The sequence below is a fragment of the Calonectris borealis genome, chromosome 5, assembly GCF_964195595.1.
Source record: "Calonectris borealis chromosome 5, bCalBor7.hap1.2, whole genome shotgun sequence".
NCBI classification, from domain to species: domain Eukaryota; kingdom Metazoa; phylum Chordata; class Aves; order Procellariiformes; family Procellariidae; genus Calonectris; species Calonectris borealis.
In genome coordinates, this window is record NC_134316.1 from 13,750,174 (window position 1) to 13,994,485 (window position 244,312).

Consider the following 244,312-nt stretch of genomic DNA (forward strand, 5'->3'; position numbering starts at 1 on the left):
AAATTTCATGCTTATGCTAATTTTTTTCAGAACAATGACTTATAACAATATGACTATAACGTAGCTCTACCGATTTAATATAAAAATATACTGTTTGTAGGACCCTCCCCGCCACATGGCAGACATGGGAACTTCTGTGATGCATGAGACAGGGGATTCCAGCCAGAGTCAGGACTATTTCAAGATTAAGGGGTTTGAATACTGCCTTGGAGAAACATCTGCTTCTATTACATTATGTGGTGGAATACATGTCCTGTACACTGAGAGTGCCAAAAGTGGGCACTAGCTGTGTGTCTCTGTTTATGGATATTTAACATATATATTTATAGGAAAGCTAGCTAGTCCTCATTGCTTCTGGAATCAATGGGAACTGTGTTTTCAGCATATCAACGTGTTAATTTTCTGAAAATCCAGATTGTGGTCATTCACAAATAAATAGCTATTCTTGATTTCACAGTCAATAAAAATAATTAAGGTTTGTCATGTGCTCAGATACTACAATGGGCAAGATTTGAAAAAGAAATAAAAAAATAAATCCATGAGGAAGCAATTGTGTTGCCAAAGAGTTTGAACACCGTGCAGTAAATGAATACAAGCTGCTCACTGAGCGGGGCAAGCATGGCCCCTCCACCCAGCTGGTCTGCCTGTCCTGGGGCAGGGATAAGGGGATCAGCGGGCAGAGGCACCTGGCTCTCAGAAAAACTCTGTTCCTGCACTGAACAGCAGAGGAATAAATAAAATAATGAGCAGTTTCTCCTGAACTAAGCACTGTCCGTTCTGCTCACTGAATCCAGCCTACGTTACTGCCTCTGGAGTTTTGTGCAGGCAGAGAAGGTGCCGAAAGAAAGATGCTCAAGAAACTTTCATGCTGGAGTTTCTAACAAGAGTATATGTGCATTTTCCATCTTCAGCAAAGTCATTCCAAGTTCATCTTTTCAGTGTCACTCCCTGGCCTTTGAAAGCAGAGCCCCAGATGCCATCATCTAGGATTGTACTGACACCAGCGTGATTCAACAAAAGGGCTCGAGCCTTTGGCTCTGCTAAGGAGATTGCAGTCATTTTAGCTAATGGAATAATGGATAGCAATCTTAGGTTGTCATTCACAGTCTGAATCAGTGCTAGAGAGGAATGGACACTATACTACCCTTTTTTCACAGATATTTGTGACAGCAGAGAAATGATGATTCCCAGTTCATTTCCATGCACTTGATTGAAGCGTGCTCGCTTAAAAGCCTCAATTCTCCCTGCCAGTTTCCCGTTCTCCCCTCTTCTCTCCAAACTGTCTTTTTTCACAGCTCTGTGTCTTAGCTATCTCATGGTCCTCATTTCATGCTCCTCTCCTCTCAGTCCTGATCTTTGCTCTGTAAACCCCAGTTCAAATCATCTATAGATTACATCTGAACTGTGGTTTTTCAAAGTCCTAATAAGCAAACCCAGTTTGGACAGACTTTCAGAAGAACAAGCATAAAAAAACCACCATACCAAATTTCAGGTAGTTTGTAGACAAGAAGTAACTTTTTTTTTCTCCATAGGGGCCAAACTTGGTATTTTTCTTAGCCTTACAATTTCTTAGCTGAAATATTTCCAAGCCATTTAAACTATCCAGAATCATTGAAACATCATTTAGAATTATCAGTGCAAACAGCTGAATGCCAGCAAAGCTTGAGGCAAGTGAAAAAATTTTCTTACTACAAAGAATAATTAGCACGGCTTCTTGAAATTTGTCACCTATTTCTGTGTTAACAGCAAATGCAAAAAGGCATCAAGACAAAAATAAATACGTATGAGAAAGTATTTATCCATCTAGAAAATTCTGGAGCTGTCTTAGTAAAGAATTTTTGTAAAATTTGCTTGGACCAAATTTATTTCCATTCATCCGTGAAGGGCCAAGTCCTATAAATTTCTTTTTTTTTGACAGTTTACAGAAAAAAAAATATTATGTTGATTAGGTCAATGGTATTTGTGCCATTTTTATCAAAAGTTAGTAATCATAAGATGCAATACACTCAGTAAGTTATAAAAGTTAATATTCTAAGTTACTTCTATAAATTATATAGCTATCAATTCTAAGATCCAGAAAGATGCTCTCCACGCCTCCTTCCTAACTCTACCTATATCTCTGTTTGATTTTGATTAAACCTATTTAATTTATCTTTTTTTTTTTTTTTTTAAATTTTTTTTCTTGTTATCACACATCTGCTTTCTGGATTGTAAACTTTCTTGGACAGAAACTGTATCTTATTGCTTTGAGCAGTACCTATGCAACTTTCAGATGAGTGTGTTCATGTTCTACTGCAAATCTGCACTTCACTAATAAAGCTTATAATTAGACAAATAATAATAGAAAGACAGATTGCAGATCCCTTACTCACAGTGCTGAGCTATTCCTCATGTGAGCTGCTCCATGAAATCAGTCACCAACTGCACGACTGGTATGAAAAACTGAGCAGTTAGGACTCCAATCTGGTCCATTATCATTGTGTAATGTTGCACATTTGTGTAAATTGTTCTAATTCAGAGGTTTTTTCAGTGCAAATGTCTCTTTGAATACACTCTGCTGCAGTAATAGATTAACTTCCAAACTGAAACACCAGCAGGAGACAACGCAACAGCTAGTATGAGGGGATGTATACAGTATCTAATTAATTCTAATGTTTTTCTAAGTTTAATCATGCAGGTCATCAACATCCAAATATTTAAGTATAAGCTTCAGCCTTTCCAAGGGATCTGCAAACATGTGACAAATAGCAACGTGACTGTTCTAGTCTTCCCAAATCACACATGGTATGTCTTCAAGTTATACTGACATCCTTTTCCAAGCCATGTTCCCACGTTCCTGGGAGAGAAGCTGGCATGCTGGATGGAAACACGTAGGCTGGTTTAGGACACGAGTTGAACAACAATAGCTTAGACTATCCATATAAATATTGTCACTTAGTCATACAGACAGATATGAACACTTTATCTCTCCTATCCTGTTTGAGCTTCTGCTGACTCTGGTACTTCTACATCCATGGTGGCACCCCTTCCTGTCCCGCTCCAAGAGATCTACAGCCAGGCTGCCAGCTATGGCCATCATCCTCACTCTTTGCTGTGTTTTTTCCTGGTCATAAATACTCTTCCTCAAATGTTGCTGATGGATCAATATTTTTATGAGTTTGAAAATGGCAAGAACGTGTTTAAAAAGCAATTTATTTTCAGACAGGAAATAGCAGAGCTAATTAATCCAACAGGATGAATTAATCAATTGGCATTAAAAAGGATGCTTTTCACGTTAGAAACTGGTCATCAGCCATTTTATTTCATTTTATTTTTCGTAATTGTTTGCTTGAAAATAAATGTTTTGTCTGTCACAGGCTTTTTTGGAAAGAAGCAGTGAGTCAGACTATGGAGGGATTTTTCAAGAGGAGCTTAATCTGCTGGATGGCTTTTTGGGCAGTGATTCATCCTTGCCCACATAGCGCAGAACAAGAGCATCTCATCATTTTTGACTTTCAATTTCTACTACAGCTAACAGGTTTCCAAATCTCGGCTTTCTTATAATGGTGGCTATTCTCACAGAAATTGCACCGTTGTGCTATCAATACAGTGCAAATGCCCATGTGTATCTGATTGAGAAATAGTGAAAAATGGACAGGGAGGAGGAATCAGTGTGTAAATAGTGAATTTGCTTTTCATTTTTAGGTAATGAAATTTTTTTTTTCCTGAAATCGGTCACTAAAATGGGTTTCTTTTTTGATTGTGTTCTTTGGGATTTTCTCTGTTTCCCTTTCTTTTTCACTTGCACTAGTGAGTACAATCAGCTAAATGACTTCCAAGGTATTTTCCCTAAACCATCCCCTTTTTCCTCATTTTGATAGCTTTGAACTTTATCGACTTTAATTTTTTGAAATGTACAGAGTACAGAATCAAATAAATTAAAAGTACCCCTCGATCTGCTGAATACTTCAAGTGCTGCTGATGATTTGGAAAATAAGAGTACAGAAGAAAAAACACACTCCCCCAAACACCAACTCTTAATTTCAGATGTTTGAGAAAATTCAGGAGCAAAGGAAGAATAAGGAAAATAGAAGGCAAAGTACACCAACGCTGAAAAGGCACGAACTGGCAAATTTGATGATTCAGGATTTCAAAATGAAAAAAATATTGGAACAGATCATTAAGTACTTGATTCATGCTCACAGAGCTTGCTCTCAGCACATCTCACAGATAATTAAATTGATTTTATGGTGAGCTAACAGTGATTTGACGGTGGCCTGACACGAAAAAAGGGCAGTACCTGTTATTCCTATTGCCTGCCTTGTGTTAGTTTGGAGTCACCTTGCAGCTGGGAGGAGAATCTAATCACTTTGCTTATGCAGGTGACAACTGGGTCACTATGGCAATTTGTAGTTACACTGGCATAAGACAGTAATGAAATTTTTGGTGAGATTTGGAAAACAGATGGAAGACTTAGTAACACAGAGACTAAAAGTGCACTCTGAATGGGCCCTTACCTAACGCAAAGGGATATCAGGGAAAAGACTCCATTGATTCCCAATGAACAATGAGAGCGATAGAGAATGAGACAGCTCCAATTTAGAAACTCAGAAGATTGCCAAGTGTCCGGGAACACATCTAGAAGAAAGAACAGAGGATAACTATCTCATACAAGAACATTAAATATAAGACAACAACAACTACATTTTCAGAAGTAACATTGCCAGTAATTTATAAAATGGGCACCCTGGAAGACCAACCAATGCAACTCAGCAGACTTTCAAAAGGCAATCAAATATCTGAACACATGCACACAGATACATTTAACTTAGACTGGTGACAATTTAAAAATCTCAGTCTTTGCTGTCTGTTAATCAACCCAGGATTTGTTAAATGAACGTCTGTTGTCTGATTTCATTTCCCAAAGGACATAACTTTACAGAAATACTAACCCAATTGTCAAAAGTTATAATTCTTTACATGCAGAAAGGCCCACATAAACAAAGTAATGACCCCAGTCTGGCCAGCTTTAGACTGGTGACAGGTTTTGCACTAACACTGGTTATTAAAGACAAACTTGGTCTCCCAAGCCACTTTTCAAAAGCAGAATAATTTCAGAGAAATACACGTGTTGAATGCATTGTCCAAATGACCACTTGAGCTGCAGGGGGACCTTAATCAGGATTTACAACCATGGATCAGAGAGAGAATCTAGTCTATGACCTCCATCTCCATTCAGATGTTGGTACAATATGGAAGCAAAATTAGATTATGCTCTGGAAATGGAGATGGAACCACTTCTCATGGTAAACCAGACTGGAAAGCTCCCAGTGTACGTGGGGACTTAGAACGGTGTGGAAAAAATGCCAGTTTCTTTACTTCTCTTTTTTTTAAGTCACCTACAACTTTCTTTTGTTCAATAAAAGACAAAGGACAAAAAAACTATAGGAATTTATTTTAACAGCCATTTTTGAGAACATTGAGAATTTTAATTAAGAAGCCTTGTAAAAAAATTTTCTAAGAGTGGCCAAATATATTCTATATTGGTCTGTGCTTGGTGGCTTATTTGAAAATTAATTAAATTTAAAATGAACTGTGATGGCAAGAAATGTGTCAGGTGTCAGTTGGCTATTTTGGGCAGAATAATCCATGCCCAGCACTCTGTTCTTCTGCAGAAGAATATCCTTCCCAAACAACCAGGAGGCAAACCACCACTATCGGGTAGGGAAACTTTATTGTCTTTGCTCTACATACATCTTTGCCACCGGTTTCCAGCATTGTCAAATCTACCATTCATAAACATTAATCTCATTTTCTATAACATAAAAAAGCAGAACTTCAGCAGACAGTTTCTTCTGGCCATGCAATTTCTTTTTGCAAGTTTATGGAGGAACCTGTTAGTTTCCTGAAAAAAATAATGCCCTTATCTTCCCAAGGATTGAGACAATACCAAATGTGACACACCTATAGAAGTGATCTAGTATTTTCTTGCTGCACATGGTTAGCAGTGCAACTTTTTCCACTGAGCACAATATTGGTATGCTGCACTCAGCAGTGTCAGTTTTATAAAGATAAAATACACCTTACAGATTTCTAAAGCTTAGTTGCCCGTAATTGCTGTTTCCATGTTCCTTGTGGCCGACAACATTTAGTCAGAACATATATAGTTAAACTAATATGCTCTAGTGTGTATACATTATTAAAGACTTCTTTTATATTTAACTAATTTTTTTTTCTTTTTTTTTGTAAATACCCTTATAATTCCTCTGATTTTTTTTCATATCAGAGATATGAGAATGAGCACCGACTACACAACAAATCCCTTTGCCCTCAGAACAATATAATAAAAAAGTCTACTGGCTAGTTTAAAAAAGCTGGATAAATGAACAATGTAGTTGGATTTACTGAAAAAGAGGAGTGGGATATGTGACTGGAAATCTGTTTAATGCTTTTTATCAGCCAGAACACATACATGCAGGCTACATTGCACGTGCACAGCAAGTACGCTATGAACAGGTAATTAATGATCTGTAGCACAGAGGCCTGCAATGCAGAAGAAAAGGAGGCTTCTGGTTCTCTGTTGCATTGATTGGCAGAGAAACAAAGAGTTAAGATTTAGGGTGAAACATGTCCTGTTCTTGAGCTTTCTCAAGCAGGCATACAGAAGGCAGTGAAAGGAGGACAAAAGCCCAATCCCCTTTCCTTTTCAGCTCTACATAAAAGGTGGCAATCACAACAGCAGAGAACACTTGCAGCTGATTCAGCTCATTCATCAGCCCTTGTTTGGGCTTAGACCCAACTCTCATTGAAGTCAAGGGGAGTATTTCCTTTGCCTTCTGTGCCGAAATGGATTGAGTCTTTCAAAGTCCTCTGGGAAAGCAAAGAGCTCTCCTTTAGCAAAAGCTGAAAATGCTCTTTCCTCAAGCAGCAGAAATGCTAAAGCAGTTGCATGTCAGACATCTCAAAGTGGTCTGGCTAGAGCCCCTATTACCTTCCCACAGTACGCTGCACCTGGAGGGGAGCCACAGTAGAATGGGAAGCGCTTATCCTTCCCAAACATACAGCTCCATCTATTAAACTTCATACAAAATGAGCAATTCTTTCTTGTCTATCTGTATAAGAGCAGTGAGGCAGAGCTCTCTGGTGGCTCCCATGAGCAGAAACTGAGGGGGTACTTTTTTTAAAAAAAATACAGTAGTCTTTATTTAAGACAATTATTTGCAAAGCTCTGTTTCTTTGAATAAATCCAAGCAGCAGCAGTTTCTCTTGCACAATATTCCTTTCACACGTGACTCAAAATAGTATTTGTTTTTCCATTGGAGCACACAAAATGTTCCTTGCTGTCACAGAGTACTCACAAAATCCCTTTCACTGCTCTGTTCAGCTGCTATCTGACTTTAGACAGGCACAGGCAATAACTTTTCTCAGCCATCTTACTTGCTACTGAAATGCATGAGGGGGGTCCTACTTTCCCCACCAAATCCAGTCCACGTAGCAACAATAAAAAAAGCAGTTAAGACTTCCACAGATGTGGAGATCTCGGTTTTGTTTTTTTTCTGCGAAGTTAACATCCTGTATGTGGAATTACTTATTCCCACTAACAAAAAAATCCCTTTTTCTGAAACAAGGCTTCTATTTTTTTCCCATCCGTGCAGCAATACTAAAGCTCTCACAGGGCATTTGTAAACATATCTGTTCCTGTTCAAGGGCTTTCATGTGCACCAGTATCATCTAGGTATAATCAACATGCCAACAGAGACTTGCAGAAAGTACCCTTTCCATTAACATTTTAAATGTGACAGTCACATTGTGCAAATTGAAATCCATCACTTTAAATTGCCGGAGGATTGTTTCTAACTGAGACAAAAGTCTCGTCTCTACTCTTTGGCTCCACTTCTGACAATGTGCTCTTTAAGATCCCCTTCTGGAAACCAGCTATATTTACAAGTACCTTGACCTTATTCATTCCTCTCATTTTCTGTAGTTTATACCAAATCTGGTGTTGCTATTTTTCTTAGCTCACACTTAGGTCATCTCCAATCTCATCTGTGACTTAAGGAGCTTTTCTCCATGGCCCTTCCCTCGCCACTCCTGCTGACAGGGGAGATGGCTTTCAAGGGGTGGGTTCCTCATGCTGTTACCTTTTGGTACACCAGCAAAATGCAAACATCATCTTGGATAGGTTAGCAAGAAATTTTTCTATTTTCTACTCCATTTCTAACCTGAAGAGGTCCAGGGAAGAGAGAATGGTTTGTCTCAGATAATGTAGTATTTCTGAAAAAAATATTTCATTGGGTTTACATGATTCAATTCAATAGCATAATTTTACTGATTTGCAGGGAGGACAATCTCAAAGGTGAGTTTGTCACTGTTATCTCAGGTGGTCAAGACAATAATGCTACAGAAGCTAACTCGGAAATTGAATTAGAAATTATACAGAACTGACTAATGTTTGATAAGCACCAAAATAACATGGTTCAGAGCCTGTCATCATTGTGTTTTGGCTAACTAGGAGCTGGGGGGCGGGGGGGAGCGGGAAAGCAGCTACATAAACTGGCAGAGGACCTCTGAAGATTTGTACATTGCTGAGAACTTCAGGATGAAAGTGGCCAATGAACTGGTTTATGCTGACTTGAGCTTGTAGATATGGATGTACTGATGGAAGTCAAAGACATTCAAATGCCTGCGGAAGAGGCTGAAGAAACCGAGACTTGCAATTGCATGTCAGTCTTGAAGTACACACAGATGGAGGGCTTGGGGAAATGCACGACACTCCTGAGTGGCACTACCAAGGTCAGAAAAGGAATTGGTAATGGCAGAAAGGATTAGCAGGATGACCACAAGTTCTCCAGAAATAGAAGACACTACAGAAATCCTCACCACATCAGAACTTGTGAGAACAAGCCATAACTGTGCCACTAAAATGAGTCACAGCTCTACTTCCATGCACAAGTAGCACCTTTTCTGCTGTGGGGCATGGAGTCTCTTTTCCCATGTTGAATCTTCCTGATGAGTTCTGGCAGAACAGAATGACCCAGAGGACAAGGAAAAGGCTGCTCCCACAGCAGGACAAGGCCTCTGACAAGCTGAAGAACTGCTTTCCAGTTGATACAATGCACCGCCGAGTTTCTACAAAGGCTGCTGGGTCTTGCATGCCAGTCAGATGGCTGGATGTCTCAAGAGGAGACCCAAATACATGGTGAAGCCTTTCAACAAGAATTCATATTTATAAGCAGCCTTCATGATAAGCTCACGATCCTCGCCCAAACAAATGTGATTTTTTTTCAGAAGAAAGAGAATTTTACCTTGAGGACATGACCTCGGATGGGGAGAACACCTAATGGTCCCCATGGAGTCTCCCTTTCCCCAAATGAAGTTGAGCCAGAAGAACTGGCTACACAAAACAAGTGGTGAGGTCTTGCCTCTCTTCTTGAATAACTACTGTTTCCAAACCACTGTCACTGGTCAGGTAAACAGGAAAAAATCCTCACAGCCTTTCTGGAGTACACAATAACTGAATCCTTTCAGGGCTGAAAAGAAATCTGAAGCACTGCTTCTGAATTTCTTCCCTTTCACATTAAGAGCAGGGTTAATGCTTTGTACTTTGGAGGGAATGGAAAGCCTGAGGGTGGTGATAGCCTGTGACAGCAACAGCTTCGGTTCTTCAGAAAAAAAAACCAATAAAAATTCTCTGCCCCAAAGGAATTGTTACATTGTTATACTTTGAAATGGGCAGTGATTAACTCTCTGAAACTTGTTTGATGTTACTTGAGTGAGAGCGGCATTGTTTTGGGATGATAATGTGTAAAAATCCTTTAACACAGATGCTATCTGTATAGCTCCTTAGTTGAACCTCACGGATTGTATTTGCTATTCTATTTTATTTGGGATGTGTTGCTCAGAGTGTCATTATTTTAACCTCTTTAATCTCAATCAAGATATTGGGCCGTACAGTGATATAGTGAATTGAGCAATTCCTGTTGAAACTGCTGGATGGGTACAGCTACTTCTGAGGTTGGCAAAGATATGAAACAGTTAACAATTAACAGTGAATTATCTATAGAATCTGAACACTGTTATGATGACACTGTTGTGCTGAACACTCACATCACAAGCTGTCACCATTAACACAGAAAATACACATTCAGAAGCAATATGAAGGACTACACTGAATTTTGTTTTCCTAAGGGGTATGTGCAAGAAATTAAATAAGAAAAACCCAAAGTGAGATGAAAAGCAAGTTGTCAAGGGAACATCAAGGAACATGGTCCTCAGAAAAGCCTTGTGATAATGGTGGGGCAGGTGAGGGACACTTTCCTGTTTGAAACCTCCTCTGTTTAGGAAAAAGGTATACATAAAAACAATTGATTGAAGATGACCGGCAAACGACACATGAATTCACTATAACTGCAAGCAAGTTAATTTCTCTATGATGGTTAAATAATCCCAGTCGCTAGTGACATGAAACATAGATTCATGTGATACTGAGTTGCGCTATACAGTCCCTATGTATAAATAACCAAAACCATCACAACCTTGGTGTGGACAAGTCGACATCATCCATGAGATTAATGGGTGAAGTCTCAAGCAGTGAATGTGGAGAGAGAAACTCAAGTTGTTTTCATATCCTCACTCTTTACAAGAGTGCATGTCCTGCAATGACAGGCCCTGCCTCCCAGCATCCGGGGTGTACATCTGAAAACATAGACTCAAACTACAGCAAATGGTCCCAGCCGAATGAAATATTTTCATTCAACTTTAAATATGTTCCTTAAGCATTTTACTAAGTGTGGATAGACTTAACATGTGCTAGGTATTTTTCTGAATCCAACTAAGGTGCCTGACTCCTCTTTTGTGTCTACGAGTCAACTTGACCCCAGGGGCTCTGTGTATTTCAGCCCCCTCTGAATGCAATGGGGAAAGGGGCTCCTCATCTGTAAACAATTTCCAAGACAGCGATTCAAAAATTGCATCTTGCACTACAATACTTAGTCTTTTTTATACTGTGGCAGAATTAATTTACTGGATGTGAAAAATTGAACTGCCACCCCAGTTAGCATTTCCAATCTCTCACACTGTTCCACATTCATGACTTAGCCCCATGAAGAGAGCAAAATTCTTGTTTCAAGGAGGGCCTGAAGATTTCTGAAATCTGTTTTGAAATAGAAATGAAAGTCCACCATTCCAAAATTCTCCACAAAAGATAGAGAAGGCATTTTGTTTTGAGTTGATCAGAAATGTTTCAATGAAGTTGGCTTCTTTATTTCACTTTTAACATTGTAAAATCACATCTTACAAAGCAACGAAATTGAACAAAGTAAAATGAAATATAAACATTTTAACAATTTTTTCTTATACTCTTGAAATACTTTTTTTGACTTACCTGAACTACACCCTGAGATTTTTTTTTCAAAATAATATCTAGTCAAGTGCGATAAACTAAGCAGATTTGGATAGAAACACTTACTAGCCAGCTCTGTTTCTGTGAATAATCACAGAACCTTATGACAGGATTAAAAATAAGGGAATTAAATGTCTTCAAATCTGTAACAATAGAAAAAATACCAGAACAGTCTTTCATTTAATCAAATAATATCAAATCTACCACGTTTCTATTTTAAGTCAGACAGCAGGAGCTATTTTAAAAAACTTCTTTTAGCAACTGTGCTCCTATGTAGTGTGTGAACCTTTGTTTTGCAGGCATCGCTCAGTTGTCATAAGTGACAGAGATGCTCACGTGCAATGAGATCACTGGGACGGCACTTTTCCAAGCGTTGTTCTCACCAGGTGAGGGCAGTCATATTCCTTAATGAAAAGCAAGCAGCTGTCACCTTGGGAGAAAACCAGATTGGCTGCCCACACATATAGCCAGAGGGAGCCTGCTTGGCCTGAGCTTTGTGTATAGCAGAGGAAAAGAAAAATCAGAAACAAGGAAAGGGAAGAGAATATTTCGTGAGCATAATTCATTTGTGGCTTTCGTCTCGCATAGTCTATCCTATTTGAACATCAATTGCTATCATTTTGGGGGAAGCGGGGGCACTGGGATAATATACATATTTATGTGCAAAACAGACATGGAAATGCAGTCATCTTTGTCCCAATGCAGTGAAAGACTGTAACATCTGCATATCAATAGCCACAAATTTGATGCAGTTCTCAGTAGTATCATTTCAGAGAAACTCAAGGCGGGGGGGGGGGGGGGGGGGGCAGTTCTTACGTCTTTCCTATGGTGCTGGCTTGCTTTTTGCCTATTTGCAATCAAGGGGCCAAATTCAGTAGAGCAAATGAGGATGGTGCAGAGCACACCCACCTGGGCCAGAAAACCTCACTGTGCTCTGAATGAGGGAGGAGAAACTCACCTTTGCCTCTGCTGGAGGAAAGAATGACTTGTCATGGTGCCTCCATGGGAATGTAAAGGCAGCTGCTGCAGCCTGTTAGCTAGATTAGCTTCTCTGGAGTCAGTGCTGAGCTCTTCTGGATCCCTGGGGAATAGAAGGAATGAGATCAATGAGTGCAGTAGCTGCTTCCTACAGACTGCGTGTGCTGACCCTGGAGATCTCCAGTTCTACAAACCCTGCAATCGCTTGGGCTCCTGAAGAAAATGCACAACTGTTGAATATCCCTGTCCTTACCTTCATCAGAATGAATTTGTCATTTATTTTGAAAGAAACCTAGTATTTAAGAGTTATACATTTTGCACTTTTCTAAACATCAGCTATTAGTAACTGTTGGAGACAGGGCATGGAAGAGGGCCAGACGGTCAATAGTAGCTCTTTCTTCCTTCAGGTTTCTTCAGCAAACCTGCAAAAGGAAAATGTACCAGGAAACTGGCATCAGGCTGACAAAGGCACATTGGATGATATATTAAAACGTCTGCTTCCAGAGCTGCTAGTAAAATGCCTACTATGAATGCACAGGGAAGAAAAGAAGTACCACAGGTGCTGCAATGCTCAAAGCATTAAAAATATATTTAATGGGTGGGAAATAGGTCAACAGAACTGACAGTTTTTATTATCACTCTTACACTTCCCATGTAGGAATACTTTTAAAAGTCTACTGGGCCAAAAATTAAGCTTTTACAAAAATATCAGGCCCATTTACTCAGTCAGATGTTCAAAGGATTTCCCCCCCTAAGTGTTATTACTATTTCCTTCAGTCCTGAAATTACAGGAAATTATCTGATACAAGCCCAGTGTATGCATGAGAATGAGAGAAATTCATCCTGCAATGCAGAGGTTACTGTTAGTAATTTATAATACAATTAATAACTATTTATCATTGCAAGTAATTATGTTTCACCTAATAGGGTAAGTTTAAAATTCAATACACCTTCCACAGAATAATGATTACTTATGTTGATGAAACAAACAACAAAACAGTTGGAAAAGGGAGTTCCCAGCCAAGTCAACAACATAATCCTTTCACATCGTTGTTTTTCAGTAAAATAAAGAACTACATAAATCCCTTTTGAAAGCTGAACCAAACAAATGGCATATGAGCTGCTTTTAAATGGGAAAAAAAAAGTTAAGAGGAGTTGTTTTGAGTCAGTTTGCTTCCACAGCTCTTTGTTTCTCAGTGGGATAACTGAAAAGGCATCTCCTCTTCCTGTGTATGTGTCTGTATTCCTCAGGATATTTCATAGTGCAGTCATATGTGATTCTTGTTTGTGTGTTTTTATTTTTTTTAAAGTCTTATAAGCAGATTTCCATGAAATAGCTTTTTCTTACTGACACTGTATTCATAAAGGCATCTATCAGCCATAGGCATGATGCACCTATATCAAGGGTAAGCAAACATTATCCTCAGTATATTTCATTTCCAACTCCTTTAAATGGGATTGCATGATGACATGTTAACTGTTCAGATAAAACAGATACAATTTCTTTAACTTCCCTTTTATTTGACAGGAAACACATAACACTTATTACTTGATTTTCAAAGTTCTGCATTGCATGGCAGCTGCACATGACAAATTTTATTGAGTGGTAACATCTAAAAATACTTATATTTAAGAGACAAATTTTCTTATAAAGAATGCATTCTCTTTCACCTGATTTTATAACTGAATAGGGGAATTCTGGTGAAACTTTGCTATATTTGAGCTTTAAAGAAAATAGGATCCACAGAGCTAACTATTGTATTCCCATTTCCACATGCTCTAAATTGTTATGAAAGATGTTACACGTTTCATTTTTATCTTCTAAAATGTTTGCCACATCTCTAAGAGTGCAGAGGGAACCTAGCCGTTTGTGTTCCTTTCCAAGCAGATCATAGCAGCAAAAAAAAAGATAACATCCCTTGTTATCTGTAAAAAGACTCTTTGCGTTCTTGTGTTGATCTAGAGGTAAAATGTCTTTGACTGAAATACCCATCTTCTTCTTCGATATGAGACAATACCGTATGGTCTATGTTCTAACAGGTAGATGTGTTTACAAGAATAGCCAAGGATCTTTTCTGGAGAGCAGAGCCTAAGTTCCAGCTACCAGAACCGCTACATCTCAGAGAGGAATTTGAGGGAGATTTGCTACTGGTGCTTATTCTTCTGGTGACATAACACACCATCTGCAGCCTTACAATCACCTTTACAGCAACCAAATGTTACAAAAAGAGAACTCAGTTTAGGTGAGGAACAAGCAATGTGAACAAATCACTTCTGAGCATTAAAACTCCTGCTACCTTGCAAGTGTCCGTAGTGATAAAGAATAAGGAGGCAACTTCAGTTTTTACAGTACAGTTTTTGACGGAAAGGCTTTATAGACTTCTCCATAAGATGTTGGAAGGTCTCTAATATGCACTGTTGAACTTCTTTTTGAAATAATTTGTACACATTAGAAACAGTGCTATTGTAGTTGACGTCTTGAAAGATCATCTTCTATAGAACAGCAGAGGGTATGAATAACCTTATCTTTTCCTGTGGAGGCTGTCTCAATTGCTACAATTTCAATTGCTACAATTTCAATTGCAATTGCACATCAAGAGGTACTGTGACTCAGAGGCATTCCTCACTGCCCAGTTCCTATTTTCCTTGCTTGTACCTGAAGTGTTAGCAGTAAGTCAGGCCAGTTTGGGTGCTAGCTTCGTTATATTGACTTGGAAGGAAGAAAGACGAAGGGATATAAGAGCTAACTTGCTGCTATTAGAGGTCTGAAATCCATCGATGCTTTACTTTCCTTCTCCAGGAAGGAAAAGGAGATGCACAGACCCTGCTGCAGACACAACTATGGAGTGGTAGAAGAGAAGACTGAGGGAGAGAACTTCTTTGCTATTGCTACTTTGCATTAGTATACGCTTCAGGTTATGACCATGCCCTTTAGTTATGATCATGTCTTCTGAGTAGTGGGTGTGAGCAGAACCTCAGTAACTCCAGTCAATGTAGTCCCCTTCCCTCAGGTTGAGAAAACTGTATTTCCATGTTCTTACTCTGCGCTTCAGGGAGGTTCTGCAATTTCACTGCCTGGAGCCAAAGTCCTAATGCACAGCTGAGAAGCTTTCAGCACCTTGTTATTCATTCCAGAGAAACAGGCTGGATTTGCTGATGGTTTCGTCATGTCATGGTAAATATTTCACTGCCTGATCACCTGCAGGCCTAATTTGACTAGACCAAGCTACTAGTTTTTGCAGTGCCAGCTGCAGTATAACCTTATTGCTACGTGGGTTGTAATAAAATGCATCTCTTTTTGCCCAATGTAGCCTAATACTCCCCTAAAAACCAAATTAGACCCCCACCTTCTATCAGCTCCTGTAGCATTAACCTTCTCTCTCCCTCTCTGACTGGATTTTCTTCAGATGTTTTCAGGTATCTAAAATTCAATTAAATGGCCAGAGAAATGCAAAGACTTGGTGAAGAGGGGTTTCCAAGCAGGACTGGAAGGCACTTGGCAATCTTTAACAGAGCATAACTCTACCTTTTTTACTGCAACTTCACACTTCAGTTGCCTCTGTAGTTAAGTCACAAAAAGTGATTACGTCCATCATCAGACTAGTTGCTTAGTACACGCAGGTGTGATGCTTGTTACTGTGGAGTTAATCAGGTGTACAGGGGAGTCCTACTCAGTATCTGGAAGGAGAAAGTATCATCGCGCTCTACAACTACTTGAAGGGAGGTTGTAGCCAGGTGGGTGTTGGTCTGTTCTCCCAAGTAACAAGCGATAGGACGAGAGGAAATGGCCTCAAGTTGCACCAAGGGAGGTTTAGGCTGGACATTAGGAGAAATTTCTTTACTGAAAGAGTGGTCAGGCCTTGGAACAGGCTGCCCAGGGAAGTGGTTGAGTCACCGTCCCTGGAAGTATTTAAAAGCCGTGTAGATGAGGTGTTTAGGGACATGGTGTAGTGGGTGTGGTGGTGTTCAGTTGATAGTTGGACTCGATGATCTTAGAGGTCTTTTCCAACCTTAATAATTCTATGATTCTATGATTCTATGATTCTATGATCTGGCATTTTCTCTCAGTAAGATCTGAGCAACTCATGCACCAGTTGTTTATATAATCCCTGCTCTTTCTAACTGCGTATCTGTACTTAGCCACTACATCTCCAAATTGCAGCTTCACTGCACTAATGTACTTCACTTTGACAGAAGGAATTCCAGCCTTCATGCTAAAAAACAGTAACTCTCTTTGATCAGAGGATTTCTGGAAATGGCATCTTCCGCATCCTGAGAGCTTTGTCATACATCCAAAACCAAGGAACCGGGATATGCACTTTAACAGGGACCTAAATGTTTTTCAGTCATTTCACGTTTCTTCTGCCATGTATAATATGCTGATGGCATCTCACTCATCACTGGAGAGCAGCGTGGGAGAACTGAGTACATAACACACAGGTAAACCTCCTGCCTTTCTGTTTTGACCATAAAGGTTGAAATTCAGATGGGTGCAGGACAGCAGCTCCCAAAGAGCTGTTTCAACACAAAGCCACAGAGAAGTGACATGCACTTTGTGTGTTCACGCCTGGGGACAGATACCAGGCTGGAGAGTAGAAACTGCGAATCCTCCTCAAGGACAGATTTTTCAGTGACCTTTCAAAAGCAATATGCTGGTTTTCAGAAATGTTCTTACATCCACATTTTGTTCTCTTCAGTGCTTCCAGACTGAAAACACAGTGGCCAAGCAGAGGAAAGTTGCGGAGCAACAGAGGCTGCTCTTTTAAATCCCCACAGGGCTGCTGTTTGCCTCCAAACCAGCCTGCAAGGAAGGTCCATGCACATTATTGAGCACTTAAGTTTTTTTCTAAGAACACACCCATATCGGTAATAGCAAGATACATTCCCCTGTATAGTTTCCCATCAACAGTCTGATTCTGTCAGAAACCTGCCGGCTTGCAAAAGTCCTCAGTAATAACTTTGACAAAAGTCGGCAGTTCTGACAGCCAGCTTGTCTCCCTCAGTTCTCCCACACACCTGTATACATCAATATATACACACAGAGCAGGAGGGAGAGAAAATAAAATATCTCCTAGAATTGCTTGTCCACATCTCTTTGCCACTGGACAAATAGCTTTTTCCCACACAGTCTTTTACATATTACCTCCTTCTCGTCAAACTTACAGAGAAATGCTGGAGAAAAATGAATATTGAAGGGCTAATCCTTTATTTAAAAAGCCACCAGATATAAACGGTTGGCTCTGACAATTTATCACCAATTCTGGGAAGATTGGGAAAATAAATGTTTCACATCTCTTTGCAAGTGACAGATGAAAGGAGTAAAATACTCATCAGCTCTGGAGAGCTGCAACTTCACTTTCTGAAAGAAAATTTTTAAAAATATCAGAAATTCAGGTATTTCCTTGCTTAAAGATCACTGCTGATACTTTCCCAGAAGAACTTGTATCTATTCTTTCTGTGTTACACCATCAACAGAGCATTAGGATATTAGATTAGCTGTTAAGTGAAAAGGTCAGCATAATTACAGGTTTGTAGTCTCAGGTCAAAAGACAGTCTTCTGAAGGCACATAACACCTCATTTTTTTCTCTGCTTGTCCAAGTTCTTAAAAAAATTTTTGGGCCTTGAGCTACTCCTTAACCAGCTTTCCAGGACAGCAGCACCTTTTCTATACATATATATTTCTACCACTTTATCAGATATTTCCCTCACTGCAGCCACTCTTCCCCTCTCTTCCCTCTCCTTTTTTCAAACAAAACTACTAGTCATGCTTAGAGAAACAAATAACAAAATACTGTACATTTGGAGGACAATGTTCTAGCTGAACCCATGAAAAGGCATAAAAGACCCCCAAAGGAGTAAATTACACTCTTGAAAGACAGCATGATGAAGTGCCTCTGCTGTATCCAAGACCAGACCTGTAGCCATACTCTTCACATTAGAATCAGGCTAAGAGAAATAATTACCTGGTAGGGGGTATTTGGAGAAATTACTGCCGAGTGTCTGCTCTGTACAGCTGTTCCACACTTCCTCACTGCAGATGGGCATCTGAAGAATGGTTGAGGAAAACCATAATCTCAGTGTCAATCAACTGCCCTGCTTGCATGGCTTTGAGTGGCTCAGCATGCAACGGGCAAGGCAGAAAGTCCCCGCACAACATCTACACAGCAAGTCTGAATAGAAATAATATGTTGTTTCACATATTAACTACTCTATTGTCATTTCTAAGGAATACTTGATATAGGACTCTGTATTTTTTCAGAGTAGTAGTTAACTGATACCACAAATGGCATTCTGCAAAAATTATTTGTTTATATCTTAACCATCCATGGGTAAGATCGTGTGGCCACTTCCATTTTCTCTGCCTACCTGCCTAAATGCACATATAAAACCCAACGGTTTCTTAAAATCTATTATTCCTCCAGCAATGGGTTTTAATTTTAAGATGACTTGGTTTTTATGCCATCGTTGGTATACATCGGTTTGAACACAATCAACTGTGATGATCCTGCCTTGTGGCTTATGGTGCCTCTTTACAGTAAAGAGAAATAACATCCTTGTTCTGTTTTTACACTGCTTCCTTGTTCTGAGCCTCCTCCAGTGTTCAAATGCACATTCAAACCTGCTCAGATCTCAATGTCACTCTTTGGCAATCATACTGATTTTCGTAGACAAGCAAGCAGGTGTGTATGGGTCCATAGATACCACTTTTCTGCATCTACTCTCCCTGTGTTATCCCAGAAATAAAGTGACCTGGATTTGAACGGTGAGAAAAAAACACAGTTCTGTTAAGGAGAGCCTATACACTGGGTCCTGCATCCTTGAGAAGGGGAACCCTGAGCAGATTGACCTAATGATGCCAGTGAAGTCCCACAGAAAAGTGTTAACATCTTCCTCAAACCCCAGGGGCTTTACAAGAAATGGGGTAGGCTTTTGGAATTCTGTATGAGTAATAAGCTAATTTCAAGGCTAGGAAGACTAACCAGCCTTCACAGGCAGACTATTCTCAGCAATGCTCTTTTCACCATCCTCTTAGCAGCCGGAAAACCTCATCAGTAGGTTATATTTTACATAGAAATCAGTAGATGTTTGTCAAAGTAAATGAGCAATAAGGTGCCCTGGTCCTCAGTAAAGATGATGCAAAACAGAACTAGATCTCCTGTTGCAAAGATGTGACCCCCTTTCACTCCCTGAAGCCAGACAAGGCTTTTGCCTCAATAACTCTGCTAGAGACATGTTTATGAAGCTTGAAGGTGGAAGCCATCGTCCTTCACATGGAGGTGGTTACATTAGGCAGACTGACCTGTACTGGATGAGTTATACCTCAGATAGTCCCTACACGTCCTACTAAACAAAGCTGTCATCTAATTAAACTACATCTCTCTATCCAGGACAACACACGGTTGTTATGATGGCCCCTGCAGATGCTGCAGTGTGGGAATTCCACGGCTGCTCTGGTTTCCTCCTTTCCTCTCACAGTTCTAAAGGCTGTGAGAGTCTGACATGGAGGCTTGCAGAAGACACCGACTTAATTAAATGGAAGTTGTTCCTGTAGAGCAATAATAGATTATTTAATTTTTTCTAGTTATAGCTGAAAGGAGGTACAGCAGCCAAAAGAATACATAGGACATCAAGCTCTTTTCAGCTGAAGTTTTTAGATCATGAGTATTTGTGCACTTAATATAAGAAATGGTAAAAAACCATGGTTCTAGTCAAGTTACATCTAAATTGAATTCTCACTGTAACTGAAGTAAGGTGAAGTGTGTTGGAGTGATAATCTTGAAATAAGAAGATGAAAGCTAGCAGCATCCTCTTTGTACACACATATGCATTACAATTCCAGTGTAGATTTCTTGCTGTTCTGATCAAGCCCAAAAAGTTAGTTGCCTTAAAAAGATTTACAGTGTTGCTATGCTCTGAGTCCATCACAAATTGCTTTGCCCAGTCTGCTAGATGCTTCTTTCAGTTCTCAGCATCAGTATCTGGAGTCAGTCTATTCTCCACTGAATAATGCTAGCAGGATTTTAATTCCAAAATTCATTTCCAGTCAGCACTTGCTGGGATTTTAGTGTGGCTCACCAACAGTCAAACCCAGGGGCTCAAACTGTGATAGAAAAATAAATACAGAAAGTGTCATGAAAGCTGCCTAAAGAAAATTCAATCTCAAGTGAGTATTGGCAGAAATATAGCCTTCGTCATTATAAAGAGGTACTATGAAAGCTGTTTTTGTTATAGAAGTTTTCCAATGTAACAAAAATAAAACTCACGGCAAAGGCCCTTTAATTCATCCAACCAATGAGATACAACATGCCTCAAAAATACCAACCAAAGGCAAAAACCTGAACGAATTTCCAAATAAATTTTAAGTCCCTATTTTATTCAAAACCAAGAGAAGAGTCAGATAATCCAGGTAGAAAGGCTTTGTCAACTACTGAAATTATGTGGAAGGAATTAATATTCTCTGGAAATAAGCAAAGGTATAATTTATTAATTTTTACAAATATTAATTTTATAGAGCCCTATTGGTTTCACTGCTGTTAAAATAAACAGAAATAGGCTTATTGGAAAGCACTTACTAAAAATATGAAAAGGATGCAAAAAGATCTTTGTTTTTCTGCACAAACGTGGGTGTATTATGTGGTTTGTGCCATCAACCTGCTCAGAGTAGATAGATTAAATTTCTGGAAGATATTGGTAGCCTCCCTTCACCGGCATTTTCAGTGGCGGTAAAGTAATGGAAAGACAACTAGAAAGGGAGTTCAAGTACACAGGAGACCTCATAGACCTGGGATATTCATTATGTTTTCTTCTTCAACACCATGTGCCACACCAAATCAAACTTTTATTTTGAGGAAATGGACTTTCATTTGCATTGCTTTCTCTTTAGCGCTGTTTGCAGAGATGAACCTGTGGCTCTTCCGTTTTGAAGGGGGAAAGCCAAAATTTCAATTCTGAGTTTATCCCCTTGAGCGATTTGTGGGTGAACTCAACTTCCTGTTTCTACTTTTTGGCTTTAGTTTCTTGAGAACTAGAGTGTGACTAACTTCAGTGCCAGCACACCAGGCATAAAATCTCAATATGAACTTGCAACAGCAGCAGAAAACTAGCATAAATATCTTAGCACTTTTCTGTTCAATCCTGTGCATTTGTGGCGAAGATAATACAAACAAATACAAAAGAAAGGTGGGGAGGGTGGAAAAGGAGAGAATGATACCTGTATTCTGTATTAAAAATCCCATGAATTGTTTTGAGTTACTGATAACTCTGATCTATAGAAACTTGAGTATACATAAATCACTACTGAATCAAATCTGATAACAGGGTAAGCTGGTTCTTAAGCCCATGTTTATGTATCTGGAAAGAAATGAAACTGTACTAGCAAGGACTTAGACTGTGGAAGCAGACACAGGAGGCACTCTGCTGCCAAAGAGCAAAATATTACTCAAGTCTGTAGGGCAGTCTATAATTTCTTAACGCAAGAGTAATTTCACGTCACAAGATAACTCCTGATGAATTAATCACTGGATTGATGTTGAAGGATGCATTAGAAGCAATGTTAATAACTCATTGATCTTGACTGATATAAGTAGGATAATCTCAAAATACTTTGTTGCACACACACAAGCACAGTTCATCAGGAAGGTTAATTTTGCCAAGGCTCAAGAAAGTTAGTAAAAATTAGTGGGAGGAATATGAAAAGAAATTGGGATTTCTTAAGAAACAAATTTTATCAGAGACTATTAAAAAGCTATAACTCGGTGGATGAATGAAGGCATCAATTACCATTGATGGAAAATGACAGAAAGGGAAACAGGAGAAATAGATGTCAGTATAAATTAGAATTTATAAAATATAGAAAACTAATGAGAAAATCTAAGGACACAAGGGAAAAATCAACATCTGGCAAGAAAAATAATATTATGAATATTTATGGAAACATAACTTCCACACTTTTATGTACATGCATAAGATATATGATTTGGTAGCAATAAAACACACCCATTACTGATAGACATGATAAAATTTTAAGTGATACTGAGAAGGCAACAGTATTTGAAAATATTTATAATCTATACTTGGGAAAAAGCAGATGATATACATATCCAGAGACAACACTTTGTAGTACACTAGTAAATAAAGGATGTTAAATACCCTACATCAGTGCTTAACTCTTTTTTAAAAGCAAGTCTTTCTGGAGAACTTGCACCAAGAATCCTACAAATTCTCCATAGTGAGCTCTGGGCTCTAGCTTCCTATCTTAGGAAAAAATTGTGTAATAAGTAGGAAATACAACAGACAAGAAGAATCTTAATACTTGTGAGTACTTCAGAAGGATAAGCAAGATGACCTAGGCAACGATAGGCTAGTGAGTCTGATGTCAATCATGGCCAAAATAACGGAACAGTCATTTAGCTGATAAAGGACAGGAATGTAATTAGTGCCAATCAACATCTTTTAATAGAAAACAGTATTTGTAGAACAAGTCTGATTTCATTTTTTAGGAGAAAAGTCTGATGTACATAAGCAACTACAAAATACGCCTGATTGTTAAGCTGCTTTTCTACATTACTGCATTCTCTTGGGAAAAAAAAAAGCTCTCCACAGGGTTGCTAAAGTACACACTAAGAGAACAAAGACCATGGAACTGGCAAACTTCAAAAAGTAGCTCTCAATAAAGAAAGAAATTGAAATATCTTTAATGAGGTCCATCCCTATTAGGAGTTCCCCTAATTACAGATTTCCCCCATTAGTTTCTGAGCTTAGCAAACCTACATAAAAGAAATGTTCACAAAATATAAATAATGGCAAGTAGAGAGCACTCTGCGTGACCTTAACTGCATTTAAGTTCTACCCATTAAAACAAAAAAAAAATGTTTCCTCCAAATGAAAAGTTCCCTGCCAAAAAAGGGAAAGACAGGTCCTGCCTGCAGAAGGGGACCCCATGGCTGAACGCTGTGGCTGGAATGGGTAACAGGGCATACAGCAAGTGGACGACGTGGCTGAATACTCCATCTGGAGACATAAAAAAACCCCAGCTTTGCAAGGATGGAGCATATAATTAATTTAGAAAAAAAAAGTTGTTTTTCATTTCAATTTATAGAAGTGGGGAAATGGGACTGCCACAGTACTGAAGTGGACAATCACAAAACTCGTGGGAGCACCACAAGAGTTCTTCAGTACTAGAGGTCACAGTGACCATATAACTTCCAAGTCATGCTGGGGTAAAAAGTACTGGGAGAGGTTGAAGTGTTTTAACTGAATATCAGGAAAAAGAATGTGCCTTCTCCCTCCACGAAGAACTGGCAAGACTAATGCTTAGCCCTGATATGGTGCTCATGCTTGTTTAAGAGACCAACAAAAAAGGATTTAAACTAGAAAAAGGTAGTATCATAGGAAAATACAGAAGATATAGAAAGATAACTTGATTACAGAGTATGAAGTTCTCTACCAGGGAGAAAATACCATGTATGAAAATACTATTCCAGCTTCCCTCACCACCAAACAAAAGCGAGGGGGAGGGAAAGTTGGACAAATTTTGTTTGGTTTTTTTTTCAGTCAGACAAGCAGCTGTGTTTAGTATGGGGATAACCAAGTGATAGATAATTGCTTGTGTTATAAAGGAAAACAGGTGATATGGTCTAATGATATCTTTGTTCCCTAAACTTGAGGTCTATAAGTCTGCTTGCTTTTTCCTATTCCTCCCAACTACTGAATGATCCATTCTGAAGAGATAAGTTTTCCTCCCATGATTGCTTTTCTCAGTGCTTTTTTGCAAAATCTTGAAGAATTTCCCAAGGAATATGTCCCTTGTTCTCAGTGAAAAGTGATTTATACTGTGAATGCTGCTTCAAAATCAAAAGTAGTAGGGAGTCAAGTTCATTAAGCTGTTTTGTCTTCTTGTCAGTACATTAAGCAACAGGCATCCCTATAAACTAGAAAATAGCCATTGGAATGGACAAAGCTGTGGTTACAAATAGATGATTGGCAGGAGGCAAGGAGGCAAGGCAGAATAAAGGCCCCTTCGCTAAAATACTATACATTTGAATTTCCAGTGTTATTGGATCCGGGACAAGCAATCCCATTCTCTGCACAAACCTACAATCCCACCACAACAGTGAGCATTATTTCTTTCGTCTACATTTTTAATGTCATTTTTTGCAATCAGAGTCTGAAACAACTAGGCTGCATATCTGAAATGCATGTTGTACATTGTCCAGGGCCAACAGCTGGATTTTCAGAAATGGCAGTATATAAGTACAAATCCTCCCATTGTGAATAAACATGAAGGGCAGGTATTAGCAAGGGCCTAAGAGCCACTGAACATACAGCCAGTAATACATGCAAACATTTGAGAGGCACATTAATTTCTGAAGCTTGAATTCAATTATGCACTACTATTTTGACACTAAGACGTCAGTACAAAGTATCAATGCTATTATTTGCACTGATGCCTTTGTTACAGAAATAGTTCTGCCTAATAAATCTTCCTTTATTCTGGTCTTACCTCTCTTACTCCTAGATGGAGGTACAGTGCAGATCTAACTCCCCTCTACTTGATTGTTTACCCCTATTACTAGTCAAAGCACCTCACTATGCATGGTATCAAACTATATTATGAGTCATCTGCTTGAAATAAGAGAGGCTTGATAGGCCTGAGCGTACCACAGAATGCTTTCATATACTTCCTTTGCAAGCTTTCTGAGGAGCACACAAATTGCCATCTTTATTAGAGACCAGCAAACATGTTTGAATAAAACAAGAGTCAATGCACGTTAGCACTTGAATCACAAACCAAACTAAACACAAACCTTTATAATGATTATAAAAAAATCAAGGCATTGTTCCTTCTAAACAAAAATATTTACGTATCTGCAGTTCTTGTCTGGGAATAAACAGTATTTAAAAACTTGTACCAAATCAGGCAGCACTGGCAAGCTCCTAAGCTAAGCTCGGATAATTTACAAGCATCTCAAATCCAGTGAGACTTCTGATGTCTAAACAAATGGAAACATATCTCTATATGCTTTGCTGTGAATACTTCATCGGAAAGAATCCCGCATATTTGCAGAGCAAAGTTGTCTTCCTTGTTCCCTTTAACATTATTTCGTAGATAAATAAGGATGTGCTGCCACGTTGAAGAAGAAACATAGAACCTGAGCATGTATACTGCACATGTAAATAATGATCAAGAGCTCATGAGAACACACATACCTTGGAATTAATGACAACTGAAATAGGGAGTATGAGATCAAGCATCTTATCTAGATGCAGAATGACCATCAATATGAACCCAAGCTATACTCTCTTGAGGCTAAATAGTAGGTGCCTAAAAAACACTAGCTGAGCTGGCAAGTCTGAAAGTTACCTTACCGATCCCAAACAGGAACAGTCATGGTTCTATAGCGCTGCCCCAGTTGCAGAGCCTATTTCACAACAGAGACCTGGTCATGTACGGTGCTGGAATTTCCGCAGGAAAATACCATTGTTCCTGCAGCAAACTGAAATGTGATTGAAATGTGGCAGATATTTACCTGTCAGGCACCCAAGAAAAGCAATAGCAAGGCACAGGAAGGCTTTCTGTACAGTTACTGGATGAACTGGAAAATGAACTGCACATTAACTTCATTTTTTCATAGCTCTAATAAGTGTAGTTACACCAGGCCCTCTCCTTCTCACTCTATATTTCAACATGTCAGTCTTTTCTGTTTGGCTTCACAACCTTTTCCACCTCTTTAGAAAATAACTTTTACGCTTATTCTTTCATTACAGATGGAGACAGCTTCCCAGGCACCACTATGCTCTTTAATGTAAAAGTCACATCCTGGAAACATCAGTCAATATCGGCCTTTTCAAGAGCACCCAAATCTGCTGCTGTCAAACATGTGGGATGCTCACAATCAGCTCTTCTGTCCTTATCACCCACTCGTTCCAGTCCAGTGACCTTTCCGGCACAATAAAAGCTGCCAACATACTGCAGACATGGTAAAAGCATGCAAATGCCAAGTGCTATTAAATGTGCCCATTGTCTGTTGAAAGACAAGTTATTGCTTTCTCTCTGTCACAAGAAATCTCTTAGATCCTTGAGCAAATAAAGACAATTTGAGGTTATATTGATTTACATTCCTTAAATTCAACCAAGCCTTAGGAACATGTTTAAAGGCAGTATGACTTCTTTAGAAGCTTGCAGAAGATATTTGAAGTGAGTACATGCTTTGTAGATCACATGGATGTCATAGTCATTTCAAAATATTAAGGCAAGGGCTTCCAAAGGGAACTAGCTGTCCTACTCACTGTGACTTCTGACGACCGCTGGACACCTACTCCCCTTTCGGTCTCAGAAAATCATAAAGTCCTAACAAAGAGGCAATCAAAGTCTTTTAATGTGAATTTATAGTTTATTGCCTTCTTACCATACAGCTGGCATGAAAGAGTTTTAGAAAGAGAACAGTGACAATGTTTCATGCAACCGAAACTTGATCACAGTTGTATCAGAGCGCCGGGTAGCCTTTTAACAAGAGGAGAGGTGGAATTAAAAAAGTGATTAATGCCCACTGGTTTCACAGACAGTTTGGCACAACATATTTCGCTAGCAGGTCAGTCAAGTAAAATTAGTTTTAGCTCAGGGTTCTCTGTCTCTCCTTTTATGATAAGATTTATGAACTTATTAGGGTAAATGAAAATGTAGAGAAATAGATATTTCTAGTGTAAACTTTTAATAAAGTCCTACAAATATTGCCAACTGATTCTGAAGCCGACGTCAGTTTCTTCCATAGCCACGTAAGTTTCCAGAGTTTGAAAAATGACAGGCCACCAAGAACAAACACAATGATAAATTAAAAATTATAATAAATATAAAACGCTGCTTCCTACAGAAAACTGGAAGACTGTTGTGAGAAGCTGAGTCTTGAACACAAAGATTAATGTATATAATCCAGCTTTTAAAGCATCTAAACAGTATATTCCTGTCAATGTCACACAGCAACAAAGAGAAAACAAATCTTGGCTAAACTGCAATAACATAATAAGTGTAGAAATTGTACTTTCACTTACCCGTCAGGCTAACTAATTTACAACTACCACAGTTGTCCTGATAAATATGTAACCAAAACTCAGTGCTGAGACCTATACAGACTACAGTTTCTGCGATAATTTAAGTCTTTGGATCTCCAACCACACCCATTCTGGGTGAAGAGAACTGTGTGAAGGACCACAGATGTCAGTGAGAAGAGTTTTATTTTCTTTCCATTTCCTTTACTTTAGGCAGTGTTAATGGAGTCTAAAGGGAAAGTGACTTTTTCTGAGGGAGTCGAAGTCTCCACAAGGAAACATTTAGAGAACGAAGGTTAGAAGTCCTTAATTAATACCCTTAACAAGAGGACAGGAGATAGCCTTAGACAGATACCTGCTTGTAAAAATTGATTTACTTCATTTTACTATCTTCATTGTGTCAACAGAAGAGAATAGCAATGTTAAGTTATAAAACAAATCCACATTTTCTGCTTTTTGCAATCATCATTTCTATTGGTATTCATTATCCAAGCTGAATGCAATTCCTCCGTGGGCAACTAAGCTTAATTTAGGACCCCAGCACACAAAAAAAACCAAAGAAAAAAATGTACAAAATAGTACAACTTTGTTTTCTCTACTAGACAGAAGGTAGTTGGGCACCTAAACACACAGGTACATCTTTAGCAGGATTTTCAAAAGCCATGTAAATTCAATGGGAAGCAGGACTGAAAATTTGGCTAGAAACCTCTGAGAAGTAAAACGCTCATTGAGTTTAGTGTAGTCTGGTTTATGTATTCTGAGAAGGGCAAGTTCCTTTTCTGTGACAGGGAAAAGAAGATACACCAAAGCCTGAACTCTCTAGTGAAACTACCTCTGGAATTATTACTACATCAATTAAAAATCAAGCTTTAAATATTCTCTTTTAACCAGTGCTACAGATTTAATTTTTGTTTAACTTTTGTAAAGAGCTATGTAAGAGCAGAAATATCTTCTCATCTTACCTTTTCTGTCACATCAAGTGATTTCTTTTCTAAGCAATCTTTTCTTCTTTGGGTTTCATAAGGTAACACAGCTGTGCAAACAAATCTACAAATAATAATAATAACAACAACAACAACAATAACAATAACGAACTCAAGCAGCCTTCTTTCCTGTTCATTACATTTCAGAATTAGGCCTCAAAAGTTGCAGCTCATGCTAATGAGAATCATAATTGCTCAAATTTTTCCTGATTGTAAAAATAATGTCATAGTTTAATTATGGTTGTATATTTTAATGAAATTGTAATTTTCTGATTTTGCCCAATAATAAAAGATAAGGTAACAATGCCTTGCCAACACCCAACAGCATCTTTGCTCAGTTAAGAATAAATGTAGCAAATTTAGACAAATGTTGTAATAAAATGATCGATGGTGCATTGGGTTTTGTAATTGAAAATACAAAAATACCTGCCTGTATTTATTTCAGAATGTATTTCCTCCCATAAGCTTTAGATATAATCAAATTATTGAGCTATATGAAACTTCGTCTAATAAAAAGATTGTAACTGTAAATTGTAATCATAACATTCTTCGGAAATACAGAAGGTAATTAATACTAGAATGATATCAGTCTCTTGAAAAGCCCTAGAGGACAAAAGACAAGAAGAAACCTTTAATGTTATGCTGGTGCACACGGTGGGTTTTTCTTATCAAAATTTAAATTCATTCTCCTTTTTATAGTAAGCCAGACTGTTTAAACATTGTTTAATGCTCCTGCCAAAAGGACATGTAGCAATGAAAATGCAAATCTGAAATCTGAAATAAGTTGCTAGTCCCCTCACAGAGCTTCATGGCAGTGGAAAAAAAAATCAAGAGTCTTCGGTATAGGTAGAGCTGATCTTGTGGAGCACATAGCACATGGAGCACATAGCAGATAGCACATCAAGATGTGGAGCGCATCTTGATCTGATGTGAACCCAAATATCTTCTCATATTAAAGACTTTTGTGAACATTTCTTTGACAGTTTCTCATACTGCTACTATCTGCCATAGCCTGGTATTTAGCAGAAGGATTAACATCTGGCTCAGAAGTGTCTTTTCTTTGTCCCCTGAATTCTATTCAGATTTGACAAACATATAAAGTTAAAAATTGTTACTCCCTAAAGAGGAAAAGGCATAAGGACATAATGAAAACAGTTCACAGATAAATTCCTTCCCAAAAATTTTTACTTGAAGGTATAAAATATTTGAAGTTCTGTGGCCAATTTCATAGCTGAGTATGCAACACATATAATATATACACTTTCATTCACATTTTAAAGTGTATTATCTTTGGCAGCATTCAAATTTCTTCTGAATTCACTTTTCTAAATATTTCCAGTGATGGGAATATTTGGCAAAACAGTCAATGTTGCAGAATACTTAATTAATAGAAAACTTATTTGAAATATTGCATTAGAAAGTTAATTTTGAAAGTAATTTTCCTCTCTTCAGGGACAAAAAAAATCATATTTTTTGTTCACTGAAATCTACAGCAATGAAGACTTAGAATAGTTCTCCACTCTCGTTGCTGTCAAAGTGATAAGTTTCTGAACAGGAAGCCAGTAACCGTTGCCTAACTGCAAAGCTGGGTAGCAGAGACAAAATGTCTTGAACAAGGTCACAAATTAGTATTTGAACTGGGAATAGAATTCAGATCAAGTGTTCAGGTGTTCTCTCACATCTCTGCTCATGACTTCATAGCAGCTTGCTAATTAGTAGAACAGAAAATAAGAGCAGCATCTATATCAGTTCATATGGTGAATAATGGATTCCAGTATTGCTCTTCAAGCACTGTCGCAAAGAAGATGCCATACTCATTGGCTAAATACTCTCTGAAATTGTTCAAATACCTCTGCTTCCTAGCCCAATTCTTGTGACAGTAGAGGTCAACAAGGGATATGAAAAATCAGCCCACTTGGGAATTCTAAACTAGGCTTTAAATAGTGAATTAACAAAATATTATTTAGTACAGATGTGTCTTAAACTGTGATGGAAGCAATTAAGGAAGTCTACAAGTGTCCTTTATGTTCACAGACTATTTTGGATACAACAAATGTTCCCATTTATTTATTTTTTGAACTAGAAAGACTTGGTCTGCAGAAACGCCAGATCCTAATCAGAGGGCTAGAGGAGAAACTTCATACCCATATGTTTAAGTGATGTTTCCATGGATAAAACTGACTTGATTTGCAGTTTGCAAATTTACCTTCAGTAAGTTGGAGCGGGTCCAGAGGAGGGCCACAAAAATGATCAGGGGGATGGAACACCTCTCCTATGAAGAAAGGCTGAGAGAGTTGGCATTATTCAGCCCGGAGAAGAGAAGGCTTCAGGGAGACCTTATTGCAGCCTATCAGTACTTAAAGGGGACTTATAAGAAAGATGGGGACAGAATTTTTAGCAGGACCTGTTGTGACAGGACAAGGGGGAATGGTTTTAAACTAAAAGACGGTAGATTAGACTAAATATAAGGAGGAAATTTTTTACAATGAGGGTGGTGGAACACTGGCACAGGTTGCCCAGAGAGGTGGTAGATGCCTCATCTCTGGAAACATTCAAGGCTAGGTTGGTCGGGGCTCTGAGCAACCTGATCTAGTTGAAGATGTCCCTGCCCGCGGCAGGGGGGTTGGACTAGGGGACCTTTAAAGGTCCCTTCCAATCCAAACTATTCTATGATTCTATGATTCTAAGCGGCAAAACACATTCCACCTTCCCAAAGATCTGAGTGTCAGGATGCAGACATAGCCTGCCCATGCAATGAATGTGAAGCCAAGGACTAGAGTGCAGAACCAGGGAGAAATGCACTTAACTTGCATTGCTGCAGTGTGGGGAATCTTAATCATGATGGGTCATTTTGTTGGTGTAAGAGACATTTAAGCAGGAATAGTCAACCACACAAATAACGATCAGGAAAAAATTGGTTGCAAAGGAGTCCTGGAAAAAAGTATCACATGGATGCTGTGGGCCATCAACCGAACATGAGTCAACAATGCCATGCTGTTTCAATGAAAAGCGAATGCTGCATTAGGCTCTATTAATAGGAATAGCTCACCAGACATGTGATGCAACCCTCGCGTCCAAGTCCTGGCTGGAATACCAACTTCTATTCAGGCGCCCACACAGAGCTGTCTAGAGCCGTTTCACATGTCCATGGTGGGAAGAACAAGAAGCAATGGTCATGTATAGCTGCAAGGAATATTCAGGCTTGCTATTAGGAGAACTTTTTAACAGTCAGTACAGTGCAGGCATGTAATATGGTGTCAGGGGAAACTCTGAAATCTCCAAGACCATGAGCCATAAAGAGTAAGAGGGACAAGTCTATCAGGAATGATAGAAGCATAGATCATCATGACCTGGGGCTGGAACAAGGCCAAAATGGCCTCTTGAGATCCCTTAGCTTTTGATTCTATGTTTCATTAAAATAAATTGCACTAAAACACTAGGAATCACTAAATACTACAGGCATTCTGGATTTTCATCAGACTAACAGACTATCTCACTACATCAACTCCCAGAGTAAATTAAAATTAACAGTCTAAACAAAGAGATAAACAAAAGTGGCCCTTTTTCTAATTACTTTTTTTATTCATACTAGAACTACTTCAGTCTTTTTGACATACAGTTTTCAATTTTGGCAAAGCCCTCAGAATCCAGGAAATTGTTCAGGAAATTAATTTTTGACATGAGGAATATGCAGAGATGTATACTAAATACTTCGTTCTGCCCTCACTTCATTCTACACAGTCTATCCAATGTCAGCCAAGAAGTTCATTTGGATATGCAATGGTAAGGATGAGAAGCAGAGCCCAAGGAAGACATGATGATGACGCTTTAACAATAGAGATAGATTTACCTGTAAAGTTCCTATAACCAGTCAGAGATAAAAAGAACTTTACCTAATATTCAACATTTCCATTCATTACTCAGTTTTTTTGGAGGCGAGGCAGGGATACGATGAGTTACATCACAAGCTACAACAAGGAGCAACAGTGGGAACTAGAACATACAAATTTTTTTATAGTTAAGAGGAGGACATCAAGCAGAACATTGATTGTCTGAAAATATATCTACACTGTAGGAGGCAAAGTGTGAACTTCCCTTATTATCTATCACAAATTAAGCCTTGTTACAAAACAGGGGCATGTCACTGGGGCATTACCTGATGGGATTGGGCAGTAATGTGGGGCAGAAGCCAGGGAGAAGCTTAGGACTCTGCACAGTGCTACAGGTTCTCTCCACATTCCCCACTCTGTGCATCAAATATGGGGAGCTCAAAGAAAATTTGCAGTAGGCAGTGGAAGCTTACAAGCTCCTAGTCCCATGGCAGAGGAGCAGAAGCCTGGAACTAGTGGTAGGGTTTGTATTCTTTCCATTCTTCCCCAGTAAATCTGCATCTGAGTGCGTTTCTTCTGATGTGCTCACTGTAAATCTAGTAAACTTTCTTGCATTCACTAAGATGTTAAGTTAGCTCTTTCCACAAAGAAAGATTTAAAATCAAAGAAGTAGCTGGTCTAGTCATAACAACAGCAAATTTCTGCCAGTGTTATAGAGAGCTAATTTGCTGAGACAAGGTTTTATTGGTTGATGTGGTAGGTAGTATTTACCAGGTCACTTGAATAAAGCAATAGTTTCCCCTTATGCTGGCAGAAACTATTGTATATGTTAGACTGAATAATGAATTTCCTTCTGAAGATTTAGGGGTAATTTCTTTACTGTAATTGTCATACTGCACTGACAATCTGAATGCCATTATCACAGTAACAGCTGAAATTAAAAAGTGGAATAGTGTCATTTGAAGATGAATACAAAGAACGTGGAAAGTTGACTCACTTGAGCTATTCTTCCCTCTAGCTGTTGTTCTGTGTATTCATAGTTTTTCAGTGGAACTTATTCCAATAAGAGCAGTATTTCTTCATTTAAACATTTCCTACTGGATTTTATATCTCTAGACCAAACTCATCTCTGATATAGCATTCAAGCAATTAATGGACTCTGTTACAACAGATCTGGCTTGGACAGCAAACCTGAATTATTTAAAGGAAAAAATTATCATTAACACAGGATGTAAAGACATCCTGAACTGAACCAACAATTGAAAGCTGGAACAGCTGGGAAATGGACTTTAAAACCACACGAGTGCTCCAAACCAAAATGCTACTATGGACTCTGAAATTATCAGAAATCTTTATATTTCTCTCTACTTAGGGAGGATGCTCAGGCCATTAGGAATGGGTACCTGAATTAGCAGACTATTTTCCTTCAATTGGAGCCTCTTAGAAGCAGTTCAAGTCACCTAAATATTTAAAGGTTTGAATATTTAAAGGTGTTTAATGGGAGTTGACAGCATTTTTTTTTAATTCCACTTTAGTGCTGAGAGTAGACCAAGGTGATTCAGGCACTTGAATGTGCCACTTGTGACTTAGCCAAGCCAACTTAGTGTCTGGCTGCTGTGCACAGGGACAGTCCCATCAGTCTTCTGCAGCTCCAGGCCTGGCCATGTGCTTCTGACTTGTCTACTGGCATGACACGTTGGTTTATGGTGTTTAACTACCAGAGAACCAACCTTAAAAAGTGAAGTGATTCTCTTTCTTCTGGTTTAGCTTTCTTAAGATACTTCTTCTGAGATCAGATGATCACCAATGCCAGCAGAAAGGACAGTATTGAAAATCCCATCAGAAAGAGGTGGGCAAGGGTAAGGTCACACTTCTTGGTAGCAGCTAGCTATAAGATGGCTTTAGTGGTACTGTAAGGTCATGCATAAATGTAGATGAGATGATCCAATTACTCCCCGCAGTGTGCAAAAGTGGAAGGGCAGGGGAGCTCAGAAGCAATCACAAGTGCCATCACCAGAGAAGAATGGTTACGAAAACTCTGGCCAGCTTTCTCCCAGTGAAAGCCAACTGTCCTAGTAAAAGGTTTTTATTAATATGAATGGGAAGCAGAGGAGAGGAAAAAGGGGAAGTAAATTTAGCAAGGTTGCTGTCTGCATCACTGGCCTGCCTTGTGTGTCAGAAGTGACGGGTACGAGATGGTTACAGCTGCACTCAGGATCAGAAATGAGAAAGTGTAATAAAAAATTAATTTACAAATACATTTCACAGTTTCACGAACAGTTAGGTGCAACTTATTCTTTAAAATGCCTTTCTCTATTCAGGATTCACTTTACTTGACGTAATATGTGTTGTTTTATACTTATGGGAGTTGACTTATGAATAATACAATTAATGAGTTCGGGCTTTCAGGAAAGGTCTACACTTACTGGAATTTATTCAATTTAAGCAAGATGTACTTTGCATACTCTGCAGGCTAACTATGATGTGGGCATAACTCTGTTGAAATAATTGTTTGCCTCTCCTTACACTAAGACTGAATTAGACTCACCTCATTTAAATTCACGTTAGTGTCTGAGTATAACAGCACAATGGCATAAGAATCCTAGACTAGGATTCCTATGGCTCAAGCAAATACAACCTGCAGGCTGGTATGATAAGCTCTGTTTCTTTCACACCACCGTTAGGACACACATGGGGAGGACACCAGGCAGCCTCACCCTCTGTGTGCTGCTCCTTGAAGACCATCAGGGTTTTCCTATACATTCAGGCTGAAACACATGAATACAGAAAAGGCAATTGCGAAAGTTGTTCTGAGAGACTCAAAAGGTTAATATTACATGTGATTGATACAATGTTCAGTTTTTAAACTTGCATCAGACGCCTTGCTAGTGTAAATCAGCACGTCTACCAAAATCAAAGAATGAACATGCAAATGTATTTTGCAGATGCTATCACAAACCCATTGTCAGTCCATTGAAAGACTGAAATTACTAAGGTGATGTTCCTTAATGTTATTTAGCCTTTACACCAGCAGTGCAAATGTTAGCTCCCTTTTAACATTCACTGTTCTTCTACTGTAGTTTCCTTAGAGCAATACCAGTACCCACCAGCTAGTGATCTGCTGTCCTTGATTATAGACTAAAAACAACTGTTTGCTCCAAACCAAGATGTTGGAGCTGACCACACATTTTGTGGGTTAAGTGAAAAATTTTTAAATTTGCAATTGATCTGCAGTGAGCTCACTGATTTATATTATCAAAGAGGTTTCTTTGGATCTGATCAGAAGACTCACAGACTGAGTTGTACAAGAAACAGAAGCAAAAGGGATTTTTTTCAGCAAATTTTTTTACAATGCTCTCTGAGTGAAAACAAAGCACAAGTGAATATCTGTCTTTTCTGAGTCAGATTAGAAGTGGCAAGAGGACAGGACTCTTGGTCATCCCTAGATTTTTTTGAAAATTAGTCTTGGCAGAGGTTAAGGCCATGTTTATGATAGGACGGTAATCTTATAGCCCACTTTCTTTTCCAGCTCTCTTCCCAGCCCATTAGAGTCTATAGATTCCTAATAGTTAAAAACTTGTGTGCCTGATGATACACATATTCTGGCATGGCAAAATATAAGGGAAAGATTGCCACCATTGCATGTGTAAGCGAAGGACAGAATTCTGCTGTATCAATCGGGTATCTGAAAGAGTTCATTTTACTGTGGCGTTAAAGGACTCCTGAGTCATTATGACAAATTATCACCAACATAAACCACCAATGCAGAAGCTTAAATCTCTCCTTGTAAAGAGAAGGCCACAGCAAACATAACCAATTTGCTAATACATAAGTTTGTATGCTACCAGCTGCAACAATCCCAAAGAGAAGACAGCTTCAAATAAAGGCTAAGAATACTATGCATGTGAGCGTGGGTAGTTTGGTTTTGCGGCTCTGGAACTGAAGGTCAGAATGGTTTCAAAGAAATGCTGAAGAGCTGCTCACAAAAAGTCAGTTATGTTAGAGCCATCAATCTCAAGCTGGTCATCAAGGCTAGAGGTCTTCGACAATGTTAATTTCAGGCAATTTAGGAAAGAGAGCACAAATTTTTGTTTAAAGTATTTTGTTTGAGGTTTTTTTCCCAAATTTTACCATAGGCATCCGAATATATTAGTTATTATTTCTGAAGATCTACTACTCTTTCGAGTTAGAGACAAAACAGGACAAGAAACCTTTTAGGAGGGGCAGCTTGTGGCTTCAAGAGCAGAATTACCAGTCTGAACATCATATAAAGAAGGAGTTAAAAATAGACGGTCTCCATTCTTTGACCTGCTCCTGCACTTTGTGCACACATGGGCAGATGTGTTCATTTGTCAAGTGGTGGTTATTGGCAATACCGTTGCACTGGCACAGAGGGATAACGTGCCCTAGAAAAGATATCAGTTCAAAGCAGAGTTCATCGGCTAGCCTCAGTGAGTAGTTAGAAACATCTCCCCATATGTCAGCAGACATTATGTGCCTCTGTCCTGAGAGTGAATAGGGCAGAATGAGCTCGTCCCCAAATCAGCTCAGCAAAGCCTCCTGCCCTTGGCAATGCTCCCAGATCTGCTCTCAGGGCTTCCTTAGCAGCAAGCTACAGACTGACCTCTGGAAACAAAGAAAAAGCACTAGCTCTCACATCCCATCAGACTCCTCCCCACAATTTTCCCTGGTAAAAGAGAGGAAAAAACTGCATAATACTGCAGAAAATCACAACGAAAGGGATGGTTAAAAAGTCATTACCTGTCAGATCTGCTGCCTGAGCAAATCCATCGAACCTAAACATCTTTTTAGTTTTAATAGAGCAACTGAAGGAGATACTGTAACAGAGGAAAGCCTGTGGTGCTATCTAGGGCATATATGCCTTTAAACTTCCTAACTTAAAAATGATACAAAACTGAATTAGTTAATCACTTTACTCACATGTCAGTAAAACCCCTTGATCATGCAAAATCTCACATACCTGTCTGAATTCAGGTTTCAAGAACTCACTAAGAAAACAAACCAAAATAAAATAGCCTGCCATTTTTTTTCTTATTTTTTTTTTCCCATTGTAAAGTATTTACATTGCTTTAAACTGTTTTGCAACACTTCCAGCAAGTCATCTGTCTAGTATCTCTGTGTTGCATGCATGACCTCTCTTAATGCAGCCCTGCTGTTGCTTGGCTTTTCACTATATTCATTGTAGTACTGGCTAATCACATTAAAAACTGGACACGTTATGCACTTGTGCGTCTCTTATTTCTATGGTACCAGCACTAATAATTCTAGGCAATCCTTTTACAGTCATATAGCCATTAGGGATAGAGCAGGTCAACATTTTGATTTTATGCTAGATTCTACAGGATTCAGACACCCAAAATCTAAAGAAATTTAAAGGAATCATATGGCAAACCTTTGCCATATTTGACATGCTACCCAATACACAATTTAACTAGAAGGCACGTTAGCTGAAAAGTCATTCCTTCAACTTTGGTGCCAGAATACAGATTTTCAGAGAATTCTACAAAGAAACTGGTAATTAAATGTTCTGTGTATACTCTGGGCTAACAAATTTTCCTCTCCTTTTCTCCATGAAGATTTTAAGGGCTATAGAAGGTAGAAGGCTTAAAATATGGATTTCCATTTTCAATTAAAACAAAAAGAGAGATAGAGAGCAAAAGATTGTAAAAGTTTCCAGTTGCTTTAAACACATGAGCATCCTGATATAGAGAACTGTCTGAAGCCAACGCTGTTTATCTCATGCCTGAAGGGCAGACAGCAGAGAATTCACAGCAGGCACAGAGAATGCAAATCTTTGGCGAAATGCACCTTATAGGTCCCTTGATGTATCATTAAGATGATGGGCTAAACCTAGCCACACTGACAGATTACATCTTCTCCCTCAGGAGAAAAAAAAAAAAATACAGCCTTTGCAAAAACCCAAAATTCATATTTTTTGGTTTTAAACGACCCGTTTCTGATCATAAAAACAATTTAAACTTCGTGATCGCTTCATAATCTCTAAACTTGGAGTGAAAAAGGAGGAAAGACTGTTATCTCTGACTAATTTTGCTTGTTTGTGGAACCAGTCTGGATGTGGTTTAAGCTGCTGTGTAAAATGATTTTTAAAAACTTGTATGATCTCCCTGTGTCCCAAGCAAGTGTTCTTACTCTCTTCACGGTGGAAAAAGTAGGCCAACATCTTGCTTCTCCATTACTGTTAAATACCCTTCTGTCTCTTTTCTCTCCAACTCTTTTATAGCAGTGAACTAAGTCCTGTCTGGAAAAAGGCATATCATTAAGTAAAGATTGGATCTGCCAAGCTTTCTTCATTCTATGTCCCTGTTGTCCTAGAGCTTCAGTCTTTTCTTTTTGAAAACTTGGATATCTTAATGTCCATTAAAAAAAAAAAAATAATATCACATACTTGGTTCTCATGGTTGCAAGGAGAAAAAATTGAAGCAAGGCTTGAACTGAACAGATGCAACAGTGTGTCCCCCCATCCACAGAGAATGGGGAAAGAAAAATGCAGACAGCTGACCTGCTTCTTCCGCTGGCCACTGGATCCTTAGAGCTGAAAAGCCACTTCCAAAGGAGAGCAGGGGGGAACAGCCCAGCAAAGAGCCATATATGTTATGTGGCACTGCAGGCCTTGCTATTGCTGCCTCAGCACAAATCTGAGCTAGCTGTGGAGGCAATGTGCAAAGCCTTCTGCCCAAATAGCTGGGATTTTTTTCTCCCCCTCCAAAAACGCAGCAGGTTTCTCTGTGCTAGAGAACAGAGGGATGCCCAAGAGCAAAGAAGGAGAACAGGGAGGAGAACGGGAGCACTGAACCCTAATTCAGCCATTGCAAAGGCCTGGCCACGTTGAGTGGGGAGACTCCCTACTCAGGTGCAGTGGTCAAGAAGCATTTCTGGCTTTGAACGCTCCTCACAGCAGCAGTGTATCCACCTCAGGTGTGTGAGGAAGCAGTGGATGCTCAGACTGTTCTTGTCAGTAACAACAGCACCCGTTCATTATACAATACATCCAGCAGGCATCTTATAGCTTGCACCATAAAAACCTGGTGCATGCTTCTCCATGGAGGGACATACTCTGGAAAGACCTATGTTAATGAAGTAGGATGGGTACATGTGGTCAGGCTAGTATCGGCTGTCACTCCCACTCCCACACAGTCAGCCTCTGCATTGTAATAGTAGCCATGGATTGTCACTAGTTTTTTTGTTCTTCCCCTTGTGTTCATATAATTTATCTGAAATTTTAAAAAGTGGTTTCTGTAATAGTGCAACTACAAATCAGTACCTCTGAATGATGATGGGTACAATTTAACCAGCACTCAGCATTGGCTCCATGTCTGTAAATACTCAGGAAAGTATACTTTACTGTACTGAGGCTAATCTCTGTCCTCTGGTCAAAGGAGACAGAAAAGTGTGCTGGATTCACCCTCTTCAGGTTTGTAGGTGAACCTTCTGCTCTGAATTAGTCCCTCAAAGAACATCTGTCTCCAATGTCTACAGAAGTAATGTAGGAAGCTTTCTGAATAGCCATGAAACAGAAACCTGATTTCTTATTTATAAAAAAAAAAAAAAGGACAAGCAAAACCATCCAACCCTTTCAGCAAAATTGGAACAAAGAAAAAACTAAGGAAGGAATCTGCCCTCTTCTCCCAAATTTTTGCCTAAAACATTTATGATGAGGAAATAAACAAAATAAAGGCTGAGGAAACAAACAGGAAATAAAGGCTGAGAAAATAAGCAAAACCTGTGTTCTCCCTTCTATGCACCCTTTCTCCATGCTCCTTCTACTCAGAAATAAGCTAGAATTTCCCCAGACCAATTAAGGCTTTTATTGGCAGAACTACAGAGCAGTAACCTTGGTAAAGCTTTCCATTTAAAATCTTTAATCTGCATGTTATCTGATTCTGAGCAGCCTTCTTCTAAGTAGAATTTATGCACTCACTCTCCCCTTGAATGCCTCTTGGGACCAGAGACTATATATAGCACTAATTCACTTAAATTTCTCATTTATTAAAAAAAAAAAGCTCATAATGTTTTCCAAGCCGATTTAGGTTTCTTTGTAATGATTTTAATTGACTGCTTCAGAGCAGCATCAGAATAAGTGATCAAGAATGTCAAGAAAAGCATGCTCATACATGACATATTAGAAAAAAAAATATTGTATTTCCTTGTTTGAATAAGGAAGCAATAAAATGACCAGAGTGGGAAAAAGCCCCTGAGAAATCACAGCTGTATGATGTTCAAAATGGAAATCAATCAACTGGAAAAGAAAGACTTGCTTTCCCTGCGTAACAGAAGCTTCTTGCGACGTTTTTCTGCAATTTAGAGAACTAGTATTTGCTTGCTTGGGTCATTTTCAGATCATTTGGCTGGCAAACACATTTTTAGAGCTCTTTGTAAAAAAACCTGGGTTTTAAGGATATAGCTATTATTTTAAGAAAAGAAAGAAATTAATAAATAAAAAATCTTTTGAGAAATGCGGCCATGAATGTTGCAGCTGGAAGCCAGGGGCTGCTGAGCATATTACATCTGGCCACAGCTTTGAGTGCCGAGCACTGGAAATCTGAACCTGTGCCATTTTGGAGCTCTGGCTTTGCTGGAATGGAGCCTAGAACCTTGTCTGGGAATAATCTACATTGGATGACCTTCATAGCTCATCTTTCCTCCTCTTTTATCCACATCTGAAGCATTTGGCAGAAAGAGGAAAGATGGGAAAAACTGTCTGAATGAGTAGGTAGGGAATTTGTGACCGGTCAGCTTTGACAGCTGTATACAGATTTTACCACGTTAAGGGAACCTAAAGTTATTGAAGAAGAACCTTTTATATGCTGTACATCCAGTCATCTCTTTGGCTTTCCATCACCATTTCAAAAAATCCAGATGCAATCCATAATTTGTGCTGACTACGGAAACCAACTTACTGCACAGAGTGCCTCTGCCCTTTTCAGCACTGAGCACTATGAAAAAGATAATTGAATGTTTGATCAGATCCCTAGTGCTTTTTGAAAAAAACAAGAAACTCCACTCTGCTTTTGAGAAACAAAGCTGACACGCAGTGATGTATTTCCACAAGGTGCTAGAAGTTGTCAAAACCCGGAATTTCTCAAATTCTGTTGTAGAACAGTTCTCCTACAAAGCATTTACTTAGAAAACAACTATTCAGGGATTAAAAATAAGGTCTCTTTAAATTTAGTAAGAACCATCACAAAGACGGAGTATGGGAAAAGAATTTGTCAGCTGCAGCTTCAATCTTGCAGACTGAGCTTAGGTCTTCTGAAGTTGGCTGGCACTCAGATCTCATGTAAGGCTAAATTTCTGCGTGTGCACCTTCCACTGGGGTTGGAAATCACACCATTTACCAATGCCAGTGCCAAACCACCATTAGCTAGAGTGAACCAGCACTGTTTGACCATTTTAACAATTTCTTTCAGAGTAAGACTCAAAGTGAGAAGTTTTGAATGTCTGTTTCAAAGATTCTTTACCCTGGAAAACAGGGATGTATGCGTGAACATAAATACAAAAACCTGAAGATTGTGACTGAAAACATGGACTGAAAAGTTTAAAATTTTTAAAAACACATTTATAAATGTTTCTCTGTGTTTGATCTAGCAAGGAACATGTCTCTCATGCTGATACTAGAGTATTTCCAAACACAACGTGATCAAATTGTTTTGGCACTGCTCAGGCATCCAGCATGGCCATTGCACCCTAGTTACGATCAAGCCGAAAGCAGTTCCCTCGATAAGCTGTCCTGTGGGATAAGGAATCGCCTTGCTACAGGTGAGAGAGAAAGGGGTTAAAAGGAAGGCTCATGAAGAAAAAGACACCCTGGCTGGTCATGACCACATTTAGGTGAGTGATAAGCAGCTGCAACACCCAGCAGGATGTCCAAGAACCACAAGAGACTCATCGTCCCTCTGAATAACGTACATATTTGTTGGTGATTTGACTCCATCATACTGACTATAACAGTCCTAAATTAGGACTAAAATAACAATACCTTCAGCTGACCACTGTCACTTCATCTTCATGCTGCCTCATTCCCCCCTTTCACATCACACAGTACCTGCCAGTACTGCTGAGAAACTGCAGAGCGATTGTCCACATCTCTTTACAGATGGGCTACAAAGGATGCTTATTTAGCACGTTCACATAACTGCTTTTGACCTCATGCCATACGAACTGTCCTCTCATGGGTTTTGATTCTATAGATCCCTGATTATCTTCAGGGGGAAAAAGAATTTAAATGCTTTTCTTTGGTTCACAGCCAAATGCTTTTCATACAATCTAAAAAACATCTTGCAGCTTCCTTCACAGCCCTGCCCCTTCCTCCTCCCCTCTTACATCTGCTGCTATAAAAACCAGCCTGTTCCATATTTCTAAAAATTGAAAACTAGATTTCTGAATCACTTCACCTTTTGGTTGCCACTCAGATTATTAATCTTTATATCACAAATAGAGGCTCAGTTGGCTCTAAGCAACTGTTATTTTAGTGTCTGACAGGCACAGGCTTCCTTCTCAGTCTGGAGACTTATTTACATTCCTGTATCTTGGCCCTCTGTTGAAGCTTTCCTCAGCTCTCATTCAGGCAAAATTCCCACTGAGATTTTAAAGGCCCCCCTCCAATGAATCCTGAGCATCTTTCTCATGTGTAGTATTCAGGATAATGGAACCTGAATCCAAGCTGTTTGTGCTGGTCCCTTGCTCATGGCATTTTGCTACAGCTCCAATCAAGTGAAAATTTACCCTGATTGCTATAAGAAGGAAAGGATGCTGCCAAAGTGTTCTCAACACACTGCCTTTTTTTGCAATGCTCTGCATTTCCTCAGTCCAAAATAACCCAGATTTGCCTCCTGGCATACTCCAAAGCAGAGGCTTTCCAGGTGTCGCTGCAACAAGAATTCAATTTGACGTGAGGGGTTGGATGCTCCTGCCCCTAATCAATGTCCTTCTTTGTCTAACAAGATGAAAATGACAGCAATGGCCAGCAAATGAGTCACAGAGCGTGTCTAGCTCCTTAGCACCCAAGGCCAGCGCCTCTCTGATGGCACCGAGAGAAGGTGGCAGAACCGGCCTCGCAGAGCCGCAATCTCTGACCCCAGCACCCCGCGCTGCTTACTTTGGTGAAGCTGCTCTGGCACAGAGCGCGGCCACAGCCAAAGCCTGGCAGCCGCAAGAGCTCCTCTGACAGCAATTGGTCTCCTGGGCAGGTGCCACCAGAGTAGCACAACTCAGCGATGAAAGGTGCAACAAGGGGACAGATTGCCCCTGTCAAGCAGTACCTGATGAAAAGGCCATGCACAGACACCATCACACAGAGGCACCATGAGAGCTGTTCTCTTTCTGAAGCACTGCTCCCTGCACTTTGTGGCACTGGGTAACAGGTCCATCCTGATGGCAGGAACAGGCTAGCTTCATCTCTCTGAGTAACAAGCCATCCTTTCCCACCAGCAAGGCACTTGCTTTGGCAACCCCTTACCAGGATGATTTTGCTGACTTGATTTCCATGCAGAAGGCCAACATGCCTAACAAAAAATGTCCACACGCAGCTTCAGGGAAAAGAGCAATGGAGATGATACCTTTTATTCCTTCACAACCAAACCCAAGTCAGAGTCCCTCACATCTTGCCTTGGGGCACCAGCTTGAAAGTCCTTAACTATCCCACAGATATAAATGTGTAAATGTCATTTAGCGCTAGGCACTGGAGCTAATTTTCCTATTCAGTGATTCTGTCATTTTATAAAATGTGTACAATATGCAACACCATTTATTATAAAAAACAGAGAGTGCAAGAAGATTAAAATTCTGACAGAGGCATATTAGCTTTGCTTGGCAAAAGAAAAAACTTCATATGTTTGTCAATCATTCCTGAGATAATCATACTCCTTTAAATACCGTAAAGAAAACAATTTTCATGTTTGTTCTGGAAAGCATCATGAATATTAACACAAGACAAATACAATTTGTCCATTTTGGAGAGTTATGAACTTTTTTCCTTCAAACGATTTTGTAATGACAGCATATATATTTTGAAAGGCTAAAGACACTACTAATCTAAGACAGATTTGTGTGTGAACATTTGTACCATAAATCTGGTAGATATCACACTCAGTTTTAAAAATAAAGCCCAACTGGTAGCTGTTTGAGTCAGTTTGTACTCACCCTCCTATGTGAGAAAGGTGTGCAATTTTGGAGACATTTAAGCTCATAGCAGCATACTGCCAATGAATTCTTCGAGGAACTCTAAAGGTTTAGAAACTTATTTTGAAGGAGGGAAGAAGGAAGGGTAGAAGGAGCATCTTAATTTGTATTTAAAGTGTCTTTTTTAACAGTAAGTAGGAGTCTGAGTCACATATATGCAATAGATACTGTTTGAATAAAGACAGAACCTTTCAGCCTACAGCATTCTCCACCAGCTACCTACGGCATTGCTGAAGCTTAACGTAAAACCCCAGCACCTTTCCCACTTCATCTTTCATGATTCCCCTTACTTGTAGCTAACGCACAGGATTGTGGAAAGCAATGTTCAATTCTCAACTCCTCAGCAAAGTCTTATACAACTAGAGAATGTCTCATTTAATTTGTATTGCGGTTTTCTGACATCAACAGCAAGTATGTATTTACCGGCTTCACAAATGTACTGAGAGATCAAGTACTTTTTTAAGGATGGACAGAAAGTGTTTCTCTATATTTACAGCCATCTTTAACAGTTTAGTTGCTGAAGAGACCTATATAACAGGACAAAAGAATGCAAAGGTAATTCAGAGATCAGGAATTATTCCTATCATTCACCAGAGCAGATTTTTCAGAAAACTGCAGGGAAGGGTTGCAGAGACGTGGTCAGACAGAGGTAGTAAAGGCCCTAGTCAAGATGCAAGAACACCACAGTTATATATGACAAAAAAAGATTGATGCTTAAGACATGGTTTATACACTTAACACCTCTAAAAATGTCAAACTTGATCTGGGAAGAGTTGGAAACAAAGTTATGGATGCTTCCCTAGCGACACCAGAATATAAGTTTCTTCCCGTGTCAGCCAGCTTTGGTACAAAAATAAGTGATGTATCTTGCTAGTGGGAATCACTGTTCCTGTTGTTAGCGTAGAAAAAGCAAAATGAAAGTCACAAGAACTACCATTAGTTTATTGAGATAGTTGACAGAAAAACCCCACCCAAACCAAAACAAAAAACCAAAAACCCAAGCTCCTGTTTTCTTATTACCTTATATCATGCATAACCACTTCTGAGAAAAAAATATGTAAGGGAAAAATGTCATTCTGGCTATGGAAAGATTTCTAAACCGTTCTACTCTGGTGACTACACAGAAAAGGAGGAAAGAAGGAACATGGCTGATTTTCTGACAACTGGAATCGAATACCACAATAAAGAGCCAGGGTGTTTGTTGATAAACTCTGATAAAGCAAAATCCAAATCATGAACTAGAATTAATTATACAGCCCAAAATGCAAAGGAAGAAATTGAAATAAAAACTGTCCTCTCTCTTTTTTTTCCCTTTTTTTTTCCTTTAAATATAATCTATCACTTTGCCAAAAACACATTGAGCAAGTCTGAACCATTTTGAACTCATTCAGCATAGGGTATATTGATCAGCAGAGCCCAGAATAGAGAAACAAAGCTCAGACACAAACAAGTGAATTTAATCAATTGAAGCTGCCCAACAGCTAGCAAAAAAGAATGCAGATAATTTTGACCACAATATAGTTTTACGAAAGTCACGTGGGTTGTTTCTCGGGGCAGTGTAGGGAAGGAGAAGAACTGACATAAAACCAGCCATTTTTTCCGCTGCACTAATTGTAATGTTTAACTTGCTCACTGGGATTTTACACATCCAAATGATAATGCTGGAGAAAATATTGGGCAAAGAATCAGGATTTCCTTTAATTATAGGAGTTTCAAAACGATAAGAGAAAGCTCAGAAAAAAGCTACAGGTTAAAAAAATCAGTTTAATGTGACCCAGAAGTGTCAATGAGAAATCTGAGATACTGAGAAAGAAACAGCTAATGTTCTGAAGGATAAACTTGGTTAAAGCCTTTAGTGATTATTAGCTTCTGGAACTATGATGTTGTACTGTTCTCAGGGAAAAATAAAAATCTTATCTGTAAGAGTCTAGACAAAAAAAAGTTATTGCAAACCAAGTGGTTCAAGTGCCCTTTGGAAATGTTAAAGATTGAAGTTACAGACATGGAGAACTGCTACACAGGAGCAATAAGCGGATGTCTTTATCTTGGATCAAATAATGAAAAACTATTCAAGGAGTTATGCTGCTAGAACAGGAGGTTGTGACAATATAATCCATTTAGCTTCACAGGACCCTAGCTTTGTTTTGATTTAAGCTCAAGGACTGGAGTAAGCCTGTTTCAAAAATAGAAGCACTGGCATCAAGGTTTGATTAGAGAAAGTCTCTTATCTCCTCCTCCGTGCCTGCGAAAGGCTGTCAGGTATGCCTCACCTTTGCTCAGACAGAGGGAAAACGAGTCCCTTCTTGCTGGGGAGCTCTCTCATCCTGTGACTCCTGCTTACGCCAGGAAGCAATTGTGTATTTAAGAAAGAGCCTGGCCCCTTCTGTGGATATTACTGTAGAGGAGAGGCAGGCTTCCCCAAGAGGCAGCTTGTGACACGAGACCCAGGATTTACCTCTTTGGCTATATATTGTGGATATAGTCCTTTCCTATACATTTAGCAGGAAGCACAGTGGTGCTCATGTTTTAGTGGAGATCATAAGGCAGTCAAGTAAATAGGTGAGGTTAATTCAAGCACAGCTCAGGAACAATCACCTTTATAATAATTTATATTCACAGTGCAGCTATATTTCAAGGCAGATTAACTTAACCACACTAGTTGTTAAAAGGTTCTGATGCAAGAAATAAACATATTTGTACATGCCTACATGATCACCAAAACCGCAAAGTCCAGCAGAAAGTATCAGAAATTGCCTGTACTATCAGAACTGTGTTCCCTGGTATAAATATATGTGATCATGTCATTAAAGCCTGTGTCATAATACAGTTGTTTTGTAGGACCTCTGCCACACTACATGCCTCATTTTCTGAGTATCCAGCTGGACACCATTGGGTTGGATTTTCAGGTCTATTTGAGTGCTTGTAGATGTAGCTGAAATCAATGAAAGCCAAACCTAGAGGAGTATCTAATTCTAAGCATTCTTTAAGTTCTGATATCTCAGATGGGACATGGTAGAACAAGCAGGCACATTTTACTTAAATCTACCTTTGTTTCCTATTTTGACAAATTGTAAAATACTCGATTCTTCAAAATTCTCTTCCCTACATGAACCTTCTTTTGCAAGCAGTTTTACCACCCCCTACTAGCTCCATGTGTAAACTACACTTCTTTAGCTATCCTTAGCTATGTCTGTGTCCTTAATTTTTTGTCTATATGTAATCACTCCCTATCTGCTTCTCCATTTTCGGTTAATTTCTTTCCCACTTCAATTAACTCCCATTTACTTAATTTCTTCATCATCCCACTTTCATCAGACTCCTTGTCCCCATCTTTCCAATTTGCAGTGCAGCTTTTGTTCCCTCTGCTTTTGCATCAGGTATTCTTCCTCCTTCCCTTTCACCAGATGCGGGCACAGATGTCACAGAAGATGAGAAAAGACAGACAGCTTCCCTGCTCCGTGCTTTAATGGCCACGCTTATCCTGGTTCAGAACAGCTATTACAGATCAAGTTCACATTTTTTCTGTAGCCTGAGACTGACTGTGTTCAATCATGATGGAATATTTGGACATATCAGCCAGTAAAACTGAAGTCTCTCTTGAGCTTGTGCAAACTTCAATTACTTCAAGGCTTGTACCTTGGCTAAATTTCTGCAGTTTTTCAGGCACTGAAAAACACACATTCTGACACAAAAGGCACTGCTACCCAATTTAAAATCACAATTCAAGAGCTTGGAGGCACTATCGATATTTTGCAAGTTTTACCAGAATTAATTTTTAATTTAAGTTTGTTCTTAGGAATGTTTTCTTTCGTAAGATTGACTCTAATAAATAGCATTTAACATTTAGCCAAACTTTAATCTTATCTTCTCATTACAAACAACTGAAAGCTTGATTAACTTTCAGAAGAGCCAATGAACCAGCTCTGCCCATGAAGATTTCCAGCCAAAGAATTCCAGTTTTTAAGCAGATATTGTTTAGGCTACAGTACATCAGATTAAAAGCTATATTGGGCCATCATCATTTTTCTACCTTAAAATTATATATAAATAACCAGAATGTTTCTTCAAAATAAATGCCTGTATGAAACATCTTCTGTTTTTCATAATGCCTCTGCCACAGCACAGCACTGCAATTACAGTCAAGTTAATTCAGCTCAAAGATTCCAGACTATTAGGACTGAGGAAAGTACGTAGTGCAATTTATTCTCTAATGATATTGTGTAAAGGCAAACCTATCACTTGCTGATAGGGTTGAAATACATGGCCTTAAATGAATAAGGAAACATAAGTTAATTAAACACTAGAGTGTCAAGGTTTTAGTGACCCCCTCTACTGGGGAGGGTAGCTGATTATAACAACGCTCATATACCAGTGACATTGTTTTAATTTAGTAGTTGGAGAAATGCTATGTTGAAAACATAAGAATTCAGAGCAATGGCTCTTTTACTTTGCTAGCCATCAAAGAATAATTGCACATACAGGCTTTATAATTGATTGTGTATAAATTAATGTTTGCAGAAACTTCCAAAGAAGAGCAATGAAGCTGGTGAAGGGTCTGGAGAGCAAGTCTTATGAGGAGCAGCTGAGGGAACTGGGGTGGTTTAGCCTGGAGAAAGGAGGCTCAGGGGAGACCTGATTGCTCTCTACAACTACCTGAAAGGAGGTTGTAGTGAGGTGGGTGCCAGTCTCTTTTACCAGGTAACAAGTGATAGGACGAGAAGAAATGGCCTCAAGTTGCACCAGGGGAGGTTTAGATTTGATATTAGGAAAAATGTCTTCACTGCAAGTGTTGTCAAGCATCGGAACAGGCTGCCCAGGGAAGTGGTTGAGTCACCATCCCTGGAGGTATTTAAAAGACGTGTAGACATGGCGCTTAGGGACATGGGTTAGTGGGACTTGGCAGTGTTAGGTTTATGATTGCACTCAATGATCTTAAAGGTCTTTTCCAACCTAAATAATTCTATGATTCTATGATTCTATCCAGTCAGGTTACAGCACCAGCTGCCTCCTCCCAGTTCTGAGCCAAGGGAAAGCAGCAGTGGATTAACCAGCATGGAGCACTCCAGCTGTAAACAGCTCAATGCAGACTCCCTGTCCAGTTTGTAAGGAAGGCTGGCAGCTCTTCTCCTCAGCCACCTAAAATGGATGCACACCCAAGAATCCCTGGCTGGAACAGTTAGCTTACTCTGATTACCTGCAAGACAGCTTCTTCTTGCAGCCTGACCCACATGCTGCATCTCCAACTTCCAAATGAGTCTCTTCATGTCAAACATGCACTCTTGATAGGGGATAGCACTATTTTCAGTCTGAGGCAGTTAATGTATTTTTTTATGGAAAACACCATACTCAACTAACAATGCAGTTACCTTGGAAATATTCCAATTCAGTTTAAATTAGACACATCAGTTCTACTAGGAGGGCCAGCATCCCTGGAGGAAGTAAGAACAACTGTCCCCTTCCTTCGCAGCTCAGGTGGGGCGTGGGACAAACAATTTCCTTTGGTGATACGGGGAGATGCACCCACATCTCCTAACTACCAGCTTTATCTAAGTATGATGAAAATCAGTGGTTGGTTGGAGGTATGTCTGCAATCCTTCTTTTTGGTCTTTTTCCACTTCTAAAAATTGTTTGCTTACTTTTGCAATCAGCAACAAAAACCAAAATCTTTTGTTCCCTTGGTGAAAGTCCAAATCACTAGGCTAGAGACTCATTTTTGTTTTCTTAAGAAAATCTCAGCACTACGCTTTGCAACCATAGAGCTGTAGATCCACCTCAGAACTGTGACACTGTTAACTATCAGCCTACATACCATAAAAGGTGGGATTCATCCTCAACCTAGAGAACACGAGAAGAACAGCATTAACAGGAAAGATCAAGGGCAACCGAATTCTGAAGCTCTGCTAGTTTGGTTGTTAGGGCGCTTCTCTGAGAGAAGCGTGGATACCTCAGGTAAGAAGAAAGAATTGCCTCAAGCTCCCTCAAGCCTTAAAACCTAATTGCTAGGGCAGTTAATAGGGAAAATGATTGGTAGAGCACTCCTTTTTTTAGCATTCCTATAAAGCTCTTGCTTCCTTTCCATTCCTATGTGCCTGTAAACAAAACATTTCAATAAAACACTTGTGTTAAATAAAATAACATTATTTTACTTTTCATTTTGTAAGTCTTTTGACACAGCCTAAGAGGTCTCAGTGTTTTGAATTGGTAGTTATACCAACCTACCAGCAAGCTGCAGAGTCATTAGTGTCTGACTGGGATAAACACGGGCAGCTGTAACTCTTCTGACAAGTCTTGACTAGCAGCAACAAGGGCCAGGCTCAAATTTAAAGGGCTGCAATAAAACTTCGTCCTGAGCCTCTCAATGAATCTAAGAAAGTTAAGCCTGGTGTTTAATGAGCTAATTTTCATCATTTTCAAAGATGAATCAATTGCCTTCGCAACATCTTATTAAAGCAAGACAAGAAAGTCCCAGCATAGTAGATAACTAGCACTGCCTAGTTCTACAGTGTAACCAATGCTATTTTACAGTCTTTACCTCTGCTAAGGCCAGCTGGTTGCTGTTAATCTTGGGCAATGTCTACTTTCTGGTTGAGGGCTGTCAGGTCTTGCCTGTCAACAAAGCTTAACTGAGGCTGCCACAGATCTGGAGGTGAGCAGCCTCCATGCTGCTGGATGCCTCGTCCCTTCTTGAGTGCCTCTCCCTTCTGCACTACCTGCTCCTGGGAGGTGATCCTCCTCACTTTAGCTAGTAGCTGGCTCTCAGTGCTTTAGCTCTGAACTATGCATGGGAAATGCAGTCCTCCAGCACAGAGATCTGAATAGATGTCTCTTTGCAAGTCTCCTGTGGTCTGGAAAGGTCTCCTACCGTTCTCCTTCCCTATTGCAGGAAGAAATGTTTGCATTTCAACAGCTCCTAATCTTTTGCTTAACTTTAAGTTGATCATTCAGCCCAGGTACAATAAGGCATTAATTAGTTACCCTAGGCTTTCAGTGTTATTAGATTTATAATTTTTTTCCTCACTTGAAATGCTTTCTTTCCTCTTTAAACAGGATGGCCTCCCAAACCTAATAAAACAACAAAAGTGGAATTCAGGCCTGTGCATTGATCCTTCTCACTTATGTGTCCTTTCTCCCCTGTAATTTTTGAAGGAAGAGGTTTGGGGCGGAGGAGTGGGGAGGAGAAGAGTCTGCTGTTGCTGTAGGCTACAGCCACTGGCTTTATCCATGGAAGGCCTTTGCCATGAAAGTTAGAGCCTGAAGCTGCCTGTGGCCTCAGACATATCACTGCATAAAACATTCCCAGACAGTATTTTTGAAATTTTATTAGCAAGAATGAAGGATCAAAAGTTACCCCTGCAACACAATTTTAGCTTCTTTTACAATTCCATACCAAGGAACTGGAGACCAATGCCACAAATATACACTACCTTTGTCCAGTACAACTAAGGCCCAGTTAAGTCAAAGACATGTCTTTAAGGAGAACAGTAAATATAAGCCATTCACGGTAGTGACACAAAGCCCAACACAGAAAGAGTCTGTATCTTCAGCATATCATTGTTATTTCTGTAAGGGTGTTTTTCCAGTGCCAAGAGAGTTTCTAATGGAAAAACTCCTTCCTAAACCTTTCAGCTTCTAGTAGTCACTACAGCAAAGAGGTACTACAAATGCCATTCTTTGTCAATCCATGCAAAGTAGAGATAGTTCCACCCTCATGTGTACAGACTCAGTTTTTATGCTCAGGACAGAACACAGCTTCCTTTTTATCTCTGAGTCAACAATGTATTGCTCACAAGACAGAACTGCAAATATCTTAGTTTCAACATTGAATTTGATATCTGAGCAGCCAGATCCACTCTTACTCTGTGTAAGGTACCACTTGTATCTTGTGAACTTAGGGGTTATGTCAAAGCTCAGATTCCCACTCATCCATTTGTTTTGTGAAAGTAAAGCATGACAATTTCTAGATGCAAGTGGAGAGCATGTTGGACTGCTTTTGGCAAAATCTTGTAAAGAATTAGCAAAACCAGCCTCTGTCTAAATAATCTATTAAATTAGTGCTTCCCATGCTGTCATTTAATATATACAATCCAAACATAACATTTCAGTTTAGGTTACTCTGATGTTTAAGACCATAGCAAACAAGATCCTACTTTCAAATGCCTTCTGTACTAGTAAACAAGAAACCCCATGAAGTGTAGGGATAAAAGATACAGAAAATTATCTTTTCTTTTCATCTCCATAGTTATTTCTTATACTTTACTCCTGCTAGTCATCTTAAGAAGGAAGACATCCAGTAAAAAGACAAGCAGTCTTGTCATACATGCGTATAGGATGTATGCAGAACTGTTTTCTCTACTTTTTGATTAGTCAAGCTCCAATCCAAACAGGTAAGATTTTTAAATGCTGCCCTAATTCTGATGAATTCCAGTTCAGAAGTCAACTCCACTATACTGTAGTCTCTTATCTCCTGCTGTTGCTGTGTAGACATCAGCACCATGTCAGATTCCCTATCAGCATTTGTAGAAGCAGTTTAGTGGGTGTAAGAATTATCCATGTTTGAAGGTAGGTGTCAGTCATCTGTTTTTCAGTATATTGCCAGTCTTGCTCATCAATGAATAATCATATTCCCAAACACGCTGAAAATGTCTGCTGAATAAATACTGGGAGAAAGACAAGTTGTGTATTTGACAGTGATCTTAATCATGGCAGGCTCCTTTTTTTTATTCCAAAGCCACAAACCAAAGGAGTTTTACAATACACTAGTATTTCATTGTCATACAAGAAGTCATATGTAGGCCTTTCGTTCTGCACCTTTATTCTGCATTGTGTTTCAGAGAAAAATGACATGATTATGCAATTCATAGGGTACTCAAACTGTCTTACAGCAGCTTGCTTGGAGATCTGACACTGATAAAGGTGTTTATTGCTGAATAGTATTTTGGAGCAACAGATTACAAGGAACTCTATAAAGATGAGCCAGGGATTTTGCATCATCTGTAAAACAGAATTAATAATGATCACATGGACAGAAAGCTGACAGGCAAGGCTTTTTGTCTTAGTTTAATATGAATGAACAGTCACAATATCCTACATTTTAAAAGGAAAACTAGACTTCAGCCAAAACCTATGTCTTGCACTACGAATAATAACATTCAATAAAATGCATGAGTATATAATAATGCATTAGTGACTGAGTGTACATCTCCAAACAGTGATTAAACTATTCATTATACTGAGTCAACATGTTTGAAAGTCACTGGAAGACACCAGCTGATTGGCAGAGGTGCTTTGGGGAATGAAGCCTGTGCATGTTTTAGTATTTATGTAGTGAAGTTTTGTCTGCTGCAGTTTGTTCTGAGAATGCATTTGCACTCTTTCTACAGAATATATTATTGTCAGGTACCATACTGCCCAGGTACAAGGCTGAATAAATGGCCAACTGTTCAAAACAGTGCATTTTCTTCAAATTCTCTGGAATGTTTCTTTCTAATCTGCCCTCTTTAAAAAAGAAATTAAAAAACAGACAGCTCTGAAAATTGGCCATTTCAGATGATGGTTCAGCATTTTTAGCCCCTGATATTCCTGTTTTCTAATTTGTAAAAGAGAATCTGTTTCGCTGCATCATATCAACCAATTTGTGCAATGCAGTGGTGTATAAACTGCAGCAGAGTATATACATGTGTTTGGGTTTCATTCCTCTCATACTGAACAACATCTCTCAGCATCTTCCTGGTTGTCTGGTCTCAGTGTGTCATAACTCTTCCACCTCATCCCCCATGGGGTCTTACAACTCCTCTGTAGTTCCTGGGCATTCCACTACCTGGCATGATTTTGTCCTTGTGAGGTAATTACACTTTTGGAAATGGATAACCAAGGTACCCAAGACTGACTGGCTCTCCCAAGCTCACACAGTAAGTAGTGGAAGGTGCATACACACTCTAAAGACCATCTTAGCTACCAAGCCACCTTTAATTTACACAGTTGCATCTTTTATTTCTTTTTCACCCTATCTAATCTCTTCCTTCTCCATTCTGCCTTCTAAGCCTTGGAAGGGCATCTCAACCACATGGGAAATGCCTTTTCCCTCTTTCAAATCCCTTCAGTGCTTATCTTGTTGCCGAAAGCATCTCCACAATTGTGAGCTTGTATTAGGTCAATAATGAGCCTTAATTCTTCCCAGAATCAGGAAAGACTTTCTGCAAGAACAACACTGGAAATAAAGTAAGTAACCACAAAGAGAGACACTATTTTCAGATGTATCTTTGGTGGCAACAACAAAATGGGAGCTTTTGATCAGCTGTAATGCTTTTATTCACAGATCAGTTTGGTTTCATGTCAGCAGTAATGGAAGTGATGCTATTTTCTGTTTTCCAATAACACCTTTATGGCATTATGTTATTTTTCATTTTCAGATGATACTTGCAATGATAAGACATAAATCAAGCCAAAGCGGGGAGAGGACTTGATTGAAAGACAATTTCCCTTGCAGTGAGTGAGTGACCTTTCTTAAAAGTTCAGAAGCTGTGCTGGAAAACCTTTCATTTATTTGATCAAATGACAAATAAATACCTTCAACTTTGACTTGTTGCCAGCATCTCTGTTACTCTCGTTCAATTTCAGTATAATGCCTGAACTAACTATATTAACTGATTAGAACTGTTCTCTAAAAGTGGTCCAAAATCAAACCCCATACTTTGATGATGTCAGGATCTGGATATGAAAAAATTAATTTTGAGAAACTTCATTCTTTATCTGAATCTTGTCAACTTTCCTCTGCACCCTGGTTTATTGGTCACCAGCAGTAAAAGAGATTGAAACAGTTAGGAGTTTCCACAGTAAGTGAAACTACTCTTCCACATGTCAATACAGTAGATGTATGCAAACTCTACAAATTCCCCTTCTCCACCAACTTCTTGAAACCCATATGGATATACCCATCGCAGGATTTTGATCTTTGAGGAAGGAAGGCAAAACAGGAAATACCAAGGTATCTGAGCTAAGCAAGGGCAGCCTTAGAAGCACAGTAGGCAAAATTCCATTCTTCCCTTCCCTTTCCTTTACCCTTTCTACTCATGTTACCATGCACAAGTACATTGGTCCTCTCTTTCTTTAATAAAAGATAAGTCACTAGTGCTATACCTCAGGGCTGGATACCATGGCTAATATTGTTCAACATGTTCATTAATGACCTGGATGATTATACTGAGTGCATCCTCAGCAAGTCTGTAGATGATACAAAACTGGGAGGAGTGTTTGATACACCAAATGATTGTGCTGCCATTTGGGGAGACCTTGACAGGCTGGAGAAATGGGCAGAGAGGAATGAAGTTCAAAAAAAGGAAATGCAAAGGGATTCCTGCACCTGTGGAGGAATAACCCATGCTCTGGTACAGGCTGGGTGCCAACAAGCTGGAAAGCAGATTTTCCAAGAAGGACCTGAGGTTCCTGGTAGACAAGAAGTTGAACATGAGCCAGCAAGTGCCTCTGTGACAAGGAAGGCCAACAGCATCTTCAGCTGCTTTAGGACGAGCATTGCCAACAGGTCGAGGGAAGTGATTCTTCTGCTCTATTCAGCCCTGGTGAAACACAGGGATGGGGTACTGGGTCCAGTTCTGGGCTCCCCAATACAAGGGAAACTTACTGGAGTGAATTCAGTGAAGGGCAATGAGGATGATGAAAGGTTTGGAGTATCTGTCATATGAAGAGAATCTGCGTCAGCTGGGGTTGTTTAGCCTGGAGAACAGGCTCAGGGTGGGGATCTTATCCATGTGTATAAAAATCTGATGGAGGGGAGTAAAGAAGATGGAGCCAGACTCTTCTCCGTGGTATAGTGGCAGGATGAAAGGCAATGGGCACAGACTGAAATAAAGGAAATTCCTTTTAAACATAAGCAAAAATCTTCTTGTGAGAGCGGCTAAGCACTAGAACAACCTGTTCCTGACAAGATGTCGGGACGTGGCCTGAGCTCCACACAGGCTTTGTACTATTTTAAATATTTCAGGATTTTTAAAGAAATGTGAGGCCTCCCCTTGGAATACCTTATTCATTGATGTCAGTGTTTCATCACCCAGCTAAATTAGAGTATTTCTTCTGGCTTGACTGTATTTTAGCTTATACCCATTGGTGCAATGAATTTTTTTTTTTTTTTTTTAGTTTGCAAGCTTTAAACAGATTATGTCTTTTCTGACAATATCATCCCAAGACCCACAAAATTTTGCTTTTCTTGTAATGAATAAAAATTCATTTTCCACTTCAAAAGATCTGTAAAAATAAACCCAAATGGTTGAATAGAGAAAACTTAGAGCAATGACCACTGCATTCTTAAAAATAAAAAAAATCCAACTGTTTTCAGGTTACTTATGTGAAATTACTCTAGGCATGGTGATACTGGGGGTTTTCAAGATGTGATTGGACAGGGTGCTAGATAATCTCATCTAGGCTTCCTTTCCCATGAAAGGTTGGACTAGATGATCTTTCGAGTCCCTTCCAACCTGGGTGTTAGATTCTATAATACCACTTCCCCCTTCGCCTTTCAAAAGCAGAACCTCTTCCAGCAAACATTCTTTCCATTTCAATCCCCAAAATAATATTTTTGACGTGAAAATGAGAAACTGAGAAGAACTTGAAATACAATGTTCACTGTTGCCAAAAGGTTGTAACGAAGGCATATTTCCAGCTGAAACCAGTTTTAATTAACATAGTTGATGCTGTGTTTTTGAGATGTCCAAAATTCTTGAATGACGAATGCAATGACTGTAAATACACACAGAGCACCGAACTTGGTCCCTAATCTTCGTAAGTCTCCAGGCAATGAAAGGTATTATTGATGGGCTATTCAGTTGGTTATGTAAGGATTTGCAAGGTTACTATCACGCAGTACAGTGTAGCTCACAGCATACATTCTAGAGCTCCTTAATTCTTAAACTAAATTGTGTATAAAATAGAAGTCAAGAAAGCATTCCTGAAAGTTTCATAAAAAATAGCTTGATAAACAGTATGGCAAACATTCTTTGGAAAAGTAATCCTTCAGACTAAATTTTGGGAGATTTACTTATCACCAGCAATGACAAACTTATGAATCCTAGAGCTAGCCTATTCCTAGGCATGGATTATATTTATATATGGTGACACAGTATTCAAGCTTAGATATCTAAAGTTAGAATTCCTAATCCACGCACTAAGGAATAAGAGTGTGCTGATTTTAGACTGTACTTATTCTAAGCAATGAGCAGAACAGTTGAGTGTAAAAATACAGGTGGGGATGTGAGTAAAGGAGGAATGGAAATCATGAAAAATGAAATTAGTGCTATTTCTGGGAAATCAGCATCATAGAATTGATGAATGCTGGTTAGGTAAAAGAAGGAGATACCCAAGAGGACTTTCTGTATGGAACTCAGGAAAACACTGAGTTACATTGAAGCTAAGTGAAACCAGCTAGGCAAAAATAAAATAAAAACAGCCCCAAACCACAATTTGAATGTGACTCTTGAGTAGACAAAGAGCTCAATGGATTATTCAACACCCAGACATAATGAAAATAGGTACAACAGCATAGTTCTATGAAATAAAACAGCAGTAATATCAAGGCTGTTACTTTAGCTGAGTTTAGACAGCTGAAAATTGAAGAAGAAATAGAAATGTGACAGAATAGAGCTCCTGTGGCTTTTTGATAAACAGTTGCAAGAAATGACTTCCTGGTAGACCAGACCTATGTTAGTGAACAGTAAGAAGAAACATTCCTAGGCAATGAAACACAATTATCTATGCCATTATAAAGACATTATAGCCTGGCATAGCTTTGGCTCAATATAACTACCCCTTTCCTAAATAATTCCTGGGCACAGTCTAAGAATTAATATGAACAAAGGAACATTCCGAGTAGGAAATTTGCAAATAACTTTCCTATTTTGGAGGCTAAGAGAGATCAACCAAGTTATTTTGTGCCAGTTAGCCCCAATGCTAGAGATGTTAATTTACTAGTATATAGACACAGCCAGTCCAACTTGCAGAAGCAGTCTGCAGACCCAATCCCAGGAGTAGTTTTGCTTATCACTTTAATGGGACTTTTTACCAAATTGTTCAGCTGCAGTGGTCCAGAAAAAAATTGAAAAGAACGATTTTCTTTGGTTATGTATGAGGGATGTAAGTTATCTTATGCTAAGACTAATGTATAATGCACCTTTTCTATGTGTTGGAAAAAAAGACTCTGATTAGTTCAGTGAATTTCAAAATAGAGGTATTAATATAAAAAATGTGGTGATTAAACTATGCTTAACATGGGAGAGAAAAAGCTTGGCCTCAAAAGTGCTCCCCGAGGAACAGAACACTTTGCCTCATAAAGAGACATGACAAGCACAGAAGTGGAGGCTACGCTGCTCTGTAACTGTCAGCCAAATGTTTTGTCTGAGAAGCTACTGGGTAACCCATCTTGAGCAGAGCAGTGGAACAGGCATAAATGGCAAAAGGCATGACGCACGGCCAGTTGCTAGCTCAAGTAAGCATTTCACAGTTAAAGTTATAGCTCTCCTTTCTTTGAAACAAGAAACATATTTGCACCATGCTGAGCACAGTGATGGCATTCAAGTAATTAATGAGAATCCATGCCATTTTATAAACTGAAACACACCTCTTCTTTTACACAGAGATCATTTCATCCATCACTTGTAGGCACCTCAGGAAAGTGGGAACTGCTACATAGCACAGTACTACATAAAAGTTCTAGCTAAGCAACAGACAAAAATAATCTCCTTCTTAAACTGAAATTAAAGGGAAAGCCTTATGAAGGGAAAATGAAATTTCCCCAGCTGCAGCTTGACAGTAGGTCTAGTCTAAACAATTCTTGGTCAGAGTAAAACAGGGACCTGTCTTCCTGGCGTCATCTATGTAATGTATTAAATATAGTACATTGCTCTGATAAATAGTACTTTAGCATTTATAAGTAGTGTATTTCTGTCAAAACCTAATGAGAGCTTTTCACCTGCATAAAAATGCATTAACTAGATATTCTGTACTCTTGACAAATTCTGACTCTGGTGGTTCTGCATTTACTTATCCTGCATTAGACAGGTAACTGTAAATACATTATGACCGCAATCCAATCATAGCAAAATATTATGCAGCATTTGGGAAAATATTTCATCTCCTCGTTTGCAGAAATTGACTTGATAAGGTACCTCATATGTAGCCCTTACTTTATTGTAAGGTTTTTAGCACGATTGGTTACTAGGGTATAGGATGTTAATATTTTCAACAGGAAAAAATATGCTACAGGAAGGAAGGTACTTCGCCTTCCTCCAAAACAGCCTAATTTGATGTGGCACAAGTTTTCACGCGAGATATATAATTCCATTAATGTGGGAAATATAGTTTTCCCAAAAGTTTCCTGTGGGGGCTGTGTCTTTGAATAGCTCTTCATGGGCCCGCTAGAGCTGACTCTCTGTCATGCAGAGGCTCATGGAGTGTAACTCAGATCTACCAGACTTCAGGCATTCAGCAAATTTTCTCTTGTTTCTCCTCTCTGAGCAGTATTGTTCACATCTGGAAAAGATGGTAATAGATTTTATCAGAAAACTACTGGCCAAATTGCATATGCAAGCGAAGGAGTGAGATGAAGGGATCTGGGATGGTCACCGTGGCCCAGGAGCTCTCTGATAAGCAACCCCTCCTTGAAGGCTGAGAAGACCAAGTCCAAAGACGTTGCTAAAGCAAGGAGATCTACTGTCCCTTGAGAAAACTGGTGATGCCTCAGGACAGCAAACACAACCGGGAGACAACAGTCATCTTGTTCTGTGTATCAGTGGGTCTCAAAAAAATCCAGTGCTGGATGCTTGGGTACTACCACATTTAAATATCAGGGATTTGATTGCATTTTCAATGGCAGTAGCATTGAGCACTTCTGAAAATTATCATCTTTTAACGTCATATAACTGTCTGAAATACTTAAATTTGCATTCAGATCAGCAAAGCAACCTTACCCAAATTGCCCTGAAAACATCAGGATTTCTATATAGTAAGTATGCTAAATAGGATGAGAATTTTTCCATTCTCTTAATTCATTAGCTTCATGAATCCACTCTTCCTGTTTTCCTTTTTCTTTAATACAAAATTATATTCCACATATGTTAATCTCTCTAAAGAATTCCTTCTACCTGCTAGATTGCCTCTCTTACCTTGTGGTCTACTGTATTACTTAATGCAAGTTTTGAAGTTTTGAAGATAGGTCATTTACAACAGACAGCCATTTCTGTTCATTCTAGGATTTGATACAGTGCTAGTCCACATAGCTACCATGTGCTACAAGGCCTGCTATATCTCAAAAAACATGCTTAGCCATTCCTGGGAGCCCTGAAATGGCTGCTCTGAACTTCATAGACATGCTTTTGTTCCTCAGCTTCCTCCTTATCTCTCTTTTTCAAACTCAAGAATCACAAAATATTCTGCAGGACTAAAAGGCTCCAAAGGTGCATATCCCACAAATTTCATGTAAAAGATTATTTTATCCAACCTTGTAACAATAACAATAGAAGATTCAGTTTACTTTTCGTAGTAGGAATGCAGGTAGAAGATATTAGCTCTCAAAATCCTGGAGCAACATACTGTATCAAAGTGTAAATCCAACTTCCCTCATAAACAAACTTTCTCCTCTCAGAAACACTTTGATTCACAATTCTATTGAGCAAAATAAACATGGATACTCAAATACAAGCCTTACAATTCACAAGAGGGAAGGTAAGAGAAAGCATCCCATACAGCAAAAAATACAGATAATGCAATAATGACAGTTGCTGTTTTGTTGGTCCACTATCTATCACTACAATCCATCATCAGTATCTGAAAACTTTTGCCAGACTGACTGTGAATTTCTATTCTGTATCTTTTAATGCAGCCTACCTCATTATAATCCCCTTGACAGCACAGAAGTAAGAGATGGTCTTATTAGCTGCCAGAAATAAAAGATATTTTAGCAGAAGAAAGCCTCTTTAAACAATATATTTCTTCAGGGAAATTCATCAAGGATGAGAGCAGTAAGAGAGTAATTCTTCAGGAGTTAAGACATGAAATATAGACTATTGTGTAAAGCACAGCTTTGCTAAAATCCATATAGAAGACTGAAACACCACACTGTGTGGCAGACTTCTGATAAGACATCAGGGCTATCCAGCAGTGTTCTAATCCTAAATGGGATATCTATCAGTTCAATCACAAGTTCAGGCTAAATTTCTGAAGGTCCTTGATTTTTGGGAAGATCCAAAATTTATCAGAACATTACCATTCGGATGATGAAACTTTGAGCCTCCTCATTGCCACAAATTTATTAAAAGCTTATTAAAAGTATCTCTTGTATGTGTGCATCTACAGGGGATCACCTAAGACTTGCATTTTGGCATTTAATCATTACTGCAGTAGATACTATTATTTTTCCTCAGTAGAATCAAATATGTTGAAGAGTGATTGAGTTTAGTCTAGATCAGCACTTCCCAACACATTAGGTCTATTTGGAGCTGGATCGTGTCTTTTGAGGAGTTACAACCATGCTGTTTACAGAGTGCCCTGAAACATCTTTAAACTGGAAATTGCAATGTGAACAAACCATCATTTCCAGCTAATCAAAACTGTAGTTTTATGAGTCAGGCATGATACAAATTAATTACAGTTTAAAATAAATGTTGGATCTTTGTTTTGGGGTTTCTCACTTCTGTATCTTTGCAGATGCAACATTTAGCAGGTAACCCTGCTAAAGCACAGCTTCCTCTTTTTATAAATTAAATCCAAGAATCACATGATTCCATGATCTGAAATTTAAATAAATTATGGGGTATTTAAACTATAGTACATTTCATAAGACTGAGAGATGAAGAAAATGGGCTGTTTTACATGATAGGTCATATAAACTGTTGAAAAATTCTTTTCTGCATAAGAATTACCTTAAGAATGTTGATCCTGTGCTATTACGATTTAGCCAGTAAGTATGGTGTTCTTTGTTGACAGAAACCATCCATCAGTTCCTGAAGGAGAGACACTACATTTTAGCAAAGAAAATAGCCCACATTATTACCACCCTCCAACTGTCATGCTACCTGGTAGAATGGGATGTCATGTCCAATTATCAGTATGTTAATGACACCTGCCCTGAAATCAAATTTTCAATTTTCAGAGCTGATGGATATGCTTGGGTTCTGGACAAGATTAGGGTTACATGCAGATCTTGGTGAGTTACAGTCCCGACAAATATCTGTTTGTTCTTCATATTCCCTTCTAAGGGAAAAGCAGGCAAAGTAAGGCTCTAAAACAATAGCCATATTATGTCCTGGGCTGAAACATGCGCCCTAAAGCAATCAATATGTCCTCAGTCATTCAAGCAAGCAAACATTATTTTGGAACTAGTTGTTGATTAACTTTTTCATAGTGGGAATATTTTGTCTAAATCATAAGTAATCTTTCCTACCTGTAATGCATTATAATACTCTATACTATTTCATTTCTATTCCTACTTTGCTAAAGATTAGGAAAGACCAGTTAGAAAAATGGTTAAAAGTCAGTTCTAAGAAGTAGCTTACATTCTCTGTCTTTAGAAACAAGACAGACATTTATGGTTTGGGAGGCCTGTTTTCTCACATTAGCTAGCATGATATAAGGCTGTAAATGTCCCTTTTCTACCTTGAACGGTCTGAAAAAAAGACTCATTTTCAAGTGAGTCAAATTTAACAATGCACAACAAATATACTTAGCAAAAAGCTGGCTAAATAGAGCTTAACAGGCATATGCATTTCTGCAAATCAATTTGACATCTGGAGTCTGATTTTTCTATTTTGCTTTCGCTACATCTTCTTGAAGAAATTTTAGGAGAAATAACCAGAGAAGCAGCATTGGCAACATATTGGAAAAATGCTGGTTACAGATGGTATAAAGAACACTCTCTTGCTGAAAATCCATAAAGACTCAAAGCAACAGACAAAAAGAATGGGATACAAAAATAGTTCATAAATTCTAAAAGCATTCCAGCTTAGTAGCTTTATTTCCAGAGTTAACCAAATACACTTGAAATTTAAAGGTAGAGATTGTTAACAGGTCATGTTCTTAGCAGTGCTGACCCAAGGTTAAGTATTTTTTTTTCCAAGCTATCTTGGAGTCAATAGCTTCAACAGGGTGTGTAATATCCCCTACTTTTAATAATGTTCTCAGCTTGACATTATCAAAGTCCTATGTGTTTCTTTTGACAAAAGTAAAGTTTATGTTTCCCAAAAGTCATTGCATATGATATTTGTATGGGCTTTTTTTTTAAATAAAAGAGGCAGGGTTTACTGGAATACAAAATCTAACCTACAAGTGTCCAGAATGACAATCTCCCAGCAAAAGAGAGGTCTCCTCACAAACACACTCATTAACCACATTCATTTTCTTTGTATGGTATGGTTTCCGTAGAGGTGTTTAGATGCTGATACAAATGTGAAATGAATGAAGACTGTGGGAATCTGTGTGTAGGTGTGCAATAGCCAGGCTGCTGAAAGTTGAGCGTGACTGATGTGCAGATAGCAGGCTATGTGTGGAGAATGATAAACATGTTGGGAGAAAAGATTAGTGCACATGTGAAAGGGAACTTGCTATATACTGCCTGAATTTGTAGCACACCCCCGCTCTCAAGGTTATCTCCCCTCTCCTCTCCCCATATTTGATTACACTCAACAGAGTGATAAGTATACTGCAGCAAGATGAGATGCATTTATTTTGCTGAACAATCCCAGAGGACTTAGAAAGCCAGAATAATTCCCCATCCAAGGTACAACTTAGGTCTTCAGGATACAAGCTGGGCATTTTTTTTTTGTTTGTTTAGAAATGCAGGATCAGAGCAGTTGAAGTTATTTCTAGACTGAGGTCAAATCCAGCAAATAGCTTTAGCCAGATCTTCAATTTTTAAGGGATGATTTTATGTTTGTCCAAAAGTCCTGCTGCACCAATGTAAACCATTTGCATGCCTAATCCTTCCTAAGACTTCTGCTCCTAACGAGCCACTCCAGTCAACAAGAGCATATGACTTTCCCCAAAGCCATCCAAGAGATGTACCCCGGCACTGCAGGGCAAACACAAGGCCCTGGCTGTGAGGTTCCTGCCCTGCAAGCCCCAGGGAAGCCCCTGCGGTTCTTCGCCCTTGGGAGCCCCCAGCCCCAGCTGCACCCTGACAGTGTTCCTCTGTAGGTTTTGAGTTAGTAAAGGAACGTCAATGCCCTCTTTGTTTCTCTCTCCCTGTTAAAGACTGGGGGTTGTGAAGTTTTGCACAACTGCCATTGGACTGTCAGGGAAAGATTTTGAAGGCCATTATCAAGCCACTTCCATTATGTTGTGGCTTAGCAATAGAAAATACACCCCATACACAAGGGCTGAGTAAGCTTCCTTCTCCAAACTCCCTGCTTACATCACTCCATGACGGGAGGATGAGCAAGACCAATTAAAGACATTAAATTCACCATAATGGTTGGTCACTTTAATGAAAAAGCCTATATTCAAACACAAGTGGCCATTCCATTTTACTGTTTTCATGACATTTTTCCCATGGCATAGCAAAGAAAGATTTTAAAAAGACACATTTCCAAGCTCTGAACATGATAATGGGAAGCAAATAGTGCCTGAACACCACAAAGTAGGCTCCTTTTAAAACCATAAGATACCATTCAGACACGCTGTCAGTACTCTTACTGCAACCTTGCTCTTAACAATAACTTGGTCTGAGGAAAGTAAATGAAAAAAGGGAGTTTTTCATTTTTTCCCATGGAAGCATAAATTACTTTGCAAATCAAAATATGTACATATGTATGTACATTTATACATGTGTGTGCGTATACACTTACAAATATAGTAAAAATTCCAAATGCTCATGAATTTATCACACTCCGTAGCAGTTTGTTTCAGAAAAAACTACTGTCTTTGTTTAAGAATAATGCTTTATTTTGCATCGGATAGTTCTCTAGATGCTAACCTTTGGTTATTTTATATCTAGATTTGAGGTGATGAGAATATTTATGACAACAGGGATTTAAAACTTGACACTGAAAGAAGGTGACACTGAAAGAAGGTGGCAGTAATAGGCACTAAACACTTAGATAATGCTTGAAGTTACCCAACAGTATTTCTGTGGCAATCCCTGTTATTCACTCAAGTTGAGCTGGAACGTACTGGGGAATTTAATCCTTATTCTGTTTGGTGCAATAAAAATTGCATGCTGTTCTCATAAAGTTACCAACAAATTGAGTTATACCAATGACCAACTGAACAATGGTATGTCTTGCCCTAGACTTTTGCTTTTACCTTTTGAAGCACCAACTTTTAGAAATAACTGCTTCATTGCATTCATTCCCTCACCCTTCCAAGACCTGCTCCCCTCATATTGAATGAGTTTTAAAATATCCAGTTCAAATCCCATAAAAGGGGAAGACCAAAGATTCCAGTCATATTACCGCTGAAATTCAAAGTTGAGCCTTTACTGTACTTTCTTTTCCTACTGCTGCTGAGGTTATTGTTAGCAATTATTTTACTGAGAGAAGAGGGAGGTGGAGAAAAAAAAAAGATGAGAAAGAATGAGTGGTTAGATAGCAGTGTTCTGCAAGACATACTTAGAATCAATCATATTACTGTTTTCTCAGCCAGGCTAGTGATCATAAATTCTGTATCTTTCCCCAAGCTCAGTGGCTGTGCCAGCCATTCATTCTGAAATGTTTCATGTTTCCGGTACAGGAATTCACAATAGGATTATGGATTCAGGAGAAAGCTCTGCTCAAGGAGGGGCAGGGAATGAAAGGAGACTTGTTCGGTACAGAAATGCACAGTGTGCAAAAGAAAAAGCAAGCCAAGAAGATGGAGGAATGGAAAAGGAGGCAGAAAAAAAGAGAGTTTATTTGTAGTTCATGACAGAAATTTTGTTCAATGAGGAGTTTCTCTGCCTTGCCTTACTTTCATTTGGAAGCTGGAACTGGAATTTCATTGGGCCAATTTGGAATTGACCACTAACACCTGGAAAAATATTTTTACACCTGGAAGAGCCAAAGGAAAAAGGGGTATACACACATGGCTGAGTAATATTTTGTCTCTCTAACCTCCCAGCTGTAAGTATGGCAGTGGCTAAAGCAAAATCTGCAAATGAAGTCATGTTTCCTCTCCTCTCGTGTCACCCCACTGGAAAAAAATGCCATTTCTCATAAGAAATGCAATGTTCCTCCTCCCTTCCCCATACATGTCTTGGAGGTCCTGGCACATAACGACTGCCCATATGCGTTTGGCTTGAACTCACCAGTCTGTTCCTAAGATACAGTGGAGCCTGAGGGGAAGAATTTGCTAGTGAAGAGATCTTATCCTGGAAAAACTAGTTACAGAGCTATGCACTGGCCTTGCTGAAAAAAAAACAGAATAAAGAGCAGCCAAATATTTTCCATGCCACCAGTGGTTAAAGCAAATGGGAACACAAGCAGGGATGTGCTTGTGCTACAAGGTCCTATATCTACAGGAGCCATTCTACTACTGAAGCCACCGGGAGTCGTGAGCTAGAAACCTCTGCTCTACGTCTGTATCTTGCAGCTGTTAGAAGCAATGAGTGCTGGATTTCAGCAGCTTCTGCTGAGTTTTGAATCCAGTGTCAGTCCAGAGGCATTAACTGTTGTCTTTCAAGAGGCAAGGTCTGGTTTTTTTTCTGGTGAAAGGAAGGTGCTGCTATTAAAAGTTTGCCCCTAGAATGCTGGGAAGATCTGCCTCCTTGAACACCCAGGTCTTGCACATTGTTCAATGTTCAAAACTCAGTGGGAGCAATAAACCCAAATTTCCTGACACTTGATGAGGAGCAACTGTAAGGGAAAGCTCCTGAGCGTGCCCACACTTCTGGGATGCGTGTAGAAACTCAACAGCAACAGTGCAATAACTTAATATAACCAGTTACCCTTCCCTTTCCCCTGACACCTTTTTTTGTTTCAAATCAAGGCATGGAGGTGTGGCTAACCATTGGCTATCTCCCCACCTCAGGCTGGCAAGCTAATGATGCAGAGCACGGGTAATAACATAAGTTCACCTCTGTCTTCACATTAGAGATTAAAGGTCCAGTCTTTTAGACAAGCCAGATCAGGATAAGCCAAAACCTGACTACTCAGAGTAATTTCCAATTGATAAATACATCAGAGATCTCTCCCTATCCAAAAGCATCCTTGGGCAAAAGACAATTTAAAGTAGAATGTTTCAAAATGCAAGGCTAAATTTAAAGAATGGTTTCTTCTCTGCAGTGCAATACTGCAGATATAATTGACTACTGGACCATGATGTACATATTTGTGTTGGGCTTTACACAGGCAGAATTCTAACATTTAAATACTTTAAATGGTGCCATCACTAAAACTCCAAAAGCGTGTATGATTTTGTATATTAAATATATAGATACATGTGGATTATTTTATAACTGTAATTATATGCCTTTATAATTACAATGGTTTGTGTACACTGAAAAATGTGATGCTTAAAAATTTTTCTCCAAAAATACCAAAGCCAAAAAAAACGCCTTAGTTTTTCACATTTGTGTGATCCCTTTGGGGCAGTTCTTACACTCCTTTCTCAGGGCTGGAGCTCTAGAAGTAGCATACGACAACCAGAGCCAAGGAGAGTAGCAGGTACTGTGCTTTGAGTGTAATCAGAGCCTTGTCCCCTCTTAAGTGAATTCAGTGGGTGTTTCAATTGAAAGATATTGGCTCTACCCAGTTTTCTACTTATATTCACAAACAATACTGACTCAATCACTTTCAATCTCAAGTGTACATGACTAACAAGTAATTTCCTGCATTTGTGACATACCATGACCCTCCTTGATGCTGTTAAAGTTTGTGACTACACAGAAAAACACTGGCAAGTTGATAGCGAATGACCCTCGGTAAGTTGTTCTGCAATTGCTTGACTTTGCTCTGCAAGTTTATGCTCTCATAGCAACATGGACAGCATATCATTCTATGCTGGCTTCATTAAAAGAAAGCGATCCTGTCTTTCAGCTAAAAAAAAAGAAAAGCCGTAACTGTTGAAGCAGCATGCACCTAATAAGCTACTTCTAAATCTGGCTCCATCATTTCAGTCTGTGGACCAGCAGAACAGAGCTTGCAGAATCCTTCTCAAGTAAGTATTGCTTTCTCTTAACAGCATGTTTGTTTTTTCATTTAAAATGTATAACAGGTAGTAAAAAAGTCTTCAGCATTGAATTAGTGGTGCTGCAATATGACAACTGAATGCCTGCTTTAAACATGAATTAACATGCTCTGTTGTTTCATTTGGCAGACATTACTGTCTTAAAAAGGAAATACTTAACACATTAAGGTACAAGACAGCAAATTATATGGATGAAGCTTCCCAAAGCTGCAGTGCTAGAAAGCTAATGGAATGATTTATAACTGACTGTCATGATAGGGTTTTTTTAAAATTAGTTATGTATCTTTTATTTGCATAATACACATAATGGAACATGTCTATTTGATCTCATCAGAACTAGAATATGTATTCTGGATATGCTGCTGGCCATTAAGTATGAAATTAGCAAAATCATTTCTATCTTCAAGAAAGGAAAAAGTCAGACAGTGGCATTAATATTATTAATGAAGCTAATATGTACACATTAAACCTACCTCAGGTTTGTATTAAATGCTGAAGGAAAATATTTGTAATGGATGACTTTGTATCATTATACAAAGTATTAGTCAGTCATTGTTAAACCCAACAGTATACAGATGAAATAATTGTTTGTATGAGAAACAACATAAATGCATGCCATTTGCCAAAACAAACAGCACATACTGTAGCATGCTTTCTGCAAGAGTATTTAAACAGCCCTGATGAACAGGTCTAATATAATGAAACGGGGTGGGACTATGGGAGTTGAAGGAAAAAATAGCAATATTTTTCTTCATGTTTAAATTGCAACTGTTGTAGCAGAAAGAAGCGAGGAACAGGCAACCCACAGGGCTACCTTCACATATGGTGTTCAAACACACGCATATCCACATGCAAACAAACATGTTTTTTCTCATTTAGTCCTAGCTGCTTAGCACCAGTTCCCATGACATGCAGCTCTGATTGCAGACACACAGGTTTGCAGCACTCAGCAAAACTATATTGTAGCTGCATCTGAAACATTACAGCTCTGATACTAATATCCTGGAAACTTTTAACACAAACATGTCCTATACCTCCAAATAATATTATTTATCATAATTTTTTATGTAGGGAAAAATATGCTGCAAAAAGTCAGATTGTTTCATTAACTTTCACAGAAAGCTACATAAATATTTTCCTCCTGCTCAAGTTATCCATCCTCCAACACCCCATGACAACAGAAGTCAAGAAATTACCATGTATTTCTCCCAGTTATTTTCAAATTATTTGTAACAACCAATTTAAAGCATACCGCCAAGCCAACTCATTTATATGCACGCAAGCTTTTTTAAGCAAACTTTTCCAGGACATATTGAAGCATGGAACTGGAACAACCATTTCTTTATTTACTGTGTAATAGAAACAGAAAGTCTTTGCCAGATTATGCATATGCAGAGATAAAGAATGAAAGCAGAGATAACAAAATTACTGTGTCACAGTTATGGTGAACAATAATATATGCTTCCATTTGCAAGCAACACTAAGCTTCCTAGGGCCAGCTCTGAACATCCTAATAAATTAGAAGCTAATAAAGGAGAGGTTTAGCCTGACATCCCACAGCCCTTCCCAAAATCTCAGGAAAACACAAGATAGTTATAACAAGGCCAGTAATTAGTAAAACTTATGGTACCATTCCCACAAGACTAAAGGAGACATCAGTGAGTAGTAACACCACTAACAAGCTTTGATCATTTCCACAGCTATTACTATTCAGCAACAAGAGGAAGCAATCATTGGTAACTATTTCTGAGACAGACTAGGAGGGTGAGGAGGAGGAAGAGGGCTGCATTTGTGAGGCGTCCAAGGGGAAATGGTGACTTCATGATCAAGGAGATTGCATTGCCTAGATGAAAAGACTTGTTCCTTCCTTATCCTTTGTGATTTCCTAATCCTTCAAAAGAATGATCCTAATGAAATCCCACAAACCTAGTACAGGTCAATTGTTCTTATGAAAGTCAAGGCCCCCAGGGACTTGACTCACTACAAAGAACTGTGAATTTTTGTAATATGTTCTTGAACAACGCAATCTAACACAGAATTTACTAATTTGAATAAGCTCACCGGATGGGGGACGGGGGGAAAAGAGAATATCATAGCAACATCTTATTCCTTTGTGGTTTATGCATTTGGCAAAGACTTTCCTCCCAGTCTTAAACTTCCCTCTATGTTTAACATTTAATTAGAAGAATTACATATTCCTGCAGATGTAAAAAAGATGACAAGAAAAATGCTGCTGTACTGAAAGATCTCTTCAATACTCCTGGAAACATCACTGGGATGGACTTTGGGTAGCCTTAATTCACCAGTAAGGCGGTATCACATCAAAAAGGGACATTACATGGCTTCAGAGACAGCAAGGCCTTGCAGACTGTGGCATCCAGCATCAAACTAGGAATGGATTTAAGTAAAAGAAATTAAATTGGTATAGAAAATATAATGAATTTTAAAATAAAGCAGAATTCAGTGGGTGGGAAATATTTTCATTCCACCTGAAGAAAAAGGAAGTGTATTTTTATTCCAAGTCTGATTTTGCATAAGAAACTAATTCCATTCTTCCACTCACTTTTCCTCTCTAGTGTCTTAAATTTTCTTACGCCTTTTCCTCCTCTTTTGCCAAATAATGATAATAATAATAAAAGGATATAGAGGCTGGGAAATAGGAAGAGAGAAAAGGGAGAGTAAAATGAGGAAAACGGTATACCTAATTTGGAAAGCCATATGACACTGCCATCCTACCTCAAAGAAGGACAGGTTTAAGAATAGATTCAAAGGATTTGACACTTTCCTAAAAACACACATGTTCAAGGAGCAGTGGAAGAAACTAAGACTCCTCATCTGTATTCTCAGAAGGATCAATTATTTTGCTGTCTTTTCACCAAGCGACTACAAAGTGAACTGAAGATCAAATGCTAGTGTAATGCAGATGACCTACAGCCCTACCCATCCTACAGCACGGCTACAAAGAAGGTACAGAAGAAGAGCTCATGGAGCAGCTGGCTAAAGCAGAAGCTGAGCAAGAAAAACATGATGTTGACAGAGGACAGAAAGCATTTTGAGGACTCATTCACAGTCAAGGTATGCAGCCGCGGTTGATCACTAAACACTAATCTGATAAAGAAACAGTTATTCACAGATGTTATTATCTTCCATTAGCTAGGAAACTCCATCTCTCTTGGATGAGGACAACAATCTCTCAGGCAGGTGATATCACAAGCTTTTAGTGCTAAGAAGTTCCAACATGGAGAAAATTCTATAGCGTATATGCTCTGAAGCTCAGCCTAACTAGACTCTGTTCCCTATATTGTAGATCAGCCTCCATATAATTTTGCATTCCTCTCTTCAAAGCAGTCCATTGTCTGAACTGTGCATAAATAAAAGATCACTTAAAACCCTTGAAAAAAGATCAGACTCTGCAGCTTCCTTTCTCTGGCTTTTCTCAGCAAGAGTAAAATTTCTCTTTATGGGAGAATGAAAGGGGAAAAATACCTTGGGAATTAAGGGTAACCAAATGTCATTATCTAATGCCGCAAGTGCCTGGTACATTTCTTTGAGCAGCTTTAAAAATATACACAGCAACATGAGTCCACAGTGCAATTTTCTATTGCTAGGGAGCAGATGACACGACAGCCAACAGCTTACAACTGATACTAATTTGGCTGCTTGCACAGTAATGGAAGGCAATCTGACAGTATGATACTGAATGCAGTAAGGACCTGTGTCAAATGGAAAGACTCTTTTCTTCTGTTATACTGCCACAAAAATAATTTAAAAATTGGTATATTAAAATATTTTGTGCTCACATTTTTCTCTTCCTTAATTTTTAATTCATTTTTAAAGCTATAAATATAGCTTGCATGTTAAATGGGTTGCTGGCTCTAGTTTTACTGCAGCTGTAGCATTTGTCAGAGAACAGTGACTCTGTTTTCAGGGTGGTGCAGGATTTATTCTAAAAATCATCTCTCCTCTAATGCTCAACACTTCTTTCAAGCTTAGCACAGCTCTGTCTAGTATATAGCTATAGATCAAATGAATCAGACTTGTGACTGTTGGCAAGAAGGATGGCACAGCAATTTGTTGCATTGTGTTTGGTCACTCTGTAGTTGTAAGACAGATAAATGTTTTCCTCATCATGGTGGAGAGGTAAATTAATGAGAATTTAGAGGAATTTAGATTCAAGGTTGGATGCAGACACTGTCCACCATGCAGATTCCTGCATAGAAGCGTGAGTTTCTTAAATGTCTCTGGTCTGTAAGACACCACAGTACCTTTTCACGCCCTTTTCATGCCAATAAAACCTATCATTTGTTAAGAATTCAGACTGATTTAATGGTGGCAGCACTGGTCCAATTTTCTGTTTGTCATTCTCACTGAGCTACCAATAATTGATAGAGAAAGGAAAAGCTCATTTTAAGATTTTTAACTCGTTCCCATTAACAGTCACTCATTAAAGTAAACGAACTGGACTTTCCTTCTACTGGTCCTGAAGACAGCTGGATCTTACAGTTACAACAAATGTTTGCTGGAATTTTCCTTAGGACTGCAAGACTTTCAAGCAGAACCTAGTGAGGTAAAATGATTATAGGCAATGCTGGTTGTGTCTCCTGACCATTAGAAATTATTTGTTCTAAAAAGAAAAAAAAAGATGGTGAAGGTAATATTTAGTGAAATGGAATTTTTGCTGTGTGACACCTAGCATCCTAGAAATAGACATTATTCCCACTAATTTGGAAATGCGATACACTTTCTGGAAAATAACTAAATAAAACAATGCTGAGAAGACTTTAAACCAACACTGTGTTGGGAAAGAAACTGGGCTAGACAACCTTGTATTAAAAGCAAATTAGTATTTGGCCACCATTACAGAAAAAGAAGAAACAAGAAACCACTGCTAAAAGAAAACCAGAGAGGAACATCCGTATTATTTGAAGGGGTAAACTTAATTGTAAACCAGAAATGTCCCATAAAACACTTCAAAATGAACTGCATTAAGTGCAAAGATTAGTGGATAAGATGCGATAAAATTTTCGTTAAAGGAAGGAGGGAAGAGTATATCTGAACAAGAATGGGCACTGGAAGAGTTGGGATACAGCTATTTTGAGAGTGGACTGTATGCTGAAGGACTTACACATCTGTAGGGCAAACTGAGAACTTGGAAATGAATTGCAATTCCTACCAACTCCGGTCGTTTGGCTCTGGTGCTTACGCAGTATTTCCGAGCAACTGAAAGGCTGACTGAGAACTAGAAATAAAATTACTTTTAGGAAACACACTCCATTATAATGGAAAAAACCCTTTGCTGCAACAAGAACAGCACGGAGAACAGTGTAATTATTGATCCAAAATCCTGGAGTCTATTCACTTACTACAAAACGCTCTTGAACCAACCTTAATTAGAATTAAAATAAACCCCAATATTGTTTAAAATCAGATTTACACTTTTTTTTCATTAATAACCTAAAATTTTCTTATAAATCTCAAAATGTGGAAAACGTTTAGACTTGTTTATTTTTTTAATGCAGATAATCTGCTGAATATATTATTGTTAATGTATCAAAAGGCAGAATTTTAAATATACAAAAACTTTGCACACTTCTTTAGTACTAGAACTGTTGAATGTTGTCTGGTTTGACCCAAAAACGATCACATCTTCCAGAGCTCTACACAAACTTCCAGTTGTCATAACAACCTCCTGCAGTTTTTTTGCTACATAGATAGCTTGTATTTGCTTCTGATACTTCAGCAAACATTAAAATCTCCTGAAGTTTAAAAAACAGGGATATTTTTTAAAAGGGAGGGGGGAATTAATATAATTTTTTTTTAATTCCCACAAAACTCAGCTTTCAATTTTAAATCTTCAGTCAGTGGTAAAGACATGACATTGCATCAAGTCATGTTTAGAGGTAACTCTGTTATGCTCCACTTTTATACAAAATATGCAAGTTTCTAATAAGGTCTGTGTAAAATGACACTTAGAATATAAATAAGCCTAAATTAACCTTTAGAAAAATCTTCATGTGTTTTCCTAAGCAACAAGTTTACTAGACAAGTCCCTGAATGCTTCAATCTTGTCAAATGATATAATGAATCATTATGAAAGTCCCATTTAAGCTGTGATCTTAGCTATCATTCTGTTTCAGATTCAGCAGTCAATTTAGTATGAAAGGATCAGTATTGTTCTATTTATATTCTTATATTAATACTGAAATAGAATAGAACAGCTTAGCCATTGCACTACACAAAATTACAAACTGGATCCACTTGAGTCCCTAGAAATGGTTCACTTATGAATTATCACTACATGAGTCTTGTTGTTACCTAGAGATGTCACCTTGATCAGGGTCTCATTACACAAGATTGTGGAGCAATGCCTAGAAAAAGAATTAATTCATTCTCCTTAATTTTTAAAGAGAGTTAATGGTGGCTACAGAAGAAAGTGGAGGTGTTCACCAAAGATCAACTAACAAGGTAATGGCAGAGCTGCTAACAAAGGACATCTTATTTACAGTCAAGTCTGTCACTTAGGTCAGACAGTTTTCAATTAATTTGCACAGACATACTGTATTATTCCTTGAATTGTGCAACCATTTCTAAAATAGGGCAAAATTAATGCATACGTTTTTCTCTTAAGATTATTTTAATGTTAATATGACAGTTTTAGAAGAACTTAGAAATCAGGCAAACATCCACCTAGCAGAGGCATGTTGTAGCAAGAAATAACAGAAGAATTTGATCATTAATACAGCTCTCCGAAGATATTTGTTTCAAGAGTACAGCACAGACTACTGCAGCAATGCATTGCTACTCACAGACATACCTGTTTGCACTGGAACAAGAAATGCTCTTTATCAGCATGTCTTCAAAGAGATTTAAATATATAAGGCAAAATAATTTTAACACTTTAAAAAGTAAGTCACTTAACATATGGAAAATAAATCATGAACATTAAATTATTATAAAAGAATTCAAAGTCTCAAGCATCCAAATTTCTAAGCATATTTTGGTTTAAAATTCATCTTCTCTATTTGTACATGTGACTAGAGGAAATAATTTCTGTGATTCAGGTAGCCTCTAAAGAATATATTTGGTGAATTTATTTAAGACAGACCACTGAATAGTTATTGTTACTATAAACTTTAATAACATCTATTCCAATCAAGATTTAGAGGGATTCATGTGAAAAGATCTATATCATTCAGGTAAGAAGACTTATTTGTCATTTTGCAGCTGTGGGTTAATTTATTTTTCTTAATAATTTGACATGTCTATGTCATATGCCTAAAGTCGTTAGGCAGAAATCATCTGAAAAAAGAAGCAGCAGTATAAGCAACATAAAACCCCCACAAGTGTTATATATCTTACCTAGGTTACCTATAACCTACAACCTGATATTTTTCCTATTTAAAAAAAAAATTATATTTGACTGCTATACAGATGACATATTTCAGAACAAATAGGCTCATTCCTGACGATAGAAGAGAGTTATATGAGCCATTTTTGTTGGCTGTACCACAGACTTCTGTCAGATTCACACCTTAAAATTTGCACATATGCAATGGATAGCTGAATTTGTGCTTGTAGTTAACATAGATTTGTTCATGCACAAATGAGCCCAACCCCTCATGAATAAAAAAGCTCTTCTCCAAATATGTACAAGCCATTACAGATTCTCAAGAATGAGGCTCGCTCTGTTTCTGAAACAGACATATTAATAAAGTTCATTAAAATTGCAGAATTCACACTTTGCCAAGCTCTAATGGATCCTGGAAGGCAAAAGACCCGAGATGCATTAGTGTAGACCCTACCTTTTTGGGGAATCCTGTTTGCTTCAGTAACCTTAAGTTTGCGGAAGTCTGTATTAGGACATACTGAAAAAGCCCTGAATTCTGGCTTTACAAGAAGAGAGTAGTGCTGTATTGTTCCCTGACTGCATTGAAGAGGTCATGAAAATCTTTGTGTTGACAATAAAAAGCATTCGCCAGCCCATTAAACTGTCACCATTCACATTCAAGTGAGAGAGGAATAAATTCATCTAAAACAAGACAGTGTGAACAGGATTTATGCATTTTAAGCCACATTGTCTCTGTGATCAGGATAATGTTTGTAACATGCAATGGAATGGCACAGTCCCACAGAAAATACGGAAACATTTCAGAAAGTAATTCCAGTAAAAGCAATTGATTTCTGATGTGTTAAAAGGATCTTCTTGTACCCCTGTTATTTGCAGAATGAATGCACTTACTATGTTAATTTGAGAGATTTGCAACACTTCAGCAGCTTTTATGAACTATGATTTCAATGAGTCCTGGAATTACCAATGTGGAGACAATAAATTCTGTGCAGTGAGCAACGTGATTTGTAATGAGGGACCTAAATACATTGTCCACTTCAAAAGCTCATGGAACTACATTTCAACCCAAGCTGCCGCTGACCTGTCAGCTATGTATGATACTTTTAAATGTGCTTTTCACTGACTTTTTTCCCTTTCCCTGCCACCTTCTCCTACTCCTCAATCCCTTTCCGGGATCCTCCTCATGTCACCCTGCCCCTGTGTTTAAAGAAGGTCACTCAGGTTTCTGCTTGTGATTTGCTTATTTTTTCTTTCTTCACCTGTTGCATTTCATCAGTCAGAAAGCCATGGTGGTGGCAATGACAGTGATGTAAGCAGAGTCTGATCCCCCTCAGACAAAAAGGGTTAGATGACTTGCTTTCAACCTTATGCTAAAGTAAGGAGATGCAAAAAAACCCTTTTGAGTTTATCAGTGAGTCCATTCTCTAGTCAGTTCCTGTGGCAGCACATCATCGGGACACTCCAAACCTTCACGCTGATTATAAAATCAGACTATAGCCCTTAACTTCACTTAAACTAGGTGAACACTTTAGGTTCCCACATATACAAAGCAAAAAGAGAAATTCAGTTCAGACTTGCCCGTCTATAAAGACAATAAAGAACAAGAAGAGCTTCATATGCAAGGTAGTGGAAGAACCCATCATTATTACTCCAGATTCATTTACAATGCTGAAATATTGCACCTTGCTTTGGATTCCAACCTTTAAAAATTATTTTAGAATGAAAATTATGGTAAGAACAAGCAGGTAGAAAGTGAGAATTGCATTCTCTTGCTTTTCTGGGTCCAGCAGACCAGCTTTCTAATAGAATAGCAAACACTAGTAGTATCAGAACAATATAGCATGACCTTCTCTACTATTGGATTTTAAAAAGCCCTGAAACAGAATCACTCCAGACTTTACTTAGTGAGAATTGATCTACATCATGGTAGTTCAGTTTCCAGTTCAACAGACAGGAATATATCATATGCTGCTTTGGATCAATGAAAGCCCATGCTCGTCCACTAAGCACTCAATACCCTGGAAAATACGCATGTCCTATAGATTCTGTTCATTAGTATGGCTAATTAAAATGGTGAGAATGTGCTATTGATCTAATTATGAAACATATGCATAATTTGGGATGCATATGGGATAAAATGTGGTGGCTGCACTGTTATACCTTTCAAAGTCATGCCTGTTGTCTTACAAGATAGAGAAGGATTTATGGGAATGCCACTTTCACTGATGCCAGCTGACATCCAGACTCAAAAATAAATGGAGTCACTGTCAAAGGGCTCCATTTCCCCTGTTAAGCCAGAGGGTGCTGTGCCTGGAAGACCGGCCAAGCAAGAGGGGGTTGGCAGGGTGACTGAAGAAAGAGCATGCAGCACATCCACGGCTGCCTGTGTACCAGAAGTGGGAACTGATGCAGAGAGGAAACTCTCTGGAGATTTGACAATGAACAGTTACTCAAAACGCTGCAGCTCCAGTGAGGACAGCTTTGAGTTACAGGGTAGCACAAGGTCAGAAGCTAAAAGCTTTGTTAAAAGCAAAAATAAGGATGAAGGCTATCGACCCCATCGATCAAAGCACTGTCAGAAAGGGGGTGAAAAAATCCACGGACTGGAGCACTCTTCTCTATACCCAGCAACAGTGGGAAACGCAAGCCAAAAGCTCCAGAAGCAGAAGACGACTCACAAGAAAAGCAGTTCCTCCGCATCTGATTTGAGCCTGGTGAGTCAAGGATCATCAAGTTCATTGTCTGTTGTGGAAGAAAAAATAGAAGCTAAACTCAAATTCTCTCAATTTATTAATGAAGTTACTTTCAGAGTGCTTGATCCCATGAGCCTAAGGGCATACCGAGCTGCTAAACTGAAAAGTACCTTTCCGTCCAGTGTGAGAAGCCTAGATGATTTGCATATTAAGAGAAAGTCTCCTGAAAGCTGGAAAGAGAACATTCTAGATGGGAAAACCCATCACGAAGTAGACTTAGAGAGTCTGAGAAGTGATAGCATTGTGGTTGGAGCACGAACACGCAAATTAGAGAAATCCTTGTCCCTGGATACAACTCCTTCTCTCAAGTCATTTGATAATGGTGCCTCATGCAGAACAAGATCTGGCTTGCCTGTAGAAATTATGATTTCCCAAAGCAAAGAAATGCCAGCCACAAAATCTGCATCTCTGCCTAGAAGTACAAGCATGGTGAGCTCTCTCTCAAATCACTTCTTTGAGTGGTATGTGACAAGTACTTGTGCATTAACGTGACTATTTCAGCAGTGTTTCTGTCTTCCTGGGCGGGCTTTTAACATGTACACAAACTTTTCTCCAGGGTGGAACAAACATGGAGGGTTTATTTTTAGTAGCTGAAGAAACCAGCTCTAGGAGGTATGGAAGGAAGGAAAGACAGGATACAACTAGACAACAAGACAGGATACAACAGGACTCCTTTTAGTTTGGTGTCTTTACGAGATCAAACAAGAAAGGTATTCCTGCACTGCAATGAAGCATGTATATAACCAGGTCAGCTCAATACGAGCAGTCAAGGCACCCTCAGAAAAGGGTGAAGAGGATACTATGACAGACTACTCAGGTAGTCAAGCTCACTAGCTTAGAACTTTCTCAGGTATGTTTACACTAAACAGGCATGCTTACTTAGTGTTTTTAAGTACTAGTGAGAGCTCTGACATCCTGAAAATGTTGCTAAGGTTTGTGTGTCTGGATTTAATACATCTAGATTGATAATATCTTTCCTGATTTCTCTGAAAAAAAAAAAGATTAAAAATTGAAAAACAAAGAAAAAAAGGGTGACGCTTTCTTCTATGGTCCAGCCAAAAATATTTATGTTTTTAATTTTTTCTTATGAGATTCTTTGTTTGGTTGAGGAAGAGGTATTTACGCCTATGGACGGGGGCAAAGGGAAATTGTTGTTCTTTACTTGCATGGCATTTGCAGAAATCCTGAGGTGCCAAACCTTGAACTGATACATTATGCTATTATGTCTCCAGAGCAGTAGTTGTAATCCTGCTAAAACAATAAAAGTTTAAGGAACTATTGCTTAAGACTATACACATGTACACAGATGTTGCTAAAATGGGAGCTGCTACAGCTGCATTATTCTTTATAAAGTCTATTAAAATTTAAAATCAAAGAAACAAAAGGCTGTCTGTTTTCACAGAGGACTGTAGCAAGTGGGAGAACATCCCAGTCTTAAGAATTTCATGCAATCTTCAGCAACCCAAGCTTAGGATTTTATAGGATGTCCTTGGATATTTTAATTATTACCTACCAAAGATGGCCGGAGGGAGAAGAGAAGAGGTGAAAGATAATGAAACACAGAGAGAATGTGCACGCTGTTTTGTGTCACAGCTCCACAATGGGAGCTGTCCTGCAAAGGGGTCAGGAGGCTCCAGCCTGAGCCCATGGCAGAATACACTTTTTTCACATTTCAATTAGCCATCTGTCAGAGCATCTTTTCCAGTGGACTTGCTTGTACTGTACAGATTGGAACGTCCAACCGATCCAGTACTAACTGACTAAACACTCCTGAGTGCTCTGTAATTCCACTCAGTTAATGTAGGCATCAGTCTACTCCAATTTAAGCACCAGCCTGCTCTAAATCTAGTCATTTAAATTAAACAGTAGTTACCAAGCATTTTACCTCAACAAACAATGCCTCAGACTGTAGAGCTCAACATAAGAAAAGAGAGGAGTGGCAGGGCGAAAAACAAAAGCAAATCACATTCAGCCACATCTACAGATTCATGTCTCCTACATGCAAAAACTTTGACTTGAATGCAATTTATTTAGTGCAAGTCCTCACCTGAAGCATGCCTAGTAAGAAGCAAAAAGGTAACTGTACAGAAAGTCTTGGGTGCCATCATTGTAAAGATATTTTAAAAGTACTTGCTTATGTAATGTTCATTTGAATACGCATATAGAACATTGCCTAAAACTGTTTCATGTTTTAGTTGCCAAGTTATTATTCATATGCAGAAGATAATCTTCGAGAGAAAGAAATGGATCCGGTTACATTGACTTAAATATAAAAACAGGATAGTAGAGGTATAACAACACACATCCTGAAAAGCATGAAAGAACATGCTTGAAAGTTTGAGGTTAAGAAAGCTGCACCTAATAAAAAAAAATGTGACTTAGAAGAGGAATGCTGCGACATTGCCTCCTGTCTGTTATGTTTTCTGAAGACCCGTGAGGTGTCCACAACTGTGTCTGCACTATATGTGATGTGTCTATATTGGATCTAGACCCACTAAAGTGATTTTCAACTTTCGGACTTCTGAGAACTGGTCAAAATGTTCAGGGACATTTCTGCAGCAAGTATTTATCGGTTTGCAAACAGTTGCCACTGAAATGAAATCTCACAAAGAAATGACCTTCACTGTAGATCTATGCAGAGGAATTTTCAGACAGCTATCAGTATCAAAAAAGATACTGCATTTAGTGACTGAAGTTAAAGGGAATTCTGATAGGTAGAAAGCAATTACCAAATACGATGGACATGACATTGCTATGGTCTAAATATTTTAGTAACCTGGCCAGCAGAATGGAATTATTTCTCATTTCTATGTATCAATCTAAATTTGGACTCAGTGGATAAATAAGCAGGAAAGCAAAATGATTTAACTAGATGAAAGCAAGTTTCCGAATCCAATGCAGAGGAGGGTGCGCAATTCGAGACTAAGTCATACTTCCAGGCTGAAATGAAATGACCAGTTCAGTATGCTGAAAAAAGCATGAAAAGTCTGAAGAGGGTTGTACACAATGGAAAGTTTCTCAGAACTGGGAAGACATGCTTGTCGGAGTCAATCAAAGGGCAGATCAACAGAAAGAAATGTGGATAGTCCAAAAAATACGTATTTTTCTCAGATCCAGGGTATGTTTCAAAGAAAGCCAGGCATGAGAGGAGGCTGGTCTGTGTCTTTTAATACACATTTTATCTTAAATACATTTGTTCCAAGTAACCGATGCCTTCAGAAAAGCTTTGGATACCACTGCTATTGTTCCAGGTGGAAAAAATTTAGTTCTTAAATAATCATACAGGAGACTGACTTCATATCTGAGTAAGTCTGCAGCATTGTAAGATTTGAATCAACCTGAATATTATATTTCAGTTAACTTTAGTCATACAAGAATGAGGAACAACTTTCCAACTAGATCTCATCTTTATGTATCTACTTTTTCCTGCACAAGGGACCATATAACACAATATTAGACATTGATTTTTTCTTGATCACAGAAAAGCAGTCTTGTTTCTTTCTTAGAAGAGCTGTATCTTTCCATCTTATGAGAAACTATCAGTAGTACACATTCTGTGTACAAGAGGTCTTAGAAGCACTTAATTATTAACCTCATCATTGCAACTGTATGCATACATATCCTAAGGAATTGTGCACTTGTCACCTAAGGCCATGACATTATCTCATCACACAGAATAAGCAAGGTCAAGCCTGATCAATACAAATGACTTAGTAAGCTGCAATATCCCCTCTGAGTTGCTAGCAATGCAACGTTCCAATTTGATGCAGCAGATGTCTGAAAAAACAAGCTTGGGTTGGGATAATGGCACTTCTACAAAACATTTTGGAAGTTAAGAGTTCAGATGCTATAAAATATGCCTGAATCAGGCAGGTGGTAAGAGGGCAGAAACATGGCCTTGCTCTATAGGAACTAATCACGCCTATGGAGTCACGTCTGAGAATAATTTAGCCACATCCATGCAAAGCTGCACCAATGAAGGTAGAGCCAACAACAATTGCTTATTACCTAGACAGCATCATTGCATGAACACAGATTCTTTCTGAACCCAGAGTGATGTGCTTGTGTGGCAACACATTAGGTGGGCTTCTTTGTTTGGCACCAGCTTCAGGGTTTCTTCTATATTTTTCATACTGCAGCTACCAAGCTAACTGCATCCCTGTGTGTCTCACATCTCCGCCTGTCTTTCATCTCTCAAATGAATTGCACTGGTCTCATCACCCAGTTCAGGTTAATGCTACAGCCACCTGTCAGGACAAGGCCCCTGGAGAATCACTGATGCAGTCACACTGCCTCCTGTATGACTTAGTCTAAAGGGCCAAACTTTGGCTCCATAAGCAATTCAATTCCTTCCTGCAGCCTTAGCAAAAGTATCTGAAAACAAAGCATTCATTCTCGCTCTGATTTCAGTCAATGTATGCCCTAAAGTATTTAATTTCTATAGCCCTCGAGACAGAAGGGGACAAATGCCAGTTATAAATTGCAGATGAGTGAAGCACAAGCTAGAATAACACCCCTTTTCATTCCTCTCACAAGAAATTAATATTACAATATTACAATAATTATTGTAAAGAAGAAATATGACCAGTGTAGACATTTATAAAGGATACTGAGAAGATTCAAATCCTGATGATGTATATATCTAATCCAGGTAGGCTGTTTAATTCTTAAGGAACCCTGTGAGTAGCCTGCTGAAGTAAAGTGTCATAGACATTAACACAAATAAGGAAAGTTATACTAATTTCTGCTCTTTCTGCTATCTGTTTTGCGTGAGGATTCCTGCTGTTCATTACAGGTTCTCTTGCAAGAAGAATGCCTTAGCATGGGGATGGCTCTCTGAAGGTGCAAGAAGCATCTTTAGAAATTACAGCCTCACACACCTAACTTCCAGGCATGAAGAACCTGAGGTGCAGTAAGACTGTCCTGCAAATGCTGTGGTAGAATGCCATAACAGTAGAAAATGCAACTGATCTTTCATTTACAAAGAAACTCAGTTTCTAGGACACGCGAGTTCTAACAGAATCTCACTGAAAAGAGAAGACAACACAGTGATTTTTGTTGCTCTAGGCCAAAGCTCTTTTATACAAGAAGGCTTTCAGCTCTTTCAGCCCTTCCAACCTGCCACTATGCTGTAAAAAAGGCAATTGTTTTGTTCTTGGATGAATGCCACATCTTTCATTTCCATTTACAGTACAGTGATGTTTACAAGATTTGGGTTCAAATACATTATAATGGAAAGTATCTCTTATATCACTGACTCATGCATGCAATATGCTAAAAGAGAAATACTAAGAGGTGGCACCAGAAGCGCAGAGAGCTGAAGTGATTTGCCCAGGTCAGTGATCAAGCCAGCAGCTGGACACAGGTCTGAAAAGCCTTCCAGTGTTCTATTTTCCACAGGTCTGTTCCTGCTCTTTCAGGCAGGCAGGACAATATAGAAGTACCCTCAATAGCAGAAATAATGAAGCTCTGATCCACAGCTCTGGTAACTCAAGGTTACCAGAGGAAGGTAAGAAAGAGAACTATATCACATGCTTCAATTCTTTAGCATGTGACATCCACATGACAGATCATATCATTAAGGCCTCATATGAGTCTCATATGGCATGGAACATGCCACATGGCCACCTTTCCTGGCATCCTGGCCTCCCTCTTGCCATGCTATCTCGCATAACACTGCTTAGAAGTTTGCTCCCCTCTGCCTTGTAAATTGGAGGTGACCATCAGGCTGTCAGTAGTCTAAAAATGTTTTGTCAAAATAGGTATTAAAATACATGACTTAGTTTCTTTACCAAAAACTTGATTGAGAGAAGACATCGGTCACTTCTTTTCACCATTGAAGAGACATCAGACAAATACAGCAATTTATTGAATTTGTATTTGTTTAAGCTTACTAGCTTTAAACTCATTATCATACAAAGTGAGCATAGCCACTGAGCTGTTAGCAATATGAACCATAACAACTTCACTCTTATTTTTTCTTCATCTGCAGATCCCTGAAAACAGTCTCCGTGTCTGGTAATACTGTACAAAAATCACAGGTCAAAACAATTTAATTTGGGTGTGGAAAGCAGAGTACCACATCTTCAGTCAATTTGGGCTACAGTTTCTCGGTACATCCAAGGATTCCTATTGCATCATTATAACCTCTCCTTCTGACACCAACACTGACTGTTTTTCTAATTCTATACACCACTATTATGAAATTGTCACTCTGGGTGCAGTAGCAATGAGTAGTATTACAAATGTATGCAGATGTGTACACTTGGAGCTCCCAGGGTAGATAACTTAGCTTCATAACACCTCATAGGTGTTAGGCAGCCAAATACTCTAAGCTATAAAATCTGATTGCCAGAAGAAATGGTAGTGCCTTTTGATCCTCACTCCATCTGAAATCAAAGACAAACCTCATTTTCCACTGATCAAGTTATTATAAATATCTCCTCAATCTCTGAGTGGGCTTGGCCGTGTTAAGTTTGAAGTATGTAGTAATGCTTCACTTAGTAGTGCTTAGACATAGAGCAACAGCGAAGTTGAGGCAAGATGTTGCTCAGCAAAGACTAACAGTCCAAGTATTTACCCAGCTTCATCAGTTAAACATAGAGTGCTGAATCCTCTCCTTCATTTTGTTTGTGACATTTATGGTACAGTCACAAGATATGGGAAGCCAAGAAGGCTGTGTGCAATTTCATCTATAGTTAACACCTCTTGTCCCAGTAATGTGGCATTGACTCCTTTTCCCCTGCTAAGAGGAGTGCAGCAGCCATGTACTGTAGGAGAGATCAGCATAATGTTTTTAGAGCAGCAGATGTGACATCGTTTTACAAGCAACAGTATGAGCAGATGGTGTTTAGAGAGTTCTCCTTGCCTGCTCTAAAACACCTCCGTTGGGTCACTAATGGATCCTTCGTCTAGTCGAACACAGTGCATAAAGCTACAATGTTCCCAAGATGACGCATATGGTCATTTACAGCTTCTCAGCTCATCAAATACAAATTAGATCAAAATCTTCTTTACAGAGTATAGACATCTATAAGCCAGTACTCAAAAGAGTAAGCTATTTATTCAAGACAGGATAAAATATTGTCAGCTGCTTGACAATACAAACAATGTATTTTCAATGAGATTAAGTATCTCATCATAAATTTTGCAATTTTTGAAGTTAGGGTTTGTAATTGGGTTATCCTCCCTGCCCCTCACCCCCATTTTTAGAGAAGAAGGGGAGCAGCAAGTGAGTCAGAAGGGAGATGTTTGGATAAAGGAACAGACATTATTATAATGGTTAATTTCTGCACAGGATTCAGTGCTCCAACCAGTACACAAAACCATTTTCCAGCCAAATCTACTATTTGCCTTCAAAGGGGCACCTACTCAGCCAGAGAAAAAAGCTGAGTGCATGCAGTTCACCTTGATTTCGATATCTCTTGGCACCAGTCACAGGAAAGCAACATTGGCAAACAAAAATGTTTAGTGTTCCTTTTCCAGTGATTTTTGTTAACATGAATTTTCCCCTTCCTTTGAGTTTGAAAATCACTTCTCAATTGCACTCTCTATCTTTGTGTGCCTTTAGAAAGAAATGGTACTTTCAGAGTAATGGAAGCTACAACAGGCTTATAACAATTACCATCAGCAGAGATGCCTGAAAACTGCAGAGCCAGACAAGGGAAGGCAAAAGAGCAAGAGGTAGAAAAGACCAATAGATCTTTCTTCTCTGGCCCAGGTTTGGTCTAAAAGCCTTTCTGTGTAATTTATGACAAAAGATTTTAAAGGCATTTCAACCCATTTTTCATTTCTTCCTTCAGCCAGCAGCCTGCGTTTGTCATGTTTACAAAATGGTTTTTTTTGCCCTGCCATACCATGGCTTTGGTATATCACAGAAGACCGCAGCATGCAGTGACTCTCTCCCACAGACATACGCAATAATTAATACAACCATTTTGTCTGGTCAACATAGTGAAAATCTCTGAATTCTAACATGGGAAGATTCAGGTGCAAGGCACTGCCCAGAGCCAGAAGTCGCTCTGATTTATTTTTCACTTGTGAGTGACTGATACTTTTGCCCCACTCATTCTAAGGTTTTTGTCTGTATTAAAATCCTGCCCACTGACGTACTGCATGCAATTAATAGAAACACAGATGTAACCTTGCTCCTCTCCCCACTGTGCTCTAACATCTAACCTGAGTAAAATAAAAGTTCACTTCTTAATATGAACCTAGCACAGCATGCATTTTGGGGACAGAAAAGAGGGAATCAGTACTACACTACTCTGCCAAAGCTGCGCTTGAAATACTCTGTTTTCTCTGTAGGTCTTGGTGCTCTGTGGGTTTTAGTCTTACATCAGAAACTATAGCATTAAAACTTTGAGACCGACAGATTTCAAGGTCAGAAATTTTTATGAGTTACCGGATGGATTGGAGGGTTTTATGCTAAATGTGGGCCTCAGAAATGAAGCCTACCTGCCCCAACACCATCACTCATGTCTCAGAATACCAGGAACTGTTGGCTTTGACCTTAGGTCTGATAAGGAGAAGCAGGACCCCATTTGGGAAGCTGTTTTGTGTTTATAAAATACATATTTTTCCATAAAGCTCTAAAAAATGGCATTTTCAGAGACTAGCTCAGACATTTGTTTCAATGATTTCCTCTTTGCAAAGGGGCTTAAATTTGACCTTCCCAGATGAAACTCTTCAGTGCCAGGAGTTTTAGATGACAGGAAAACACATCTTGTGGATAAGAAAGAAGCAGCAGATGCCATAAATCTTGGCTTTAAAACAGTCACCCATGATATTCTCATAAGGAAGCCAGAAAAATATGGGGAAAAATATTAAAAGGTAGATGCAAAACTGATTGGAAAATCTCATTGAGAGGGTAGTTCATAATATTCAGTTGTGACTGGGGTCTCAGGGGGACCAATACTATTTGGTATTAGTAAGCAGACGCATTTGCTTTGAGATACCATTGCTATCTATCTACAGAGAGTAAATAAAACATGCAATTCTGCTCCTTTGTCTGATTTCGAAACTACAGTTGCACATTTATACCCCTGTGTAATACTCTTGAGGGCATGCTTGTGAAATTTCCAAAATGCTGACTTCCCAAGAATAAGCAGGCACTTACCAACTTTAAAGGAAGCTTTCCCATTTCTGAAAATCAGCCATGGTGGAAAAGCCCTCAAGTCTTTTTTTCTGTGTTGAAAGCTTATTTAGTACCTAGAATGGACAGAAGTTGTTTAAACATCCCACTGTGTCTCCCATCCCTCAAATCACCACTGTATCTACAACTGAATTTGTTTCCTTTTTTTGCTACCAAAAGGATATTCCAGAACTTGTTCGGAACTTAATGTTGAAAAAACTCAAGAGAGCTGGATACAACAACACTGGAGTACCTATTGCTGAACAGCTAGCTCATAGACTGTAGTCTGCAAAGCCTTCTGTTATGACACTGTTGGCCAACACGTCTCAATTTCTGACAGTAAATTCAATACCTGCAAAGATAAACTAAAATTATTCAAATGCACATCTGTATCTGTCGAGCTTATGAGCTGTTTGCATTAATATTTGATGTTAGTTGGGCAAGAATGATCAGTGATATGGCAGTCTCTGCCTCCTGCTGCTTGGATAGCAAGAGCATTTTAAACAAAAGAGAACAAGGAATAAATACTAGGTCTGTTCGTACAGCAACGCTTGTTCTCTTGAAAATAAAGAGACATTTCCCCCAAAGAACAGCTTTTCCCTCGATAACTGTAGTAACAAAAACCGGCTGTGTGAACACGGTTAAAATGAGCGGCTATTGAGGATTCAAAAACTGGTTCACAATCACTTATTTCTAGAGCAGCCAGCCAGACCTTCGCACCGCCTGCTACGCTGCGCCGTGCTGCGAGCTCACGGAAAGTAACAGACGCGTCCTATTTCTGGAGACTCAGAGCTGAATCATAGTCTTGCATCAAGAAAACCGGGACTGCCTGTAAGCCAGCGGGATGAAACAAAACAGCAACAGCCGCTGGTGAACAGTAAGGGGCTGGAGGGCACCAGTAGGCCTTAACGGTGCTGACTACCTGAGGTGTCCCCCACCCTGTCCACAGCCTAGGACCCCATGTCAGCCCCCCGGGGCTGTCATTCCCTGCCCCAGCGATGCCACAGCAGGGCGGGTCTCAGCTTCCCACGGCCCTGCCCTGCCTGGCCATGGGGCCCATCAAGCCAGGCCCACCCGCAGGCCCATGGCCCAGCCCGGCCCTGTCCCCAGAGAGGTGCCCAGTGCCCAGGGCTGGGGCTGCGCCCAGTGCCCCCTGCCTGCCCTGCTGCTGCTTGGCCCTGCCCTGCCCAAAGGAGCCACGGACCTTGTGGTTGCTGGACCCCAGGGAGTCCCCGGCCCTGCAGTGGGGCATGCAAACACAGGGTGGGTAGAGGCAGTGCTGTGCCAGACACTCACCTTCTGTCACTCCAGCAGAGCCCCAAACAGCAGTAGGAGATAAAATATTGCCCAGCACACAAAAGGTTATCGCAAGGAGGAAACATAATCACCACATTGCAAACCATACAAAGCCAGAATTACTCACTCAACATAAGGAATTCACATGGAGTAGTAAATTGGTTACAAAAGACTGCTAAAATTGTCTTCATGGGTGCCCATATTAAGCAGTAAAATGCAGAAAAGACCCTTCATTTGCCTTGGATATGCCCATCTTCTCCACTTTTCAGTATTTTGAGGTTTCCTCTTGCTTCTTTTTTTGATGTTGTAGTAAACCAAAATGGATGCCAAATCAGTCAGTGAAGTTACATGAGGGAAGCGTATAGTCCAGTACAATCAATGCAGTTAATTAAAAATACAATTAAAACAGAAACAGTAATGAGAATTGGAACACAATAAATAATTAAAACAAAATTAGTTGGGCTCTTTTGTTGAGCCACTCAGTCCCCAGTTAAAAGTAAATGGCTTTTTACTTCATTGATAGCTACAATACCAGACCTTATGCAGCTCTAAGTTCTCCTTCCAGTGTTAGGGTGTCAGTGCATAAGACCCCCCCTTCCCACCTTCCCCTTGCTCTACCCACCTTCCACAACCAGTCTGCCATTCAACTCCCAGTGCTGCAAAACTGGGAGCTGGAATGAGGAGTTGCAAATGCAGAGCAGGAAAGAAGCATATGGTGGTAGAAAATAACAAAAAGCCTGTTAATTATTCCAACAAAATATGAAACATTCCCCTACAGCAGGAGGGAAACTGTTGGCAAATTAATATTTATCTGTTTATTTATGTTGGAAATAGGCAAGGGCATAAAGAAGTAAGATCATTCCCTCACAAGCTACTCATAGCTTTTTTGTACCTTGCTGTCGTGGTTTAGCCCCAGCCGGCAACTAAGCCCCACACAGCCCCTCACTCACTCCCCTCCGGTGGGATGGGGGAGAGAAGCAGAAGAGTAAAAGTGAGAAAACTCGTGGGCTGAGATAAAGACAGTTTAATAGGTAAAGCAAAAGCTGCGTACGCAAGCAAAGCAAAACAAGGAATTCATTCACTGCTTCCCATCTGCAGGCAGGTGTTCAGCCATCTCCAGGAAAGCAGAGCTTCATCACACATAACGGTTACGTGGGAAGACAAAAGCCATCACTCCGAACGTCCCCCCCTTCCTTCTTTTTCTCCCAGCTTTATATGTTGAGCATGACGTCATATGGTATGGAATAGCCCTTTGGTCAGCTGGGGTCAGCTGTCCCAGCTGTGTCCCCTCCCAACTCCTTGTGCACCCCCAGCCTCCTCGCTGGTGGGGTGGTGTGAGAAACAGAAAAGTGCTTGACTCTGTGTAAGCACTGCTCAGCAATAATGAAAACATCTCTGTATTATCAACACTGTTTTCAGCAGAAATCCAAAACAGAGCCCCATACTAGCTACTGTGAAGAAAATTAACTCTATCCCAGCCAAAACCAGGACACTTGCTCATAACCATCTTGGAGTGTAGGAGCTCACGTTGTAGGAAGCAACCTGAGAAGGAAAGAGACTTTGTTCTTCAAACACCAGGCCTTCAGAAAAAATACTGGGTACTAACATATCTAACTGCTTCATTTCTGAGCTCAGGTCTGCAGGAATCATTTTTACAGGTTATTGTGTCTCTGTCTGATATTACCACAGCAGTGTTACACCTCTATAAATTGTGTATTGACAGGTCGGTTTCCTGCTTTTCTTGTATTCATTCACATCTTATGTGTTCCTTGAAGGAAATACATCTCTCCCCCATGTTGGGAAATGTTAGTGGCAAAGAGCAGGGTGCTGAGAAGAAAGTTTCAGCTTTTACTTTCTCATTGCATAACCTCTGCAGTTCTTTGAGAAGGAAGAAACAAATGAACCCTTCTGGCTGAATCAGTATTTAATAACACAATAATTAGCTAAACATCATGACAACTAGAGATTAAGTATTTTCCACTCTTATTGGACTTCTATCATCAGAAGAAAAACAACAGGTAGCTCTTCTAGTAACTCAGTTATTTTAGTACCACAGATCGATAGCTTGATTCTTGCATTTCTCAAAACTATGAAGCCTAATAGCTATAATAAATATTAACATGTATCCTCTAAGCTATAATGGAATTTATGAAGGTGTATGTGCACTGCTGTAATATGCCAGAAAGAGCTAGTCAACAAATATCTTTTAAATCCTTACTTTCTTTTGAACAACAATTGTTAACACCACAGCTGCTCCAGTGCCGATTGTTGTTTTGTGTACTGACAACTGTTTTCCAGAAAAGCATTGCTGCAAAATGTAGGTGAAATTGGACATAGTTTTATAGGGTTTACCACTACGTATGAGACCCTTCTATTAAATCTGGACAATAATGGAAGCTCCTGAGACAGATGAAAGCTTTCCTGAGATGCTCAAAGCAAGGGAGGGCATAATACTGGCTTTTCTTACAATTGCCTCAACTGGTCTATTGTGTAACTTTGGGTAAAGGCCCATCTTGGCATTGCCTCAGTTTCCCCAGTTGTAAAATCAGAATAACCCTTAAAGTAATCAGTTTTGTGTGGTGTTTCAAGATGGATGTGTTGCAAAAACATACCTTAGAAAGTTGAAGGAATTCACTCATAGAATGATCAATTAATTCCTTTATCTGCATAGTCTGAGGAATCCTTATGCTGATGTATAACAGAATTTTTTCCTATACCCCTGTAGTGCTTACCAAATATAAACCCAAAGTACATGATCTATGCTGCTTAGGAGCATTTCTGTTCTTTCTATTCTTAAGTGTTTATGCCTTGCTTTGGTTTTTGTTAAAAATTTTAACCTGTTACTGAAAACATGATATCTTTTCCTGAACTACAGAATAGAAAATTAAATTATGATGAGTGCTAGAATATCATATAATCTTTATATCTGAGAGGAAATAACTTTAAGAACACTGTGTGCAGTCTGGTCAGCAAGGTAAAGGTATAGCACTGAAAGGTGCTTATAGGTGAAGGTATTATTTTAGTTTGGTGGGAGCATGGGATAAACTTTCTTGAGGCACTGAGGGACAAACGAGGCTTGTGCTTACTGTCATAATACCTCAAGACATGGGCAACTGTTTATTTCACTCCTCAGTTTCCTAAAATTATTTAAAGTGAACAGTCTTTTTTCAGTGGGCAGTTTTGCATGCGTGTCACTCCCACGTCCTTTCAGCAACTAAATCAGACACACAGTCGTCAAAAGAATCACCTGTTTCCACAAACCTCTGTACACCTTTCTTTTTTTACCAGAGCAGACAGGTTGACACTGAATCATGACACTACCTTTTTGTTATTTCACACTTAATATAACTTATGAACTTCCTAGTCATAACAGAATTTTACAAAAGCATGGGTATGTCCCTATAGGATGACAGGAAGGAAAAACTAGGGAATGACTAGCTTCTAGATTGCTTTGGTTTGTTGAAAGGAAAACTTCTGTATCGCTGCAAACGGTTCTTAGCTCCAGATCACTAAGTCTGGTTCTTTCCAAAGTTACCTAAACCCTATTATCACATTGTCTCATTCTTTTTCTTCCAGATCAGGGCATCATCTCTGTAAGCCTTAGTAATGGCATGAGTGTTATATTTTCTAGGGAGATTTCTTGGGTATCAAATATAACTTAGCATTTTCCAACAAAGGTGTTGGATGTGCACAATATATCTGCAATGCTGTCTTCATTGGTCTTTTAAGGGCATCTAAATCTATGAACATATTAACCCCCATGTGTGCCATCTAAATTTCTCTCCCTGAAGAAATTATTCGTTTGTACTTATGTAATTCCAGTTGGACTGTAAGTAACCAAAAAAATTAAATCAAGTCCATCTATAATGTCAGTGCACTGTCAACCCCTGAAAACTTTGATCTACATGGAATGACTGCATGACAAATTTAACTGTCTTGTCTAATGTTTGTCCTGAGTCTTCCAGCAGTCAGTGAGGTTTTCGCCCACCACAGCGCAGGACTCGCAGCCTCTCTGCAAGGCTGATGCAGTTCAGACTTAGTTCAGTCACAGACTTTCTGTATTTGCACTTTCCTTTTATAGCTCAAAGTTAAAAATATCTTACGTTTCTATGTCAAGTACAGCACTCAAACACCTGTAATGCAGTTTTGCAGTTAAATTACTGTGTGTGGATTAACTGGAAACTATTAACTTCAGTAAAAGTGCAGCAGAACTTGCTACTGTCAGAAATAAATCTACCTTTTTATTATCTTGCTTTCCATTGTCATCCGTTACTTTCATAGATGATAGGTGGACCATTAAAATCTTTTTCAGTTGTCTTCGGTATTTCCAGAAATACCCAATCTAGCAGACCTTTGCACAGCTCTGCTTCTCTTTATACTTTCTGTATTTTTTTATTTACAACTGGTGCAATGGGGTGTGGCGTGTTCACTTTGGGCCTACAGTACTTCAAATAAATTCTCTTTATTCAGTGATGTATTTCCACCTGTCTCCACGTAACAGAACTCATTAAAACTTAAGTGACAGCCATGTTAATGTTTTATATTAACACTTTACCCCTCAAAATATCAAAAGCAGAAAACAAAAAAAAAAAAACTCAGGGAAAAAAAAAAACAAGTGGTAAAAGAGTTATAGCTTTTCATGCACTTCTGGCATAAAAGCCTGAAATTATCTATCACTGTGTTTTATTTATTTGTGGAAAAATATGATTTGAGGATTATGACAAATACTGTAAGTAGGAAAGTCTAATGATACTTGTGCTGTTATTATCAATGTATAATACATTATGGCCACTGTGGAACTGCTCATGACTGAGACGTGAAGTCAAAGGCAAAGCAGTAGGGTTTGGGAGCCTAATCTTGCAAACACTCACTGTGGGGCATTGTGTTGCTTTCTGATGTGTTAGGCAATGAAACAAATACAGGCAGACAAGTACTTGCATGTGCTTGGAGTCACCACTCTTTCTTATACTTTGGGTTGTATACCAGAACTGGATGAGATGCATGTGACAGGTACTGCTTAGAATTAAGAGGGGAGTAGCTTTGGGACTGATTCCCAGGACGTAAATGGTGGTGGTTTCCCTGGGATCTCATCACATACAAGCTGGTCAGCCTGGCAGCCTGGTAAGCTTGCAGCATCACCCACAAGCTTGTCTCTCCCATGGAGACAGATTCAGATCACCCCAAACTCCTGCTGCCAGACACCCTCCTGCTCATCTCACCAACATGGGTGCTGCACTTGAGCTGCTCCGTCCTGAAATGCCTTGAAAACTGTCCAGTTACAGCTCTTGTTGTGGATATGGAGAAAGTTTATATAGGAATCAGGGAGCAGGGCACATGCTGTGGAGGCTACATTTATCTGAGTCTTTAATTTCTTAATGGAAAAGGATGATGTAGCTTTTCCATTCTGGAGCCAGGGGAAAAAACCTGGCACTGCTAACAACGTTTGTAGACAACATGATTTGCATAATTTCACCAAGAATTAGATGCTTTAATTTCTGATGATAAAGAATGATACGAATTCTCTTTGGTTAAAAATAGCCTGCTCCTATGACTTTGGTTATTAATAGTTTACCCAGCATTGATTTGAAATATTTTGATAAATGTGCAGAACTTCACAGCCTCATATTTGATCATTCATTTAACTAAACTACTTAGTATAGAGGTAAGAATGTCTTCAAAACAACGGCTTGTTTAAAATTCTATCTACAGAAGTTATTAATTAGAAGTGACTTGTAATCTTTTGGTATAGCTGGTTTAAAAAATGTTCCAAAAAAAAATCTTGCTGCATCTTTTCTTTTTTTCTTTTTTTCTTTTTTTTTTTTTAAACAAGTCATGCTTCCATTCCTTTTGGTTCCTTTGGAAAAAGGTCTCTTTCTTTTGTGAACAGGCCTTTCTTTACCTTGTTTATACGTTTAAAATACCTTTTCATTTTAAGTTGACATAACTTTCTCAAGATTTCTGAACAGGAATTTCAGTAGTTCTTCCTTAATGGTGTTTTGCCTTCAGGTTCTTTATCTGATAACACATTTCCATTATTTATTTTTGCATTTCCTCCCCCAACTGGCTTTTCCTTCTGAATTAGCCACATATTTAAGTAGAAGAATTTATGTCTTCTTTTGCCTGATGTTAATTTCAGGCAACTCCCCATGCTTCTATGCTCACGTACAAGTCCCCAGTAATCCTGATTCTATGTCATGTGAGACTTCGAATTGTGCTCTCTCTCCTATGGCTGTCTTGTCATGCTTTTTATGGGAGGAAAACCCAGCTGCCCATTCCAGAATGAAGCAACAGTGTGCTTCAGTCAGGTCCCCAATCTGAACAGAGAGGGGCCAGGACAAAAGGACACCCTGAAAGGAGTGGTTGCATAGTCCTCACAGAGCCTCAATCTCAGTTTATGCTGCTAAATAATGGTAACAACCGATTTCTCTGAGTCTTGCATAATCACAGCAGGTTGGAAGGAAGGAATTAAACTGGTTTTTTTCAAAGTTCTATAAAACGTCATTACTCTGATAAGAAGTACTCTGCTGTTTCTAACCCTATCGACAATGTCAGCTTCACATTCTGGCCAACATTCCCCGAAGGACTGATGAGTTTAACAGAGCAGCTGTAACAGTCTTTTAAAGATATTTGATTTAATACGACATGATGCTTTTTTTAAAAAAATGTATGGAGCTATACAATAGCAATAAAACACTTTTTCAGTGAATACAGAACTGACTAAAGGGTTGTTTCAAAGGAAATCACCTTACAAGGATCTCAGAAATCAGACCTAACAATATTGAGCCTTTTCATTGGTGATTGCAAGAAAAACTTTTTAAATTATGATTAATTCATGGATAACACAAACATTCACAGTGTGGTAAATAATGGTAAAATCAGAGTAAACAAAGTGATCTTTTATTTTTTTGAAAAAACATTAATACAGTCAATGATAAAATTATACATCTAGGTGTAAGAAGGAAAGGTCGTACTTTTAGACTAGGACACTGTTAAACAGACTCTGTTGAGTGTCAAGGGGTTCTGACTACGTAGCTGAAAAGAAGCTAACACAACCTTGGATTTAAAACTAGAGGGATAGGAACGTTAAAGAGGTATCTTCACCTTTGCACACAGAATAGACAAGATCAGTGTTAGAAAGACTGACAAAAAATTCAAGGGTGGCATTGAAGAGAGACCCAAGAATTATCCTGTGCCAGAAGAAATTTATGTGCATGGAAATGGATTCAAAGAGGGTATGCTCCACGGTCATTCCAGGCACAGAGGCCAGGTTGACTGGTGTGTAATTCCCCAACACTTCCTTCTCAAATGTTTCTTAAAGTTAGTGTTTTCCAAGTCATTCCAGAAGATTGCATGTGTTATATTAGCTAGGTCCTGGGGAGCTCTGTAGAGAAGACGAGCTCCTATTAGCTGAATCAAGAAGTCAGAAAGGAGTGAGAAAAAGTAAAGTTTTGTTGTCATTCAAAACAAGCTAAGAAAAAGAAATTGTAAGACTAAATGGTCCAAAAGGTTAATAAAAGTTAAAGGTTAATAATAGGTTAACCTAGTGACTAGTGAGTCATATTTTAGCAATAATGTAGGAAAAGCAGATGAGTGAGGAAAAAAAACAAAGATAGCAAGAACTTATTCAGGAAAATCAAGAGATGACAGATTTCAAGGACGACTAACAGAGCTGGATGAAGGTATAGCACAAGGGAAGGCAAAATTCAATATTGACAAATCCAAGTGTGCTTGGTGGCAAGAAGTCTAAATTTATTGTTGGGGAAAAGACAGGAACAGAACAAAAACCCTAATGGAAAACCCAGTAGGAAGATTTGCTGAACACTGCTGTAGTCAAAAAAAGTAGGTAGAAAAAAAAGTAATTTTTGTGACCATATAACTCTGGTCTAGAGTACTGAAAAAATTTCTGATCTTCATCTTGCCAACACCAGGCAGAAACAGGAAGTTTTTAGGAAAGAGGAACTCAAAGTAGTTAAAAGATTTCTTTAGGAAGAGACAGCAAAAAAAAATTGATTAAGTTTAGGAGAAACATATACAAAACCATGGGTAGAAAAATGATTGTCAGGTGCTCTAGCTTCTACCTTCATAATGCAAGAATGAATGACTCAAATGACACAGAAAGGCAATAAATTCAAAACTGATCAAAAGAAGTGATTTTTAAACAGAGTAAGTTACATATGGAGCTCATTGTCACAAAACAATCTGAAGGTCTAAAAGATCAATAGGAATCAGAGTAAAGTTAGACATTTATCTGAGGGTATATAAATCCTCGGGCAGCAAAGTATAATCCAAATTCTACCTGACTGGAGTTAGTAAGTTAGTTCCTACTTACGGGTTATTCCATAATCACTCACTGTGTCACTTCATACATTTTCTTGTGAAACATTAAAGATAAGACCTTTAGTTTAGATGCTATGATACCAGGAGCCGTAAATTCCAAAATGCGTCTCTGGAGACCATTGATGTGGAAGATTAGGGAAGAGGGGAGTGTTTAGGTCATCACCAAGCTGAAGACAACCATATACAGTGGTAGCCAAATATGGAAGGATAGACAGCATCCATACCATACATTTTCACAGGGCTATTCTAGCTTTGAAAATGTAAGGATATAAACAGGCAATGTTTGCAGGGCAAGAGAACTTCTATTGGGCCAAGCGATACAGTTGGGGAAAGAAAACAGCAACAACAAATCCTCTTTATGTGTTTAAACCTTTGTTTCTTCCAAATGAAGTTTCAGGAACATGGCTTTTCTGTTTGTTTCTCAGAATGTACCAACTGGTGTAATAAAATTTATTAATTCTCCCTATAAAACTTGACTAGCTCATTTCATATGTGCCAGTTATTGCTCTAAAGAGAAAAAAGCAGCTTTGCTTTTTGAAAGAATGACCTGACAGCATGAAATATTTCTTTCTGAGGGTTCATTTGGCCCCGTAGTCATAGCCAGGCTGCTAGACTGACCTCACTGCAGCCTAAAGAGGAGATGATCCTGACTGCCCTTTCTAGTGATGTCTGAAGTATAGGCTTACGGGTAAATCCTTGCTACCCCTTTTGGTGTAAGAGAGAGAAGAGTGATGTTACCCTCTTCCTGATAAATACTAATATCAAACTGGAAGTTAAAGTGAATTCTCTGCCCCAGAGGAATATGCCTGTTGGATGAAACTCTTGAAACAATCGAATCAAATAGCGAAAATCACACAGAGATCAATAAAGCCAGAATTTCAGTCTATAAATTTAGATCCTTTCCCAGTTGAAAAAGGACATCAGAGGATGGACTTTCTCCAACTGGGTCTGGCATTTTCCTAGAGTGTATGTGAAAAAAAGGCCTCTGGCATGTTGATTATAATTATGTAGATATATTAATATTATATACTAAAATTTCTGTTTTTACTGCCAAGCCTTTTATTTTCCATTTACTCCTAGATATGTCACCGAATCATAGAATCATGGAATCATAGAATCATAGAATACGAGGTTGGAAGGGACCTCAAGGATCATCTGGTCCAACCTTTCTTGGCAAAAGCACAGTCTAGACAAGATGGCCCAGCGCCCTGTCCAGCTAAATGTCTTTTTTAACTCTTTTCCTATTTTAGTTAGTTATCTCAATCCTTTTCATTTTGTGCTTCATATAAATTTTTTGGTTCAATGGATTCTTTGTTCTGCCACACTGGTGACAATGCTCCTTTCCCTGGTTCTCTTCCCTCAGTGCCTTGTCTTTACACTGTTCAAAGGAGAAATGTACAACTGTGTGAGACGATAATATTCTACCTTGAGGTTCAGATTCTCACTGTGACTCTTTCTTTTTTGGACATCCAGAAAGCTATTTTAAGAAAATACACTTATATACTTCGTGGTTGCTTATATGCTTTACTGTTTAGCAGTCTGCCTGTCCCCCGTTTATCAGGCTGATTAATTTCTCAAGCAGATTTTCAGCACTAAAATCCCATCTACTTTGCTACAAAGCATTTGGCAAATGCATAGCCTCCCTTTGTTTATTTCTGCACAAGAGCAATTATTTCACTGCTTGATATTCACAACTGTATTGTCACACCAAAGACCACTACCAATATAAATGTGCCTTCAGTTTAATTTATACAAATTTAATGCCCCATTTCCTTACTATAGTCAGGCATAAGCGTTTTACAGATATGCCACTGCCTGTGATTTTTTTACTGAGTCCGGCTCCTTTTGTCTATGAAGATTTCACAGTCCTTGGTTCTTTTCTTCTGTCTGCATATTTGTGATATTGGGAAGTGCTGTTTACAACCTTTGTTTTACAGGTGTCAATACAGAGACACTAAGACACAATTCCATCTCCTGACTAGCCCCATTGTCACACAAAGAATGAGTTGAAAAGCAAGATTTGGGAAGCTAGATGAAATGAAGTCTTGAACCACAGCAACATCTTCCCTCTGATACAAAAATTCAGTTTAAATGGAAAACAAAACCTTTGACAGATCAGAGAATTATAGAATCGTTTAGGTTGGAAAAGACTTTTAAGATCAAGTCCAACTGTTAAACTAGCACTGCCAAGTCCACCACGAAACCATGTCCCTAAGTGCCACGTCTACACATCTTTTAAATACCTCCAGGGATAGTGACTCAACCAATTCCCTGGGCAGCCTCTTCCAATGCTTGACAATCCTTTTGGTGAAAACATTTTTCCTAATGTCCCATCTAAGACTCCTCTGGCGCAACTTGAGGCCATTTTCTCTTGTCCTATCACTTGTTACTTGGGAGAAGAGACCAACACCCACCTCGCTACAACCTCCTTTCAGGTAGTTGTAGAGAGCGATGAGGTCTCCCCTCAGCCTCCTTTTCTCCAGGCTAAACAACCCCAGTTCCCTCAACCGCTCCTTGTAAAACTTGTACTCTCGATCCTTCACCAGCTTCGTTGCCCTTCTCTGGACACGCTCCAGCACCTCAATGTCTTTCTTGTAGTGAGGGGCCCAAAACTGAACACAGTATTCAAGGTGCGACCTCACTAGTGCTGAGTACAGGGGCACGATCACCTCCCTGCTCCTGCTGGCCACACTATTTCTGGTACAGGCCAGGATGTTGTTGGCCGCCTTGGCCACCTGGGCACACTGGCGGCTCATATTCAGCCGCTGTTGACCAGCACCCCCAGGTCCTTTCCCACCGGGCAGCTTTCCAGACACTCTTCCCCAAGCCTGTAGCATTGCATAAGGTTGTTGTGACCCAAGTGCAGAACCCGACACTTGGCCTTGTTGAATCTCATACAGTTGGCCTTGGCCCATCGATCCAGCCTGTCCAGATCCCTCTGCAGAGCTTTCCTACCTTCGAGCAGATCAACACTCCTGCCCAACTTGGTGTCATCTGTTAACTTACTGAGGGAACACTCAATGCCCTCATCCAGATCATTGATAAAGATACTGAACAGAACTGGCCCTAAAACTGACCCCTGGGGAACACCGCTCGTGATGGCCACCAACTGGATTTAGCTCTATTCACCACAACTCTTTGGGCCCAGCCATACAGCCAGTTTTTTACCCAGTGAAGAGTATACCTGCTTAAGCCATGAGCAGCCAGTTTCTCCAGGAGAATACTGTGGGAAATGGTGTCAAAGGCTTTACTAAAGTCTAGGTAGACCACATCCATAGCCTTTCCCTCATCCACTAAGTGGATCACCTTGTCATAGAATAAGATCAGGTTAGTCAAGCAGGACCTGCCTTTCATAAACCCATGCTGACTGGGCCTGATCACCTGGTTGTCCTGTATGTGCCGCGTGATGGCGCTGAAGATGATCTGCTCCATAACCTTCCCCAGCACCGAGGTCATACTGACAGTTTCCTGGACCCTCTTTCCAGCCCTTCTTATAGATGGGCCAGTGTCGTGAATGAGTGGTTTAGAGGCCGCTTAAAGAATCACCATTAAAGGTATTAGCAGAACGTGATTTTAATAGAGATTTATAAAGGTGCGACCTAACAGAATTCAATGGCAAGGTTCACTCTATTACTTATTACACGGATGAAACATATAAAGGAAAATCATCTAAGGGTTTATATCTTAGGGACTGTATGTGTTTAGCAGCACTTAATCATCAACTAATCATTGACAAACTTTAGTAGCACTTAATCACTAACTAATTTAATATTTACAAAATAAGTGTTAGTAGAGTCTACTATAATCACAACTTAATTACAGATTATGCTTACTATTAGTCCACACATACAGACAGACAGAAATATATATATATATATATGTATGTACGGAAGGTATACCTGTTAAAAATTCCCCTTGATTTCAGTGAAGAAATATTCACAACGAATGTCTAGGCATTCCCCCTCAACAGGTGAACGGTTGAGCTTCGAGGAGTGAAGTGGGTTCAGCCCAGGCCCCGTCGTCAGTGACGGTCCACCGAATATCGCAGACCCAAGAGGTTGCGAGCTCTGAGAGGCGTCCCACTCAGAGGGAGATGCTGAGCGCAGCCCACTGCAGTCCAGGAGAGCTCAGAGGGTCTCACTTACTACCACCGTTTATAGGTTCGCAAGATGATTGGCTTTAGTCATCCTTAAATTTCCATCCTGGCCACAGTCCCAGGTGGTAATTACTAAAAATTCTCAAGGTTTCAGTGTTGTTCTACTTGACACCTGGGCCAGGCAGTAGGAGTACGTTCCCAGCTCAGCTATGCAGTTCCTGATACCATCAAGGAACGCTCAAGTGCCAGACTCAGTACACCAAGGCCGAGGTTTCATGGAAATTTCTGAGATCAACAAGCGGCCTAGGAGAGGCGGGGAGGAAATGCACCACCACAGCCAGATACTAAATATATTTCAGCTTATAGAACTTAACAAGTTGAATCTTTATCAGTTGTATTTTCCTTGCCTGTTCATCAAATCAGTGCAGTAATAATACAGCTCTCCTAACTGAAATAGGATTAGGATTGCAATTGTCATTGCATGAATTGTGACATTTATAGTGCAGGTACACTGTAAGCTATAGAATAGGTGGAGGTTTAAATCCCAAACCTCCACATGTGGGTACAGTTAATTACTTTTGCAACAGTAGGGTTCAAGAGGCTTACTGAAAGACACAAAGGAAATGCCAAGTAGATGAAGGAATTGAACCCAGGTTGCTAAAATCCCCTTTGCTGTTTGAAACATTAGCTCCCTTTTTAGCTGACTTCTTAAAAGAAAGTAATTTAACCTTGACTGGAAAGCCAGCATGTGGTAACACTATTTATAGAGCATTGCTCATTAATTTATTAGGGTCCCACTTAGATGTTCCTTGTTTCTCCAAACCTGTGCAATATCCTTGAGTCTCTGCAAGTGACTGTCCTTGTTCATCTCTACACATTTGCCTTCCTGATGCCCAAACCTGCCATTCTCCTAGCAGTGATGGACATAACGCAGTTCTAAAGATGCCCAGCCCCTTTGAAATAATAACAACTAAAAAAACCCACTCTCAGAACAGCAGTTCTGATGGCAGTGGAGGAAATTCCCCTTGACTCTCATTCTCTTTCCATTTGTATCTCCCCAGAAGATCTTTTGGAGTAATTAATAGGGACACTCTAGCTGAAGTCACTTTGATGTGGCCTGCTCAGTCTCTTTCATTGCCACTTGGCAAGGGAGAACCTTCCCTGGCCTGTATTAAAAGCATTTCTTCTACAAGCACTCAGAGTCCAGTGACTTTCTGTTGACCTCTGGTGAAACAGAGCAGTTCCGTAAAAGGCCAGAACCTCTCCGTTCCCCACCTATCTTTGCCAGGTATTCTTCGGAAAACCATTAGCCTAGCAAAGCACTGGAAGACACATTATTAAGGCAATAATACTTCTCTTACAAATTTCATCAGTGCAACATGACATGTTTGCAGGTATAGGCTGTCATTATTTGATACTTCCCCATTCTTCTCCTCTCTATAGCCTTTTGGTAGGCTCTCCTTATGTTTCAGTCCTTTTTTCTTGTCTCAACAGCAGCCACCTGGGATGTGAACAGAAGACTGACTGACCTTGGTCAATAGCGCTGCTTCACATATGGTCTGTGGCTCAGAAATCATTTGGGGTCACAAGGGAGGACAGTCTGTATAACGTGTCTGCCATATAACAAGAAATCAAACAACTTCCCTGATGTGGGGACAAGTTTTACTGTTGTGCTAAATAATGATGCAGGCATTAAAAAATAAACAATCCTTTTGATTGGAGAAAAAAGACATTTCTTTACAGTCATGAAAATCCATCATCATTTTTTGCTAGTTAAGTGGTAGGATAAAAATAGAGAAACATTTTAGGCCTGTTTATGATCTTGGTTTTTCACTTATAAATCCAGTTTGTAAAAAGTTTTCCTTTTGGACTGTTCCAGTAATCATCTAACTGGTTGTGTCTACTGACAGCACACACCAGAGAACTCGCTGAAAGAAATTTCCTTGCCTTTGCAGTAACGTCTAAAAAGATACTGAATGTCAGAGCTCCATACAAGCACACAATCAGATGTCTGCAATATTTCTTAGCAGTTTCAGAAATCTAGAAGACCTAGAAGTACCTGTTTATAATTACTCCAAAAAGGCCATAGTCCTCAATTACAGAGGACTTCATTACCTGGAGGGTCCCCCTCTACTTTACTGTAGCTTTGCTTACTGATTACATGCATAGAAATTAGTGGCAGCTCTTTTCAATATGCTACAAATAGAAGTGCTTTAAATAGAAGGAAAGTTCCCTTCCTTCTTGTACTCAAGAGCTCAGGCAGGGCTGCTCTGAAGGAGACAGACACGACACTGCATATCATATGCTTCACTTCTGTTCTATCACCTCTTTTTCCACTCTAAAAGAAACCAATCAATCAGATATTCTGACCGCAAACGGTTAGTTGTCCTTTGCCTATAAAAGCAATAAAGGGAAGCCTTTTCCTTCTTGGTGAAGCCTCTATAATGAATGTAATAAAGACCGAACTAATGAGATTCTATGGCACTTAGACAATAATCAGTAGAAATGGATGAGAAATGCTATCCTTTGTGTAATTATCACAACTGCCCTACAGAGACTGAGCATATATGTGTTCTTTATAGCACAGCTCCATATGGGAAGATCCATTTTTGCTAATTCAAGATTCCTGAGAACCTGTTTTGTACAGTTTGTTCTCTTTGAACTCTTTTGTCTCTTCAGAAAGCCAGGGTTCAGGGGGAAAAATCCTTTTTAAAAAACATTTGTGAACTCCCCTCCTTATTTTTCAAAAATCTGGAATTTCAGTCCCTTCCAACAAGTTCTGCCTGGCACTATGGTCCTTCCTGCTTCATTCATTAAAAATAGCAATGGAGCAGCATGAATATATCCTCTGGGATTCTACATTAAATGCAGAGTCTTGCATCCTGGGTTGGCTTACATCTGTGTAGCCCTTTTGATGTCTCTTGGCACACCACTGCAGCTGCCCCTCGTAGAAGGCATTTGAATTGATTAACACGCTTGCTCCTTTTTTCTCTCCCGCTTGCTCTCAGGGCTGCACCCTGAAAGATTTATTGCACTTTGGAGGGGTGAGGCACTCTGTTGGTGCTCTGAGGACAACATAATTGCTGAATCAAAATCTCCCATGAGAATGTGAGCCTTGAACTTTGCTTTCAAGATTTAAATTCTCTATTTCTCAGCATATGTATAACAGATTGTCAGAGAATAATCTCCTAATAGATGCATGTAGATAAGCAGAGGAAGAGAGAGAAGCAGTACCTTTAAAATATTGTCTGCTAAAATTCAGACAGTAAATCTTTGGTCCAGCAAGTAATTAAACACATAAATAGTCACATGAAGTTCACTGGGACTACTCATGTACACAGTTATGTGTATAAGCATTTGCACTATTGGGACTTAGTAATGAGAATCTAATTAAACAAAACAAAAATGGTTAGCAACCCAAAACGGGTTGAGTCACTGTCGGAACTGTGCTAGAGTTGCAGACTAGTGCATTGTTATTCTGGACTGAAGATATAAATCAAAATACCTTATTTCATTAGGTGTGGGTCCCAGTGTTTTATTTTGCAATATCTAGTGGCATTAACATATTTTAGGGACTATCAAAGAGAAGATTCTTAGAGGATCTATGGTTGCTAGGAGACTGGTACTTCAGTCCCGCAAATCTTCCACACTGCAAAGAGCAAACTGGCAATAATCAGGTTTTCCTGCCAGACAGCACTCAAACAACTGAAGTTTACAGCTTATTGTTTAAAAATTGTGATTTAACGTTACATTTGTAGAACAGGAAAATTTAAGAGTTGTTGGATTTCTGTAAGCGGGTATCTTATCTTGTATCTGTAATATGCCACCCTTAAATCCTTTTTTAATCAATAATACCTTGGGTGTCTGATATCTAGAAACTTAGTTTCAGTACGCTGGCAGATTTCAGCCAGCATAGAAAGTGCTGAGGTCATTTAAGACAGTTCAGGAGAGAGTTTTGCCATCCCCAGGCCTGCCATCTCCATTCCCGTACATGCACACGGTCTGCACTCTGAGAAGCCTCCTTTATCACCTGCAGCTCCCTGCACCTTTGGGGCCTCCCAGCTTACTCCAGAGCTACAGCAACAGCAAGTGCATTTGTGTCCCTGACACCTAAACATCTCAGGATACATATGCCCAGTGACAGGGTGGCATTGTGGAGTTTGTGCCACATTGACTGCATTTCCTAATTTTAACTTCATTAATGGAAATTTCGCATATCTTCTAAATCAGAGTGGTTTTGTTACAGTGTCTGAGAGGGCACAGTAAGAATCTCGGAAATCACTGAGGACTCTAATTTGGTGATCTTTAAAATTCTGTGTTCTTTATGACCCAGGAGCTGTGCTAAGCACAAGAGCACACTATTTTCAGTGAAATAACACTTGTGATCAGAACTGCATATGGGTTTTGTGCTTTGCTGGACCATTGTCTTTAGTACTGTTTAAAGAGGTATACATTACAAAGGTATTCACCTATGAAGAATTGTCTATTTTCTCATTCATCGCTTTTGAGTTGCTCAGTGTAATGTCACAATATTAAGCCCCAATCTGTAGCCCACTGGAGTCAATCTTTTCACGGATTTTGACCCTGATTCTGTTTAACTGCAAATGCCCTCATTTCTTATCATGCACCAGGATAGGATAATGTTCTGATCTGATTCTTCACTGTCCTCATCTAACACCACAGCCAAACTTTTCTCCTCCATATGACAGTGAAGGTATATGAAAGAAAGTGCCCATGAGGACATATGGGGCAGGGGAGAGCGAAAAAGGGCAAAATCCTAGCTGAAGTCAAAGTGTGGGGGACTGCCATTCCTTTCAGGAAAACTAGAACTTCCCCCAGAATCTTTTGATAACCTTCTACTTATTCTGTAATGATTCAAACACTTATTTAAGCACTTTATAATTTCAATCAATGTTTCAATTTCAACAGTTCCATGCAATTATATGTCCTGAATGGGGTATTTGTCCCCTGCTATGGTAAGATTATATAGTAATAGTAACAACGAACATGGCTGAATCATTGACAAATTCAACCTTAGCTATCTTCTCTTGCTTGCCTTGACAACTAGACTATTGAATTCCAACAGGATGAAAATCTAAAAATAGCACTGTGTGAAGAAAGACTGCAAGCAAAGCCGCTAGATAATACAGGCTCAATGCTCCTGTGAAATGTGACACGTGCAAAAGCCAGATGTAATTTTAACAATACAGCTTCCTTTTCGACAAAGGAATCTCCAGAGTCTGATTTAATGTCTCCACAGTAAAGCCTAACAATTCCACGTTTTGTGTAGGAGTAAAAACAGACTTCTTTAAACTCGCGGAAAAGAACCCCTGAGAAGAATGCTAATGCACAACATGGTGAATATAAAAAGAAGAGACCTCTTATGACCCTGTAGCAATTAAGACACCATCCAAGTCCAGCATAGAAGTCACCTTATACTTAACATTATTGCAATGACACAACTGGACTCAGCGATGCTGACAGAGACCAGTAACACTGTGGCTTTGCAGAAACCAAAATCACTGCAGCTTAGGAAAAATTTTACTTTACAATATTGGAGTGAGAATCTGGCTGGCTTTTATGCAGGAGTGCAGAGAGGAGCAGGCAAAAGGGGCTTTTTTTACTTTCATACCTTACCTAAAAAGACGTGAAGAAAGAGGTAGATTAAGTAGTTTGCAAATTAGCTGAAGGCTTGGGACAGTAAGGTTCAAGTCTCTTCTACCTTTTAACATCACCATCTGACCTTGGAACTCCCTTAAGGAACTGAAGCTCTCTGTCAAATAGGTACCTCGCTGAGCCCTATCTTATCTCACGGATTAATTGGATGGTAATAAATATTCACCATCTTGAGGCTTTCGGTGAATTATCCATATAAATATATCTACATGTTATATAGATATATATTATGATTATATATTGGTCCCTCATCATCTCTTGACCTCCAGGTAGTTAGCAGAAGACACTTTATAACTTTAACAGTGAAGGACTGAGGCATGTAACTTTTTAAGCCTGTTTTACAAATGCATATTTTGCATGTACCCCAATATATCTGAGGGCTCAAATGTGCATAGTAGGTTTTGCACTGGCGTCTTGTGGTAAAAAGAAAACCAGCATCAACCAACAACACTGTTAGGAATATGGTCTCCTCTTTTCTTCCCCATACTTAGATTTTCCTGGTGCGTACGCCAAAGTGGTGACTAGAACCAGTTCCTTTGATTCAAGTAACATCTTAATTCCCTTCCAGTCTGCTGTGCTTTTGGGGAGATTTTTTTTTATCTCATCCATAATGTTATTAGGAAGATCCTATTCCTTTGGTGAAGAGAGAGACTGGTTTGAAGGAGGAAGATCAAAGATCTCCTTAATATTATTCTCTGGCCTCATTCTTTTATTGCTTAAGTCAAGTTCTCTTCTTAAACAATTACAGGCACAAATCCAAATGATCTGTCATAGGTCATGGCTTTTTATTCATTGGAATACCCGTTGTTCCAGAAATAGATATAGCCCCATACACGTTGGTTGGAAATAGGATAAAAAATAAGGTGAATCAATAAACAGATATTGTTTTCCACCAATGCTCTGTGACAGGAGAATTGAAAGCTTTGAAGTTTGACTTTCTTTTCAAGGAAATATCTGTGACATTGTCTGGGTATATTGCTGCACCTTGTTTATTTTACTCTTCCCTGTGCACAGACAAGTTCATAAGTGACAAAAGGCATGAACACAAATGTCTTATTTTTAGGAGACTTGCACAACTCCCCAGCGCATGGGTCCCAGGGAAGCAATGGTGTCTTAGGAACTGACTTATGTTGAAGGCAGTAAAGCAGAGAGCAAATTCCATTTGTTGGAAGAAATGTTTGCCCTGGTTTATGTTGTCCGTCCTTTGTGGGGGAGCAGTCATCGTCGGAAGAGTCAGAAAGGACCATGAAAGGTGTCTAGTCTGTCCTCCCGCCCCAAGACAGGAAAGTGGCATGTAAATCCTTCCAAACTTTATGGGACATCCCACAGCTATTATGGACAATCCTCTCGGTACATAACTATCCCTGTGATTAAAATATTCCCCCTAACATTTTCCCTAAATCTTTTGGCTTCACTTTGAACCCATTATTTCCTATTCCATCCACACTGAAGGTGGAAAATAGTTGATTTTCTTTCTCTTTACAGCTATGTCTTCCCTGCTTGAAGACAATGATGTTTACTCATTTCAGTCTTGTTTTTGCTAGGAAGAGTTTTCTTATCTCTCTTAGCATTCTGGTTGCCTTCCTCTGAACCCTTCCTTTAGGAGGGGTGCTAAAACAGGGCACAAAACTAGTGACCACAATAAGAAAAATAAAAGGTGAAGCTTTGTCTAACAGGACCACAGGTGATTACTCCTATCACCTAGATAGATGTAGATGTAGTTAGAGCAGAAAATGCATGTTTTGTAACAAACAGAGCTCCACAAGTGTAGGATGTAGGAATTTTGCAGTTCTGCTCCCCCTCTCATCTCTCTCTCCCACTTCCCATCACCAACATTCATGAACAAAACATCTCCAGTATGTAGAGACATATGTAGATATATAAAGATGCAAACACAGAAATGCACAGGATCAGCTATGTTAAATTCATATGCCACCCTGGCTCATGATGACCCAGGCTTTGCTCCCACTCAGTACATGGCTGCCCTTAAAAAGTCAGGAGTCAGTGCTCCAGGATATTGCAGTTACTCCTGAGTCTCTCAGATACCGCTTATATTATCTATTGACAAACAGGAGCTTTTAAAATGGCAACTGCTGTGGCTAAATACTTTAATGTAATGTCTGTAATTACAGTTACCAATGACTGTAATATAGACACCCACATAAGTATATTGGCAATGTGCAGTCAGTAGTGCCATGTATTAGTTTAAGAGACACAGACTCTAGTTAGTCAATTAGATTGCATTTTCCTCTGGCTCCTCAATCTCCGCTTACTTACAATATTTACAGTTATACTGTAGCTGATGGGGTCACACTGGAGTCAGGCTAGCTGGAAGTGAAGTGTACAGAAGATCAGTTGGACAAGCAGTGTGGCTTCACCTTACTATTTTAACTTTTTGTAATTCTATGGCATCATATGATGCTAAACAACTGTAAGAAAACATAGTTCATCAATCCATTCTCACAAGACAGAAGTGCTGCTGTGTCTCTGTATCATAAAGGAAACAAAAATACTGCATATATCTGTCTCTATTTTAGCTGGTCAGATTGTCCGGGAAAGGTTTTCCTCTTGGTATGAGGAGTTTGTACAGCTCCTAGCGCCACAAATCCTCATCTCTGCTGATGGCTACAAGGACTATTTTAATACAAATAAGCACTTTCATCACATTAATTACATGCAGAGGTTCAAATCAGCTGATTAAGAAAAAGTGTACTGAACAATTCAAGTGGAGCCTTAGCTGTCATTTTAAGGCAGGAAGCCTCCTGTTTTCGATAGTCTTTGTTCAGGTTTCACTGGATGGTTTGCCAAGTGACATAGAGAAGAGGTGCGGGTTCTTTTGGGACTGTTTTTTGAGAGGGACTATGGCATTTCATGCTAGCTGAGAGTACTGGGTATGACAGAAATCAGCTTGACTCACCAAAACAGCCATTTAAGAGCAGATCCTCTAGTGGTATAAATCAGCAAGGCTTGACTTCACTGGAGCTCTGCTAATTTACCCCTGTCGGGAATCTGGCTCTGAGACTTTACAGAGTGAAAATGAAACTAAGGAAGCAAAACAAAGATCCTAAAATATTAGGAAATAAAACAGCTTGAGAATGCTATGTTTTCCCAAGCATGCAAAAGAGAGCCTGTAGGTTACAGTTTCAATTTAATTTGTGGTTATTTGATACATGTTCACGCATGCAGTATGTGCCGCAGAGGACTTAAAGGCCTATTGTGAGAAAAATGCCCGAGATTTCTTTTTATCTTATTTCTGTTGTGGTTATTCCCCAGTCTCTTTCAGCCAAAATTTCAGTGAGGTTGGACCTTGCTAAGGATTTTTAAAAGACTAGTGCTAAAAAGATCTTCAACCATACCGTCAGAAAACGCAAAGAAGGAAGACCTAGTGTATGGTGAAGGTCAGAGAGAATTTCAGGAGAACTTAGACGTGATCCAGTTATTAAAGGGATACTTTGCCTCATCTTTCAGTAAGAACGATAATGAACATGAGAATAATCGTAGGATATCTGATTGAGAACAAGGAAGGTTTAACAGAAACTACCATAATTAAGGCAGGATCAAACTGAGCCTATTTACCTTGGTGATATCAGGAATCCTGTAGCAATCCCCAGCCCAAAATCCTGATTGATTGACACATGAAGCAGCAAACTCAGAAGCAAAGCTTTTCACTGTGTGCATGGGTTCACATGAAGTATTCTAACTGGTAAAGAGAAAATGTAACATAAAGTGGAGCAAAGGCTTCATGGTCAAGGAAGCTGAACAATCAAGGATGCAGAGAAGTGGCATAAAACACAACAGTTTTAGAAAAAGTAATTTTTTGTTAAGAGAACTGATTTCATACTCAAGGAACATGTCCTGATCTATCTAGATTTGCATGAAGCAGTTCATAAAGTGCTCAGCTGAGAATTACTGTCTAAAACTGATATAATGGAGAGTAGTTCAAGATCATTAATCTGAATTAAAATTGTATTTAAGAAAAGGTAACATGTTAAAAAGGAAGCCTGGTGGGTTGGGAAGAGGTTATTGGAACTTTGGAAGAAGTTTGTGGACACATCTGGTTACAAATACTTGTTAGTGACTTTGAGTCAATAAACAGGTTTGCCTAAATTATAAAGGCGTTTGGAGGTATTGACAACAATTAGGAAGCTCGTATAAAAACTGTTTTATTTAGAAGCAGAATAATGGAAACAGGATGAAATTTAACACAATACCATCCACTAAAGACTTCAGGTTTTGGAGCTCGTCATTTGGAGGCAGCAGAGAAATGGAGATCTAGGTGTACTGTTAGACTGTAAAACAGCTATGAGCCTCCAACGTGACAGAACCATGGGAAATCTGAGCCAAGCCTAAGATGCACTGCAGATATATTTTCTTTAGAGTCACTGGAGCATTCATATTATTATACAAGGTACTGCCAAGGTGTTTTGTACACGATATACAGCTCTGATCACCCAGTTTCAAATCAGATTTAAGTTAATTTGGAATAGATCCAGAGAAGGGATACGAAAATGACTGAGGGAAAGGAGTACAGTCTTCTGAGAGCAGTCAACAAATCATGTCTTGTTTTCCCTCTCAAATAAGACATCTCTTCATAAATGTATATGGGAATTTAAAAACAGGATGGGAGTAATAAGCTCTAAACATAAAATTGGTACAAGATCAGACAGAGATAAACTGGTCATACAAAATTTAACAGGGTTAGAATCACCCTCTGATTTCAATCAGTTTAGTAGTGTTCAGGAACACACAGGCAAAAAAAAAAAAGTAACTCTTTCAAGATGGAGCCCAGCAGCCTTATGGACATTGTGTGACAGAGTAATGGTGTCCTGGAGATGCACATTCAGGTGAAAATCTTGGGTGTTGAACTTAGTCATTTGCTCTAAGAATTAAAAAGACAATTTATCTATTTCTTTACTGAGCTGGGTCCATTTATGTCATGTCTTTGTTGTACGCAGTTAGTCCCAAACATCTGAGCTTCTATTTATCACCTAATTTTGCTGTGGAGGATTTCGTCTTTCACCCTAAGAAGCATCAGAAGTTGGACCCAGATAGGGAAGGAATGCTGGGAAGGTGCAATTCTACTCTTTGTGGTGTTGAGAGATTTGGCATGTCTTACTCACGGTTACTTATGTCTAAACTGGCTGACAGATGCTTTTCCTCAGGCCAGACATGCAAAAACCCCACAGCTTAATGAAACCCTCCCATTCTTTCTATGTGTGATGTTCCTCTTTCTGGGGAAAAATGTCCGATGGTCCCAACAAGTTCCTTAGTATTGCAGGGATATAGGATGTTAGTCTTGACCTCTTCTGCTTTCTTCCCTCAGTGTTAAGCCTCTTCATCTTTAATGTATTAACTGTCTTCAGATGGTCTGAGAACAGTCGAGGTGTTTTATGGCCCATGGTGTGGAGGTACGCTTGGAGGATGTGCTTTCTGAACAAAATATCTATTACAGTGGCAACTGTGGAGAACTGGACTCAATTTTCTTTGTATTTCCATGACAGTTGCTGGCAAGAGTTTTACAGAAAAATGCTTCTTCTTTTGTAAACATCTATTAGATACGTTCAATACATGAAACCAAATCAAATGCAGCCGGACACTTCCTCCAGCTCTATTGAAGTTTCTATAGATTAAATTTTAGTCTTTCTTCAGGCATCACTTGAGTGGTACTTTAAAGCCTATACAAAGAAATCTTTAAAAATTGATTAAGAGTCTAATTAAAGATTGATCTTATCAAATTATGTAGTTTGTAAATTTTATTAAATCAAATCTTTTACTCTTGTACCCTATAGGAAAAAAAAGGAAAACAGCCACAGTGATTCCTATCAATAAAACTTTAGTACAACTGTGAACACAAAAGAAATGCTGAAGTGAAACAGTTATGATTGAAAACATGTGGCAGTTTACAAATGTGCCAGAAGTCCAGATGACTTTAGTTGTGAGTGAACTCTCATTTACAGCTTTCCTCACCACAGAAATAAAAGCAACTCAACAATACTAAACAAGTTAGAGTAATAACAGGCAGACTAAATGAGCGGCAGTAACTTCCTGCTACTCTTTCTTTTCTCATACATTTGGTAGCAACTAACCAACCTGCCAATCCAAAGTCCACTGAACTCAATGGGAAGACCAGTGAGCACTGAGCCAGGCTCTAGGTCCTGTCCCTCCCTCTAAAATGAAACATCTCTTTCCAAGAAAACAAAAAATAATAAGGGGGAAAAAAAAAGATGTCACCTCCAGGGTATTCCTCCTTTTTCACACATACATTGGGAAGATGCAGAAGGATGAAAATTGACCTCAAGATCTTAGGGGAAGGAAATTTCATTAGACATCTGGAAGATCTGAAATCTGATGATTGCTTGTCCTTTAGAAAGTGATAATACAATAAAGGAAATAAAACATAAACACAGTACTTTACCAATGCAGTCACTATGTGAATTGAATAAAATGATAGACAGACTATCAGCATGACTTCTTATTTTATTTAAAAAGGTTTTGGTTCAATAATCAACAGTATAGACACCAATCATATAACAAAAAACCAAAGAATTGGATCACTATATTAAGTTTTATGTATGTCAATGACTAAGAATGTTCTGACATTGTCTTGAGGTTCTTTGACTCATTAATCAAACATGGGGAGATAAAAAATTAGGGGACCACAGTATTTTTCATTCTCTCTGCTGACTTGAAAACAACTCAGAGGTTGTGATGCTGTCTGAAAAACAGTAACCATATTCTAAAGGGAAAAAAAGCCACAGTAAAATTTCCTGGGGTTTCCATTAACAGCATCCCTACTTTCATTCAAGCCAGCAAATGACTTTGTTCTCAAAGAATATCAAAGAATATCAACTTGCAATCTAGAATAAGCGGGATGATTTAAAAAAAAAAGAAAACTGATTTGTCTTTTGAATACCTGCTCCAAAATGGACTTTTAAATGCGCAGCCCTTCCAGAAAAGGAGAGTCTTGACAGTTGCTCTGTTTTACACTTGCTTTCTTCAAATACTTAGAAACAAGTCAAGTTTCTACCAGCACTCCAGTGCTTCCAGGCAAAGTTGCCACACCAAGTACTTCTGTAAAAAGGAAAATCTTCAAACCGGTCTCAGTATTTTAAGTAGATACTGTATCTGGAAATGTCGGATATTGAATTACTGAGGCCAACCTTTTTGTTAAAAGCAAAAATTGTTATTTTTAGGCTGTTTAAATAAATTCTTTAGTCACACTGCATTGATATTGTTTAAAAAAACCCCAGGTATTTAAATCACATGTGATATTTCTCTAATTAAAGGTAATTATTGATCTTAATTAAAAATATTTTATTTTTAAAAAAATCACACAACTTCAATCACACTGCTCAGTTCAGGCATCAAGAAATGAATCAGGCACTTGAAATGAATCAACCCACTGGCAAGCAGCAACTTATGAATGACGTACCATAAAGGACATTCTTATATCAACATTTATTTCAGTCTTTCTGCTTGAAATAGGTCCCACAAGACTTTCAGGACAAGGTTGGTCCTAAAAGTGGCCAATTCAGAGCTGTTTAAAATATATTTTAAAATCAATTCAGTAAGATATTTCAGATAGGAGCCTTCATAGAGAGCAGAGGGAGGATGATGTAACCTCTAAACTTCCACAAGCTATATCAATGGCAGGGATATGGCTAGGAAACAGCAATTTTGCTTTAGTAAAAATGTCACCTTGTGAAAACAATGCAGTTTCAGAAAACCACAGACTTTTAAAATAATTTTGAGTTGCTAAGGCTTTTTTGGGGAAAAAAAGAAATTAAGAAAAAAATAAAAAAGGAAGAAGAAGAAGAAAAGGAAGAAGAAAAAAAAAAGAGGAAAAAGGAAGATGAAAAAAGGACCTTCCCAAGGAACACAATTATCTGAAAAAATAAACTGCTTGGGCTGAAAGCTACATTTCTACAGATATCTTTGTTTTCACCATCTCAAGTTCCTGTATGCTCATTTGACACTTTAGCCTGAAAATCATGCAGGCTCTAGTCCTTTCATCTGCTTTTATTTGTTTACTAGAAGTGGATTCCCATCAAAAGAAGTAACGGAACGTTGTAGTGCCACAGCCCAGAAAGGGCTCTGACCGGGGTCAGAGCATCCTCCTTGAGGAAGATTGAGCTGAACCCATTGCTCCCACATCAGAGAGGAGACCTCTCTTCCCTGCACAGGCTGTCAGGGGAAAGCAGAGGAGAACATCCCCGATGGTCCAAAGGAAAATTGGCCATGTTACACGAAACAAACAGCTTTTACCGTGAGGAGATTAAAAAAAAGCCCTACCATAAAAAAAAAAAAAAAAAAAAAAGAAGGTGAATAGTTCATATGGAAGTAATTCTGGCTTGGTTTAGTTTTCTGGTTTGTTTTGGTGTCAGGCATTTGCTGTGCTTTTTTTCCCCACTAATTTCCTGTCGGGATTGGCAGCCAATGACTCACCTGCATTCACAGATGAGTATAGCCAGAAAGCCAGCCTACAGCTCCTCTTCTCCATCTTGCGCTTTAATCACACAAAACAACCCCCACCCCAACCCCGTGAGTAACCACAATATTCAAAGCACTAGGCAAAAGCAAGGCCAGGCAGCTTCCCCTTATGTCTATAGATATTGCCATAATAGGACTGAAATCAGATGGTCTAAAAGTACTCTGTCTTCATGGGTGACTCCCACAGTTCAAGGCAAAGCAATAGGGAGCGGCCCTGGAGAAAACTATGTCCAGTCTCCCCGCAATGACAGGAACATGATGATTAGGGCAGTTTTTGAGAGTTCATTTCCAGAAAACCAAACTGGCAAGCCCATGGGGCTGCCAGTAGCTTCTCATGCCCAGGGAGAAAGCCCCTGTGGTTCGTTTTCTAGTCAGCAATGTCTGAAGTATTTCCTGCATACTACAGAATATGCATGGATTCAATGGGTAGATATAAAATAGAGAAAGCAATTATGGGTCCCTAGCTTAGATTTTTAATCTTTAAGTCTGGGATTTATCATGGGCAACCCCGTGCTTCCAACAGACATACAGGGACGACATAAGGTGTGTATTACATCCATTACTGGGAAGCTGAGAAGGGCTTTTCCTGCAGCTGGCTTCTTGTGTACCAAGTTATGGTGAATGCCTAAAATCCTTAATGTATGTCATCAGAAATTATCATGCAAACACTAGCCTGACTGACAACTTACCTAATGGGCAAATCAAAAGTAAATGAGAAGGAAGATGAGTGACCCAGTGAAGAACCAACAATTTGTCATTTCGGACGTTTTATTAGGCAGTTTGACAAATTTCCTGCTGGTTAACTGATTAAATTTACATTTCCCTATTTTTAATCTTTAATTTATTTTATACTCACATATGATTGTTAGCCATTAATCAATAAGGTTTAAAGTGTTCATGATTAATGGTCAATGCCTTCAGTATAAATAAGAGATTCTGTGATGCTGGGATTTATCTGGCTCTAGAGATTGCAGGATTGCTCCGAGTGCTCATTCCTTAGTTACAATAAAGTGGGACCAGGAGGATTGATGAGATTCTGTGCCAGTGGTGTGATAAAATGAAATGGAAGCAGCTATTAAGGATCTACGCAAGATAATGATGGAAAAGAAACCAAAAGGTTAACAAAACTATGCTTTTATATAAGTAGTGTGAGAGAGATTAATCAGTCTTCGTGCTATAGATAAGTAGGGATTTACAGCATTTGTACGGTAAAAAGAAACCAGACAGATTAATGAAATGACCACCTACGGCTCTGCCGGGATGTAAAGATTCAGGGGTACAGGAGTGCCGAGCCGCTGTCAAAGGGTTAATGGGAGCCTGGCTGCAGCGGCAGGCAGAGGGACCTGAGGAGTTACTGGAGTTGTAAGCTACAGCCCGGGTAAGCAGCAGTGAAAGGGTTAACGAAAAGCCTCCATGTATTGAGATGCTAATTGTCAAGATAGTGTATTTCTTGAGGAAAGTAATTTGATTACTCGAAACTCCCACTAAGGAGGCAAGCTTGTGTCCCTTCCATCTGTCGGGCTCTGTGAAAGATGATGAATTGAACTCAAAATTCACGTGTGATGAAGTCACTGTCATTTCCCAGCCAGCAGAGCAGTGCTGCCATGCCCACCGCGCAGAGGGTAGCACCGCATTTCAACTTTTCCTCTGAAACCCAGGAGGCACAGTAACCTGTTACTTGCTGCTGCTTGCTTTTTTTTTTTCCCTCCCCATTTTCTGCCTCAGCGCTACAACTGAGTCATTCTGTTGCCCATGGCTCGTGGGTATACAGTGCTCCTGCAGCGTGCTGCGTTATTCCCCAGTTCATCTGTCAATGTTATTTTCGGCTAATGCAGATGTGGGGTTCGCTTACCGTCGCTTTGTAGACACTTGTCGAAAACCATTTGGAAAGCTTTAACTATGCATAAATCTGCAGAGTGAATGTTTTCTTTCATTCACTTGCTCCTATTATTTGATTTCTTGTAGGCCTCTGCGGCAGAGATGGAGAAAATAAGGTAAGTGAGACAGTTTATTTACATCTCATTATAGAGAAGAAATGTTCTGTTGCACAATGGACGATACGGGCTCTTGGAAAATATTTTGCTTAATACAATCAGTGTAAAATACTGGATTGCATGATGATGCAAGGGAAGCTGTGTTTTAGAGACAAAAGAAAAGGAGTGTGGTTATTCTTGTAAATCTGTTTTGCAGGAATGCCAATTCAGAAAGAGTGTTTTACACAGAAACATATTTTATTGCCAGATGCAGAGGATATTTGATTATATAAATGTTGTAGTCACTTGTCCATTTACTGCAAGAGCCTGCCATTCCATTTAATGAGGAAAGTGGATCAATAATTCATGAAAAAGCTGAAGAAAATATAGGCTTGACTTCAAAGCATCTAATTACTGTGGTTTGTTTCAATATAATGCTGTAACATTGGTGTTCGATTTTTGTTTTATATTGTATACCAGCCAGATAAATCTTGTCTCCTCTGTGTTTAAAATGTTGTCATACTGTACCAGTTTCTCAGCACATCACTCCGCTTTAAGCAAAAGGAGATGGCTTTTATAAACATAAGTTTTCCATCTCATGTCCAAGTGCAAGTCTGCTTTGGGGGATATTGCTTTTGTGTATGTTGTTAAGAAAGAAAAAGAAAGAAGAAAGCATTCTAGCCCTTTCAAAAAAAAAAACCATTTAAAAAAAATTAATTCCTGTCTATTAATAAAATCCCCAGGTATTATCAAAGTGACACGTAAAAGCTGAACTTTTTACTACCCTTTAAATACTTTATGGATCTTATTTTAATAAACCAAAACACTGGCCATGCTTTTATTTGGTTTTATTGGACAAGCCCAAATTCCTTCTCTGAACCTGGTGACTCAGTTTGGTTAGCGACAACTATTGTCCAAGCACAACTTTTTAGATTCCTTAAGTTTGGAATGGCTATCTTGAGTTATTAGAAATGCAGGAAAGTTCTAAAATTCTGGAAATAACTGGGGAAGAAGTGGCAAATGTGAAAGAACAGAGATTTGACTGAGTGTTTAATGAATACTGGGCTGGAAACAAAATCCTGGTTTTTATTTGAGAAGAAGGAGGAGGTTAAGTCTCTTACAGTGGACTTGAAGATGCATGTCCAAAAGTTTCTAATATAATTTATAAAGGCTTTAGTTGTACATTTTTTGTACTGTCTCATGACAAAGTAGTGTAACTTTTGAGCTGAAAGAAAAACCCTGTGCAAGGTATTACGGTTTTGCATGTATATAGCACTATAATGTTAAAGCTGTGAGTTTTTCCTGAGTAACAACTGAGAAAGCACCTGGTATGTGGTCCTGCATTCACTAAAAATTCCAAACAAGATCACCTATGGTATATGCACACTCATATAATGAATTACTCTCTTAGAGGATGCAAGCAAATATATATTTACATGTTTGCTTGATAAGCATGTGTGCACAAACACAGGACAATACTTGTTATACTTTCCTGAGCATGCCTTGGCCTCTGCTTTTAGTAGACAGGCTCTTGCCACATTTGCAATAACGGGCTGCAGAGCCCGGGAGAATGAGCTCAGGAATGTATTGAAAAAGAAAGAATTTGCTATGAGAAGAGTAAATAACCATAAAGCTCCATTTTCCTAGCTCCCCAGTTTTGCAGCTGTCAGGCATGCAACAGTCCTTACCTCAGTACTCCTTGAGCACTGTATAGATGAAAAGCCCATACTGCGCCGCTGAAGGAAGTGGGAGTTTAGCTATTAACTTCAACAAGAGAAGGGTCAGGCTGTCTCAGGAGTTTATTAATGAAATTTTCTGTTTACAATTCTTGTGTGTGAAAGTTGCTTCTGATGGGGAAGCCATGTTTGTCCCCATCACCCAAGCCAGTGCAAGGCCAGCCAAGGGCTCCCTGAACTCCCGCGCGGAGCAGCAAGCCAGGCTGGGGGAGCTCCGGCAGGACCCGGCACAGAAACTGCGCTGCTCCATCCCAAACTTTTCCACGTTCCCTGTCAATAGTCATCATCTTGGATGCAAACTGACAGAACCCTCAGCAGTTTAAGGAAACAGTAATCGATTCTGAAGTCATTATTTTAAATACGTGGTGAACCCGCAGACCTGAGAGAATTAGATTTTTCCTAAACCTATCCAAGTCTGACACCCTGGTAAAAAACAGATTACCTTGTCTTTTAAGCACAGTGGCTTCAGAGAGGCCATGAAGACAGATAGCCTGAAGCCAGGTGAAGGAAGAAAGGAACAAGAGGGAAAAGGGCAGGCCAGGAGGAAAGAGGTAATCTTTGTTATGTGTAGAAACCAATGTAACATCACAGGAGAAGCCATTCCCACATGATTCTTGAGTATGCCCTGCCCCTGGGCCCAGTTCCTTCCCCAGTCTCCTTTTGCAGCCAGCTGAGGATGTACCATCCCATATCAGCTGGGAGGGAGCTGGCCCAAGGACTAGAGGGTGAGCCCATGCCAGTTGTGGAGCCAGGGTGCACAGAGGGTACGAGGCTCCTGCAAAAGAGGAAGGAGAAGGGGGTCTGGAATTAGCAAAAAGGAAACAAACCAAAGCCTTGTTGGAGAAACAGGAGAAGCAGAGCAAGGTGTATACCCACAGGACAACCTACGAAGCCAGGTTGAAAACCCTCAGGGTTAGAGAAATCCAGATATGCATTCCACAGTGCACTTAAAGATAAGAAAGTCTTTTAAATATAAAGAACAGGTGCAGATAATCACACTTTTCAGAGGAGCTGCTCCACACTGACAGTTCTTGGGAGTCCACAGGGCCAAACATTTTAAAAAGGCAGCTCTGGAAATCTTTGAGTGAGCTTTGCACATTCTCCAGCCCAGTGCATCTGGGGCACCCTCAAGGACTGGGGTGGCCAGGCCCATTCAGACAGAGGGGCAAATGCAGGAGCCTGCAGAATTGATCCACTGATGACGCATGCTTTATTCAGCCCCAAATTCACTGAGCCAGGGCAGCACAAGCAATGGTACAGCAAACAAATACATCTCTTGGTATTAATTCCTTCACTCGGAATCTAGCTGGAAAGATGCAATTCATCTCACGTAATGCAGTAGTAATTCCCCTGCAGACCAAGGAGCCACTGTGACCTGCAATGTCGCATCCTGTCCCTTTCAGCAGGGGCTCGCTGTGATAGCATTCCAGGTGGAAGGAGCAGTAGGAAGCAGAGGTGAGAGGCTATCAGTATTTAGCCGGACACAGGGACAACTTCCTCTAGAAGTGGAAACATGCTATTTTGTGCTAAAACTTCGACTAGAAAAATCAGTTACTGCAATGAAGTCTTCACACTGTGAACAATTCTTAGCAGTACATAGTGTTTATAACATCTCAAGGTACCAATATATTAGGCAGAAGTAAGGCTAACTACTAATCACAAACCTCTTGAGGATCTGCACTTATGTAGGTTGGCTGTGTATGGTTATACAGTCACTTTAAACATTAATTACTTCTGACTACAACCTTTTAAATACAGTTCTTTGGATCTAGTTCTTTTTCATGGCTATAAACAAGGACTGAAAAATCTTAGTTAAGTAAAGTAAATTTCAAATATACCTACACTATCTTATTTTGACTCTTAGCAGTGTGCTAGCTTTGGTGTGTATATTCAAGAGAAGCACATCCCTTCCAAGTCTGAGGCCTTGCAGATCTGTGGTGGCTGGCACACAAAGTTGCGAATACTTTGGAAACTGCTCCTTTAAGTCAGATTGAATCCATAGCATGGCTAGATTTGCAAAAGAAAGACCAGTTCCACTGCAACTCCTGTACAAACTCCCAGTAGGTTTTTCTTTGCTTCCATTTAATCCTGCTTGAAATACAGGCTATAACATTCAACCTTTCAAGTGAAAATGTTGTCAGGTTTGGCATAAGAGACCTCCAGATATATTTTTGTACACAAATATTGACCAGATTCTCAGTGTTTCTTACACTGAAGAGTAGCTCACTCCACAGGAAATGCCAGTTAAGGTGACAGATATTGTTCAATAAAAGCTTTTTTTTTTTTTTAAATACACTCCTAAAATTTCAGTGACAATTCAGAAACTCTATAAATCAATATTCTTAGTTCTAAGCTTTCAAGATCCACAATAGGCTGAACTGTGAATCTAAAAGTACATAAAACAGGACACATCATCACAACCATCAACTGCCAGGCTCACATAATTAGTGCCTGTAAAGGAGGCTGACTTTCTACTTTGCAATGTAACCATGGTATTCCCCAACTGAGGATTACTTTATTTTGGTAGCATCAGTAGTGGCACTTTAGTAATTATCCAGGGATCTCTGATAAAAGTGATCCATGTATCAAGGAACCTGTGAGGCAACATCTTCATTTCATTGTAGTCCTTGTTTCAGAGCATATGAAAATGAAGTGATTTGTTTTGCACACACAGCTGGTAGTAAGTCAGCAGCTCGATCCAAGTCTCTTGAATTTTCAGACTTGGACTTTTCTCAAGCATGTTTGAGTTCATCTGCGGTAAGGAAGGAATATCAGTCTCTTCAAAAGGAACGTCAGAGGCATGTGCAGTCCTAGGGAAATACTTCTGCGGTAGTTTAGTGAAAATATGAATACCTTCCTAAATGCCCACTAGATCATGCTGCCTTCCTTGCACTTGGTATAAATTTAGCTGTCTTCATATGCTGATGAACACACTGCAATTTCCTGCCATCCCCACCTTGTCCTTGTTCCTTCTCTCTGCCTATATCTACATTAATTTTACCATAGTTAGTTGAACACAAGGAGAGGATTTTTTTCAGAAAGTTAACAAACAAGCATGGTTTACTTTACCCTAGGTCTTGTCTTCATATCCACAACTGATGTACTGGGAGCCACTGCCTTGTACAGAGGCACAATGCCACAGGACAGCAGCAGGGCTGTGCAAGCAGCAACTCCAGCATCTGCTCAGCAGCGTCTGCAGGCTCTAGCTGATGCTGGGACTTGAAACCCCAACTGAGGGCACAGGCAAAGAGATGGCACAGGGCAAGCTCAGAAGAAATAAAACATTGGGAAATGCTGGCGTGAAAGGGCCATGAGTTTGGGGTCATTAGATTTTATGGTAGAAAAGTCACCTAGCTAAGTGAATGTTGGGTCCATTTTGAAAGAGGGAAGAAGAAAAGGAAGAGAGTTGCCTACTTATATTCAAACAGGTAAAGCAGGTTTTCATTTTTCTCTGCTTTACAAGATGTTTTCATTTCCCAGGCGTGTTTTTTTAGCACATCTGGTTTGTTCACGCTGCCATCCAAGCTGTGATCGCAGCACAGCTAAACTACACCTCTCTCCCCCCCAGAGACTACATTCAGCCTTAAGTTTGGTGGTTGTCAACCATAGCGATGGGAGCAATGTACACACAAGGATATATTCACAGCTCCGAGAGGAACTATAGCCCTGGAACTGGGATCGGTTGGAGTTCCGATCACAGAGCCATGCTGATCTGCCTATATTAGCACCTTTGAGAATTTTATTAATGCTACCAGGGGCACAGTATGCTTGTGTAGCTTATACTGAAGTCCATCCCACTTCATTTCCACTACTACTGTTACCTATGCTAGTCAGTCAAATTAGCACTACTTAGCTGAGGCAGGGGGGTTTCTGTTGTGTTGTCCTACAGCCCTGTGCCCTGAACTGCTGGCTGCTGCTTAGAAGAATGATCTAAAAGGCAGTGATGCTGGTATGGAAGGAATCATCCCCAGTCACCTGCTGTAATAAATGTTGTGTTATAATATCTTTTAGTTCTAGGTAAATATTGAGTGGAGTAAAAGTGTTCAGCAAACAAGAAACATGACAGGAACAGAGGGCAGAATAGATTCAAGTTGAATGAAACCAGGTATAGCGGTGTAAAGTGGCCTGCAGGGACAAGTGGGAGCTGAGCAAACATCTGAAGAGACCAAGGAAGTAGGTAGGAGGAGATGAGCCATGCCATCAACGAGGAGCTGCAGTGAGTCATGGGCAAGAGGCTGGACCCAGGTGATACCAAGCTTACAAGTAATGCTCTGCCTACCCCTTTCTTGCAAGGCAAAGTGCATCACTGAGCAATACTATGAGCGGCTCAGGAAAAAAAGGAGGGGGCATTTTGACAAATAATTAAGAAAAGAAAAAAAAGAAAAGTCCATTTCTTAGTTTGTAATTAGTTCAAAAACTTTGTAGCACAAGGAGTAGAGCCTCCAGAAGAGGTTTCTTTTTTTTTGTTGGGTTTTTGTTGGAATCCCCACACACACACACACAAAGATGCAATGATGCTTGATGGTCAGAAAATTCAAAGGTGGGAAAATTGGATCCTCTCTGCATCCCTTATGTTGCAAACAGCAACGAGACTTCAGTTTATGTAAACGCTCTGACCAAAGCTGTCGGGGGACGTGTGCTGAACAGTGAAAGCAGTGACTTGCAAAGCAAACAGTGGCAGTGACTGCAGCAGTAACAAAACAATCTTATAAGCTGAAAAGTATAAGAGGTTCCAAGCTGGAAACCCCAGACGGTTCAAGGGCAGTATAGTTTGTGAACCACACTTCAGTGTGCTCTGTGGTAAAATCAAGTACAATTTGAATGCTTGCTGCTGCTACAGTGCACAGACTGATGAAAGGAAGAAGACAAGTTGTCTGTAACACGGTATTACAGGCTTTTGTAATTGCCAGCTCCGCTGCTGCTGGCATGGCTTAGGCAATTTAATTTACCAATCGGTTCTTGATTTACACACAAGTGACTTTAGAATGCATTCAAATAAAAACTCTGTATCACCACATTTGATTCAATGTTCTTTAAAAGTCAAAAGCATCTGAAATATATCAAAACTATGAAGCTTTTCACATTAAAAAAAAAAAAAATCAAAGGGGCTGAATTGTCTTAATGTTTCAGTGATGACCTAGAGCCAGCTTAGCATAAAGTACAATGTGCTGAAAAATAGGCAGTAGATAGTGAGCTATAATCATGATTTTTGGAATTCATGAATATAAGGGTTGTATAATTTACAGAGCCCTCGAACGGGATAGCAGGATCATAAGTGCCTCTAACTCCTTGCTAGATTTCTCTCACGTGTGTGACCATCCTACTGCTCATGCGAACTGCACGACTCTTGTTATTCAACTCTTTTAGGCGTAACAAGATCCACCTCATTGAACACTGCACAGAGTCACTGCTCATGGCTTCGTTTCTAGTAATGTTTATACTGGGATAAAAAGGGCCTCCATGTCACATGCAGTTATATTGCCTCTTAGAGCATGACTTTCTTCATACTTGCATTTGCAAAGCTCTGAAAAGCACTGGTAAATCTAGCTTTCATCCTGAACTTGCCCAAGGGTCACCATGTCAGCAAAACCATAACTGAGAAGCCGTGTGCGAGAGAACATACACACATCTCATGCAGCAGACTTGCATCTAGGAGGGCAAATGGTATCTGAGAGGAATATCCTGGCATAGAGGCCACAACGCAGTAGTTGACTGACTTACATGACATATTAGGACATCATGACTACACAAATGCCATTTCAGCTACTCAGAGCAAAATGCAAATTTTGACCACCTCATCTTGATTTTGCCCATCTTTAAAAGAAGAAGGAGAAAGAGGAGGAAGGTGTCCTAGAAGGAAAGAGGAGCTTCAAACTTTTTGTGGAAGCCACCGAGCTCTTCAGGGAGTCCCTGCTGTGCTACAAAGACCCTCATGTTCACAAGAAGCTCTCATGACTCAACAGCTCCAAATTGCTGCCCTCTGTTCAACAAGACCAAGTTTCATATCCACGTCAGAGCAAAGGGCCTTAACTTTGAAAATTCCGTACAAATCAGGTCAAACAAATGAGCTCATTTTATGTTTCTGTTAGCTTTAACTGTCATTTTGACAAGAGGATCAGCTTAAGGATCTGCTCTATTTTTAAGGCTTTCCAAGAGCTATACTGGAGTTCCCAGCAATGAATAGCAACTTAATCTTGTCCCTCACCATCCCTCAAGAGCTCATTCTGGCAGTAGGCAATTTGAAGAGATAAGCAATCAGCACTCCTCTTTTCTGTGTATTTCTGTTTAAGAAGTGTTAAATCTTTTTGCTGCCATTTAACTCAGGGATGTTGCTTAACCAAGGTACTGCACAAATTAACATAGTTTTCAATGCTTTGCCTGTACAGAGTAGTCTACAGATAGAAATTGTCTATATACCTGTATAATTGGTCTTACTGCCAAAGTCCTACAGATGTAGGTGCTTGAAATGACATTTAAGTAGCACTAAATGCATGGTAAATGACTTTGCACACGCATATTTAACTGAGTTTGTAACTGCTGGGTCACTTGCCCTTTGAGATATTATTTCCTTTTGGTATGAATCCTATCTCTATCCTGTAACAAGGAAGTAATATTTCCAGGGAGTGAATCAGAAACAGTCCAGACCAACACATACCAAATATATTCCAAGAGTTAATGCAGATCCCTGAGTGGCTCAAAAATAAAGGTTTTGCAGCTCTACCTGATATTCTTAACAGCTCAGTGGGGAACTAGTAACAAAGTACATACACAAACAGAGGCACATCCTTCATGATGGGGAAAGTGCTGCTTTCTATAGGGAAATAAAGATTTTTCGTCTGCATACAAACAATCTATAGCACTGAAACAGTTCTATTTGAATACAAAATAAATTCAAAAGTTGAATTCAAAATGTATGCTTAGTTTTGACTCTCAGCTTGTGAATAGCAGTGATGCTTTTATTTGTATTTACATTCTGATTTATATTGATGAAAGACTAACAATTAGAGTGAAAAATCAAGTGAGTCAAATACTCTGAAGGCTGGATAAAAATGAGAAACCCAGCAAACTAGCCCAAAGCAATGCAAATAGAGTGGTGAAAGATAGAGCAGCAATGATATTTAAGTAAATTACTTAGAAAGAAACAGATAGCTCAACACACAGGAAAAATTGATTGTCCTAGTCAAGAAAACAGAGTAAGAAGTTTTTACAGAAGTCCAAATGGGCCTTCAATCCTACACCTTTCCAGTGCTGAATTCATAGACAGGCTCTTGCTAGAAGGGGTGCATGACTGGCCTGGCTTATTTTTGTCCAAATCTGTACAGCAGCTGGCCCTAGTACCCACTCTGCCATCTTCTTGCAGCCTTGCAGACACAATGCCAGGCAGAGCTACATGGGGAAGCACCTGGTTTCTCAACCCGTGTCAGCAGCATGACCCTGCCAAATCTGAGCCTTAGCAGTTCCACTTCATTTCTGATCCTTCACAAGCCTTTAGGAAGAGCAAAATCTTCCTGGCTTATCTCTGTCCTTACTGTACCAATGCCACCAAGTGCAATGGGCATGAGAGGCGGGCTTCTGAGTAGATTTTCAGCCCACACGTAGTCTAGGATTGAAATACAGTCTAGGACAGTCCAGTCAATGCCAGTCTTTGCTCTGGAGCTCATAGATATCTGGCAAGCTTGCGGCAGAGGGAGAGGCGCAGGTAAAGAGGGCTGATAGAAAGTCCCGTCATTCACTCTGCTTCCATTTTCCCATTGTAGAAGGCAAAGCAGTACCCTTGCCCTGGAGCTGGAGCTGCTGTGGTAGGTGCTGGGGAACCCTAGCTAAAATGACATTCTCAGCTGTGGAGTCTCCTGAAGCATGTTTTCATGTTTCTTTTATCCTGTTTTATTTCTTCACAAGATTCTGCCAGTTTGTGTCTTGCTTTATATCAAATGTTCTTTATGAAACTCTTTCACTACTGGAGGAGCCAAGAGCAGGAAGGCTCTAGGAGATACACAATCCTCCCCAGTCCCATGTGAAGGAAGGACCAAATTCAAGAGTCTTAGCTTTTCCGTGAGGAAGGTTAATTACCCCTTTTAATAACTCACAGGGTAGCTCTGGCAACAGAGCATATGGGCAGGAGAGGGAAGAAATGAGTCATAGATAGAGAAGACTGACATGAGTTTCTTTGGGCCAAATTTAGCTGACCTATACAGTTTGGTAACAAAGCAACTTCCACCCACCCACCCCACCCCCCGCCCCCCTTCCCTCCTTCTCAATCTACAAGAGAAATCACAACCTAAAAGTCATGAAAATTTTTTTTCTGAGAAATTAAAAGTGAAATTATGGCACTAAAGAGGTAGTCTGCTAACAAATGTCAGTTTAGAGGAATAAAGCTGGCTTGTCTACTGCATATGATGCAAAAAGTTCTAGATAACAGGTAACTTCCGACAACAGGGATATTTTTTTTCCCTCCACCTTGACAAAGCTGCTGATGCAGATTCTTACAGTAACTGTAGGCTTCAACGAGCTTTCCTTTAACTGTGTTATGCTTTCTAATTTGACAAAGTCTCAGTAGATTCAGTTACTAGAACTGATGGGTTTGACATGCTGTGAACTTCTGGAGGGTTTTCTTTACAAACCAGGACTGAATATCCTCTAAATGTAAAAGAAAAAAGCTCAGAGAAATGTCCCATTAAGTCTAGCACACAGTGCACTTGGAGCCATTTGAGAGAAACAATGCTAATCTAGCCAGTTTTGCTTAATATATTTTGCTTTGAAGAACATTTGTGTTCCTCGAAAAGCATTTTTTTTTTTTTAAATGCAGTGATAACCCTCCCATGGTCCACTGCAGAAAGCAACTTTTATTATAACCTAGGAACATGTAGCAAATAAGCGACAACAGCTACGTGTTACTTGGATTCAAGGAATGTGGAAGGTTTCAGTTACAGTTTTGATAATAAAATTCTAATGAATGCTTTGCTGGTAATACAGTGTGGACTGGACTTCTCTACCGTGGCTTTGCAGTTGCTTTGCATTCTCATCTCCATGAAGTAAAAATAAAGTTTATGAGGATTTTCATCTTAAGGTTCCTACAGCACTGAACTACTAATTATCATGGCACGCAGAGCAGACAGTTCTGATTAAATTGCCAGCCTGGATTTGTAGACCATCCCATCTCCTTATTTATCATCTCTATATACACAACATTAGGAAAGCATCTTAAGATATAAATAGGCATAGATATGGTTGCATGCTGAATTCTAAGTCACTGAATGAATCCATTACTGCATCCTTGGAGGACTCCAATTTTTCCCAGAACTACAACTCCTTTTTGAGTGTTATCTACCTCATTATACATACATTAGTTACATTACGTACTGGTTTGCACAGACCACACAGAAGCTCAAAATAGTTAACTACAGTTTTGCAGAGATTCATGGAATCAGAAAGAGACTCAAGAAAGCAACATATTCTTTTATCTAAAAGGCAATGTTATTTATACTTGTTTACATTCATGTGAAGAACAAAGCACTCGCATGATACTCCTGTCACTCGTATCTAGAGTGTTGCCTGCTACAAGTCTGCATTAATTGGAACCATAGCTGGCATACACCTGCAGCATGGATTCACGGCACAAAGCTACTAAACTATTTAAGGTTTTCCAAATCCACTTAGAACTTGTTTCCTTATACCTTTGCTATGAGCCACTGAACTGGAGACTAGTTAACTACAACTTTCATAATAGCAGAAGGCATTCTTATTAACAGCAGAATCAGTAAAATCAACAAAAACTGTTATCCCTTTACTAGTGGCAGCTTTTTTGCAGAAAGCTATTAGTTGCATTTTCTATTCTTACCCTGACTATTTTCTTCAGCACTAGAAATTAGGGCATTGGCTTGCAGAGTTATGCCCTGATAGCCAAAATTAAGGGCAATTATGCAATGGAAAGAGGAAGTATAACAGGTCAGAGATTGTACATCTGCTTGAAATGCAGGTGATGAAAGTGTCATTACTGAGTTGAAAACATGGACTGAGGTCTAAAGCTTTGAAGGATCTGACAGTCTTGCTCTACAGACATGGGTTACAGCCACAGCCATTGGGATTCTCTCTGAAGCACTGTCAAGGTTCAAAGGATTTTCTTTATTTTTTTCCTCCTCCCTTTTTTTTTTTTTTTAAACACTGTATAAGTCACAAACTTCCATCTCCTCAGGGGAACACTTACCACCCTTTCTAGAGTAATGAAGAGTTTCAGCTAGAAGCTGGCAATCTTTCATGGGCAATGTGCCAGACTGTATTTTTTGTTCCTAATTTAGAGCTTAAACTTGTTGGTAGACAACATTGAGAAACTGGGAGCCACTGCCTCTCACAGATGCTTCTCTCAAGCTGCTGTGGATCTCAATTCCCAGCCCTGTGCTGACCCCTTGGATTTCAGACTTGCAGAAATCCCCTGATGTCTGAAAACCACTGGGAGCCCCTTACAAGGAAAGCTTTATAAATGTGCAGAATACTGCTTTTTCCCCCCCGGCCCCAACTCACTCCTTCTGCATCATTTGACATTTTAACATATTGCCATATTAACCACCAAAAGCCTGATCTGTGAGCATGACTTCAAACTTGTATTTACATGAGTAGAGATGCAGCGGCATATGGACCACCAGCTGGTGAGAAGTAGGAAGGGTACTTTGTGGAGTTTGAATCACTAAGTGAATTTAAAAAAAAAAAAAAAAAAAAAAAAGACCATCTTCTGTACAGTCAAAAAGTTAGAGAGAAAAGCTTGGCTTCTTAGAACTGGAGTTGTTTGAAGGGACAACTGCAACAAGGCCAGTACCCAGAAAGCACAAAATCTGGAGGCATTAAATAAACTAGAAGCTATGTGGTTTATTATAAAAGGTATATGCAAACAAACTGTTTTCTGCTAAGGCTGTAAGAAATAGTACCACAGAGGGAGTGATGCGAGACAGAAAAAAAAAAAGAGAGACGACAGTCTGTGCCTCTTAAACAGGAGGAATAAAAATCATTTTGAGAGCAAGGATGATGCTGGGGGAAGTGTCTTTTTATTGAGGTCATATCCACCTACACTCAAATTCAAAAGTCTCTAGCTTTTTTCCCCACCTCTCCCTAGCCTTGTGTCTTTTCCTCAGGTGTTTGCCATCCCTTCACCTTCTGGAGGGATTCTCCTCATGCTCCATCAACAGCTTCACCCCTTCCCATCCCCAAATGGTGACTTAGGCCTGCAGAATATCAGCTCCAGACATTTCCCACTCCAGCAATTTTTGGGAGATTAATTTTTTATTTAAGTCCTCCCAGGAAGTAGTTCATTCTTTCTCATCCTGGTTTCTACCCTCAGACTGTTGTTTTTCACCACTGTTACTCCAGGAATAGTTGAAAACTCCCTGCCTAAGTTCATGCAACTCTAACAAAGATTCATTTTCCAATTTCAGAGACTGAGGTTCACTATTCTCTTCAACACCAGTCCATTTCATCAACCTTTTCACTGTACCCATTTCCCTGGAAGCCCAAGTGAGGAGAAACCTCGGTTTTAGAGGACAGTTCTGTGGTCTCAGTCCGCAGCGCTGCCAACTGTTGCCCTCCCCTCACCTGCACTCCCTTGCCAGCCCTGTTCAGCCTTGTTCAGGAGCAGTTCCTGTGGCTTCCTCAGAGAGACACAAGAAGAGGGAGTCTCCTGCAGCTCCATGGATGCAGCTGCTAAGCAGAAGCTGCCTTTCTATAACTGGGATCTTTCTGGAGAAAGTAGTAAACAGAAAAAAAAATATTTGACAAGGGGAAATATTCATAGATAAACATTTTTTGTAATGGGGGAGGAAGATATAGAAGGAAAGGCCTGTTCCTTCAAAAAATAGAATATTGTCTAGGGACTATTAAATAACAATATAACTAATTACCAAGATAATTATCTTCATGCTTGAGCACCAAACAGCTGAAATACAGAAGCTGCTGAGAGCACTTACTATAGTAAATTACTGAAATGCTCCTCATGGTTTATTCTGCTGAATTAGGGTACTAAAAGAAGTGTGCTACATTATTTCTCTATTGACTCTTCCACATGTGATTATTTATTATTAGATTCATAAGTATGAATTAGACAGGAAGGTCAAGTTACTAATGGTGCCGGAGCCTCATCAGCTGTACAGCATTATCTGCACTGTAAAGGTAGAGACATTGTTTACCTGCATAATGAGAGTGATGCAAGTAATCATTAAAGTACTTGAATATCCGTCACGTAAAAAAAAAAAAACCAAAACCAACCAAACAAACACTAGGTCAGCATGCAAAGCATTAAAATTGTAAATGTTGTATTGGAGTTATAATGTAAAGGAAATATAAAGCATGCCTTTTTTGCCTATCCTTCCTTGAACAAAGAGCAGAAGCATAGGAGAGAGAGAAACCTGAAATCATTAGTTTCTGCCTCTGCACTGTGTAGGTTTGTTTGGCCAACAAAGGAACATTTGCACTTCTAGACGTCAACCGAGTCTCAGAAACCCTCTGTGGCTTCTGCAAACATTATTGCCTTCTTAAAGGCAAGACTGAGAATGGTTACATGACTTCTCCAAGTTCTTTGAGGGGTTTCTGTCAAAGCCAGGGGAGTGCCTGCAAGTTATTTGCCTTAAGACAAAGAAGGCAGAGAACATAGAGCAAGAGAACAAAGTTCTTGCTCCAGGAGCAGAATAATCATTTCTGAAATGAGTAGGTTCCTTCAGCCAAGAAGCACAGACAAGTTCCAAAGGAGAACATCCCTCAGCCAAATCAAAACTCTCATGGCATTGCTTGCTTCTTCCCTGTTTCACAAATTATTTCAAAACTCATTTGTGACTGTTTTCTCCCCATCACTATTTCCTCTCCACAGCATGGTAGCATAGACCTCTTGTGAGGAAGAATCCAGATACTCAAATTTGTCCTTAACTTGTCCCCAGGTATAAATAATCCCCACAAAACCAGTGCTACTCATTGCACATATATGGGCTCTTAACATCACTCAGGGATACTGGGTAAGCATCACTGCATACATTCTCGCAAGCAAAGTACTACTACGAGTAGTTCTTAGTAGTTCTAAATCCACCACCAGTGTGGGCAGACTCAACTGCATTCAGATCAAAATAGTTACTACAGTTTCTACAGGTAATTTCTTTGATTTATTCTAATGTTTTCCTGTGCATTAAAAAAAGGTCAGCCAATAAGGAATAAAAAACAGTGTGTGAGATGAAGGCAATTAACATGACTTCAGTTTCAATAGTGGGTTTTCCCCCCCCCTCTCTTTCTGACATCTCTCAGTTTCAGAGATAGAAGCCCAACTCTAACATTTTTACGTCCTTTTCAGCTTACGGTAATTGCTGTTGTGTAGCATCACAGTATTGGGGGCTCTGCCCTATCCTTGTCCCCATTTTGTGCAAGCAGCAGCAGGAGAATTTTCTTTTGATTTATTCTTCTAGTAGCTTCAGCTATGTCAGAATATTAGAGCTGCCTATTATCTAAAGGGTTCTTTGCAAATCCACATTAAATGAAAATGTAACTTTTCAGTCATTAATGCGTTGAAAGAAGTTGTGGTTAAAGGAGAAGATGGATGGTTCGGAAGCTTATCCATTACATTTAAAAGCAAATTATCAGTGACAGAAGCTAGATGAAACAGGCAGCAGGAGAAATCAAAAGACAGATTGAGATATCAATCAGAGAGACTTTCAGATCCTTTTTTTCTTGTACGGACCCTAGAGGAGGCATTTAGAGGGATGTAATAAAGCAAAGAGACTCTTCTGCCACATGGGAAAACCTGAGGCATTTTTGCTGCCCAGTCACTGACAGTAACGCATTCTGCACCCAGGCAGGAGGAGCAGGAGCGCAGCAGAGGCTGTTGGCAGAAAGCTGCTGATGCCGTAGGATACACCGCACAGACTCCTTCTTACAGGTCCGAAAGGCAAAGGTTAAAGAAACCAAGAGGGCTGTTTAGTAAGAGGGAGCTTTGTACCCAAGCTGGAAACATCTTTGCAGGAAAATTCTTGAAACAGACAAGTTTAAGAAATTTACTTTACACCTCAAAAGCAACCAAAATGCAAACAGATACTGCAAACATCTCAGAGGGGATTCAAGATTCAAATGACTGTATGGAGCTGACCTTTAACATTTTCAGGCCTCAGTTTTCATCTGTAAAACGGGGATGATGGAGAGCTCTTTCCCAGCCTAAAAGGACAACATGAATTAAGCATATAGAAAACTATGAGGCACCTCCATAAAGTGGTTATCTAATTCAAATATAGCAGTTGCAGGTAGGACATAGGCTTTTATTGATTTGTACTACACCAGAGGAAGATTCAGATCTGCAGAACAGTCATTGCATAACAAGTTAATATTTGCTACTTGATGCTACATCGTTAAAAGCTCGTGAATTACTTCAGTCTTCATTAGACAAATATGGTATTGCAGTACTCTCTGTGTAGTTCTTCACATTTGAAGTTATACACTTGCTTTGACTTGGAAAGAAACAGTGCGTTTGACTTTTTTTGATCTTTGTATCTTTTGCTCCCATTCTCAGAAGTACTGTTTGGACTTCAAGTAAGTTCTGCATTATAAACTGCATTCTTGATATGGATCTCCCATATTTAGGTGCTCTGATTGTTCAAAGGACTCTCCAGCTGGGTAGCAAGACTATTTGAGTGCTAATACAGTGATTGTAAAGAATGGGACATCGGTTCCCGTTTTAGAACATAAATCTTGGCAAGTTTGAATGGAGTACATTCAAATGGGAACAAATGGACATTTTAAGCATGTAATTTAAAACAAAACATTCAGCACTTACATGAATAAGCTCAGCAACTGCAGCTCCCCTAACCCAGCATCTAAGAGCCTACGGGTGACCGTTCCAAGCTCATACCCATGGGCAGCCTATGAGAGCACCCAGCCCCAGGGTTCAGCAGCGGGAACCTTGCACTCCAGGTCCCCTTTCTGTAGTTGCAGCTTTCAACTCTGCTTTCTAAGGCACTCACCTTCCTTCCTTATCTGTGGCTCCCAGACAGACACTCCTAGCTTCTTTTGATTTCCCAGAGGGAAACTGTCCCAGCTCTGCATCTATTCAAGCATCAGGCTTGGGTACATAGTAAATACGTACATGTGCTTATACACACATCCATTTCCAGCTTCTGCTGGAGTCTTTCTAAAATGCACTTTAAAAATTTCTTCCTAAAAATAACACTAAGCCAGGGCTGCTTGCCCTACATTTTAGTAGGGCCTGTTGCGATCGGACAAGGAGTAATGGTTTTAAACTAAAAAAGGGTAGATTTAGACTAGATATAAGGAACAAACATTGCACTCTGCAATGCTAGCAGTAAGCTTTATCTTTCCAACCGAGAGAAGGAAAAAAAAACAAACAAAAAAACCCAAAAAAATCAGGCTGCTTTTCCTCACAAGTGTGCACCTTGGCTGCTTGTGACATTTTGCTCTAGCAGAGAAGGTGTCATGCATCCAATTTAAAAGATATCAAAGGAGACAAGATTGGAATGAGAATCCTTAATCCAGTGTATTTATTTTGAGTTCAGTGAAGAAATTTTACATTAACTAATAAGTGGGAATATCTAGCCTTTCACTATGCAGCAGCTCTTAAAGGCAGTGAAAAGACAAACATACAGGGTTTTTTTTCCCCTATTCCCATTCCAGTAGTGCTCCTATCAATGGTTGCGTAGTCAGATCCCAGCAATCACCTCTGTCATGCAACGGGGTCCCATGATAGGAAAGTTGCCACCCTCCCCTCAGTAGGGAAAAAGAGCTGTAAGCCTGGCAGAAACTATTCAGACTGTCAGAAGAGAAAGCAAGAAACAAGCTAAAGACCAGATAAGTTGTTCTGGAAGGTTGAATCTGCTCAATCAGTCATAGGCTGAGCATGTCCTGTTGGAGCGGGTCCAGAGAGGGCCACAAAAATGATCAGAGGGATGGAACACCTCTCCTATGAAGAAAGGCTGAGAGCTGGGGTTGTTCAGCCTGGAGAAGAGAAGACTCGGGGAAGACCTTATTGCAGCCTTTCAGTAGTTAAAGAGGGCTTACAAGAAAGATGGGGACAAGCATTTTAGTAGGGCCTATTGCGATAGGAGAAGAAGTAATGGTTTTAAACTAAAAAAAGGGTGGATTTAGACTAGATATAAGGAAGAAATTTTTTTACAATGAGGGTGGTGGAACACTGGCACAGGTTGCCCAGAGAGGTGGTAGATGTCCCATCCCTGGAAACATTCAAGGTCAGGTTGGACGGGGCTCTGAGCAACCTGATCTAGTTGAAGATGTCCCTGCTCATTGCAGGGGGGTTGGACTCGATGATGTTTAAAGGTCCCTTCCAGTGCAAACTATTCTATGATTCTATGTCTACACTCAAGCCTAAGCAAGAATTAGTCTGACAAAACTTTCCACTAGAAATTGCAAAGCAGTCCTGAAAGTCTGAATTTCTCTAACATATTCAGTGCTTTGCTATCAAATCCTCTTCTCCCTTCATCAGTTTTCACTAATGATGTTCCTAACAGTCATTGGAAAGTTTTGTGGGACCACTGTTTTTAGTTTGGTTTTGGTTTTCTGTAAATAGAATATTTTTTCTTGGTGTGCATTTTGGTCAGGTTTAATTCTGCCTTTGGCAACGGCCCGAGACTAGACCATAAGGGAGAGGAAAGGTGATGTAGACTGCTCAGAGAGGTTTTGAAATCTTCATCCTTGAAGATATTCAAAATTTAACTGGACAAGGCCCTAAGCATCCTGATCTGATTGAATCTGCTTTGAACATTTCAGTAGTTTTTCATTTCAGTAGTTTTGTCTTTACATGGCTCAATTTAAGGACATAAGTGCTTACTTTTTCCCCCCTGTGAAAGATGCCATCCAGCAGAGTAATTTCTGATAAACATCAAGCTCAATCAGTTACAATTATGTGTTTTTGTAACTCTATTTCACTTCAAGAAAAGCATTTACCAAAAAGAGACAAAGAGTTTCTATCCAGAAGTGACTGTGGCAAGTTCCCTATTTTCGTTCAGGAATTTTAAGTTGTGGGCAGAGGTAGGCAGACATGAACACACACACTCACTTCTCATGTATAGATACATACACCATATTTGTGCTTGTAGCCATGGTTGGTTAAGTGACTGATTCCATGTCTGCACATACCAATGTTAGATATATCTGTGTATCTTTACACTCATGCATGAAACATGATGTGCTGTTTTACCTGATGAAGTTCATCATCATTGTAAAGATGAAGAGCCAAAAGTCTGACATCGGCAATTTAATTAGAGCCCTATTGAAGTCAATACAATATAAGGAATAGCTGGGAGCCAGAGTATCAACCTGGTAAGTAGATACCAAAACACCAACAGAAAAGTTTTAATCACTCAAGACATCAGAATATGGGTTGCTTAACAAAAGCTGTTGTACAAAGTTATAACACAATTGAATGCAGTCTGTTTGGATGTATTCTGGCAGGATTCCTAATACTTCTATTGCACTCCTCACTGAGGAGTAACTGAAGAGATTTGCAGGGAGAGCAGACCACTTTTTGGCCAGTGGTTTGCTGGCCAAAACCACCACCCGGTTGTTGTTCAGAGTAGAGTCAAAAGCAAAAAGCAGTGGGAAGGTCACATGAATACTTTGGGCAGCACCCTTTCTAGCAGGAGGTCTCAGTAAACAAAGAACTTGTCTGGCCCCAAGAGAGTGTTCATAATTGGGATGAAATGAATGAAGGAAAGGAATGGTCTCAGAGGGCTCAGAAAAATCTTTTCTAGGACTGTAGGAAACCAAAGGGAGGGGGGTGAATGCACGTACATGTTATTTTCATAGAATCTTTTAGGTTGGAAAAGATGCTTGAGTCCAACCATAAACGTAACACTGCCATGTCCACCACTAAACCATGTCCCTAAGCACCACGTCTACACGTCTTTTGAATACCTCCAGGGATGGTGACTCAACTGCTTCCCTAGGCAGCCTGTTCCAGTGCTTGACAACCCTTTCGTCCATCTTATACTAATTAAAGGGTGATAACCTTAGAAATATTTAGAAAAATCTTCATGAATCTTTTCCTTCTCCCTCAAGGAAAAATGTCAAGAGAGTGCCCCTATAACTGCAGTTGTGGGAAAGAAGGTGCTTAAGATAACTAGATAGAGTATGGGGGTCAGCATTTGTCCAAGATAATGGGATATATTATCTGACCTAATTTGAGGGCCACTTTCTCATCTGGGGACTAGATCTGAGGGGCTTTAGAGAAAAGAGCAAGGAACAGAGTAGAGAACAGATGACAGGAACAAACTTGGAGCCTCAGAGTGGATGCTGCTCCAGCCAGACAGTTTGGAGAGCACCCTACTCTCTGTCCCTCTATGCCAACCAAGGATGGGAAATGATCACAACAGTAAATGCCCAAGAAGCTTCTGAAAGTCAAAAGTTCCCCTTGTTCTTGCTCACCACAATGCCTCACTAGAACCCTCCTGTCCCATCCCTGACACCACTATCTCTTCCAGTCCATTCCCAGCATGCTTCCCAGTCGCCAAGCACACTCACTTCCTCAGGATGCACTTACATGGGAGAGGAAATAAACCTCCATTTGAACGCCACTGCCCAGGGGAAGTGCTTTTCCAGCTGCCAGAAAAGCACTGCTGCTGGGCACATTTGTTGTATCACTGTTCCCAAAGAGACAGGTAAGCCAGGCCACACATTTCCCATGAACAGCAGAAGTCCTTTCTCAGAGACTAAATGGAACAGATTCGTGGAAATCTCTTGTATAAAACACATCAGGGTGTGCATCTCAGCCCATTACACACCACTAAATACTCGCTGAAATGGCAGCTTGTACTGCATTGTATGGAATTATTTTTATTGAACATAATTACTCAACAGGAAGCACAGAGCATAATTAATCTTAGTGTGGAACTCTATTTTAACTTAGTTGATCTAGTACTTCAGAATAATGTGGTTACTCTTCGATTAATTTTTGCTCTTTCATTTGTGAAAGTGGATAGTCTGTATTTTCTCCAATTAGTTAAATAAACTTCAAACACTTCTAAACACCAAATCTGAAAGTGTCTAAATGTTGCAGAAATAGGTATGCTGCAAATACATCGATTAGCTACAGCTCAGAGCTAGGGAGAAAATTAATTGATGTGTGGCAAGCAGTTATATAAAATTGTTTTTTGCTTGGAACCGAACAATGGCATTCTTCATATTAACACAGACACCTCTTCCAACCACCTCTGCTAGCACTGCTAAGGCATTGCCATTACTACTAATAGATAGATGACAGTCATGTTTTACAACAGGGATGTGAACAGTATGGTTCCAGGCACAGTTTTAAGTGCCTGATGCTGCAAAATAAAATAACAATAAAAAAACCTGCTACCAAGCTGTACACACCTACCCAGAACAGATTATTACTTGTAGTACATGATGTTTCTTCAAGTTCAAGAATCCCTCAGAGCCCTTTGCTTTTATTCCATTACCCACATGTGCAGGCAAGAACCGTCCCAACTCAGGGCTATAAAGCAGCCTGCACAAAGTGGAAAATGATTAAACATGCTGAACTGGATGCACTGCCCAATCAATACGTCTTCCAGTATAGTGTAATCAGCCTGTCCATCACTGTGCCTTCTTAGCCTCTTCTCACTGTAAGTTTTTTCATATGAATTTCAGTTTATAAGAAGCACCTATTTGGAAAGCCAGAGGCTTCAAACTCCTCCTAAAAAGTTCTTACAGTAACCCATATTGATTTAGTATTGTTAGGAAATCTTAAAAATCCCTCCTCAAGATCCCATAACCCCAGCCAGCATACCTCCTCCAAAGTAGCCTGAAATAAGTCTTTAGTTTGAATTTTGTTTAATGATGATTCCTGTTCACTCTGTGACATCACATGCAAAGTTGAACAACATTTTCAGTCTGGCAACACCCCATACTGGATTCAGCCTACAAGAGGAAAGAAGGTTACTTGGTTGTAGTACTATAAAAACACCTGCCAGAGGACCGAGTGTGCTATTAAAAACAAGCCATAATGAAGACCAGAGAGCAGACTGGAAAAAAAATCCCAGGCACCAATGGGGAGGAGAGTTGTGTCGCTGAGTCCAGCCGTCAGTGGGACCATTCAGAGCAAACAAATACAGCCATCCACTGCCAGAATTTTGAACCTGCCCCAGAGGACTTCACTTGACCAGCGAAGGCAGAGAGCTTAACACTAACAAAGAAGGTCACAACACCAAAAATTTATTTGAGATTATTTTGTCCAGCTCATGAGAATATTTGAGAATATCAAAGCTTTTCCTTAGGACTGGAAGGGATTAAGTCACACAGAAAGTATCTGCAAGGTAGAAAAAAAAAAAATATCTCTGAGTCTCCTTATCAGCTCCCCAGCCAAGATGTATTACTTGAACGAAAAATTGTTGTAGCCTGTGCTACAAACGACACGGCAAAATACAAATCTTCCAGTGATTTGACATTTACAACACATATGTTTCTGCCATAGAGCAGGCTTCTTCCCTGGAAGTGCCTTAACTTAAGCCAAGGGATTAATTCTTCTCTTCTAGGGGAGCACGCAGCCTTGTTATGCAGGGAACATGTTACTGTTTCAGAGGAATGATTTCTGATGAAACCCTTTTCATTTCACTGCCACCTCCCCAGGCCTGCCTGCGAAGCATGCAAAACCATGGACACCTGGGGAAAGGGGCACATCAGCATTGCATGGAGAATTCAGGGGCAGGAAGATCTTAGCTCCCACCCTGGCCCTGACATTGGGCTTTGAGCCCAGATCTCTCTGGCTCAGTGCTCTCATCTTTACCAGGAGAGACGATGTATTTAAAAAAACTCATTGCATTGTTACTGTGGTGATAAAGGCACTCTGAAGTTGGGAGCAGTAAACAAACATTTACAACATTCATTTGGAGAACACATGAGGCAGGGTGCCAACAGCAGAAATCAGCAAGCCCTCCTTAAAAACCTACCAAAATAACTGTCCGATCTTTATTGAAATTATAAAACTGCTTTAGTGACAACAGCAAATTCCCAGAGTTCAAATAGGAGATCAGTCTTCAAGATAGAAACAGAGCAAAAGTGCTCTTCACCTCACACAACTCTTGGTCAGCCCCTTCCCCCCAGCGCCCTGTCCTGACCCGCTCAGTCCCCTCTAACCTCACCCCATGAGGTGTTAGGGTGCTCTTGCAGGTTGTCCTTACATTTCCCTCAGCTGGATTTCTGCAATTCCTTTTTCACAGATGTGCCAAATCTCACAAATCAGTGAATGTAACAGACTTAAGCCAACACTAGCAGGAAGACAAAGGAGAAAAAAAGGTCAATCTCTAAATTCACCAAACACCTCAGCTACCTGGAGATTCCTTGTTAAACTTCACTTATTCCCAAGTAATTTTTCTGGCTGCCTCCTCCCCTGCCCCGTCTTGTTCTTTATAAGTAGACAAAAGGTATGAACGAGCAGAGAGGGAGATGAATGTTTTAAGTTATGGGACAGCACAGGTATGAGCATGAATTGAGCAGGTATACATTTAGTCTTGCAGTTGAAAGACTATTTGTAACCATACAAATGGGGCTAAAGACTAAAACTAAATTAATTTTAAGAAAAATCCTGATCAGTTGATTAAATAGATTATAGAACATGATAGCAGAGAACACATCCCTGTGGCCCAAAGTACTTATTTCAGTCCTGTATTACCTTCTTTAACTGTTTCTTTGTGCCTTGTTTTCTGTTTAGATTGTCTGTGAAATTTGATTAGGTGAGAAGAAGAAGGAAGAGAAAAAGGGATAAGGTGCAGCAGCCAAGCAGCATTGGATGGCAGATAATCTAGCACAGAGGGAGATAAACTATCTAGCCCACAGTCTATTCACACTACTTGATAAAAGGCAGATCTGATATACCTTCAAACATGATCTTTCTTTACCCCGAACAATAAGGAAAAGGGAAATTAGGGCAATAATCCATTACTTTTAGCATTGGCAGCAGTACCCAAGTAATTCACTACTGAGCGTCCATTACAGATCTATTGCTGTGCTTCATTCATGTAAAACAACGGGTCAGAAAGTGCTCATAATTTCGGGTCCTAATATTTGCCTTCTTTGCATTAGTTCTGGAATTTCAAAGCCTTATGTTCATCAAGGTGGTGGAGATTGGAAAAATGAAGCACCTCTCTTGCATTCTGCAAATACTGCCTGTGATATTTTACATCGTTCGTGAAATAAAAGAATGAAGCATACGCTGCTATACTATCATACAGAAACAGCCATAATTTGCCCCTTAGTGATTATAAACTACTCGTATGTTTGAAAAATAGGTAAACACTTCATGCAGTATTCATTTTTAATAGCAGCAATGTACTCATTCACTGGCCAACACACCAGTGCTAATTTGGCCCAAAGACTGTGTTTGTAGCCTGTTCACTACTGTGCATATCTGAAAGTGTTTCATTTAGCTCATTTAGCATTTGCATACACCCAAAGTGTTTCAGGGCCAAAGTAGAGAAACACTAATACTACTTCCATCTTGCTAAATACAGAGGTTTCCTCACTGACTGTGTGACACAAACACAGCTTCCATGTAGAGTGAAAAAAGCACATAAATGGGGGGGGGGGGGGGGGGGGGGAAGGGTGGAAAAAAAAAAAAAAAGAGTCCAGCAAAGGACATTACTTGATTAAAACCTTCATGTTTGACCTTTACCACAAGAGAAGTATTTTCTATCTGTCATCAACACTTCAGTATCAAAAGCACAGATTTTACTCAAGGTTCTGTGCATGGCTCTAACCTTAAGCACCCAAATTCAAATACATCTTTTCATCTAAATTAGCGTACTGGAGTATTTCACACCAATGATGCCTCACTGTAGAGTTATTGTTCCAAGACTACAGATATTCAAAATGTCTACTTCAGATTTTTCCAAGTACTCCCAGTCACACTAAATAAACAGGATGAGGAACAAAACCTAAAGCCATAACATAATCCTTATTTTTAAGATATCATGAAATATCATTAGCCAAAAGCTTACCTGGTACAAGTTTCTGTAGGTTCAATAACATCAGTCCTGTGAGTTGAGGGTTCAGCCTAAGGCTTCTCTGCAAGGGACCTTGGCTTTAGATTTTACTGGTTGTGTCAGGCTCCACAATGGTAGAGGTCTCTGCTCTAGGAGGGATGGAGTGACTGACAGAGCTCATTCACTCTTCTTTCCCACATTGCAGAGGGCAGGTGAGGCTACAGCTGCCCCAGGCAACAAACACCTCAGCTGTGGTGTACAAGGAGGCACAAATATGTTGAGAAAGAAAAGCAATGAAAAGGGGCCAAATATCAGAACATTCTAATATGTGGGGGTTTTTGCTAACTCAGGTCTGATTAGTATGAGCTGATAGAGCTGATCATCTACCTGGATTAGTCTTCAGGAGTCAGAAAGCAGCAGCTCATGGCTCTGCCAGGGTATAAATACATAATCTATTAGTAGGCAATCACCTAAGAGCATAAAGCTCTTGTCATATCATGAGATACAGGTGTTAAGTGTTAACTCTGGCCACAGGTCTGGCCAGAGAACTCACAAGAAATCAGAGAAGAAACTCAACTCCAAATTCCCACTGGCTCTTCAGCATTAACTTCGCCAGGGCAGTTGTTCATCCTAAAGTATCAAAATATGCCTTTAAGACAAATCTTATGAGAAAGAAATTGTGCAGCTTCATTGCTAGACTCCCATGGAGCTCTCGCAGATGTTGGCCAGTGATGCAGGCAGAGGACAGGGCTGGGCCCATACCCTTCCACACTCTTGCTATCCAAACACTTTAGCACATCTGTATTCCCAGGAGTCCAGGAACTGCCATTCCTGTTGCATTTGAACACAGCAAGAGAATAAGAGTAGGATTTTGCATTCCCCTTCCATTTTGTTCATTCAAGGATCCGTAGGGAGCAGAGGAACACTAAGTCTTATCAGAAAAAGGCCAAGAAACAGATAGTAAGCATACTTCGGCCCTTCTGCCAAGATGTCTGGAGCTGTTAAAAGTAGATAACATGAAAACAAGACAGGAACAAGACACTGGGCGTTAGACCATGAAAGGATGTCACTTCTCAGCAAAGAGGTAGTTGCCAGTAGGAAGTTCAGAGATGATGCCGAAATACACTTTGCAAAGGAGGAAGAGAGTCAGGAAGAAAAAATCCTGTCAGAACAAGCTGTAAAGACCTTAACTGGATACTCCTGTGAGTATTGAAGAAGATTGCTCATCTAAAGGTCTAAAACAGCTGCCAGGATCAAGCCTTCCATTCCAGTAGCAATGGAAGAGTGCAGCTTCTTTCCAAAAGAGGATAGATAGATTGGGAGAAAGTGACTAGCAGCTGTTGAAATAACTAACAAGATGCACTGTTTAGCTGTGCTTAGAGGCAGAGAAATAGAGAAAAATATGTTGTAAAAAAATTCTGAATTCTAATACCAAGAGCTTGCATGTTCACCAGTTGCAATGGTGCAGTGGTTAGCAGTGAGTCAGAGCAGCCTCTGATATTCCTTTAGAATAGCTACTGCTCAGACAGAACAGAAATTTCAGTCCTTTCTCTCATCTTGTGCTGTACATATGCAATACAAGGACATGGGCAAGTTAAACCTCTCTTAATTTTATACTCTCAGTTCTCATTATGCAGAGGAAATCACAGGGATGTTAAGAATGAGCAATGTACAAGCAAGACCAATGAAGCTGAGGGGACGTAGCCCTTCAGCTCCCAAAATTCTCTTTCTATGAAGCAAAGAGAACATGTCACAGCAAAAAGAAAACCCAAACTGTTCTGAATCAACTATCTAATAATTGACTTACTGTTTTCACACCTGAGCTACCTTAAACGTGGCCATAGGGTCATTCAACTTATTTCTCCCACAAACATTTCCTCTCTCAGCTCACATTCCCAGGGGGTCCCTTGCAGACTATAATGTTATTAAGTAGTCACCAGCCTCTGCGAATACCACCCAGCTGATCGGGGTGGGGGAGGACTGCTTACCTGCTAATCACGTGCTACCCAATCCCTGTCATCTTCATCAGCTGAGTTGTGGTGTCTGTTTATCAGGCATGATGCTTTCCCCAGTTCAAAAGTCAAGCAAAGTAATTCTTTTACCCAGAGGCAACTCTTTAATTTACCCCATTTTAATCCAATATCTTCTACGCTTGTAGGAGCCAAGAGGCTGCAGCTCTGGTCTGGAACTGGCAAGAGCATGAAGCTGGTATTTTGCAAAGAGACAAAACCCATTACTTAGCTACTAAGCAGAAGCACATTTCTGGCAAAGGAGATGATCTTTTTTAGCAGGGACTGTAGGAAAGGTTGAGGATCCAGAATTACATGAGAGTGAAGGGAGTACAGTCTGTTATTAACAGGCTCACTTGACCTCTGCATCCCTAAAAGATTTGGGCCACATAATACTCTTCCAACTCCTTCAGGACTGGCCCAGAGCCTCAGTATACATTAGGGAGATATTACAGTGCTATCCTTTGGCTGAGATGGGAATTTGATTCTAATTGCTTATGGCCAGTAAAGTTTGCACAAGTAGGAACCAGATTTCCATGGGTCTTGGCCCCGCTATCATACTGGAAATTCTGCCTCCCTGGCTTCCTGTACGTGTTCTTGTTTTGTTTGAGGGGATCAGCTACCAGATCAGACCTTCTGGTTTCCATGTTTGTACCATAACACATTAACAGTGTTACAAACCTCAGGCCCAATTAGCCATCAGTTGCACTTGGCAGCCAAATCCAAAGGAATGTAATAAAATTTCAATTATTTGCACAGCCTAATTAGCATTAGCATACTGCACCTAAAGTCACACATGCTTGCTCTTCTGGTATCTGAGCCAAATCACATTCTGGGCACAAAATACAGGCACTGCATTGCCTCAAGAAGAGATCCCTGGGTCCAGAGGGGACTTTCAGACCACCTGAATAAGGAGCCCTGAGACCTTAAACAGCTGAAGAAAGAGAGGAATACCAAACAGTCAAGGAAACAAGAGCTACAGAACCGATTTTTTTTTTTTTCCTTTCTTACTGGCTTCATGACTTTGTATTCCTGGTTTCAATGGAAGGCATGGAAATCTGTGCCGGTAGTCACCTAGCAAGGGTATATCCTGAGAAAAAGTAGAAACAGGACTGAGGTCTCTCAAACTGAAATAAATCAGTGCTCCCTGCTCAAATCACCAAAAGTGTGCGATATATACCATCACCACTGGGTCCTTAAAAAGGGAGGGATCACAGCTGCTAGGTTCTGTGCTAACTCTGTACCGCCCGTCCCTATGGGTTAGGCGGATTTGAAGCACTGTGAATGGGTCAAGCTCCTCCATGGACCTGTACCTCTTGCCCCGCAGAGGAATCACAGCAGTGCTGGGAAGCCCAGCCGCTCGGCCTGAGGCAGCTCGGTGTCTGTCTCAGAGCACTCCAGAATCCCAAATGTAGGTGTCTGTGAGACTGGTTAGAGAGAATAATCTTTCTGTATTCATGTCCTGAAAGCAGGACCTGCAGTTCAGCCAAGAACTACTTCAGAGCCTGTCTCACCTTTAATCCTCGATGCCCTCCCTTTGAGAGATGTATTCCACATCATTGAATTCTCACCATTATACAATCTGCATTTATATCTCTCTAGTTTTAAAAGTATACATTAGTTTGCTGTTATCATAGTTAGACATTGTCTATACTGAATAAAGCAATCTCGTGCCCGTGACTCACTGATGTACATCTGGATGAAGACTGAGTCTGTTTTCTGCAACACAGCCAGTTCTGAAAAGAAAGTATGAAGAAGCACATGACAGGAGTTAGCCAAGCAGTAATAAGAGTTACCTGAACGTATACATTTTTTAATTGCTAAATGAGACATGTTCCACAACAGCTAATATTTTTTTTAAGGAGATAATTCATTCCATTCATAATAGATTTAATTGTGCTCTGATTGCTCACACCTGGCAATTTTATTTTGCAGCACTTTTTTTTTTTCCCCAAAGCACTTTCAAAGCATAGAATGGGCCTTGCGCCAGGTATAGTATATGATTCAAGCCCTGAAATAAATGGAATGGGATTTGCAGAGCCAGCTCTAGACACAGACAAAGTATGCAGTTGCTGGGGCAGCTGCCTGCTTTGCCTCTGCCAGAGACCTGCCACTGCTACTGCCAAAAGGGTGCTGTGAGTAGGCTAAAAACTCTTGCTCATCCCTCTTGCAGAAGCAGCAGCCCTGGCCCCTTGCTCTGGCACAAGCAGGAGCACCATGCCTGCTTCTTCATCCCAGCACTGCCCTCTCTCTGGCAGCGCTCATCCATGGGGTGGTGAAATTCTGCATTTTCTTTCCCTCTGAGCCTGCTCTGGTTCCTGCATTTTTCTGGATTCAACCTTTTCCTTGATACTTGTCTGGTTTAAAATGATATTCAGGATAATGAAATAATTTTCAAATCTTCCCATTAGCTAATCTGAAATTTAACCCCAAACAAATCTGAGAGTATTGGCATGTTTTTAATACATCTCAAGGACTGCCATCCCTCTGATATAGGTCTTTCTAGCCTTTTTCTTGATTTCTCAAAAGACCCTCCACTCAAGTGATCCCACCAGAATCTTCCTCTCATTTTCTCTTTACTATATTGCTCAAAGTCCCATCCTGAGATAAGGATTCATTATACTGCATGCTGTTCTCCCAAAAGCCTAAGAGATTTCCTATCCCGCAATGAACTCATACTTTAAATGGATGAGAAGGGGAAAGGGCAGGAGAGCAAGTCGAGCGACAGAGAAGTGAGCCGATTTTCTCTACATTGGGAGCCATATTGTTTATTTGACATACCCGAGAGTCCAATGTAACAGTGCCTGGCATAGATAAGTGTCTTCAAAATGAATGTAGTATACCCTAAGACAACAGAAAATCTGTCCTTTATAATGGAAGACACATAAAAGTAGAAAGAATCAATTTCAAATAGCTCCACAGAGTGCAAGACGGACGGAGAGAACCTGTATGGATATACAAGGGATAAACTCCATGCCAACCAGCCCAGGCAATTCCACTGAATTATTTCATCAGAGGTACAGTCAGTGATGAATAACTTCTTCACCAAGAGCAGAATTTAGAAAAAATAATCTAAATCTATGGCAGGCAGGAGAGGAGGACTCAACTGGGTTTCTGAGCAGACAGAAAAACAATTTCTGAACTGAAACTTAGTCTCTCTTTTTTTAGTTAATTTCTTCTTCTAACCTACCAAACTATAACACGAAAATAGCTCAGATTATACTCTAGAGCAGTTGTTTATATGCATATTTACCAATCCTCCAGTGAGCAGATTTCTGAAGCAGATCACTCAGTGCTTAATTTTCTCAGCAAAAGGAACGTAGAAATCTATCCACAGTGAAAGCACTCATGCTCTTCAAGGGTAAAAGATAAGGGTTATATAGACAAACCAGAAGCAAAATCTGAAGACATGTAAACCACTCATCATTTCTATTGATTTTAAGCTGCCTGGAAGCATCTCCTGGGAATGTTTCTCTAGATATTATCTTTGTAATCATAGTATTCTCAATTGAAAATACAACTGTTCTGTTGCAGGGCATTTGTATTGTAAACACGTCAAAGTGTTGGACTGATAAATACATCACTAGCAGAGATCAAATAACAAATTCATTAGCTGCATCAGGTTCTGAAAGGTAGAACTGGTTTTCTCAATGAGATTTCTTCCATTTCTGACTCACTTCATTGGCAGTACTGAGCTGGTGCCTGGTTCTGTCCTTCCACAAGTACCAATTTACTTGAATGTCACTGAACACTGAAGGGAGTAAGATTTGGAAGGGCTGAGATCCATTGTTAGAATAAATCTATTAACAATAACCTTTTTGTGAAAAAGCAATTTAGGAAAAAAAGACATTTAGGAACGTGGACATTTTGGAACAGTTATCTGCAGTTACAGGCAACCAGATACTCCATCTTCTAAGTGTTTTTTTATCTGCTACTCTTATTGGAAGGCTGTTCCAGAATCATGTTGTCCCATCATTAGAAGTCTTCTAATTTCCAGAAGAAAAATGTAATCATGATCAGTTCTGTTCACTTTCTTCTTAAGCCATTGCTTTTCTTTAGAGGAAATAATTTTGCCCTCTCCCTGTTATGTTTAAAATGGTAGCCATATCCCCACTCAGTCTTTCTTGTCTTGGACTGATCTAGACCAGCTTTGCTTTTGAGTTTTTCTAAGATGCCTATTAAGTCTCAGAAAAAGCTTTTTCTGTGCATCTCTTCAAGACTCAACCCCTCTCTTGAAAACGGGTGACTGTGATTCTGCATAGTGTTCCCAGAGAGACATCACTGCCCTTTCCCTGGCATGCCAGCACTTCCCCCTCTTGCTGAAACACCTCACATGACAGTTTACTGGAGCTGCTTAGAAAACAGATCTTTAGCCTATGTATTCAGTGAGTAAATGAAAGTTATTGAGCTATGAGATAGAATTTAGGATGTCTCTTTGGGGTGAAAGGAGTATATTTCAGTCTTAAGTGTTAGCTTTATTCTACTTACCATGTAAAACAGGTGCCATTTTAAAGGATGTCTTGTAATTATTAGTTCTTTCACATTCTCTGGAGGCACCAGGCATGGATTGCTGGAACCGTGCAAGCACAGACCAGTCTTTGCACAAAAGAGCTGTTATTCTCAGTAAAGTTAATACTACTCTGTATTCAGTATGATTTTATTCACACATTCACATGCCCACTTAAAAACATCATAGCAGATTTTGGAAAAGGTATGAAATATAAATATAAGCACAGTTGATGTCTGCAGTAAATTCATCCATATATTTAGAAAAGTCCTCTTACATAGTCCATTCCTAGAGGACAAAATGAGTCAGTGATTATTCAAAGCTCCCAAACTTAGAGGCTCTAAGGAAGACTGTGGAAAAATGGGAAAAAGGGAGAATTACACTGGCAATAAAGGACTTATAAAGTAGCTTTCAGTGTATTACTAATTTATGCAGCTGATGCCTTAAGCATCCTAATATTCCATATTAGAAAACCAAAACATCTTTCCAAATTTGTTTCATTAAGATTGATAAAAATTCACTTCTAGACACAGAAGTCTTCTGGGCCAGGTACTTACTGCCAGCTACCCCATGATGTTCTCCATGTTGAAACAAAGCTCTGTTAAGTGCACTCAGGGAGAGCAGCTGGAGCTGTGTAAAGGTTGGCTGAAGTCAAACCATAAAAAAGGGAAAAAAATGGATCTGCTGCTGGGACACTGGAGCAAAGCATTTATGATAGAGAAAAAGTAGGGGGGAAATGATTCACAATGGCCTAATTACATTAGAAACAACATTTATTCATCTAATTGAAAAAAAGAACCCAAGGGAAATGGAGGAAAGGACAGCCCTTAGATCAGTCTGATATTTGTTTTCCTGCATGTGGAAAACCATTCCTCATGAAAACTGTGTTCTGACATTATACAAAAACTCATCATCCAAGTAAATGCCCCAGAGAATCCTTTGGATGTTATCATTTACAGCATTGGAGAGCCATTACTGATACTGAAACTTCATGAGACATATAAAGCGTATAAGCAAATATAGTTCCAATGGGAAATGTGTACAGACAACAGGTATGTTTTGGCACCTATACAATGTGTTTATGGCTATTGCTTCCCAACAATATAACAAAATGCATTTAAGCAGTATAAAAACTATCAGCTGTCATTGAATTATATTGCAAAGATGATCTATAATCCTGAAAAGTGTGACTGTTTTTATTCTCTAGCAATAGTTTATAAGCTGCAAGACAGTAAAGCTAGCTAATGCTTTTCACAATATGCAGATGATCAGCTTCCTAAGCAGGAGACTTAAAATGAAATATTATTAACAATTTATGATTATTTCCATGCAGACACTGAATGACTAATTCCTATCATATTTTTCTGTAGTTGCAGGAGCGAGTGTTTCTGCACCTGTTTCTCTTCCCCCAAATCTAATCATCAGTAAAATTGTACTCAGCCAGCTGTTAAATTTCAGATCAGTTGGTATATTTCATGCATTTAAAGACTGACAAAATATGAAGTCATATAGCCACAATAAAATGCCACAGTGATACCAAGAGAAATGATTGCCAAGCTTGCAAAGCTTCACACAGTCTTGGATTTTGTTGTAATTCCTATCTAGATTCAAGCCAACGGTGGAAAAATGTGGTCTGTTTCCACGGATTCTTTTGAGAGCTTAAACCAGTTGTTAATTATTAGAAATTTATGTAAAACTGATTAGCTCATGTCGCCTCCTGTGCCATTATTCACAGAGGGTATGGCGTCTTAGCATTTTGAGAACAGAAAGTTCATTAATTAATTTAGTCATAAATCCTTACATTTTGTTGATACACCTGTACTGAACCAACTGCCTTGTGTCTGAATGAAACATAATTTGTGCTTTGGCTACACAACAATTTGAAGGCATCAACAAACAAAATCAGACATTGCAAGTAGCTCCAATCCTACCACAACTGTCAACTTGTCTAATACTGTGATAATTATTCATTCGTGTATTTATAGTCCGAACATGGAAGTTTAACTCTAAAGGCTTTATATACTATTTACCACATACATTTTCTGAAAATAGTGGATATAAAGTATGTACATACACACACATGTCTGTGTTCGTATACATACACATTTACTCCACAAAAGGCTGCCCACATATTTTGATAAATATAGATAGCTAAATAGCTAGGTAAGGTAGATATGATGACCCAGTAGCATTACTGATCGCTGAGGTCACCCAAAATTTTCCGCTGACAGATTGCTTAATGCTTTGCAAAATTTTAACAATATCAATTGGAATGTTGCATGCCATATTTTTATGTTAAAATGACTTAGACATCTCTGAAAAAAGATGTGGGTTTGCTCATAGCAAAAAAAATAGCCAATGATTTTTTTGTTAAGAAGACCTCAACCTGCCTGCTTTGGAGCTGGGACCTAAAATACTCCAAGGAGCCTTCCAGAGTGTCAAGAAGTGCTATAAGCATTTTATAAACATTCAAAGTTGCACACTTTAAAAGCATCTGAAAAAAAAAGATCATAGTTGCTTAACAGAGACATATTAGTTTGACAACTAAATCTCACACAGGTTCAGTCTCAGTTAAGTGTTCTTGATCCCAGAGTTTCAAGACTGTACAAGACTTCCTCCCTAACTCTTCCTGGCAGATGAAGCTCGCTGTCGTGTCTGGCTTCCCAAAAGGGGACATGGAAGTGGTCTTTCACCTTCAGCATTGCAGCAGCTGATGCACCAAGAGGAGCCAGTGGCCATACCAGAAACATATTAGATGGGGATTGCACAGCTTTTCATGGAGCTGAAAAGAAGCCATGGCAGGAGCCTGTTAGAAGAATGGGGCAAAAAAAGACAAGAAATAGGATGAGGAAACAGGGTGGACTTTTGTGCCTGGTCAGAAAGATCCTGAGAGATGCCCAAGCCAGCAGGCCCTTTGCCAGTGAAACACCCTCCCCTAAAATGTGTTAAACTGAGCTAGCAGAGCAACATCTCTGTGTTCCTATACTGTCAGAAAATAGGTATTAACTTCACTGATAACAGATGTCCTCATCTTCCACCCTTTTCTGCTTGATGGACATTCCCAGCCTCCTTATATTCCCAGGTACTCTGTTATCATCTGTGTCCACACTGTGGAGCTACTGGTCCAGTCCCTGCAGATTAACCCAATTGAGGGGATGCATAGTTCCATAGGACACTGTTCTGCAGTTAGGAAATTATATTTAAAATGTTCATTAAGATATATTGTTGCATTCCCTGCAGCAGTTTTACATTATTTAATGCTGTGGTCATAGATCTGGGTAACTCCAGGAATAGAACTGCCACCCCCCCACAGAAAATGGATTGTTTGATATTTTATTAGCTCCAGCCTTTGTTCCGTGGAGATGACAGCCAGTTACCTACATTGGCATGATTGGTAAGAAAGTAGGTAGCAAGCGCAGCTGACAGCATCTTGCAAGTCTGTGATGCTAAATCAGCATCTTTGCCACGTGCCTCTTCAATGAGGATGGGATGTGGAGGTAGAGTCGTGACAGTATGTTCCAAGGTGTCCCTGCGGTTCTTCCAGCTTGCTCTGTCAATGTTTCATCTGGGGTTATTAGTGTTTATAAAAGCATGCCCTTAAAATAGCTGCATGGTGTTAATAGCAGCAAAAATAGTGGTTCTTGTACTTCTTCATACTGGGGTAAAATAGGGCTAAATTGGGCAAGTACAGAAATCATAATAGCACAACCCAGTTTAAGGGTGACTTTCAAATCCCCTTCAGGTCTTAAAGATCACTGAGTTTAAGCTAAAATCAGACCAGGACACATTCTTTCCTGCTCTACAGAAAATCCTTCTCCTTTTAACAGATGCAAGATTTGGGATGGCTTTTGCTTAGAAAATGCTAAAGTCTATTCACTAAGTCCTCCACTCACGAGCGTAGCAACCATGAAATTCTCCAACTTCTGAAAAACACATTGTTTCAGAAAAATCATTCAGATTTGCACTGGCATTTGTAAAATAACCATGTGTATCCTATGTGGTGGGTTGACCCTGGCTGGACGCCACGTGCCCACCAAAGCCGCTTTGTCACTCCGTCCCTCAGCTGGGCAGGGGAGAGAAAATATAAGGAAAGGCTCCTGGGTTGAGATAAGGACAGGGAGAGATCATTCACCAAATACTGTCATGGGCAAAACAGACTCGACTTGGGGAAATTAGTTTAATTTATTACCAATTAAATAATTCTCACCAATTTAGTGAGAAATAAAACCAAAATCTTAAAACACTTTCTCCCCACTCCTCCCTTCTTCCCAGGCTTAACTTTACTCCCGATTTTCTCTGCCTCCTCCCCACCAGCAGCGCAGGGCAATGGGGAATGGGGGTTGCAGTCGGTTCATCACATGTTGTTTCTGCCGCTCCTTCCTCCTCAGGGGGAGGACTCCTCACCCTCTTCCCCTGCTCCATCATGGGGTCCCTCCCACAGGAGACAGTCCTCAGTGAACTTCTCCAACATGAGTCCTTCCCACGGACTGCAGTTCTTCACGAACTGCTCCAGTGTGGGCCCCTTCCACAGGGTGCAGTCCTTCAGGAACAGACTGCTCCAGCGTGGGTCCCCCATGGGGTCACAAGTCCTGCCAGCAAACCTGCTCCAGATGGGCTCCTCTCTCCACAGGTCCACAGGTCCTGCTCCAGCGCAGGCTTCCCATGGGGTCCAGACTCCTTTGGGCATCCACCTGCTCCAGCGTGGGGTCCTCCACGGGCTGCAGGTGGATATCTGCTCCACCGTTAACCTCCATGGGCTGCAGGGGGACAGCCTGCCTCACCACAGTCTTCGCCACGGGCTGCAGGGGAATCTCTGCTCCAGCGCCTGGAGCACCTCCTCCCCATCCTTCTTCACTGACCTGGGTGTCTGCAGAGTTGTTTCTCTCACATGTTCTCACTCCTCTCTTCGGCTGCAGTTGTGCAGTTCTTTTTTTCCCCCTTCTTAAATATGTTATCCCAGAGGCGCGACCACCGTCGCTGATGGGCTCGGCCTTGGCCAGCGGTGGGTCCCTCTTGGAGCTGGCTGGCATTGGCTCTGTCAGACGTGGGGGAAGCTTCTAGCAGCTTCTCACAGAAGCCACCCCTGTAGTCCCGCCACTACCAAAACCTTGTCACGCAAACCCAATATATCTACTATAAAAAGAGCAGTGTTTTTGAGGAGTAGTACGCGAACCAGGGATCTTTGTATGTATCAGATGCTATAAATTTTACTCACCTATGACATATGGAGAGGGGAGCATAAGGGGCATTGTATTTACTTTTCTTATAACGGTATTTCTTAAATAGACAAAGCAGTCTGTATGAGTCTACTCCAGTCTACAGAGTGGATCAATCACCATCAGCCACCAAAACTGATGAATTGTTAGTTGTTGTTCTCTAGACAGTGAAATAAAGTGTTGATCGTGTCTCACTGAGAAATCCACTCTTTTTTTTTGCCAAATTGGCCATAGGTCTGTAAATATCCCCTGTGATTATTGTCAGATGAGCCACAGAAAATATTTGAAGTAACATACTGCATGTTCTAGGACAAGACAAGGGAATACAGACTATTACAACAATATGCCCAAATTCGAACCTCACTTGACACTGGAGTCGGTCTCAGTCACATCAGTGAGGGATAAGGGAAGCTCTGTAGAAAGAAGAGGAAAATGAGTTACTTTATCATGCTACAGCATAATAAAGAGTAATTTTAAAATTTGATAACCTGAAATACTTTATCATCGGGTTGTTGGGACTGATATTTTTCCTGTGGTAAACTATTATTTGTATACTGTGACTATAAAATATTCTGTTTAAATAGGCTTTTTTATTGTTTTCAATACTTACAAATTTCTTACAACTGTTGTTTCAGAAAGGAAACTACACAGAACTGGAAGCTTTTTCCATTTTTTTTCCTTTAAAATTTATGGTTGTTTTAGACAAAAAATGTATGTATGTTTTGCTGATTTCTGATTTGCCAATGATAAAACAATATCCCATGTAAATTGCAGAAGCTGACAAATTAATTTTTGTGTTTGAATATCAGGCAAATAAATAAATCTTACAGTTACTAATTATTTTTCAACCTTGCACATAAGAATGTGATTAGGCTGACTACAACTGACACTGATTATCTGAGACAGGATGTTATTAAATCCCTTTGGGGAGCTTTTGAAAGACCCACCACATTTAGAGTAGAGAGCTTTTCTCTGCATTAGCTCATTTATGGAGCAATTACACGGGACTTACTACCGAAAAGACGTCAGGAAAAACACTGAACAAACAGCTAAAGTGGAATTCACACCCCTCCCTTCTCTGTCAAAACATCTCACAACCTCATAGCCTTAAAACATTTTGTCAAGATTATCTATAGCAAAGCTATTTGCTATATATAAGTAAAAGATATGAGATAGGTTAGATTAAGACTACCTGGAAGAGAGCTGGTAATGGATCTGAAGACAGAAGAGATTTCTCCCTGCTCAAATGGCTTCTTTGCTCCAAGAACCCCAATTTAATTAATTTTGTGGGCTTGAAAAGCCCAATGTTTTCATTTCATCCATCTCAGAACTTGCAGGTTTTATTATTTCATTAGAAAACTACTATGGAGGGTTTCTCAGTGAAGTGCAGAGAAATACGTCACATGCACTGGTTTGAAAAATCTCCACTGGTTCTGGGAAAACCTGTGGCTGAATTCACTGATTTTTTTCAAAATCAAGATTTCAAAGACATGATTTTTAGGAGCAGTTTACAATTTTTTACCTAAAATATGCAGATATGAAATGGAGAGCCAGGTAGAGACCATTTTCAAATCTGTGTTCCTACAATGGATGGTTTTCCTGACACCCATAGTTGGGAATGAAAATACGTAGTGAAGTACTGCAGAACTGGTATGTATTAAATAAGTACACACCTATTGATTATAAGATCTGCAGCTTGAGAACATCAGAAAAGCTGTGAGAGATACATAATCCTAATTAATACTGACAGTTCACTGAAGAACTGATGATACTGAGGTATTACAGATTGCAGAGATTTATTCTCACCTCCACTTTGATTTTAAAGCTAATATTGCTGTAGATTCATGTGATGACAACATCTAAACCTCAGGCCATCTCATTTTTTCTGTCGTCCCTGGGTCTTCACATACTTAATCCAAATCCGGTGCGGAAGAAGTTAAAAGATACTTAAATGTTCCTTCCTTATTCAATGAACAACGCAGTGGTACAATTAGGGTAACATGCTGGAATTCACTTAGTGCTTTTCCTCAGAGTGCCTTAAAGAGCATCATCTTGCTGCCAGCAGTTCTTGACATGAAGCCAATCCCGGGGTGGACTTACAGCAGTGACAAGAGACCCAGCAGAGTTCTCCTTTCCCATAAACACTGAGATTCTCTGCTGCTCTCTGTGGCACAGTTATTGCTCCCGAAATGTGTCCTGTAGGTAAACATGTGTTTACGGTCCAGAAGGTCCCCACTTTGCAGTACCCAGTGGTAACTGATGGTGAATACTGGAAGGTAGGGTTTTCTGCGTGTGTAGCGATCACTGACCACAGGGAAAGCTCATGCAAAAATTCTGGTTCATAAATATGACTACGCTTGAGTGAGGAAAAACTGATCTTCTATTGAGTTTATCCTTCAAGGCATGTTATGTTGCATTTCTGATATTGCGAAGGAACAATGTATGAGGTGTTCTGCATCGCCAAATACTGTAGTCCTTCTTCAGATTTTACTCAGGAAAAAACACCTTTCACTTGAGTGAGAATTTGCTTGACTAAGGACTGATTTTGAATCTTACCACCATTGCTTGATGCTAATGTTGGGTAACAGTTCTCACTGCTAATTTGCCTGCCTCGTTGGCCTTCTCCTGGGCTCTGGATCTGCTTTTGCTGTGTGTTATTCATAGCTTATATTGCTAGTTCAGATTGCTTCCCTTTGTGCTTTTCATTTCCAGCAAATATTTTGCAGGTATTGTTCTGCTACTGGGAGATGTGCATGGAACCTGGTATGTGGAACTTGAACCTCAGCCCAGATTTAATTAACACTGTTAAACATGTTCTCACTACGGTGCTCAGAAGGAATTTTGCTGACCCTCTTTCAATGAAGCATAAATTTGTTTAATCTGATGTTTTTACAATGCAAAAATACAAGAGTTTGATTCACAGATCTTAAGACCAAATGCTTCTCCAGTAAAATAGATGGAGTAGCACCCATTTACAGCCATCATAAAGTCAATTATAAATGTTTATTCTGACCTATAATAGTCATACAAGAAAATCACTAAATGTGTGTGCTGTAACATCACCTTGTTTTGTAGTTTTAATACTGCTTTAAAGTAAGATATCCTGAATAATAATTAGCACCAAATTATGCCATAGGCTACTAATATGCAGCAAATCTAGCTAGGTTATCACTCGTATGTCTTATGAGCCATACCTAGCCATGGTTTATCCTCTATTCATGCTGCAGGGTACGAAATTCCTGGGTGCCAACCTGCCTATGGCAACCTAGAATTCTCCAGGGCAGGCTCGCAAAATCTTCACCTACTCTCTGGGACAGGTAACTAATAAGTGATGTTTTGTGAAGTTATGCTTTCTTTCTAACTTTCTGATGTCCGTAAAATGTTTCGTTTCTTCACGTCAGTCTATAGTCTCTCATCGTTCAGCTGTGCTACGTTTTCTGAACTAGGAGAATAACAGCAGATCTGTTTATTATAGTACTCTAGATGTTTGCCTCAGCCAAGCCTGTAATAATTGTTATTAACATGTACAAAAACTGAAAGTTGTTTAAGAAGCTGCAAAATACACAGCTGCCTACTACCAGTTAATACTTTTTTCTGATGGAGTAGTTCTTATAATACAGATGCATTGCATTTCATTGCTGATGCCACAGTTATCTGGGCAGTTCACCCACCTTTCTTAATTACTGGTATGTATACATTCTCTCTCCTTTATCAGGTTTACATTAATCTTCAGTCTCCTGAAGTAAGGATTTTTTCAATGCTATAGGTACAGAGATGTTGAAAGGATGGAGGAGTTATTACTGATTCTAGTTTACATTCCTATGCAGCACATAGTATAAGTTTAAATAATGACTCATTTTTCCATGTTTTGCTTAGATTCTTTTCTACTTTCCTCCTGAATACACTCTTTGTTCTTTGTTGCTTGACTTTATTTCAAGTGGCAGGTGTGTAGAAGAAATGTCATTCACTGAACCTATAGTTTTCAATTACATATGAAATATTGAAATATATTTCAAAGTAAGAAATTAATTAGATAAAAAAAAAAAACCCACAGGCTAAGCTTTAGATTGCGTTCTTGCAGTCTATTGATTTTCTTTGAATAATGTGTGTGAATTTTCATCTTAAGAGTGCTGCTAGTGTAGGAAACACATAAGTGAGATTCTGTTGGTATTTTTTGCCATGGGTCTACACTCTGTGGTGTGAAAAATCCAACAATCTTGGAAAAGTGGTTTGAATTCCTGTTTTTCAGTCCTCTGGGGCTCTGCACATGCACTCTAGCCTTACCTGGGTTTAGGAGCTTAATGCAAAAATAGCTTTGCTCTGCTGCTTGTCCTTGTTAAAACCAGGAGATGACCAGTGAAGCAAAATATAATTAGGGCATATAAAACTGTTTTTCAAAATGCTTGACCCTGATTCCAATTTGATTGAATATTTGGAAGTCTTTTAAAATTGAAACAAATTCACAGAGCCACAGTGTAATCACTGAGTTTGATCTTATGTGGTGATTTTAAATGGATGCCTGTGGGGAAGTTCAGAGTCTTGGGATGACATTTAGTAGCCTTTCTGTAGGGCTCTCTAAAAAAAAAATCTCTTTTCCTACCATCACTGTCCACTTGCAAAGTGGACTTCAAAAGAAAATAAGTTTACTCTTATGGAGGACAATACCACAGTTTATCTCCAAGTAGACCAAGTATATATATGCTTAAAATGCACAAATCCAGGATTTTAGCTCAGGCTATTTAGCCATTTCATAAAAAAATAAACAGCCATTGAAAGATAATTTTCATTTCCCTCCCTACTTTTTAAAAAGCTTACAGGGATCTGAATTTTTAGAGAGATTTTAGTATTTCCTGAAAGCTTGCTTGTTTCTTTCCTGTTGATTAACTCAAATCTTAATCACACTATTTCAACATATCTAGACTTTAAAAATTTATCTGGAAACTTGCTTTCCAATTATACTGAAAAACATCAGCTTGCTGAAGGAACTAAAAAAAAAAAATTCTTTGTAAAAATGAAAGATAGTGAGTATGACAACTGTCAGCACTTACAAAATGAGGATAGAGTCTATTTTGTCCAGCCTGAAGCACCTTAACCTTTAAAAAACTAATGAGAAAAATTTCAGCAAGAGAGTTAAAAAAAAGTCTCAATTCACCCAGAATGCTAAAGTAGTTCAGTTATAAGACCTGTGTTTAGGTAATCCACATCTCAGGGCACAAGAGGAATTTTGGGGAAAGTCTGTAGTAATGAAGCTGCTTCCTCACTCTGCATGGTTCTTTGGGGTGCTACGTCCACAGGGTACGTGGAAGGAGAGGGCTCCTGGGTCTCCTCTGAAGAAGCACATTGTGTATTCCTTTTCACATGAATAGTGTAAGCATCTTTTCAGATGAATACCTGCTGCCTGATTTGGTCCCTCCACACTTGCAGAGAGCTCCTTCATTTACTGGCTCACTCCAAAAGCTACAGAAGAGCTAATGCCAAGGTGCTGAACTGCTAACAGGAGTTTGGAGGAATGCATCCTGTTCCCTCTCCTTCCCCGTATACCCACAAAAAAGGTGACAAAATGGAGTCTTACACTGAAAAGCCAGTTCAGCTGAGGGAGCAGAATAAAATAGACTTGACTAAACAAATAAATCATGACATTAGGTTGGCAGAAAGGTTGTATGAAGTGATGGCACAACATGCTGAGCAGTGGGGAACTTGCTAGAGGTGAAATCATTTATACTCCTGCAGAGTAGAAGACTTCTCAGTTAAGTCCTAAAATAGTGTGCTGCAGTGTATAAAACAAGGTAGGACTCAAAATAATTAGCCAAAGATGACAGATGGCACTTCCTTTCTCTTTTTTCCTTCTCTTCTTTTGCTGTAATATCAAGTTGATCAAAGAGATGAGGATCATTTGTTGTTGTAGGAAAACTAAAAACACCTTGAAATATTCAGGCAAAATAAGTTCATTCAGATTACAGACGCTAGCTCTCATTTTTCCTGTTCAATACCTTACACATGAGTCTGTGTGTAGTAATAGTTTCCCTCAGAATCTGAATTACATGTGCACAGCTGAGAATTCAGGTGTGTCCAGGCTAAGGAGTTTTATTTAATCAATTTATTAAATCAATTTATTAATTTATTTAATTTAATTGTTTGCTTGTGTTAACAAACCAGGGATCTATTCTACTGCCAGAAAACCTTCCAAAAAGTCCCTAGAGCTCACCTCTGTGGCATGTCACTTTAGTAATGTCATACAGCTGTGTGTGATGCAGGAAGTAAATGACAAAGTACAGAGACTGCAGTAGAACCGACTGCACCGATGGCTACTGAACGTGCTGAGGGGTCAGTGCTGTGTCTCACTCTAAGCAACAGCAGCATTATCTCCTATGCTCTTTAGTAATAATATCTGGCAAGCATTGGCATTTTTTTAAAAGTAAGCACCTATGGATTCAAGTTAGAGATACAACAGGAGCTTCAGTCTTGTAGGACTTCTGTCACAAAAGAGGATCAGAATGCAACTGTGACTAGATATAATTAAAAAGAAAATTCAGTAATTTACTCAAAGAAGGTAATATACACTGCTTATGAAGGAAAAAAGCAGTGGCATCTGCAGTTCCTCCTCCCCGCAGTCCCAGTCCCAGTAGTAATTCTGTCTGACTGGTCCTGGAGCCAAAAGGGTATATTTAATAATTTTCAGCTGCTTAGCATAACTTTTCTGATGGGAAGCGCTAAGCCAGCCCACCAAAATAAGTCCTTCAAGCCAGGCAAAGATGAATTTCAAATCAGAGGAAGGAAAAAAGAATTGGGAAAGGAAGGAAATAGCTAAGGTGAGAACAAAGATGATATTCTCTGTCCATCAACCTATGTCTGGATGCTTTATACCAAATGAAACAAGAACAAAATTATTTCCCTACTACTAAAGCACATTTCTATAGTACTCCCCTACCGCACCTCCAACCTCAGGTCTTTAATAGAAAGAGTAAGAGAAATTTCATCTTCCTTCTGGGCAGCGGGTTTCACCCATTCTCATTACATGTCCTATTACAAATAAACAACACAATTCAGGAGGAACCACATTCCTGTTCCAGCACAGCTTGATCCAGATGAATCAGGAAGGTAAACAGACAAAGCAAAAGTGGGAAAGGTTTAATAACACAATTAAAATATAACTTTATAAGCTTGTGAGCTGATGTGGCAGGCTGCTTTCAGTAATTTCCAGAGGGAGTGCTTATCTGTGACTACAAACCAAAGCAATCTAGAGGCTGGCCACTCGAAGCTGTAAGGAGAGATGCTGCAACCGAAGGCAGCTTGCTCAATTGCCTGGAGAGCTCTCTTTGGCTTCCAAATCATAAATTGAAGTCTACCTCTAATTTTGCTACCTCAATTTCTCAGTACCTCACTCTTTTTTTTTTCTCCTTTCTCATCACTGCTTAGTAGTCGGGATTCCCTAGTGAGATGCAGTGCAGACTGCTAGGACTCTGCCAGACATTAAAAAGCAGGCAACGTCTGTTCAACAACTTCAAATCACTTTCTGTGTGAGGCAGCCCCCCCAATAGCCTTTGTTACAGCAAGAAGTATTTGTTGCAGTCAGCCTTTTCTGCTGCTTTTCTTATCCTTTCGTAGCCTGCAACTTTACATTGTAACTCACCACTTCTTCTAGCCAAATGTTTTATGCAAACATATCGGCCTCTGGAAAGCCAGAAAACAGTGGCTCTTACAGAGATGAACCTTCTTCCAGAGTCATGTCAAGAGCAGAGTCTGGGCAGCAAGCAGTGTGAAGATCCCTTCATCCCTGGGAATGGTCAGGGTCATTATGTCTCTGCTCTCTTGGACAAATGCTGGCTGAAGTTTGCCATGCCAGAATTTAACTCCCTTCTCTCCCAGCTTCACCAGCTGACTCATTTCAGATGTGATCCGGAGCACTAGGCAACATTTGGACAATGCAGATTATTTGGAGTAGGGCATGAATGTGAGCAGAGTCCTCCATTATCATGAGAAAATAAACATACTCTTCCTACCTCTAGAGAATTAGTCAGAAAATGTGTATTCCTCCTTGAATTGCATGTTTTTTTCTTCTCTTGCAACCTTATTTTCCACCTGTTCATCTGTCCTGGTTTCAGCTGGGATAGAGTTAAATTTCTTCCTAGTGCTGTGTTTTGGATGTATTATGAGAAGAATGTTGATAACACACTGATGTTTTCAGTTGTTGCTAAGTACCCTGCAAGTCAAGCTTCCGTGCTCTACCAAGCGCATGAGAGGCTGGGAGGGAGCATAGCCATGGACAGCTGGCCCAGCTGGCCAACAGGGTATTCCATACCATGTGACATCATGCTCAGTATGTGAATGGTAGGCGTGATCCAGGAAGTAGTGATCACTACTTGGTTATGGGACAGCACGGGTGATGAGCAACTGCATTGTGCATCACTCATTTTGTATATTCTATCATTATTATTATTATTATTATTATTATTATTATTATTATTATTATCCCTTCCTTTTCTGTTCCATTAAACTGTCTTTATCTCAACCCACAAGTTTTTCTCACTCTTACCCTTTCGATTCTCTCCTTGTCCCACTGTGGGGGGCAGGGAGTGAGCGAGCGGCTGCGTGGTGTTTGGCTGCCTGCCAGGTTAAACTACGACATCATCCCTTCATTTTCTAGCAACAGAGAAACAAATTGAACAGGGACGGTCTTTATTCAAACTTCTGCAGGGTCACTTACTGAACCTAACTGTTTGCATTTAAGCCACTGACTCTAAGAGTCTACCTGCTGGAGCTGAAATCAGTCGGTCCCCACAGACTTTAGGGAGAACCTAACGGAGGCACTAGGAGGCAGCTTGGAAGAAGGCAAAGATCGTAACAGCTCCTGCTGCTTCCACTGTTTCACTCTGCTTTAGTCACCTTTGAATTTGGACATAAGACTCCTGCTTTTTTGCTGTGCACTGCATTAATTTCTCACATACAGCCAGCCTGACTACACTCAGGTATTTAACCTCAAAAGTGTCTCGTAAGCAAAAGTGGTCATCTCGTTAACAGGAAAGAGAAGTGTATTTTGAAGACTCCAGATCCAAATCAAGTTAGCAGAAGTATTAAATCAGCCCTCAGAGAGCTGGCTCAGCTCTTCAGTCTCCGTGCAGCCCTGTACCAAGCGCAGCGCTGGGCTAGCCAGCGCAGCTGCCCGTGGTGGACGGTGCACATCCCGGTTTGTAAGTCCACGTTCTTCCCTCCCCATGAGCTGCTCTGCACCCTTGATTTCTTAGTGTTCTGCACAATAACGTGCTCCCCAGATGCAGGTCTGGATTCTCACTGTTCATTTTTGTTTGCCCTTTGCAGTTTTCAGCACACTGGGGGAATCACAATTGCCTGCTGAAGAAACTTCATTTAAAATAATCAAAACACCTTTAGTGCCTATTTCTGAAAGCTGTGATTTTATTAATGGTATTTCTAGTCAATCCATTCAGAGCCTTAGGTTATGGATAGTGCCTTTAAATAAAGGACAATTTGTATGTCTTTATTGTGAGCGTATTTCAAAAATCTTACCATGTTCCACCGACAATAATGACATTCACTTCAGATAACTCAGTGCTGACAGCTGGTCCTCTAAGGGTTTTTTGCAAGTCAACATGTAACTGGATTTTCATATCTTAATCACCTCATATTATGGTTAATATTAAGTGCTCTCGTTGGATGGATGTGTCTGTGGGCTTTGCATACTTGTTACAGGAGTCACCCCTTCTGCAATAAAAGACTGTCAGGTCAATATAACCAAAACATAATCCATTTTTATTTTTGATAGAGATCTCTCTTTTCTACCTCTTACAAATAAGCCCGGCACAGTTTAGACACATTTACCATATAATATCTCTTGCCTGGTCTGAATTTTTAATTGTGCAAATTATGCAACAGTGAGATACTCACATCCTAGTGAAGAAAAGCTACCTTCCAAAACCCAGTGATACTTCTGTTTTAAGGTAGCTGTATCAGCTCTCCAAGTGCTGCAAGTAGGCTCTAATGCTAAGGATCTCTCCCACAGCACTTAGGACTTCAACTGCTAAACATCTCTTTTTTTTTTCCCCACCTTCCTTCCAAATGATTCTCTTTAATGTTTCTGATAAAGCATCCCTCTTCTCTGGTTTAAATTCTGCCAGAATGCCTGGAACCTAAGAAAAGGAGTTGTTACTTGTTTCATGTGTCCATCAGTCATCTGGAAACTATCTGAGCTCCAGATTTGGATCACCCACACATTTGTTCTGAAACATATGTACAGGCCTTCCTTCTCAGAATCCAAATGCAGCTTCAGGTTGTTTATTTTGAAAATGAGTACTGGAAAGAAAATTCAAATGGTTTAATACTTGCAAAAAAAAAAAACCTCCAAAAGCTATATATGTGTGTGTATATGTGTGTATATATATCTATAGGAAAGAAAAATCTGCATGCAATTTACAGGCAAACTGTTCATACTCCAAAGTCCAAAGTTTCAAATATTTAACAAACTTCTTTGAAAGTAATGGAGAAATTTGGTGGATGTGCTGTGAGAAAAAACCTGACAGACCTTGGTGAAAATTTGCCAAAAAGAGGTGAGCTGAACAAAGTGTGTGTGAGCTGAATTTATAAGAAAATGCCTATTGTAGAACTTGGATACACATTTGCTGAGGCATTTGTTTGAGTACAAATGAAGCTGCTGAATAAAGAGCACAAGAGCGTTGGGATTTGTGGACTGGGCTCTGCATCTGAGCTGCAGCAACGTAATCTATTTCCCCAATAAAACTAATTTTGGGTCTGTAGTTGGAGTCTCAGAATCTGGATCTAGACTTTGTAATTTGACCCCATCCCCCTCCTAATCGGATGGAGCAAGCACAAGGTTAACCACAAAAACTGCAGACAAGGGAGATAGTTTTAGCATTACCCTTTTGAAACGGTGACCCTGAGCATGTAACACATAATCAAAACTTGATTAACATAGAAATCCAATTACTGCTTCATTGAAGATCTTTCATTAATCTAGAAAACACTTGTAAAATGCTTGGACTTCATTTCCCAACAACTACAAATCTAAAAAACATTGTTGGGGTCAGATTTAATGACACAACTATACTCTCAGAGCTATTTCTCCTAGCCCAAGGTTTGGGTGCCTTTCTTGCAGCACGTCCACCCTGGGCAGCATGCAGATCTAGTGTGGCCCATGCCAGAGCCGTGCCCAGTGACCACCAGCACAGCTGTGCTGGAATAAAAGGTCCTGGGTAATCCAGCCATGGATCAGCAGGAGCTGCTGAAGCCAAAATTCCCTGGTAGCCCCAGGATTAAGTTGGCAATGCAGTCCAGCTCCACTGAGTAGCAACGCAGTGGCACTGAGGACCTGTTGGCATCTCTGCTAGCTGTGAACGTCCCCAGAGCTCTCTGTCCCCAGCTTGCTTCTCCGAGGGGTGTGAGCTACATGTCAGGAGAGGTCCCCCAGGGCCTTGCCTCCTGCCTGGCTGATTGCCCTTGTCTCTGTGATGATAGACTCCATTCAAAAATCACAAACAAAACCAGAGATGTGGCTGTTCTCTCTCCTTGAGCCGAAGAGGACATTTCTTTGCAGAGGTCCACAGCAGCCTCACACTGTTGGGAAAGTCCTTCCAGAAAAGCAAGTGCACAAACCTGGCCCCAGGCTTTCTGACTGCCCACCACGTCACTGCTCCTCGCTGTCTGTCATCAGTGGTCTAAGTCGGCACGGCATGGCTGGCCTCACAAGTGGTCTCCCTCTCCTGCTCCCTCACAGCAAGCACCTGTGCAGGGCTGACTGTTTTTGACTTTTCCCTAGATAAAAACCCACAGGGTGGAAGAAAAAAAGATACTTTTTGAAATTCTGTTCCAGAATATATTTTTTAAATTTCCATCAGTGCTCCCAAATTCCTGATGCTATGAAGCCCTTTTTTAGAATGTGACACATTGCAGACATGAAACAGATCTGATAAACGCTTTCAAAGCAGTTAGTGGTTCTTTTTTGTGGGCCTCCACACAATCTGAGCAAACAAGAAAGGGAGTGCTATTACCTCATCTCATACACATAATACTGAGCCAGGAAGAGGGGGAGTTATCTGATGAGATGCGGTTGTCTACGTCTGAGCTACTTGACTTCCCTTTGAATTCCCTTGAATTCCCTTTATAATTAACGGAAATGGGTACTTCCAGATCTGCGTGACCTCATCTAAAAGTAGGCTTCTAAAATAGGTCATATTAATCTCATCCTGATAGTGCCTACTGTCACAACTGACTAAGAATGGGAGCCACAGCTGACCAGTAGGATTGACATTTGCTTCTGGTCAGGTCCGTCTTGCCTTAACTCACTTGACCCATATAACACCAGGCACATTTGGCAAAGCCAGGTACAAGACTCAGACCTCCAAATCCCAGGCCAGGTTAGTTCCTACTTACATGTTCCTTCTCCCAAGGCAGGATGTTTATCCACAAAATACAATTAGATTGACTTGGGATTTCACAGCTGCATTGAAACTTCTGTTTCACTACCCAGAAATGAGAACCTTCGATACGTTTTTTCAGTATATTTGACATAGGCGTCTATCTTGCCCTCATTTTGCATTCCTTTCACTGCTAATTTCCCTTCTAACACCATTAATCATATTTTGTTTTACTCACTCCTAGACCTGTGTGAAGGAATGTAATCAGTCCGTTCAAGGAGAATTTCCATAGTTCAAAAAATGGGTTTGCTCCAATTTTAAAAAACATTGCAGAACCATCTACAAAGCAAAGCCCTGGGGTGGCAGGCAGATGTGAAAGTGCTGCTGAAGCAGTTTGACCAGTCAGGTGGAGACATGGGCTTTCCAGGACGCTCAACCGATGGGGCAGCCCCATAGACTTTGCCTCTCAGGGAGTAACAGCTCAGGGAGCACCCTCTTTGTGGGTTGTCCAAGGGTAACAAGCTCTAGAAATCTTCCAGCCTCCAGGCAGCTGAACAGCCCCAACTTTGCACCCCAGCTCTCCTCTGCCATCTCTGATGCCCATCTGCCAGGCAGATGACCTGGCAGAAGATCAGACAGGTACAATGAAAACCTGCTTGTTTTTCTAGCACACCTTCCTCAGAATAGAACTGTCGCCACACGGCATCTTACCTTTGCCTGAAATGCTCTGGTGGAAATATGTTCACCTGGAGCTTCTCCAGCCAGCGCTACAGATGAATCCCAACCGACGGCTGCAGGCTGAGATAGGCTGAGATAGGCACACCGTTGTCCATCTCCATTCTGCACATCGACCTGTGCACCCTTCCCTGGGGCTGAAGCTGTGCAGAGTGGCACCGATACTCAGCTTAACATACAGGCTGGTGGGAACATCTAGAAAAAAAACATCCATTTTGACCACTCACCACCCTGCAATTCTTGTGCAAGCTGGTATGGCAAAATTTTAACGCCAGGGAAGTACCAGGAGTATTTGGTGGTACTTGAACTTGCCTGCACAGCCTTCTCATCTTTCTCCTGTAAAATAGACCTCTTTTCACTAAACGTAGAGCCTGAGTAGTGCTCACTCCCACCTGGTAGCATCTCCCCTGAACAGCTTCTGAATTGCTGCTGAGGATCAACTCCAGCAACAGGATTCAACAGTGAGGCTTGGCGTCTCTCTGTAGGAGCACTGCCCGAGGGAAGAAGCTTCAAATTCCCCAGCAAGGAGCAATTCCAGAATTCAAACCTGGCAATTATTGGCAGCATTACAATGTTTGTAGGCACAAATTTCTGTGCCAATATATGTTTTCATATCTATTTTATATTTTCAATGAGTATAAACAGAGCTAATTGGTGAATATAATACTTTGGAAAGTCTGAAGACCTGTTTTTGATAACCTTTAAAGTAGCTTCTCTTGAGAGGTTTTCTTTCACCAGTCTAAATATTTAATATTGTACTTACTGTCCTTGTTTTTAGAGGAATACTTTAATGAAGCAAAATGGGTAATGACTTGCAAACCACTGGTTGCCACAGGAGCAGTGAGATTATTGGAGATCATTACAGAAATAGAGAACCACTCACGGAAAAGGTTCTACTCCACAGGATTTTTAATCCCATCCTGTAATTCCTAACTCCTCCCAGCTATCAGAGTTTCAGGAAGTCCATGGAATATAGGATTGCTGTTTTCTAAGACATAGCACTACCAGATTTCCCAAGGCTATTTTTTAGTTGCAAATAAGTCCTCTCCTTTCTCCTGGCTGTACTTTTTCCATTGAATTATTTTCTTAGTCTTTAAACTAAACAACTCATATATATATAAAAAATATATATATTTGTTGAATACATATATATTCTTTATATATAATACAGAACCATGAAGGATGACTAGCCATAGAAGATAAATTATGAATTAAAATATATTGATTTACCAGCATTAAAAAAAATGTGCAGTGAACTTTTCTAATTAACTGGTATGTGTCAAACAGAAACAAAATGCAGCTGGTTTGTAGAGTTTGTTGTTTTGGAGAAAATGGAAAATGCTAAATGGTTGACTTCATGACTTTTAACTTTTTTTTTTCCCCCTCTTTTCAACCCTGTCTAAATTACCACTACTAAATTTGCAGGGGTACACAACAAAATTAAGCACTCCTTTTGAAAAGCCCAGACTTCTAGAACAAAAAACGCAGCACAGCATAAGGAAAGAGAATTCAGGCATGGCATTATGTGATACCACTGGAAGCTAACAGTAAGGGGAAGGTTTTCAGAGAAAGAACATCTGTTTCATGAGAAATGCAAAAAAAAAAAAAACCCACCTCATAAAATACCTTAGATTTATATAAAACAAAAATTGAGCCTCTGATCCTGCTATTAGAGATACTAATTTGACACATTGCATGTTCTTCTTCTTTCTACTGTTTCTCTCACTTGCCTTGCCTTTGCTTCTTAGATGTTTGTTCATATATAACTCAAAGCAAGAGAAAACAGGCTTTACCTTAAACCAGTAATGCATCTAGATAAGGCTCAATTCATGCAGAAATCAAAACCATCCTGGGAATCCTGGGAAATCTGCTGGCAGTGTTACAGCTATTAGTACCCATTCAATGGTTTCAGTCCCAGATTCAGGAAAATTTCCCTATTTGTGCCACTCATAAGCATAAGTTTCATTGTGTCTTTGCTTAAAGTCAGCTATCTTTTCAGAACTTGCTTGGCTCAAGAAGGATATTAAAGCAAATGTTTAAGTGCTTTCCCAGTTGGGGTCTTTTCTTTCTTTCAGGAAAGAATATTCTTGTCAACATGATTTCTTTGTTTCTGAAATTTTTACCTTTCTCTCTAATAACTTGTATTTTAATAGTGATTCACTGTTATGTACCTACTACTACATCCTAAATAATCCTATCATAAACCAGTGTTATTAGTCCTGTCTAAAAATAATAAGTCATCCAAAAAACAGCCAGCTGGTTTTGTGTGTATCAGGTGAATCAAAGTACACACTGAGCAGGAGTTCTGCTAGGTTTGGGAGGGTTTCAGGATGCCACCCCATCTTTCCAGCTTGGGTGGAAATGAGTAGAGCATTTTCAGAATTATGGTTTGCTGAATGAGAATAACTTTGATCTTTGAAGCTGCCTAACTTATGCTTTAACCACTGGGGTTTTTTTCTTATTTTTTACAAAGTTACAGCTATACTTTACTACCCAAAGCATTATGTGGAAGAGTGCATGTATATGGACTGTTTCAGTAAAGCTCATTATAATAGGTTTAATTTTAATGAAATGAATAATCCCATTCTGAAACCAAAGAATTCAAGAATACACACATTTCAAAGTCAACTTCAAGGGAAGAAAGAAAGAACATTGAGCTTGAAGTTAAGTTTATCCTTCAAAATTTTGCTGAACTGGGACCCTAGCACAAGCTTCAGGCTGCCAAAATCTGCCAAACTGTCCAGACTTGAATCCCAAAACACATTTTGGCATCTCATACCAGCACAGCCTTCCACTTGAGGATCAGGATTTACCCAGAACTCACATTTTGAACCCCAAATTTCCCCATATAGACAGCCTAGACACACAGGTATATGCAGAAGCAACTTCATTTGAGGAGTCAGGTGCTTTGCTCCTACCAAATCTTCACACAACTGAGACCCAAAGCAAGAAGGTACCTACATGAGGAAGCAGTAGACAAAGTTATTGGAGGCCATTAACTTTCCTCTTTTTCCTCTTTGTTAAGCAGTCTCCGGCTATTACTGACACAAACATCCCCGGCATTCCCATTATATTTGTATCCCTACAGCCCCTCTTCCTCTCAGAGGTCAAATTCTGCCTGTGGCCAAAACTCTCCAGTGCAGCAGGATATTGTAACCTCCCCTGATCTGGCTTAACTTGCATTAACTGCACTTGCCCAGCATAGAGCAGCAGCCTGGGCATTTTTATCCAAAACCATAGCTGGAGGACCTGCTGTCTACTTCTTGTACGAACCCTAGTGGTTTGATTTTTAGAGCAGTGGAACATTTGAGATCAAATCTCTTTTCACTCCAAACAGTTTTGACACTGTAACTCCCATAGAAGAAAATCCAAGTTGCCAGGCTACAGGAAGAAAAACTGACCACTCTTCTTTCCCAAGATGAGCAGATGAGTAACAGGAACAACAGGCCAGAAGCAGAGCAAGTGAAAGGCAGTATGATGTGGTAACGTCATGAATGAGGACATGCAGACATGAGCAACATGGGTTCAGTTTCTCATTTCCCTAGATAATTTGGGGGTTTTATTCACCAAGTGAAATATAAAAAATAAATGATTACATTAACTGGAGCTGCATTAAATGTCTGAATTAGAATATATTATTTTAAGGTAATATGACTACAAGTGGTAATCTAAGTATAACTGTAACCACGCAATATGTGTAATCGAAATAGAGCACTGTGTTGGCAAAACATTAGACGTTTCCTAGCTCTAAGCTGCATGCATCAAGTAAGCAGCAATTGTAAAGCTTTTGCATTAACTTACTGACGTTCCTATCACAGCTTGTAGAGAAGGCAGTCACACTGAAGACAGCTCAGATAAGTGTTTCTTGAAGAATGGCATGTTGTTCCCAACTCTCTTGTCTAAGACCCAAAACATTATCTACTGAAACTGACGGCAATACTCACCTGACATGAAAGGGAATCAAGATTTGCCATTCTTTTATGAAGAATTATTTTTATCATATGATTAAAAACAAGCAAGGCAATTCACAATGCATCATGTGGTAGCACTTTTGTCTCTAGGTGATGGCAGAATCCAGTTCTGTAGTGCCTCAGAGGTCCCACCTGAAGCCAAGAGATCAGCTCAATACTGAGGTTGAGGTATCTGAACCAAGTTACAGTCACCTCCAGAGATACCAGTTCTGACTGGAACCCCGTCCTGCTTGCAACTGGCAAACATGTTAGAAGACTGAGGAGCTTACAAACTAAATAGACGAGGATAAAAGATCTCCATTGTGCAGATAAGAATTGAGGCAAGTGCAGACTGACTCACCTGAAGTCATACAGTCGAGCTCCAGTAAAGCAAGGGAAGGATTCCCAGGTTCATTGCTGCAAATCCAGAGGGACCATTTCGGTGCAGATGGCACTTTCACCTTCATGATAAAAATTTTGCTTGGATCTCCTGGCTTTGTGCTATCTTATGTCATCTCTAAAATAAAGAGAAAACAACAAAGTGAAAAACCTCCTCTGTCTAAATTCTGTGCCTAGTGCTTTGTTTTGTCAAAGAGTGTAACTGAAGCTAGCTTACAAGCAGAGAACAAGTTCTTTATTAGTAAAACATTAGGGGTCAAACCTGAATCTGGGAAGTCTTTGCTCTCAAATAAGTGGGAAAATGGGGAAAGAGCCATAACTTTACAATTACTAAATATTAAATGATTACCATTCTCCAGATGAAATGCTGAACGATTACATCTCTAGCAGTTCTGTGGCCAGGGATTGGGGTGGAAATTGAATCAAATAAAACAAAATTTTCTTTCTCCACAAAATATATTATAACTTGGATTATTGGCAAGGAAATATTTTTGCACAGTTTATTTAGATTTGCTGCTCTATTGATATGTGCTACTTCAGTCACAGTATTTTAAGATAACTCTAAATGAAAGGTCCTGTGTGAAACCAAATTCTAGGCTGTATTTTCTATTTTAATGAGGATTCTTTCACAAAATATTCCATTATGGCTAATGAGATATTAGCAACGAATGTGCTAGAAAGGACAGATGGGAAGATAGTCAACTGTCTAAATCAGAAGATTTTCAAAGTGCAGTAAACAAGTTATTAAGCACACTTCTCTGGCTTAATGCCAACCTATACTGTAGGGACTTGGTCAAAGATTGGATCATTAAAAGCTTTTTGGGAGCAGCTAAATTCTACAGCTGTGGTCTTTGTTTTTCTAGTACTTTGCAAGAACAGAAGGGGGAATTACGAAAGCGTCTATCGTACACTACCCATAAGCTGGAAATGCTTGAAACGGAATTTGATTCTACACGTCAGTATCTTGAAATAGAATTGAGACGTGCTCAGGAGGAACTTGAAAAAGTAACTGAAAAACTGAGAAGGTTAGTAACTAACTTTTTGAAATAAACAGAGTTATTAGGAATTTACAAGTGGCTGTGTTAAAGACATATGTAAGTAAAAATATAAGCATATAGTCTCAAACATACATAATTTATTATTTATTGATTACACATTGTATTTTCACATTGAATATATATATTTCACTTACCTGAATATATAACATACAACATAAAGTTATTTACATGTGATATGTAAGATGTGTCTGTATTGAAAATAAACATGCAAATAGAAATATATGTACATAGGTACATACATGACATCATTTATGTGTAAACATACATGTGGGTTAGTGCCATGTTGTATTACACATACAGAGGTTATAAACATACTATATATATACTTATACTGTATATATACAGATAGATTTTTTAATGTGTTTGGCTGCATATTTTCTGTTGTTACTCTGCATTGCACTGATACAAGAGAACAGAATTTGGCCCTCCATCACTCAAAGCTGAGACTATGTTCAATTCAAACAGTATTATGACATTTCACATTATGCTATAGCAAATCGTTCGTTTTTTACTCCCAAGTAGAATGGAATGATACTGAAAACCTATTATTTAAAATTGTTGAAGCTGTAGTACAGTGCTATTGCAGATCAGGGGCCCAGTTAATGTTACTGACAAATTATAATAAGCATCACTCCTGACATTCCTGGCACTGATTAAAATGGTCTGTAGTCTAGCTTTAAATTTATCAGTGATTCTTAATATCCACTTTTTTCATTTGTTTGCAAAACTTCTGAACCTACAATTATCTATTTATGCAGGAATCTATTTGCATTTCTTTTGAGGACTTTCCTAAACTGATGTAAATAATTGAACTGTTTGATTTAGGTCATTGGATGAGTCAAAATGAAATTCAGAATGAATCATTCCAGGGCTATACCCAAAGAAATATTTTTCATTCTTTGCAGAAGGCAAAAACCAAACCAAAACAAAGCCAGAAACCACCAACAAACTGAGTCAACCAAACCATTTTATGCAAATTTTAAACAGAAAGAGGCTGTAAGGCCTCAAGTTAGGAAACATCCTAGTGTGGTCTTATAACTTAAATGCTTCCCAAATTGAGGAGGCTTCTTAAAACAAGGCCAAAATAAGCAGGTGTCATGATGATCTTGAAATCTACACACATATATCAAGAGCAGTCTGAAGATTCTACATATTGTTTTCTTGCCAACGATATTTTTCCTATCACTTCACTTAGAGCAGAGATATTGAAAGTAACTTCGCTCTTGACGTAATTTTATTCCAATGTATTTTAGCTTTAAGGACAGGGAACTCTGGTACTCTTTTCTCCTGAAACATTATTTCAGGCACGGTTGCCATAAATCCTGCGTCATATTTAGCAGAGAGGCTGACCATGCCACTTCTGTGAAAACAAAGGGGCTTCCTAGTCAGTAGGAAGCCTCTTATCAACTTCTTTGGGCACTGATGAGTTAAGCACTCTTCTAAACTTAGGCCAGAATGTCTGTTTTTTGCTCATGGCAAAGCCTAGCACTCATACCAAACATCAGATTAGTAGAACTGACTTTCCAATCTTCTAATGGAACACTGTACCATGTTATGAAGAAATCTTATATTAAAAATCATGTTTCAGGCAGGTGATTACTCCCCTGAAGACATATCATATTGGAAGCCAAAAATATTTTACGAGGCGAGCTTTAAGAATGTTTCTATTGAGAATAGCAAGGCATACTGCAAGTTGAACAACTGGATTTCTCAGCCTGGAGAAGGATAATGTCTGAAACAAAACTGCCATCCAAAAGCGTGTCAGCAACATGTCACAGAGGAAAATCAGTGTGAGAAAAACAAGGAACTAGAATTAGTTTCAATAATGTCTCTTGCTTTATTCACTGCACAGGGAGAGAAATTCAACCCCCCTAATAAATAAGCCCTGTGTAACAAGATCCCACTTGCATACTAGAAAACATTTCTGTTATTAAACTTCCATTACTGTTAAGTGCAGAATTTTTCCAAGAGGCTGAATGGCCATCCTTTTCTACCCCTTTCTGAAAGCCTTTATTGTCTTAATTTATCCAGAATTACCTGTGTTGCTGCTAGGCCTCCCCTCTCTTACCCAAACAGGGAGGTCATTTACGTGGCTCAATGGTCAAGTTTTTGACCTCTCTACAAACATTTAGAGGTGGTCTTTTTCTTTGGGCCCAGTAGGAGCAAGATCAGGGCATTGCTGAGTGGGTTTGAAAGCATTACCTGTAAAGCATAGGTCCGGATTTGAAAAGTGACTGAAAAGAGATCGAGGATTTCATATACCTCACGGTGATCCCCTATCTAACATGATCGGCATATCTTTTTTAAGTTAAAATTTAAAAAATATTCAAATACCAATCTTGGAACCAAAACTGATCTCCAAAGGTCACTCTGGGTTTCCTGCTTTAGACCCTACCCTGGGTAACAACTTGGCAAGATCCCCATCCTAGCTTTTACCAGAGAGTAGAGTTTTTTAAAACACGAGAAATAAACCCATACAAGCATATGTTTAGCACTGAGATTAGCCCCCATGCATAATTGTTTCACCAAAAGCAAGACACTTCACGGACTGAAGGAGTGTTCTGAACAGGAATCCTGTAAGTGTATTAGCTTTGGAATAAATGGGGGAAAACCTCATGTTTTCATAAGGAAGTTGGTGTAACTTGTTATAACAGAGAGGGAAAAGTTTTTTTGAACAAGAAGTTACTATTTTAACAGTCACCCTTCAAAGCTAAACTGCACTCTGGGTGAAATTCTCTTCTTTAGAGAAAGCCAGCCCAAGCCTGTGTTTTACTTTAAATATATTTCATGGCCTTAAGAGGGCTTGAGCCTGAATGGAAGCAGAGAAACAGAGGCTTTTGCAGACTTCCTCTCTGGTGGTGATCTGCAGTCTTAGAGGGGAGTGTGCTGGCTTAGAACACAGATATGTAACGTTCAATTTGGTCAGATTATTTTTCATCAGGCCCTAATTTAGTCGAGAATCTGAACATGCATTTAATGCATGCACATATATGTACCTGGAGGCACATGGGTATCACCTAATAAAACGAACAACAGAAAAAGCTATCAAAAATGATAATAAGTTATTGATTCACAGGAGTTTATTCTTAAAACAGTTTCACAGGGTAGTGAAGCTGGCCTATTCTTCACTTTATTTACAAGGAAGCCAGATTTACAACATTAAAATGTTTCGTACTTCACAAGGTTCAGGCTATCTGCGTGTATTTTTTCTGCAAACAGGGTTAAGATACCATTTGCTCATCTGATCATTTTCAAACTGGAATAATTTTCCTACTCCTCCGTTATTTTACAGTATTGCCCAAAGATTTATTATCCTGTTCCTCTTTTATCCCTTTAACACTTTCTTCCATATATTTCTGGGTCCATTTCTCTCCTTGCCACCCACATCTGCTGACACTTCTTTTGGCACAGTGGATTTCCAGTTTGGGTTTTATGCATATATATGCATGTGTATGTGCTTGTGTATATGTGCACGTGTTTGTACTTATTTTTACCACCTTTGCATAATGTTCTCAATAGAAATATTTTTTGAAGCTCAGCTTCCTACTTACTGTGGATTTTTTGTTTAGATTGGATTTGGTTTTACTGGGAAGTGGTCCATTTTTTCAGTGCAAAATGAACGTGTTGGAGAACTAGGGTTTCTGTGCTACTTTCACCTAAACATACAACAGAGGAAAATTTGATGGGCAAAGACAAGAGAAGTTACAAGGAGAGAAGAAGATTGTAATGAGCTCATGCAAAACCCCTTTACCATCTATGGCATGGAAGTGTTGCCAGCCAAGAACAATTATATTAATGGTAACCAATCTGCCAATCATCCATATCAAGAGAAAAACAGTGTCAACAGAAGCTGAGGACCAAACCCAGTGATGCATTGCCACCGTCATAAGCCAGATATCCAAGTAACAATTACTGCTGGTAATTCATGATCTTAAAGATACGGAAAGGGAACCTTCAATGTCTCCACTGACATAGGTCTATTCTGCAGAACAAACTGGGGTACAGAGAAACCTGAGCTAGAAACGTCCTGAACCAATAATTTTTTTCCCCTTTTCTTTTGGGAATTTATGCAGATGCTTTTGAACCTGTGCAAACTTTTAGGAGGTTGCAGGTGCTAAAAGTTTACATTGGTTTTACACCATCCTAGTTGAACCACAAGCTGCCTAAGTGCAAAGAATGTTTAAGCTGTTGTATTTTGCCTCACTAGAGAAAAACTGCAGACCATGACAGACAAGATACTGGGGCACCTCTGGTCTCAGCCAGCAGGCCCTATCTTATTTTTCTAAATCCTTGTTCCCTGCACCACGGCACACAGCTTTACCAGCAAAACATTTCTGTGTTAGTGCTGAGTAGCTGTTTGCAGGCAAAGCCAGTTTCCTTGCTTCCACTGGTTTACCAAGATCATCTCTGCTTCTTCTTTGCCATGAAAAGCTGGATACAGATACCCTAAGATTTCTCTCTGTTGTGTTGACTCTCACTAAATAGCTGTGAAAATCCCAAGTACACCTAGAGCTGCACAAATAAATGTCTATACAGAGGCTTAGTAGCAAATGCTGCATCTAACAGGAGCATGGATAATGCAGAGATCCATAAACTTCAGTCAATCCTTTAAGTCACCTGGACATTTACACAATGGCACTGTGAGAACTGGTGAGTAATGACCAAGCCGTACGTTAGTACAAGTCTCACAGATTTTCAGCTCATTTGGGTCACCACCTTAGCAAACACTCTTTACCACAGATCCTCCTCCTTAGAGGGAGGAAATCTCTGCTCAGCAGCTCTGTAAAACGTATATGACGCTGAAACTTCCCCCAGGCTCGCAATGCATGTTTGAAACGGCTGCCCTGAGTCTGGGCTGACCCTCAGTACCCCGGGGGGGTATCATTATACGTTATAATACTCCTCATCCTGTGGGGATGTCCTTATTTGTGCCCACAGAGCAGCTGTCCTTGGCACACACCTCCCCTCCCAGGTCCATGCAGCAGATGTTGTGGTATTACTGGGAGCCCCAGTGGGCGCTCTGCATGCCTCACGAGGGGCACCGTGAGCCGCTGGCCTGCCCCTGAATGGAGAATTTTGGTCATTTAACTGGAAAGAAAATCTCCATGGCAACAGAAGCAGGGAGAGACCTGAACCATCACGTCGCTTCACTGCCAGGAACGGGAGGGCTGGACCCCTCGATTCGCAGTCATGGCATGGTTTGAATGCAGGTCTTAGTTCTGATTTCAACAGCCACTCCTAACCATACGATAAACCGAAGTAGACTTCTTTAATCCCAGTCCCCTCCTGATCATCATGGAAACTACACCCAGATCCAGGCTTCTCGGAGGAAGTGGCTTCGTGCTGAATGAATGTGTATTACATCTGAGTTCACTCTTACACTGAACGCCCTTGCTCATTACCTAAAACCAACTCACCACTGAAAATACTTTGACCTATTGACCTAAGATTCTCCATACAAACATATAGATGTATTCAGACAAACTTTTCACAGCTGAGCTTCTAGCATTTGCTTTACAATTGTCATAAATCCAGCTGAGGTGATATGTACAAACAAGAACAAGGAGCTACCTTCCTTACCTTCTGTGAAAAGAAAGGCACAGCTACTACCAAAATAGCGATATTTTCCCACAGGCTGCGCAGCTTGTTCATTACAATACCAAGGTTACCATCTAAGCAACCTAAAGATGTACAGACTGAAACTTTTCTTTGGTGTATCGCTCTGGAATAAGCAGGGAAGTCTCATTTTGTGAGTCCGTTCAATCTCTCAGTGCTCATAAAACTAAATACCCACCTTTTCCAGGCTAAGCTGTCTAAATGTATTTCCTGAAGAAAGGGGATGTGTTTAGCTCTTGAGAATAGGCAATTTCTTGAACTTCTGTCAAAAGAAGGAATAGTGTCTTCTAAGTCATGTGGTGATGCCCGCGTGTTGCTTTTGCTACAGTCATTAAGTTTCTGCTGCAATTCTCCTTATTAAGAGAGCTCCATAGATCTTTTCCTGTACTTTCTAAGCACACAGCTCAAGTTTCCTCTCTAACATATCATTCCTGAGCCTGATGTAAAGCTACAATCTCTTTGTGCAAGTTCCCATGCTGCAATGCATGTCGGCACACAAGTGCAGAACAGGAAACATATTTTCACTTCCTGATGGAATTTGCCACTAAATATAGTAAGCAAACATGACAAAGGAGTTTTGCTTAGGAAGTAGGTGGCAATTACATTTCAAAGGCAACCACTGACTGGCAACAGGAGTAATAAGAAAATAGATTTCAAGTAGTGCAAGCCAAGGTTTGGTACTGATGTGAAAATTACAGGTAAAAAACAACATGAAAAACAATGCATTCAATTACATGATATCATCTTTGTTTTAGGATACAAAACAATTACCTAGCCTTACAAAGAATTAATCAGGATCTGGAGGATAAACTTTATAGAATGGTAAGTTATCATAAGTGAACTTTTTTTTTTATATTAAATGTGGTTTTATGGTTCTGAAGTCACAGGACAAACATATATGTAGCTGTCACAAAAAAACCCTTATGCTCCAAATGCAGTATGCTTAAAAAAGATATATAATTTTATCAGTATCATGATCTAGAGCTCAAGCTGTGTATGACAGCATAGCTCCATCAGTTTAAATGGAGATTGCATTGGCTGATGATCTGACTGAGTAAATTGTACCTTTAAAATAATTCTGGTTAATTTAGTTAATAACTTCACGGGTTTTAAATATTTATGTTTTCATTAAGTAACAAACTTAAATAAGGTAATCCAAGGTTTTCTCATGCTTCTTAGATACTTTCACCCAGTTTTTATTAAGTGATTTAATAGAGCTTGGATGGTCTGACTTTTATATGTTGTCATAACTATCAATCTCAGTGTATTAATTTCCGATCTGCATGTGTCTGCAACCGCAATGTCAATGTCACTGTCACAGGCCAATTAGTAACTGAGAGAGGAAATCACTGCACCATTCATGGTCTCCATGTCTAGGACTAATATTATAAGACACAGCACAGTTCATTCAAAATAGTTTGATGTTAAAAAGAAATGGCAACGCCTTTAGTGTCCTGGCTCATTGCTACTGCTGCTGGGACATCATACTCAATGTTAGGAGAAAATTTACAGAGAAATGTGAGGGTAATACTTAAAGGGAAAAGAACAAGAGTTTTGAACTTCCAAATATATTTAGGTCATGAGCACAGCCTGAGCTGCTTCCTCCTCTCCCAGCTCAGTACGGTCAGTCGTCCCCTGCTCCCCTTCTGCCCAGCCCCATACCTGGCATGGCCCTGGCAAGCACAGTGCACGCACAGAAACACACAGTTTATAGGCCTGGGCAGAGTCCTGATGTACAGCTATAAGGATGCTATGATACGCCTACACAAGTCTCATATATAACATTTGCATGGGTAGGCAGCTTGGAATGAGGGGAACAGATTATTGTGCTTTGAGAGTAAATAGGGACTACGGCAACATACTGGAGAGACATCAGCCTTTACTAAGAAAGGGGAAACAAATTTTTGAAAATGTCATTGTTCTTATCTCAGGAGTCTGTTTAAATAGCTGACAATGAATATAGTACTAATGCTTTTGTAACTGGTTAACAGGGCAAAGTTACAGCTGGGTTACAGCTGATGTTTGTTCATAAATATATGTACACAGTACAAGCATAAATAACATTTGATCTCACGTTGCTGTTCTTTTTCTTCACTCTTCCTTTGCTACATTCTTTTTCCTTTTACCCAAATCACATTGGGATTTTGTCTTCATCTGTGGCTTAATATTTATTACATATGAGCTACAAAAGATAAATTAAGTAGAGTTATTCTGACTGGTACATGAAATAAAAAGATTAGAAAAATAGAAAGAAGGACTCCAGAAAATCCATACTTTTTTATAAGGTACTTCAGATCAAAGCAAAGAATTTTTAAATTGATGTTTCAGCATCTACTTCAAACCCTGAGCGATGATTTCAGAGCACAGCACAGAAAGAAGGAAGACTGGTTCCATGGAGCACTGTACCTTTCTGTATCCCACTAATATGACAGTCACTGAAGGTAGCTTTAGAGGCTTGAAGAAGATCAACCAGGCTCTGTACACCACTTAACTCCAGGCTGCTTTGCCTTCTGAAACACTGAAACTGAAGACACAAACCAAAACCAAACAAATGTCAAATGGAAACTCTATTAAAAACAAAAAGATGGGGAAAATAGTACCATATTTGATTTAGATAAGCCAAACCATTTGATTTTCAGGGCACCCCAAAAACCCTCAATACTTCAGAGAAAGTTGGATTAAATAACAGCTGGTCTGGTTAATCAGCAGCTTATGGTGGGCTGGGCTCTTGGATACCTTTCTCTCCCTTTCCTGCTTACGAGGAACAGCTGTGTTTATTTTTTTGTCTGATTTAGTCAGTTTGTCATTCCAAAATCAAAAGCCTTTGATTTCTCTACCTTTATACAAATCCAAATATATAAACCATGTGTTTACGTTCTCCCTCTCTCCCCTACCCCATCCCTCTATAGACACACACACACACACACATATATGCACTCAGATTCTTACACAAGTTTTGACCATTTATTCTGTCCAAATGCAACAAGTGGGGAAAAGAAAACCCCCAGGGCAGTGGTCCCTCGCTCCCGCTGCCTGTGGGTGACCTGGGATGCTCCCAGGAGACAGGAGATCCCTTTCTCCCCACCTCCCTGATCCACAACTCCCCCTCTTCCAGTGACTGGCCCCAGCTCGTCACCACTATCCTAGAAACTCCACCTTGGCTTCCCTCTTCTAATGTTTTTGGGTATGCTGAATGTTAAAGCCTTTCATGCCTGCTGTTGGTATAAGGAATGTAAAAAATAATCATTAATTCATCAGCAGTCACAGAAAAGAAGCTGAAGTAGCACTTATTTTTCTTCTAGGCTCTACTTCCTTTTGAGTGCTAATCTATAAAATATTTAAAAATGTTTGAAAGCACACTTCTGATCACAGCAAATGGTATCCAACTGAAACCTCTATCACATCAGAACTCAAAATAAAAATATAAAACATAAACCACAGTGTCTCTGTTGGCCAAGAGCTAAAAAATGCAATCCTGAAATCAGCGGAGAGTTTGCTGTATTTAACTGGGCAAGACTAAACGCATGATGCTGTAGAGACATATGTAGCACAGAACTAAAATTCTGCTGTCACTACTCATAAAACTCCTGTTCTTACCATAGTCGGGGTCTTTACCTGGAGAAGATTTGTTTGGTCTTGTAAGCACTGATGAAGCAGGGGAATATACAGTCTGTCTTCTTAAATAATTAAGCTTTATATTCTTTTTTTCTATTAAGATGTGGGAAAAGACGAAGCAGAGTCCTTAAATTTTGCAGTGTGATTCTATCACAGGGCTGTTCAGTTAAAGAACTTTTTATAATATCTAGTTCCAGCTATCACCAGTAGTCTTCACTTTCATTGGTCTGAGTTTCCCAAGGATGCTCTCCCATGGTCTTGCTGCTCATGAACAGCAGTTATAAGTAGATTATGCAAGTCATCCCAACCACATGTTAAGAAATCCTTTATATGATCTCAATTCAACTGTATCCTACATGCAATCCTCACTGGAATTAAGCAATGTATTTTAAAATACTGAAGTTCTAAGGCTTTTGATTGCAGTTGGTTCTGTAATTTTACCTTCAAAGCCATAAGCTAGATTTTTAATGGTGTCTACATTTGGGAATAACTGTTAGATACCTAATAATAGCTGCTTAATAAACCTAACCGCTAATGAAAATCGCACCCATTTCCTCTCCTCCATCTGCATTTTTAATGTTCTTGAAAAACCTGATCTTAGAAATCCAGCTGTAAAGAGCTCATGAGACCATATTCTCCAGAAACACCCTAAAATATGTCTTTTGTAACTAGAAAGTAATAATTTGACAGACAGACTGCTTGATGGTATAGGCTCACTTCTCATGCAGTCCTTCAAGAGGCCAGAATGTAAACCTCTGCTCAGTCTAAAGTGCGTGCTGTCTGCATCTAATACAAAAATACACAGGCAGCATTGGAGGTGGACAAGGAAGGTGACAGCCCTGTGGTAAGGAACAGAGCCCTCTGGTGAGCAGGGGAACCAGCAGATAAATCAATGCACCCACTTCGTAAACCCTTACTCCTACATACCCCTTGGTCTGCTGACCCATCTCTCTCAAGACTGCTGCCAAGCCAAAATCTCTGGTTCTTCAAAGTGTCATACACCAGTCCTGTTGGGTTTGGTTGCTGTTTTTAAGGAAGGAAATTGCTATCTTCTTTCTCAGTGCCAGTTCAGGACCTTTCAGCAGCATAGGCAATACTGAATGCTGTCAGACATCAAGGACGTGACTGGACTCCTACGCTCTGCGGTGTAGGAGATGCTGGGCACCAGCTCCACCAGCCCTGCCAGGCTCCCCAACACAGCCCCAGCCACTGGGGCTTTGGTTTCCCCCTCTGCAAAGCCAGCATCATCCCACACAGTGCATTATACATTTTATCATCTGTCAATATGAAAACCATTACATCACATTAATGCCTGATTTTTCATTTACATTAAGGAAGGCTGGGGGGTGTGACTCAGCCATAAAGTTGGAAGAAATTATTCTATAAACCAGCAGTAAAGAGGGATTTGTGTTAAGGACGGTCAGGTCTGAAACGCTGCAATATCTGAGCACTGCACTGATTTTTATCCTGTTTCTTCCTCTGCCTATGAGCTGGGCAGCACTAAGAGGTACAGCAAATACTTTATGCTCAATGTTATTAAGAGTTATTTATCCAGCTCTTGAATATCTGGGGCTTTCCAGGCTGCTGGCCGTAATACATACCCAAGCATCTCCAGCTGGGGAAATCCCATGATTTAAATATGAGCTGAGCAATTTTAAGTGGTGCTGTGAGACTTTGTGTCAGGGACATGTTATTTCAAAGGAAGCAGCTTGCTGGGTGTCCAGGAAGGTAAAGAATGTGGAAAGTGGTGAGGAATTTGTATTCAGTGAGGCATTAAAAGCACCTAACTACCAGGGCGAGCCCAGCACTTCGGCTTTGGAATTTAAACCAGTTGCTAGATTGCACCTGAGTTTCCCATGACAGCTACCAGTCACCCCCCAATATGGTTTAAACCATAAGTGAAAGATGAAGACAATGGAGAAAAAGCTTATTTCTGACACAAACCTAAGGAAAGCAGAAGCCCAACATGTTTAGGTTCCTGCATGGAGGACGATGACTTTGACAGTGACTTTGAACGGAGTGACTTAAAGCACATCTTTTTCATTTTCTTTCCTTTATGAAGAACAACTTGCTTCCCCCCTCCACTGTATGTCCCATGAAAATCAAATAGAGATGACCTAAATATACTTAAAAGGATTTGCATCCCAAAGACAAGAAAAGTCTAGTCAGCTCAACCTGACAGGCTCATTTGCTCACATTCAGTGAAGACAGCTGTGAATTTCAAGAGAAATTTATACGGGTTGGTTAGTTAAGACAGAAGCCAGAGAAGGTCCATCTTTTGTGGACTAAAACAACTTCAAAACAACATTTCTAAGGAAGGAAATGGCCATAAATGCTACAGAAACAAGTCATTTATAAAAATAGCAGTCGAAAAAATGCATTTCTAAGAGGCCTTTAGGTTTCATCTTTTTATGCTTACAGGCATTTTGTACTAAAGATTTCCATGTCTCACTAACTCTTTTCACACTCATTTCCCAGGTAAAAAAATATTGTCAAACAGGCAATAAGACCAGCCTTTTAAACCCACACACATCAACACACAGGCTCAGACTGAGTAGATCCATCAGTTCAAATAAATGAATCCTCCTGGGTAAGTTGGGAACAAGACTCTGCATCACACGAGCACAGAAGTGCATGCAGGCTTTCAGACATCCTCAGTCCTTTCTCTCTCTGAGATTCATTTCCCATTGTTATCCCACCGTTATGTGGCTGGCAGGGTGATCCTTCTTCCCAAGAGACTCGTAAGGCAGTCCAGCCTCTTCCTAATTGCTGTAGATGAGAATGACATCATGAGAGACTGTTCTGGAAACTACTTTCTTTTTTTCCAAAGCCATGGGAAGGCTTCCGCTCTGTCTCTCCCTCTTAGTAGGACATTTTCCACAAGTACCAGCAGCCTAAGGAAGCGGTGAAGTGACAATAGACACTTCTCACTCCAACATCCTCTCTATTGCATGACGATAGAGCTCCAGAGCTCTTTCCTTCTCAGCATGTGTCTTATCTCTTGGCCACGGCTATGCATTTCTGTTACCTGAGGTTTTTGATCATTTTCTTCACCCTGATCTCCATGGTTTGGCCTCTGTCTCTCAGGACACCCCCTGGGCCTACCATCTTGACCAGCTGGGAATAGAAAAAGCTGTTGTTTTCAAAGTAGCTGAAAAGAATAGACATATTTCTGGGATGTGGGTATCTTTGACCTCTGCCTTCCTTGTAAGTGCCTTGGCCCATTGTGATTATCTGCCAATTCACCACAAAGAAAGGGAAAGCAAGAACAAGTAAGAATAAACTTGAAAAGGTGTTGTGTAGCAGGCACTTCAGATCTCAAAGTCATCTATGAATGTGGAAAACAAGGCACAAAAGAGCCAAGTGTCTTGGCCAAGGTCATCAAGAAGCAAGGAGCAAATTTCCGAATAATTTCTAGGTCTTCTCTATCGAAATCCACTGCCTACAAAAAAGATCACAGGACTTCCTATGTTCTCTTAGATATAATTTACGATGCCAGTTACTTATCTCCTGTTTACAAAATAAACAGAAAATGGCAAGGACAGGATTTATCACAGTTAAAAAAAAAAAATAGAAGAAAGGGAAAAAAAAGCATATACAAGCAGAGTATTGGTCCATTTAGTCCAGGTCCCTACAGGGGGTTTCTGTCATCTGTTTCTATAATCTATTTTATTTCTAAACAAAGAAAATTACTTTTTGGAAATAGTACAGCAGCTACAGAACTCAAAACCATGTCATTTTGTCTGTACAGGAGGGAATGTGGCATTGATTGAGATAAGAAAACAATGTCTTTTGTGGAGAGAAAATGAAAAGAGGGATGGAGAAAGTCTGATTTGTATATTGTCTTGTTCTAATTGTACCCCTTATGCTCACAGAACAGTACTACAGGTGTGTAGGATCATCAACATCAGATCTTTGATCAATTTTATGATCACAAGTGGCCTGTACCTCCAGCAGAGTCCTCTTTGCTCACTAGAGATGTAATATGTAATCTTGTACTTTTTTTCTTTTTCTTTTTTCCTCCAGAAACAAACAGTTCTTTTTTCAACCTACTGTCACTAACACAGCCTCAGAAGATACTATTACATTGACTTTAGGAAATAAGCATCAATCAACACCATCCCTTTTCCCTCCAGCTACAATTTATTTAGCATTTTATTATCCAGCAGGGCTCTACCCTGGCAAGGCATGCCACTGATGTGAAATGTGGGAGATGATAGGTACATAGGAAGACTATGAGCACATTTTGTCAACTTAACCTAAATTTCTAGCAGAAACAGCAGAGGCTGTGAAGCTGACTAGCCAGCTTAGAAAGGCTTTTAATAAGCTTATAGGTAAGATTTCTTTTCAAGCATAATTGCAATGCTGGGAGACCAAGGAAGGTGATGGCAAGTAAACCCATCCCTCTGGCTTCCAACAAGTTGGTCCTGCTGTCAGTGGGGTTAGGCAATGAACTGATTATGTTCAATTATAAACAGCAAATCCTCAGTGCTGCTGATTTCCTGAAGAACTGGTCCTAAGTCAGCAAGATAAAACAGCTACAAACTGAGAAGAAACTTTTTGCCACAGAAGATATCTAGTGCCTGGAGTAAAGTCCTGAGCACTTGAAAAAGATGAGCAGCCAGCTAATTCATGCTTAGAGGAGCAATCAGCATGTGCAGTGATACCCCGTTCATGCATATTTTATATCAAAGAGTATATCTAAGCAGAACCCAGGCCAGGAATCACAGGACCCTTCCCCAGCCTAGGCCAAGTTTGTTTGCAGGCATCGAATTTAGAGAAAGTATCCCTGTTTATAACTTAAATTTGCTGCTCAGATTTCCATTCCAAAAGAGCTGGATAAGAGATGACAGGTGCCTTTACCCCGAGCTCATGTAAGACAAAGGGTGTTCATTGAACTGAAAACCTCAGGAATATTTCCAGATGACACTGTGACAAGACAACCTTTAGCAGGAGGTGCAGATGTAAGCAGTTTTTATTATAATGTCCTTCTACATAGTGTATGCCATCTAGGTTGGCCTTATTTCAAATAAGGAGCAAACCCCTACAGCTGTCAGCGACAAGTTGTATGAACTGACATACTCTGCTCAGAAAGGCAATATTCCCATTGACCTCAGTCAATGCATGCTTGCCCCCTTCAAGAAACATTAAAGATCAACACCAGTACTTTTTGTACTGGGAAGACAAATAATCATCCTGCTTATGTTTTACAAATCACTTGCAAAGAAAAGCATGCCTTTACTTCACAAGCAGCACCTTGACAGCACTTGGCTAAGCAGATTTCTTTCTGTGATACGTTATTAATTATACACCAGTGTTGATTTTTTTTTTCTTTCGTTTACTGCTATGGAATTACATTTCAAGCCTATGACATGGTGTAGTCAAGGAAACAAATCTTTATAAGACCTTTGCTAGTACAAGGTTGAATATGATATTAAGAGCAAATCATTCTTCAAGTGAAATGTCATAGAGCATGAGATCAAAATCCTCAGACAGAACACGATAGCCCCACAATGTTATCTGTAATAACATTACACTGTTTGGAAATCAGAAAGAGAAATCGGATTCTGCTGCAGGTCATTTTTTAATCAGAAACCAGTGTTGTTTATTAAAAAGGATAAGTCCTATAATTTAACTCTGATGGACAAATTAGATCAGGTCAGTAATTTAGACTTGAGGCAATACATCATTTATCAGAGAAAAAGATGCTGCTTATTTCCATAGCTCTGTTTTGCAGAATAAATCTTTTAAAGTGTTATGGGCACAGAAGATGCATTGGTAGCACATCCATATCTCCAGTTCCTCTGATCAATCATAAAAAGAAGAAAATGCCAAGCTTGAACATCCCACTAAGAATTATATTCCTGTATTTTTCTTCTATCAAAAGGTCCACAGCAATCAGAGAAAAGTGTTAAAAAGATAAACTCTGTATGCCTAAACTATACCCTCCTCCTCTTGCAACTCTTTCAGTAGACAGGCAAAGTGGATTATAACAATTTCAGCTGACAGATAAATCTCTCTTTCCTGACAAATTCCTTTCTTGCTTTGTCTTTCCCTTGGTTTCTCTTCCTGAAATCCATCCCCAACTCTAAATAACTTTTCCCTCTTATACAAGCCATTTTTTTTAATCCTTTACGTCTTGGAATCCCCTTGGTGCTGGACTTGCATCTTGGAAACAACTGACCAGGCACACACAAGCACATCAGAGTATCTCAGTAAAGTATTTTCTCATTCTTCTCCTCTGTCATTTCTTAGGTATGTCTTGGCTTTGTTTTCTGTGTCTTCTCTCTGATAGCCTTGTTTAATTCTGCATCATCAGACAAAATAGTAAGAAACAGGTAAAAGCAAATGAAGGCATTTGAGAGCAATTGAGAGCAGAAATATCTTGCTGGTCACGTAATATGTGGATTTCACTATCTGCTGGATTTTCTTAAAACTGTTTCCTTCCTAGCCATATTTTCAGTCTTGCTGCCTCTATACGTTTCTCAATTATTGCAGAAGATATGTATGGAAAAATACATCTCTCATTTTGGAAAATGGTGAATATCCCAAACATTCACAATGTGACTACGGATTTTTTCAATGAGCTTAAATTAACTAAATTCATACTTTTGACTATTCTTCTCCAATGTACCATAGAATAATCTGGCATGAGAAGGATTAGAAAAGACTTCATTTAATTATATGCTCTGTCTGAGCAAATACAATTCAATTAAGGAAGATGTGATTATTGAATCTAAAATGCATTAGCATCCATCAATCAGCCGTATGAGCTTTAGATTAATAAATAGTTCTTTTACAGTTACCCAACTACTAGACAGAGAATCAGAATTAAAACCTCTAATAGAATTAGCCCAAGTCTCTCAGTGCAGTTTTTAAGGCATAATTTACTGAATGGATCTTTATGCACCAGCTGTAGTAAGCTCAATGAAGTTTGATCCAATGTTGGGTGATATTAAAGTAGTACCGGATTCTGTTTTGACGGAAAATGTAGTTTTCTGTGTTGCTGGACTAATTGAAGAGAGCACAGTACAATACATTGGGAAGTTTTTGTCTCAAATTACCTGATACTTTAAGGTTTCTTTCAAATTTCTATACTTTCCTGTTTAAATATTTTAGCAATTTTTCTTTCAAATTTCTAGTGCGGAAATGGAGAGATATCAAAGAATGCAGTGCATTTATAGACAAAGGAAGTCAAATAAAGTAAAACTTTAATTTCTATACAAGATGTGAGGAAAGCAGATTAAAGTCTATCAGAGATGTCCAAGTTATCTATTATTCTTGATAAGATAGATTTAATTCCCTCTAAAAGGGTGCAGCCACTCAATACCCAACTCAAGATGCTAATGAGAGGTGTCTCAATGAGGAATGCAGTTTTCTTAGACTTCCAAAAACAGCCTAGTAAAAAAAGTAGGGAGTGCAAAATATGGCCGTGTCAACCTGTTGCACTAACATTTCCCACAAGTAAAGCTCAAGCCATCTGGCTTTCTGGGATTGACAGGAGGAGGAAGCTGAGTGAGAAAAACCCTCCCCTGGAGCCACCCCAGGAGTGGCAATAGCTCTGTCCTTGGCTGGAGTTGTGGGACAAGCCCACCCCATGAACAGGAGAGACCCCTGCACTGGATACTGCCAGCAGGTCGCAGAAAGAACTTTTTCTCCTCAGGCTGAACGTCTCTGCTTAATCACTCCTTTTTTTTCCCAGCTACATGTTTCTTCCTAGAGTGCAATGGGGAGGGAAATAGTCTGTAAGCAGGAGAGATGCTGACAGCCCCGTGTGACACTCTCAGCTGTCTCCTCTTCCCTTCCCAGGGTGACTGGAGAATTATCTCCCCATTAGATGCCTCCCCAGTACCTGCTCTGCTCCTCTGTGAATTTTTATACTGTTATATTAATATATCTACATCTCAGGGTTCCCAGTTACAGTGACACAGGAGCTCAGTAAATATAACATCACAGGGAGAAAATTCATTTGAACAAGGCTTATTTTACTCTGTGGTGACGCACGTAATGGGCTTTATCTGCTGCAATGAGATTTTGATAAACCCTCACTACATGGTCTTGCCCAGCTTCCCATTGCTCAACTTCCAGGAATTTGTCTTCTGGGTAAATGGCCAGAGATGAGAAATAAAGAATATCATCTACTCCATGAGGAAGAAACAATACAGGCCAGAAGCCCTTTTAGAAGAGACTGCTAAAGGATAATGGATCTGCCTGCTTCCTCCAACATTTTAACTTCCTTAAACTGATTTAACACAATTTTAAGGGCTCAGAGATTAGAATGAGGAATTTTACTGGCAATTTCCCCACAGGGGTTAATGCCAGCTAGCTTTGTTGTCTCCAAAAGAAGAATTCCCAGTAGACTGCTGAAAGACAGGAGCCATTCATATAATTCCTGGTCAGAGAGCATTCCTCTTTTACAAGTAAAACAAGATAGAAAGCAGGATGCCCCGGAACAGAGTTGCTAACTAGGCGTGTGGCTTTAGGTGGCGGGTTTGGGCTCTGTGGAGTCCTGATCCATTTGCTGTTTGGTTTAGCCATACTCTGCTAAAACAAATAGGAAATTACTGTCTGTGGAAACGGTGAGCTATACCAGCCAGGCATCAACCTAAATAACAAAAAAGAGATTGAAAGGCAAAAATAAAGTGTTCTCATTTGCCATAAAATCAAGGTGTCAAGGATAAAACCAATCCAGTCACCAAGGGGTATGAAAGGACACTCTGTAGCTGCCTATATGCCAGCACTAAGAATCTAGTAATAACTAGAAGAATTGGAAGCAATGCGTGTGCATTGGTGCCAGACTGTAACTGAAGCTGTAACTAACGGAAAAGACTTGTGCAACTAAAATGGTTAAATCAGCTTGTTTGGGATAGATCAAGTGGATTGCAGAGCTTGGGATTGGCACTCTGTATTGCGCCTGGCAACTCTAAAATAGTAGTCTTGAATATTCCTGAATTATTAATGGAAGGCAGAGGCAGATCACATGCTGGTCTTTGCCTGCTACAGACCATCACATTGCAACGGGTTGTGCAATAGCTCTATAAACAGCTATTTGTAGCATACAGAGAAAAAAATGCTGTCATCTTTACCTTTAATGACCTATGCTGATAGTCACATACAGCCAGTACAGAGCTCTTTAGAAGTGGTTAAAAAAAGTTATAACAACAATTTCCTGATTATGAAAATGCTGCATTAAACATGAAGGAATTCTCTCTTTGCCTTCATTATGATAAATATGGGGACTCATCTTTGAACTAAAATTAGTTGTAGCTTAAGGGTAAGAGATCATGAATTTGTTACATTTGATATCTGTACACAGAATAAAATCCAAACCAATGATACATGTATTTAATGCAAAAAAGAGTGAATCTTGCAAAACTGATAATTATTTTGAGCCAAACCATCTGGGAGAAAAGATTTTCAACACTTATCAATCACCATTCACATTGTTTTGCTAAAAACAGATCTAAAACAGATTTAGGAAAAAAGAGAAGAAAGCTATGATTAAAAAACTTGAAGAGAAGAAGTAAAAATTGCTACATAAAATGGAAACTGTACAAGTAGCAAGTGGAAAAAAGAACTGATAGCGGTCAATACCAATTACAAGCCCTGAAATATTGGGAATAGATAGAGGAAGCAAAAAGATACAGAAAAATAATTTGTAAGATATTAGGTATAATAACGCAGCTGAAGTTCATATATCTAGAAGAAATTTAAACAATGACTTTGGTATTTTACCTACTAGGCACGGTGGAGTGTACATTGGCTTTAGTACTGTAATGGAGGAGAACTCAATGAGCTTTTTGTGTTCAGGAAAAGAAGATATTTTTATATCATGAGATGACAAAATATTTTGTATTTTGACAGTAACTGAGGATGGTAGTAAACACAGATAACTAAAAATGGATGATTTTAACTTAGCAACTCTTTATAAACACGGTTTCAGGTTTTGAAATGACCATATCAAACATGCATTTGAGGTTTTAATCTGTATTACTAAGAAATCTGAGAACCATGGAGAATTTCTAGAAGATTGAAAGAAAACTAATATGCCATTATATAAAAAATGGAAATGCAATGACCAGTGAACTAGAGGTCTTATTATTTTTTTCCTAAGAGCTTCACTCTCAGCCTCCTACTAGATTTTCAACAAAGCTAATACAAGGAAGCACTAGTTGGAACTTAAGGCAAAATGTGTGCTTCATGTCCCCTACTTTTAGCTTATTAATTAAGTATAAGGGCTCAGCTAGTCCCCAGGCTCCTCTCTAGTCGAATAAGAGATAGAAACACCTCTACAGGTGACTGTGTCATCTTAAAACAGGTGTCTAAGCACACAGGCATAAACACCCTTTGGACACATCTCTTCCTCATGAGTAGAGACTGCACAAGCATCTTTATCCAGTGCTTTACTTCTAGATGGTGAGATGAGGTTAAGTTATGAGAGGTGAATACCAGGCTCCGGTGACTGCGATAATACTCTGTCATTCAAAGCTATCAATCCCTTCCTATGTTCACCCTGCATATCTATGTTTCTTCTTTTGTGTCCTAAAAGAGTAATACAGTTAAGATGATCCTTAAGAAGAAAAAAAGACTGAAGACTTGAAAAATCTAAGTAAAGCAGAAAAAAACCTAGTCCAATCCATTAAAAGTTGTGCCATGAAATTTGATTTTCTTGAAAACAATGTATCAAACTGGGAAGTATAGCAAAACAACTATTAAAACCAAGTCAAGAATCATTATTTCAGTATGCAGAGCTTTCCTCAAGGGCCTGAAGCATACTTCCTTTTCTAAATACGGTTTTGATATTTACTGTGCTCTATTAAGCCAGGAGCACTGCAGAATTAGCAGATAGCTACCCAGTCCTGCTACCCAGGACATTTATGATGAGAGTTTCAGATTTATTTTTTCTTTACATACATTATCTAAACATCATACTCATATTCTGGGCATGATTCTCTAAGTTCAATATCAATAACTGTTCAGTAGTATGTTGGGGTGAGAGGATATGGTCTTGTATAGATGACAGTACAAGTAGCATCCCTAAATATCATTCTATGTTTAGCAGGGTACAAAATCTCATATTTTGCTCTTTCCTGGCTTAGCTGTTCCTGTTGTTCCAACAGTGCTTTTTAAAACAAAACAGTTCCTTTACCAAGGCCTGAGGGTTATAAAAGCTTTGATTCATTATAAAGGGGAGATCAGATTTAACCTGAAGTGAACAAAGACTTTGCACATCCTGAAGTGTGTCTCTGTAGCTTAAAGCCTGTGGGTTTTTAAATCAAAATCTGATGAGCTCTAAGGGCTTAGATCATCCTCTCCTAAGGTCTCAACTGTTGGAGAAAGCCTCAGAGGAAGGTCATTTCTACAAAGATCCTCTCACAAATTTTCTGAGCCTCTCCACCTGCTCTCATCTTTGCTCGCAATCCTCCTTTTGCCAAACATGCTAAAGCCAGCTCAGCTTTGTAGCAGCATATTGGGTTTTGAAGAGTTGCTGTAGTCCTCTGCTGTGTGATGAGTTTGCAGTGTGTCCACACATCTTTTCTAATCCTATTCAGACTTTGTTCCCTCCTCCTGCATCAACAACAGATGTCCTAAGTAATTCTGCAGAGATTTCCAATATTGCAGTATGGGAAGTTCTTGCTCATGATGTCAAAATTTGCTAACTCAGTTGTGAGAGACCAAGATTCCTGACTCCGTCTTCTAAATGAGTGACTTTCTTAGGACTTTCTATTTGTGCCGTTACACTACCAAGTGAGTTTAAAGCAAGTTTATGCCTGAAGAGAAAGAGTGACAAGATCAGGTTTAATAGTGTCAATGTAGGTTTCATAGTATAAATGCAATCGTATTTTTAAGCATAACCTTGCATCCATAGAATTCAATAGCAAAACTCTGGGGGTGAGATATAGGTACCAAAGTCAACTCTTAGCTGCAACTTTTTCTGGTTGAAAATGACTCAGTAATTGGATGAATACTTCCTTCTGATGAGATCCATGATTTTCTATTCAAAACACAAAGCTCCACCGCACACCTCTCCTTCTGGAGTATGAAATAGGCAGTAGGCTGGGGGGCTCTTGGCAGCAGGTTGTTGTTTTTTGCTGGTTTGGTTTTTTTTTTTTTTGACAATACAGTTTGTTCGTATAGGCTCAAAACGTCTGTAAATCCTTATAAAGTTACACCACTTCTTATGGAGTAGGAGACACTGTATTTTCACATTCCCCCTAGATTAGAAATGTATGCTGTATATTTGTCCTGGTAATGCTTAAAGAGTCACCTGTGTAGAAGAAAGCTGAAGCTAGAGCATGAGGTGCACGAGAAAAGTGTCCTCAGTAGGTGCCTAGTTACAGAATAGGACCAGCTATTGTCCTAGAGAGGATGGTGTGGGTACAAAAGTAAAGAAATCATGCTTACAGTGGGCTGAGAGAGTAGGATATCACTGATGGGGAAGAAAGCTTTCAGTCCAGACAGGGGGATTGCATCCAATAAGTCTTCAGATGATTGACAGCCTTAATGGGAGCAGGCTGGTGGTTGGGAAATGATGGCTAGAGAGAAAAGAGAAATGTTTCTCCATGACCACAGTTTGTCAGTGGGAGGTCTGGTCTCACACGGGAAGAGTGCAATAGATTGTGAAGTGGAAAGAAGTAACAGGAATTGACAGCAGAAATGAAGAAGGAGCAGAACGGTGGTATAAACTGCTGTCTTTATAGCAAAACGGGACCCTGGAGAATAACTGTTTTCATGGATACAATCAAACACCTGCACCAAATGAAAGGTGCCAGGAGGAAGGGAAAATACTCTTTGTTGGTATCTTCTACTTTAATGTGTTTAATAACTGTGTAGCTGACTTCTGCACAGCTTGGCTCTGGCAGCCAGGATTATTTAATGCCATAATAGACAAGTTAACCGACAATTTTATAGAAAACATTAACATTGCAAATACAGACATTAGCAAGTTTGGCAAGTTTGATAGAGGCTGTATCAATCATTTGTATTACTGTTGAACTGAAACTTTTCTGCCCTGAATCCCTGGGTACAGTACAAAGAATTAAAATTCAGCAGTACAAATATTTAAGCATGAGCCAAGTTAAACAGGGGGAGGTCTTAAATCAAAACCTTCTCAGCAGGACATTGTTATACCAGGAGAGAGTTTTTAAACTTGAAGTAAAAGCTCTTAACCTAAGGGACTTTATACAAGCAATTAAGATAACCAAAGGGCAACATCGATAGATATTAAGGCGTAGCTTATTACAGCATACACTGCATAAGAAATTCTGAATTATATTAAATTGGGATGCCAAGAATTTTGGAGGAACACAGATTGTTTCACAGGGAAAGGATATGAAAAGTCAGTACAAGCAAGAAGGACTGGAGATACATCTTGGACCTGGCACTTAAAGGAACTTGGAAGGCAAAATTTTATACGTGGTCTAGCTGGGGTTTCAACAATTCGGTAAAGCTATTTAGCATATTAGCTAAATACAATAATAAGTTCCTGAAGTGATCAGAGTAGGAATATTTTTTAGCACCCAACTGAGGCAGACAGAGTAGAAAGTCTAGGAACGTAGCTGTTAAAATATCACAAGCATCTGTCAATCCTGTCTTGTCTGCTGTGTCCATCGACAGCAGAATTGCTTTTCCTCGTGCTGCTAAGGTACCGTATAGCTATCTCTAATTATATTTATTGTAGGAAGACAGATGGTCTGACTTTTCAAAAATATATATTTCCATTATTATGTCAAAATTGGGGAATCTGCTGGTGGAAGAAAGAGTTTGTATGCAAAACAGTCTGGAAGAGATTAATTCCTAAATAAAGTCTCTTCTGATAATAGTAACACAAAAGCAGTTCTTACCCTTCTGAGCTAGGAAAAACCTTGAACACACTTTAAGACTTGCCGGAGCCCTGCCCATTAAGTTCAACATATGCTAACGCTCTTCCAGTTAATCAGCAGATACTGCCATCCATTCTCATTAGACTAAATCTGTTCCTTGGGAGATATCCCAATAAACTGGTGATCCCAATTAAACTCTTTCCAATTAATTTGCACTTCATGGGGGTTTTAATTTTATTTCACTTAAATCCAGTCTGAGACTTCTACTATCCTGTGTGTGACTTCAGCAGCAGTTTTGCTATAAATAGGGGCTACAGAATGCATTCCAGAGAAGGGATAAGTCTTATGGAGATGCTAGTTTTTAAAGCACTTCCTGATATTTCAAAGTGTGGATGTTGAATGGCAAAGTGCTTCACTGGATCTGAAGAACCACAGCCTCACTCATCAGTTCCCATGCGTGGTTGTCTTACCACCTCCATGGACTCCAGGGTTATTTCTTCCAGGCGTCTTCCACCTTTCCCCGTGTCCATTAGATTTCCTTCCCAGAGAAGACCTCTCCAGCTGCTGTATGCTCACAAGGAAAAATTACAACTTACTCAGTACTTTTCAACGAGACAGTGCTGTGCTTAAGCCTCTGTTAAACGTGTTATATACAAAACCTTCACTCTTTTCTTAAGCGTAATAGTGGTTAGTCATAAGTGACTGGCTGTATGCTTGCAGCAATCTTCTAGGTTTAGGGCTGAAACTCAGACACCTGCTTTGCCATAATGAAGAATGAAAAATGTCCAAGATGGAAGAGGAGAGTTTCTTGCATTTGCCAACCCCACAACTCTCAAATTTGTTTTTCAACAATAGCTGATGGATTAATACATAATTTTTGATTTTTTAACAAACAAGTGTAGAAGTCAATAATTCAAAAGAGTAAGCAGCCAGGTATCTACAAGATTAATTTCTCATGATAATTGAAAAAAACACCTTACATTTGCACTATGAAAAAGAGGATAATTTAAACATATTTGTACAGGAGCCAAAATAAAGGGCAGGTAAATCTTATATTTCAGTTGCCAGGTTAACATGAACATGTAATTGGGAAAATACATGAATCCATTGAGTACAGACCAACTAAGGCTCTATGTCTTAGGCCAGTAGTTACCATCCTTCACTCCCTGTAGCAGATGCCTTCTGTATCTCTTCAAGCAAACATTGAATGATTCAGATATTACTCATGGCCTGAATGTAGAATCAGCTACCGGTGAGGTGCTCTTACTGGTGTTCCTTATAACCTGGATCCCATTACATTCAGCTATACCCACAAGTATATATTTTATTCTGCTATCATGTACATACAGCAGCCCAGACAGAGTACCTCTACCCATAGAAGCAGAACTAGTGAATTTGCAGAACAGAATGACAGTTAATTCAGTGAAGAACAGCTAGAATTACAACCGAAATGTGTCTGAGATACACATGGCTTTCAGGTGTATGATGTACCTTTTCCCCAAGAAAAAGGAGGACAGAATGGGCTTGTGGGGTGATAGATTTGGAATAGGATAGATTTGGGCAGGTTTGGAATTGGATAAACTTGGAAGGATAGACACAAAAGTCATTGAAAAAAAAATTATTGCATGACATACAAACAAGAAGTTAAGTTAAAACTGACTTAAAGAGAAGGTGCCAGATATGGTCTGCACAGGGACAGAAGGAAGGTACATATATGTACTACTGAAATAAGAAGGAAAAGGAAAATGGACACGGTGAAAATGAATCATCAAAATGACTGGAAATTAGTACCACCGACTGCAAAATTAGCAAACCTGAAGTCCTGTTTTCTAGAAAAGTTTTGAAGTTTGCTGGCTTAGGAGGGGGGGCACAAGCACAGGAAACAGAAGGGGACATGGAGGGCACACATTTATGGCATGGCCTGGGTAGGACATGGGACATTAGTCAATACATCTCTCAAGTAGCCATAATGTCCCTGCTGCTCCTTGTAGTACCAGGATCAGAAAGCCTTACTCGCCAGGACTCTCCACAGCTTCCTTTCTCCTCCCCTTCCTGGCCTTCATCTCTCTTCCCTCACAGTAGGCTCTGGCCTTCACCTCCTCCATCTTCCTTTCCCTCTCCCAGGAGTTTGTAAAGGGAGGAAGGAGACCAGGGTGGTTCTTGTGGGAAATAGCAGGGGTTGTCAACTACATGGTGGTGAGGAGAGATGAAGTCCTGTACTCCAGAGGAATGGAGGAAAGAGGGTAGGAGCCCGAGACTCTTGTGTGGATCCCCGCTGAAAACCTCCTTGCCTGTTTCTACCCCATCATCTACAGTTCTTCCAAAATCCCAATTTGACCTGCCTCAGTGAGATACTTGGGCCAGTTTTGCCACTCCAATATAAGACTGGTCTCCGATTCCCAAAGGAAAAGGGTGAATAAAAAGACTGCCTTGATGGTGGGTCCAGCTCCCTTTCTAACAGTGTTCTCTTATCTCCTCCCTGTAATATCCTGGCTGGGAGAAAAAATTGTGTTATCCTGTCAGCCTGGGAGGAGAAGACACCAACAGAAAAACAGATACACAGAGACTTTCACAGGAGAATAAAACTGATGAGAGATGTGGTAGCAGATGGGGGCAAAGTCTGATAACTGACGAGGGATGACGATAAATGCTGAAAATTTTCAGCTACCTATAAGATCTGTGTCTGAGATCAATCATACATTGGGGGGGGGGGGGGGGGGGGGGGGAAACAACAACAACAAAAAAAAACCAAAGAAAAAAGAAATACACACAAGAACCCAAGGATTATTTTGACAGGAGGTAAAACCAAATTTGCATACATTATAGATGTTCCTCAGCCAATATATATTATTGGTCTTAGTGCAAGACTGGAATGCAATGAACTAATTTATAGATGAGATTATATTAGCTGATTTAACATTATCTTTAAACCCTAAAATCTATGATTCAGTCAATTTTACATATCCTTCATCCAAAAATAAAATACACATTGCTCAAATATTTGCTTATACTTAAAGCTTTTCTTAATAAATGGACCAAAAGTGCTCTTTTGTTGTAGTTTACCAGAGAATAGAAGCATCAGTTCAACAGTCTTGTGATTTTTTTGCCCTTAAAGCAAGAGCTTTGCTGCAGAAAATATTACATAATTTCTGCCTGAAATTATCCCCTCAGGCCACCACTAATGTAAACCTAAATAGATAAATCACTCACTTTGTGCTTTGGTATTTTAGGATGCACCACAAGAGAAAGAAATAAGCAGTTATTGTGAATTTCAGTAACATGAATAAAGCTTTTTTGGGAAATCCTTGCAATACTGTTTTAACTGCTCAATTTTAAAGTAGTGATAGGGCAAGCAAACAAAAGGAGACTTCATTACCAAAGAAAAAACAATTATAAAAAATATTAAATTACAGAAAAGACAATCCCAGTAGTATATTGAGTTCCATAGGGGTTTACACTTCATTAGATGTGCAGATAATTACCAAGGTAGTGCTGAAGTCTTTGATTCCCATCATTTTACATTTGCCACCTTTATCTATTGTTTGCAGAATTACACAGATCAGAATTATTATTATTTTTTACAGTGCTACGAAGCAGTACTATAAACCTTTGAATGACCTTGGAGACTCTACAGCTTGTCCACTTGTTACTGAAGTGGCTCATTCCATCAAGGACTGAGAAGATGCTCAGAGCTATTTTGGTACCAGATATGTCTCTAGGGCTGAGGATTTCTATAGTGAAATAGAAGCACTCAGATACTCTGTCTGGGAAATACACCACACAAAAACCTCATGTACAACTTAAGCTTGGCAATGATGATTAAAGGGACTTGAAGGCAAGAGTAAATACAGCTTTGTGCAGGCTCTTTGCACCTGCATGAACATTACTCTAATTGCTTAGGCTTATTTACTTTTCCTCTCACAGCCAGAACCTAGAGATAAGCTTCCACTGCAAATCAGTTTGGATAATGCAGTCTGCACCAACAGCAGAAGGAAGTGAGGCCATGAATGTGTTCATTTTACTTTGCAGGCATGAGCAGTCCATTATTACAGCCAATTATTCCTACTTCTTCTCCAACCAAACACTAAGCAAAACATGAAAATTAAAGCCATCAAGTTGGCAGTGCACATACTTAATCAGAATGGGATACCAAGCAGGTGACTGGTGGATCCAGGAGCAGTAGCCTTTGCTATAGTCATAGCCTTTGCTTTCCAAGTTGTCTTCAACAGCTAAAGATAAAACTTCTCCAAAATAAAAAAGAATGGTGGGGCAGGGGGGGGAATGACGATTATATGTCTAAACAAATTGGCTAACTCCAGATTCATATCTTCACACTCATTATTTCTAATTGCCTGCACCAGAAATACATGATGTGGAAGTCAAGGTATGTCCCTTGTAGTGCTTACTGGCAACCAGAATAAAGGCACTGAAGTTATTATTGTTATAAACTTGCTGTACCTTAAACATATATTCCATGTAGAAAAGGTACAGAAGACATGAGTGGTTAAATTTAAATTGTGGTATAACTGATAAAGCTGGATATAAATTGGTATTTTCCTATTGTAAGAGATATTAAGAAGTGGGAAATGAAATATGAGTGGTCCATTTTGTTTTGAAGAAAAACGAGGAGCAGATCTGATCTCGGGCCTGTGTGTATTTAGAGATGACCTGTAAAAAGCAGATGACCAGTGCAATGAGAGCATTCCCTGACGGCAGTGAGCTACTCAGGGCCGTGGGGGTAAAAGGAGATTGTGACAATCCGCAGAAGGATTTCTGAGCAGAGTGACTGACAGCATGTTGGAAACCCAGCTCTAACCTCACACATGCCCCGAGAGATTCAGAACTAGCTATTACCACTCAGGGTTTTGAGTTATAATAGATTCTTCTAATAAAACACCAGCTTAAAACTATTCTGTATGTTATAAAGGATTAAAGAACAGAATAGAAGCAGTAGTAGTAAAAGTCAATGGTGCATCCATAAGCTGACTATTGTATGGAGCTTAGGTTTCTCCATCTCAAGATATAGGAGAAACAGAAAAAATACAGAGAAGAGCAACAGGATGAGAAAACTGTGGAATGCGTTCCATGCAAAGTGCAAATACACAAACAGGACTCTTCAGCTTGTAGAAGAAATGGAAGAGAAAGGAGGATCCTGGGAAGGACATCTGAAAAGCCATGGACAGCAAGGAAAAAGTAAACAGGAGTGATTTCTCATCCCAGCGAATAAAAGAACCAGAGGGGATCAAATGACAGTAGCAAGTGGCAGATTCAAAACAAAAAAGGGGAGGCACTCCCACACAGCACCTAGTTAAAGATCTTCCTGCCACAGAATATTATGGATGCTAAAATCACATCTGGATTAAGAAAGGGATAAGAAGATACTACTTTGGTATAGTATCACCTGTAAGTAATGAAGACCTTAAACTGCAAGTTACTAGAGGCTGGGAGGATATTCTGGGAAATTATGACTCTATGCTTGCTCTGTTCTTGTACACTACTCTGGGCACCTCTGCTCTCAAACAGGTAGTAGGCTAGACGCACCTCTGGCCTGACTAGTAAAGCTCTTGTGTTTAGACCTTTTATTGGTCTCAGCAAAATACTTAATTTGGAAATTGTAAGCTGATGCAACCTATAGGCCAGAAAGGTAAGCCATAAAAACAAAATAAATTTGAGAGAGGAACAGCTTGTGTTTCATTCCTTCCTGGTTAGATACCTTACCAGGATATTATCATATCCACCTCTCACAGCTTTTCCTACTCCATCCTTTTCTACCTAGCCCATTAGCAAATTGCTACCCCATTTACACCAAGAGGCTCAGCAGTCAGTTAGGAGCTATCCCCAGCTATTCATGATGGGTAAACACACAAGTAAAAGTATCAGTAAAGATTGATCAGAGTTTGGATATGATTTAGAAATGTCCAGGACAGACAGACACCCACGATGCTCTCTGCAGGAGTGGGTAACTTTAGCTTAGAAACAGAGAAAAAAAGCCTATAAGTCCTTCTATAAGACTGGTTAGAAAAATTTTATTTTAACTTTTTCAGTGGAAAATTACCCAGTTTAATGTTTGATCTCCAAAATGATGATATTGGATTTTTTTTTCTCAGACGGTGTCAGATTTTAAGGGAAAACTTCAGCTTTTCATTTAGAAAGTAATCGAAAGCTGTTCGCTTTGTAACTGCAAACTCAACTGAACACTCTGTGTCAGAAATGACACCAAAGTGTCTCAGGGATTTGTCATTTGGGTCCTTGTCTCGCTGACTTCTCTGCACCATCTGCCCTGAATGAACAACAGTTCCCATGAGGTACAGCAGTGATTCAGAGCAAAAATAGACTATAGAATGCATCAGCAGCCCAGGGATCCCACTTCACAAAGCAGAAGCATGCAGAAGCTATCTACACTGCAGTTCTCTGGAGGGAAGACTTCTGAAATTACGTTTTTAGCCGAAAACAAGGATTTCACTTCTCTTCCTCATCCTTCATTTTTGCAGCACAAGTCCTGAATCTGTAGGAGCCTAAATAGTTTGTCAGTGCTGCTAGACTTTTCTTTAAAACTTCGGATGCAAAAATTGGGTGAAAATCAGTGGCAGGCATAGGAAGAATTAGAAGTGTATCTAGCAAGATTTCTCCACAGTGATTGAGAGTCGCACCACCTAAGCTTTGTAGAGCAGAAGTCATGTTTCGATGAAGCTTTAATCCTATTACACCTTGCTGTTTTAATGCAACAGGAAGTCATATAAGTCAACAGATTTGAATCTGGAAACATCTAACAGCTAAACATGCTGAGCCAAATGTTTTTATTTAAGGTATTATTCTTCTCCCTACCATCAAGTTTTAAATATTGCAGTTGCTGATTCCAAACACTGCCCATCCGCTCTGCTTTATCAGTTAGCATTTAGGTGCTAAGTAGTAAATAAAATTCAGTCCACTGGGGTTTGTGACACTTTGCAGTTTAGAACAGAAGTAGCTGAAACATCGTTCTTTAATAGTGGCATAAGTCCTTGTATGAGCAATAAAAGCTGCCACCTTCTTTATGAGGCAAGCTAAATGCTATTAGAATGATGAATGAACTAGTTCCATTTTATTTGTTCAGCCTTTCCCTGTGCTATTCCCACAACCCTATTTAAATCACCAGCTTGTATTCTACATAAGTTCCTATGTGCTTGAAATGCACAGATGCCTGCATAAAAGCCCTTCAGAATGGCAGTTAAAAAAGTTTTATTTTCTTTTCCAGTGAGCAAACAGTTAAAGAATTGAAATGGAGCTGAAATACATAGGCAGTGTATTAATCCCCGTGTTCTGAGGCAGTTCTTAAGAGAATTTTCCAGGTAGTTTAAGAGACCGACCAAACCAGCTTTGCAACCAAGTGGTACTGGTTATCCATGGGAAGTTGAACCTCAGACTGATCAGTCCCTCTGGATTGCAATACAGAACAATAAAGTTCAGATCAAAAGCATCTTGATTAAATAACCTAATTAAAAGGTACATAGAATTGGTGTTGTAGCAGATTTTTTTCCCTCCTATGAGGATGAAAAGATCTCCACAGTTACCTTTTTTTCAAAATTAAGGGTAAACATTTGCTTCCAGTGACACGTTTATGACCTATTAATTAGTTCCTACAAGATAGTTGAAATCCCAGCCCTGCTTTAACATGGTTCAAGGAGCTAAAATTACCTTCAGCCAAACATCCCGGATATAAATTGTGAAAGAAGTCAAACACGTCTCACCAAAGTTTGGCTGGGTGATCAAATATGGATCTCCAGGGTGCTAGCTTTAATGCCGGTGGAGAGGAGGAGGGGAAGGAGGGACAAGAGAAGGAGAGAGAGAAAGAGCACTCAGGTGAGCACACCAGAGCAATTAAACTGTCAACCAAATAAGCTGTCAACCAAAGTCCATAACCTATGGTTTATTTTAAATGAGCACTTGAAACCCAGTGGTCAGCACGTGCTCTATGTCACCAGTCTCCTCCAGGCCTTACTTGTACAGGAGGATTTTTAGCTCAAGTCTTGAGTTTTAAAGATCCTCTGCTCAGTCTCTGGCGTATTAGGACAGAGGACATTAGGACATATGCCTAAGGAATGGGCCTAATTATGTAAAGAATTATAAGAAAAAATAGGTGGGATAGTCATTTGCTGTGGATAGCACTGTAAACCTAACAAGTGAATCCCTAAATTTTCTAAGTTCTTTGGCTGTCACGCATGTCATAATTTCAATGCAAAATAGTTTAATCTAGTTGAAAGTCACCCAGTTAGATGACTGAGATCTGGGTAAAAAATACCTATTTTTTTATTCATTCCCTCCCCACAAAGGCAAGAGAGATAACTTTGTCTGAGCTGTGTTTATAAACCTAGAGGAAGAGCTAAGAAATTGTTCATCTCATAGTGATATGAATGGCCTGGAAGAACAGTTCCCATGATATAAGTGTTTTCTTCCATAGTTCTCCCATTAAAATAGAAAAAGTAACTAAAATCCAGTAAACAGAAATGTGGGGTACTGGTTAGGTTGAAACTAGTTCATTGATCATCATGGGAACAGTTACAGCCACAATTAGAAGTGTAACAGAACACAAGTTTATTTCTTTTCTCCCTTATTTGTTGCTAATTTTAATCAGAGTATCTATTGAAGATGCTTTCCACACAGAGCACGGAATGCAACTGAAGGAGATTGCTTAGTCACTACAAAGGCACCATGAGATCAGTGCACGGGAAAGGTCCATGCAGTTGTAAATAGGATACGATCCACACTAAGGAAAGGTAGTTTGAGAAGCTCAACTAGTACTAACTTGGAGAAACACTCAAATGGTTGTCATTAAAGAATTAAATTAATGTTTAGAAAAACACTCTGTTGAGAGATACCTTAGAGACAGAGTAACGTCAGATTTGTATGTGCAGCTCTGACTTTAGATTTTACAGCAGAATTCAGAGAAATTAAGAGGAATATTTATCTGGACTGATAGAATTCAGATGAATTAAGAGAATTGTTTAACTGGACTAAAGAATTCACGAACCTGGAATGTGGAAAAAGCCTGAAAGCCCCTGAAATCAAAGATACAGGATTATGCACTGCAAATTAGAGGGGAAAATTGTATAGAGCAGTTCTGGGATTAACTGAATGAGGAGTTGCCTCCCAGGTAATATTTTGAATAAATGGAGCATCTGAAAGTCTTGGAAGGAGAAACCTGTATGTCATAAAACATAGAAATAAAGCTAAAATTGCCAAAACTCAAAGTGAGCTGGACTTCACAGGGGAAAGTAAAACATTTAACAAAAGGAAATTTGTCTGTGTAAATAGTAGGGCAAGAAAAAAAGGTTAATGGAGAAATTGGTGATCAGGATAGCCCAAAAAGAAGTGAAGCAGACACTCATGTGGAACAAAGCAAAAAGAATAACTCATACAAATGAAGATATGAAATAATACAAAATGAAGCAGGACATTATCATGCTAAGGGAAAAGGCAGCTGAACCATCAACGTTCTAGGGAACCAAGGATGCAGTTTTAAGGTCAGAGAAAGCCAATATAAGGCCTTTCTACAATCAGTGATCACTTGTCCTGCATCAGTTCCAGCAATTCTGCGGCTGTGGTGGGAAGTGGGAAGCATACAAGAGAATGGATGCCCCTGAGTCATAGGAAAAACACTATAAGGTGTGTGCTGCACATCTTTGGCCAGACTCAGCCCACCTAACCAAGTAACCCAATTCAGGGACATGAAATTCCCGTGTTCCTTCTATAGTCAACAGGGAAAGGCGGGCGCTTCCAGCATCAGTTAGAACACGAATCAGTCTCTTGGAGCAACTGGCTGTGTTACTCCACTGACTACATGTGCAGCAAGGGCCCTGTGCTTCAACAGTTTTCTCAGATATGTCCCCACCCATAGGCAGGACAAAGCTATGCCCTCAAACTAATGAAAAAAATCTGTTGTAAATTAGGAATCACCCACTGGAGGTGCCAGAAAGAAAGAAAATTGTGGCTTGATTAGTCAATCATAACTATAAAAGTCATTCGGTTTCAGATGTCCCTTGTGAGGCATTTTTAGAGAACAAGGCCATGATGAGGCCATCTGGAATACAATACGCAGTCCCGGGCACCCAGATGCAAGGAAGATTAATTCAGTCTGTAAATGGACTACAAAAATCAAGAAAATGAAGAATCTATCTTCTGAAATGAGATTAAAAGATGCTGGCTTGTTTAGCCTAAGAGAATAGAGGTTGTGGGGATTCTGACTGCTTTCTATAAACTCATCAGTCTAAGTTTCTATAAACTTAGCAGAGGCTAAGAGCTATTTAAACTAAAAGACACTGCTGCTACAATAACAAATGGATAGACACTAGCCATTAATAAATTTAGCCTGCATATTAGACAAAGGTTGCAAATCCCCAGAGGACTAGAACAACTTTTATTAGGGGCAGCTCCACCACTCAGTTACATTGATGTTGAAGTGTGATCAGTGTACAGTTAGGATTTACAGCACAGCTGCCTGCAATAGCAAGGAGTGGAACTCATTAACTCACAGGGTCCTTTCTAGTCCAATGCACCTTTGGCCTCAAGCATTTCTCTTTGTGAACTGAGCATTTTCTCAGCATAGCTCTGTATTCAATGCATTTATATGTGTAGTGTCAGATTTTCAAAGACCTTCGTGCCTCACAGAGAGAAAGGCCAAAGGTTCAGAAGTGGTCTGCAATCATAGGGCTTGGGTATCTCATATCATACCTCATATCATATCATATTGCTTTGGATACACCTACCTGAATGTGTTTACTCTTCAGCAGATGATGACTTTTCTTTCTTAGTATATACTCTTTCAGGAGCCATCTTCTGTGCCAGAAATGAAAATAAAGGCTACCAAGGACTTACAATCAAAATAATCTAAGGCAGAGAAAAGAGGTCCTTGTTTCCTTGATATTTCACAGAAGTCAAGGAGTCAGCTGAAAGCCAGCTGGCTGCAAGCTGAGTCTGGCTAAGGCAAAGGTGTCAGGGGCTGGTTGTTTGCAAAGAGGAGGTAGTGGCGGGAGAGAAAGCAAAGCAATGACAAAGGCTAAGAGGACATACTGTGAGTTACTGAGACATACTCAGTTTTGATACAGAATTATTATATCCAGACAAAGATATAGAAACACTGCCTAAAATAGAACATAAAAGGTAATTTCTCCTCTTCTGAATACCACCATGTAACCACATTTTTAGGTAAACATCAGCATCTCCGTGACAGCGTCTCCTGTGCAAGGCAACAGCCCCCACCCATCACTCTTTGAGCATTGTTTATAGAAAATGTGTGTATCTTAGGTGACATATTAGAAACCTGCTAGATTTTCCACCAGTTGAAAAGGTCTGAGAATTGTGTGTCTTTGGCAAGAGTCATCTTTTAAGGATGAATCCAAATGGATGATGCAGATGTAACAACATGAGTTCTAAAGGCTTTTCTTAACAAATGAAACCAGGCTCCTTTATACAAGCACATAGGATTTGGCTTACGTATATTTAGGTGACTGAGGCCTACAATGATCCCCACTGATGTTGGCATCTCTTCATTTTTCTTCTCTGCATGGCATTTTGCTCTTGATGGGGTCCTGGTCCATGAATAAGGCTCCCAGGCACTACTGCAATACTAGGGAATGCAATAACATCTCAGCAGTAAATTTCTATTCATTTCAGCAAGCTATCAGCGTTGCAGTGCATGTATATGTTGTAACACCATATGGCACCTGCATTTTTAGTTCCAGTATTAGTGTCATAATTTACATTATTTTTAATTTTTCCTAAAGGGCAAAATACATTTTACTTGTCCTGATCTCAGCAGGCATTTGAGAAGGTAGGAGCATTAAGTAGCTCCTCATCACTCTCAGGCCATTCATTTTCCAGATTTAATCACTAAAGTTCCTTTGTGCTCAACCTGAGGGAGCAGGATCATATTCAGTACTTGTTAACTCTTGGTTTTTTTGTAGTTAGAAATGCTGGAACAGCGGGGCTTTCAGAGTCCTGCACAGGTTAATATACAGAGTAACTTAGAGTAACTTTGAGAATGGGTCCTGATAGTAAATATCATTGAAAAGTATTGTTGCATGTTGTTGAGGAGCTGAAAAATGAACACATTTTCTATTCTGACTCGATTTTCAGTTCTGACTCTTATCCAGAAGTTCTTCCCAGTAGACAGGAGGTGGCAGCCTCTGCAATCACTATAGAAACAACCAACCATATTTTTTTCCCCACTTTCAGGAGAATTGAAGTGCCTTTAAAATTGAGATTTGGGAGAGGAGAGAAGTTAACATCAGTGTTATGAAAAGGTTTGGGCTGGAGGGATTTTACTCACACCCACACACACACTTGGCTCTTTAATTTGGAAATTATTGTTCATCCTCACAACAAGTGGTATGATAATAAAATGGTTCTCTCATCAACTCTGTTTTGACACCATAATATTTCCCAATGAGATTATTGGATTTTAATCCTCTTTTAAAAGAAATGATGTGCATCTCATTCATGTTATGAGCACAGAGTAATGCTTTTCAGTTTTCAGCCTGGAAAGCAAACTCTGTTTTAAAGCTCTGTTTTGTTCGTTGTGTTTTGAAATACAAAAGAGAGTTTTTATAGTGATAATTTGAAGAAAATATTTTAGCAACACTTGAATAACGGAAAATGAACCTTAGAGGGAATCGCTTAGTATTTTTAAATGTTCAGGGCACTTTATTTAAGCAATACTACAACAACAACGAAAGAAATACACATCTTCCAAAGATGTAGAAGTTGTTGAAGTGGTATGAGATGCGTAGTTTCTGGTCAGTGATTTTCTGATTGAAGTTTGAAGAGAAGACATAACTCAAGCTTTTTTTCTGCATCTGTATCACATTAACATTAGAACACCAACCTGAGTCAGGGTATAGGGCTCTGTCTTCACAGATAGTTTGAACACTTGCAAGGTGCTGCTTCCACCTCTTCCTTCCTATTCACAGAGCACTTGAGCATCTTAACCTGCGGTTCTAATGCTGCTCCACATCTTCCAGACAATGCCCTAGCATAGAGCTTAGATCTGCTTGAAATGTTGTTTCTTAGACTAGAAATGCAAATACTATTCCAGCTTTCATTCTCCAAAATTAGGAAGGACTCACCATTAGTTCTACTATATATTTGAAATACTGCTGGAGACAGCCACAAAGCTAGATGAAGATTAATGCATACTGCAGAAGTCCATTAGTAGGACTGCTTCCAATGATTGCAATTAGAATTAGGGATTTGTAAAAACACGCCAGTGAAAAAGGGTAGTATAGATTGCAGTTACATAGCAGCAGACTGATATCATAGGACTCTTTAAATAATGCATAGAGAAGCTGAGTCACCTGTAGTAGGAACATTTTAGGCTGCTGCATAATTCAGGAGCTTTTGTTTCTATAAAGAATAAATTAAGGTTTTCAGTTCTAAACTTCTAACAGGTCCATGGTCACTTGACAGTGATAAAGAGTGACAATTAACATGTTGTACAGTTTAAAGATCTCACTGTGACTTTCATTTTTCATTTCCATTTCTCTTACAGTACTCACACTCCCATTCACCCTCATGTCAATGACCTGACTCTAGGTCCCATTCAGTGGCAGCCTTTCTTCTCACTGAGGCTGATGTGGGGTGACCCCTACCAAGGCTTTCCCAGAGAAGGCTGGACAGACTCATATGGCCATTCAGAGCAGCCCACCACAATTTGAAGCTTTCACAAAATTCCAAACCCAAGGAGTAGACAGGCTGTTCTGGTAATGACCTTCAGCTACATGGAGCAGTGAGACACTTCTAGGGTGGTTCTTACTGTACCAGGACAAGCAGGGGACATGTACAAACTCAGCCTTCTTCAACTACGCAACAAGCACCTCATGAAATGTTAGCCAGCTTTCTGCGGGATCTTCAGGCAGTTATTCACCAATAGAAAAAAATATGGATTCTTCAAACAGAAATTGCTGATTGAAATGTTTATGGCATGAGCTAGATGGATCAGATGAGTTGATCACAGTGGTCTTCTTGCTGGCATAGAAAACCTATTAAAAACCATGTTGTTTCGGCTAGGTTGGCTAAATTATTTGTGAATGACTGGATTTTCACACAAGACAGATCTAGACAACCTAGAATCTGACATGGCACCTCATGCCAGCTCTTAAGTTGCATTTTTGTTAGCTATCAAATAGAAATTAGGACATTGCTTAGAATCAACCTCCTGTATCTAATTTGCTGGAAAATATTGACTTTGAAATCATGCCCAAGTGGTAGGAAGTGTTTCTGTACCTTCCAATAGTGCCTAGTTTTATCACCGCAAGCAGTTAGCACAGGCTGTGATGACGTTTAAATAGTATAGATCTCCCATTGCCTGTAATGAAGGTTTTTTTTTTCCTCCTACTTACCTGTATTAAATTATACTTTAACATATTTCAAAATATCTATATTAGGTTATTTTTTCCTACAGCTATAACAAGTAAATTGAGAGGGAACGAAGCTGTAGTTTTGCTGATGACTTTAAGCCATTTAGATTCTGGAGCACACCAAGACCTTTCCACAGGAGGTTACAGAAGGGGATTTTAAAAAGTTTTGATTCAGAATGTACTTGACCTCTTTACCTCTAAGAACGACTCCTATGACTTCTGCTGAAACTTGAGACTAGTGCAGAGGCATGCAGCATTACTTTTTAGCTGTCAGGTTGCCTGAAGGTTAGCCTCTTACTCGCCTCAGATGTACTCATGCATGAGGACAGTATTCATTCTCTCATTTTGGTGTGGCAGAACGGAAAGGATGTTTGTTAAGATTCAAAGCTAGAGCTAAAAATTAGGATAAAAGAACCCTTTTAACAATCAGAGATTTTGTCTAAAGCCTTGACACAAATTTCTTATCACTGATGAGAATCAACACAGCTCTTCATTGCCCTTCCACATTAGCACGTTTCTCTCAATAAACAGACCTCAGTAGCTGAAAAGCAAATTATATCTCTACTCTTAAAGCATAGAATGTTATGACAGGAAGTCTTAGAAAAATACCAGTAAATTAGATGCCAATTCTGAAGGCAACTAGTACACGCAATGTTCTACATTGTGTGGAGGGTACATTCAAACACAACAATGTGGAAATACAAGGAAAACAAAAGCCGATAAATGAAGTCATAAACAAAAGTCATAAACCAAAAGTTGAGGACGAAGTCAGACTAACTAGGTGAAAAATTTCCCTGAATTTAAAACTATGTTCCTAGAAATACTTTTGAACACAGCAGGATGGAGGGTGGAAGGAATCAGAAGGCAAGCAGCAGGAGGAGAAGGATACGGACTTTTCTAGAGCAATGCCTTTGGGTCTGGCCCCCAACCTTTAGTTTTGTGGGGATATTCTCTGACAAATATTTCCCATTCCTTCCCAAACTTTGTGATTAAAAAAAAGGCCCCTAAAATTCCTTCCTAAGATCAAAGCCATAAGCATCAACCAGCGCTGTTCTCAAGCACAAGTCTATTCTTTTTCCTTCTGTTTCTGACAGGTTCGGGGGCCTAACATCCTGCCCAATACTTACATTTCCCATAAGTCAATAAAGTCTTACTCTTCACAGTGAGAGAGGATTTGGTTATGGCATCTAAGTCTCATTTTCTAAACGCCAGACAATAGTTTATCTACCAGGCTCCCAGGGCTTTTCATATTCCCTTGGCAGGAAGGAAGTAGCTGTCAAATGATTTCAGCATCCGTGATTGAAGGACCATCCCTTACAGAAGGGAAAAAAACAAATTACAAAAAGAGCAAATTAAAAATAATTCATTTTAACATTGTGTGTTTACAGGAAGTTTTGTGGGTTTTGGTTTGGGGTCTTGTTTTTTCTTTTTCCCAGAGAGCTGTGTCTGAAAGTAAATGAATTAGTTATAAGCAGTAATTAACTTTCAGAGCAATGTCACTCGACAAACACTGCAGTTAAAAAAAGAAATCAAGTGTGTTAAGGTTAGACTGAAAAGCTCATTACAGACAGAGTTCCCATCTCTGATGCTTTGCAGAAGAATTTTTCAAAATCACTCAGTGTAGCACCCAGATATACTAAATGCTTCTGCTGCTGGAGTACCTCAAAACTCAGGGACAACAAGGGCAAAGTCCCCCCACCTTGTCTCTGTGGCCCTGTGTTATCCAAGTGTGAAGCATCTGTCTCCTGACTATACTATAACTCTCATGTGCTGCTTACTCCAGCTTTGCAAAGCCACTATCATAGGCTGCCTGTGCTGGAAAATGTCTCCTTCTGACCTAACTGGGGCATCACTTCAAGTCCTTGCCTTGCCACATGGGCCAGAAAACAGATAAGCATCTTTCCCTCTTCACTCAGCTGCTCTTAGCAGGAGACAGAGCTCTTGTGCCACACTTTGCTTTAAACCAGAACATTTTTTTACTACTGATTGCAATCCAACTTCCAAATTTAATGGAAACTACAGACAATGTTGAGCAATATGTCTTAGGGAAAACTTGCAAAAATATTTTTTTTAAAAACAGCAGCCTACATAAGCTTCCACCTAAGAGTCCCAGAAGAACTGGCTGAGCAGATTCCCAGCTTCCTACTCCAAGCTAAATTAAAAATACATACTAATGTGTTAAGCTGATGTTTATTTTAAATAAGTCTCTGAATGTTGGGATAATTCTGAGAGGTTGAAAAAAATGCTCGTCTGTACCAAAATCCAAGAGGTGAAGTGTAAAATGCGGTAAATAGAGGTTATACAAAACACAAAGTGACTGTTTATGGTGTTCAGCTACTGGAAAACTAAATCACAGGAGTATAAATAATGGAAGTCAACACATTTTTATGAAAAATTGTTAAATAAACCACAATTTCTTTAGCAAAGGCAATCAAGTAGATATATTTGGATAGTAAGACATGACAAGTACCACTTCATAGGATTATCATTACAAAACTACCATGATACAGTACCAAAAGCAGTTAGTAGATGGGTTGCAAAATTATTAAAAGCCACCTCAAAAAGTAGCAGGCGCTGGGGTATTTCATTATCAAAGAGTCTTTTCAGAGGGCTGGATCAGGACAGCCCAGTGATTGGTACAGTTCTCAGCATTAATCAATGTTTTCAAAAGCATCCTAAAAGTAAAAGTAAAATTATTGTTGATAAAATGAGATAAAAAGGATTAGCAATATTGTTAAATGTTGATAAGTAAATCATTCAGAATTACCAGTGCCTTTCATGGGCTGTGCCCATTCAGTCAAAATATGTTTTCCCCCAGACACTTAGAAGCATAAAATCTATGAAGGTACTTTGCAGACCATATCAAAAAAATGGGAAGGGGGAAGTGGAGGGAGGGGGTCGTACTCTGGAAAGCAGAAACTCAGGAAAGGTCAGTGACTTTGAAAAATCAGACTGGCTGAACAATTCAACATGAGCTCCCAGCAGTATGCCATGACAAAGACGACAAAAGTAGTATTTGTATAACCATGGAAAAAGTGAATAGAGTAGAATGATGATTTTGCCACAGTTTCAGACAAGGGAAAATCCAGTTTGAAGACAGTGGCTGAAGTTCTGATATTTACATTTTTAAAAGTCTGTGGAAAATCACTCAAGCTGCCTGACAACCGAAAAATTAGACTGAGAAGTAAAGAAGCTGCCTCAGCAAGACAGTCAGGGAGCTCACTTGTTTAGTGTAGTGAAGAAAGGTGACTGACTTGCATAAATGTCTTCACAGGGAGAAAATGCTAAATATCAGACAGCTTTTTAATCAGACAAAACAAGAACAATGACTACACTCAGGGTCCAGACCTGTTCAAATGGGGAAAAGTGTTTGCAAATGCAGAGGCATAGAGCTCCTGTTACCCAGGGAAGTAGCATATTCTCCATTTCTTGAGGTTTTCTCATCAAAACTGGCAACGGGTCATTTCCAATCAACTTACTGAAAGCCTATCTCAGCTAGATTCACATTAGTTGCAAAATCCCTTCATGCTGCTCTTCCCTGGGGACAGTTACAGACCCAGAAAAGCAAGCTTCCCATGAATTACAAGACTTATGTCTTGGGAGATATGGATTCAGTCCTTGCCTCTGCCAAACATGATTTGTATGCCGTTGAGCTAGTTACTTAAAGTAAACTTCATTTTACCTAGTTTAAGGTATCTAAAAGTTAGATGTCTATTTAGCATATAAATATTTGAAGAATTTTTATCCACAGCATCTCTGTCAGCCAGTGGAGAGAAGCCAGCACTGTTGGAGAGCTGTTCCTCTGACAATTCTCAAAAAAAATCACTATACAATGAGGAATTTCATGCTTTGAAGAAATCTCTATGCTGATTGAAGGAAGGCAGGAAGGTGACTGGCTTAGACTTGGACAATGACACTCTAGACGTATAAATAAGGGAAGGTCTGCCTTAGCCTCTGCTGAAGAGGATATTAATGTTTATAAGCTGCTGTGAAAATAATACCTTAGAGACTGTTGCGATTTAATCCGGCAGGCAGCGAAACACCACACAGCCACTCACTCACTCCCCCCCCGGCAGTGGGGTGGGGGAGAGAATTGAAAAGAAAAAGTAAAATTTGTGGGTTGAGACAAAGACAATTTAATAGGACAGAAAAGGAAGGGAAAATAATAATAATAATGATAAAAGGATATACAAAATAAGCAATGCACAATGCAATTGCTCGCCACCCAGCCAGTTCCTGAGCAGCGATCACCACCCCCCGGCCAACTCCCCCAGTTTGTATACTGAGCATGACATCATATGGTATGGAATACCCCATTGGCCAGTTTGGGTCAGCTGTCCTGGCTGTGCCCCCTCCCAGCTTCTCACTGGCAGGGCATGAGAAGCTGAAAAGTCCTTGATTTAGGTAAGCACTGCTTAGCAACAACTAAAACATCAGTGTGTTATCAACATTATTCTCAGCCTAAATCCAAAACACAGCACTATACCAGCTACTAGGAAGAAAATTAACTCTATCCCAACCAAAACCAGGCCAGAGACTTAATATTATTAGGAAATATATGAAGAGCTATGATAAACGTTATCAAGAAATTACAGCATTCAAATTTTTGCAATGCTCTAGGGTGAAAGAAAACTGAATCTTGAGATAGTACAGGACAATATTCAGATTGTGAGCCAGATCTCTGAATGCCACGAAGAAATACTGAGGGTATTGAACCCATGTACACTTTCCTTAATGGCAAAGACAGCTTAAAACACCTCTTTCCCAAACAAAGGTTTTTTCCATTTTAAAGGGTTATTTTTCACCAGCCTGGCTTTCAAGATGGCAAGAAAGTTGTGCCAGCACAACTGATGGGGCCATGAACTGCTGTGTGGCAGCAAAGGCCTTTTAAACTGGATTCATGACTGAAAAAAAGGACTGGAGTTACAGTATAATGTAGATAGGGAGGCAAATGAAAGTCCAGCATAACTCTGAAATGGCACAGAAGACATAGAGCTGATTCAAGTAAAACAGTTGATTTTATGACATGGAAGAAAGGTTATGACATTTCTCTTGACCAAAAGGTAGAGTCTCTCTCATCTGCACAAACTCTGGAGGCAACGGTTCAAGTGACCACCCTGAATAGCAACATAAGGAATATACAGCAGAGTTTCCTATCTGCTTGTAGGAGCAAATCCTTTCATAAAAATATGTTGTGTTTTTTTTTCTTTGGATTTGATCCCAGCAGTCAGATGGGGAGGAAGTGTTGCACTTCCTTTATAGTAAAGCTTAATCAGTACATCGGGAGATCCATTCTGCAGCATTTCCTTACACTAGGAGAGTTTACTCCTCAAACACTAGTCAGCAGAAACAATGGCCCTGATATGAGGATCAAATGTGACTATATCTAGCAAAGCCTCATGTGACCACAACCACGCAGCAAACATCACTCCAGCTCTCTAGCACACTCCTGCCTGTCCCTCCACCTAGGGTTTCTCAGCAATTCCAAAGAGCCACAATTAAACCCATATAAAAAAACACTACAACAACAACCACCAAAACAGCTCTGCAGAGAACTGCATTAAGAGGCAGAGGAGACTTGAGTAACATATTAGCAGGATTGGAAGCAAAATTCTCTCTTTGTTCAGGCAATTTACATAATGACTCTCTTCTTTTTTAGACTTTTTTTTTCGCACTAGTTATTTAATGTAGTCATTATACTTGGTTATGGCAGTTTGAATTGGGATGCTGCCAAAAAGACACTATTTAGCAGAGTCTGAGGGGCTGGATATTTGAACAGAGCATTTTACTTTAATGAACTTCCCCTGCTCTGCCTTGAAAACAGCTTATAGGGATTTTCTCACAATGTTCCCAAGGAACCAGGGTTGATTGGGGGGAGAAAAACCCACCAAACCTTATATAGCTTTAGCCAACATGAGATTTTACAAAGTAAATAGCAGAGATATTTTTTTAAAAAAAAGGAGGGACTAATTCACACACAAAAGACACAAGTGCATTATGCTTATTCCCTGTACTACACTTGCAATTTTTCAGCCAGCTTACGACATCTTTCCAATCAATATCCCACTTGATGTTTCAATGTATATTAAATAGTTTTAAGAGATGAGAAGAGCAGAATATAAAGGCATACACACATTGGACGTGGACATGTTTATAAAGATCGAATTCAACAAGAGGAAGAGCCCTAGATGTGAACTGGGGTAGTCAGGAGACAGAAGCCTGCGGGACAACAATAACACAGCAATAAGACTAATAGCAGGATTACTATCGTGACAAGCGCTGCATGGAGAGGAGACCTTCTGGGGCTGGCTCTGAGCTGGCCAGGCACCACCAAGCAGGGCTTGGACACAAATCTGGCTCAGCACAAGTCTTCAGCGCAAGAATGGATCTTGTGCACTCGAGTGCAAATATAAACCTAGAGAGGAAAAGTCAGCCTTGCCACAGGAGTGTGATAAATCAGAGCACTTTTCTGAGAGAGAAGTATCTTAACTCCCAAGAGAGAGCATTTAGCTAAACAGTTATTTTAAGACAGCAATTACAAGGGGAAGGGGAGGGGAGTTTAATTTTTCTTCTACCCAACTAATTATTAAGGAAAAATGTCAAAAGGTGACAGGAAATGTGAATTTAAAGATTCCTAGAGCAGAACAAAATATTAAAGAGCAAAGTACTGTAAATAGTCTAGCCCTAGTTTTGTTATTTGGTTGGGAAATTGCCCTTGCTTATGTAGTCAACTCTAATTAGAATTCACTTGCATATTAAAATGGTCCGCAATTAATATGAATGAATATAAGATTCCAAAGTTCAGACTTCCATATTTCCCTTCCTAGGTCATTTTATTTCTTTACTCAGAGAAATTAATGCAACTTTCTCTTCCCAATCCATTTAAGTAGTCTAAGCAATATCCTGTCTCCAGTAATTTCTCCATTTCCACAGATGAACCTGTGTGGCTAGCAAGTTTGAGCATCAAACAATCAGTCATTAGTGACAGCTTCAAGCTGCAAGCCTGATGAGCCTCCCTTGTGTGGCGTGCACTAATGGTGCTTCTCCTTTTCTACCCATCCACATGACTTTTTCTTTCTGCAAAATGTTTCACTCCTTACCAGTAGCTCAGTTGAAGACCTCTGTTCCTTTTGTTTCACTATGACCATGGAATTCTTTTTAATTATTTTGACGAGCTCCTAAGTAAAATTACAAAATCAAAAAAACCTTAAGCTATGGCAAGAGCAGACAATCTAGTCTCTTCCTGAGCCAACCCAAGGCTCATACAGCTGTCACTTCGTTTTATCCCATGTGTTCATCATAAGAAAGACCTGTCGCATTGGAATAATGTTCTTGCCACTATCTTCTTTACATGGAAGCACTCCAACATGAGATAGATTTGTGCAGTAGATAAGGCCTCAGGCACAAGACTCATCAACAACATATCTTCTCTGGCCCTCCCAGAAAAGTGAGCATTTTAAAATCCTTAATGCCACACATTTGTCTCTGAAGAATGCAGCCTTGCCTGCACCCGTGGCAGCTTGGAAACAGAAAATCACTTTAAATAAATATCTAATACACCATAGAATAAATATAATGAATTAGTCACTACTCCTTACCATAATGTAGAGGCATTCCTGAAACCCAGGCTCTATTAACATTATGAAGAGGTGTTGAGACAAGGATGGGTGTCCTGGGGATTACTGCAGTGGGAAGCAAAGATGAGACAGTGGTACATCATGAAGTGCCATCAGGATGCTGCCACAGCCTCTGCATACGTCCCTACATATTCCTGCAGTTTTGTTTGTAACTTGACAAATAATTACCTAATAAATTAGCTAAATGTTTGGCTCTTTTTCTCTAGTTGCTTGTAAAGATGCACATTCTTAAACAGACTTGTGGGTTCAGTGAATCTGTAAGTGAATAGTTCCTTTGGATACTCATTTTACTGTTAAACCAAAATAAGATTGTTATACAAAGAAATAAAACAAAAAATGCAATACGTATTAAATGGTCCTCTCAAGCAATGATCAGCACCAAATCCTGCACCCCAAGGATCATGTCATGAACTGCTATCAGTTGATACAGTTTCATTATTTATTGAAATGTCTTTCATTATTCTTACTGGTTGTTCTTATCTGGTCGGTTCGCTGTTTTTATTGCAGTCTCTGCCCATGGGTGCAAGTGAGTGTGAGTAGGGGATATCCGTAGCTAGGCTCTTAACTGGCAGATAAACCCACATAGCTCCAAAGCATCCATAAACATGCACACACCAAATGAGTAGTCTGTCATAATAACATGAAGATCCGCAGAGCAGAAACTAACATGCAGTAATGCTTAAAATCATGAATTACTGCAGAGAATACCCAGTAATATCTGCAAATCTAAACCACATTTTGCTTTTTTATGAGCCAGTTGATAAAACATATGTTACGCGTATGCTCTATGGGGAAGTACTGTAAATAGAAACAGCTGTTAACTTTAAGAGTTACAATGGAAAAAAGGTTTTATTTCCACCATTCTCATACTTGGTTTCTTTACATTGTCGGATATGCCCCTGGCTTAGTCATCCCCCCCACCACCCCAGTTTCTATATAAGACTCTGCCAGCAAGCTAAGAGATCCCTTGGTTCAAACACTGTGTTTCAAAACTGTGCCTTGCTTAGCAGAGACCATGACATACCTGGATGGGAAGAAGAGTGCACATAAGCTTGATCTAAGCTATATTATTACCCTCTGCAACAGTGAAAAGTTTCCACACCTGGTGGGAGAGACTATTGTGTACTCATCCAACCTTCAGTTCCACAAGGGATGACTATTTTTATTTATCTCTCACCAGGATGTGAGATATGCACTGACAGATGCTATAAAACAAATTCACCCTCACTCATTATTGAAGTACTGTCATTGAACTGTCACTGAGAATGCATGGAGCATCTGGGTGCCCTTTCTTTGTCATAGATAACACATATGATGTGATAGATAATTCCATTATTAGTGTAATTACCAGTAATAATTAGATGCTACTTCACAAGCATTCACATGCACCAAGTCTAACCTGAGGTCTGTTTGAAGTCTCGATGGAATACCAGGGAGAAACATAAGTGAACTTACACCATATTGTCGTGGTTTAACCTGGCAGGCAGCCAAATACCACGCAGCCGCTCACTCACTCCCCTCGCCCCCCCAGTGGGACGGGGAGAGAATCGGAAGGGTAAGAGTGAGAAAAACTCGTGGGTTGAGATAAAGACAGTTTAATAGAACAGAAAAGGGAGAATAATTATAATAAATAATGATAGAATATACAAAATGAGTGATGCACAATGCAATTGCTCACCACCCGCGCTGACCGATAACCAAGTAGCGATCGGTACTTCCTGGATCACGCCTACCGTTCATATACTGAGCATGACGTCACATGGTATGGAATACCCCATTGGCCAGCTGGGCTGGCTGTCCTGATTATGTTCCCTCCCACCTTGTGTACCTAGCTCAGTCAGTAGGCACGGGAGCTGTCCTTGGACTAGGAGGGCACTTAGCAACAACTGAAAACATCAGTGTGTTATCAACATTCTCCTCATACTAAATCCAAAACACAGCACTAGGAAGAAATTTAACCCTATCCCAGCCGAAACTAGGACACATATTCAATGCATACTTGTTCCCTCTTTTATTAGGACCTAGAGATGTATTAATTATATATTAAATCATCTTTGCATAACAATAGAATCATTTACTTCTATGGCAGATGTCAGTATTTGCTAATAACAGGATTTTAAAATACTGTATATCGTAACAACCCCAGGTGCTGCATATCAGTTATCACAGCAGTCAAGTGAGGTATGGTAGCCATAATTTGTTACAGAGCTCACAGAATGACAGTATACTTGAGGTTTGAAGGGACCTCTGGAGGTCATCTGGTCCAACCCCTCTGCTCAAGCACCGAGAGCAGGTTGCCCAGGACCATCTCCAAGGATGGAAACTCCACAACATCTCTGGGCAACCTTTTCCAGTGCTCAGTCACCCTCACAGTAAAAGTGCTTCCTGATGTTCAAAACGCTTGTGTTTCAGTTTGTGGCCATTGCCTCTTGTCCTGTCACTGAGCATCACTGAAAAGAGCCTGGCTTTGTCTTCTTTACACCCTCCCTTCAGATATTTATACACATCAGTGAGATCCCACCTGAGCCTTGTCTTCTCCAAGCTAAACATTCCCAGCTCTTTCAGCCTTTCCTCATAAGAGAGATGCTCCAATCCCTTAATCATCTTCCTGGCCATTTCTTGGACTCTCTCTTCAGTATGTCCCTATCCATCTTGTACTGAGGAGCCTGAACTGCACACAGTGCTCCAGGTGTGGCCACACCCGTGCTGAGTAGAGGGGAAGGATCACCTCCCTCGACTTGCTGTCAACACTTCTGCTAATGCAGCCTTGGTTACCTTTGGCCTTTGCAGCAAGGGCACATATTGCTGGCTCGTGTTCAACCTGGTGTCCATCAGGGCCTCCACATTCTTTTCTGCAAAGCTGTTTTCTAGATGGGTGGCCCCAGCATATATTGGTGCATGGGGTTGTTCCTCCCCAGGTGCAGGACTTTGCACTTGCCCTTGTTGAACTTCATGAGTTCCTGTCAGCCCATTTCTCCAGCCCGTCAAGGTCCTTCTGGATGGCAGCACAGTGTACCTCTGGTGTACCAGCCATTCCTCCCATTTTTGTGTCATCTGCAACTGCTCTGTTTCATCCTTTATAAGATGATTTCAATGAGATTATAAAATACCTCCTTAAAATATACAGACCTTGTTTTGAAAGTATACCGCTACAAGCACTTGCTCACCAACTGCGATCCACAGAACAACAGTAAATACATTGCACTTGCTTAGCAGATACCTTACAGCACCTATTAATATTTGCAATGAAAAGATCAAGACCGGTGCCCTGTGAGAAAAGTACTGAGTTAACAGTGTCACAGTGGTCCAAAAAGGTAGGGAATTTCTCCTGTGGAAGTGCTGCCTTCCTCCTGGACAAGCACGGTAGTAAAGAAAAAAGGGAATAAAGTTCTGCCTGTTCCACATCCAAAAACGTTGCAGTAAACCTCTGTCCAGGCATTCAGGATGGGATACCAGTGCCACTTTCGTGGTATTTGTAACAGAACAAGTCTCTCTCTTTCTGACTTCATTCAGGCATTACTTTTTAAGAGGTATTTCTAAAGGAATGCTGCTGGCTACTAATACCTTGATGGTCACTACTACCACTATATTATTCTCACAATAGCATTGAAATGCTATTCATTGGAATGTTCCTTACAGGAACATGAAGAACAAAGATTTACTTTGCCATGTTTGAAAAGGCTGACATTTCCGCAGACCAGCATTGCTCATTTGCAAAATTGAGGCTGATTTCAAAAGGTCTATACACATCTCAAAGCTCCCGCAGGACAGCAGAGACAACAGTATGCAACCTAGCCTTGGCTAATAGGCTGACACTGCCTTATGGTAGGACCCTCTCCCGCTGCTGGAAAGCATTGAAGGGAGACTGAAACATTACCAGAGAGACAGGCAACTTTTAGGTTGCTCCATTTCTGCCGAAGGACTAGAGTAGGAACCTTTGTGGATCCACTAATACGCAAGAAAAGCAGATATTTTCATCCAGCTTTTGTTACTTTCTAAAATACACTTATCTATTAATTATTTCATGCTGTATCAACCTACCAAAACTCTTTTCACCCCACTTACACCACAGATAACAGATGCAGGGACTAGATGACACCAAACACTTTTGAAAGTGACACCTTATATTTTTATGCATCTGTAAATATATGAGGGATGTTGTCACTGAGATAGATATAAATTTTAAGAAAAACAAGGTTCCAGAGAGAGATGATATCTTTTATTATATCATTTGATGCCTTTGTGAAGAGCAGATACCCATTTCCTTCATCAGATCTGAGAAGGAAGCAGCGAGGCTCATGCTAAATCCAGGCTAGGAGCAAGGGCTTGGTTCCCCCAACATTAATATCAGCGCTGTGCACTGCTGGAGTCACCCAGCAGCAGGAATTTGATCTGACTTAGACGTGGGCACATGATTGCAGTTCTCACGTTAGTCAGACACTATGGAGCTGTATTCTTTTATGCTGGCTCTGTGCTGGGGGAGGAGGCAGGGGCAAGATGCACTGAGCTGACTCAACAAAGATTTCTGAACAAAGATCCACCAGAAGCTCAGCCCGTTGCAGCCTATAGCTACGGCATTTTGGAGTGGACTTCAGGAACATCAGCCCAGCTGCAAGCTATTGGCATATCAATAACACCATTAATTTAATCTGTTACTGAGTTTTGAGAGAGAGGTTGTTAGCACCTGCAGAGCAGAAAGCAGTGCCAAAAGGAGAGAGGAGAGGTCAGCAGCCTTATGGAAGCATCTAAAAGCTACCAGAAATAGAGGGATCTGCCAAAAGTGATTATAAGTAAAATAAATATTTCTATTTGTAGCTCACAGTCATAGCATTGATATTATGATTCCTGTCCTCCTTTCATCCCTCTGACATCTATACCTGATGCTGAAAATATGATTGTCTGACTGCAACTGGAGAGTTCAAAGTTGCAGTCCCCAGTAACCAGCAATCCTTTTAATGCAGTGATCCAGCACTACGATACCTCGTCTTCCAGCTGCACCGTTTTCCCCAAGGTGGTGTCAGGTTTAAGCCTCTGTCCTCTTGTTGCTACCACTGGACCACAATAACATCTGGCTGAAGCCCTGAACTTTCAAAGGTGGACACACAGTATGTGGTCAATATGCCAAAGCCTTTCAGGATCCTGTTCACTCTTAGGCTACCTCATTTTGCCACAGACTCTTTGCTCATGTCAACAACACTGATTTCAAGAGAAAGATGCAAACGTATACTGGAGGAGAGGACTGGGACTGGCCTTTCTTTCTCATTCCCCCTCCTCCACAGCACTGCTGAGATGTTTATTACTTTGGTGTCTATCTGTTGACCTGTATATTATAAATTTGGACCGAGGCGAATTTTACAGTTCAACAAATATAAAATATTTTTTAAAGTCACACTTGGCCAGATAGAAAGTCTGGAAAACATCAGCCCAAAAGTTATCATAACTGAAGTAAAATGAAACTGTAATTCAGTCAGATTCAGCATTACTCAATGCAATGGAAAGTACTGCTTCCAAAGCCTGAATCTGCTGCCTTTTTATGAGTTTCTCTCTGCTGAAGACTATAAAACCTTGATCAGATGATCTTTCCTGAACTGTGAAATATATTGAGTCAAGTTCAATTTGGTTAGGCAAGAGCAACACTTACTGAAATCAGAGAGACTTAGAGCAAACGAGGGTCCTGCAAATCAGCTGCCCTGGCATTGACAACTTGTCATACAAGGATTGATAAAATCTTCAATACAAATGGTTATTTGGAAGATTAAGTCTGTACTCAGTGGACCTGGATCCTTCAAAGGTATGAAATGACTTGGAAAATTGAGGGGACATATTTTTCCCAGGTACTTAGGTAGTCACTTGTCTACCTCATCATGTCGCTAAATACCTTTGAAAATGTAATCTTCAGTCATACTCTCAAAGGAGACAGATTTCTAGAGGTGCACAGATGTCCAGGAGGTTTACAAAGTGCCTAGTTGTTTAGTTCACAGTAAAATCAATGAGGGTTAAGGGCCTCATATAAAACCACGTCTATCTGCCTAATTAAAAAACACAGCCCCTAAGATCATGTGTCTTGTTAAAATCAATAAGGTTGGAGCTCTTGCAAGCTCTCAAAGCTATGCTTTGGCTTTCCATGATACAGTCCCCAGGCAGCTAGCAGGAGCACCTGATCAATGGGAAGGAGGACAGGAGAGGTGTCAGGCCTGAACAAGCCTCCAGGCACAGCTGGGCCATCAGGACGGAGGTCTTGCAACAGCGGGGAACAGACGGTCTGTAGAAAAGCTGACCTTAAAACAGGGCAGTTCAGACCTTCACAAGACACTTCAATCGTATCTGCACTGTTTAAAGCAAGCCATGGGTTTGCTTAGGCCATTTGAGAAGGTGTTTTTCTTTAAATAGTAACTTAGGGTGAGAGCTGTCACTTCCAATTTAATCACCCTTCTTTAATATAGCCTGGTGATTTGCAGCTGGATAATTAACCTTGGTATTCATTCAGATTTCAAAACACACAACTCCCATTGCTGTCAATTAGCTGACAATGTCGAGTGTGTGTTGATGGAAGATTTTTATGTGACCCTGGCAATATGGCATTTGGGAAATTTCAGTAGCTAATACAATCATCCTGCTGGAAAAAGTCCTTCACAAATTACTCTAACAATTTTAGAATGGGAAGGGAGATTGTGAATTTGTCACTGGATTGAGCTCACTAAACAAAATAGATGTACTTTAAAGTTACCCTACTTTCTGTTCTTCCTGCAACGCCGCTTTCTAAAAGATCCCTCCAGATAATTGGCAAACCTTCTTGTTATATGGTCTTGTACAGCTCTGAGCACAAGGAAGGTGCCTTGATCTCAGCTGGAGCATTCAGGATTATAAATGATTGCTACAAAATAATTTTTTATATATGAGGTGGCACAATAAACACTGCAATATGAAAATGGGACACAGTACGGGAAGGGCCAGTGGCACTTTACTTTTCCCGCTGATTTCTTTGCATTTATAATAAAGAGTTACAGCCTACTGGTAACAAGATTAAATTAGTGGGCACCAAGAGTTTGAATCAGACTGTTTTCCTGTTATCCCACAGTGGGTCACATTCTGCTAATGATTGTTAACCCCACAACCAGGCAAACATTCATCCTGAGAAACGAACAACCTCATTCAGGGCTTTTAAAGCAGCCAGCGCAGTCAACAGCTAAAAAGAAATTGGCTCAAACACAGCTACTTTCCGTTTTAAATATTGTTCTTCCTCCCTGATGAGAATGGGAGCAAATGGCATAAGCGAAACATTCTCATAGCAAAAGCCAAGAGCAGCCCAAGTCCCTTCCAGGTTAGAAACCCTGCCTTGTGACGAAGAAGGAATAACTGGTGCTCAATCAAATGCTTTTACACAGGCTAGCTAGACCCTTTTCTGAAGGTTCCTAATGTGACCTCAATTTGACCTCCATATTTTCAAAGTACATTGCCTCACCTGATGAGTACATTTCATCATCATTGCCTGAGTAAAAATAGCAAAAAATAGGAAAAAAAAAAAAAACAAAAGAAAGAAATATTAGTCTGTTGTGGTTTTCCCTGGATTTGAGAATGACATCAATTTTGGGGCCTTTTTCTGAAATATTTTGACAGTAGAAAAAGTACTGACTACTCCATTTTCTACACAGGGTCAACATTACGAAGAGGAAAAACGGGCATTGAGCCATGAAATAATTGCACTCAATAATCACTTAATAGAGGCCAAGGTGACAATAGATAAGTTGTCAGAAGACAATGTAAGTATTTAAGTATGGATACATCTTGAGATTATATTTGGAAATAAATTACACCATGCACTTCCCATGGAATTATAGAATAATTTCTTATTTTTTACATAAAATGTAACTTGTGACCTCGACAGTTAAAATTCATGTTTGATGTTCCCATCATTTTGTAAATTCAGCTCTCCTTAAGTTATGGGGTCGGGGTGAGACTTTTCATTGATATTTTTTCCCTTTTGTCTAACCTAAAACTGATTAAAATAATATTCTAAGAAATGGCAACATTCCCACATTGATTTTGCCATCAGTTTCAGTCTAGTACAGCAAACTGGTGGAAGCATTTATGGAGTGAGGATTCATCATAAGGATTTTAGGCGCAGTGCAGAGCCCTACATTTCCTGCAGTTCCTCTGAACTGTCAGTCTTTGCTCACTGAAATGGGATGCCCAGCACAAGTGAGCTCTGCTAGCAGAAGGTAGGATTGACCCAACCTGGTCGCTCAGATCATTGCAGGGAGGGGGAACCAGGTTTTCCCAGCTGTGGTTCATGTGTAACAATTCACCTATCTCTGTGTGGAATGAAGCAGGGAACATCTCTGGAGATTGTCACCCTGCATCTCATTAAACACTGCTGAAAACTGGCATGCGTAGTGCAGCTGGCAACCAAGCTCATGAAATCCTTCCAGGGACAAACCTAAAAAGACAGCAAAGAAAGGAAGATTGCAGGCATTTAGTTCATTATTGTGCCATTCCTTAGACACTTAATAAAAAAATCATCTACAGAAGACATCTTTCTGTTAGCACTTATTTTTCAGCATCTTACATTCAATCTTCCCATATTTCATACGACCTCTTAATCATAACAGGGGGCATTTGATCCCATTAATATGCCTGTTGATGTGAATTGTGCCTATGCAATTAATAGCTTTCCAACGGAAACAAAGAGTTCACAATCTGACCCTTCACTTTTATAGAAATTGTGTTGAAACAACAGTTACTTCACAATTCTAATAGCTGTAACTAACAGAACGTGGTAAATGCAGTGGCTACATTTAGGTTTTACAAGCACAGGTATACACCCAGACTAATTCAGCTGAAATCAATGGAGTCATTTCAGATTTAAAACGGAAGGGGGGGCAGAATGTAAAACCCTCTCAATAAGTATGCATGCATTTACACTAACTACTTCATGGAGTCAGGTTTGAGCCCACATTTGAAGAGGTGTTTTCAATATTCATAGTTTTTAAAAGGCAGCTTAGACTGGACTGGAGTACTGAGTACTCTTCCAAGAATTATTCTGAACAACTCTGAATATTAAAGTGTGGTCCAGAAGCCTCAAATAACAGTCCCACTTCTTCATACTTGAGGTCGATTCACAAACAAAATTCTGCCCTTAGTTATGTAGCATCACTAATGAAAGTAAAGGTTAAATTCCAAATTTTAAAATAAAGAACTATGAAGCAAAACCATTAGTATTATACCTAATAAGTACAGACAGTGTTAAACTGAAAAATCCTACATGGGGAGAACACGTTTTTGTCTTGTCAATATTTCTTCCTTCGATTATATTTCCTCTTACGCTTCTGACAGGTGTGTAAAGTGATGCTTTTGATGCAAAAACACGTTTTAGACTATGGGAAACTCTTTTGGCATTAATGGCCAATTATCGTTCTAGTTGCCACAGATGTGGCTAGTTTCCATTCACATAAACATTAAAGCACAGAAAGTCACTCCAGTCGCATGGCATGTCCCAGCATGTTGAGAACAAAGTACACATGGCACATTTAACTCACATGTAATTTTTCTGTAGTAATTTTAAAAACTGCTAAAAATAAAGTGTCAGAAATGCTTTTTGTACTCTCCATGACAACCGCTTCACAGAAATAGAGGCACAAAGCTTTTGAAGAAAAAATTAGATTTTGGAGTGATTTCATTTTTGTGTGCCTAGTAATGCCATATGGGACTTGGAGTACTTGGCTGTGCAATACATTGTGCAGCAATATATTGTGTGTTTAATGTGCACCTAACATGTCAGAACTGCATGTAACATGTCAGAATCACATGCACATGCAACAGATTTTGCTTCTAAATTGAATTCTTGGATTCCTACTGTTTGCATCTATTTTCAGGAATAAAAATAGTGTGTACTAGTATAAAAATTAAGACCTACATAAATGAATGTATCTCCCCAGTACATTTAAGGCAGAAGTGGCATCTATAAAAGCTCATACAGACACAAAAAAACCTGCAAACCAAGAGTATCTAAAGGCCCTTGAATATGAAGATATAATGAACTGGTTATCATGGGAAAACTACCTTTACATGCCTCACAGACTCCCGGGAACATCTTGTTGCACCTGTTATTACAGAATACCTTTAAAATAGTATTTCAAAACAGAGGGAATTTCCTCCTTTCCTTTTCATAGAAAATTTCTTTATCAGTTTTTAAAAGAAAAGTGGAAGAGTAAAAATCTGCATGCAATGAAATTGTAACATCAGCGCCAGAGAAAATTCAAATCATTTCAGTATTCAACACCTTTTCGCTATAAACATTTTCTAATTTTTACAGGTTAACACAGCCTAGTGTCCATAGTACCTTTATGCTTTTTCTCTCTCATCTATGCCCATCTATAAAGTCAACTTTTGAAGCCAACTTTGTTTTTAATGGCACCTAGATCAGGAGAAGCAATGTACAACTCTTACCTCCAGGGACCCAAAGATACTGGTTGAAGGATACAGTTACAGTCATGTGTGCTAAATTAAATTTAGATGAAGGGCAAATCTATGTACTGAATTTTCCCATTAAATAGGCTGTGGGAGCCATTCAATACAAAAATAATATAAGCAGCTTATTTAAATTCTCTTTTTCCCTGTGTGGAATTCTCATGGTAATTTCTTACCCAATAAAAATATCCTGTCTGCAGCATCAAACGTTTGCAGTGAGATTTAATATATTTGTATAGCTACATTCTGCAAGATATGAAAGGAGCCAGGAACCACCAGGAAAATTTCATAAGTAGACAAAGGCCTTCTTTTTAAAAAACAATTCAATGTATATTTCTGCAATGAATTTCTCCCACAGTCTCATAAGATTATTTAAGCATTTTCTAAAGTAGTACCTTAGTGCTGATCTGGATAATAGTAAAAATTGTCTGTTCTTAAATTTTCTTTCTGCTTAAGAGATTGTGTTTATTTTAGCCTTCATAGTGTTAACAGTATAAAGTCCAATTCCTAACGGTAAGTATCCATCTTTTGAAATGCAGATTACTGTTCTGTAGTGACAGTTCTCAAAATTTTCTTTTTAGTAATTTTATCAGCCCTCACGGAGCAAAAGGGCAAACATCTCAGGACCGTGCAAGAAACATGGAATCTTAATGTATTTAAAAGTTAAAGTATGCTCCAAATTTCCCCAAAGTCAATTTTTGAAAGATTGCTTAGGCATGGGAGAAAGGTTGAAAGCCACAAGTTATTTGCAAACTTTAAAAAACAGGCTATTTTTTGTTTTTCTAGGAGCTCTATAGGAAGGACTGCAATTTAGCTGCTCAGTTGCTCCAGTGCAGCAAGAATTACGACAGGGCACATAAGCTTTCTGAGGTAATGTGACCGAACTTGGTGAATATTCAAAGACATAAATATTTTATGGAACACAGGTTATTTTCATGTATCATTTCCAAAAACTTGTTTGCCCTTGAGGCTTTGATTTCCCTCCCACCCGCCCCGCTGCCCTTTAAGCAACAGGAGGACTTGTGCACCTGCTGGGGTGCTGTGCAGCTGGGGAGGTGCTGGCAAAATTACAGCCAGTGGTGGAACTCGGAGGTACTCTCTTCCCCAAAACCTCTGCTATCCGGTAGAATGGGCCTGCGCTGGTCACATGAAAAATAAAGGTTTTAGCAAAACCAAAGTGCTGAGAACTCTAGACTGCAAAATGCTGGGGGGGAACAGGGAGGGGTGAGAGCAGGGAAATGACAAGCTGCAGGCATCAGAGATTCTGATGGAATTAATTTTCCTCCTGAAGCTATTTTCCAGTCCAGCTAATCTCTAAACCTGAATTTTAAAATGGACTGACAGAACAAATATCTTTTTCTAAAGCAACCAGAGCACTGAATGATTGATTTCCAAGGTGTAAACTTTAATTAATAATCTTCGCTTCCAAGGAAACCAGGCTTGAGAAACAGACTCCTTAAAGGGGAGGCAAATATTATCTTAGTGAACAAGGCTGTCTTTAGGGATGCAGACCCTACACAAAGCAATAGCACCTTCCGTATGTGTATTGCTTCAGTGAAGGTCACGGAGAAAAGCCTTCCCTTCATCAATCCCATCAGGTTAATGTACCCCCAAATGGTCTCTCTTGTCCAATTCTGCGACGGAATAATGCAAAACTGAATGTGGAATGTGTAAACCATTTCTAAGCAAGTAGACTGCTTTGGAGCACTAAACAACCCTGGTAAATAGGATAGAGCAAGATTCTTCTCTCAAATGGGCAATGATTGTCTGGAACGGAGACAGAACTTCCAAATTAACCATTATCGTGGTCCTGTTATTTTTTCCTAGTAACTGACTTCCCTTCGCAATTCATATCCAGCAGTTATCATTACTCACACTTGAAAGCACCCTACCTGTTAGCAAGAATTAAGACTTAAAAGTACTTAGTGATTCACTTGCAGAAAACTATCACAAACATGGTATCTCCCCACAATTTCCCAGGCTCTCATACACTCAATTAAATAGCCAAAGTCTCCATTCATAAGTCCAAGCATTTATTAATTTAGCAAGTGTGAATATGCTGTCACAGCCAATAAATTCCTTACAAATGCAAATATTGCCTGACAAAGTATTGTATATTATCCAGAAGCCTAAACTATAGTACAATATAGTAATGTGACAACAATATCATTTTAGTAATTCCAGTTTCCAGTGCAATGCCCAGAAAATAATGTTCTTTTTCTTAACGCATTTCATAATCTAAATAATGTATATAAAATAGATCAAACAGTGGTGTTACAGGATACTAAAATAATAGTTGCCCCATACAGCAGTTTCATGTTAAACGAACCGTATCTCTTTTCCTCATTTCTGTGGCAATTTATAGCCCTATTTTACAACCTGTTTACTCAATCTTTGTTGCATCTGTACTTACTATGACTAATATTGCTGTCTGCCAGCAGATTGGCAATATCATACTCTTTATTTCCAATGGAAGATATATGAGCTAATTAACAACATAATGATTAATTCAAAATATCCTTGAAGGTCTGTTGGTTGAAAAAACACTCATCCTACTCCACATTAACAAGAATGCCATTTCACAACATGCCATATTTTGAATACATTGAGTTTTGGGGATTAAACCAACTTTTAAAACTTCCCAGTGAAGTTAAAAGAGGAGCTCCATATCTTATACGATGTGAGATCATTTCAAGAAGTAGGCACCTTAAATTTCTCTTGCCTAAAATAGAGGAGGGGGGAACCACTTCAGTATTCGTAGGGTTCTCTCCTCTAGAGAAACAAAGTCAAGGAGGGAGTGCGATCGTTAGAGCTATAAGGATAACCACTGATTATGTGGTAAAGAGGAACTTGATTTCTAGTTATAAAAAGAAAGTGCTGAGTAAATCAGAGTTCAGCCATGCATTCAGGGGCTAAATTCTTAAGTGGTGAAAATCAACATGGATATCAAAGGAGCTGTCACAGTCAAAACTTAATCCGAACATGAGTTCTTTTGATTTCCAGTAAGAAATACTGAGAGACAACCATCATGCAGCACTCTCACATATCTCTTGTCTGATCATTGACAGAGATCTGAAATAAGCAGTGGAGATAAAACCTGACTGGCATGCATGCTTGGTGATACCTGTGTAGGCATTACCTACCGCACCAAGGAGTGCGGGCTCTCAGTCTCTTCGGGTCCATGTGATAGAATGGCAGGTGGAACCACCATCCACAGGGCTGATCCTGACTTCTCCAAAAACTATATGATCTCTGATGTATAACAGACATATTGATTAATTCTGACTAGTCTGTCACAGGAATCATAACGGAAATTCAGGTCTTAGGTCTTATTTCTGCCAGTGTAGTAAGAAACCAGAAAAGCAGTCAGGTGGTGGCTGCTGGAAGAGGGGAGCATGTTGAGGCTTATATGGACGGTTGATCTGACAAGCAATGTCCGAGTGCTGGGGCAAGGTAGCCGGATTGATTTGCTTCTTCCCAGCACAGGAACACTCCTGTCATAGCAGCCAGTACCAGTGCTTTAAGTGTCAGTGAAACCAACTTTCTTGCCTCTTCAAACAGCATTTTTTATCAAATGCGACGCTGAAGGGCAGGAGCCAATTTGGCAAAGGGTTGGAGGCAAGATGAGCTCGAAGAAAGGCAAAAGAAGAACAGAGTAGATCTGATCTTTTCCTCCTCTTTCCGCACCCCAGCAGAGCCCTCCGCCCCCCCCCACTCCAACTGCAAATCGCACCCGTGCACGCAGTCTGGAAAGTGTTGCTGCAGGCAGTAGTTCCCTACTGGCATTTTTAAGATCATTGTTTACTACATTCTTTACATCATTCCTATCCAACCTGAATTAACTTGGAGGGAAACATTCCAGTTTCACAGTGTTTTCCATGAGGGGAAGCAAATTAAGATTTCCAAATTTTAATAAATGAAAGTCATTTGATTATGTTTGTTTTCAGAAATGCACAAAGATTGTGGCCATCACATTAGTCAAAGAACGATATACCATGGCCATGCAGTGCCATAAACAGCGCTCATCTAACAATGTTGTATAAACCCGAGCAGACACCAGTGTTGACGTGCACCCTTTTCTCCTGTCCCCTTTGCCATCTCTTTACGTTACAGTTGCCATCTGACTTTCAGGAAAGAGTCAGCATCCATCTGGAAAAACACGGGTGCAGCCTTTCTGTCCCCTTGTGCCACACATCTTACGCTGATACCATACCCACTTGCGTCATTGCCAAAGTACTGGAAAAACCAGATCCAAACAGCTTGTCTTCACACTTGTCAAGCCCATCGACAAGGGATCTCAATTTTCAGGACTCTGCTGGAAAACTCGGACAAAGGCCCCAGTACAAGTCGGACATCTACTGCAGCGACACCGCCCTTTACTGCCCCGAGGAGAGGAGGAGGGAGAGGAGGCAGAGTGTGGACACACAGGTGAAAGACGTGGGGTTCCTGCGGTCCCAGAACTCCACGGACAGCACCGTCGAAGAAGACGGATTCCATTCCAGCTTCTCGCATGAAGCCTTCCCCGAGTACATTACCTCTCTGCCGACCTCCAGCTCCTATTCCAGCTTCAGCGTCACATCCGAGGAGAAGGAGAACGCCCAAGCCAACACTCTGACAGCCTCTCAGCAAGCGATCTACATGAGCAACCGAGACGAACTGTTTGAAAGAAAATCACCTGCAGGTTATGAGCATCAGGGAAGTCCTAGGTTTGCCAAGTCCAAACCCGTGCAGCACATGGAGCTTGCCGATGACAACGAGAACTCACCCACTTTTACTAGGACTCTGCCTCCTTATGCAAACGAACCTTTTCATTTCTCAGCCATAACGCCACAGCAGGCTTTAGCAAACCAGAAAATGAGGAACGAGTGCAGGAGCACCCACCTTTCAGAAGAAGACTTGCCTGGGCGGTGGAGGCAATTGAGCGTGGAGGACATTGGTGCATACCCTTACAGGAACACTGGCAGGCTGTCGCCCTGTAGTTTTTCAGAGCAGTACTACAGCAGCCCTATTAAGAAGGGAGACAGTCGAACAAGCCCTATCTATGCTAGTTACAAAGCAGATAGCTGCTCAGAGGGAGACGATATCTGCCAAAGCAGACTTGTGGATTCTTGCTTCCTGAGAACAGACAGTGGCCTGAACATTGACATCAGCACTAGCTGTAAACAGGACAAATTGCCCACTTACAAAACAAAAGAATCAAGAGACCAAAAAAATGAAAGGATTACTGTCCAGTTATGCAGTAGCAAAAACATCGAAAATAGCCCGGTATTGAAAAGAGAATACGTGGACGTGAGCCCCAACAGCTCAGCAGAGTCCCTCAATCAGAGTTCAATGGAGGCTTCAGAAATCCACCAGTCTTCCATGGAGCAAGGAAGCCATTCGGGTATTCACAGCAAACAGCAGCAGTTTCAACGGACTGGGAGCACTGGTTTGAGTCGGAAGGACAGCCTTACAAAAGCACAATTATACGGAACCCTTTTGAACTAGGCATCTTCCAAAATGGCAATAAGACAACAAAGAAAAGGAAGCAAACAGCATTTGATACTTCTAGTGAACAATAAGGTTCTAAGGAACAGGATTATTATAAAATATATATTCATAATGGTACTATATGTTTAAAACAAAATCTCTTCAAAAATGTTATACAGCACTTTTCACTTAACATCCTTTCCACGTGGGAGAGTGTCCCCTCCCCTCTTTTATAAACCTGAAATATTTTTATAAACAAAATGGTATTTATTAGACTATCCTAAGCTATTTGAGCAGAATTCTTTTCCCTTCAAGCAGGTTTCTTATTTATTTTTGTGCATGAGGCCATCTGTGCCTAAACTCTTGGAGGAAAAGGGTAAAATCATGACGGCGGTGATAAAAAATAAATCCACCTGATGAAATACCATAAAATGTCATGTGAAAACAAAACAAACAAGAATGGTGAATTTGAAGAAGTATATTTTTTAACAAGAATGGAATTGTATCTTAAGTTATTTCATACAAATGTATTTATGAGTGACTAATGTATGCACAAAGTGATACTAATATTTTGTTCTTTTAATCCACTGTGTTTCTGCTTTCCTATTTTTCCTTGTATACTACCTCAAAAGTAATTGAGGGTTTCTTTGTCACATTTTCTGTAGGCTTGCATTTATATTGTCTAAAATGCATGCAGTGTCATTAATTAATACTGTATTTTGCATTACTTAATAAAAGATAGCAGTGGAGATATTTTGGGGTTTTTTTCCTTCATTAAAAGATACCCTGGACAATAGAACATGGGATTGCTCTGGGTGGCATCAGTCCAGCAAAAGTTAATGAGTAAAGCTCTTGGTTTAGATTGCCTTCTAAAGGAGTCCTTCTTTCTCTGTAAGCTCCAGAGCACTGGTTCTCAGTCCGCGGCCCCTGGGTGTGGAAGGACAGCTTCTCATCAGCCTGTGAAAAGTAAACAAGGAAAACAAACTGTTTATCAACAGGCTTGAATTCACTAGGCAAGGCTCTGTACACTGAAAAGAATATTGAAAACTACTTAAAAACTTGTGACTTAAGCTCCTCCTCCATTATATACATACTTGCCACAATCTTTTAGGTCTCTAGGACTGTTATCTCCCACAGTTGCCCTTTTTTCATATGCAGCTTGGTATTTCTTAACAAAGAGATTTTTCTAAAGCTTAAGGAAACTCTGGCCTTTTGTAGCTTATGGGAATTTCACCCCTGGCTCTGAGAAGTCGTAGTTTTACCTGTAGTTTTTGCATTTCCTCCACAGAGTTTTCTGTTTCTCACCATTTCACCACTAAGGAGTGCACAACTTGGAGAGCAGCAGAAGGGAAAGAGCAAAAGGAGAAGAGGAGAAAAAAAAAAAAGAGAGAAAGCGAAATCCTGTGGATTTCCTTCCTGGCTTCAGTATTGCTGCTTGGTAACAGCAATAAATATTTAATAATTCTTTTAAGCCGTATTCATTGAATATGTATCCTATACTTGAAATACTGATTCTTACTAGCTCATGCATGGGGAAAGACCTTACTTTGTGCAATGTGTGGTAGTAATCAGTGAGATCAATGTGGAAGTCCAAGATAGTTCCTTATAAAGCTAAAATAATGACCTACCATTCAATACCTATTAAAAAATACATATTTTCTGCTGATTCTCTGAAAGCAGTCATCTGGCAAGTAACTATGAACCAGGAATATAGAACTGCTCATTTCCCACATAAGTATCTTAAATTATGAGGCCACAGATTCAATGCATTTGGCATCAACAATTCCCACTGCTCTCCGTATTCTTCATGGATAATATAAAAATTTGACCGTTATTGATGTGTGCAAGTACTTGCTGTGCTGTTTTGAAGATCTGGCATCAAGTTCCTACAGTTCCTCCGAGATCTGTAGCAGCACTGTGGAGAACAATGGTAGCTAATAATATCACACAGGTAAGGCACAACATAACTCCAAAGTGAGGCTTATTTCAGTACAAAAACTATAACACACCTTGTGCTTTTATGCTCCCATACTTGCTCACAGTGAGTGTGAGTGGCAAGTCGTGCCACAAATAATTCCATGAAGTCCACAAAAAACACATAGTATAAAGTTCCCCAAGGCAACAGCTGCTTATGGCAGAATCTGACCTGCACTAAATAATAGACTTGGAGATCCAAAAACATTATTTCCCCTTCAAAACACTAAGAAAACAGATGTGAAAAAATTTCACTGTTGACTCATTGAGGTATATAAAATTTAGACAATCTCTAAGGCAAGACGTTAATTTCTCTGGTCAATGAATACAAGGATTTGTATGCAAGAAGTGAAAATTAACTGTTATCTCACCTAAGAAAATTTGTAAGCTATGGAACAATAAATCGTGACATTTATGAACTGGAACACAGTATCAGACTAATCCTTTTATAATATCATTCATTATTTGACTAGAAAGATACTAAGTGTTTTCACAACAGATTTACATTTTCTTTGTGGTGGTGTTTTAACTTTTTGCTTACCTTCCATTTTCATACTGGGAGAAAATAATCCAAAAAATCCTGTCATGGGGAAGATTTTTGGTGCATGTCACTGGAGGTATTTAAAACTGACTGCCCCCTTTTCTTCACTTGGTCTCTCCACACTCACCACATTGCACTGTGACTATAGAAGGGCTCTGTTGTGCCACCAGACACCATGTTCAGCCTGAGTACAGATTTAATAGTCACTGAGGTTTTAGGAGATTGAACCTGGTTAAAAATAGACAAAGTAGTAGAGGGTGGGAGAGCAAGTCAATAATATCTTGTTCAGAAGGAGAAGATACACTTTGACCCAAGTGAAACGGGTGGTAGACCTGTCTGCCGTGGCATTCCTCAGAGCACTTACCTTCTGTAGGACATTTCCATTGGACAGCAGCATCTAAAACATTGTCCTCAGAACAGCTTACTTACATTTTTCATTCAAGCAGGTGTGGTTTGATGAACTTGACTCTACTTGTATGTTCATTTAATGACAAGTGACTCCAGAAATGCAAAACAACAGATCCCCTCCACTCCAGTGGCTGAGAGTTTGCCTTGAAATACCTTTTCCCAAGGACATAAATGCCCAATTTTCCCTTAAGCATTATAAAAATGCCAAGGTGTCTCCATGTTTCCACAAAACCTCATTTTTCCAAGTGACAGCTGAAGTAGTCGAATTCTGTATGCAGGATTCTTAGGTACCTATAGCAGGATTTTTGCTTTGATTAATTATTTCATTTGCCATGAGTAAGAACAGAGAGGGTGAGGAAAAAAAGTGGCAAGTCCTCAACAGCGCAGTGAAGCAGAAGATAAGAAATGTCATTATAATGAATGAAAACTGAAAGCAAAATGTACATGACACAGAACACTGATCAGAGAAGAACAAGGGGGGCTGAAAGAGATCAGAGTGAGGCATATCAAATCACATATTAAAACAGATAAGAATATGAAAAAGACACCAGGGAAATAGGATACAATTGACTAGGAACAAAGATGCGTAAGTATTATGAAATATGAAGAGCAAATGCATTTTTTAAGATGTGAAAATAATTTTCTCACTCCAAATTAAAGCTAAAAAAAAAAAGCAAAATCTCAATAATTTTGAATAACACATATCACTTTCTTTTAAACTTTTTAGAAGTCTAGAAGTAGCTAAAAGTTCTAAGTTTAAATCATGGCAGGCCACAAAATAGGTAGTTTTCAATTCAACAGTTTCTAACTTCTTCTCCCAAACCACAAAATTTATCAAACCAATCCTTTCCCCTTCCAGCACTTTTGATTAAGAAGAATTTCCACTCCAACATCTATCACAGAGCATGATTATACAGTTACTTAGATTAATTTCTCCTTGTTTAATTTGAAAATACTAATTGACAACATTTGGACTTTCCTATAAAATTCTTATCCCCCATTCACATTTACAATTTTGTAATCCTTACAGACTATTATGATATCCCTTCTTAAATATTGCTTAAATGGTGCAGATGTAGTCCTCTCAGTTCCTTGGAAGACACTCCCTTCAGGGCTCTGTTTCTAATTCTTTTCAAGGAACACCCTCCTTACCTTTCTGCTGCCGAACACCAGAACTTTTTAATATGAACACTGAGTTGTTCAAACCCATTGTACAAAGAAGCAGTACAAGGAAAGGAGGGGACTACGCAGATCAGAGGCACTGCATGTGTGATGCTCCCAGCACTGAAATTCTCAGCAACTGTAGGTAGTTGATCAGAGACATCCGTAAGCAAAGCCTCACCCAAACAAAATGTAGTTTCATATAGCCAAATTTAAAGGTTTGAATTTGATGCAAAGAATGCCAGGCCATGTTTCTAGAATGGCAGCTTGTCTCCTGGAAATCAGTGCATTTGAAAAGCAAGTATTTTTCATATACTTCCCTTTCGTGTTGTCCGTAATTTCTTCAGCACTTATGCAGTAGCATACTGGACGTTCATAGGAAACTTTGGATTTGCTCATGATGGACTTGAGCCCTGGAGGGTTAATTTGTACTCTTCATCTTCCATTACTCGTAAGTTTGAGGATTTGTTTTCAGCTACGCTGTTTTCAAGTCCTGCACAGAGTTTTAGTTGCAGGTTTGTTAGGGTCTAATGTCTCTCCCAAAATCAATAGATCTGATGCTCCTTAGTACCAGGTTTTTTAAGCCTCTAACCCCCATACAGCAGTTCCATTTCCAGCCTTAGACACCTATGTCAGTTTTTAGAAAAAGGCTAAGGCAACTTTTCAAAAGTACCTTGGGTCTAACAAGTCCTCAGTGTAAGCAGCAGCTTCTAATGACCATCAGCCAGACATGCTGATCTGTATGCATTAAATCTTTGCATTTTCCTGTCTATGCTTATATCAATATTATCAGAATATTTTCATTGTTTTCCCAATCTTTCCTCCATGTCTTGTTTAAAAACTCATTGTTATAAAACAACTTTAGCAATTCAGTCATTCTTTAATAGCCTGTCACTCATTCCAGCTCCTTTCTCATGTTGTTTACTCTTTGGTATTTTCTTATGACTGTATTAGGAAAGTTATTCTTAGCTGTTGAGAGTTTTTGTTTAGCTGAAGCTAAAAAGAATAACTTGAATTCTCATGCAATGAAAAGCTTTGCTGCTTGTGCAGTGGATGCACTCTCACTGACATTCAGTCTTGCCCTTTTCACTTGCTGGTTATACACTTTTATTCTGCAGAAAAATATGTCTTTTTTTCTCCCCTCACTTGAGAAAGCTTCTGTTGCGATTCTTCTCCACTTTCAGTGCAGCATCTTTCATAACACTTGGATCCAAGGGCTGTCTTCCTTACAAAGCCATAATTATCACTTCTCAGTCTATCTTAATTCCTCCATATGTGTTCTCTAAATGAAGTAATAAGTGCTTGAGGAGAAACTTGACCTCAGGAGTGTGTACTTAAGTGCTCTGCTGAACAAAGTCCTATAGGATGCGGCTGGAGAGGATGTACCATTATCTGTAGATCCACTATGTGCCATGAGGATTTGCCTAAGTATGAGCAATATACTCTAATCCTTTACAACAGTAGTTAAGTGTATATATATTCTGTCTCTAATGATAGATGAATGTTTCTCTAATGAATGTTTCAAAGTGCAAACAGATTTATTAAGATTTTACCTTATAAAGTCTTCCTTTCTAAAGTAACTTGTCTTACAAAACATCCCCAAATACCCACAAAGCCAAATCCCCAGAAACCTCTGATTAGTAGGGCATAGCAGATAAGAATTCCACCCTTTCTAGGAATCACAAGGGAAACAGTATCCCAATGTCATCTTTGCTGCCATGTAACACTAGGACAAAGTTTCCTAAAGCCTTGAAAAGCGTAACTTAAATTGCAGCTAGATATACAGGTCAGAGTCCCAGAGAGATCCAAGAGTAAAGTGTCCATCTGCAACAGAGGTGGGCAGAAGGCTCAGTTGGCGACCATCCATCATCCCCCCAGACAGTTTTTTACCCCGATAACCTTCTTGCAGGTTTTGGAAGGCTGCTGTTCGGAGCCCCCTGAGCTTTCTCCTCTCCAGGCTTCTGCAGCAGCCATGCTGCAGAGGAGTGCACTCTGCTTTCTGCCAGATGGGATCTCCTCAAGGCTGCTGACGACCCCACAGTTATCACACCCCAGAGTAAGGAGAATGTCTTTATCTGTAAGGGCCAAAACTGTGATTGATACAAGATGCAACCATTGGAAAAGATGCCTTTTCAACAGCACGCCCGTCACTGACATATATACATTAATACTCTAACTATGATTATTCAAATTCTTATTTTTGAAGTCAGCTTTAATGAATTAATATTGAAATTTATCCACCCATCTAGATTTTTTCTCTGTAATTTATGAATCAGAGCAGACACACATATGAGCTGCAGAGCCACAGCAATATTTACTATACCTAGCTGAGCAATGACAGCTCTATGATTTAGAAGAGAAGCAGCAGTAAGTCCCAGATTGATTAAATTTGTAATGTCAGTGCCAGTCAGCATCCTTTCCCATTCCAGTTCTTCACATGCGACATCGTAAAACAGAACACAAGGAATAAAAAGTATTCTCAGCATATAAGGGTTATGAATCTCATTGGGCTCCCAGTTAAGCCCTCATTTAGCTTTTTTCCTACGGCAGAAAGCCTCTTAGTCTGAACACCAGTTCTGTAGTGTGGTAGAGGTGGAAGCCCTATACTGAATGTCCAGACAGCATGCAACCTCTCACCGCAAGGAAGTTACTGTGCCACCGACCTGAGGCGATGGGGACAACAGTAGCAGCACTTCTAACAGAGAATTACGAATATTGACTCTGGTGGGATTATTTTTGGCAGGGAGATAAGTCAGAGTGTATGATTCACTTGACCGTAATTTGACAATTTATTTCAGTGGACCTTCAGCACCTCGCAGTCTTTATCCTCCACAATGAGGGAAATGCTCTTATCCCCAAAGCCCAGAGAGTCCCACTAAGATGAGATGCCTAATCCCAGCAAGATAGGAGTTAGCTACTTTAGTTCTAGAAGATTTTAAGGATCTTTGCCTTGTGTTTATGTTATAACTCGAGAAATAAAGAATGAAAGTTCGAGTTCTCAAGCCCAGTCTTAGCACAGGAACTGAATCATCGTTTTCTGATTCAACCCCACTTACCTGTGCTTTCAGAGTCCACAATGGCCCGAAGGTGAGGAAGGCAAGACCTGGAACTGGAAGAAAGAAAATTCAAAAATGAATCTGTACATCTAAACTATTAAAATGCCAAATTATTTCTAAGATGTTAGTGCATGTATGATAAAACAGGTTTTTTTCATATTTTGCCCAGAGAATACACACAACAGAGCTGCCCAGAGAAAATATGTAACTGAGCTGAGAACTTGCAGCTTGCTGTTTTGGACCAGCTTGAATTTTCCTGCCAAGTTGCAGGATAGACAAGGGAATGGAGGCAGAGCAAGGATGATGGGTGTGTCGGCACAAAATGCAGTAAAACATTCCAGTTACAACATTTACGGTGTTCCCCTGTTCTTTAGGGTACATTATGAAAAAGTCCCAGGGACAGGCTATTATCAACACAGACTATTTTCTTTCATTCTCATTTTGGCTTTTTTTCCTCCCTCTTTTTAAAGAGAAAAAACTCGTGGTTTGCAAGCTACAGTGATATGGGGTTTTTTGTTAGAGCTGTCAGTCCTGCCTACAATGACCTGACTTGTGTCAGTAGGGAAAAACAATCCCGAGACTAAATCAGTTTAACAGAAGAACATTTGTTACTCAAGGAGAAATGGTCTCATTGAAAAGAATGTCAGCAAACAGCTCATTACTGAGATCTCAGAGCCCGGAAAGCCAAGGTGTGGAAGCACAACAAATCCAGTGAAGTCACACTTCACAAAGACCCCGAACAAGTATTTTATTTAAAATAGGTTTAGACTGCCTTTTACTTTTCTTTCATTTTCTATTGATGATGAAGATGAAATGCGCTTTTTGGCACTCTAGACGGCACCAATTAAACTTGATTTCTTGCCTGAGCTCCTCATAACTCCACTTGTCTCTCACTTCTAAGACTATTTTGTTTTGAGCTTTAAATTTCTGCTTTGTTTAGAGAGAAAGTGTTGCTCCCACTCAAGCAACGTAACTTGCAACTCAGGAAAATACACACACAATTCCCAAGCCCTGCCAAATAGTTAATTTGTCCAACATTTGTATTTTACCCTCATGAAAAGTTACGATAATTCTTCTCTCTTTTTATCCTGTAAGCTTATGAAGGATGGATTGTCTCTTATTACTTGATTATACAGTACTTGACATAATAGTCTCTTGATTGTAATTGCATAGGCCATGCATATTGCATTACCTGCCTAGCTTTATCAAATATCATGTTTTCTTATCCTGACTTTTTTCCCCTTTGGATGTGAAATCTAAAATTTCCTATTCGTAGGCCAGTTCCTGGGCTACAATACCTCACCGCACAGCTACGCATACCTCACACGCTCGATGAAGTTCAAATAGTCCCCTTCGTTTCTCTAAGATCAAGAGCGAATATGCTAGACTTTCAGCTTTCCGAGGCCAAGTATATTGTTTAAGTCTGAAAACAGCAGTTAATCAGCTACAGGCGTGTTCTCCTCTGTCGCAGACCCACCTCAGCTCGAATGATTTCTTTCGACATGCGTGTGGCTGCCTACACTTCACTCCAGTGCCCCCGAGAAGCTCCCCCTCCTCTAGAGAGTCTTTGTGGAAACCGCTCCATCCCCTGTGATCCCAACCGTAGTCCTTCCAGTCCTCTAGGCTTAGCAGAAGAAGATGAAAGCCAGGGCTCCTCAGAGCCAGGGGATCTGGCACGGACTTTTGACTGCCCTCCAGTATTTGCAGAAAGTCCATTACTGTGCGCCATCCCTTTCTCTCGCCAGTCCTTTCTCCTTACAAAGCCCTCCAACTGAAACAGAGCAAATGTCTCAGCGTACAGTATTCAGAAATCACTACAGGGCAGCTGGGCTCCACCTCACGTTTCTACAGGGACTGACATGGCATGTATCCCATTTCTTGACACTCCTCAGTTTATATTTATACTTGCTTGCAAGGCAAAGCTATTTATCAATCCACGCAAACGATCCGTTCAAAAAAGGCACCACCCTTGCCACAGGCTACCTTGACACATCTGCACCTTCTTCCATTAGTGCCATCCACGCTAGCTAGACATCAATACTTACGGATTGCTTTGAATCTTTTAATATTCTCCTGCTGAGTGGATACGGCTTCACACAACTGTTGAAAGAAATAACTTCCTGGAAAAAAAAAGGGAAGGCTTCAAAGAGGCAGGATTGTGCAGGGAGTTCGCTGGACTGGAACAGCTATTAACGAGGCAACAAGGAAGTGCCCATCATCTGAGAGAGACTTTTCAGAGGCACCCACTTCACTGCAGAGCACGCTCACTCTCTTCGGCAGGTGCCTAACTAGCAGGAGCCTAAAAGAAGCAGCCACAGGAACGTAACTTTGCTGACAGATGGCAACAAGCAAAGTCGCTTTTTCAGTAGCTCTTTCTGAGGCTGGTGACAGTTAGTCAGATTTTGATCACGTTTGCACCAGTACAGATCTAGGATGATTCCTTTAAGATTCTCTGTTGCTATACAGATGCTGTAGCATTAGTTGTACTCCACACAGCAACATTTCCTCATTACAGCAGTGATAAAGGTACCATGGGCTGTCTGGGCAGGTTTTGACATTTGTGGCATTGTGGCATGCATGTGGCATTTCTCATTTGTGGCATGCATGATGCAAGGGACTGCACAGCTGTGAATACTGAAAAAAAAAACCTTTAAAAAAAAAAGGGTAAAAAATAAGGCAAGAGCACGAGGGAAAGAGGCATGTTTACATTTCATCTCTTGCGGTATACAATCCTAGGCTAGGATTGTACAGCGACAACAGAACGAAGTGAGACATGTCAGAGAACAAGGGAGAAAACAGCAACCAAACCTCCCAGACCCTCAGGATCCAGGCTACAGTTAGATTTACCATTATGATTGCTGAGCCTATGGTCTGTTATCCAGGCAATAGAGCCTGGAAATCAGGAGAGAAGATCAGTTCTGAGTTTTTCCACAGGCTCACAGGGTAGACCTAAGAAAATGATCCTGTCTCCTCGTGTCGTAGCCCCACATCTGCAGAGCAGGCACCAGGGCAGCAGCTCCTCAGAAATTTAGAACAAAGATGAAAAAATATATAGCATAACTTGACTTACCTCTCAAAATTTTTCCTAATTGTGGTGTCACAATCACGTTTCTCCCTCACTTTGCTGGCTGAATTAATCAATTTTTCCCTGCTCCAGCCCTATGCGTGTCAGGCAAGAGTTACCCACTGCATTCAAATGTTATCATTTCGACATTCATCAGCATTTTCTCTCCTCTCTGGGCACTAGTGAAAGTTTTTCATGCCACAGTTTATTTACAGTACATTCAATTCATGCCTCTAGCCATCCTAGGGACATCCCACACACCAAATCTTATAAACGCTTTAGGGCTTATTTTAAACCTACTGATGATACACAGACTGTGCTATCTGGCTGTGGAGTGTCACATTTAATTGCCTTACACATCTGAATCACATTAGAATTATTCAGGAATTTAGACAAATTAGAATACAAACTGCAGATAAACTACCCATCTTGATCCTTGTCAGCAT

General features: G+C 39.7%; 1 protein-coding gene across 1 annotated transcript; it reads left to right on the forward strand.

Moving 5' to 3' along the window:
• Positions 1–68,460: 68,460 nt before the first annotated feature.
• On the forward strand, positions 68,461–234,406 carry BEGAIN (brain enriched guanylate kinase associated). The gene is made up of 9 exons (XM_075151084.1): positions 68,461–68,562; positions 70,797–71,667; positions 117,687–117,715; positions 157,348–157,437; positions 172,451–172,612; positions 179,017–179,083; positions 225,379–225,486; positions 228,980–229,063; positions 232,307–234,406. Exons 2-9 carry the CDS (start codon positions 71,617–71,619, stop codon positions 233,678–233,680), a joined length of 1,965 nt encoding a protein of 654 aa, XP_075007185.1. The 5' UTR covers positions 68,461–68,562; positions 70,797–71,616; the 3' UTR covers positions 233,681–234,406.
• Positions 234,407–244,312: the final 9,906 nt, after the last annotated feature.

Bases quoted from the DNA above. Each gene is read 5' to 3' on its own strand.
- BEGAIN (XM_075151084.1), top strand. From the start codon at position 71,617: ATGATGTTGACAGAGGACAGAAAGCATTTTGAGGACTCATTCACAGTC. The intron at 172,613-179,016 runs GTTAGTAACTAA...TCTTTGTTTTAG, and splicing joins GTAACTGAAAAACTGAGAAG to GATACAAAACAATTACCTAG. The intron at 179,084-225,378 runs GTAAGTTATCAT...TTTTCTACACAG, and splicing joins AGGATAAACTTTATAGAATG to GGTCAACATTACGAAGAGGA.